Genomic DNA, 288,358 nt, shown 5'->3' with positions numbered 1-288,358 from the left:
CTTATGGTTATAAGCGAATATATTAAATATGGCAACTATGGTTAAATGCAGCTACGGCCTTCATGGGGGGCAAACGATGAGCAGGAAAATCCGAAGATGGATTTACACCATTATAATTAGGCCAACGATACTTTTAAAACAACGAACAACAACAAAGCCAACGATAACGCCGATAACGTTTCCACGACAGTCGGTTCTACGTTACCGAAACGACCCGGATTTATATCCGGCCAAACACTGTCACTCTGGCAGCATTCCCCGTATGTAACTATAGGGAATGTTTATGCTGCTACAACAACAACATAACGCCGACGAGATCCAGGACAAAACGAACAGACATCTACTGCACCAGACAGTGTTTAGACAGACAATAAACGACATTCACCGGCAGACCATCATCACCTTCTTAAGCTCCCAACCTTCGAATGCACGCATCGGAACCCAACCACCACCTACAAACAGCAAATGAAGAGCTCCAACTGCCTCGTGGGACCCGCGTAGCTCTAGGCCAATTGCCTTCTGGCTACTGTAGCAGGTTAAACTCCTACTTATCCAGAATTTATCCCAACATACTCAATATATTAACCCCGCACGACACCAACCTCCTTTTCACATCTCCCTCACAACCCACTCATCTAACGGGTGATCAATCATGAGGTGCTTTTTTCAATAGTTAAAAAAAACAAAAATGTAAATTATGTTCAAAACCTTTATTTATCATTTGAAAGGACATTCTTTGACATTTACTTTTTGAATATGACTTCATTCAAATGTTGGCCGCAACTACGCTTAAGGTGGTCCATTCTGAAGGTCCAATTTTCAATCACTCGTTCGAGCATTTCGACTGGTATGTCGTGAATAACACGCGTAATGTTGGCTTCCAGAGCTTCAATCGTAGCTGGTTTATCAGCATAGACCTTGGACTTCACGAATCCCCAAAGAAAAAAGTCCAAAGGTGTGATATCACAAGATCTTGGTGGCCAACTCACAGGTCCTAAACGTGAAATCAGCTGCTCTCCGAAATGACTTCTCAATAAAGTCATTGTTTCACGAGCTGTATGGCAAGTGGCTCCGTCTTGTTGAAACCAAATGTCGTAGAGATCATTACATTCAATTTCAGGTAGCAAAAAGTCCGATATCATGGTACGGTAGCGAGCACCATTCACAGTTACGTTGCGGCCATCATCATTTTTGAAAAAATATGGACCGATGATTCCACCAGCCCATAAACCACACCAGACCGTTGTTTTCTCTGGGTGTAAAGGTAGCTCTTGAACCTGTTCTGGTTGCTCTTCATCCCAAATACGGCAATTTTGCTTATTGACGTAACCATTGAGCCAGAAATGCGCCTCCTCGCTGAACAAAATTTTGCTCGAAAACAGCGGATCTTCTTCAATCTTTTCAAGAGCCCAATCAGCAAAACGGTGACGTGCAGGAAGGTCATTTGGCTTTAGTTCTTGTACGAGCTGTATTTTGTATGCTTTTAAATGAAGATCCTTCCGTAAAATTGACCAAGTTGTTCCATACGACAGTCCAAGTTGCTGAGAACGGTGCCGAATCGATTCATCGCGGTTTTCACGTACACTCTCTGCTACTGCCGCTATATTCTCAATGCTTCTTGCTGGACGTGGTCTATTCGGTCGAGAATTATCCACCAATGAATATTCGGATTCAAATTTGTTGATGGTATGTCGAAAAGTGTTTAAGGCAGGCCGATTATGTTGACCATAATGCGGTCTAAGCGCACGAAAAACATTTGTCACAGAACGCTGATTTTCATAATACAGTTGAACAATTTGTAGACGTTGTTGCGGTGTGAGTCTTTCCATGATGAAATGCCAAACGCTGTTCAACAAATCCACGATGACAGTTTGCCACAACTCGCGCGCGATCTGTAAAAAAAACGCAAATGAAAAAAACTCCTCTTAATTGATCACCCGTTAAAATCCCTCAGCCACTGGACCCAACCTGTCGAAACCGCATGTTACCTAGGTCTACCTTTACCTGAGTTACACGAAGACGACCGGTGATATATATAATACTACACTGACAGGGCTTGTATTACTCATACAACAACAACAACAAGCAACGATAACATGCTTCCATTGGTATCCGGAGCCGCTCTATCGACAGTATGGGCAGGTCTGACTAAGCTTCAGTGACCAGGCTGTGTATGAAGTACGGTACCGATGCGAATCTGCTCAAGAGCTGCATTTGAGATGGTTCTCGAGTTAGCACCGCTTCATATAGTAGTGTCCAGCGGTCAGCCAATCGTTCCTTATTTAACATGACTGGTAAAGAATTCGGCAAATGGAAGGTGATGCCATCCAGGATGTTGTCATGGAACCGTTGAGGCTGTAGCTCGCGCTTGCCCAACTCTGCTAAGATGTTACCACAAATGTTATAAATTTGAGTACTGGCTCAGCATTGAACTGATCATTAAGGCAAATTGCTGTACACCTATCTTTGAAAGGAAACTCCAAGAGTGCGCCCAGCCTTTCTCGCTTTTTCACTGAATCCCAAGTTTCGTCCACTAAATCCACGGCGTCTGTGTCTACCACCTAGATGAAGGAAGTAAAACTACAGCGGGAGGTAAAATTTTCTTACACACTAATATCGACAGCAAACAATCCCAAAATTTTGGCCGTCACCTTGGATAGTTTGCTCTCCTTTTCTGCGCACACAATCGCATCTGCTACTAAGGTCCAAAACTGCAAACAAGGTCCTCAAATCGCTGGTCGGCAGTGCTTGTGGCAAAGACAAAGAATTGTTGCTGGCGACATTTAAAGCTTGCTCTAAATTATGCTGCGCCAGCCACGTCACCTGGTACCAGTGGTTCCCAGTGGATAAAGCTACAGACATGTCAAAATACTGCAATCAGGACAGCTAGCGCATGTCTCAGGATGCCCCTCCCTGCAACACCTATACAATGAGGCATCAATGCTACCAGCAGTTTCTTCTAGGGTGCATGCCCTATCAAACCTACTTAACTAAAACCTCTCTCCCTTTGGACGCAATCTGTTGAAACAGCACATTTTCTGAGTCTACCGTTAGATGAGTTAGACGAAGACAGACCCATTAGTAACTATCAATCCACTATCAGATGGACGTCAAAAAATACCTATAACTGAGGTCACCTGATTCCAAAACGCTATTTTATGTTACTTGGTTGCAAAAAAATTATTAAATGGCATAGAAAATCGTATCAAAAAGTCTAAAAAATTACTTACAAATTTAGATACTTCTTAATAAAAAAAATTTATTATAGCTAACAAATATATTAAAAATATTAGTTAGTGTAAATTTCCCAAGATATTATTTTTTATTTTTTTCCCCCGATATTCTGTTGTTCTAATGTTACCACAAAAATTCTAATATGTCATAGCAACCCCGCTAAAACGCTTAAGCAAAAATACCAAGCGTTCATACCATCCCACACTTGACTGCCTGTCAAACTCAAGCCAAGAGTGCTTGTCAAAAATTAAGAAGAAGAAGAGTGCTTTTACTTGTATTTCTGTACAATGTTCATAACCCCGGTTACGTCAGCCAATCAGATGTTGCTTTCTAATTGACTGAGAGCCGATGAAAGGTTTGATATCGACCACGCCTTCAGAATTTTTTTTTACCATCCAGAGAAACGAAATTTACTAGGAGTGCACAATCGCACCAGGAGTATACCTGTGGCCATTTGTGAATACCTGGATATGAGGCAGCTGATACATCGGCTAGGGAGGCTGCGGCGTCGCTACTAATAGGACTCCAGCTCTTCTTTGTCTACCATAAACATTGTATATATCCCCTCTCTCTATCCTTTCTATGCGAGTGTAGTACAATGGTCTTCCTGACGGAAAACTTGGACTTGTCCAACCCCTCACAAATCTAATCTGATCTGATATAATCAAGAAATAGCTTAGCTAAAGAGCTAAGAGCTAAGCTCAGAAGAGCTAAGCCTACGCCAAACCGGCCGGTACCAAACCATGAGAGGAGAGCACAATTATAAGAGATTTGGACATCTGCATTAGCCGAATACTCCAAAACACCTTCTCGAATCCCGTGCCATATTGAAAAGAACGAGTAGACATCTTGACCTGGTATGATCAAAAGAAAGGCACACACGCTCAGCACCACCCAGTTCCACTTTAGGTTTACTGAGAGAACTGGGTTTGTATGCGCCACTGTGATGTGTAGAGGCCGCAAAAGATCTTCAGGTCGAAGTGCAAACCGCCAATTATTTTAATTCTATGGTTAATACTAAACATTTTTCTAATAGCGGTCGCCCCTCGGCAGGCAATGGCAAACCTCCGAGTGTATTTCTGCCATGAAAAAAATCTGCTCATAAACATATCATAAAACAAAATGAAATAAATGTATAAAAAAAAAAAAAAAAAAATTTTCTTGTGATTCGAACCAAGGATTTCGGATCGGAAGCCCACATTGCTAGCTGCTGGGCTATCGCGCTGTGCTGTCGCCGCAAAATAATGTATCATAAATCTGTTTACCATACCAAAGACCATACACTTTGCGAACGCATTTCGGTGGAAACAGTTGACAGTTATCCCAAACACAATATTATTAGTAACGCGAGACGCGTCATAGAGTGTGTGTGTAGTTTTGAGCAAATCTTACAAACATATTTTGTTTTGTTGATTGATTTCTGTTAAATATGGCATCAAATCAACAAAAACGGAAACCGAAAACAGGTGCTGAACGGCAACGTGAGTATTTGGAGCGTAAAAAATTAAGAGCTACTGTTGAACACCGTGACAGGGAATCCTCCGGTTGTACGATAAGTGATAATTTGTAGTACCAACAACAAGATGCGGAACTACCATTGATGCAGTATTTCATCGATACCTTGATAGATTAGAATGTAGATCATTTTTTACGTATTTCAGTTACCATAAAGCCCTTGTTTCATTTTTGGAAAACGAATCCAATAATGATAATGACAATGCCGAGAACCAAATGTAATTGAGTACAATAAATTCATTTCTTTTTATACTAAAATAAATAAATAATTCTGTTTAATAAAATTCCATTCCATGCTTTCCATGACTTCTGCATGCATTATATTGAAATAATAGTTAAATTATTGATTTGTTGATAAAAGAAGTTTCACTTCAATCGTGCGGGTTCCGTGAACTACCACACACTTTCTTTTTTTTGTTATTTTGGTACACTCTTCATATTAATATTCATTTCATTTCAATCTGTCAATTTATGCTTCGTTTACAAGTCATTTAGTATCGACGTGTCACAGTATTTTCTACAATGGACAAAACCCAACTTTCGTGCAGTGATTGAATATTTATTTTTGAAAGTGGATAAGAACTTTTCGCCTTCAAATACCTTTTCTTAGCTTCACAGACGTGGTGGACCATTGCTTCATCAAAAATTTTTCTCCACTTTATTCTATCCGGCTTCATCTCTCCAGTTGTGTACGTTCATTTCCTTAAGCTCAGATTCGACGTCATCTAACCACCTCCTTTACAGGTACCCTCTTTTTCTTTCGCCATAAATTAGTACAGTAGAAAACTGGGTTACTCAAAACGTGGTCGTACAAGCCTTGAAGACGATCCACGTCAAGAACGTCCAACAGGATGTGAGCAACAACACACCAGAAATCGTAGAAAAAATACTGGAAATCATATTGGAAAATCCTCGAGTGAGTGAAAGAGATTTAGTAGAAGCCCTAGGCAGCCCAATGGGCAGTGTAAGCAATATTTTGACTGAAGTATTGGGTTTCAGAAAGCTGAGTGCACAAAGGGGGCCGCATTCGCTAACAATGGCACAAAAACTGTGACTTTCTCAGCAAACATTAGGGCGATTTCGAAAGGACAAAGTGGGTATTGTGCGTCGATTCATCGCTATGAATGCGGCTTGTGTCTATCACCATGATCCTAAATCAAAACAAAAAGCTAAAGAGTGGTATGAGTCTGGTTTTTCGGCTCCGAAACGAGTTCGTATTCAGAAATCGTCCAGGAAGGTGTTAGCATCAGTTTTTTGCGATGCGAAAGGAATTTTGTTTGTGGATTACTTGTAAACTAGTAAAACAATAAATTCTGAATATTATTGAAACCTTTTAGACCAATTGAAGGAACAAAATCGTGAAAAAATACGGTAGATATTTTTTTATGAGGAGCTTTTTCATGACAGAAATACACTCGAAGGTTTGCCATTGCCTGCCGAGGGGCGACCGATATTGGAAAAAAACTTCTTCATTCTTCTTCAGCGAGATTCGAACCAATGTTCTCTCTGTGAATTTCGAATGGTAGTCACGCTTCAACCCATTCGGCTACGGCGGCCGTTTAACGTCTGTTTGCAGACCTAAAAAATTCTTTCGCGGAAAGCGTTTTTCATCAAATGATGAGGTCATTGGAGAGCTGTGGAATCGTATTTTTCAGCTCTTTCAGATTCTCACTTCAGTGATGGAGTTCATAAATTAGAGTCTGTTGAATTGATGTTCAGGAGTCTATACTGCATACAAAAGTGTATTTCAAACCATAAAAGTGTGTTTTTTTTCTTATTGAACCACCAAACTTATTGAACAACCTAGTAATAGGGATAACAAATGTATAGTATTTCAGTTACTTTTTTCTTTAGTTCCCCAGACAGTCAAGTGATTGCTATCTGAAGTGCGGGATTTACCCTATGATCAGAAAGTGCCGGGAATGTTTAAATAAAGCAAAACAGAGTTAAATTTCAGGCAAATTTATTTTATCTCCTTCAAAATATTATATGACATGTGTCAACGTTTAACACAGTCCTCCATGCACCCCTGGTAAGCTGACGAAAGGATGGCCTCCAGCTCCTTCGTCGCATTCTCTTTGATCTCCTTTATCGACTGAAATCTACTTCCACGAAGTAATAACTTCAGCTTGGAAAACAAAAAGAAGTCGCACGGGGCCATATCAGCTGAATACGGTGCTTGCACGATGGCAATTACTTGGTGTTTGGTCAAAGAATCCAGCACAATTTGGGCTCGCTGCGATGACGCGTTAGTATCATGCAAAATCCAAGAATTGTTTGTCCACATTTCTGCCCGGCCAGGCAGACATTAAGGATCCGATGGCGCTAAAAAGTGACAGATGTGTGTCTTACAGTCCAAGCAACATAATAAAAAAAATATGGACCGGTTTCCACATGCGCGGTTCGTTTAAATTAAACATTACCGGTACTTTTTGATCATAGGGTACACACCTGTATGCGGCCACAGACTGTAGACGTAACAGAATTCGCCAAATATCGCTCGAATAACTAATTTTGACTACATATTTCACAAAATCGCACACTGTTCGCCATTCGTACGCTGCAATGCCACAGCTAATCTAATATTTTAGTGCTAATTCTCGCCTAAAGGTAGCGAAAACAGCAAGAAACCAATCCCTATACACATACGTATGTACGTATGTATGTATGTATGTATGTATGTATGTATGCACATAAATACAAACAAAAATGTGCAAGAGTACAAACACATACACACACACGTATGTACAAAATTGAACGTAAATATTGTTTAGAACAGAATAATCAGCTCGCCTGTACATTATCAAAGCGAACTAATTGAAGAAGAAATTAAATAAAATATGCTATGGCAAGTGGGAGAAGGTGTGAAGGTATTGTTGTTAGCAAACGATTGTTTTATGGTTTTTCTAGAGCAACACACAATCACACAAACCTACTTGTTTATATACACCCAGTCGAACGTGTGGCGCTGTGCTGATATGAATCACTTGAAACGCATTGTGATCGAGTACGCGCAGAGGTGAATACGTGCCGATATCGACGCGGAAATCAACTAACGCGCTTAGATAGCCGCTAAGGATAATAGCGCCATAAACCGTTATCGATGGAAGGCTTTAAAAGCCGAGCCAACGCGTAAACTGAATTTTGTTGATTTTTTTTTTTGAATGTAAATAAGTTTTTTTCAGTGTTAAGAAACTTGCAAGTGCGTTAATGATTCAAGAAGTTTTGTGAAAGGTATCGGCAAATAGTTTACTGTTTAACTGAAGTTTGAGTGAAGTGAGAAAAGTGGTATTTTCCATATGTTAATGTGTATGAAAAGCTTTGAAATTCCACGCGCGCTCTGAGGTAAATACTGTGAGGGCAAGTATTTGTCTATAACTTATAAAAAAACAAAACAAAAAAAACCAAAAAACAAAAAAAAAAGAAACGAAAAACAAGCAAAAAAAAAAACAAAAAAATTTCTAAACAAAGGTTAAGTTTGCCAAGTTTATTATTAAGCTCGTGCATGAGGCTTCCAAGTGCGGCTTATGCTGCCACTGCTTATTGATAAGAAAATAGGGGTATTCATCCGAACGCCTAAATTTACAAAATTGCGAAAATTAAGCCCGGCCAACACTATTTTCGCATTTTCACGGATGGCTCCAGGACCGAGCACGGTTTCGGCTCTGGTGTCTCCAGCGTGGAATCCAGCGGAACAAAACTACACTTTGCTCTTGGAATGTACGCATCTGTGTTTCCAGCGGAGGTCTATGCTGTGCAAGAAGCAATGAACTTTATTGTGGAAAACAGAGATGGAGTGGCGGATCTGTACAGGGTTGCCAATATTCGACGGATCCATCTGGCAACCCTGTATCTTTTGATAGAGACGTCAAATCGCTTAATGACATACCGCGTTGGAAGCGTCAGTAAAAGCAGATTTTTACCATAGAACAGTACACGCCACGCGAGCGCCCCCAAATTGTTGAAATTTACATTCAACAAAAGAAGTCAATTGTGAAAACTCAACGTCTGTATAAAAAATTAAATAATGTGAAAAGTGCGCCTTCTAAAAACACCATTAAACGTTTGTACGAAAGGTTTTCGACTGGTGATGCTCTTTCTAATCCAAAGAGGCCAAATCAAAACCGACCAAGGCGTCGCCAAATACATCCCAAAATCGCCGTTCTCAGCAGTTGGGCATTGCTCGGACCACTTTACAACGAATTGTCCGCATTGATTTGCATTTATTCCCGTATAAGATTCAATTGACGCAAAGATTGTTGCCTGCGGACAAACCTCGTCGATTGGAATGGGGCCCAAAGAGTCATTGAAATCCGTCGGGTCCCTGTATGTGGGCAACCCTGTATGTGTCTGCAGCGACAGCAAAGCTGCGCTCATGGCCTTAGACAGCCCTCCAACCACTTCAAGGGTAATTGTGTACTGTAAATCCAGGCTGAATTATATCGGTAGACGGGTCCCCGGGCACTCTGGAGTGGAGCGAAATAGTAGAGTGAAAGAGCGGTTCAGTGTGCAAGATTAGGCTCTGAGCTGGACCTTCAGCGAGCAGTAGAGGACCTCTGAAGCCAACTTTTTTTGCCCGGAGCTCGTTTTGCCACTTCCTTCTGCAGCCATCAAAGCCACGGTTAGCAAACGTAGTAGTAGTAAAGTAGTCGTAATTGTGTTTTGCCCTGGATCTTGTCAGTGTAATTGAAAGAGATACCTCCTGACTTGCCTGGGAGGTAGCTAAGGTTGCAGCAAATGTCTGTCGAGGTGATTCGTATGCTTTGCTATGCGTTTTAATGTGCTCCTTGACCGGCAGCATGGAAGCCTCGTTCTGAAGGTGCTCTGCAGGGGGACATCAGGAGACATCTCATGTGGTATCTTGTCAGGTCTGGAGGTTTGTCCACTGCGTATGACTGGTGCCAGGCGACCAGACGGGCGCTGCATAATTCAGAACCGACCCTCCAAATGCTTAAAATGTAGTATTGCTCATGCGGCATTTTACTTGTATTCAAAAATTTGTGTTTTTTTAATATTTTTTTTTTTTTTTTTTTTAATTTTTTTTTTATTTATTAATTTTTGTATTTTTTTTGCAATTTTTATTTATTTTTATTTTATTTTTTTTATTAATTTATATATTTTTTTTTATTTATTTATATATTTTTATTTATTTTATTATTTTTTATTTATTTTTGTAATTTATTTTTTTATTTTTTTATGCTTTTTTAATTTTTAATTTTTTAAATTAAAAAAAATTGTTTAAAACATTTTTTTTTACATTTTTTTTAATTTATTGTTTTTTTTATTTTTTTTTTGTTTATTTATTTTTTTTATTTTTATTTATTTATTTTTTGTTTTTGCTTTTATTATACTATAAATCCCTGTCAGTGCGATACAGTTACCGCTCGTCTTCGTCTAACTCATCTAACGGCAAACTTTCTTTGTCTGTGGTTATTTGTATGGCTTTTTAATTAAACGAAATATTTTTTTTTCATGTAATAAATAAATTTTATTAAAGTTGTACTAAAAAAAACATATTTCACTTGTATTCAAAAATTTTTGTTTTTAAATATTTTAATTTTTTTCTTAATTTTTTTTATTTATTTATTTTTGTATTTTTTTGTAATTTTTATTTCTATTTTTTTATTTATTTATATCATTTTTTTATATTTTTATATTTTTGTATTTACTTCATTATGGTTTATTTATTTTTTTAATTTATTGTTTTTATTTAATTTTTTTTTAATTTTTAATTTTTTTTAAATTTGTTTATTTTTTTATTAATTTGTTTATTTTTTTATTATTTTTTTTTATTTTTATTTTTATTTATTTTTTTTTTATTTTTATTTTTATTTTTTTTTTTTTATACAATTTTTTGTTGTTTTTATTATAAATCCCGGTCAGTGCGTTGCAGTTACCGATCGTCTTCGTCCAAATCATCTAGCGGCGAAATTTCTTTGTCTTTCGTTATTTTTATCGCTTTTGAATTATACGAAATATTTTTTTTTTCATTTCTTCAATCAATTTTTTGAAAGTTCTCCTATGACACAAAAAAACAGATGATTCCATATTTAAATTCTCACCCTTACCTGTTCATCCCACGAACTTTTTGACCCACCCTCGGATGCCATTATATCTGTTCATTAAGCGCAATTGATTTTGCTGATTATTTCAAACTTTTTGTTTTTTCATTTCTATATATTTTCTGTTTTTAAGCTGATTGCTTCTAATCTTCAGAAATTTCCGTTGCAACTTTCTAGCGAACATTTTTGTGCAGCAAATGAATCCTAATTCTTAATTACCCCATTCAAAATGAGTTATTATACGAAAATGATCTACCCAACATGCCCTTCCAGCGTTTTCGAGTCGCTCTACTTTTCCCGTCTAAATCCATCTAAATTCATTACCTTCGTAATCCATAAAAACTTAAAATAATTGCACATAATTTTTCATCTACAAAATATCAACAAATAAAATATTGTAAAAATGCAAATTCTGCGAAACATTAAACACTGAAATTATTTACAATCGCTGTGCGCTACTCAAAGTGATGCATAACCATCACACCTCGCCGCCATCGCTGCCGAGCGTAACCGTAAAAACATCGATGCATTGTTTATAGAAATGCGTCTGTCTGCGATGTTCGTGGCGCATTTCTCCATAAAATGCCAACCGCACGCTGCAACAGGTAGTATGTGGGATAAGATCAAGGGCAAACAATGCACAATTCTCTGCGCTGGCACAAAGGAGAATCGACACACACGCACACACACATACACACGAGTTATATATTATAAATAACTTTCCCCTTTCGCTCTCGCTCTCTTCATTATCTAACTGTAATAATTAGCTATGTAAGTAATATATTTAATTGTTGTAATTGTTGTAAGAATAAATGGGGAAATCATTCTCTCTTCATTTCAAGTATAAATCTAACTGTTAAAATAAATTGAATAAGTATAGTTTTTAATGTTAAAGGTAGTCTTCAAAGTCACCTTGAAGAGTAAAGAACAAATTATTTTGAAGTGTAATCAAACTTGTTCCATTTTAATAAAAATAAAACTAATAAAAATAAAACTTTAACAAATTTATTTTATTTTCAAAAATAAATTTAACTGGCGACGAGGATGGGATATGTTAGTTAAAACATATCCAGTGATAATCGGCAAAAGAAAAGTTTAAAATTTTCAAGAAACCGATGTGAACCGCAAATAATTCAAGTGGACATTACTAAAGTGTGGCAAAAAGCGAAATTTTTGTAAACTTAAAAACTAAAAACTAAACTAAAAAAAAATATTTCGTGTAATAACTAATCCGAAAGAATAGTTCTAACAAATTTATGATCGTTGAAAATAATTTGAACTTAGCGCAGTTGAGTGCAAAACGGCAAATTTGTGCATAATTTGTGAGCAATTTTACTGCCCAAATTGATATGACTACTGTACATATATATATTTAAAGCGGACAAAATCTTTGACAAACAAGAAAAAAGATTGGCTTCGTAAAAAAAAACAAAAAAAAAAAAAGGAAAAGAAATTACTAGAAGTTAAAAGTTAACGGAAAAAGAGAAGAAAGTGTACGGTGTGCATTCCAGTGCTAACGGCGTGAAAGACGAAAGAGAAAGCAAGCCAGCTACCATTAGAGAAAGGAGCAGAGCAGCGTGTGCTTAGAATTACAACAACACCCACAATGGCTTTGACGCTAGCTGAGAGCTTGCGTGAAGCGAGGAGCTTGCCTGCATTTAACGGGAGCAGTGAATATACGCTCAGCAACTACCTGAGGGACGTCGCAACTGTGTTGCAGCTAACGCCAGCAGAACATGTACAGACAATAAAAACAGTATTAAGCAACAGACTGCAAGGTAAGGCGTTAAAGGCGGTTGAAACCTTATTTAACCCTACATGGGAGGGTATAATAGTTAAGCTTAAGGAGGAATTTGGAGTAAAAAGAAGTTTTTTTAATTTAAGAAGTGACGCTCTAAACGAAGAAGCTAGAAACATTGAGGAATTACATTATAAATTAAGTAAAATTTTAAGTTTAATGAACACAAAGTATAGCTTAGAACCTGACATTTTGTATACACCTGAAAATAATGAAAAATTAATTTTTGATATTTATGTAAACTACTTACCTATTAGTATTAAATCTCTTTTGCTACAAAATAATATTAGATCTATTAACATAGCTTATACATTTTATTTAGAAAATAATTTATTAAAAGATATAAAACTAGTAAATAATAAACAAGCGAATAGTTTTGCGTATAAAAGTTTTCAAAACAATAATGATTTTCGAAATAACAATACCTTTCCAAATAATAACTTTCAAAATGCAAATAATTCATTAAATAGGAATGGTTTTCAAAGATTTCAAAATTCAAGCACCTTTCCTAATTATAGTAGCCGTAATAACAGAAATAATAGTGGTGGTTTTAATAATTGTAACAGAAATTTCAGAAATTTTCAAACGCAAACTTTTAACACTTTTAACAGAAATAATCAGCAACAACAAACCCAAAATTATGACTTAGAAAATTTTAGTAATTTACGACAAAATCAACAAAATTCATATAATAGACATTTAAGTAATAATGAAGAACCAATGGAAATTGATGCAATTCACGTTACAGAAAATTTTCCTGTGCAGCCTCGAAATTATCATTACCCATAGTAATATTAACTATAAATAATACAAAAACAAGATGCCTAATTGATAGTGGTGCTGCTACTACCCTCGGAGATTATAATTTTTTTTCCAATATAGGAATAAAGAAAAGTTTAATAAAACCAATTTTATTAAATACTCTGGTCGGTAATAATATTATTATAGATGAAGTGATAGTAAATGTGCCGGATGAATTCAAAGAAAAAAATAGCACCATGTCTGTTAAATTAATTAATTTTATTGATAAAAAATTCGATTGCATAATAGGAATAAATATTTTACAGCCCTTTGGAGCTATAATAGATTTTCAAAATAATACTCTTAAAGTAAATAATAATGAAATAAAACTAATTGACTATAAATTTAACATTTCTTATGAGGAAATTAATTATATAGAAAAATTTGAGCTGGATAAATTCAAAGATTTAATGCCTACAAACTTAAATAAGGAAGAAAATAAGTTATTAGAAAATTTTTTACATAAAAATAAAAAGACGTTTTATATTAAAAACCAAAATTTAACTACAACTACCTGTGTAAAACATAAAATAATAACTACTTCTAATAAAATAGTATACTGCAAGAATTATAGGCATCCACAGATTTTAGAAAATGAAATAGAAAAGCAAATAAATGAAATGTTAAAAGAAAATATAATACGCCCCAGCAAATCGCCTTATAATTCCCCTTTGTGGATTGTTAAAAAGAAGTCCGATAATTCGAACCAGCAGAAATGGCGATTAGTTATAGACTTTAGGAAGCTAAATGAAATAACTGTGGATGACAAATTTCCTCTGCCAAATATAGAGTCATTATTTGACAAGTTAGGTAAGGCGCAATATTTCTCGTCCTTGGACCTTGCAAAAGGCTTTCATCAGGTTTTGATGGAGGAAAGCGACATTGAGAAAACGGCTTTTTCAACGCCCCGTGGTCACTTCGAGTTCATTCGAATGCCCTTCGGTCTCAAAAACGCGCCCGCTACATTTCAGCGAATGCTAAACTACATTTTGGCTGATTATATAAATAAAATTTGTATAATTTATATGGATGATATACTAGTCTTTTCAACCTCGCTAACCGAACACTTAGAAAGCTTGCAAAAAGTATTTAATAAACTGAATGACTACAATTTAAAGGTTCAAATAGATAAGTGTAGATTCTTATCGAAAGAAACAAACTTTCTTGGTCATATCATAACAAATAATGGGATAAAGCCCAACCCCGAGAAAATTAATATAATACAAAACTTGGAGCTACCAAAGTCAGTAAAAGAAATTAAATCGTTTTTAGGTTTAACCGGATATTACCGGAAATTCATTAGAAACTATTCCTTTGTTGCTAGCCCTATAATAAAATATTTAAAAAAAAATAGTAAAATTGATATTAATGACAAATCTTATATTGACGCTTTCGAAAAATTGAAGAAAATTTTAACAAATCCACCAATATTATGCTATCCAGACTTTAATAAAAAATTTGTATTGACCACGGATGCAAGCAATGCTGCTATTGGCGCGGTGTTGAGCCAGGATGGCAAACCAGTAAGTTACGCCAGTAGGACTTTAAATGGACATGAAAAAAACTACTCAACGCTGGAAAAAGAATTATTAGCCATTGTATGGTCAGTGAAATATTACCGTCCATACCTTTTTGGTCGAAAGTTTCTAGTTCAAACTGATCATCAGCCTTTGAAATGGCTTTATTCACTTAAAGAGCCCAATTCTAGAATCATCCGATGGAAAATATTATTAGATGAATTTGATCTCGATATTGAATATATTAAGGGAAAGGAGAATAAGGTAGCTGATTTTTTGAGCAGAGTTGAAGTAAATCATAGTACGGAAGAAAATGTAAATATTAATTTCTTTAGAATAAATAAAATTGTTAATAAATATAGGACGCAAATAAGAATAGTTAAAAATAAAAATAAAGAAACCGAAATACTTTTTAAAAAATATAAAATAATATATGTGTCTGAGAATGACTTAAATAATACTCATTATTTGAATGATTTATTTAGACGTGAAATAAAAAGAGGAAAAATTGGGGTATACTCGGAGCTTGACAATAATAAATATAATATAATACAGAACAAATTAATTGAATTATTTTCTAGTAACAATAAAATAAATTTCATAAATTGTACAAAAGTTGCTAGTGATATTGAATCCGAGGAATCTTTATTGAATATCATTGATGATATTCATATTAAAGGTAACCATAGAGGAATCCAGGAGAATTTCGAAGAATTAAAAGATAATTATTATAATCCTAAATTATTAAAATTTATAAATAGATATTGCAATAACTGCAGAATATGTAATGAAAACAAATATGACAGAAAACCAATAAATAAAATATTTCAACATACTCCAACACCAGAAAAACCAAATGAAATAGTACATATAGATATTTTTCAGATACAAAAGACTAGTTTTTTGACAACAATAGACAAATTTACGAAATTAGGAACGGCACATAAACTAAATGACAAAAATATGGTAACAATTAAAACTAAAATCGAAGAGCGAATCGCATTTTTTGGAAAACCTGATAAAATTATTATGGATAATGAATTTAATAATGCACTTATAAAGCTGTTCTGTCAAGAAAATAATATAGAAACTCATTTTACAACACCGAATTCGCACACAGGAAATTCAGATGTAGAAAGAATGCATTCGACTCTCTTAGAGCATATAAGAATATTAAAAAACGCTGAAAATATTAATGACTCTGAAGAATTAGTACTAAAAGCAGTTAATTTCTATAATAATACAATTCACAGCACGACTAAATTAAAACCAATTGATTTTATAAATAAGTTACACATAAATTTAAAAGAGGTTAAGGTAAGATCTGAAGCAATTAAAAAGAAAACCATTGATAGAGAAAATATTAAAAGAGAAAATATTACACTTAATTTACAAAAATCTAATTTATATATTAAAAATCCTACTGCAATTAGACAAAAAACTGCTAAAAGATTTAACAGATACCACCACAGCAACCCTAATAAAGTAGACACTGCACAATTTAGACGCCCATTAAAGTCTATAAAATAAAATAAAAATAAATAAAAAAAATAATAATAATAAAAAAAATGAAATGGATTTGTAGAGCAAAACATGGAAAACTATTCGTTAATATTTTTTTTATATTAAATCACACTATATTTATTTTTTTAAAATGTAAACTATAGAATAAGAAATGAATATTTATGGCTAATATAGTTTAATATTTATCTTGGAAAAAAACCCCTAAACAACTTAAATATATTTCATGTTTTATGTTAAGTTGTGATTTAAATCTGTATCACTATAAGAAAATATTAAACTTTCGTATTGTATATTTGTAAAAGATTCGACGAGACTCGAATTCTTTAAGGAGAGGCGAGTTATATATTATAAATAACTTTCCCCTTTCGCTCTCGCTCTCTTCATTATCTAACTGTAATAATTAGCTATGTAAGTAATATATTTAATTGTTGTAATTGTTGTAAGAATAAATGGGGAAATCATTCTCTCTTCATTTCAAGTATAAATCTAACTGTTAAAATAAATTGAATAAGTATAGTTTTTAATGTTAAAGGTAGTCTTCAAAGTCACCTTGAAGAGTAAAGAACAAATTATTTTGAAGTGTAATCAAACTTGTTCCATTTTAATAAAAATAAAACTAATAAAAATAAAACTTTAACAAATTTATTTTATTTTCAAAAATAAATTTAACTCACGTGCCCATATGCTGCTACATGCATGTAAACACATGAAATGTTTGCTCAATAGCTTTCTGCTTGCATTAGCAGGCTGTGGCACCACCCACATGGAAATACTGTTACTGAATTCACAATAAATGCGCTCGCATGAAGGCCCATTCAAGTTGTGGCCACATAAAGCTCGTTGCAATGCCGAGAATACATTTATGTAATTTGTTTACCTGTTTCTACGAAATGAGTTTACTGGAAAATGACTTTTATTGCCGTTGCCGTCGACCTTAAGCAATGGAATCTGAAAATCTTGAAATATTGAAATCTTGTGGAATTTGAGTTAAGAAACTCAAATGAAATTTATTTTGAGCTCAAGGAAAGCAGTTGAATTATGAAAGCGTAATTTCATTGTATTTAGTTTATGGAGAGTGGAAGGCGTATTGTATAGGGATGTGAGTTTAGGGGAAAAAGAAATCCATAATTTTCTCGGTAGCTGGCTGTAGTGATCGATATCTCGTAAAGTATCGATCAAACAATTTAAAGTTTATGCTCGTTGTCAAGGAGACATTTCATACTAAAAAAAATCTTTTGCTGTTTTTTGTTTGTTCCATTCAGTTGTGAGTTACAGGGCGTTAACAATGGCAGTCAACAAAGAGAAAATTCGGTATATTTTACAGTTTTTTTAAAGGTGATAAAGGCGAAAATGCCAGCCAGGCGACTGAAATTGTGAATGGTGTTTATGGTGTCGATACTGTAAGAACTTCTTCTATCTTCTTCCTTAGCATGACAGTCCTGAGTGGCAGTGGTCCCCGATACTATAAGAACTACTAACTTCAGGTCCGTCATTAGATGCTCTGGTGGATCTACCACCACTTGATGCTTTCATCCAAGGGGAGATCCTCAAGGCCATCTGCAGGTTGAAACACAATTCGAACTGGTACGGCCCCTGTCCGGCATTTGAAAACAGAAAAGGCATGGACTTTGATCCACCGATTGTCTCCATGCCCCTTGAATCCATGCCAACTAGAGTCATACTTGAAAAGTGATACAATGTGGTGCTGCTAGAGTCTCAGTTGTGGTCAAACTCTGAAAACGAGCCCGGCAAACACTGTATTCGCATATTCACGGATGGCCCCAGGACCGAGCAGGGCTCCGGCTCTGCGGTCTACATGGAATCCAGCGGGACAAATCTGCACTTTGCTCTTGGAATGCACGCATCTGTGTTTCAAGCGGAGGTCTATGCTGTTCAAGAAGCAATGGACTTTGTTGTGGAAAACAGATGGAGAGGTGGATCTACATATATGTGTCTGCAGCGACAGCAAAGCTGCGTTCATTGCCTTAGACAGAACCCCAACCACTTCAAGGGTAGTTGAGTACTGTAAATCCAGGCTGAACTATGTCGGTAGACATAATAGCCAGATGTAGAAATGGGTGTCGGGACACGTTGGTATCGAGGATAACGAGACCTTTGACTCCTTAGCTAAGATGGGTTCTGGGCCAAAAAAGTTGGCCGTTCTGCCACTCCCTTCTGCAGCCATCAAATCCACGGTTAGCAAATGGTTTACTACAACCCACAAGCGAGCTTGGCAAGCTGAGAGAGGCTGCAGATGGACTAAACTGATGTTACCTGTCATGTCCGACCGACTGTCGTAAATCCTCCTTCTGTCATTAAGCAGAAGGGACTGCAGATAGCTGGTTGGACTGATGGCGGGCCACTTTCTGGTGGGCGAAGCACATGGAAGAGGTAGGCATCTCAGACAGTGCACTCGGCCTTGCATGTGGAGAGGAGGATGAGACGGCGGACCACTTTTTGTGCGCCTGCCCGGCCTTCGCTCGAATCATTTGAGGTCTGTGGCACGGATGTGTTAAGAAGCGATCACCTTGGCTCCTTGTCCTTATTGTGTGCATTTTGGTTACGTCGATTCCGTTCGGGCATTTTTGATGTTAAAGAAAATGTCGAAAATAAAATCACCGAAATAATCAAAGTTAACGGGCATTTTAGCAGTCGTGGCATCGCCCAGAAGCTAAATATCGACCATAAAACAGTTTTAAACCTTTTAGGCAAAAAATTTCTTTTTCCCCAAACCATATTAGCTGTCGCTAGGAGTCCTTTCTCTTCCTCTGCCACCACTAGCTGGTACCGCCTGCAACACTTTCAGAACCGGGGCGTTTGCATCCATTCGGACGATATGACTCAGCCCGGCTGGATCGTTATTCGCTGCGCTATGTCTATGCCGTCGTAAATCTCATACAGCTCACCGTTCCATCGCCTACGATATTCGCCGTCACCAACGTGCAAAGGTCCAAAAATCTTCCGCAGAATCTTTCTCTCAAACATTCCAAGGGACGCCTCATCGGATGTTGTTATCGTGCAAGCTTTTTCTCTATACCATTTGACGGGCATGATGAGAGCCTTATGAAGGGTTCGTTTTGTTAGGACTTTACAACTCAGTTGCCCACTTAGTCCAAAGTAGCACTTGTTGGTAAGAGAGATTCTACGTTGGATTTCAAGCCTGACATTATTAACCACTACAGAAACTTAAAACAGTAAATTCTGATTGGTACACAACCATTTGTTTGCCTGAAGTTTTCGGTGAATTAAGGAAAGCAAATCGCCGAAGATAAGACCAATCGAGCTTCACCAGGACAATGCGAGCTCTCACGTATCGGCTCACTTAATAGAGTTTTTGAGCACTCGAAAGATCGGGTTAATGGCATGAGTTGGCAGCTAATAATTTCTTCTTGTGGCGGAGCGTCAAAAATAAAATGCGAGGTCCAAAGTCTTTCAGCGCCTCACGAAGCAGTTGAAGCCTTTAAACAGCTTGTTAGGAAGGTACTCACTTCTGAGTGGCAAAAGCGCTTTGAAAATTCATTCAAGTAAATCCAGAAGTGCATTGACTTCTAAAGGGAATATTTTGGAAAAACCAGAAAGCCAGATTCATAATTATTTTGCTGTGTTCTTAGAAGGCAGCCTTCGTACCATTTCGCAGATTTTAGTTTTATTGGCGCAGCACTCAGCACGCATATCCCAGGTTATTCGGCTACTTGCTAAATTATTACCTAAAATTGTCAACACCCAAATACTCGTCAAACAATCGGCTAGAACTCGCTTTAAATTGCCAATAAATCAACTAATGACATGCTAATACACTTTTGTAAAAGAAAACAGTCGACGAAATCAGTGGGGTGCAAGCGAAAGGGTGTGCCGGCTGTTGTGCGAACATCCAACAAAGTGGCGATAGCGGACTGGTCGCTTGGTCTTTCATTGACTTCACTTTATTCAGTGCCCTTTATTGAGTTCATTTTAGATATGCAGAAAGCGATCCTTTGTAGTTAACGGAAAATATTAGCTTCTATGCTTGTGTGTGTGTGTGCTTGAGTGCCTGTGTGCAAGCGTGCAAAGATCCATTTGCAAAGGCGCAAAACACAACAATGCAATTATGATTTATGTTTGTAATTGTGTTACGCTTTGTGGTCGACTTAATAAAAGTATTTGTAAGTTGGTGCATACTCGTACAAGTTAGTTCGTATTTGTTCGTAAGTTAATTTCCATTCTTCATATACAGCGCGTTTACATACGTACAAACATGCGTTTTGTTTTAATGTGCCAAGCACATCACACAAACAAATGACCGGAAATTTGATTAGATCTGATAAACATTTTGTATTAAGTTACTTGAATAAGTTGTATGCCGCGTAAAATGAATATGCATCTAAGTATGTACGTACATATACATACGCAACTTTGTATTTGTATGTGAAAGTATCCCTGCAGACAAGCCTGCTAGCTCTGAACTACCTTACCATCAGTTCGTTTGATGCTGGTCTCTTTAATTTTTTGTTTTCAATGTTAGAAACTGATATTTTTAATATGATGATGTCTCACGAAGTGCCAATTGACAGCCGATTTATTGGGAATAAAGCAGTTAATGAACTGCTCAGCCCCTGCACTGAACCAGTTACTGGACTAGTTCATAATATCTATAAAAAATTCTAGTTCAATTTGCGGTTAAAGTTGAAAGTTTTAGGCGAATAGATATGTTTTGGCCAAATATTTTTTTTTTAATTCTGAACAAAAAAATACATTTTTTCTCGATTATTTTTGTTTTAAGTATATTTTATCTTAAGCTATTATGAAAAAATAAAAAGGAACAATTAAAAAGTAAAAAAAAATTAAACAAAAAAAAAAAATTTAAATTGAAAGAAAAAAATTTAAAAACTAAAAAAAATTAAAAAAAAAATTTTTAAAAAAATTAAAAAAAAAAAAATAAAAAAAAAAATACGATATTACCATAAAATATATTTACCATATTTTTCAAGATTGAATAAATCTCAAAACTATAAAATTTTGGTCAACATTTTTTATTAGTCTGCGTTTTTTTTCTTAAAATTTTTATTATTTTTTTACATATACAATATATTTTTTTACATAACAAACAATTGAAAACATTTTAAAAAAATTAAAAAAAAAAACAAGATAGAAAAAGTTCTACCATATTTTTTCAACATGGAATAAATCTCAAAATTGCAAAATTTTGTTAAACAATTTTGTTTAGTTTACTTTTTTTTAATTTATATTAATAGCATTTGAAAATATATTTAATCAATAACAAATTGAAAAAAATATTTAAAACATTCAAAAAAAAAATTTTAAAATTAAAAAAAAAAAATTAAAAAAAAAAAATTAAAAAAACAAAAAAAAATTTAAATATTTCACTTCGAAAAATGTTACATATTTTTAACATTGAATAAATCTCAAAATTATAAAATTTTGTTCAAAATTTTTTATTAGTTTACTTCTTTTTTTAATAATTTTAGTATTTTTTTAAAATTTTTTTTTTAAATATATCTTTAAAAGTAAAAATAAAATGTATTTTACTTCGAAAAGCTCTACCATATTTTGCAACATTGAATAGATCTCAAAATTATAACATTTTGTTCAAAATTTTTTATTAGTTTACTTCTTTTTTTATTAATTTTAGTATTTTTTTTTAATTTTTTTTTTAAATATATCTTTAAAAGTAAAAAAAAAAATTTATTTCTCTTCGAAAAGCTCTACCATATTTTTCAACATTGAATAAATCTCAAAATTATAAAATTTTGGTCAACATTTTTTATTAGTTTCCTTATTTTTCTTAATAATTTTATTATTCTTTTACGTATTTGACCCATGAACAAGTGAAACAAACTAAAAAATTAAAAAAAAATTAAAACAAAAATTAAAAATAAAATATTTCACTTCTAAAAATTTTACCATATTTTTTAACATTAAATAAATCTCAAAATTGTAAAGTTTTGGTCAAATTTTTTTATTAATTTGCTTCTTTTTCTTAATAATTTATAATATATTTATAATTTTATTAATAGGACTATGAATAAGTTCCTTGCGGTTTTACAACAGATGGCGTAACTTGATTATTATTCCATCGATCCACATTTCCAAACATTCATTGGAGAGCTACTGTCGTAAGGCACAAACGTCAGTATAAGTTTTTTATTTGAAGCGTAAACAACAATATTTTTACCACACTTGAAAATGTCGAATTTCGTGCCAAATAATGTGTTTTTGCGGGGAATTTTTTAATATGAAGAAAAAAGCAGCCGAAAGTCATCGTATCTTGGTGGAAGTTTATGGTGAGCATGCTCTAGCTGAGCGAACGTGCCAGAAGTGGTTTGCACGCTTTAAAAGTGGTGATTTTGGCTTGGAAGACGAAGAACGCGAGGGTGCGCCGCCAAAGTTCATGGATACCGAATTGGAGGAATTGCTCGATCAAGATCCGGCTCAAACGCAAGAAGAGGTTGCAAAAACTTTGGGAGTTGATCAATCAACCATTTCCAAACGTTTAAAAGCCATGGGAATGATCCGAAAGGTAGGCCATTGGGTGCCGTATGAATTGAAGCCAAGAGACGTTGAACGCCGTTTTATGGCATGCGAACAACTGCTTCAACGGCACAAAAGAAAGGGTTTTTTGCATCGAATTGTGACTGGCGATGAAAAGTGGGTCCACTACGACAATCCAAAACGTCGGGCAACGTATGGATACCCTGGCCATGCTTCAACATCGACGTCGGCGCAGAATATTCATGGCCTGAAGGTTATGCTGTGTATCTGGTGGGACCAGCTGGGTGTTGTGTATTATGAGCTACTGAAACCGAATGAAACGATTACGGGGGATGTCTACCGACGACAATTGATGCGTTTGAGCCGAACACTGCGAGAAAAACGGCCGCAATACGCCGATAGACACGACAAAGTTATTTTGCAACATGACAATGCTCGGCCACATGTTGCACAAGTGGTCAAAACATACTTAGAAACGCTCAAATGGGATGTCCTACCCCACCCGCCGTATAGTCCAGACCTTGCGCCATCCGATTACTATCTCTTCCGATCGATGCAACATGGCCTGGCTGACCAGCACTTCCGTAATTACGATGAAGTCAAAAAATGGATCGATTCGTGGATTGCGGCAAAACCGACCGAATTTTTCACAAAGGGAATCCGTGAATTGGCAGAAAGATGGGAAAAAGTAGTAGCAAGCGATGGACAATACTTTGAATATTAAATTTGTAACCATTTTACGTCAATAAAGTTTCAAATTTCGAAAAAAAACCGCACGAACTTAACCATAGTCCTATTATTTTTTTACATATTTGACCCATGAAGAATTGAAAGAAATTAAAAAAAAAAAAAATTAAAAAAAAAAAATTAAAAAGAAAAATGAAAATATTTAACTTCTAAAAATTTTTTCAACATTGAATAAATCTCAAAATTATAAAATTTTCCTAAATTTTTTTGTTAGTTTCCTTCTTTTTTATTAATTTTATTGTTTTTTTTAACAATTGAAGAAAATATTAAAAAAAATACCACAAAAAGAAAAAAAAAATCGAAGGTAATATACCTATTTCACTTCGAAAAACTCTATCATATTTTCATCTCAAAATTATCAAATTAAAACAATTTTTCTAGTTTACTTATTACTTTCTTTCTTATTATAACCCTACAAAGAAAATCAGTTTTTAGAGTAATTGACGACAATGTCCAAAATGCTTGGATCGCCTGACATAAGTTCGCTCAACTGTCAAAAAACCAAAAAAAAAAACACACTGCCGAAAAACGAAGCTCGAGCGTGAATTACCCTGTATTTGCATTTGATAAATAACCTTCTTTGTCATTTTTCATAGACTCATATCAACTGAATTTGCTGCCAGCTCTCGCACCCTTTGCACGCAAGTAAAGTAAGTAGTGAACGCGAGCCACTATCCAGCAGCACTCATACGCCCTGTCACACCACACTTACACCCATTCGGCTGCATATCAACATCATCGTTAACTGCAGCTGGAACAATTGGGTGGCCACCAGCCACCAGTCTTTTGCTGCTTTCTATTTGAAAAACACAAAAGTGCGCTAGCTAATATTTGTACACTTGCAAGTTAAATTTATTTTTGAAAATAAAATAAATTTGTTAAAGTTTTATTTTTATTAGTTTTATTTTTATTAAAATGGAACAAGTTTGATTACACTTCAAAATAATTTGTTCTTTACTCTTCAAGGTGACTTTGAAGACTACCTTTAACATTAAAAACTATACTTATTCAATTTATTTTAACAGTTAGATTTATACTTAAAATGAAGAGAGAAAGAGTTCCCCATTTACTATTAGAACAATTACAACAATTAAATATATAACTTACATAGCTAATTATTACAGTTAGATAATGAAGAGAGCGAGAGCGAAAGGGGAAAGTTATTTATAATATATAACTCGCCTCTCCTTAAAGAATTCGAGTCTCGTCGAATCTTTTACAAATATACAATACGAAAGTTTAATATTTTCTTATAGTGATACAGATTTAAATCACAACTTAACATAAAACATGAAATATATTTAAGTTGTTTAGGGGTTTTTTTCCAAGATAAATATTAAACTATATTAGCCATAAATATTCATTTCTTATTCTATAGTTTACATTTTAAAAAAAATAAATATAGTGTGATTTAATATAAAAAAAATATTAACGAATAGTTTTCCATGTTTTGCTCTACAAATCCATTTCATTTTTTTTATTATTATTATTTTTTTTATTTATTTTTATTTTATTTTATAGACTTTAATGGGCGTCTAAATTGTGCAGTGTCTACTTTATTAGGGTTGCTGTGGTGGTATCTGTTAAATCTTTTAGCAGTTTTTTGTCTAATTGCAGTAGGATTTTTAATATATAAATTAGATTTTTGTAAATTAAGTGTAATATTTTCTCTTTTAATATTTTCTCTATCAATGGTTTTCTTTTTAATTGCTTCAGATCTTACCTTAACCTCTTTTAAATTTATGTGTAACTTATTTATAAAATCAATTGGTTTTAATTTAGTCGTGCTGTGAATTGTATTATTATAGAAATTAACTGCTTTTAGTACTAATTCTTCAGAGTCATTAATATTTTCAGCGTTTTTTAATATTCTTATATGCTCTAAGAGAGTCGAATGCATTCTTTCTACATCTGAATTTCCTGTGTGCGAATTCGGTGTTGTAAAATGAGTTTCTATATTATTTTCTTGACAGAACAGCTTTATAAGTGCATTATTAAATTCATTATCCATAATAATTTTATCAGGTTTTCCTAAAAATGCGATTCGCTCTTCGATTTTAGTTTTAATTGTTACCATATTTTTGTCATTTAGTTTATGTGCCGTTCCTAATTTCGTAAATTTGTCTATTGTTGTCAAAAAACTAGTCTTTTGTATCTGAAAAATATCTATATGTACTATTTCATTTGGTTTTTCTGGTGTTGGAGTATGTTGAAATATTTTATTTATTGGTTTTCTGTCATATTTGTTTTCATTACATATTCTGCAGTTATTGCAATATCTATTTATAAATTTTAATAATTTAGGATTATAATAATTATCTTTTAATTCTTCGAAATTCTCCTGGATTCCTCTGTGGTTACCTTTAATATGAATATCATCAATGATATTCAATAAAGATTCCTCGGATTCAATATCACTAGCAACTTTAGTACAATTTATGAAATTTATTTTATTGTTATTGGAAAATAATTCAATTAGTTTGTTCTTTATTATATTATATTTATTATTGTCAAGCTCCGAGTATACCCCAATTTTTCCTTTTTTTATTTCACGTCTAAATAAATCATTCAAATAATGAGTATTATTTAAGTCATTCTCAGACACATATATTATTTTATATTTTTTAAAAAGTATTTCTGTTTCTTTATTTTTATTTTTAACTATTCTTATTTGCGTCCTATATTTATTAACAATTTTATTTATTCTAAAGAAATTAATATTTACATTTTCTTCCGTACTATGATTTACTTCAACTCTGCTCAAAAAATCAGCTACCTTATTCTCCTTTCCCTTAATATATTCAATATCGAGATCAAATTCATCTAATAATATTTTCCATCGGATGATTCTAGAATTGGGCTCTTTAAGTGAATAAAGCCATTTCAAAGGCTGATGATCAGTTTGAACTAGAAACTTTCGACCAAAAAGGTATGGACGGTAATATTTCACTGACCATACAATGGCTAATAATTCTTTTTCCAGCGTTGAGTAGTTTTTTTCATGTCCATTTAAAGTCCTACTGGCGTAACTTACTGGTTTGCCATCCTGGCTCAACACCGCGCCAATAGCAGCATTGCTTGCATCCGTGGTCAATACAAATTTTTTATTAAAGTCTGGATAGCATAATATTGGTGGATTTGTTAAAATTTTCTTCAATTTTTCGAAAGCGTCAATATAAGATTTGTCATTAATATCAATTTTACTATTTTTTTTTAAATATTTTATTATAGGGCTAGCAACAAAGGAATAGTTCCTAATGAATTTCCGGTAATATCCGGTTAAACCTAAAAACGATTTAATTTCTTTTACTGACTTTGGTAGCTCCAAGTTTTGTATTATATTAATTTTCTCGGGGTTGGGCTTTATCCCATTATTTGTTATGATATGACCAAGAAAGTTTGTTTCTTTCGATAAGAATCTACACTTATCTATTTGAACCTTTAAATTGTAGTCATTCAGTTTATTAAATACTTTTTGCAAGCTTTCTAAGTGTTCGGTTAGCGAGGTTGAAAAGACTAGTATATCATCCATATAAATTATACAAATTTTATTTATATAATCAGCCAAAATGTAGTTTAGCATTCGCTGAAATGTAGCGGGCGCGTTTTTGAGACCGAAGGGCATTCGAATGAACTCGAAGTGACCACGGGGCGTTGAAAAAGCCGTTTTCTCAATGTCGCTTTCCTCCATCAAAACCTGATGAAAGCCTTTTGCAAGGTCCAAGGACGAGAAATATTGCGCCTTACCTAACTTGTCAAATAATGACTCTATATTTGGCAGAGGAAATTTGTCATCCACAGTTATTTCATTTAGCTTCCTAAAGTCTATAACTAATCGCCATTTCTGCTGGTTCGAATTATCGGACTTCTTTTTAACAATCCACAAAGGGGAATTATAAGGCGATTTGCTGGGGCGTATTATATTTTCTTTTAACATTTCATTTATTTGCTTTTCTATTTCATTTTCTAAAATCTGTGGATGCCTATAATTCTTGCAGTATACTATTTTATTAGAAGTAGTTATTATTTTATGTTTTACACAGGTAGTTGTAGTTAAATTTTGGTTTTTAATATAGAACGTCTTTTTATTTTTATGTAAAAAATTTTCTAATAACTTATTTTCTTCCTTATTTAAGTTTGTAGGCATTAAATCTTTGAATTTATCCAGCTCAAATTTTTCTATATAATTAATTTCCTCATAAGAAATGTTAAATTTATAGTCAATTAGTTTTATTTCATTATTATTTACTTTAAGAGTATTATTTTGAAAATCTATTATAGCTCCAAAGGGCTGTAAAATATTTATTCCTATTATGCAATCGAATTTTTTATCAATAAAATTAATTAATTTAACAGACATGGTGCTATTTTTTTCTTTAAATTCATCCGGCACATTTACTATCACTTCATCTTTAATAATGTTATTACCTACCACGGTATTTAATAAAATTGGTTTTATTAAACTTTTCTTTATTCTTATATTGGAAAAAAAATTATAATCTCCGAGGGTAGTAGCAGCACCACTATCAATTAGGCATCTTGTTTTTGTATTATTTATAGTTAATATTACTATGGGTAATGATAATTTCGAGGCTGCACAGGAAAATTTTCTGTAACGTGAATTGCATCAATTTCCATTGGTTCTTCATTATTACTTAAATGTCTATTATATGAATTTTGTTGATTTTGTCGTAAATTACTAAAATTTTCTAAGTCATAATTTTGGGTTTGTTGTTGCTGATTATTTCTGTTAAAAGTGTTAAAAGTTTGCGTTTGAAAATTTCTGAAATTTCTGTTACAATTATTAAAACCACCACTATTATTTCTGTTATTACGGCTACTATAATTAGGAAAGGTGCTTGAATTTTGAAATCTTTGAAAACCATTCCTATTTAATGAATTATTTGCATTTTGAAAGTTATTATTTGGAAAGGTATTGTTATTTCGAAAATCATTATTGTTTTGAAAACTTTTATACGCAAAACTATTCGCTTGTTTATTATTTACTAGTTTTATATCTTTTAATAAATTATTTTCTAAATAAAATGTATAAGCTATGTTAATAGATCTAATATTATTTTGTAGCAAAAGAGATTTAATACTAATAGGTAAGTAGTTTACATAAATATCAAAAATTAATTTTTCATTATTTTCAGGTGTATACAAAATGTCAGGTTCTAAGCTATACTTTGTGTTCATTAAACTTAAAATTTTACTTAATTTATAATGTAATTCCTCAATGTTTCTAGCTTCTTCGTTTAGAGCGTCACTTCTTAAATTAAAAAAACTTCTTTTTACTCCAAATTCCTCCTTAAGCTTAACTATTATACCCTCCCATGTAGGGTTAAATAAGGTTTCAACCGCCTTTAACGCCTTACCTTGCAGTCTGTTGCTTAATACTGTTTTTATTGTCTGTACATGTTCTGCTGGCGTTAGCTGCAACACAGTTGCGACGTCCCTCAGGTAGTTGCTGAGCGTATATTCACTGCTCCCGTTAAATGCAGGCAAGCTCCTCGCTTCACGCAAGCTCTCAGCTAGCGTCAAAGCCATTGTGGGTGTTGTTGTTTGTTCTAAGCAAACGCTGCTCTGCTTCTTTCTCTAATGATAGCTGGCTTGCTTTCTCTTTCGTCTTTCACGCCGTTAGCACTGGAATGCACACCGTACACTTTCTTCTCTTTTTCCGTTAACTTTTAACTTCTAGTAATTTCTTTTCCTTTTTTTTTTTTTTGTTTTTTTACGAAGCCAATCTTTTTTCTTGTTTGTCAAAGATTTTGTCCGCTTTAAATATATATATGTACAGTAGTCATATCAATTTGGGCAGTAAAATTGCTCACAAATTATGCACAAATTTGCCGTTTTGCACTCAACTGCGCTAAGTTCAAATTATTTTCAACGATCATAAATTTGTTAGAACTATTCTTTCGGATTAGTTATTACACGAAATATTTTTTTTTTTTTTTTTTTGGTTTAGTTTTTAGTTTTTAAGTTTACAAAAATTTCGCTTTTTGCCACACTTTAGTAATGTCCACTTGAATTATTTGCGGTTCACATCGGTTTCTTGAAAATTTTAAACTTTTCTTTTGCCGATTATCACTGGATATGTTTTAACTAACATATCCCATCCTCGTCGCCAGTTAAATTTATTTTTGAAAATAAAATAAATTTGTTAAAGTTTTATTTTTATTAGTTTTATTTTTATTAAAATGGAACAAGTTTGATTACACTTCAAAATAATTTGTTCTTTACTCTTCAAGGTGACTTTGAAGACTACCTTTAACATTAAAAACTATACTTATTCAATTTATTTTAACAGTTAGATTTATACTTAAAATGAAGAGAGAAAGAGTTCCCCATTTACTATTACAACAATTACAACAATTAAATATATAACTTACATAGCTAATTATTACAGTTAGATAATGAAGAGAGCGAGAGCGAAAGGGGAAAGTTATTTATAATATATAACTTGCATGTATGCATGTGTGTGTGTATGTGTGTTCCCATTTGTATGGGCAAGTGACATTTTGTTGCTCATAAAGCAGGTCGTATATTATTTGTCATTGCCATGAAATATGTGCCTACACACACACACAAACACTCGTAGTAATACTTTTCTTTTGATTTGCTACGCACCTCCGAGTACTTCTAAGCGAGTCACTGTGTGCGAAGCGCTTGTAACAGCAATAGATGGAAAAAGGAAAATACTCCATCAAGAAATAAAAGAAAAACGAAAAAAAAACACGCAAAAGTACATTAATGGAAGACACATATTTTGTAATGTTCAACGCAACGGTGATGACCAACAGCTAATTATGGCCCGCACGTTTGTCCGACACTTTGGGCCACACTCTTTCCTCTAGATCCATTGCTCTACCTAAGGACAGCAGCGCCGCTTTTGTGCTATTTGTCTAAGCTAAAGCATATCCTTTATGGAATATATCTCGTATTGGCCTTGTAGGTTGGTTTTAGACTCATCCATCTCTTGTTATTTAGTTTTTTGGCAACTCAAATGGCTGTTAGCCTACATACGAGTAGATAGTAGCTGCTTTTGAGCTCAAGCCTGGCAAAAAGGATAGAGGCGCAAGTAGCTCTAACAACTACTCGACTGTTAGGTGTTTCGTTGCTTCCGCACTTCCTCACTTCCTCGCTTCCTTGCAGCAGCAGCATTTGAATGCACACATTTTTGCTGTTGTTATTGCTCTTTAGTGGCTATTTATAGTTACAGCACAGGCGGGCAGTGTGTTTTGCTGGCGCTCGTCTTTTTGTTTATTACACATTTGCTATTTAGCCTATACGAGGCGCCCAAGCGACTTTTGTTTTGAGATGCATGTGCCCATGCATGCGTGTGCGTGTGTGCGCATGTAGCGACATTTGCTGAGCAGCGCTCGCCGAGACAATAGCACTGAGGCTTTGGCGTGCAGCAACCATGCACAATGCCCACAAAAACAATGTCATGGCATGTTTTACAACAGCAACAGGAAAAATTTCGGTTTGAGTGGCGCTACAAGCATACTCGTGCATTGTGCCATACGGAGACGCGTAAGTGTGTATGCACTTTTATGGCGCTCGAAATGTGTGACCCCAAGAGGGGCTGGGTGTCGCCAAAGACATGGCTCATGCAAAATGCAATAAATACGTCGGTCCACTTGATTTAAAGATGGGCTATCTATCGTTGTAGCTGGTCGTCGTAGCCGCGTCTCGACAGCGCCGCCATTGATGGCATGCACGTTAGGTCGAATCGATGGGCTTAAAGAAAAAAGGGGGGAAAAAATTTTAATAAAAATATAATAAAATTAAAAATTTTGTTTTTAATCAAAATTTTGTTTTTATCAGATGGGCTTAATAAAAAGAACAAACAAAAAATTTACCAAAAATTTTGAACCAAAAAAAATTTTATGAAAAAAATGTTGAATCATAAATTTTTTTTAAATATTTTTGAATCAAAAAGTTTTTTTAATCAGAATTTTTTTTAATCAGAATTTTTTTCCTATTTGAACGCTTATATAAAGAGCATTTCGAAATAACAAAAAACAAAATTTGAGCGATCTGAGACTACTGAAATGTAGTTTTTTTGGTCTTTGATGCCTGATTTTTTTGCACAATATATTGTTGTGAAGACCCAGACGATGTTAATTTGTGAATCATTACTTTGTATTTTGTAGATGTTTTAATTTTCAGAAAGATTTGGTGAGCTAAACCGCAGTAAGTGCGGAAAAAGTGCAAAAAGTGAGGTGGTAAGGTTTGCGTGGCCACGAGTGTAATTTTTGACAATGGCGTCCTACGTCTCTCATATTTCACACTAGTGAACCAGACAGCTGCAGTATACAATGGTGCTTGGAAAGGTTAAAATGAAGATTTGTTTTAGTAAAATTATTTTTTTTGTTTAGTAAAAATCATTTCTTTTTATTTAGTAAAAACTATTATTTTTTATTTAGTAACATTATAACTTTTTATTTAATAAAAATCTTGCTTTGTTTTATTAAGTAAAAATAATTTTTTTTGTTTTAAGTAAAGAGAATTTATTTTATTTAGTAAAAATCTTTTTTTTTATTAAGTAAAAAATATTTTTTTTATTTACTAATAACTTTTTTTTTTTAATAGTTGTTTTTATTTAGTAATTATTATTATTTTTTATTTCTTTTTGTTTAGTAAAATTCCTTTTTTTTATTAAGTAAAAAAATTTTTTTTTAGTAAAACTCATTTGTTTTACTAAGTAAAAATATTTTTTTCTATTTAGTAAAAATAATTTTTTTGTATTAAGTAAAAATAGTTTTTTTGTTTTATTTAGTAAAAATTATTATTTTTTATTTAGTAAAAATCATTTTTGTTTATTCAATAAAAATTTTTCTTTTTGTTTAGTAAAATTCCGTTTTTTTATTTAGTAAAAATCATTTTTTTCCGTATAAGTAAAAGTTTTTTTTTTATTTAGTAAAAATTATTATTTTTTATTTAGTAAAAGTCATTGTTTTTTGTTTTAAGTAAAAATAGTGTTTTTTTATTTATTAAAAATAGTGTTTTTTACTTAGTTTTTTTAGTAAACATTTGTTTATTAAGTAAAAACTATTTTTTGTGTTGAGGAAAAATAATTTTTTTATTTAGTAAACATTTTTTTTTATTAAGTAAAAATTGTTAAAGCACCAAAAAAGTAAAGTTCACAGGCTCCTTCAATGAAAAACGAAAGTTGGAGCTTAGAGTTTTCTTACCATTTTCTTCTGCGATCTCAAAAGAAGTGCCTTTACAATTCAAAATTAAATCCGCTGACGCTACGCTTCCCACGGTGCAGTATTACACCGGATACGCGTGCAAGGCGCTAGACGCAGTGTTGGCATATTTGCTCAGGTGAGCGAGCCCGCTACTGTGCTAACTTACAGAGTTACAGCCCATTGCATTTTGGCACAATAAAGGCAAGTTTGAAGTGGCACGAAATTGAAGTTGACTTTTGGCATTTTTCCTCAAAAAAAAAAAAATGCCGAATATTCTTTACAAGGTTAAAATTTGTAATACCGCCACTTCAAACTTAAGCTTCACTATACCAAGATCCAATTGCCTATAAAACTGCATACCCGAAATTTTTCTAAAAATTCAGATTAAAAAAGTGTGAGATTTTAATGAATTTTGGAATTATTTAAATTTACGTATAGTCTGAAACTTGGACAAAACATTTGGAACTGAAATAAAGTAATGGAAATACCACCTTGATTGCACAGCAGTTAAATGCTGTAATCCGGCCTTTTATTTTATTTTTTTTTTAGACAATTGAAGTTTTTTCAGATAAACAAAAAAGGCTCAAATTCCGCAGTTCACATCTTAAATTTAAATAAACAAGAATGCAACGCCTCTATTCAATGAGACAAAACCATTGCAACTTAAAGAAAGCCGTATATTATTTTTAATAAATTAAAAGCAAAAACTTAATATTTCGTGACTAATCCATGGCTCTCAATAACTGCTTGGCATTGACGCTGTCAAATTTTCAACGATGGTCTGAGGTACATTTTTGCGCGCTTGCAGTATGCTTTGGAATAATTGATCAGTATTTTGAGCATTACTGCAATCAATTCGCCTTTTACAATTTTCCATAAGTTTTCTATAGGCTTAACGTCTGCCGATTGTGAGGCTCACTCTTTCCGGGTCGGGACTAGGCAAATCAGCCTCGGCTTGGCGATGAGCGACAGTTCTTGAACAGCTTGGCAACTCAAGCGCCTTTACCTTTCTTTATCTCCTTGCAAACTCAGCTCAGTTTTTTGGTAAACTTTTTTCTTAAACTTAAAGTTTTTTGGTCAACTTTTTTCAGTCCGCCTCCACGCTGTACTACCGACAAATAGTCTTTGTAATTATAGTTACATACGTAATGACTTAGTTTACGATTTTTTTGCGCTTAAAAATAGTTTTAGTGCTTAAGAATTGTTTGTTTTTTTTTCTTTTATTTCGAGATGCCCTACTCATAAGCTTTAAAATGGCTTATGTCCTTTTCGTACTTTTATTTTTCGATCCACTCTAATATACATACACACATACACAAACATAGAATTGCAGTATCCGCTTAACTATGTAAATACTTTTTTTCACCCCTTTATGCATTTTTGCCGTGTAGTATACCTAGTACATACATCCATATGGCCCGCTCTATTTAGTTCAGCAGCGTCAGTGATAAACTGCTTTCCTCAGTCCGCCTTTTATTGGAAAAATATTTTACACACAAAGCAAGCGTGAGAGCAGCGGGAGAGTGAGCTAGCGGGATTGATAGTGCGCACGATTGTGTGTTGTCTGTTTATACGAGTAGGTTATGTGTGATTGTGTGCGTGAGTTTTAGTAACAGCACCAGCAAGTACCGCTTGACGTTTGGCCTGTGGCCTCGCTCTTGAACGTTGACTTGTTTGTTTCTCATACCGGCTGTGGTATGCCCGAGTATTCGTATGTATGCACATACAGATGCGTTGCTTCCGATGAATTCGCCACGTCAATATTCTTAGTTGCAATAAAATGGCAAAACACTTTGCATTTACTGCTTATAACAGGCGAGTGGCGATGACGAAACCCAGTACAGAGAGTTAAGGCAGTAGTCTGCTTTAGAAGCCGAAAAAAAGCGTTTTTTTAGCAATTTTTTTTGAAAGGGAAGGAAATGATTGCGGTAAACGGAATTTTAAGACGATAGTGTACTATATTTAAGGTTTAAAAAACAATATTTATTTTTAAAAAATATTGAAATTTTTTAAAGTTGTAAGTATTTTTCTGGAGCGCCTGGAGTCTGCACTTGTAAATCGGTGCCGGTGATGGAGGTCGTGCGATGCATCTGAAACAGTCGAACCAAATTTTTTTTTAATTTTTATAAGTTTCTTTTCTTTATGAACTAAAAAAATACCGAAGAAGTTATAAAATTCCAAACTTTTTCGAAGTTTGAAAAAAAAATTCACTTTTTTTAAAAAAAAAATTGACTTTAAGTTGCAAAACAAGTAGTTTAAATAATACTTTTGTCCAACTTTTTTAGTTCAAATAGAAGATAATTTAATACTGAAGCTAGATCACTTTGGTTTTTTTCGATCGGACATATATTCTTTTTGCTATCGCCGGCACCGTTTTCTAACACTTGTGAAAATGAAAACTCGAGAAAACGCGCTTTAAAGTTCTGCCTGAGCATTCGCACCTGCTCGACGCTCGGCCACCAAAACTGCTCTAGCTTCGAAAATATGTCGAATTGGCCTCTGGAATTTTAAAGACATATTCTTGGATAGTTTTGGAAGAGATTTAAAACAAAACAAAAAAATCGATTTTTTGAAGCCTGTAAAGCAGACTACTGCCTTAAGCGCTCCCATGGAGGGCATCAATTTTGTTTTTCTTGAAGTGCCAGTGTTGAGAAAGCCCGATTGACTGACAGTAGCTCTCATCTATATTTAGACCAATTGCAATGCCATATGCAGTCCCTGCCTCCCTACGATGTTGCGGAGCTCACTCGAGTGCAAATCCTTTGCTGATGCAATGAAATGAGCCAATGAATGACCTTTTAGTTAGACCTGCGCGAGTCTATTCCAAGGGACCCTCGTATTTTAGACATTGTACTAAATTTTTCTGAAAAATGTTTTTTTTTGTAGGCTCGAGTACCATGAGAGGTAAACTGAATCAATTTTGAAAAAATATAATAAATTTCAGATTTATTCAAGGACGAAAATTTGGGTACAGAGTAATTCAAGTGAAATGTCTTCGGTACTTTTCAAAATTTTTATATCGATAAGATAAAATATACTATGTACTTAAAAAATGTTCGTCTGTAGAGACATGGGGCCCAATATGAGAATACCTTCGTGTGTTGTCAGGAGGTGCTTTGATATCTCTTATCGCTAGTCCCAGTTCTTTTGCCTACTTCGCCTAGCTTAAGAAAGATGCGCTGACAACCCGAGCGCGACCCGATTAAGTGAAAAAAACAAATATTTTTGCTCAGTAGCAAAATTGTATGCATTGAGCTTTGAACTGCAGTCTCGCCCATACAAAAAATATGGTTTCTTGTTACCATTTCCTATTTTGAAAAAAATGAAAAAATGGTGCGCACACAAAGATTTGGGTTGAATGTAAAGATCATCAATGAAATAAAGGCTTATATTGAGTGATTAATTTGGAACCAACTTGCAATGTCAGTGACAATTTATTGACACTCTGAGATAGGTGCCTTCACGGTCACGGTCTACACGGTTCCAAGATAGCTCTATTTGCTTAAAATTGCCGAGTACTGTTAGTGTTTTCCAGGCAGAAGTCTTTGCGATCCTGGAGGCGTGAAAAATGCTTGGGAGACGTGGGAGCGACCGAGCTATTAACATTCTTTCCGATTATCAAGCCGCGATCAAGGCTCTGGCGACGCCATGGTGCATAACGAAATTAGTAAACTCTTGTAAGGAGGAGATCAAATCTCTTGGGTGTGCAGGTAACATTTCTCTGATCTGGGGTCCAGGACATATATAGGAACATAGAGGGAAATGAAATTGCTAATGAGCTTCCCAGGAAGAGGACTGAATTGGTTTCAGAGAACTCTTCCGGTTATCAGCATCCCCCTAACTGTTGTTAAAGGGGAGTCCCACAACTTATTTCTCAGAAAAGCGCAGTTCCCTTTCTTCGTGTGCTATCTCGAAAATCCTGTGGTCCCAGTACAATAGACGCAGTATGAAGAAAGTTCTAGAGACTCCACGCCATTCAATTTCCAAATTCGTAGCTGTGTTTATCGGTCGATCGGCATACACGCAGAACAACTAGGGTTACCATTTAACCCCCATTGCGGAGGCTGTGGGGACCTTTCGAAGAAGGATACTGTTCACCAATTTCTCAGTAAATGTCCGGGTTTGGCAGCTAGACGTCACTGGGTCACTGGGTGCTCCTTTCTTTGACAGCCTGGGACAGTGCGCCAGCCTATATCCCATTAATCTTCTCTATTACATTAGCAGCTCTGGCTGGCTGCAGATATCTGCCTGTTGGAGTTTTCGCTTTGGTGATACTTGGGGATTACCTGTTTGGTACTTCAATAATTTCACCCACCTGCCTGAGATAGGTCGGACTCAATGGTGTCCTTTAGTTCGACCGACAATGGGGTGGATGATCCGTGGACGATCGATAATTTAGTATTATTGTTTTTAAACTTTGAAAGTGTAAAATAAATTCTGTAATAAGACAGGGTGTCCTTTTCAACAAAACAAAAAACCAGAACAAAATTTAATTATTGCTTTTATTTAGTTTTCGATATTTCGAACTCAATTAGAAGTTATCTCAAGGAGCTGTTTTTTATGCTTAAACCGGGTTTGAGCTAAAAACACAGGCGATTGCTTTGACGAGCCATACAAATTTATTATATTATTTTTTTGAAGTGAAACTTCTTAGGCGTCGATGGACGAGCGAGAATGAAGAGTAAAATTCAAGGCCATGCAACGTTTTGTGTATTTTTGTTCCGCGAGAGAGAAAAAAAGATATAACGTAGAGGAAGAGGAGAGAGAGAGCTATACCTTATATATATCTTAGATACACTTAAGGCTATTTTTCCCGAGTTTTTCCTTGTGGTTGTTAATTTCTAGTGAGAAATAACACTGCCTACTTTTTGGGGCTTGTTTGTTGGAGCAAACTTGTAGGAAATATATTTTTGGCGCCTACTTTTTGGCGGTATATTTCCTTGGTGCCTAGTTTTTGGGGCGTTTTGTGGTCCCAGTTTTTATTTTATTTATTTAATATATGAAAAATAACAATAAATTATTATTTTACCAAAAAAAAAGGAGCACTAGCTCCCAGTTTTTTTGGCGCTTGTTTTTTTGTGCCTACTTTTTGGCGCTTATTTCCATTTCCTGGCTAGTGCTTCTGCGTACTATAAAGAGCTATTCATTCCGGCGTCGGATTTATTGGTATTGCCTTGCGGTAATTTGTGCCGTTGCTGCGGTCCTGGAATCGGTGCGTTTGTGCGGGTGATAAACGCTCGGAGTAGTGCGCGTTGTTGCCACGGTTTGTGTCCGGCGTTTACCTACACCGGTCGACCCTTCTCCGTTTTTTGTAAATTTTGTCTATTTGTGTTCTCTGCAAATGTTGTGAATTTATTTAGATATATATTCTTTCTCTCTCTCTCTCTCTCTCTCTCTCATTCTCTCTCGGTTTTTCCCTCTTTCTTTGTCTGCCTTGAAAGTTTGACTTCTGTTATAAGTACTACGCTACACGCATTTTTTTATATAATGTTTTTTTATTAATTTTTTTATTATTATTTTTATTATTTTTTATTGTTTTTTCTTTATTAATTTTTTTTTTAATAATTTGTTTTTATTAATGTTTTTATTATTTAAAATTTTTTTTTTAAATCTTGTTTTAGTATTATTTTATTACTTTTTTTTATTAATTTTTTTATTATTATTTTTATTATTTTTTTGTTATTTTTATTTTATTAATTTTTTTATTGTTTAAAAAAAATTTAAATATTTTTTTATTATTACTTTTATAATTTTTTTATTATTTTTAATTATTTTTTTATGGATTTTTTTTTATATTTTTTATTATTATTTTTATTGTTTTTTATTATTATTTTTTTTATTATTTGTTTTTATTATTATTTTTTAATATATTTTTTTTCAAATTTTATTATTATTATTTTATTATTGTATTATTTTTTTATTATGTTTTCAAATTTTTTTAACATTTTTATTTTTTTTAATTTTTTTTTTTAATTTTTTTTTTTTTTAATTTTGAAACTAAATATTTAGAGGCCGTTAAAAGTTCTATGTGGGCTCGTAGCTAAAAATTACAGCCTTAATATTTATTCACAGTACTTCAGATCGCCTATCCACTAGGTTGTGAGTGACGTTTATGTCATTGTTTTCTTGTTAAATGCCAAAGGAGTGTCAACGCGTACAATCCAACTCCGTGCGTCTCCTTTCTCCCCCGTTAAATTATTCTTGCGCCACTCGCGTGCTGCCTTCGTCCTAATCCTCGCTCGCGTCCTATTGTTGGTATTGTTGCCTCCATTGCCACCATTGCCACTTGCCGTTGGTGCTGTCTTCGTTCCTGTCAACTGTCTACTGACTATTGTCATGCCATAACCTATTGTCGATTTGTATATTTCCGTGTGCGTGTCATGCATATTCAACTAAATATTTGATGGCATTTGTATGGGTGTGTGTGTATATGCATGGCATGTGTAGAAGCACGTTGGTGTGCATGTGGGAGCATAAGGTTGCTTATATGTACACACAGGCGCACACACACGCGAATATTCATGTGGCTGCATGCGTCCTTCACTGTTTATTGCGCTTTTTGCGTCATTCGACCGCAGCCAGTAAACAGTTGGTCGGTCGCCGGTAGCGACTTGATTTGGTTCGAGCGCGTGAATGCCGTTTTTTGTACACTGGAACAGTGGAGAGTTAGAGCATAGACTACATGTTGGACGATAACAAAAACAAAATAAGAAATTTTGCTGTGAAGCAACAGTAAAAAAGAAAGTTGCCGACAGGCCAAACGTCCACAAATGTTCGCGAGGACAATATGAAGTAATAAATTTCCGGTTAGTGTACGCTTTCAAGTGGTTATCTTTCTTTGTGCGGCTCATGCTTTTGCTTGCGGTCGCTGCTATTGTTGCGCAGTTCGACGTTCAATGCGTGTATACTCACACACACACACACACATACATAGGTGACTGGGTGTGCAACTTTTTATCAACAGTTTGGACAGCAGTGCACAGTTCGAAAGGTTTAAAAAGTGTTGTTTTCCTGTTTTTCCTGAGCTTGTCGCTTTGCATATTGCCAATGTCAATTCAATTTACTCGAAGTGGGCGGAAAACAAGACATTTTTGTACTTAAAGTGATTACAAGTAGCTATAAAAACGCGTATATGTGTGTGTGTGTGCGTGCATTTGCATGCTAAGTTAGTGGCTGTAAAGGGTGCAGTGGGTGTGGCAGCGGCCAATGTAAATTTGTCATGTTGGACAAGTTAGTTGTCAACTTGTGGGAGTGTGTGGAGTTGGGGCACCCTTGGTGGATGAGTTGGTTATATACAGGGTCTTCCGTATGCGAGTTTCAATTTTAAATTAAAATATTTAAACAAATATTTTGTGTGGGAATTTTTTGTATGGCAACTGATATTTTGATGAGCTTTTAGGCATAATTGATGCTTTCCTCTAGGAAATCGTGCATCAAATGTTAGCTTTCAAAGCTTCAATCAAACTCAGAAACTCCATAGTTGAGATGGCGCAACAGAAAATAATTCAAGGCCGTCAAAATGGGTGATTTTCGCGTTCATATTGCCGCGGCGGCCACCGTAGCCGAATGCGTTGGTGCGTGACTACAATTCGGAATTCAGAGAGAACGTAGGTTCGAATCTCGGTGAGACACCAAAATGAAGAAAAATGTTTTCTAATAGCGGTAGCGCCTCCGCAGGCCAAGGCAAACCTCCGAGTGTATTTCTGCCATGAAAAAGCTCCTCATAAAAAATATCTGCCGCTCGGAGTCGGCTTGAAACTGTGGAACAACATCAAGACGCACGCCACAAATAGGAGGAGGAGCTCGGCCAAACACCCAGAAAGGGTATACGCGTCAATTATATATGTATATACCTATATATATTGTTGCAGAATTTATACTTCCCGAGAATTTCATTTGTGATCGGGTCGTTCTCTAGATGTACAACGTAGTGGTTCTGCCAGTTTTAATTATGGATGCCTGGTTTGGTGGGAAGCTCTTCGGAAAAGCCATAATATCACTAAATGGGGAGGAGGTGCAGAGGACTGCATGCTTTGGCATCACTGGAGCGTATAGAACTTGCCCCAGTGCAGCACTTAATGTCGTTTTGCATATACTTCGCATCGACTTCCACGTTCCTTCCATTGCTGCTCAAGGTGCATATCAGGTTACAGGAGGTAGGCAATCTCTCAATAGACATGGTACCATTTTTGGGCAGTAAACACCGTATTTCTCCGAACTTTGTACATATCTTTCTATCCGCCAACTGGAGGTTGAGGTTCGTGCCAGAGCAATCTTACCAAGTGAACAAGATTGGGGAGAAATCTGTACCGAAGTTGGTGGCTCTGTCTTCACTGACGGCTCCAAGATGGTATCGGGAGTCTGAGCAGAGGTTTTCTCTAAATCAGCCAACTTCTCTATTTCCTTAAAACTGCCGAATACTACTAGTGTTTTTCAGACAGAAGCCTTTGCGATCCTGCAGGCATGCAAAATGCTTAGGGAACGTAGGAGCGAGAGAGATATCAACATTTTTTCCGATAATCAAACTGCGATCAAGGCTATGGCGACGTCGTGCTGCAGTTTCAAATTTCCTATAAGGAGGATATCAAATCTTCTGGGTGTGCAAGAACTATTTCTTTGATTTGGGTTCTAGGACATGCCAGCATAGAAGGCAATGAATTTGCTGCCGAGCTTACCAGCAAGGGGACTGAATTGGTCTCAGAGACCTCCTATCCGGCCATCCGCATCCCACTGACTGCTGTTAAAGAGGAATCGCACAACTTATTTCTAAGGAAAGCGTAGAAAAAATACAGCTCCATTTCTTCACGTGCTATTATATCTCGAAAATCCTGTGGGTCCAGTGCAATAGACGCAGGATTTCGAAACTCCCGAGGACTCCACGCCATTCCATTCCCAAAGCTGTATTTACGCGTCACTGGACGATCAGTACACACGCGGTAAAGCAGGGCTTACCATTTAAACCCCATTGCAAAAGCTGTGGAGACCTTTCAGAGAAGGAGACTCTTGAGCAGTTTCTCTGTAAATGTTCGAGTTTGGCAGCCAGACGATTAAGGTCATTGGGTACCTTTTTTTTCAACAGGCTGAGACAGTTCTCCAACTGAGATCCCATAAATCTTCCCTATTACATCAAGAGCTCCGACTGGCTGTAACTATCTGCCTGTTAGAGGTCCCATAATGGTACCAAAACGACGGTTTGGTGCTACTTGGGGAGTGCCAGAACGGTACTTCAACCATTTTACTTACCCATCTACCTATTGTTTGCCTCGTTAAGCTGTGTCGCATGTTCCGCCACCGGGTAATTGATAACAAATGCCGGCTGTGTCCAAATCATCAGCAATAGACCCAAAAAAGTGTTGCCTCGATATCGCAATTCTTCTGTGGTAAACGCATTTCGCTGCTGTTATTCAATGTTTTTACGAGCGATATTTACTTTAGCGATATTTTCTATTGAGCAGTCAGGACGCAAGAGTAGCAGCATTTGTATGCCTTGTATAAGTACAAAACCCTAGGACAGAGGCAGGCGAAATAATATGTTCCTCCTTTCGGAAGAGTGTCAAGTATGCTTCTAAATCTAGATAAACCGAACTAACGGACTCTCTCTGTATACTGTATGAGGCTTTATAGACTTCGTCATCTTCTCTAGAAATTAAAAATTGCTGGAACCGAGCGTCTGCCGCTGTTGCGTGCTGCGCAATGAAACACCAGGTCGCATCCTTTGCGAGTGTGCAGCTCTCACAAGACGAGCACTATTTCATCGAGATGGGGTGACTTTAAATGCATTAGTGATGTGGAAGAAAAACCCGTAGAAGGGCAAATTCAAGATCAAATTCAGTAAGAGCCTTTAATTATAGGATTGCAGTCAAGCGGAATAGATCACAGCAGCGAAGGCAGTGCATTAAAGGTTCCCCCGGTTTAGATCGATCAAAAAATCATTTTTTTTTTATTGCATAAATCGTTAGTATAACTAATCAAGAATTTGCGGTAAAAATTTTAAAGCGAAATTCGCATTATTCCCGATTCTATGAGCACTTAAGTGACTGCCCGTCGGTTCCGCACCATAGCGCGCGTTAGTTAGAACGACGTTTTTCTCGAAACTACTTTTTTTCAACTGGTGGGCATTCTAGCTTAAAAAGTTATCGAGCAATCGCTCTAAAATTTTTCGGGAGTTTTTCTTTATTCAATTCTAATCTATATGTGACTCTTTCTGGGATTATATTATTATTTAAAATATGGTTTTTTAAGCAAAATAGATGAAAAAATGTGGTATAAAAAAACTACTTTGTGTTCAACCGCTTCAAAAGCATGCAATTTTCAATATTTTTTTACCACAATTAGGTTCATATTCTTAGGAAATATGTTGTTAATAAAACAAAAATTGCTGTTGATTTCAGAGAAAAATTGCAACTTCAGGAATTCCCACCAGCAAGACACTCGGATGGCGATCGTCCATGGACAGCACGCTCTAACTCCACTATCTCTCGCGGAAATAGCTTCAAAAAAATTTAAAAGTATACCTAAAAATATAAATAAAATATCCTTTAAACTTAAACAATTTCTGATTATTCCTTCTTTGTTCAAAAAATTCTCGAAAAACGCCAAAATTTTGGCCTCCTAAATCGGTTTCCCTTAAAGGGCCAATAAAATTAGTTAACTAAGTAAACAAAACAGCCGATTCAAATGTTTCCATTAAATTTTTAATTCCGATTTCTGTTGGGCGGTTAGAAAAACTGTAGGTAAAATGTGTACCTAGTTTTCACAGATCTACAATTTTCGTAGTGCATTTTAATTATTTTTATACTTCATCGAACTCATTTTAGCAAATTGTCGGTTTTTTACTCAAAGTCTGTCGATAGAAATGCCTTCAAATCAGTTGACTGTTGTCAACACAAACCGAATTTCAATACCAAAAAAATGCGAAACTTGAAACACCCTGTTAATAAGTGTCCATGCATGTCGTTTGAGTAATAATATAAAATTTCAAGAATCTAAATGTGTTGAAAGTTGTCTATCTGCATATCTAACACACACACATGCATAGATACATAAATAAAATAAATAAAAATTGTAAATAATACTTTTTAAAGATAGTGTTGAAATTTCTGTTTTTAAGTGAGTGAAAGAAAATTTCCATATTTAAGTATTTATGGGCGAAAACGACGATAGCGAAGCAAATTGAAAATCAGGTGTGACACAGAAATATATTACAAAAAAAAAAAAAAGGTGTGGGAGTGGGCTTATTACGCGCTCTGCACGGAAGTTTCATTTTATTTTATGTTTTAAATTGTAACAAAAATGTGTCTAATTTCATTATTCTTATATTTCTCTTATACCGAAAACTATTGTTAGGTGATAACTACAAAATGATGGACATACCATTGATTTAAAATAATCCACAAAGCGGGAGTAGTGGTTAAAAATTGTCTATAGTAAAGTTGTTGTTAAAGACAACCTCAGAGTCATAGGCCTTTTGTCAAGTTAGTGTGTCTAAGTGCCGAGTGGCTCAAATGTTCGAAAAGAGTTTATGTTTTAAAAAATCGAGGCGTAGGGATTGTATCACTCAATTGATTTGTTGATTTTGTGAGCTACATACGATTACCACCGAATGCACCTTCTGCTCTTACTGCATCATCAAAAACTTATAAAATGTTTGTGATTCGACGTGTTATCGCTGAGCAGTTCGATGCTTGGCCATTCTGAGTCTACATACCATATTTTGTGTAAATGGTTTAGTTAGAAAAGTGACTGAAAATTTACTCAAGGAACACGAGCATTTGGTCAATGTGGCGATCTCTTTGCAGGCCATTGAACAGTCTTGTGCGTGACTATCATTTATTGGGTGCCGGAATCGAAATCCGCTTATACATGAAATATCAGATGATGAATGACCGATGCAGGTATTGGAGAACCTCCGAGTGTATTTTTGCCATGAAACGTTAACGTCCATTAAAATCATCCGACGTTCAGAGGTGGCATAAAGTTGTAGGTTACTCCATTTAGGTATAGAAAAAACAAAATCAAGGCGCATAGCACAAGTTGGAGGATAAATTCAAGTAAATGGCTATCAAGAGTTGCTGCTACATGTACACCTAACTTCACAGTGTGCGATATGTTGTATAAGTAGTATGAAAGTATAAGTTTTTTCATAAAAATATTTTTTTTATAAAAATTATTTTTTTATAAAAATTATTTTTTTCATAAAAATTGTTTTTGTATAAAAATAGATTTTTCATAATTTTTTTTTTTAATTTTTTTCTTATTGTTTTATAAAAATTATGTTTCTCAAAATATTTTTTTTATAAAATTAATTTAAAAAAAAAAATCAATATTATGAACATATTGCAAAATTTTTATTTGTTAATTAAGGTGTTTTGTTTTTTATTAAAATTAATTTCTTCATAAAAATAATGTTTTTCATAAAAATTTTGTTTCATAGAATTATTTTTTTTCTTAAAAGTATTATTTTCATAAAATTAAATATAATTTTTCCATAAAAGTAATGTTTCTCGTAAAAATAATTTTCTCATAAAATTAATCAAAAAAAATAATCTTGCAAAGTTTTGACTTTTATTAATTTGTTATTTAAATCTTGTTTTTGTTTTTTATACAAATTATTTTCTTCATAAAAGAATTTTTTTTTATGAAAATTATTTGTTTTTTTTTATGAAAATTATTTGTTTCATAAATTTTTTTTAATAAAATTTCTTTATTTTTCATCAAAATAATTTTTTTTTATAAAAAAATGTTTGTCATAACAATATTTTTTTTCATAAAAATAATATAAATGTATTGCAAAGTTTTGACATTTATTATGTCAGCTTTGTTTTTATAAAAATAATGTTTTTCATAAAGATAATGTTTTTGATAAAAATATTTTTTTATAAAATTCATTTTTTTTAAATAATATTTTCATAAAATTGAAGATATTTTTTAATATTATTAGGTTTATTTTTCATAGAAATAATGTTGCTCATAAAAATAATTTTTTCATAAAATTAATTAAAAAAAAAATATTATAAACATCTTGTAAAGTTTTGACATTTATTCATTTGTTATTTAAGTTTTTTGTTTTGTTTTTTTTCATAAAAATTATTTTCTTCATAAACATAGTTTGTTTTATGAAAATTATTTGTATCATAAATTAAACATTTTTTTTTTTTATATTTCATAAAAATTAGTTTTTTTTATTTTTATTTTTTTTTTTTTTTTTTTTTGGCGGTGAGGTAGGGTTCAAAATGCCTTCGCACTTACAGTAACCGTCGTCTACTGCGTCGAATGGTGTAGCCACTAAAACAAACCCTCCCCATTCCTTCCCGGATGTTTCCTCTGCCCCGGGACTCCGGTAGTATTTCATCGTAGGCAGAGGAGATCCAAGTAGGCGTTCTGTTCAGAAAGAAGCCTTTTCTACTCCCCCTGCGTCCAGGGTCGCCAATTTTGGAGCCAGCATCACGCTATCGGCTCATCTTCTACTCAAGTAGGATGGATGTATGTATATTGATCATCTCTATCCATGTCAAATTTCTTGGCACGTAGGATGCGCTCCACGTACGTGTCAATAAGTTGCCAGCTTTCTGCACTTTCGACCATTTTTTGGATGATGTTGTCTGCTTTTAAGGGGCCTAGCCTATCTTCTATTGCTTTGCGCTCTGCTGTCCACCTCTCACATTTGAAAAATGTGTGATCAGCATCGTCAATGGGTGCATCTCCGTAGATGCATTCAGCAGTTTCTGCTTTCCCTATTGTGTTGAGGTATTTATAAAAGTACCCGTGTCCAGATAGCATCTGGGTGATGTAATAGTTCACCTCACCGAATTTCCTGTCATACCATTTATCTATGTTTGGTATCAGTCTCTTTGTCCATTTTCCTTTCGCCTCTGACGCCCAGCGCTCTTGCCATGTTTGGAGTGTGCGTGCTCGAGCTTGTTGCCTTCTGGTATTTGTGCGGTCGCGTGTGTGGTCGTCTGTGTCATTTGTCTCGCTCTTTTTGAGGTCCCATAGTTCTTTTCGTTCCCTCGCTAGGAGATCTATGGGTATCGTACCGCTGATGATAAGTACTGCTGCTTCCGATACCGTGCGGTAAGCTGAGGCAACACGGAGGGCAGCAGTTCTTTGGGCCTTGGCAAGAATCTTCCGACGACATTCTAATTTGAGTGTGTCCGCCCATACTTCACAGCCGTATAGCAAGATGGATATCGTTGTGTCCATGAGCAGCTTCCGCCTGCTTGCGATGGGGCCTCCGATATTAGCCATTAATCGTGATAAGTTTGCGATTATTTTGGCAGATTTTTCAGCAGCGTGTTGGATTTGTGCCCAGTAAGTCAGCTTGTTGTCAAGTCTGATGCCCAGGTATTTCACCACTTTTGAAGTCCTTATATTCTCCGTGTAGACCGGCATTATTACTTCTAGAGGTATGCGCGCCCTCGTAAGTAGAATTAGTTCCGTCTTTTCCGGAGCTAAGCTAAGGTCGTGCGAGTCGAGCCATGTCTTGATTCTTATCAGCGTCTGTGAGAGTTTCCGTCTTGCCGCGTCTAAATCGCGTGCGGTAATTACTGCTGCAACATCATCCGCATATCCTACTAGATAACACTCGTCGGGCATATCGATGTTGAAGATGCCGTCGTAGCTGACGTTCCAGAGATCAGGGCCTAAGATTGAACCTTGGGCCGCACCTGCAGTTAGCACTTTTGTCCGTTGTCCTCTACTTGTGTCGTAAATGAGTACACGATCTTTGAGGTAGCTACGGATCATCTTCATCAGGTATTGAGGTATTTTGTAACGCTTCTCAAGTGCGTCAATCATATCCTCCCATCTTGCGCTGTTGAAGGCGTTTCTTACGTCAATCGTGGCTAAGAGCACGATCGGTCGGGAGAAGTGATTTCTGCTCCGTGCTTTTTCTACACTCTTCACTACATCCTCAATTGCTCCGGTTGTCGACCTGCGTTGCCTAAAACCGTGTTGCCTATCTGAGAGGCCACCCGATTTGCTTATCGCTGCTGCTATTCGTGGCTTCAGCAGTCTTTCTAACAGTTTCCCTGTCGTGTCGAGCATGCACAAGGGGCGGTACGCTGATGGGGCTTCCGTGTCTCCTTTACCTTTGCTTATGAGAACTAGCTTTTGCCTCTTCCAGATCTTTGGGAAGATTCCTTCACATAAGCAGGCATTATACATGTTTAGCAGTACTTGCGGACGTTCGTTTGCGATGACTTTCAGCACCTCCGATGGGATTCCGTCAGGACCTGGCGCTTTGTTATTTTTGAGGGTTGCTGCTGCTGCCTTCAATTCCTCTACCGTGAGAGACGGTGGCAAGTCGTTTTCTTCTATGTATTCCCTATCTGCTCTGAGGTCGTGCGTAGGGAAGAGTGTATTCACTATGTTTTCCATAGTGGCTTCGCTAAGTTCAGGAGGGCGCTGCCTTGCCCCTAGCTTATTTAGCACAATTTTGTATCCTAGTCCCCAGGGGTTTTGGTTTATATCGCGTCTTAGCTCCTCCCATTTTTCTTTCTTGCTCTTCTGGATGACCGTCTTTAAGATGCGTTTTGCATCTTTGTATTCGGCGTGCTCTTCTATGGCGAGACCTGTTCTACGTGCTCTTGTGTACTTCCTCCTTTTTTTGATGCATATTTGCCTCAGCCCGCAGATTTCATCTGTCCACCAGTACACGGACTTCTTCGGGTGTGCGCCTTTTATCCTGGGCATTGCTGCTGAGCACGCTTGCGTTATCCTTCTCAGGGTTATCTGTATTTTTAGTCTGGCGCTATTTGGCTCTTCATGGTTTGACTCGTTTTCGTCAATTTTGGCGATGAGCTTTGGTCTATCGAGCTTTCTTGCGTTCCACTTTCGTGAGCTTTTGTTGTATTTCGTTGCGCTTGTATTTGTCTCTCCAACACAGTAGGTGATGTACTGGTGATCACTGCCATTGTAGTCCTCAAGAACTGTCCATTCACGTATATTACTAGCGTAACTCTCAGACACTAGAGTTATGTCCGGTATTGTGCCTTCACAGCCAGGTCTTCGAAAGGTTGCTTTGTTGCCCACGTTTGCAACGACGAGCCCTAGTCTTGCGGCCATGTCTAATATTCGTTGGCCTCTCGAATTTGTTGTTCGACTACCCCATTCCATGGCCTTGGAGTTAAAGTCTCCAGCGATGATGAGATTTCCGCTTATTTGGCGAGCTAAATCTTCAATATTTTCCAGTTTAGCTTGGAAACCCGCAATGGTATCACTTGGCGTAAGGTAGCAGCTTATGATTGTGAGGCGATGGCTCGCTATCCAGACGAATCCATTTCCTGCTCCGCTATTCGTCACATGGAGCTTGGAATTATCCTTGCACCATATTGCTGCTGTAGAAGAGAGGTCTTCTATAAACCAGCCAACACTTGGAGAGGCGTACTGTTCGCTTAGTACTGCTATGTCTACTTCATGTTCCAGCATGATTTGTGGTAGGAGTAAATCTGCGGTAGTGCATCTGTGCATGTTGCCTTGAAGAATTTTTATCATTTCGACATATTTTCACTGTATGCTAGGCATCTAGCTGACCCTAGAATGTGGTCAGTGTAGGCAAGACCTTTATCGCGGCATATACAACAGTCTGGTGGGTTGCTGCATTCCTTGATTTTGTGCCCTGGCTTCCCGCATCGTATACACAGGCCTTTACCTTTTCTATCAGGCCCCTTACACTCCCATTGTAAGTGTCCGGTTTCAAAGCATCGGTAGCATTTCTTTTTGTCAATGCAGAGCCTCATTTTGCAATTGATCCATCCGATCTTTATTCGTTCCTTCTGGAGAATTTTGCCCGCGTTTTCAGAGGTTAACGTCACGTACGCTCTTAGCTGTTCTCGGCTATTTGGTGCTGATAGCTTAACCATGGTTTCCACATTGGTTTCGTCTAGTATTCGGTTTACTGCTGTTACAACTTCGTCTGCTGTAGTCAGCGAGTCTAGATCTCGTATTTCTATTGTTGATTTATTCTTCAACTCGTTCACGGAGGCTATGTCTCTCATCTTGCCCCTCAAAGTTTCATGGAATTCTGGGCCGGCTTTTGCGCCTTTGTCAAGTTCAAGGAGAAGCGCGCCCGTTTTCGTTTTCCTTATTGCTCGAACTTCCACCCGGTTTTCATCTGACTTAACATACTGCCGAAGGTTTTGCAAAACTTCAGCGTAGCTTCGTCCTTCTACTGGTTTGAAGAGTACCGCTTCTGACCGTCTTTTAATTTTCCTTTCGCCTTTTCTTGTCTGGGGTCTCTGCTTGGTTTTTGTTTCTACGTCTTGTTTCTTCGTCTTCTTTCTTGTCACGGTTTGCCACTCCGTCTTACCAGTCTCGCATACCTTTTTCTTCGCCCCTTGCTCTACCGGGCTGGATGCCCTCCGCTTTGATGATGCAGCAGTCGGGGTCATCAGGTCGCTTGTCGCAGTTTGTGCTTCTGGTGGTTTCGCCGCCCTTGATTTCTCGGCCTCTTCTTCCGCTTTTGTCCAATTTCGTCGTAGACTTTCGATAATGTCGAAGAGCTCGTCTAACTCGGATACTCCGGACTTTACATCGCTGCTTATATTTTTCTGTTTCTGCATTGCCAGCTTCATTTTCTTAAGAGTGAGGCGGCACTTTGCGAGAGCTTCTTCTTCGCCTATCCTCATCTTCGCTATAAACTCCTGTTTCGGTGAGTTTTTTCCGGGATGTAGGCCTTGTTCACCTGTGGGAGTGTCAAGCGCTTGTCGTTCACTTGCTTCAGGCAAGGACGGTGTCAGAAAGACGTCAGCCCTCTCGTTGGGTCTGCTTTTTTCCCCAACAGTCCGTGGGGGCGAATGTTGGATCTTGCTTTTCCTTCGGAAAGCTTCCAGGCCTTCGTATCCAGGTGATCTACTTTGCTGTATTGACATCATTTGCTTAATTGTCTGTTGAGTTTTTGTATTCATCATATTTGGGTCCCCGCTTCAAGCCGCTATCTCCGCTCGATGTACAGTTGCCGTGTTATCCCCGCGGTTATCTATGCTATGCAGGGAGGCCGCGCAAGGGTTGACGCAAAGCCTTATGAGCTGTTGCGTTCAGAGCCAGGATGGCATAAGTCAGGAATTTCTCATCTGAGCCTGTACCGCCAACTTAATGGCGACGTAGCTTTGAACGTACTTGAAGACCCGCCACGGGTTTAACAGGACGGAGGCGGTCTACAACATTAACCTGAGAGCCGTTTCTACAGGATTTCACTCCTGTGTACTAAGGTAACAGACTGTTGTATCCGTCAGCCCGAAGTGTTCTAATCCAATTCGTTTGTCAAAATCTATATCCGTTTCGTTGCCATTTCCGCTTGTTACATCACACTCCGTGTGTGATGGTGTGAATACAGCCGCTCCAACTAGGAGAACAGACGCTGACCAGAAAGCCGCTCACTGTGAGTCCAGACGCTTCTGGGTTTTTGTATGTTCACCATGCCCACGCATGATGAAGGGGACACATAGTTATTGAAGGGCGGTGTCTATTCGCCTTTGTCACTGAGACTTCATTGGACTAGCTAGCTTTTGTACCGCGCCCTCTGTTTCAGCCGCTCCCTGTCGGGGATTGCTTATTCGTTAAAAACTTATTCGCAACTACCCTGCTACTGCAGGCCTTCCGGCGATCCGCAACCTGCCGACCCCCCCGGTAGCTTAGAGCTCAGCTTAGCCGTCCGATCCCTAAGGAACGTAGACCTCCGGGCTGAACGTAGACCTCCGGGAGGAACGTAGACCTCCGGGAGGAACGTAGACCTCCGGGGGAACGTAGACCTCCGGGATGAACGTAGACCTCCGGGAGGAACGTAGACCTCCGTTTTTTTTATAAAAATAATACTTGTCATAATAATATTTTTTTTATAAAAATAATATAAACATATTGGCCAGTTTTGAAATTTTTTCGTTATTTAGTTTTTTTTATAAAAATAATTTTTTTCTTCAAAATAATGTTTTCGTAAAATTAAAGATATTTTTTTAATAACATTATTTTTGTAAGTACATTTTTTTAAACAATAATTTTTTATAAGTTTGTTTTTTATAAAAATAATTTTTTATAAAAATAATTTGTCCATAAAAATAATGTTTTTCAAAAAACTAATTATTTAATAAAAAAAATTTTTCCATAAAAATATTTTTATGTTGTTTTAATACAGTTTGTATTTCGAAAAATAAACCATAATTTTTATCTTAGAAATAATATTTTCATAAAATTAAAAAAAAAATATTTTCATAAAATTAAAGATATTTTTTTAATTAATGTTATTAAGCTTATTTTGTATAAAAATAATTTGTTATAAAAATAATTTTTTATGGAAATAGTTTCTCCATCAAAATTATGTGATTTGTCCATAAAAGTATCTTTTTCAAAATACAATATTTTTTTTTATAAAACTAATTATTTTATAAAAATATTTTTTCCATAAAAATAATTTTTTTTTTTTTTTAATACAGTTTGTATTTTCAAAATAAAAACCATTTAATTTAAAATTTCCAACTTTGCTCAAAATTTAATAAAAAAAATTTCATCAAAATTTCTGAATGTTTAGAAAAATTTCAAATATGCAGTTTTCATGTTCATTAAATTTTGGGCAAATTTGAAAAAGCTCAAAAATCGCCTTGATTTTGAAAAATTCTTTCACTGGCGTCATTTTTTTAAATTTTGTTTTATAAAAAATTTATTTTTCATAAAAATAGTTTCAGTCTTTTATAAAAACTTTTTTTTTTTAACTTTTTTTTACTATTTATATATAAAATAATCTTTTCATAAAAGTAATTTTTTCATTAAAAATAGTTTGTTCATAAAATTATTTTTTTTTTCAAATTTTTCATAAAATTAATGTTTTTCTAATTTTTCATAAAATTAATTTTTCTAATTTTTCAAATTTTTCATAAAATTAATTTTTCGATGAAAATAAATTGTATGGTTTGTCATAAAACTAATTTTTTGATAAGTTTTCATCATTTTTATTTTAGCTATAGTTTCTATATCAAAAAACCAAATGATTTAAAGTTTCGGACTTTGCATAAAATTTCAAAAACTAAAATAAATTTCATGAAAATTGCCAGGTTTTTAGAAAAATTTCGAGTATGCCATTTTATGGCCATTACATTTTGCGCAAATTTTAAGTAGTTAGAAAATCACTTCGATTTTTAAAACTTATTTCGCTGGCGGTCTTGTGCATTTTTTTCGATATGAAAGAACTTTTGAAAATTCCACTGCGCGAATGTTTCGTTTCATTACGAATCACAAATTTTCTATAGAATTGAGTAGTTTTCGCTCTTTTTGTAAGCTCGAATATCGTATAATATAATAATTTGAAACCATATAAAGGATGCATTTTTAATACAAAAAAATAATAATAAAAATAACTCTCTTAAAATGAATAACTACTCACAGTGGCACGCTATAGAACTGCCTTAAAAATTTGAACTCTTCTGTATGCTATTGCCCCATATTGCCCATTTGCCAATTATCTTTCCTTTGTATGCCGTTTCTTTCAATTTCAAACTAGACTTAAATCTGCAAATCAGGCATAATTGCTTCACATTGGCTTCATGCCACCCCATGACTAAGTGGAATCGTCCAGCCATTTGTGCTAGTAATTTCTCGTTACCAAAGAGGGTTATATCTAACTGATTTTTTTTTTGTTTTATTTAAATTAAATTATTTCCGTAAATATTGGATTTTTTAAATTAGGGAATAACATTTCAGAAACAGTGACATATATCGAAATAAATTCTGCAAGCTGCAACCGAAAAACTATCCCAGATCTCTTAATCTCCTTATCGAGTCGTTCCCACTTAAGTGGTTAAATACTCTAAGAAAGCTTCTGCATGTGAAGGACTCTAAGCACTTTAAACAAGTCATTAAAACACAAATAAGTTGTGTTGCACTAAGTTTGATTTTGACTAAATAACTATGTAACTCTAAAAGTTAAAATCTATATCTTATTCTTAACCATTCCGCTCGGCGTATTAGTCACATTTGGTATAAGTCACTGCATTTGCTCCATGGCGTATGAGTAACATTTTGATTTCAATCTATTTTGCAGAATCGAATGCCAACTGCGAATCAAGCGACAACAATGTTGCTAGCGCAAAAACAACAAAACCAACTACCACAGCTACAACAACAACTACAAGAACAAAAACAACAACATAAACATAAACAGCAGCCGCAACAACGACCCACAACACTTCCACATCGATGCAGCAGCAACAGCAACAACAACAACAGCTGCTGCAACAACAACACCAACACCAGCAGCAGCTGCAATTGCAGGCGACGCAAAAGCAATCCCAGGCGCAGCAGTTAACCAACAACATAATATTGCTGCGCGGCGCACGCAACGAAAACGGGCAGATTGTCATCCAGAACAAGCATGGCATAATAAGCATCTTTAATGAACAACAACAACAACAACAACAACAACAACAACAGCAGCAACAGAAAATCGATAAGACAAGCGTTGCTGCGACACTGACACAGTTGCCCACAGCCACAACTGTTGCACGCAAATCAATACAAACTACAACAACTACACCAACAAAAACACTACTCGGCAACACCAAAAATGTTGCATATGTTGCTAAAGAGACAGCGGCGACAACAACCCAAAGTGTTGTTGGTGCTGGCGCTACAACCGTTGTTGGTGGTGGCGTCAGCAGCAGTGGCGGCACGGGCAATGGCGCTGGTGCTGGCAATACAACCAACACAATTCTGCTGCAAACTCCCATCAATGCAAGCCAACTGGAATCGGTGCTGTTGCACACGGCCAATATGAAGAAATCGTCAACCACTGCAACTGCCGCAGATCGTCAATATCTCTTCAAAACGGTGAGTTTCGTAAGCTGCTTGCGTTAAATGTTAGAGTTGAAATTTCTAAACGATTTTACGTTTTTACAGGCCTCGCGCAGTCTCAGCACCGATAGCAATCGCTTAGGACGCGCCTCCGAAAGTGGCAGCTTGGGCAGCGGCAGTTTGAGCAGCGCCAGCAGCAGCAGCAATAGCATCGCCAGCAAAGCGCCATTTGTGCTGCAAACACTTAAACGATTGGAGAAGTCCCAATCCATACTAGTCATACGCAATCCATCTGCCTCATCGGTGGCTGCACTCACAGCTTCCTCTTCCGCCTCCTCACTTTCCACCGTATCCACGGCAAATAACAACATAGCGCACGTTGCCACATCGACAAGCGTCGATCGTGCAGCCACTGCTGGTTCAGCGCAAGCACTGTTTCCAGCCTCTTCGGCTTCCGCAACCATTGCGGGCTCAACGCTTTCGTTGTCCTCCGCCCATGTGGCCGCACCAACGCAGACGATTAGTGTTAGCACCAATACACAGACAGGCGCCGTGAGCTTCACACGTGTCACGAAAAGTCAACAAACTACAGGCACGGCTGTGGTGTCATCTACAGCTACAACAACAACAAAGCTTGGCAATATCACTGTGAATCGCGCTGGTGGCGTCCCATCAGTTGCAATGACAACGAAGACGACGCTGCCAGCTGCTGCTGCCGCCGCCACAAATACCACAACTTACTTGCGTTTGGCTAATGCAACAACAGTGTTTGCCAACAATAACGGTACCAATCATAATAGTGCGTCCGTCAATGGTGTGGGTGTGGGCAAAGTGGTGGTTGTCAGTGGCAGTAAAAGCCACAATGCGATTGCGGCAAGTAACAACAAAAACGTTGGCACGAGCGGCATGAGAATTGTTGACACACAGGCACAACAACAACAACAACACCAGCAAACTCAACTATGTCTGTCCGATGTGCAGTTGAAATTGGATACTCGCGCTGGCGGTGCTGGCGGTAGTGTCGTCATTTCAACGCCACAGCAGCAGCAGCAGCAACAACAACAAACACAACAACCGCAAACTGTGACGACTGTTGTACATCAACAACAGCTGCAAGTACAACAGCAGCAACAAACACCACAGCAGCAGCACCAGCAAAAAAATTCAGTGTCAAATGCGCCTCGCGGGAGCGGTAAGTCCAACAGCTGATTTTATTTGTTTAACAACGATTTCTATTTTTATTCCCTCCCAGCATTTGTTTTGCTAACAATTTGGGCGGTTTACGGTGTTGGTCAATAACAAACACAACAAAACAAAAATAAAATAAATATGACTCCCATACAAGTCGCACCTGCCCGCTCAACTCTGCAACTATACAAAAAAAAAAATACCCCTGTCAGCCATTAGAAATGCTTTGTTGTCTATTTGGACAATGAAGTGCCACTTGGGAATTTTCTATTCGCACGTTTGGCTATTTGTAACTGTTCTAGCAGCCCGCTGATTTACACGGGTTCGGTTTACACTTTTTTCTTGTGTTTGCCTTTTTTTTGGTTTCTCTATTATTTACTTCTTTATTAGTGCGATTTTGTGGCTGTAGGTAAGAGATTTGTGTACGAAAGAAAAATGTAAATAAATAGTGGAATTGTGACACCACTTCCTTACTCCACTCAGACATTTAGCTTTCATTCATTGACTAGACATTCTTCATTCCTCTTCTGCGCTTTCTGAAAACACTCTGCGCTCTACGTGAGCTTTACGTGTTCGGCATACGTGGGTATAATTCAATTAATGCGAATGAACCTTCCCTCAGGCGAAATGATCTAAGCAGCAAGCAATCAGCAGCAAATGCGTCGACATTTTGCTTTGAAACTGTAGCAGATCCAATTCCGGAAGGTTGGGACTTGTGAAGGTTGTTCAAGAATCCTTGCTTAACTACTCAGCCAAGTTTTATTAACCTCTTCAGGGACGAATTTTTTAAAGTGTAAAAAATTTAATTTTATTTTTCATTTTATTACGAGTTATTCAGCTTACATTTATAACAATTCAGTAAGATAAGAAAAAATAGAAAATAGTAATTTTTCCAAAAAAAAAAAAATAATGACCACATATGTGGCCATTTAGCGTAGAGTTCATCTATGAATGGAAAGATTTCATGCACTCAGGGCATACGGATTCTTTACACTTTTCACATACACAGTATGTTCAATAAATAACATAACTTTTCAGATGTAGAATAAAACACGCATCGTACTGTGTTTGAAAGTTATTTTTGACGTGATAACGTCTTATAATTCTATGTAGCCGGCTGCACGCACGAAAAAATGCATCGTTATCTTGCTCATGCGTCGTTACCTTGCTTGAACAGCATGTTATGTTATGTTATATGTTATGTTATGTTATGTTATGTTATGTTATGTTATGTTATGTTATGTTATGTTATGTTATGTTATGTTATGTTATGTTATGTTATGTTATGTTATGTTATGTTATGTTATGTTATGTTATGTTATGTTATGTTATGTTATGTTATGTTATGTTATGTTATGTTATGTTATGTTATGTTATGTTATGTTATGTTATGTTATGTTATGTTATGTTATGTTATGTTATGTTATGTTATGTTATGTTATGTTATGTTATGTTATGTTATGTTATGTTATGTTATGTTATGTTATGTTATGTTATGTTATGTTATGTTATGTTATGTTATGTTATGTTATGTTATGTTATGTTATGTTATGTTATGTTATGTTATGTTATGTTATGTTATGTTATGTTATGTTATGTTATGTTATGTTATGTTATGTTATGTTATGTTATGTTATGTTATGTTATGTTATGTTATGTTATGTTATGTTATGTTATGTTATGTTATGTTATGTTATGTTATGTTATGTTATGTTATGTTATGTTATGTTATGTTATGTTATGTTATGTTATGTTATGTTATGTTATGTTATGTTATGTTATGTTATGTTATGTTATGTTATGTTATGTTATGTTATGTTATGTTATGTTATGTTATGTTATGTTATGTTATGTTATGTTGTGTTGTGTTGTGTTGTGTTATGTTATGTTGTGTTATGTTATGTTATGTTGTGTTATGTTATGTTATGTTATGTTATGTTATGTTATGTTAAAGTATATTATGTTATGTTAATGTTAACTCATTCTCTATATCCATACAAAATATCTATCAAACCAATAAAATTAAAATTTTCTTTTGAAAAATGCAACCATTCAATCAGTATTTTCTTATGACGTTATCACGTTAAACTATCGTCAGTAAACCGACTTTACAGACAACCTCTTTTTATTCAAAATAGTTTCCATTTAACTCGATACAACGTTCAGAACGATCAACCAATTTCTGCATGGACTTTTTTATGTCATCTAAGGGAATGTTCCTTAACACTTGTGTCACGGCTGCTTGAATGGCTGGAATATCATCATAAAACGCACCTTTCATGGCAGTTTTCAATTTAGGGAACAGAAAATAGTCGCATGGTGATAGATCAGGAGAATACGGAGGGTGATCGATGACACAAATATGTTTTTGCATCAAAAATTCACGAACATTTTTGGTTTTGTGAGGTGGTGCATTATCATGCAATAAAAACAGCTGTTTCCCCTCTGGATATTCAGGTCTTACATGAACAATTCTTGACCACAAACGATGTAAAACTTGTAAATAGTATCCTCCATTAATAGTTTGACCTTCTGCAACAAATTCCTTGTGTACAACACCCTTGGAATCGTAGAACGTGATCAACATTGTTTTGATTCTTGACTTCTGAAAACGTATGTTTCGTCACCAGTTATGATCGAATCAAGAAAATCTGGATCGTTTTCAGATGTTGAAATTATGTCTTTACAATGCTCTACGCGAGCGATTTTTTGATCTTCATTTAATTGGTGTGAAACAAAGCGTGCACAAACCTTTATTTTACCCAAATCGTTAGTTAAAATTTTCCAAATAGTACCAGTAGATGAATTTAATTCTTCAGCCAACATTCTTACTGTGAAATTTCCGTCAGCAGCAAGGATTTCGCGGACTTTTCCACCATTTCAGCACGATTACTTGCTTCTGGACGACCAGGTCTTTAATCATCATTCAAATCTTCACGACCATTTTTAAATCGTGTAAACCAATTATATACATTTGAACGAGCTAAACAATCGTCACCATAAACTTTTTGCATCAATTCGTATGGCTCGCTAAATGTTTTTCCAAGTTTAACACAGAATTTAATATTTGCTCTTTGCGCCATTGTATTTTTAAGACACAAGCACAACATACTGTGAATAAAAGGCGCGTAACTTTTTAACCTGTCAAACGATTTACATGAAGTTGGCTGCGGTTGAAAGCTGACGCTTGTACCTTATCAATATGATCAAAGTTTAATAGATAGCTCTATGTGTTCCATGATTTAAATAAAAAGTTTTTATTGAACATACTGTGTATATAGCGAGTTCGTCTCGTACAATTTTTATCATGACATCGCGGATGGTTTTTATGCTCAACTTTTAAGGTAAAGTGTCCAATATAATCTAATCTAATCTCTCGAATAACTTTAATCCTACTTTTGGACTTTGTAGAGGCTTTAGAAATTGTACAGGGTCTACCTCATTTTTTGTTACGTTCAGCTATCTGTATTAGTGCCTTCGCCAGTGAGGCTTTGAATACTAGAAGAGACATCTTTTTTTTTGTCATAGTTGCAAAGAATCCATGAATGAGTAATAATGGTATTGAGAAATTGGAATGCAATCCTGTGATAAAACTTTTTGTTTTTCAAAGAGTGGGGATAGTGTGCCACCATACGGTCAGACATATCCACATCACCCATGAACTTGTTATATTCGGTTACGGCAAAAGGCCTGGTTATTGTTATATATTCTTTAGTTTTACGATTCCACCTCTGAATATAATTTTGGGGTTCTACATCAGCATATGTTGATATGATGTGGACGATATTATTCCATCATTCCATCTTAGAATTGATATGTTATCCGAAGATGTAACGAAAGAAACCGAACCTCTTTTGTAGAATCTTTTCAGAAATGAGCTTTGTTGCAGCCTCACCAGGTACTCTGTTTTTTCTGATAGTTCCCACGACGTATATACCTCTTGTCTGCAGGTGTTTTATGATACGCATTGATGTAAAGAGGTTATCCATAAAAAATTTATGATTTTTCATATCTAAACCAGCACTCAGTCTCAATACGTTGTCATCAATTGCAACAAATTCCGCACTTATATTTTTGGATTTCTGATACATTTCAAATTTAGAAACATATCCGTTTACAGACGCCCTGACCCAACATTTGAAATATTTTTTCAAATTTTTTTTTTTTATTTTGACGGTTGAACATTGTCATTTATGAATGAAAAATAATATCGTTCAAATGACTGCCACGACTGGCTTTACAGTAGGCCATTCGATCAACCCAATATTTAAGCACATTTTCGATTGTTTGGGCTCCAATTTCATGAATGGGAACTTCGATTTCGTGCTTTAAAGCATCAATCGTCTCTGGATGGTTCGCATAGCATTTGTCCTTAACGGCTCCCCACAAAAAATAGTCCAACGGGCTTAAATCACGGCACCGAGGCGGCCAATTGTTATCGGATTTTCGGCTGATTATTCGGTTTTCAAAAACGGTAGCCAAAAGTTCGAGTGTATCTTTGGCAGTGTGACAAGTTGCACCGTCCTGTTGAAACCAAATGTCGTCCATGTCATCCTCTTCAATTTTTGGAAACAACTCGTTGAGCATGTCACGGTAACGCTCGCCATTTACTGTAACCGCGGCTCCTCGCTCATTTTCGAAAAAAATGGCCCGATGATGGCCAGACCAAAAACCGCACCAAACTGTGACTCGTTGTGGATGCATTTGCTACAGTAATGTGTGGATTTTCTGAGCCCCAAATCCGACAATTTTGCTTATTGACGTAGCCACCGATGTGAAAATGAGCTTCATCAGAAAAGGAGAAGAAGACTCACCACTTTGGAAATAGGTTTTCAATATTTCCCAATTTTGTTCAAGCGTATAGCGTCCCATTTCGTAAATGTCAAACCTTTAAGTAAATTATGAACACATTTGACATGTCATTTGTGTTACCATTCTCAAAAAAATAGGTGGTTCAAAAAGCAAACGCTATATGCATCCTTTCAAGCCGACTCCGAATGGCAGATATTTTTATGAGGAACTTTTTCATGGCAGAAATACACTCGAAGGTTTACCATTGCCTGCCGAGGGGCGACCGCTATTAGAAAAATGTTTTTCTTAATTTGGTGTTTCACCGAGATTCGAACCTACGTTCTCTCTGTGAATTCCGAATGGTAGTCACGCACCAACCCATTCGGCTACTGCTATAACAACAACAAAAAGGTGTGTAGTACCCGCCTCATGGTTGCCATTCAGGTAAATGGGTATTGCCGGATACTTCTTCCGCTGTCATTGACATTCGCAGCTGTCTTTATCATTTCTCAAAAATAACTTCCTTTCACATGAATTATGTTTTTGTAATATTTCAATTCCTAACGCAAATCGTATTTGCGTAACATTTCGGCTTTTTCAACTTCTTTGTTGTACCGTCTGATGCTATTTTAAGTAAATTAAGAAGAATTAGAAAGGCATTCCAAAGTTACATCGATTCGGTCGGTATGCGTGCAGCTTTTTAATTTCCTAATTCATTACCTATCCACCGTTGATTGTACTCTGAGTGAATTCATTCTGCTTGATGTAGCAACAGAAAAAGTTTTGCTCAAGTGTTTGTGGTTCATTGATATGCAGTTGGTGGTTTCTTGAAAATTTGCTGAGTTCGCTGTTGTGTATTTACACCTCAGGGAACAAATTGCACTCGAGTGGCTGGGAAGCGCAAATTTGTTTCGTTTGCCACTTCCGACATTTGTTAACTGAAGTTCATTGATTTCTTTTTCTATTTTTTCTATTGGAACTGCTAAGTACGTATATCTGGAATTATTGGTTTGAAGAGTTTTGATGTGAAAAAATTGAGATGAAGCAGGGCAAGTACTGGCTAATATAAGTGTGCACCTATAATTTAGCCGAAGTGCAGAATGGGATGAGTGTCTCATGAAATGGATTTGAAAATAAAATGAAATGAGATCAGATGAAAATAAAATAAAATAAAATAAAATAAAATAAAATAAAATAAAATAAAATAAAATAAAATAAAATAAAATAAAATAAAATAAAATAAAATAAAATAAAATAAAATAAAATAAAATAAAATAAAATAAAATAAAATAAAATAAAATAAAATAAAATAAAATAAAATAAAATAAAATAAAATAAAATAAAATAAAATAAAATAAAATAAAATAAAATAAAATAAAATAAAATAAAATAAAATAAAATAGAATAAAATAAAATAAAATAAAATAAAATAAAATAAAGTAAAATAAAGTAAAATAAAATAAAATAAAATAAAATTACCAAAAAAGAAAATGAAATGCAGTGAAAGGCAAAATATGAAATTGATAAAGTTAAATAAATTAAAGTAAATATGAAGAAAAATAATTAAGACAAAATACAATAAAAATCAAATTAAATTCAATAAAATAAAATATATGAAATAAAATAAATTGGGATTTTTAAAGTAAAATTACAAAATGCAAAAATACATATACAAAAACGAATTAAATATGAAAATAAAAATTAAGTGAATTGAGAAAAAAGTAAATAAAAAAACTGAAGAAAAGGAATAAAGAAAATAAAGTATATAAATAAAATGAAGTGAAAAACCAAAATAAATCAATAAATACAAAAAAAAAAAAAAAAAAAAAAACAAAAGCTATAAATTAAAAAAATTTTAAAAACAAATAAACAAAATTAAAATAAATAATTAAAAATAAGATAAATAATTAAAAATAAGATAAAATAATATAAAAAAAAAAAATTGAAAATAAATAAAAAAAAGTAAATAAGATATACTGAAATTAACATAACTAAATTAAATCAAATAAAGTAAGATGAAATAAAACAAAATAAGATAAATTACAATAAAAAATCATATTAAACAGAATAAAATAGCACAATGTAGAACAAGAATAAAAATAAGCAACAAAAACAAATTAAATACAATAAAAATAGAACAAAATTTACTAAAATAAAAACAAGAAATGAAATTAAAAATACAAAAGATTTAAACCAATTAATATAAAATACGATAATAAATATAACACAAAAACAAGGTACTTGATAAAGTAAAATAAGAAAGTACGAAGGAATACAATAACGTAAAAACAATCAAAGTTGAACAAAAACTGAATTAACAAAAAAAAAAGTTATAATCAGAATAAAAATAAAATGAACTGAAAAACGCAAGTAAATGCAAATAAAAAAACGAAAAAAAGAGAAAAATTTTAAAATGTAAAAATACGAAATGTTTTTAAGTGAAAACTAAAAAAAGTAAATTAAATAAAAATCAAATAAAAATTTGGTGAAAAGGAATTTAAACATATTAAAATTTAATTCAATCAAAAATAAAAAAAATCAATCTAGAAAACCTATTCTTATCGTAAGTCTGCCGATAATTTCTCTTTTTTTTACTAATGGGTGACCCAAGTTTTATTCTAACTTCGAAAGCCCTTAAGTGGCATTTATTGCAACATTTTCGTTTAAGAAATATACTTGAAGGTGGAGGTGCTTTATTACCTCCAAAGAGGCGAGTGGCAATAATTTTTCTTATACTTTTGACGTTTCAGATCGTTTCGCTCTTACTTCCCATCGACTTTTACGTTATTTTCATTGCTACTCAAAGTGGAATCAGGTTAAAGGAGGTGCGCCTCTGGAGGCAATCTCTCAAGGAATATGATAGTATTAGAACGAGAAGAATTCGGCACCGAAGCTGATGCAGCTATCCCCACTGACGGCTCTAAGATGGAATCGGGAATTGGAGCAGGGGTTTTCTCCTAATCGGGCAATTTCCTTAAAACTGCCGAATACTGCTAGTGTTTTTCAAGCAGAAGTCTTTGCGATCCTGCAAGCATGCAAAATGCTTAGGGAACGGGAGAGCAAGGGAGATTTTAAAATTTTCTCCGATAGTCAAGCCGCGATCAAGGCTCTGACGACGCCATGGTGCAGATCCAAATTAGTCAACTCCGGTAAGGATAACCCTAGTGCAATAGACGGAGAATTCAGAAAGTCCTGGAGACTCCACAACATTCAATTCAAACTCGGTCATTACACGATCGGCACACACTCGATAAAGCTAGGTTTACCATTTAATCGCCAATGCAGAAGCTGTGGGGACCTTTCAGAGAAGGATACCGTTGAGCACTTTCCCTGTAAATGCCCAGGTTTGGCAGCTAGATGATTAAGGTCACTGGGTGCTCTTTTTTCCAACAGATTGTGGCAGCGCTCCAACACGAGTCCCATTAATCTTAATCAACTTGGGGAGTGCCGGAGTGGTACTTCAACTATTTCGCCTACCTACTGGAACACGAAAGAACAAATCAAAATTAAATAATGATATTTCATAAATTTTCGAATAATTATTACTTCCTCTTGGTAGATATAATTATTATTACTTCCTCTTGTTTTTTGGTGCGTACACCCAATGGGGTGTTTGACCGAGCTCCTCCTATTTGTGGCGTGCTTCTTGATGTTGTTCCAAAAATGGAGAGACCTACAGTTTCAAGCCGACTCCGAACGGCAGATATTTTTTTATGAGGAGCTTTTTCATGGCAGAAATACACTCGGAGGTTTGCCATTGCCTGCCGAGGGGCGACCGCTATTAGAAAAATGTTTTCCTTAATTTGGTGTTTCACCGAGATTCGAACCTACGTTCTCTCTCTGAATTCCGAATTGTAGTCGCGCACCAACCTAATCGGCTACGGTGGCCGCCATATGAAATGAAATATAATAAAATAAAATAATATTTATTAAGCAAACCGAAATAAAAATAAAATACCTGGCCGACGTCCCTGGCAGCCAGTACTTCAGGTTTACGTATAGCAATTATTTATAATTGTTTGTCCTTAAATAAATAAAAAAATTAAAAATAAAACAAAAATGGAAATAACATCAAACAAAACTAATTAAATTAAATGCGATTAAAATAAATTGATTCAGTTTTAATTACAATAATTAATTTTATTTAAATTATTTTTTTAAATTTTCTTTTTTCATTGCATTCAATTTTTAATTTTTTTGTTTAATTTCTTATAGTTTTTTACATGTTGTTTACTTTATTTGCGTAATTTGTTTCGTTCTTTAACTTAAATGTGAACCACTTTATTTGCACTTCTGCCGCCACACTTAAGCACCAAAATCTGTGCTTGGAAATGCAAATTGTGACTTTTAACACCCTCTAAAATATGTTGATGTTAATCTTTCGGCGCATTGTCAGCTCCTTCACGCTTGTATCGAGTTTCAAATCGTCCTTTGGCCATTGGGAATTGGAATCTTTGCAAGGATAATGTGGCATGTTTATTTGCTATGTCCCACACACACACGCGCACACACACATATGCAACGGCAGAGACTCGAACAGGACAGGGCTAAAACCAATTCACATGTGCTCGTGCAAAATTCTTTTGGGGTTTGGCAGGCGCGCATGATGAGACCACCCACTCACAGGGCACAGCTGACAGCAAGCAGACAACAGACGATGTTAGTTTGTTGTTGTTATTTTGTTTGGTTGTATTGGTAGTTTTTCCGATTTGTCGATTTGGCATTTGCGATTACGCTCAATTGACAACTTCACTTGTGCTCGAGTGTGCAAGTGGCGCAAGTGATGGCGGGAAGGGCGGGTAGGAATGGGCGACTGGCAAACGGCATCAAGTGCCAACTGAGAAGTGTTAAGTGGCAAGTGACAGAAGCGCCTACAGGCGTCATTGAGCAACGTTATGCTGATGCTTTCAGAATTTTCACTTTGTCGTCGTTGTGAAAATTCGACGATCTCGAAGATTTTTGTGCTGACAAGCAATAAAAATGGTGTTGAAAAACGATTGCAAGACAACGAAATGTGTGAGCGGCAAGTGGCAGTGCCACAGAGATTGAGCAGCTGCTTCAGTGAATGCAAGTGGTGGATGGGAAATTCATGAAATGCTTTGAAATCACTTACTAATATCGCTTACTTGAGTATTGCGTCTATAATTCACTGCAAGCGCGTTTGTTGAGTGTACTGCGGAAGGCTCCATGTGTGTGTGTGTGTGTGTGTGAGTATGCGAGTGTGTATACATAGGTAAGTGGGTGGGCACCCTTTTGGTGGGTGTTGCAGTTGTAATTTTTGGCTTTGGCACAGCTTGGCGCGATTCTTATCATGTGCTGCTTGTTTTCGCCAAACTCTCTCTCTCTCTCCCTGCTCAAGGTAAGTGTGGCAAGTGCAATGTGCTAGGTTGGAGGAGTTTCAAAAATTGCAAAATAAAATAAAATTAAATAACTGCTGTTATTGATAAAACACTAACTCTTGTTTAACACGCCGCTGCCTCTCACACCTTTGACCGTGGCGAATTGTGAATTGTTTTAATTTTTAGACATTTAAAGTTTCCAAGCATTCGAACATACATGCGTCGTCTATGTGTGTGTGAGTGTCTAAAGCATTTATGTAGATTTCCACTAGCACATATTTAGTCATATCTCTAACCTTCAATCGCATATGTTTTGCTGCTGGTAATGACTGTCTTTATGCATATTTCAAATGTTACGTATACGTACCCGTGCTCGCTAACTCTTTACTCACTACCAACTGCTGCGTTCGTAGTGTTTCACTTTTATTTTTAATGGTTTTTATTTTTAGTTGCTAAAAGTAGCAGCAAACAAATGAGTATAAAAATCTAGTTTTGTAACTCTCAAATGTTTTATTTAGTTGCTTTTTTGTGAGTTATATAAATGCACAAAATTTGGCAGTAGATCAGGTGCATCTAAGAGATATGCAGGCCAGTGCCTGGTAGTGCAATAGGTAAGCACCATTGACCTCCGTAATTCTCTCATTCACTTATTTGCACAGTGTTGGCGAACTAATGCCCGCCCAGTAGGTAAAATAAATGTAAATCACAGACCCTGTAATGCTACACAGTGCAACAAATTAAAAAAAAAAATTAAACCTGAGGTCTCATAGTACTTTTTTGATATGTTATAGAAAACTTAATTGCACGTGTTTTTCTATATATATTTATCGATATTTTTTTAATTGTATCGATATTTTTTAAATTTTATCGATATTTTTTTAATTTTATCCAAATCTATTAATTATTCCAAATTTTTGTTTTTTTATTTTATCGATTTAAACTGAGGACTCGTTGTACTTTTCTGATATGCTATAGAAAACTAAAATACACGTGTTTTTCCAAATATGTGTATCGATATTTTTTTAATTTTATCGATATTTCTTTTTAATTTTATCGATACTTATTTTTAATTTTATCGCTAAGACTGAGGTCTCATTGTACTTTTCTGATATGTTATAGAAAACTTAAATGCACGTGTTTTTCTATATATAATTATCGATATTTTTTTAATTTTATCCAAATTTATTAATTATTCCAAATTTTTATTTTTTTACTTTATCGATTTAAACTGAGGACTCGTTGTACTTTTCTGATATGCTATAGAAAACTAAAATGCACGTGTTTCCCAAAATATGTGTACCGATATTTTTTTAGTTTTTTCGATATTTTAAATTTTATCGATACTTTTTTTAATTTTATCTAATTAAACTGAGGTCTCGTTGTACTTTTCTGATATGTTAAAGAAAACTAAAATGCGCGTGTTTGTTCCAAATATGTGTATCGATAAATTTTTCAATTTTATCGATATTTTTTAAATTTGATCGATATTTTTTTAAATTTTATCGAATTAAACTGATGCCTCATTGTACTTTTCTGATATGTTATAGAAAACTAAAATGCACGTGTTTTTCTATGTATAATATACATTGTATATGTATCGATATTTTTTAATTTTATCGATATTTTTTAATTTTATCGATTTAAACTGAGGAATCATTGTACTTTCCTGATAGGCTTTAGAAAACCAAAATGCACGTGTTTTTCCAAGTATGTGTATCGATATTTTTTTAAATTTTATCGATTTTTTATTATCATTTTATCGATATTTTTTTAATTTTATCGAATTAAACTGATGCCTCGTTGTACTTTTCTGATATGTTGCAGAAAACTAAAATGCACGTGTTTTTCTATATATATTTATCGATATATTTTTTAGTTTTATCGATATTTTTTTTAATTTTATCGATATTTGTTTTAATTTTATCGGTATTTTTTAAATTTTATTGAAATTTTTTTTTTAATTTTTCCGATTTATTTTTTTAAATTTTTTTTAATATCACGCCACCTCAAAGTTTACAGTTCTCATCGAATTCTGTTGAATTAAAAAAAATTTTGGAACTATTTTATCCATAAAATTACTAATCTTTTTACAGTTTTGCTTATAAAAAAAAATTATTAGGTGGCTTTTCACGTTCTATAATCTCAAATTAGAGTTAAATATATAATGAACATTTCAGCATAAGATTTATAAATTTTTAAAATAGTGTCAGATGATTTCAGAACAACTTGGAGTTTCAGATGAAATGAGAACTGTAATATTTGGGATGGCGGAAAATTAAAAAAACAATATCGATAAAATAAAAAAAAAACATATTGATAAAATTAAAAATAAAGAATATTGATAAAATTAAAAAAAAAAAAATATTGATAAAATAAAAAAAAGATCGATAAAATTAAAAAAGTTATCGATAAAACTAAAAAATATCGATAAAATTAAATCAATTATCGATATACATATTTGAAAAAAAAAAACACAAATCTTTTAGTTTTCCATAGCATATAATAAAAGTACTAAGTTACCGATACAAATATTTGGTAAAATACGTCTTTCTTCTCTTCTATAGCCTAACAGAAAAAATATTGGGTGACCCCATGTGTTAAATGTTTTTTATTTTGTTATACAGTGTTATTTATATATTTTCGTACATTTCATGACTAATCTATTTTATTTGCAAATTAGCAATTCCAAGTGCTACTAATATCTAAAAGTACTTCGAATTTGAAAATGGCGCGCAAAGAAGCATCGAGAGATTAGTAACTCCTGAGAAACTCAGACTAAAAGTCCATTGCATTCAGAGCCCTAGAAAGTAAAAAGGTTGATAGTCAAGGAGGAAGAGAGAGAAGTGGCAGAGAGAAAGGGAGAGGCTAGAATAGAGACAGAGATAGCCAGGTCTTTGACAAATCTGAAAATATTCTCCAGCTTGAGAAATATCCTCCAGTTTCTCATGGCATCGGAAGCTAAATTCGTAGCCTTGCGCTTGCAAAAGCAGGACACTCACAGAGAAAGTGCTCAGTGCTATCCGCCTCTTCTAAGCAAGCCAAACAAGACAGGGTTCGCAATGATTCCAATGGTGGTTATATGCTGAACCCACAGATTGTGTCTTGAAATAATACTGGCATCAACCGAACGCCTATTCTTCCCAGTTTTAGCAGAAAGTTTAAAAGTTTTCTTGTCACAAAAAACGTTGCAGTTCTGCAGCGTTTAAGCTGGACTATCGCTCTTTAAGTAAATTACATAAATAATCTGATTCCGATAATTGCCTTTGGTCCTTATGAGGTAATCGCTGGCCCGCAGTTGGCCAATTCAATTGCGCACCTCAGTGTCCTGGAATTCGTAAAAATACAGGACTTCTCCCTCTTTCAATAAAATGAAGTTGCTTCTTACATTCTTAAACAATATTTAAGGCTTGCTTTGCGTTCGCCAGGGCCTGCAGTACAGCCTGACTTTTATAAAAATACTCAAATCTGTTTCCTGCTCCATCTGCTCTCAATTATCCATTCTGCTACTTTCAGAAGGGCACACATTTCTGTTTGGAAAGCAGTTGCCATTTCTTCCATAGCGTAATTATCCTTATTACTATCGTTTAAGTACCATCCGGCTCCAGAACCTATTTCATTCTTGGATCCATTGGTAAAGAAAATATCCGTCAAACCTCCCTGAATGCATTCTGGATTGCTCCATTGCGTGACATAAAATTTCCTTCCAAATGAAACTATGGGTATCAGGTCGTCTTTAGGTGCCAAAAGCAATGGATACTGCTTAGATAGCAATTTAAAGATTCCTCTGTATCCCGAAGTTCCGTTTTCGTACCAGAAACCATATTTATGGAGTCTAAGCATTGCTTTTATTGCTTCCTCTAGTATCTTAAGATCCAAGGAGAGCAAATCAAGCATAGCATTTAGGGCATCGCCGGAGGTTGTACTCATAGCACCCGTAATGCGTAAACATACACTTCCTTGCAGCCTGTATAGTTCCCGGAGTTTAGACTTAACCATTCCTCAGCTCAAACATCAAAACTGGGCAACTTCTGCAAGCAGGAGATCTAATCTCTTGGGTGCGCAGGTAACATTTCTCTAATCTAGGTTCCAGGACATGGGAACATAGAGAGAGATGAAATATATCATGAGCTTGCGACGAAGGGGACTGCATTGGTCTCAGAGATCTCCTCCGGCCATCGGCATCCCCCTGACTGTTGTTAAGGGGGAACTGCACAAACAATTTCTGAGGAAAGCGCAGAAAAGATAGAGCTCCATTTCTTCATGTGCTATTTCGATAACCCTTTAGACGCAGTACAATAGACCGAAGACTCAGAAAGTCTGGCGGACTCTACGCCATTCAGTTTCCAAAATTGTAGCTTACTACTGTAGCTTTACTGGTCATTAGACGATCAGTAGGCACGCAGGGTTTACCATTTAATCCCCATTACAGAAGCTGTGGAACCTTTCAGGGAAGGAATCTATTGCGCACTTACTCTGTAAATGTCTGGGTTTCGCAGCCTTACGATCAAGGTCACTGGGTACTCTTTTCTTCGACACCTGGGGCAGTGTGCCAAGCTGTATCCCATCAATCGTCTCCATTACATCAACAGCTCTGGCTGGCTGTAGATATCTGCCTGTGGGAGGCTTCATAAGGGTATTTTAGTGCTACTTGGGGAGTGCTAGAGTGGCACTTCAACCATTTCATCTATCTACCTAGCTAGTGTATCTCATCATGAGCCTGCGATGGTTGAGTGTGTTCGCGTATGAATACCTTTTGTGGGGTCCGGCTTCGAGACATATTGTGAACATGAAATATCAAATGCTAAGATCGAGCAGCTAATATCAAATCAAAACAGTGGGGGTTTCGCTAAAGCTCAGCGGCTGAGATGGCTGGGACACTTTCTCAGAATGGACGACAGCAAAATTCCGAAAAATACCTTCTACTCTCTTATTATGGACATTAAAAAGCGTGGTAGACGGCCAAGAAGATGGGCAGCCCTATAAATGCTAGAAAAAGCGACGCATTGAACCGAGTCGTTTTCACTGGCTCACCCCGAGCTGTAATTGCTATCATGATGAATTCAGTGCTTCCACATATTTCTCACTTGGTTTGCGTCCGTTGTTACCTTTGCTATTTTTCGCAGATTTCTTATTGTTTTTATTTTTCATTGTTATTTTCGAAAATATTTTATTTATATTATTTTGTGTGCCTACAGTTTGCGCTTAACTTATTTTATTAGTTGGCAAAGTGCATAATGGCGTCGCAAGGGAGCGCTCCAAAGCGTTGGCGGCGTGCAAAACAACACCACTCGGACGTGGCACACACCCGTATGCGGGCCATGGAATCGCTACGAATTGGTGCTTAATTTGCCAACCATTCGCGTTGAACATTTAGGACAGAGCTAACATTTGAACAACCTTACATTTGTTTCGCTCAACAGTGCAATTTCTACTGTGCTTGGTTTCGCTCTTAATTTGCTTTTGTCTTGTCAGTCGTCAGTTGGCTGTCGGTGGTCGGCGGTCGGCGACGCGCACTGGGTTCGGGGGTTTTGCGAGTTTCGAAACTTTTTAAAGTTTACATAAATGGTTTTTTTTTTGCTTGTTTTTATTGCTTGCGCTTTCTTCGTCGACGTTTTGGTATCTTCTGCACTTGATGCACTTTTCAGGCTTGTTGTTGTTTTAGGTATTTTTTCTGCATCTTTTTTTTTAATGCTTTTGCGCTTGTAAAAAAATCAAAATCTACTTTTGTGTGCATACGACGGTATCTGTGTCTGTGTGTGTGGGTATGTATCGGATATGTTATTTTGCAAAGTTTTCTCCCTTGTCCGTTTGCAATTCCACGCTCGTTTTTGAGTTGTTTCTGCTTCTTTTTTTTTGTTTTGTGCTTTGCTTTGTCCTGTGTGCTTTGCGCTTTGTGTATTTCCGGCGCATTGAAATGGAACAGTTGGCTCCTGGTACTAGGTTACACTTGTCTGCTAATTAGATATCACTCGGCTTAATTTGTAATTTTTCACCCCTACACCCTATCCCCTCCGCGCCATTTGCGCTTGTTAGTATTTCTGTGAGTTTTCTTTTTGCAACTATTTCGCTCATCGCTAAAGAATTTGAAATATTTTTTATGTTTGCCTGTACAAACTTAGTGTTCACTAAGCCTCTATAAAAAAGAAAGTAAAATATATGACAACATTACACATCAATTACATTGTGTTGCACTGATGTGCATATTAACCTTTCGGAAGAGTTCAAACACCCACATACAAGCACACATGGCCTACGCCTACACACGTACAATGTGAGCAGTTTGAGCTGCGAACTGTTTACTTTCTTGTTTGCTTTAATCTGTATTTTTATATTCTCTTTTTAATATCGGAATTAGTTTTGAACCGCCTTCTGACACTTCGGAATAGAGATTTTCACAAGGAGTTGGGCGTTGCCAGCTAATTTACTTCTATCGTGGCAGGGCGTGTTCCACTTAGTAGTTCACTAAATTACTTTTCACGTAATGATTGCAATTACAAGTTGGTGTTTTCGCTCTGAAACTTGGCCTGGTTTAATTACGTTTGGTTTTTTTTCAACTTTCAACTTTTGGCTCTAAAGTGTGAATAACAAAATTATTAAAATTTTTAATAAATGGCAAGGAATGGTAAAATGAATGGTGGAATGGTGAAACTGCAAATCCCTCCCTTTGTAGGGCACAGGTCACAAATTGGAAATTAAACTCGAGCAAACACCTAAGATAGCATACATACAGGGTTGCCCATATTCGACGAACCCGACAGATTTCGATGACTCTTTGGCCTCATTCCAATCGACGAGGCTTGTCCGCAGGCAACAATCTTTGCGTCAATTGAATCTTATACGGGAATAAATCAATGCAGATAATTCGTTGTAAAGTGGTCCGAGCAATGCCCAACTGCTGAGAATCGTCCTTGGGATGTCCTTGGCGACGCCTTGGTCGGTTTTCATTTGGCCTCTTTGGATTAGAAAGAGCATCACCAGTCGAAAACTTTTCGTACAAACGTTTAATTGTGTTCTTAGAAGGCGCACTTTTCACATTATTTAATTTTTTATACGTACGTTGAGTTTTCACAAATGACTTCTTTTGTTGAATATAAATTTCAACAATTTGGGAGCGCTCGCGTGGCGTGTACCATGGTAAAAATCTGCTTGGACTGACGCTTCCAACGCGGTATGTCATTAAGCGATCTGACGTCTCTGTCAAAAGATACAGGGTTGGCAGATGGGTCCGTCGAATATTGGCAACCCTGTATACTATACACAATTACAAATACAATTACATATAAACGACCTGTATGTACGGTATATACCTATGAAATGAGACTTTTTTTCAATTTCAAACGTTTATTAACAAAAAATGGTTACGAATTTAATCTTCAAAATAATAGACATCGCTAGCGACACATTTTTCCCATCTCTCAGGTAATTTGTGGATGCCGCGCCAAAAAAAAATTGGCCGCCTTTGGCCGCAAACCATTCATCGAGTCATTTTTTGGCTTCTTCGAGAGAATTGAAGCGCTGCTCGGAAAGTGCGTGGCCCATCGATGCAAACAAATAATAATCGGAAGGCGCCAAGTCTGGTGAGTAAGCCGCATGCACCAGCGGTTCCCAATCGTATGTCCAGCGGTTCCCAATCGTACGTCTCCACTAATTCCCGAGGTGCTCTTGTTCGATGTGGCGGTGCATTGTCATCAAGAAAAATTACTTTGTGACGCCGATCGGCATATTCTGGGCATTTTCGGTATATAGCGCCGTTCAAATCGGCCAATTGTCGTTGGTAGGGTGCACCGTCAACTGTTTCACCTGGTTTTAATAGCTCGTACCAAATCATACCACGCCGATCCTAGAAAACACACAGCATGGCCTTGCGGCCGAAGCGATTTGGTTTGGCCAAAAAATACTTCTTTTTGAACTGGGAGAGCAGCATTTCACAAGTGGTTTTTCGATGTCCGCAAATCGTAGTTTGAAAGCACGAAATTCGACATTTTTCAGAGCGACAAAAATGCATTGTTGTATGAAACGTAACAAACAATGAACTGAATATTGTTGACAGATGACAGACGAAAAAAAGAAGACATTTGGAAAGGTTTAAAAATACTCCTAGCGACATCTATGGACTAATAGCTGAGAGTCTCATTTCCTAGGTAGACTGCGTTAAATAATTCTTAATCATTTCTTTTATTTAATTTTAATAAAATTTTTAAGCAAATATAGTTCATTCCCCTACAAAATCCATATCAATCCAAGTGTTAAACTTTGTGCAAATTAAAAACTAAAAATTAGAAAATTTCCGTCAAAATTTATTACATTTTCATCAAAATTTCTAAAAAATTTCGAGTTTATGGCTCATTAAATTTTACCGCATAAAGTGCAAGTTACTTCTTCTTGATTGGAGCGATAACCGCTTAAGCGATTTGGGCCGTATTCGTTTCTGTCTCATGCTAACCGGCGTCAGTTATTGGCACCAAGTGAAGTCAAGTCCGCTTCAATCTGATATTTCCAATTCAAAGGAGGGGAGGCCTTTTCCTCCTCTGCTACGAACTGCTGGTACCGGATCGCATACATTCAGAGCCGAAGCATGCACTGGATACAACCAGTTGCACGACATGCCGCAGCCAACAAAGTCGCTGCATCTTTATTCGCCGCACTTTTATCTAATTCGCCGTAAAGCTCATACGGCTCATTATCATAGCATCACAGTTCGGGGTAAACCACTGCTTCCGTTATAATTCGTCTCCAAGTCACTCGGTCATCATCCTTTCGTTTGATATCAGATATGCACATAGCTCCAAAGTCGCCTTCGATGACATCTCTCTCTTTTTTAGAGTTCTATCGTTGCTCATTCGTAAAGTGTGACCGTACAATCGAATCCTTTGCGCTTTGATGTACCTGATTACCTACCCTTTTGGGTGTTTGGCCAAGCTCCTCCTCCTATTTGTGGTGTGCGTCATGTTGTTGTTTCACAAATGGAGCGACCTACAGTTTCAAGCCGACTCCGAACGGCAGATAGTTTTTATGAGGTTCTTTTTCATGGCAGAATTACACTCGTACGTTTGCCATTGAAATCATTGAAAATAGTGAATTATACCAGTCTTATGAAGTATAACCATACTCGTCAACGGTGAATATTGCTCGATAACTTTGTTTTTGCTTTCGCATGCAAAGTTTTCGTCAAGCGAGCAGAATCGCAAGATAACGAACAGAGAGTAGTGCCGTCGTCATCATCAGAGTATTGAGTTATCATCCGCGGCTTTGCTTGCGTTTTTATTGGGGAAGACTTTTAAGTGGCGAAAATCCTCAAACTCGGCGCACAATCAGACATCCGGGACTGTTTCGGCTGCTCACATTTGCGCGCTCTCGAACGGATATTCGGAAGCTACCCGGAAGATATTTGGGTGAAGTCCGGAACTTGTGAGCTGCTTGAACCGTGTGAAGAAAAATCGTGCTGGTCACTTTCAGGTGAATGGCAATTAGAGACTTTTTGCACTTGCATGAACTTGTGTTGCAAGCACCCAAGAAAAAGATCGCAACAAGATTCGTGCATTTCGTCTTCAAGTGCGCATCTGCTGAAAATATAAAAACGCTATGAACTTATTCCCCAACCCAATAGTTTTTCAGTTGATACGCGCTTCTTTTCACCAACGCACGAGAGTATGCAGTTTTTTTTCACTTCTCTCGGCAACATAGAGAAGACTTGTCTTCCGTTGGTTTCGTTAATCTATTTGATTTCTGACGGGGTAGGTTATTAGCCTACCGCTACCAGTCGTAAATAGTGGGAATGCCCACCTGTTGTTGCTTAGGAACAACGCCTTCTTGGAGCGCCATCTGTGTTTCACATTTTTCTGGCAGAAGGATCGCACACATGGTTGAGGACTTCACTAGATCTTGTGTGTCTGCGCTATTACCGCGGTTTCCCGCTTCCTCGTGCTGGCGCCACCGATGCAAAGGATAAGATTTGGGGTTTGAGGAACGTGATTTGTTTTTCGTTTTTTGTTTAGAAAAAAGGAAAGGAAAGTAGGTAAATTTAGAAAAATGCGAGGACCGTACTTTACGTGAGATTCGAATCCACAACCTCTGGGATGGCAGGCTAGTGCTCGTACGCTAGACAACCGAGTGTTGAGTATGCACGTGGCGCCCGCAAATTTTGTGAATTTGCTGGATTCAGGAGCGGGAATATCTGAACACGTACAAAAGACGTCCGCCGGTATGCTGCCATGAGGGAGGCCTGCATTAATTGTCTTTATGTTTGACTGTGCTGGTCCGAGCTTTGTTCAAAAATATCGATCATTGACTGCATCGGAAGTATTGTTTTAAGTTTGTTGAATAGTCCCCAGTGCCAGACTTTTTCGAACGCCAGTGGGACATCGAGACGCATTTTTTTTAGAGGTTCTTCTATTGTATGAACTAGTCTTTGCACTTGGTCTATTGTAGAGTGATGTTTGCTAAACCCAAACTTCTGGGTAGGTATGACTTCTCTGAGCGCGTTAATTTATTTTAAGCGGGTGGCAAATAGAGTCTCGAAAAGTTTACCCAACAATAGAAGTAAGGGCGATAAGTGGCTGCATCATTTGCATGTTTTCCTGATTTGGGAATCATTGTAATTTCCGAGAATTTCTGCTGCAGAAAACCCAATGTATCAGGTCAGTCTATAAGTTCGTGCGTATTTTACCCATAATTTCACTTTTGTCGATATGATAGCTCAGACGTTAAATTCATCGCATGGAACAGTTCACAGGCACCTGGTTCAGTTGGGAAAGGTTTCAGAGCTAGGAAAATGGGTTCCGCATAGACTTTCCGTCGCCAACCTTCAGCAGAGAGTGAATGTGTGTTCCCAGCTGCTGCAACGGCTTAAAAATGAAAGTTTTGTGAACCACATCGTTACTGGTGATGAAAAATGGGTGCCTTACCATAATGCTGTTCCCAAACGCCAATGGTTAGATAAAGATGAAACACCAGAACCGACCACTAGAGATGGCCTTCACCCCAAGAAGATTCTCCTGTCTATTTGGTGGGATATGGCCGGTATTGTTTATTATGAACTTCTGGAACCAAGCCAGACGATAACTGCTGATTATTATTCCCATCAGCTATCAAACCTGAATGAGGCACTTAAAAAAAATCGACCGTTTTTAGTGAATAGACGCAAAGTTTTGTTTCACCACGCCAACGCAAGACCTCATACCGCAAGGCAAACATTAGGCAAGCTGAACGAGCTCGGATGGGAGCTGATGCCACATCCATCATACTCTCCGGATATTGCACCTTGTGATTATCACCTTCTCTGTGGACTTCAATCCCATGTGAGTAACAAGAACTACTCCTTAAAAGAGCCTATAAAAAGGGACATCGAAGCGTATTTTGGCTCCAAGGACAAACAATTCCTTGAGCAGGGAATGAAAAATTTGCCTAAACGGTGGGAAGACATTGTAAATAATAAAAAATAAAAAAGGAAAATATATTATTAGTTATAGATTGATTGTTGCTGCCACAACAAATCTGCTGAGGACAGCAGAAAACCTTGGCAAAAACTTTGTCGATCGGTGTAACCGAATGCCCTGGGAAAGAAATGCGCTCTTGTGGTCTTAGAGCCACACATCCGAAAGCTATACTTATTTATACAGCCAAAATGATCATTAGCTGATCATCACGTCGCAAAATTTAGTACGAACTAACTTGGTACATTTTTTTATTAGCTTTTTTATAGATTCTCTCGCCTCTTTAATGTTTTGCACTGAGCGATTATGTAAACAAATTTTGAATATAATCTAATTCAGTACATTGCTTAATAACGTAGAGCGTTGAATATGCCATCAATCAACTTTAAAAACACCAAGAAACTGAAACTATTTCGAAAATTCACGTTGTGCTTCATCCGAAAAGATCTAATTTATTTACCCTCCACTTCATCGAAGCATTAATTTTGTTGGCAATGAAGTGTTATAATCGTAATGTAATCATGTGTAATCATCGACATACATATGCACATATCCGAGCAGGTAATACATTTCCATTATAGTCTTCGTAAATGTTTATTTTTGTAGCAACATCGATAGTGGCAATCGCAATGCTAATTTTCTGCTGTTGGTAAATTTGCTTTTTTGGCAACTTAATCGACGGCCATTCATTTCACTTCATTAATGATATTGCATTTATAAATTACACTATCAATAAACAATAATCCACTCCAGCAAAAACGAAAAAAAAACAACAGCAACAGAAAAGAGTTTCCTAACTAAAGGCAGTTCGATGTACCGAAATAGTGTCGATTAGCTTCACCTACCATAAGCAACAACAATTAAGGTTAGCACTTCAATAGGCTCAATATATATTTATAAACATGACGAAATACATACATATATTATATATATATATATACATATACATGTACCTACATACATACATAAAAATCCACAGCCTTACACACACTTGCCGCTCGCTGGATATCTGAACTAAAATTACCCAAAACGGCGACCTCATTTTCACATAAAATGCTAAAATAAACAACAACAAATGGCAATTTAATCAAAGCCGTTTTGGCCATAGTCGAAATATGTTGCTATTCTTGTTGTTTTTGCTTTTAGAATTGTTATTTTAGCTATTTGCTAATAAAGTTATTTTCATTTTGTTGTTGCGCTGCATGGAGTTTGTGATTAGTTGTTGACTTTGCTTCTGCTGGCGCGCATAGCTGAAAAGTCATAAAATTAAATCTTTCCTCAATTTACTTTGCATTAAATGTAAACAAAAATTAACGGCAATACACGCACACACACCCACACACACGCACACATTCACAACTGCTTCTGCACATACAGCAGTCCAATTAGGCACCACCTCATTTTCATATTCGTACAATAAGACACTCGTCGACAAAAAAACCACACACACAAGCAACACTTGTGATCATAATTTTGATATTTACAATTTTTAATTTAATTTTAACTAATTTTTAATTTAAAATTATTTCATTCTTTCATAACAGCCAAAGAAATCTAAGGTCCGAGTTTGTGTGGAGTTCAGAAAAATTCAACAAAATTTCCAAGTTTGTGATCAGAAATCAGTATTAATTTTGACATTTAATTTTTTTCATTTAATTCTAACTAATTTTTAATAAAACCCTAATTCATTATTGAACACAAGCCTCATGAATCAAAGTTCCAAACTTTGTGCGAGATTCAGAAAAATCCTTCAAATGTACATTCAAGTTTCCAAGTTTTTATTCGAAATATTTTAAAAAACATTTGATTATGCAGTTTTACAGCCAATTCATTTTTAGTATAATAAAGTGAAAGCTTTAAGCGGTTATACAGTACCTGGCCATTGAATTATGACCGATGATAAAAATTAGATATTTATGGCTTTGAGAGCGAATAAAAAGCAAACAATTTTAAAGCATTTAAAAAAGTTTACAGATGTATTTAGTTTTATTAAAAGCTTCTTGACATTTTTGCATTAAAAATATTTATTTTAAACTAATATTTGGTAGCTCCTCTCCTTGCTGTTAAGACGGCCGCAATTTGTTGAGTCATACTGGCTACGCACTGTGTTATCTTCCTCTTCAGATTTTGGTCATTATACCACACATCTTCGATGTTTTCCTTAAGCGGTTGTATTGTGATATTATTCCGCTGGTATACTGCCGATTTGAGGTATGCCCAACAATTTTCGGGGGGTGTTTGACCCTTGGAAGCACACAATCTTCAGATAATCGTTCTCCGGCTCTTCTGCGAACAAAATTTGCTGTTTTTGTGACCGCTTCCAATCGGCATTCATCGCTGAAGATGATCTGTAAGAAGAAAAACACAACCACAAAAAAGTGTGAATATTCACATCTTCTTACTACTGCTATTTAACAAAGGAAAAAAATGTTTGTTTTAAACTTACTTTTTTCCAATATTCCGCGTCGATGTCTCTGTGAAGTTGTGCCCATAGTTTCCGCCGATTTCGCATACAGGGTGTCAGTTTTGGCTTTTTTGCTGCTCGTCTGCAAAAAAGTCCATTTTCGTATAAGCGTAGTCGTAACTCCAGATTCCGGAACCTCTCTTAAAATCATCCGACTTGAAGCATCTCTGTTCCAGAGAACTCTTTGGACGATTTTGCGATCCTGCCTGGTTGAGGTGATGCGTTCAATTTGCGGCGACAATTTTGGCGATTGTTTGAAGTTACCGCTAAAACGTTGTTGGTATTTTTCAAATTTTTCGCAACATTTAAAAAAGACGCCTTGGATATTCCAACGGTTCTTGCTATGTCTGCATAGCTCAGGTTCTTGGCTTTCAAAAGAACTGCAATTTGTTGCTTTTGTCCCGATGTCAAACCCGACTTTCGGCCAATTTTCTAAAAAAAATAAAAATAAAAAAAGGATAATCCACGTGACAAATTCAAAAGATATGTATATTTTGAACTTACTGTTTTTATATTTTAGATATATGAATATTCAATATTCAATTAGTTTTTTTATGCTCCTCACACAAGATCGAATTAATTCGCACTGGCACTTGCACACCTAACTTTTCACTTATAAGCAAAAAAAACTGATCCTTTTCTAATCGTCGCAGGCCAATTGGCCGGAAATTCTTAAAAACATCTAAGAACAGCTTAAAAAACCCCTTAATACCCTTTTTTATTTGGAAAAGCCCAAATTAGATTGAAAATTTTACCTGACATTTGAAGTTTTCAGAAAAAATGCCATCGGTCATAGTTCAATGGCCAGGTACTCTACATGAATTACTTTGCTATTGCAGAAAGCAGCTTATTGCCATTTATTCCAATATGGCAATGCCTGTATATATGTATTGTATATAAAATTATTATGTTTATAGATAAATTAAAGTTTTTTGATAACAACATTCTATGTAAAATCTTGACTGTCACGTTTCTAACGCACAGGCTGAACGCATGGAATATTTTCTTGTCTACTGGCTTATTGATAAGAATGTCGATTATTTGTCAGCCAATACAAGTTGATGATGTCTTATCTTCCAGTGCCACTGGATCGGCAAAAATACGTTCGCTCCTTTTGGCAGTGGCGATTTTTATCTAAATTGACATTTTCACAGCAATTTTAACACTTTGAATTGGAGAATATTGCCGATCACTACAGCGTACAAAAGGTTCAAATAATCGATGCGTGTGCTTGAAAAACGCGTATGATTGATGGTAATATGAACATACTTTCAGAATTCTAATAATTTTATTTTTAGTTTAAATGTTAGAATTTTTTTTTTCGGGAAAAAAGGAAAGGAAAAATTTAAACATCTTCTTCTAAGAGATAGTTCTAACTAAATGTAAGCTCGATATGCGCCAGTAGTGCCATCTCTCTGAGACTTGTATACCCTCGTATATATTTTCACTCATAAATCATATTTCTTCTTCGTAATCTCTACTTTTAAATGTTAGTTGTTTTATTCTGAGTATGGTGAATATTGTGAAAAATGGTGAAGATACCTGGTAATTAATTTATATTTACGAAATGTTATTCGATTATTATTTAAAAACTAAGCTAATAAAAAATTATTATTATATGCGCTATTTTGTTAAAACAAAGAAAAAAGCTAAGAAAATTATACAAAAAAAAAAAAATTAAAAAAAAAACTGAAAAAGGGAAAAAATTACAATAAAAAAAATAAAAAATTGAACAAAAGAAAAATGGCTTTTAATTTTGTTTTTAATTTATAATCCCAACAAAAAATTCAAAGAATTCAAAAACTTTTTTTTTAATTTTGGTTTTAATTTAAAAGTAAAGGAAATTTTGTTTTTAATTTAAAATGCAAAGAAGTTTTGTCTTTCATTTTGTTTTTTAATTTAAAATTAAAAACTAAAAAGACAAAAATAAAAAAAAAATTGAAATCGAAAAAAGATAAAATTAAAAACAAAATGTCAAAAAAGTTTAATTGAAAGGAAAATTAAAAATTAAAAAGCTTTGTGGAGAGAAATATTATTTTAATTTTTGCAATCAAAAAAATATATTACAATTTTTAATTAAAACCAAAATTAGAAAAAATTAATGTACAAAAATTTTTAAATTAAAAAAAAGTTACAGAAAAAAATTAAAAGTTTAGTTGAAAACAAAATAAAAAAAAATCATAATAATAAAACAATTTTTGCGGAGCGAACAGTTTTCTACTTTTTGCAATTAACAAAAAATTTAAATAAAAACCAAATTAAAAAGATTTTCATAATAAAAAAAAAAATTACGAAAAAAACATTAGAAAGCTTTTTAGAAAAATGGTTTTTAATTTTGTTTTTAAGTTATAAAAGTTCTAAAACATTTTTTGTTTTATTTTATTTTTATTTAAAATTAAAAAAAATTTTGTTTTTAGTTTAAAATTAAAAAAATTTTGTTTTTCATTTTAATTTAATTTAAAATTAAAAGAAAATTTGTTTTTCATTTTTCAAACTTAAAAAAAAAAAAAAAATTAAATGGAAAAAAATTAAATTAAAAACAAAATGAAAAAAAGTGCAATTGAAGAAAAAATTACAAAATAATAATAATAAAAAAGCTTTGTGGAGAAAAATATTATTTTACACTTTGCAATCAAAAAATAAATTTTTTAATTATAAACAAAATTAGAAAAACTAACGTAAAAAATTGGAAATAAAAAAAAAATATTGCAGAAAAAAAAATAAAAGTTTAATTGAAAACAAAATTAAAAAAAAAAACAAATAATAATAAAAAAGTTTTTGCGGAGAGAACAGTTTTCTGGTTTGTGCTACCAAAAAAAAAAAATTTTATTAAAAACAAAATTAGAAAAAATAATTTTGTGGAGAGGAATATTATTTTACTTTTTGCAATCAAAAACATAAAATTTTTACATTATTATAAGCCAAATTAGAAAAAATGAATGTACAAAAATTAAAAAAAAAAAATTACAAAAAGAATTAGAATATTATTTGAAAAATCTGTTTTTCATTTTTTTAGAAAAATGATTTTTAATTTTTTTAGAAAAATGGTTTTTTATTTTTAATTTGTTTTTACTTCAAAATAAAAAAAAAACAATTTTAATTTTTTTTTTAATTTGTTTTTAATTTAAAAGTAAAAGAATTTTTTTTTCTTTTTTTTAATTAAAATTAAAAAACGTCTTAAAAAATTGTAAAATTAAGAAAAAAAGTGGTTTAAGAAATACACAATGACAACAAAAAAAAGAAAATTTTTAAATTAAGAACAAAATTAGCAAAAACGAATTAAAAAAAAATTGTTTGGGAAAGTATTTATTTACTTTTTGCTTACGGAACAAATTTAACTAAAATAAAATAATGTTTTTTTCACCTCAGTTGGACTTTCGTGAGTCAAAAACCGTTTACGCCAGTTTGGTGCTTCTGAGTCATTCGCATTGCTACCCGCATTGAGCTGATTGATTGCTCTTGCTGCGTAGGGTCCAGTTAAGAAGTTTAATATTTTTTTAATCAATCCAATACAAAATATTTATTTATTTTTTTCAATTAAAACCAAAATTAAAACGCTCCTTTACATTCTCATATACACACATACACGCACATCTACCCACCGTTGTGACCTCGTACTATTTCCTTAAGTGTCAACAGGAGGACATTTGTCCTTGCGCATAAATATTTGCAGTGCAACTTGATTAACATTCCACGGTTGGCTGGTAGGCAGGCAGGCAGCCAGGTGAACAGATATACACGCACGCATATCACACATCTCTGCATAAATATTTATTCAGCATGTGTGTGTGTGTGTGTGTGAGGAGGGCACGCAGTTTGCCAAGTGCCATGGAATGCACTTTAAGTGCTGTCAACGAGCATTAACTTGGCGCTACCGCACACATTCCACACGCTCGTGCGGCATTCCACATAAATTCCACTAACGAAAAAAGGCGCGCAAAATGTACTCAAGTGTACGAGGAAGTAAGTGGCAGTATCGCAAGTTGACTTGCAGTAAACAGAAAAATAAAAACAAACAATCAACGAGAAGGAGTTTGTTTGTCAACAACTTTGCCGCTTGTCACGTGACACTTGTTGTTATTGTCTTACTGCTGGTGGTAGTGGTAGTAGTGGTGCAGCTACTGTTATTTCTCCTGCTAATGCTATCACTGTTGCTTTTATTGTTATTGCCGTGTAATCATTCACTTCCTTGTTGCTTGTTATTGTTATTGTTGCTCCGTTTGTTTGCTATTGCGATTTCTAGTTGTGTAAGGTAGTTGTGGTTGTTGTTGTGGGGAAGGTGGTGCCCAAATGTTGTTGTTAGAATACACTACTGCATGCTTACCATGCAGCAGCAACAACAAATGCGGCCAGTCTACGTTTTGCACGCTGCTCTTGGCCAATGCGCAGGACACTAAAATCAACCCTTCAAAATGTTTAGATTTTACAAAATGTGAATGCGCAAACAAGAATTAAGCGAGTCGAATGAAAAAAGGCGGGAATGGGTTGTCTTAAGCAGCGAACAAAATACAACGTGATACATAGAGTGAAGGTGTGTGTTTTTGGCACAAAAGGTGTGCGGTAGATGCGGGGGCGTATGAGTGATTCTTTGTGTTCGAAAATTAAAAAAAATAAATATAAATATAATATTATATGAAAAAAAAAAAAAATAAATATAGTTGATATAAATATGATATTGAAAAAACAAAACTTATGAAAACAAAAAATGATTAAAAAAAAATTATATAATAAAAAAAAAAATTATAAAAAAAATTATAAAAAAATTATAAAAAAAATTAATATATAAAAAAAAAAATTATAGAAAAAAATTATAAGAAAAATTATAAAAACAATTCTAACAAAAACAAATTATATCAACTAATTTATAACCAGTAGTACGATTTTCACTAAATGTGCTTATTTTCAGTGGCTTTTTGTTTTTAGATAAAGTTCTAAAAATAAAATTAAATGCTCGAGAGCAGCTAAGAAAGTTTAATTGGATTTATGTATATTTTTGAATATCGTAAAAACGTTTTAGTTAAAATTTAACAATAAAAAAAATTGTTATAGTAATAAAATAAATGAAAAGTGCAAACAAAAAAAAATTACTAGCAAAAAAAGATATAAGTTTAAATGTAAAATGTAGCTGAAAAGTTTAGATTTTAAATTTAAATTTTAAAAATTTTCAAAGTACAATTTTCGTGCGTGTTTGAATATCATTTCTTTTTGTGTGTTTTTTTTATATTTTTGTTGTTTTTGTTTTATTTTATTTTTCTTACTTATTTTTTGTTTTATTTTTTTGTTTTATGTTTTTTTTTTTTTTTATTTATTTATTTTTGTTTTATTTTTGTATTTTTTTTTTTTTTTTTTTTTTTTTTTTTTTTGTTTTTTTTTTGTTTTTGGCTACTGTCAGGTCTATTTTTTGTTATTAAAATTCACTCGGTAGTGGTTTACATGGCTTGCCCGAATATGAAATAAAAATTTGGCAAGTATTTTTCAAAAATTGTATATCTTAATCTAATTGAAAATAAATTCAGGGTTTTAAAAAGCGTCTTTCTAAAAACCGATTATGGCTAATGATGGCTTTCTCAGAAGATGATTAATTGTCGAGCCTTGAACGAATTTTCGAAAAAATTGCTTAGTTTTAGGCAACATTTTTAAGCTAGGTCTTAATCGAAGGAATAGTCAAAATTTTAATGTTTGATAGAATGGCGAAAAACTTATGTGAATTTGGGTTTTATGTAGGTTAGGTTGGGTTTGGCAGCCGCATTGCACATAGAGACAACGATGCCACTTAGACCACGAAATGGGTCCGTTGTGAGCTGCGGGGGCTAGGCTACATTTCCTTCTCCATATTGAACCATCCTGAGCTTTTGACAAAGTGTAAAAGGTTGTTGATACCTAAAGTGTATAGTAAGTCATTAAGAAGTAGGACTTTAAAAATCGATTCCTGCTCCTAGCTAGAGCCTGGCATGTGCAAAAAAGGTGTTGAATTATTTCCAACTCCTCCTCATTTCTGCCGCTACGACAGAAATTATGCATGTAAACGCCTAATCTCCTTGCATGATTTCCTATGAGACAATGTCCTGTGAGGGCCCCTACTAAGGTCCTGATTTGAAGTCTACTCAATTTTATAATACTCTTGGATAGACGTAAATTTAGCCTTGGCCATGTTTGCCTAGCAATTTCACAGGTGTTAACGCTAATCCATCTTTGATTTGCAGACCTGATTAATGCGTCCTTAATGAGAAGCTTACAAGTTGCGAGAGGTATCTCCATAAAATTACTTATGTCTGGCAAACAGGTACCTTCTTCTCTTGCAAATTGGTCTGCCCTACAGTTCCCTGGTATATCTCTGTGGCCTGGAACCCAGCATAAGATTATACGATATTGCTTGACCATCTCATTTAGAGATTGGCGACAACGTAAGACACTCCTTGATGTTGTTTGGAATGCATCCAGGGCTCGTAGGGCAGATTGGCTGTCCGATAGAATGCAGATATCCGTTCTGTTTATCTTTACCCATTTTAAGGCTTCATGGATAGCGTTTATTTCCGCTTGAAAAACACTACAGTGATCCGGTAGTTTAAAGGATTCACTAATAAAAAGCTCTTCTCCAAATAGCCCTGATCCTACACCGGTACCCATTTTAGATCCGTCCGTGTAGATCTGTGGTTTTATGTAAGAAAAATGATTCGTTCTTTAAACTAATTTAAATGCACAGGTCATTTTAATTTGTATATGAAAGAAACAACTCATACCCGGTTTCAGCAATCATTTGCAGACTGCTATTTAAATTCATTGTATTCTTCTGTTTATTATTTATGTTTTATCTATTATTTCTTATTTCTCATTTCTCACTTCTTATTTCTTTTTTTATTTTATATCTTTTATTTTTATATTATTTTTCTTTTAAATTATTTTGGTTTTAATATTTTATATTGTTATTTTTTTATTTGTTTCTTATTTCTTGTTTTATTTATTATTGGATATTGATTATTTATTATTTTTTTTTATTATTAAGATTTATTATTTTAATTTATCCACTGTTGAAATAAAGTTTTGGTATTGAAGTTGTACAACACAGTTTGATAGCCTGACAAATTCGAAAATTGATTGGTGAAATTGGGCACGAATAAATTTTTTGAAAAACTTCACGTTAAGAAAATTTTTCCAAAATTATAGTTTCTTGTTTTTTTTAATATAATTGGGTTTGTATGCTATAATTTTCTAACTGATAATGATTGCTAAATTTGTATATTCAAAATAGGGTTTATTAATTTTTTTTAAATATGCAATTCTATTCTATTCTATTCTATTCTATTCTATTCTATTCTATTCTATTCTATTCTATTCTATTCTATTCTATTCTATTCTATTCTATTCTATTCTATTCTATTCTATTCTATTCTATTCTATTCTATTCTATTCTATTCTATTCTATTCTATTCTATTCTATTCTATTCTATTCTATTCTATTCTATTCTATTCTATTCTATTCTATTCTATTCTATTCTATTCTATTCTATTCTATTCTATTCTATTCTATTCTATTCTATTCTATTCTATTCTATTCTATTCTATTCTATTCTATTCTATTCTATTCTATTCTATTCTATTCTATTCTATTCTATTCTATTCTATTCTATTCTATTCTATTCTATTCTATTCTATTCTATTCTATTCTATTCTATTCTATTCTATTCTATTCTATTCTATTCTATTCTATTCTATTCTATTCTATTCTATTCTATTCTATTCTATTCTATTCTATTCTATTCTATTCTATTCTATTCTATTCTATTCTATTCTATTCTATTCTATTCTATTCTATTCTATTCTATTCTATTTTTTAATGCATTTGATTTTGAATTTAAATTTTTTTTTTTCAAATTAATTTTTATTTTTTTGTTTTCTTAAACCTCCATTAATTTCTAAACTAAATACCATTAATCAAATTATGCTTCGCACTTTGGCCAACAAGTATGCAATGATGATATGCAATAAGAATAATAATAAAAGGAACTTTAAACCAGCCCCCAAACCTCACTAACACGCGCGCAATGCCGCTACTTCGCATTCCGTTGGTTGGTGTGAAGTTATGTCCTTGCACAACACTAGCGCCATCTCGCTCTGTGCAATCGCAATGCAATCACGAGACGCTTGCACACGTGCTACACGCTGTAAATCTCGGCGTGTGTGCGTGTGTGTGAGTGTGGCTGTGGTGTGCCTACACTTGTTTGTTGCAAATTGAACGGCGAATCCTTTCTTGGCTGCCGCTTTGGCGGTTTTAGTTTCTAGACTCTAGCCTCGCATGCAGGACGTTTTGCTGCTGCTCGGCAGGACAACCAAAATCGGCGCGTTCGTATGCATGTCGTCGTGTTCGTGCGCAAATCGTCAAGCGAATGTAGTAGTAACGGTAAAATGCGAAACACGCTCGGTCACAGTTTGATGTTAACGGATTTGAGCATTTGAAATAGCTCAAAAACATGAATTTTCGCAGTTGAAATGAGAAAATATAAATGAAAAAATTATTTCGCCAAGAAACATCAGTGAATTTATAAGTTAATAACTTTGTTGTTAATGCGACGACAGCTCGTAAAAGTGAACTTCATTCAAGTTACTGAAAATGTAGAAAAAAAAAAAAAAGAAAATTAATTCAAAACTTACGCGCAAAACGCTAAATTCGTAAGCTAAATAAATATTTAAATGTTGTGTTGTAATTCTTTTCCAACTTGATGTGTTCACAACTACTAAATGTTGTTGTTAATATGCTTTCTTAGTTATTGTTGTCTTTCTTGGTGTTAGCATAATAACATACATACATACACACATGCAAATATAGAATTTTTTTTTATGGATGTAAATGTGAAGGCTCGAAGCTCATAAATATTTGTGTCTTTACATGTCGTTTATCTTTGTTATCAATGTCTCTTAAATAAATATGAAATTCTGAAAATTTTGTAACTCTAATATCTAAGTTATTTATGTAGCCTTCTACACTAGCAACTCAACAAATTACGTGTCTATATTTTATCAACTTATTTTGTTTTTCTTTTACCTCTGCTCATCAGCATCTGTAAGACAAACTCAACTCTGTAGAGGACAACAAAAAAATATAACATTTGCTTAAGGGCTAAAAAAAATAATAAAAAATATTACATTAAAAAAAAGTAAATTATTTAAAAAAAAAAAAATGATTAACTGAATATGCATACACAGATTGTAGTCACGTTTTTGATATAAAAACTAAAGAACAAAAAAAAAAAAATTGTACGGTTGGTAAACAGAAGCAGAAAAATATTTAGCTAAAAGAGATAAGAAAATAATGAGAATAAGAAAAGAAGCATCTTAAATTTAGATTCTTGAAATACGTACAGTATTGTACAAAACTTCAGTAACTTTTTCTGCGACACCGTAAATGCCTCAGGGCTGCTTCAAATAGTGAACATAACTTTAGGTTGTTTTTTATTTTATTGTTTTTTCTATATTTAAAAATTTTCTTTTTTACATTTGTTTATAATTTGAAATTTTTTTTTATTGTTTTGTATTTTTTTTTAATTTTTTTTATTGTTTTTAATTTTTTTTTAATTTTTTTTTAATTTTTTACGCTTTTTTTTAAATTGGGAATTTTTAATTGTTTTTATTGTTTTGAATTTTTTTCAATTTTTTCGGAATTTTTTTTAACAGCAACTGTCAGGGTTTCTTCAAATATTGGATATGTGAACATAGGTTATGGTGGTAGTCGCTCTGCATGACCAACTCTCTTAGACCTTGCAGGTCCGTATGTGAACATAACATTAGGTTGTTTTTTATTTATCGTCTTTATATATTTTTAATATTTTTATTTTTAACGCTTTTGTTATAATTTTTAATATTTTTTATTTTTGCTTTTAATTTTCTTTTTTAGTTTTTTGAATTTGATTTTGTAAAATTTGTTTAATTTTTTTTTATTAATGTTTTTATTTATTTTTTATTTTTTAATTTTTATATTTTTGTCTTTATTTATTTTATATTTTTAATTTATTTGTTTATTTTTTTTTATATGTTTTATTTTTTTCTAATTTTTGAAGTGTAACTTTAGTTAGTGAGTAAAATTTCACGGCCGTGCAACGTTTTGGTCATATTCGTTCCGCGGGAGAGAAAAAAGATAGATCGTAGAGGAAAAGGAGAGAGAGTGCTATACCTTATATATCTTAGATACAGTTTAGGCTATTTTTCCTGAGTTTTTCTTTGTGGTTGCTAATTTCTAGTGAGAAATAATACTGCCTACTTTTTGGGGCTTGTTTGTTCGTGGAAATTTGTAAGAAATATATTTTAGGTGCCTACTTTATGGCGGTTTATTTCCTTGGGGCGTTTTTTGGTCCCAATTTTTTTGGCGTTTTGTTTTGGTGCCTACTTTTTGGCGCTTGTGCGTACTATAAAGTGCTATCCATTCCGGCGTCGAATTTATTGGTATTGCCTTGCGGTAATTTGAGCCGGTGCTGCAGTCCTGGAAACGCTGCGTTTGTGCGCGTGATAAATGCTCGGAGTAGTGCGCGTTGTTTCCACGGTTTGTGTCCGGCGTTTACCTACACCGGTCGACCCTTCTCCGTTTTTTGTAAGTGCTGCTTTACGAGTATTATTTATAGTGGAGTTAGTCGCTCTGGGTGAGACTTCACAAGTATTTATCTACAGTATCTGCTACTGACTCGATTCCCAGATCTCGTTCCAAGTCGTGGGTGTCTATGCCATGGTGCGTTAATAGCGTAGCTCAAAATTTTATTCTGAAACTTTTGTGTAGTCATAATGTTGCCTGAGTTTGAGCCACGCAATAGTTATATGCCGTATGTCCATATAGGGCTAAAAAATTGTTTATAGAGGAGCAGCTTGTTGCAAGTTGATAAGGCGGATTGCCTGCCTAATGCATTTGGCGAAGTTTTATTTCCAGTCCTTCGTTTTTCTTTTTCACGTGTCCAGTCCATTTAAAAGTATTTAACAGTATTTGAGCAAAGCCGCTGTCTTGTGGGACTCCAGCTTTTATATCTTTGAGTTCAGAATATTCGCAATCTAATTTGACACGTAAGAAAGGGGCAGACAAGCATGATTTCATTATATACTAAGATTGTTTTGGTAGAATTGTTCTGATTTTTCGGAGCAAGCCATCAGTCCATACCTTATCAAAAGTATTTGGCATGAAAATATAAAGTCAGCATAATTTCCATTCAGCGAACCTTTGGGTATGGCGAAATAAATCGTGACACATCACCACTAAAAAATATTTCGAAATTTTTTTTCATTAAAACGTAGTTTTATTATGAATTTATGCCTTTTAGGAAATATTATTCACTTCTTCCATATGAATAACGGGATGTCCCGCATTTATGTGCCACCCATTAAGTGAACACTTGAAAAACGAAACGCAGTAATTTGCATGATTTGTGCGACGCAACTTGAAAAATGGTGCAGCAAGAAAAAAAAAAAAAAAAAAAAAACAGAAAATGGGAATGTCCACATCTTATTTTTATTTTAGAAAAAAAAAATTTTTTATCTGCCAAGCACCACCTAAATTTAATTCAACCCGAATGTGTTAATTTTGCTCTCAGCTGGTTTCTCAAGTGCTGCACTGCGTAAGTGCTAATGGTGCTCCCTAAAGTATGCAACAATTGCATTCCGGTTCGATCTTGCTCTTGCTGTTGCCTGTATAGACACACACACACACCACAGCCTATGGGGAGCCACGCACTGTTGATAGCGTAACGAATTCTTATGGCCAGTTCTTTAGTGCCAGTTTAATTATGAGGAATTTTTTTACTGAGTTGAAGCCTGCAAAGTTGAGCTTTGAAATTTCCTTCTGTTTAGCTGCAAGAGTCAAAATTGCACCGAAAAACTGGCATTGGCCTAGAAAATGATTTTAGTAAAAAACTTTGTCGGTTAGCAAATACAGCATCAACTCTTTTACTATTTGTAAATAATTTCAGTCATATGGCTGTGTTCTCGGGGCATCCTTTCCCACTTTTCAGTTTGTAGCACAATCGGCCCTACTGCGCTAATAAAGCACCCAATATTTGTTCACAAGCTTAGACCATTGATTTAACGTAAACCGGCGATTTAAAAGAGACCAGCGATTTAACGTAGACCAGTGACTTAACGTTTTCTTTCAGAAGCGCAACGAATTAATATTTTCTATTGTTTTTATAAAAGTATTTTGCATTCTACAAACTTTTGCTGCTCCAAACTTTGCACAAAATTCACAAAAATTTAACAAATTAACAAAAACAAAAAAATATACAAATATCAAACTTTTGATTCATTTTAGTGTAACAAAATTCAAGTTTCAAGTGACTATAAAATACCGCTGATTTTGGATAAATTTTTTCGCTGTGGTGTTTAGGACTTTCTTCTATATAAAAAACTTCCGAAGATGTGCTCAAATGCAAGGGCCATTAAACTACAAAAGTGTTCTCCAAATTCTGATTGAAAAGTTGAAATTGTTGATGGCGATTACCGATTTTCGAGAGGATTTGTTCACCACAAGTGTTGGTTGCATCCGTTGATGGTGTAACTTCATCTCGTGGAAACCTTTTCCCAAATGCAATATTTTTTTTGATTGGTATTTTTTTTTTTTATTATTTATTTATTCTGAAATTATTAGTATTGACGATTCGTACGTTCCCACAACATTCGAGTCTCTATTAGCGGAAGAGCTCAGATTTATATTCTTCCAAAAAATTTCCACTTATGGCAAAATTCCACAAAAATGTATGGGAAATTGTCAATGGCGTAACAACAACAACAGTAACTATTAGGTTTTTATCTGGCGAACCAAAAAATTTGTCTGTGGTACTCACCAATTATGGCAACTTTTAGTTATCCAGTTTTGGAAAACACAAAAAACGGACGAAATGGGGAAAAGTTTGGCGTCCGTCATGCGAGCCTCTCAAAGCAGTGTAATTTTCGCAAAGAATTAGTTCTCGTTTGCTAATCAGTTTCCTTTGGATTATAATAATTTTTTTATACATTTATTTTGTCATGGAATATAAGTCGAGAGTGAGTCTCGGAAAAAAAATTAAATTCATTTAAAAAATATATTACTTATGACAATAAAGACAATAAACTACACTTGTGTTCATATAATTAAGTCACTTTCTCTTTTTATAATATACCAAATATTTTTCAAGCTAAATTTTTTTCATTTTTTTTTATATAGTCCGTAGTAAAGGGGTTTCCAATAAGAGGTGCTATTTTGATATTCAAAGAAAAATGCTATTTTTTAATATAAATGATCGGATGTTTATTTCATTATAAAGAGGAAGGTATGCCGTTAATAGTGGAAAATAACATCAGGCAAATGACCACCACGACCACGCTTACAGAACAATATCCTTTTCATGAAATTTTCCATCACCGAATTGCAAAGTGGCTGCCCTATGTCCTCGATAGCCTCACGAATTCCATCTTTGAGGTCTTGAATCGACCCTGAGCTGTTGGCGTGGCCCCAAAGAAAAAAGTCACAAGGTGTTAAATCAAGAGATCTCGGTGGCCAATTGTGATCACCTCTTCGAGAGATAACACGGTGATTGGTAGTCGGTTATGTGGAAGAAAATTCTCAACATCGCATGCAAAAAATTATCAAAGATCAACAAAAACGTAAATATTCCATTGTCGGTACTTAGGTAGGGGGGCGGGGGGTAAAGCGTCAGCGTCTGAAGACTAAGATCTGAAGACTAATTTTTATTTTACCATTTTCATTTTTTTCTCATAACATATTTGGTGCAAAATGGATAAAAAAATCGTCAACAAATTTCATCAAAATTTCAAACTTTTTGTGACAATTTTAAGAAAATTTCTGGGTATGCAGTTTTATAGCCCACACAATTTTAGTCCAACAAAATGCAAGTTTCAAGTGGCTCAAGCGGCGCGTTGATTTTTGACATTTTTTTTTCGCTGTGATGTTGCGCATTTTCTCCACATAACGACAGGCCGACATCTTTTTTTCAGGAAATTAGAATGGGAAAAATTAGTTAAACAACTGTAAAATCACAAAAGTGCGTATATATTTATCAGATGTTAAGGCAGATTTGTCAAAGTTTATGAAAATATTTCAATTCTGGGAAGGTTAGGTTCTTACGAATGAAAAATGGGATTTGAAGACTGTTTCGTAGCAGTAGCAGACCTTATGGCGAGTGAATAGCAATTAAATTAAAATTAAATCAAAATAAATTAACAAATGAAAATTGCTTATTAGTATCTTTTCCTATATACTAATAATAAAATAAGAGTCGTTAATAGAAAAAAAATATAAAAAAAATTAATTTAGAGGCAAGATATAAAAAAATGTAAAGAAAGAATTAAAACAAATTATAAATTAAAAAAAATAATTTTAAAATACAAATTAAAAATATGAAAAAAAATTAAAAATATAAAAAAAAATTAAAAATATAAAAAAAAATAAAAACTAAAAAAATAAATAAAATATAAAGAGAAAATAAAAATTAAAAATATAAAAAAATAAAATAAAAAATATAAAAAAAATTAAAAATATAAAAAAATAAAAATTAAGGTATAAAAAAAATAAAAATATTAAAAAAAAAAACTAAAATATAAAAAAAAAAATAAAAATATAAAAAATTAAAAATTAAAATATAAAATATAAAAATAAAAATATAAAAAATTAAAAATATTAAAAAAAAATTAAAATTGAAAAAAGAAAGTTAAAAAAAAAATTAATAAAATAATAAATTATAAAAAAAAAAAATATAAATAAAAAAAAAATTAAATTAAAAATAAAATTTAGAATAAAAAAAAAAATAAAAGAAAGATATTAAAAAGTAAAAACAAAAATTAAAAAAAGGTATTAAAAATTAAAAAAAAAATTGTTAAATAATAAAAAACACCGTGCCTGGTATTGCCGTATGCATCTCAAAACCAGTTATCGCTATCGTCAAATAAGTTGCTGAAGTTTTGCTCAATAGTGTATGTGTATGTGCTTGCACTTTTGCTACTTCTTAATTATTCAGGTGAATTTTGTCAGCTTTTGCTGAAAATAAAAAAAAATTTAAATACACAACCATTTAAAGTGAAATATTATGTCCATGACTCACCTATGCAAATGTTATGTTTTTATCAATCAAATTCAATCAAATACCGCACAACCATAACGTCCTTGGTTTTATTGTTATTTGTTTTTGTATTTATATCTTAAATGTTTTAGCCTTTACCGAACTACGCAGTTGTGCTGCAATGAGTGTCTTTCCTAATGTGAATCTTCTTGTTTTGATTTCTAAATGTCGTTTATATGTTTATGGTGTTTTTATGTATTTTACGAGGTTGTTTTTTAAATTTTGTGCGCAACAATGAATGATCGGGATATAAAATAATAATGAAAATGGCTTTATTGTTTTTCAAAATGTTCTCCTTGGCAGGCAACTGCTGCATTCGCTTAAACCAATTTTCAAAGCACTTTTGCCACTCAAAAGATGATACCTGTATACATTTTTATATCAATAAACTTAAATATTTCCTCAGAAAAAAATCTGGAAAATTCGCTTTCTTCGGCTTCTAACGGTATATAATCCCTTAAAGGCTTCAAAAGCTTCTTCAGACATTGAAAAACGTGCATCTGGCATTTATTTTTTGATGTTCGGGAATAAAACGAAATCAGTAGATGCTAAATCAGGGCGATTGCGAAAGGTGTCAAATGAGTGCTAATTCGATCTGTTCAATGTTCAAAAACTCTCTTCTTTTGAGCCCTTACGCGAGAGTTCGGCCCTTCATCCAAGGTAGTGTTGTAAAGGCGCAAAATATTAAAGGCAACCCTCGTAAATGTTTGTTAATCGTTGTTAAGTGTTTTTAAAGGTTTTTATGTATTTTATATAAATTTTAAGAAAAATCGATGTGAACTTTATATGTATTTATACCTAAAAAGATCTATGTCTATCTATAATATTAGCCCTAATGTGAAGAAAATATTCAGTTTTATATTGAAACAAGTTTTTTTTAATCAACTTTTGTTAGTTTAATATTTGCCTACACGACTCTCAAAATACAATCACAGCGAACAGTTGTCAATATATTTTATTTATATGTACATATATGTCGCTCATCGTGCGTAGTTTTATCATCCAATTTTTTTTTATGGTATGCGAACCGGGCAGTTAAATTCTCTAAAGACACGTATAGCCTGTGCTATAAGCATGACCGATGCGGAAAGCGCCTACGGACTTCAATCACCCTCTTCACTCATTCCTCTCAGTTCCTCGCGGGACACACATTGAAGGCTTCCCTTCGCAGGGCAGGTGAATTAACTTCTGGTTACGTTATTGTTACAGTCTTATCATTACTGGCTCTATGTAATTGCTTCCAGTTTCCCACTTTTCAGGCGAAGACAACATTTGTCCAACGAGTTCATATGCGCGCTCAGTCTGCAGTTCAGTTCTCGTTCGACCAGTCTCCGCAGTTCCGTGAATCGCACGCCGTCAAAGACTGCGTTTTTAGGTCCGTCGGCTTTATCGACACAGAATTGTCTCAAACACCCATGACCAGAAAGAAACTGGGTCACATATTAGAAATTCAGTTTCCCATGTATCCGTTCCCTCCAGGTTCGCAAGTGTAGAATTATGGAGTGTATCCATCTTCCGCTTTTTGCTGTGTCCCACTGGCAATGCCATTCATCAATTTGTGTTTCTGTTTGTCTATTCCTAACCCGATTAGCCGGCAAAGCCACGAACTTTAACTTCAATGGTTAGCCACCCAACGAGTGCAGCGACTGTTTCATTGGAGACTGTATGGCAATCCGTGCACACTCTGATATTGGCTAACCTGTGTATCCCTTTCAGCTCTTTGGTGTACGATTCATGTAGCATAGCTTCTGCCAAAATCGAGGCTGTATAGATTATTATGGAATGGCTAACTGTTGCAAGTAGTAGCCTTGATTTTTGTTAGGTCCTCCAATGTTCGGCATAATTCCGGAGAGGCAGTTACACACCTTAGCAGCTTTGCGTCCAGCTTGTTTGAGGTGTTGTTTGCAGCCTGTAGCGTGTGACTTAAGAAGACAGAATTTAAAGGTTATAAATGTATTTTTTCCTATAAATTTTACAAACTTGAACTGCACAAGTGGAGCCAAGAACAATATTTCAATTTTCCGGAAGGTTTTGTTGGGCTGAGTCTGCATCTAATTCCAGCATAGCTCCTGGCTTTTCGTTCGAGATACTTTGACATAAAATAGCGAAAAAACACAACATTTGGTGTTTTTAATTTAGAGCGATTCTATGCCAAAATATAAAATCTCAATAGTTATTAGGTGCGTAACTAAGTTCTCGCTGTTTCTATTCTGCAAATGGAAAGTATTTCCCATCGCTTTCTACTACTTTTTCCCATCTTTTTGACAGATCTCGTATACCGTCCCGGTAAAACTGCTCATATTTTGAATCTATAAACGGATCAAGCCATTTTTTGATGTCTTCATATGAATGGAACTGCGGGTCAGCTAGACCATGTGACATAGATCGGAACAGTTGATAATCGGACGGTGTAATATCTGGAGAATATAGCGGGTGGGGTAGGATTTTCCATTTCAGTGTTTCCAGGTAGGTTTTAACAGGATTGACAACGTGAGGCCGAGTGTGACATTGCTGTAGAATTACTTTTTCATGCCTCTCCGCGTATTGCGGTCGCTTCTCGCGCAGTGCTCAGCTCAATCGCAATTGAAACCGCTACCGATCCCCAGTGATGGTTTCGCTTGGTTTTAACAGTTCATAATAAATAATACCAACATGGTCCCCCCAAATACATAGCATAACCTTCGCAGCATCAATATTCTGCCGAGGCGACGACGTAGAAGCATAACCGGGCAGTCCCCATGACTTTCTTTTCTTTGGATTGCTGTAGTGAATCCATTTTCCATCACCAGTCACGATGCAATGCAGAAAATTCTTTTGCCGCTAGAGCAGTTGTTCACAGGCGAAAAAACGACTTTCAACATCCGCATTGAGCAATGCCTCCAATTCAACGTCTTCGAAGGTTTTTGGCCTTCCTTTGAAGCGACGCAACCAATCTCGGCACGTTGTTTAATTTAAAGCAGCATCTCCATAAACTTCTTGTAGCTCTCGATGCGCTTCAGCCGTCGTTTTTTTCGAATGAAGGCGGAAAATCAATAGTTCCTGCAAATGACGATTATTCGGTACAAAATCAGACATTCTCACAAAGCAAAAGTATTTGATACCAAAGCAAAATCACTTGTATCAATGTATCAAAGAAGTTAGTTTACCATATGGCTAAGCTTGGTTTATGACGTTTAGGTTATGTTAGAATCGACTAGCACACACTGCTGGCGGCATCTATTGACAAACAGCGGGAACTTAGTTGCGCACCTAATATATATTTTTTAATTTTTATACATTTGTGTTATTTTAGGTAGTATGAAATATAGTTTTTAACAAATTCTTTTTGGGGAATTTTTTTTTGTTTGTTTTTTTTCTGCGCATTGCAAAACATAACTTTTTTTATATATATACGGGTGAACGATATGAAGTGTTATCTATTCAAAACACCATAACTTTTTTGTGTGAAATTAGTTTTTATTGATTTCAAAGACAAAATTGTTCAAAAATGATTAGAATTTTAACATATATTCACTTTAGCTCGATATGACCACCCTTTGCCTTGACTATAGCCTTGAAACGGTCAAAAAATAAGTTGCATGCTGCACGAATGTGATCTTGAGGTATTTTGGCCCATTCTCGTATAATCGGTTTTTTCAGCGTATCCTTACTGGCATAATTTTTAGTCCTCACCTTGCTCTCCAAAATGGACCAGATGGAATAGTCCATCGGATTTGCGTCTGGCGAATTCGAAAGCCATTGTGTGAACGAAATAAAGTGTGGAACATGATTTTTTAACCATTCTTGGTTCACACGAGCTTTATGAGACGGTGCCGAGACCTGTTGGAACGTCCATGGTCTACGACCGAAATGTTTGCGTGTTCACGGCTCTAAAGCAGCTTCTAAAACATTTTCCCGATAATAAGTCGTATTCACTTTGACACCAGTCTCTTCTTCTAGCTACAGAAATCTATAAATCATGGAATATAGGCATATATTGAACTGTCAAAAAATGTGCTTCGAAATGTTAAAAAAACAAAAAATTCCTAGAATACTTATTAATTTATGTATTTATTTTATCATGACTCAGCCTTATAAGCCAAATAGCTTCGTTTGAGCTGTAAATATGCAGTTGGCTCGGCTTGTATCACTAAATTTAACAACAGTAGCCCAGTGTGTAAAAACATATTTGTAAACAAGACAAAAGTACCTACATACATACGTATAATATAATTAAAAACAAAAACAAAAACGAAAACAAAAATAAAAGAATAAACAAAATCATTATTAAAACTGAAATGTGTTTACCGGAGCACATGGAGCAGCCAAAGTTAAAGTAAATAAACGTACATAAATCTATACATACATTAGCCACCTTTATTATATTTATAAATTAAATAAAATATCTTATTATCTTCATACACACACATACACACATACTTGCACAAACGTGTGCAAAGCGCAAGAAATGAGGCGAGGGCGCAAAAAACGGTTAAGCGATAAGATTTTCCTCTCTTACGTACATTCGAAAGCAGCCGGAATGCGACTGCGACTGTGTCCACCAAAGATTTATGTATCAGATAAAAAGTGCCAACCAATACATACTTACATGTATGTATAATGGGTGTATGTACATAGATACATTTATATTATCAATTTAAGATATGTATGCGAATTTGTTTTTGGTTTTTGTTTTAGCTCAGATAAAGCAATGAATTGTGACGAATGAAAGAAATGTTGGCGCTTCATGGAGTGAATGCCGCTTCACGGCACCACTTAAATTTAGTATTAAATTTAACAACGTCGAAAGCATTGTTTTCGCTGTGATAATTACTTAGTTAATGAAAATTCATGTTAAATTAATTGTTGCCAAATAAGTGAACACTGTGAAGATATAAGAATTAAACGAATTCAAAAAAAAAAAAAAAATACATATTTTGTTTAAAGATGTCTAATGCCGTCAATAATTGTAATATAATAAAAATATCAATGCAAATGTAATATAATTAAATGTACACACACACACACATACATGCGAGCGATTGATATGTATGGCGCGTCAATCGAAAAGCAAATACAAGTAAATCCCATAAAAGCTCCTTTGTCAGATACAAATATAACAAAAATAAACACAGAGTGCCATAATTTGGGGGTAGTGAGAGGCGATTGCGATGGCAGCATGTCTAGGAAGAAGAAGAAAAGGAAATACTGCGTTTCAGTGCGGTATAGACAACGGCAAGGTGGTGGGCGCATTTTAAGCTGCTTTCTCATCTAAAAGAAGTTCTGCTTTTAATTACGTACTAGAACAAAATAAGATTTTTTGAATATTATATTGAAGAAAAAAGCAAAAAAAAAAGAAAAAAAAAATTAAAAAATTATAGTAATATTTTAAGCTAGAACTCTAGACTCTTTTTTTATAATATGCAAAAAACCACATTGAAGTAAATCAGCACATCAGCACTACACCGTACACATCCATCGTCGTACGTCTTCTGTGTATTCTACGAAGCTGAGCTGTTAGTTACAGGCTTAGTGCCAACTCTTATAAAAGGGACCTGATGCTATTTATCAAAAAAAAATAAACCTCCACATTTTAAACTTCCACAACCATGGTTTCCCGCTGTCAGCGGCAGTTAAGTATCTAAGAGTCACACTTGACGCCAAACTCCATTGGAAGTTACACAATGACGGATATCGGTTAAAAAAGGCCTTTTTTGGCGTTCTACTTGCATAGCTTTTTAACCCTTTCAAATCCGCCCAAAAATGGGCTTCATTCCACAAGTCGTTCTTTGGATTTGCAACGCAGTGATTTCGCCAGTTTTAACCTAGGAATGCCTGGTTTGGTGGGAAGCTCTTCGGCTATAATGTCACTAAACTAGGAAGGATGCAAAGGCAAACTGCTTGCGTTGGCATTACCGGGGCATGCAGAACTTATCCCGGTGCTGCCCTTAATGTCGTTCTGCACTTACTTCCCATCGAGTTTCATGTAATTTTCATCGTTGTTCAAGGTGCAATCAAGTTAAAGGAGGTTGGCCTTCGGCGGCGATCTCTCGAGGGCTAATTCTACCCTACAAAAGTATAACATCTGTGTAAAGCCACGTTTATGTCCGAAGACACAACAGGTACCTGCGTCTAGCTTCTGAAGGCAATACGCTGTCGATAGTCCCAACTACTCAAACTATGTTTATACAGATGGTTCTAAAGTAAAGGATACATCGGAAAAGTTGCAGTAGTGTTATATTCAACCACTACCGCCTTGTCATCTGTACGATATTGTATTGAATTTTTCACTCAAAAGTTTCTGCTTGTCGTCGGTTCGTCAGAAAGTGTCCGCCTTCCCTGCTGCTACTGCTGTAACTGTTGCTGCATCGCTTTGTGCTCCCAATCAGTATGGCGGAGTTGCGTCATGATCTTATATGCGAACGTGTGAGCTTCTTCTTCTTCTTAATTGGCGCTATAACCGCTTACGCGATTTTGGCCGAGTTTAACAAAGCGCGCCAGTCGTTTCTTTCTCGTGCTAACCGGCGCCAGTTGGACACACCAAGTGAAGCCAAGTCCTTCTCCACCTGATCTTTCCAACGCAGAGGAGGCCTTCCTCTTCCTCTGCTACCACCAGCTGGTACCGCATCGAATACTTTCAAAGCCGGAGCGTTTGTATCCATTCGGACTACATGACTAAGCCAACGTAGCCGCTGGATCTTTATTCGCTGCGCTATGTCTATGTCGTCGTAAAGCTCATACAGCTCATCGTTCCATCGTCTGCGATATTCGCCGTTGCCAACGTGCAAAGGTCCAAAAATCTTACGCAGAATCTTTCTCTCGAACACTCCAAGCGTCGCTTCATCGGATGTTGTCATCGTCCAAGCTTCTGCGCCATACGTTAGGACGGGCATGATGAGAGTCTTGTAGAGTGTTAGTTTTGTTCGTCGAGAGAGGACTTTACTACTCAGTTGCCTACTTAGTCCAAAGTAGCACTTGTTGGCAAGAGAGATTCTACGTTGGATTTCAATATTGCTGGTTGCGCGCATACCTCGTATGAGCGTGCTGGAGGATGCTTGACGACGTAGGGCATGTTCGAGAATAGCTCGTTCCTCTCTGAAGCGGTTGCAATAAAAAATCACGTGTTCTGTATTTTCGTCAGTATTCGAGCAGTTTGGACAGATAGGGCTGCCTACCAGCTTAAAAGGGTGCAGGTGTTCCCGAAAACAGCCATGCCCGCTGAGCAGCTGCGAAAGGTGATAGTCGGTGTCTCCATGATTTCTCACTAACCACTATCTCAAGTGGTATGAGTTTGTAGGTCCAACGTTCGCAGTCACAAAGAGCTCAGTCACAAAGAGCCCACCACTGCTGCCACCGGCCTCCACCGGTCAGAAATCGCTTTGCTGCTTTTTGCACTGATGTGGGCCGTGCGCCTTGCACGTTATAGAGCCCACTCCTTTCATCTGTTAAGAAGGTTCTGTATGCGCAACCGCAAGGAGGCGCTTTTAGGCAGTTAACAACGTCTTTCTCTGAACTTCGTACGGATCTCTCCATCCGCAAACCAGAGTTTGATGGTTGTGCAGGGGCAATATTTTCAAGTACGCAGGGGGAAAGATTTGTACCGATGCTGATACCTCTGTCTTCACTGACAGCTCCAAGATGAACTCTGGAGCCGGAGAAGGGGTTTCTCTAAATCAGCCAATTTTATTGGGTATTTCCCTAAAACTGCCGAATATTGCTAGTGTTTTTCAGTTAGAAGTTTTTGCAGGCATGCAGAAGGCTTAGGGAACGCGAGAGCGAGGGAGATATTAACATTTTTTCCGATAGCTAAGCTGCGATCAAAGATCTGATTACGCCATAGCGCAGATCCAAATTAGTCAACTGCTGCAAGGAGGATATCAAATCCCTTGGGTGTTCAGCTAACATTTCCTTGATTTGGATCCCATAACATGTAAAAATAGAGGGAAATGAAGTTGCTGATGAGCATTCCAGTTAGGGGTCGACTGAATTGGTCTTAGCGGTCTCCCACCCAGCCATCGGCATTCCCTCCGTTTCTTCGTGCGCTATTTCGAAAATCCTTCGAACCCAGTAAGACCGACTCAGAAAACCCTGGGGACTTCTCGCTATTTAATTCCTAAACTCGTAGCTGTGTAGGAGTTGCTCTAATACAATAGAGCTAGGTTTACCATTTAATCCCCATTGCAAAAGCTGTGAGGACCTTTCAGAGGAGGATTTTGGTTTTCATGCGAAGTTTTTTCGTGGCATAAATGCACTGGGACGTTTGCCATTGCCTCTAAATAATATTCATTTTATTCGCATGACAAAGAAATTATTGTAAAATAACTCTTCAGAAATATTTTTCTCTATACGGATTCCACTTGAGGTTAGGTTAGCTTACGGTGGTTGCCGCTGCATGAAAGTGTAGAGCAGTCCACTTAGGCCTGGAAGCCTATTGTGATATCACGAGTGTGGGCTCAAACTTCGCCCTAAATTCCCGACGTGATGAAAGTACTTCGTATCTGTAATAAACGATGAAATATTGCGGATGGCTGTGGACTCTGGATCTGTCAGACATCCAAAGAAGTCAGAATGTGGACAGTCATGTCGCGTTCTGGCAAGAAAAGGGCAGTGGCAGGGAAAGTGCTGACCACTCTAACCCACGTCCTCGTTCCGGCAGCTGTGGCAAAACACATTACAGGAAGCTGTCAAACGGCTCCCAAGCATTACTATTAGGCGGTGCCCTGTGATGGTGCCAACCACTGGGCTAATGGAAGGCCGGTTTGGATTGATGACAGACTTAGTTCTGTGTTCACACATTTTAGGATATTTTGTTCACATGTAGACTCTGTGGTCCGTCTACTGTTCGTCTGCGCGATATAGACCGACCTGATCCAGAACTTACTTGAAGATAATGGAATGCCCACTTACTGGCAGAACGATTTAAGGTCAGTTCCTCTACTAGCTAGCAAATCCGCGATGTCCAGGGACCTAGGCAATGTTCTTGGTGCAACGCTTAGCCAGCTCATTTAGAATAGTTTCACACTCGATTGCCACTTTGGATAAAGTACCACGACACTGCATAGCTTGCATATCAGAGTAGAGTCCCTGACTCATAACACAAGCTCTGTTTTTTGTAGTCACTAACTCGGCTTGAAAGGCGACCGCCGTAGACGAATCGGTTAGTGTGGGTCTATCATTCGGAATTCAGAGAGAAACGTAGGTGTTTTCTAATAGCGGTCCCCCACAGCAGGCAATGGCAAACCTCCGAGTGTATTTCTGCCATGAAAAAGCTCCTCGTAAAAAATATCTGCCGTTCGGAGTCGGCTTGAAACTTTAGGTCCCTCCATTCGTGGAACAACATCAAGACGCACACCATAAATGGGAGGAGGAGCTCGGCCAAGCACCTGAAAAGGGTGTACGCAGAAGTCAGTTAGCCGCAAACATAGGCTTAGCTGCAGCACTTTTGAGTAGCTGCCACTGCCGACCTTAGTATTTTTCGTTGAGCCGTCAGTGCAGATAGCCACTGACCACGATCACGGTTCTTAAGGTTATCCTATTCATCTTTTTCTGTGAAACGTGTGGAATAATTATTTTGAAAACAGATCTATGGTGCAGTGCAATCTAGCTCTCTATGAGTTCCCAGAAGAGTTAGGAAATTGACGTGTGTCCAAATAAATAATTTTCCAGGGTGGTCATGCAATTAGGTAGGCAATTAGCCAGGAAATCCCTCGGGAGATAGTCTAATAGAGTCTCAGGAGCTCTGCTAGGGGTTGAAGGCAGCACGAACCCCATTATTTATTATAAATATTACTCAAATGCCCCCGGTGCAAGAACATTCTGGTACGAGACCAGACTATTTGTTCTATAATGGAGTTTTTTTTTAATGAATAAATAAACTTAATAGAATATTTCATAGCTATTTAAAGGAAGGAAATAAGTAAAAAGAGCATCAAAATTATCACTTCGGCTTCAAGTAGTACGAAAACGCGTTCGCATCGGAAAGGCACTTCCAAGTTAAGTGCCGCATTTGTGAGTACCGCGTAAAACTTGTTTATTAATCAAAAGAAAAAAAGAAAAACGACAAATCGGAAAATGTTTCCAAAAGACAGCAAATAAGGTATAAAATAAACACAGAGAAATCAAAAAGCAGACACACAACACAACACCCCACCCCACCCCAGATGGCCGGCTATCGCTCGCTTCCGCTAGCACCGGTCACCGCCACCGCTGCCATGGCAGCAGCCACAGTTGCGGCCGCAGCACCGCCGCCCAGTGCCGGCCCCACGATGTATCATCACCAGTCGATGACGGCTATGTCGAATAACGGTATTATCTATCAATCGGCGGTACACGCCTCCATACACAGTTTGAATACAGTACAAAATCAACGTTCTACAACCACACATCATCACATTCTAGCAACGGCGACTGCAACGGCAGCAGCGGTAGCGACCACAACAACACGCCAATATGGTGGAGGTGCTGCAGCATTACAAGTGACAGCAGCAACAGCATCGCCACCAACACCACCAGCGGAGCCGCCGTCGTTACCGCCTGCACCACCACCTTCTGCGTCGGCAAGTGGCGGCGCTCAATCGGTGATGTCAATTGGCGCGAGCGCTGGTGCTACAGCTCATCATGCGTTGGCTTTGGCCCTGCCGCAACATCACCCACAAACAGCCCACCTCCACCAACAACAACAGCAGCAACAGCAACTCCACCACCCGCTTTCACATCCCCTGGCCCACCATCACCATCTGCACCACCAACAACAGCAACAGCAACAACATTCGCTGCAACAACAGCAAACACATCATTCGATGCAACATCACCTGCAACAGCATGCGTTCAATGCGCCACAGCATCACCATCACCACCACCACCATCATCATCATCAACAGTTGGCGTTGCATCAGAATCATTTGTATTTCAGCGGTGCGGCAGTTGGTGGGCATCATGGGCATCCGCATCATCATCACCATCATCGGCAGATCTTCAGTCAGATGCAAGCGGCCATAATGCCACTGAATATTAGTAAGTACCGAAGCGCTTCCAAGTAGACGGATGACGAGTTACCAGGTTCAGCGTAAGCTCACACATACATACGCACATTTTCTGAATTTTTTTTAGCACACAAACTAAAAAATATGTGGACAGTGGACCAGTTAAAACTTTTCGTGTGAGCAGGACCTCAAATGTATCTGTGAAACTGCTTTAACATTTTTTTAAATGCGTTTTTGAAGACTCGCTAAGTTGTTTTTTTATATTTGGCTATATTTCCATCTTTGTTTGTTGTTATGTCCCCATACTTGTTCCTGTTTTGCTCCTAATGGCTAAAAGTGGATAAGGTTGCAAGAAGCAAGTCCTGTGATACACACAATACTTTTTATTTATTTATTTTTAAAAGTATTTTTTAGCAAAATAAAATAGTTTTAAAATAAGTATAAAAATAAATGTCCGGGTGTGCGTTACTGATGAATGCACCTATAATCACGGGCTACTAATGGCTTGGCACAGACCTGTTCTTATTATTTGGCGTTGACATTGTTTTTTGTTGGAAAGTTACCACATCTCGCCTGTCTAACGAAGTTATTGTTCATTCTAAAAAAAAATTAAATAAAAAATCACCTTGATATTTCAAGGTCTCTTATTAGAGACGTGTTTATAAAAAAATAAAATAAATTAAAAAAAAACCAATTAAAAAAAAATAACAAAAAAATTAAGAAACAAATTTTTTTTTTTATTTTTAAATATTTCAGAAGAAATTAAGAAAGATATTTCACAAAAAAATTGTATCACAAAATTTTTATAAAAAAAATTTATAAAAAAATTTAAAAAATAAAAAAATTTATAACAAAATTTTTGCAAAAAAATTTTAATAAAAAAATTTGTTATAAAACTTTTATAAAAAAATTTAAAACTGTTTTTGAAACAAGTTGGAAAGTTATCACATCTCGCCTGTCTAACGAAGTTATTGTTAGTTCTAAAAAAAAAAACCTTAAATAAAAAATCACCTTGATATTTCATAGGTCTCTTATTAGAGACCTTTTTTAAAAAATATAATAAAAAAAAAACAATAAACAAAATTAAGAAAAAATATTTTTTTCTCTATTTTTAAGAAAGATATTTCAGAAAAAAATTGTATCACAAAATTTTTATAAAAAAATTTATAACAAAATTTTTTTTTAAAAATTTTATTAAAACAATTTGTTATATGCTGTCTAGTCCACAAGTATCAAATATGATTGCGGCCGTTTTCCGATGACGCCATTGCTAAAATTATAAATCTTTTAACAGAGTGGTTCATTTTGCGCCACCTTGTATATTTTGAGACTAAAAAAACATCATACAAATTTTTAGTATCTTCGGTTGAAGCGAACCGTATTTCTGAAATACGATTTTGCGTAAACTGAAAGGGGTCAGGTCCGGTGAATACGACAGGTACAATAGGACTTCCCACCTACAACTTTTAACCCGTGCTGATAGCATTAACTCGTGCATTGCCTACTGATGCGCCTAAATGCAAATTCTGCTGTATTTTTTTGTTTTATTTTTTTTTTCCAATACTCTCCTCAAGCGGCTTATTTGTGGTTGGCATCTGCTAGGATTTAATAGCTCGTGGATTATGCATCACTTATTTTTAGACCCTTCGACTGTACAATATCTACCACTAGTGTACAACTCAAAGTCCCTGTGCCAGATAGGGCGTGTTTCACTCATGATTTTCAGTGCTGAAGGTTGTCATAAACGGTTGATTTTGCATGCTCAATTCTCCCCCAATTTGATTTCTTTGTTCACCAAGCATGCGAAATCATCTGCCGGTGTCGGCGCCTACGCAGTCACCCAGTTTCCACACATACATATGAATTTCAATGCCTTCAGACCAGTGCACATTCGCACTGCTCGAAATATTTTGCTTTAGGGCGGGGTAACTTTTTGCCAGATTTCATGAAGACGAAGTGGATTTCAAAAAGAAGGCACGCGGCCCGCAAAATGCAGGTTCAGTAATGATGAAGTAAAGGTTACTGTTGGGTCTGACTGATCTCAGAGGCACTACGAACTACCGTTGAAGTTGGGCGTCACATAACAAACATTACTCTTTTAACTCAATCCGGTAAAGTGAAAGAGTTGGAAAAGTAGTTTCTACGAGAACTGAATGAAAAAAAAAAAACTGAATAGTGGCAACAGCGTTTTCGAGTTTGCTTAGTATTGTTTTCTTGGTGGGAAAAAGCGTAAGCGGTACAACTCTGTGTGCGCTTTGGCGTGCTGAACAAAATGTCTCCATTTGACCCGATCATTGGGTGATTCCTTCCAGTTTTTTACTTTGAGTAAAATACATTTGCACGATCTTTTAAGCAGCTTTGATTTGAAGAGTTGTGAAAATGAGAAGCTTGTTTATTGGCTGCTTGCATTTTCATCGATTGCGTTGCCCACTGAGTTGTCATAACTTAGTTTAAATTCCAAATATGTAAAAGTTTTCACCGCCACAATTTCATATGTTTGATTTTGTTCGATTTTGATTGTGCCGGGCACTATCTAAACTTTTCTGGACCACAACATATCATTTCGAAATTTATTACAGAAAAAATTACTATGCCAAAACTTCTTCATCAACCTCCATAGTCACCAATCCTAGCCTCCATTGACTATCTTTTTTGAAACTAGGACAATTAAATTTTCGAAAGCGTGGGTTTTTAAGTCATCGCTTTCTAATATTTGGGTATATAAATTAACTTTCTATATATTGAACAATCCTTGTTAAGGTTGGAGTAATCGAGTTTGAGTATTACAAGGTAAAGGTCAAAATCAACAAGACTGAGCTAAAATAGAAACGACAGGAGCTTTGTTCTGATAACTTCGAGTTTATTTATTCAAAATAATCCCCTCTTCGATACACTGTTTTGCGCGATCTAAAAGCTTTTCGAAAGAGTGTTTCAAGTAATTGACCGGAATGTCCTTCAGGATGTCCTTTTGGTATGAGGAAATGCAATTTTCCGAATAGGTAGAAGTCACAAGGAGCAATATCAGGCGAATACGGTGAGGGATTGATGGTTAAAATGCGATTTCATTGGAAATCACCTAGCGATGTAACTTCCAGCGCACCAAGTCATGAAGGCGATGGCGTCATCAAAAACTTTTTTATGACGCCAGCCTTATTTATTTTGAACTTCACCTTGTAAAATGCCCATCTCGGAAATTCTTAAATTCGGTTTGTGTCATCATCTGATAAATTGGCCGATTTAGAAGAAATCCCTGCTCCAAACTTGGAGCCGTCAGTGAAGGCAAAGGTACCAGCTTCGCAGCAGATTTTCCCCACCTTCCAATCTTGCTTACTTGGAAAGATTGCCCTGAGACGTCCCTGAAACTCCAGTTTGCGGATAGAGAGATCTGTTCGAAGTTCATAGAAAAACGGTTTTAATTGCCTAAAAATGCTACCATGTCTCTTGAGAGACTGCCTCCAGAGGCCAACCTCTTTTAACCTGATTGCACTTCCAGCAGGGATGGATATTTCGACTTTGATTTGGTAGGTTTATTTACTTGGTTGGTGAAATTTCCCAGCTTAGTTTTGTTAGAGGTTCATACCGGCCTAGAAGTTTCTTTTTTTATGTTGATTGCGACAAAATTACCAGTGTGTGGGAAAAACGGTTCTACTTGGGAATGGAATCAGTGATGAAACTTGTTGGGAACAAAAAAAACAAGACAGCAAACATTTCTGAAGAAGTCTTGTTATCATTAGTAGACAATTTTTTTTAGTAATATTTTTCAGCATTTTTATTCAATTAGCCCACGTTTTCTGGACACACGCGAGGCACATTTTACAATTTTCCAAACGTCATTTAATTTCTTTTCAAATGTCAGCACTCACTACTACTTAGAAAGTAAAAATATCTCGCAGCAAATATATTCGTTGATTCCATTAAGTTGTTCACATCTATTCCAAGCGTTTTCACAGGCCACGCGCCTTAACAATGAGACACCAACGCCACCAACAACTTGCCATAGCGCACGTCTACACACTTCCGCCATCGCCACCGCGCCACGTAGTTGGGGAATAGGCCGTAGATGCACGAGCTTTTGCTATATGAATATGTACTTACATGCAAACACATACACACATATACATGTGAAAGTACAAATGCGCCTTTGTATTTATTCCGGGCTCATTATGACTACCTCAGGGAGCAACACTTGGCCCAACTTTGTACGTTACACCAACAATACAGTCGTTGTCCCTTTAGACTATTTTTGATGTCACACCTATTTTGTTTATATACTTACACACACATACACAGAGGATATAAATAAAATGTGTATGCCAATTGTTTTTAAACACAATACAATATGTTGAATGTTGAGTGTTGCTATTGTTGTTGTTAGTTTATTATTATAATTCGTTGTTGCAATATGTGAATGCGACTGTGATTGTCGATTTTTGCTTTTGGTGCTTGGTAGGTGGTTTACTCCATGGGATTTTGTTGCTTGTATGTAAATTCTCGAATGTTTGTATTTGTTTCATTATAGAACTTTTGCATAAAAACTTTTCGAATGATTAAATATTGTAGAAATTGCAATGAATCTGTAGCCGAAATATTTCCTTACTTCTCATTTCCTATAAATTTCATAGCAGCAAGGAAATGTGTAAGATATTGGCTGTACAACTAATTAATTTCGTTTTTTTTTTTTGTTAAAAAAACCATTTATTTAAGTATAAAAGTAAAAAAATATTTTATTCAAAATATTGTCCATCGGAAGCGGGAACTTTTTCCCATCTTTCATGCAATTTACGGATTCCATCCGAAAAAAAATTCTCATCTTTTGCGCCGAGAAAGTCATCAAGCCATTTTTTAATACCTTCAACATTGGTGAACCGTATTCCAGAAAGGTGATGCTGCATCGACCGAAACAAGTCGTAATCAGAAGGAGCTATGCCTGGGTTATAAGGCGGGTGAGGTAGAATTTCCCATCCGGCAATTTCCAGATAATTTTTGACCGGTACTGCAACATCTGGCCCAGCATTGTCATGATGGAAAATCAATTACTCGTACCTGGACGCCCATTCTGGCCGTTTTTCGGCTATTGCTTACTTCAAACGTATCAATTGTTGCCTGTATAGCTCTCCCGTGATCGTCTGGTCCGATTTTAACAGCTCATAGTACAGCACACTCTTCTGATCCCACCAAATACAGAGCATTACCATCAAACCATGAATATTCGGCTTTGGTATCGATTTGGCTGGTTGGCCTGGCTTCACATACGATCTTTTACATTTTGGATTATCGTAATGAATCCACTTTTCATCGCCAGTGACAATACGATGCAAAAACGATTTCGTTTTGTGGCGATTAAGCAGCATTTCAGACATGCAAAATCGTCTCTCAACGTCTCTCGGCTTCAATTCGTGTGGCACCCAATTTCCTTGTTTGTGAATATATCCGGCTGCTTTTAAACGTTTAGAAATGGCTTGTTGAGTGACTTCCAATGTTTTTCCAAATTCTTCTTGAGTTTGACATGGATCTTGATCGAGTAATGCCTCCAATTCTTCGTCTTCAAACCTTTTTTATGGACTTAATCGCTCTTTGTTTTCTGGGTCAAAATCACGTGCAAACCACTGCTGGCATACTCTAACCTCTGGAGTATATTCAGGATAAGCTTCTGAGAGTAAACGATGTGCTTCTGTTGCACTTTTCTTTAAATTGAAGAACAAAAGCAAACCTCCCCGCAAATGCTGTTTTGTTGGAACGTTATTTGACATTTTGACTGAATCATTTGATCAGTAGAATCTGCCATACATTTAATTGTTAAAGATATAGAGGAGGCTCGATATCGGAAAGAGTTCGCATTGCGTGCCTTTCGCGACATTGAGGAGGCTTTTAATAATATCCTCCCGGAGACAATTACTAAATCTTTGGATAAACTGGGGCTTGGATCCGACCTTATTAGGTTTAGCAACAGAGTGCTTAACAACAGAATCGTCGTGGCAGAGTGGGGTGGTGTTTCTCTCCATCCACAGGAGAGGTGAGAGGAACTCCACAAGGCGATGCTCTTTCTCCATTTCTCTGAGTTGCCGTTGTCAAAGACTTGCTGGAGTACCTGGTGCGAAGGGGTGGGGCAAGGTGTTTGCCTACACGGACGGCGTGGCGGTAATTGTTAGAGGAAATATTTAAGATACCCTGCACGATGTGATGCATCTTAGCATATCTGAACGTAGTTGTTAGGTTGGCAGCGGATTCCGGTAATTCAGTGAATCATCTCAAGACTCTAGAAATTACAGAATTACCCAGAGCTCAACTCCCCTCAATAGGGGTTCTTTGTTGGTGGGCAGCGGATTGCGGCCTATCGGTGAATCATCTCAAGACTTTAGAAATACAAAATACCCAGAGCTCAGCTACCCTCAATAGGGAGTGCTTTCGTTGGTGCTTTCTGACAAGGTGAAGTACCTGGGTCTAATCTTTGACAGTGAGGTAACGTGGAAGCTCAACATTGAGGAGAGGATAAGGAAGGACACAATAGCCTTCTATGGATGCAACGATACTTTTGGCAAAAGATGGGGCCTTTCGCCTAGAGTTGTATTTTGGCTTATAATACCCTTATAATGTTAATTCTTTCGAATGGAGTCGTTGTCTGGCGGAACTCACCGAAAAACATGGCATCGGTAAAGAAGCCAAAGAGAATCCGAAGTCTTCATTGAAATCAGTGGGCGCTTTGAATTACTCCTACTCTAGCGCTTAACGCAATGCTAAATGTGGTACCTGTAGACAAAGGTGTAGACAAAGCTGTGACTGCTCATGCCGCAATTAGACTGAGAGGCTCAGGGTACAAGGCACTCAAGTATCCTTAAGAACTTTGGTTTCATTCCTTTGGCGACTAATCGATGCGCACCTCTGCTTAGTGCGAATGGAAAATTCTCTCTCCCACACTCCTTCAAGCGAAGAGGGGGCGGATGGAAGCGATGGCTCAAAATTGGATCGAAGGGTTGGCGGAGGAGTATTCTGCAAGGAGTTTGCCGTCAGACTCAAGTTCAGGTTACCGGACTACTGCAGTGTATTCGAAACAGAGGTAGCAGTAATTAAAGAGACAGCTGATTGGCTGCTCCCTTGTGTAATAACTGTGACGGCCAGACAAGCGCCATTCAAGGCCCTGGGCTCGATGATGGTGCACTCAAAAGTGGTTGGGCAATGCCTGACTTCACTTTCGATTGCATCCGAATTCTTCTTCAATATAAAGCTCGTCTGGGTAACTGGTCATAGCGACATCGCAGGAGCTGCGAGGCAGATGAGCTGGCTAGAGAGGGAACCTGTGAGGTAGTTATATCGCGAAACGAGAGGATTGGGATCGCGTTCACTATTACCTGCGATCTGCTCCTGAAGAGGTGAGCTTCACGCCAACTCAGCGAGCGCCGGGAAAGTATACAAACTGGTAAGGTCGCGAAATCTTTCTGGCCACGAGTGGAACGGAGGTGGGCGAGGGATTAAACCAGGTTAATAAAAACCTACCTCTCTAATTTCGTGGGTGCTCTTGCAGAACATTGGCCGCTTCGTATACAAGTTGTGAGACTCGACATTACTTCGGCGCTCTTTTTGCATCAGTTACATGAAGGATGAGGTGGAGAGGTGGAGTCATCTCAGCACTTTCTCTTTAACTGCCCGGCTTCTGGAGGGCTAAGATTTAAGCATAAAGGCTCTCATCTCTTTGCCATGCCTGCTGATATAATAGCACTCATTGATATTAACAACTTGATGGAGTTCGTCAGTAGTACCAAGCAGCTATTACCACGTAAATCCCACGACAGTCGGTTCTACGTTACCGGAACGACTCGGATTTATATCCGGCCGAGGGCTGTCACTTCAGCAGTATTCCCAGTGCATATGTGGGGAATGTTTATGCTGCTATAACAACAACAATGGAAATCAGTCATCGTTTGGTTGTTTTCCTCTTCCTCCATGCCCTTCCAGCCTTGTTATCTTCTTTATCATGGGGTCAGAAAATCGACCACATCTGTGGGAATCCTCAATTTTCACAAATCCAGAACTGATGAGTTGTTAAGAAAGCCACGAGCAAACTGGTCTTTGGGTGATTATGCCAGGAGGATCGAGTGGCCGTGCAACGATAGATGCAGAAGCTGCAATCAAGAAGAATCTAAGCAAATAGTATTTCACTATCTATGTGAGTGCCCATGTCCGGCTGCTGTACTACATAGAATGCTGGAGGAATTCTCGTTGGTCGACTTGAAAGAAATTTCAGAAAAGAAAATAGGCAACATAGGCAGATTCATAGTCAAATCAAGATGGTTCGGCTAATGAAAATGTGAGACCATGCCAGGAGGATCGAGTGGGGGTTCTCGTTGTTCAACTTGGAAGAGATTTCAGAAAAGAAAATAGACAACATAGGCAGATTCATAGTTAAATCAAGATGGTTCGGCATCTAAAATGGCATCTTTTGTGCTAATTGGGTCTGAGTTGTGTCACTCAAACAACAGCTCCGCCACCATGTCCACAATTTTCTGTTCCATTGTTTTGAAATGCCCCCAGACACATATGAAATAAGCCAGGTATTTTCGGTAGCACGTGAATTACATAATGAAAATTTTGTAGGCTTATTATTTATGCTAAACAACGCAAGAAAGGGCAAGTAATCTATGCTCCCTCCCCACCTGCTCCACTTTTGTTTCGACAATTGTTTTCATATGCCAATCGAGTGTGTGAAAAATGTAGTGTAGAGTATTCACACTGGTCGCAGACGCTGGCAAATACACAAAACTTCACTTGGGCGTTGGAACTTCAATTGACTGAACTGAACTGAGAAAAATGTTAGTTGCGTCCTTTATGCACTAAAAGCGTAACGGAATGTCTGGAGTAGTATACCGCCGGGTGAAGGTATTCGCATGGTGAGTACAGGAATATGCCTACTTACGTACATACATACATACATACATACATACATACATACATACATACATATATACATACACACATACATACACATGTTGTGTCTGTTACAAACTCGCATATGTTTTTATTTGGTTCTATAGTAAGTAGCTGAGATTTCACCAAAGCCCCAAACACAAATCCATTCAACAAACCATCCGAAAGTCGTCATCCTCGCCCAAAAACATGAGTGTTAAAGCGTTTCTAAACGCATTTATGAGCCTCATTACAATCGCTTTTTATTGCATTAAAGCGTTTCGAGTGTTGTCTCGTGCACTCGTAATACCCATTCTGTGTTGTTTGTGTTTTTCTTGTTGTTGGCATATGGCACTTCTAACAACACAATAAAAGTTCTAGTTAGTGCAGAGCTTGAGGGAGTCAGCGGCGCATGGATGGAGGGCGAAACGCGTTCTGAGCGCTCAAAAGTGCATGTCCGAGTGCGCACTTGTGTGGGTAATGTAGTGACGTAGAGACGGAATGACGGAGTGACAAGGGTGTGCCCGGCGCGCGGTGTGTGGCAGATACGACTGTTGTGCTGGGGTTGAGGTCTGTGCTGATGTGCCGGCTTTTCTGTGTTAGTGTTTTGAAATGCGTTTGGAAAAACGCAACAAGAGGTTAGTGTTGCTGCCACATAGTACTCGTACATGCACACGCACACGCACACATATGGGCGCAATAATGACTATGCTGTTGTTGTTGTCGCTGCTTCTTGCAATTGTTGCAATGACAGCAGCGACACTTTTGTTTTATTTCACATTTCGTACACGATTACCGCCAAGGGGCACAGTTTATATTTTTTAGTGCTTACCTATCAACCTACCTACACACACAAACACGCGCACAAAAACATACTTGTATGCAAATAATAAAGCAACAAAGCCAACAGCAACAACAACAACACCCTTTGAGTTGTTTGGCTTTGTTTGTTTGGCTGTTAAGGCTGTTTGGCACGGCTCCGTTGTGGTGCTGTTCTCGGCTGCTTGTCTGTCGGCCACATTCATTTTATTATCCTTATGTAATAATATTTTGTCTCTTCCACGGTCTCGCATGCCCTTTCTCACACACACACACACACACAAATGTACAGGCTACACATTTTATTGTATGTCGGTTAGATTTGCATGTGTGCGTGTACTGTTTTTTTGCAATAATATTTTATTGTTTTTCGTTAGCTTCGTTTCAAAACAAAACCCGTTCAAAACCAACAGCCAACAATGGCCAACAATTTTTCACCTGTTTTTATATTCTAATGCCACGCGGATTTTGGCCGCGTACCTTAAGGCATTTGGGCCGTTTATTGTGGTAAACATACGGTATTGTTTTACACAAATAAATCCCCATATATGGATGTGTATTGTATGTTTATAATTATCTGCATGTATGTGTGGCTGTGTGGCTGTGTGTCGTCGTCGGTCAGAGCGGTCGTAACTATTCATTGTGTGTTCGTTATTGTCCTCAGACGCGTTTTTGTGAGTCTTTTGCGTAAAGGCTGTCTTATTAGTTACGCTTACCTGTGCCATATCTGTGTGTGTGTGTGTGTGTGTGTGTAGGTGTGAATGAGGAAACCTCGAGAGTGCACTATTTTCGAAGTGCTTTCGAATGCATTCAATATGGCGTAGACTTTAAGCTCCATAAGTTGCTTAAAATTTTTCATTCACTCGAATTTTGCTTAACTTTATTTTCAATTAAAGCGTAAATTTCTTTGAATTATTAGTACAAATACCGTCACACCTCTTCCTCTTCTTTTTGATTGCCGCGATAACCGTTTACGCGATTTCGGCCGAGTTTAACATAGCGCGCCAGTCATTCCTTTCTCGTGCTAACCGGCGCTAGTTGGAAACGCCAAGTGAAGCCAAGTCTTTATTCATCTGATCTTTCCAAAGCAGAGGAGACTTTCCTCTTCCTCTTTCCAACGCAGAGAGGGACTTCCTCTTCCTTTACTACCACCAGCTGGTACAGCATCGAATACTTTCAGAGCCGGAGCGTTTGTATCCATTCGGACGACATAACCCGGTCAACGTAGCCGCTAGATCTTTATTTGCTGCGCTATGTCTATGTCGTCGTAAAGCTCATACAGCTCATCGTTCCATTGTCTGCGATACTCGCCGTCACCAGCGTGCAAAGATCCAAAAACCTTCTGCGGAATCTTTCCTTCAAACACTCCAAGGGACGCTTCATCGGAAGTTGCCATTGTCCACGCTTCTGTGCCATTCCATAGGACGGGCATGATGAGAGCCTTATATATAGAGTGTTAGTTTTGTTCGTCGAGAGCGGAATTTACTATTCAATTGCCTACTTAGTCCAAAGTAGCACTTGTTGGCAAGAGAGATTCTACGTTGAATTTCAAGCCTCGCATTGTTTTCTGTCTTAATTAATGCTGGTTCCTAAATAAACGGAAGTCTTTTACAACCTCAAAATTATAACTGTTAACAGTGACATGGGTGCCGATACGCGAGTGCGCTGACTGTTTGTTTGATGGCAGGACGTACTTCGTTTTGTCCTCGTTCACCACCAGATCCATTCGCTTTGCTTCTTCCAGTTTAGAGAAGGCAGAACTAATAGCCTGGTTGTTAAGTCCGGCCGATGTTAATATCATCGTCATACGCCAAGAATTGTACGCCCTTATAAAAAATTGTGCCAGAGCGATTAAGTTCTGCAGCTCGCAACAGTTTAAAGAAGCCATAAGACAGCGAGTCACCCTGCCTGAAACCTCGTTTGGTATCAAACGGCTCGGAGACGTCCTTCCCAATTCCGACGGCGCTGCTGGAATACCTTTTTGCGGGGATACTTAACTCAGACATCGCGGCATTTTTGTAACTCCGTTTTGTACTGTCGAATGCAGCTTTGAAGTCGGCGAAAAGGTGGTGTGTGTCGATTCTCCTTTTATGGGTATTTTCCTAGACTTGGCGTATCGTAAATATCTGGTCGATTGTGGATTTTATCGCACCTCTCTGAAAAGACAAAAGAGACACAGCCCTAGCACACTGATTTCAGTTATAACGGGGCACTACCTAATAGGCGGACAAGCCCAGAGGATAGGAGTGCAAGCACATTGCTTCTGCAGAAGCTATCTAGATCAGGAAGACGAAGAGACGATCATGCACGCACCACCTGTGCCATTGTCCTGTTCTAACCAGACGTAGATTTACCAATTTAGGTAGACAATTTTTTGATGAAATAGAAGATCTAAATTCCGCAGAAATCAGTGATCTTATAAAATTTTTGAAAAGTGCACACTCTATTTAGGAGTGGTGAGGACAAATTTCCCACGCGGCATCACAATGGACCATGAGCCTGAGTCTGTCCCACAGTGCACAATCGCTTCAAACTAACCTCATCATGGCACCAAAACCATTGAGGTAGTTTAAAACTCGCTCTTATTCTATCTGGATCACAAAGTGTATTCCTCCTATTTTTACCTTCAAAGTACTCGCCACTGCCACGATCTTATGTCCGCGCTTGATCCACCTCTCGAAACCATTCCGAAACTCTATTTTCGGTATAGCAATCAGAGTCTTACATTTTTCAGTTTCTTCCCTTCGGCTGTTAAAACGTGGCACCCGTAGTGATTTTTTCACACGATCCAACAGATCCAATCAGAAAAATGGTGATGGATGTTGGATGGCGTTCGTTTTGTAGGTAGGTGAGATAGTTGAAGTACCCCACTGGCACTCCTAAAGTAGCACTAGAGCGCCGTTTTGATATCAATATGAGACCTCCAACGGGCAGATAACTACAGCCAGCCAGAGCTGTTGATGTAATGGAGACGATTGATGGTATTTAGCTCGGCACATTGTCCCAGACTGTCGAAGAAGGGAGCACCCCGTGACCTTAGACGTCTAGCTGCCAAACTCAGAAATTTACAGAAAAAGAGCTCAATAGTCCCTCCTTCTCTGAAAGGTCCCCATAGTGTTTCTGCAATGGAGATTACATGGTAAGCTCAGCTTTTCTGCCTGTGTGCCGATTTTCAAATGCTCAGTTAGCATAGCTACAAGTTTGGAAATTTAATGGCATATAATCCCCAGAACATTCAGTGTCCTGCGTCTACTGTAGGGGCCAAGGGATTTTCGAAATAGCACACGAAAAAATGGAGCTCAATTTGATCTGTGCTTTCCTGAGAATCAAGTTGTGCAATTGCCCTTTAACAATGGATTGCCCTTTAACAGGGGGATGCCGTTAGCCGGGTGGGCGCTACTTAATCGGTCAGCGAAAAACGCCTCCCTGTTAGTTGCTTTCGCTCAAAGACATGTTAAATGACTGAACGACCCTTCTTTCGATTAGTGTGGAAACTTCAAGAATGAGGAGGAGTAAGAGTCCGTTAGACATCTTCTGTGTTACTGTCCCTCGAGGCGTGGCACTAGGTAAGGATACTTTAGCTCATCGTTCATGAATGATACTGATGACTTTAAGTATATACTCGTAAGTGTCAGCCAGAGTAATGGGTTTGCACTTAAAACGAAATGGTTTAATGAGGAGTAGTAGATAAACTGGTGTTTTGGTATCACAATGGATCGGCTACGGTCTAAGTGAGTTGGTTTAGAGGCCGACTCCCATTTCTACTTATCTACCTGCCTAGTATCGCCACGATGTATTGGGTTGGGGAATTAGTTCGTAGCGCTTTTATCGGAGACTTTTATTTAAATAAAAACAAGAATTACGTTAATCAGTTAATCAATTATATATTCTCCGTTGCTGTTTACAACCTCCGTTGATGCTCTCCCGCCAACAAATCGTCTGGTCTGGTGTCAAAGAAGTTATTGATTTAGAAGGACCTCTTTGTTGTCGAAGGTAACGTCTTTCATATGGTTTGACAGGGAGCTGAAAGGATGGGAATCGGTCGGTTCAAGATCCGGAGAATACGGCTGCTGCTGAAGAGCCTCCCATTCGAGCTCTTGGTGAGCGGCTTTGACGACTTGTGCAACGAGAAGCCTAGTCTTGTCGTGAAGGAGTATAGTTTGACCATGTCGATGAAGTCTTTCCAGTCGAATAGTCTCATTCACGCGGTGTAACTGGGCAATGTAGAGCTCTTTGTTGCCCGTGTCATTATTTTCGAACATTTCCCAGTGCACCATGCCCTCCCAGCCAAACCAAACAGATATCACGATCTTCTTTGGATGAAGATTCGGCTTGACTCTCGGTTTTGGCGTATCTTCTGGAGCCACCCTCTCCTTTCCCTGCTCCATATTGATGTATAGGTACCATTTCTCATCTCCTGCGACGATTCTGTACAAAAAGCTTTGTTTATGACCGCGTGTTTCTCGATGGCGGGCGAGATGCTGAAAGGCAATTCGAAGGCGGCTTTCTTTGTTTTTTCGTTGAGCTCGTGAGGTACTCAGACTCCCAATTTTTCGATAAATCCCATTGAATGAAAGTGATTGTGAACGGTTTTTTGATCGCAGCTCATTTCTTCCACCAATTTACGACTGGGTTGGCGACTGTTTTCCTTCAAATGAGATTTGGAACATTCTTCGTCGCATTCAGAAGACCTTCCGTTGCGGGACGTGTCATCATCGAAGTCAAAGTTGCCATTTGTGAACTTTGAAAACCATTTCTGTGCTTTAGACTCGCCTGTGACACCTTCTCCATACACGTCGCAAAATGTCCCGTGCTGCTTCGGCAGCTTTTTGACCTCAATGAAAAGCAAAGAAGAGCAGGTGACGAAAATGTCGATTTTTGCCTCCTGGGTACTCCATTTCTAAGCCTCGAAACTAATAAAAAATTAAATTTAAAAATTTTGTAGAGCAGAAGGAGTTCTATCGACTGAATGCTTATCCTTTGCCAAACAGCAAACAGCAACTTATTCCCCAGTCCAATACATACGAAGGCTTGGCGGTTCGAAGTAAAATTGTTACAGTAACTTCGGTTTTGCCTTTTATTTCTACATTTCGCTGTCGTTCTACATTGTTGAATTCTCAGCTTTCGTATGTCATAATCTATGTCTTGTGATTAACTTCGCCGCCTTCGGTCTCTCTTTCTCGCCTCTTTTGATTTCGCTTCAAAAACTTGTTGAGTCATTCGTTGCGCATTCTTAGGACGTGACCATAACAGCGTAATCTTTGCGACTTTATAAACCGCATTACATTTAAAACACTGAGTTCATATTTTCGTATATCACCAACAGAATTTCAGTTTTTAGCGACCTCTGTTGTGCGCAAACCACTGCGATTAAACCGGTTATGTCAGCAAATCAGCTGATTCTTTCAAAACGGTTTGATGTTGGCGACACCTGCTGATTTCTTCTCAGCTTGTGTATGCACGTATATCTTCTCAATCACTCTCTCGGCGCCTAGCCTGTGGAATTTTTTTAGTTTTTTCTCTTAAGCTTTAAAACTTGCTTGCATCAGTTTTTCTCCTTTTGCTTTGCCATCAGTTTGTCACAGCTCATTGTCTCCTAAGGAGTATCACCCGTTTCCATTCATATTCATCACTAACTTGAAGACGAAATTAATTAAAAATTAATGTTGCAATTTTTCATCTGTGAAAAGCCCAATTCCTTTCATTTCGCCCAGACATTTGCCGAAAATGATTTTATGATTGCTTGAAGGCAATTTGCGGAAGTGCCAAACACACCTGATAAAGGCATGTAGGTATGTATGGCTATATAAAAATATACACGTATGTGTGTATGTGTGTGTGTATGCATATATACACATTTTGTGCGCGCACGTCACACCATCAATAAGTTGAGCCGCTGAATAAAGGCACTCGTAGAATAAAAGAAATAATATTTCAAACAACTTCCAGCGCTCCGTTGAGACATTCTCTGCTAATAAGTCGCCACTTGGGGACACTAACTCTTCAAGAATTACCTTGACACAGACATGTTCCACTCAGCAGTTGATTTACTTTTGAATAGTTTCGTTTTTCGGGTGAAAACTTTCAGAAGCCACCAATTTGTATATGCATAAGCTTATAGTTAGTTGTTAAATTGGCGGCGAGTTGCGACCGCCCTTTGGCTGCCACTGCTTACACACACACATATGCACACATACATATTTAGTATGTTAATGTAGGCGCACATATGCCGTTATTGCTGCAAAAAATCACTTGCTGCTGCCGAATTTTTGTGCTTAGATCTTTAGTCTTTCACACACACAGGCACACATACCTAACCATACATGTATTTCTTTTATTTTTTTTCTGCTTATTTCCACTCACTAGGCTGTACTTGTGTGTCCAATAAAAAATTCAAAATGGTCACATAAGGACTTGTCAAAGATCACGTACTCAATAAATATTGCTTACTCGCTGGTTGGCTGCTTTCTGCTTGTGATTGTGTTCCACTTCCACTTCCTCTTTGGATTTGGCTAACGTCGTCATTTTTAATGCATTTTCCCTTTTATTACTGTCTCTATAGTCGGGGGGTATCAAAGTACCATCGGTATAAAATTAACCTTAAATAGTGCTTTTTAATTTTCAAACTGCTACCGCCAGACATAAAGTGTATGAAAATTCTCACGTTCTATTATTTACAAATTACTTTTGGTATACAAGCGAGCACATACATACATACATATATGGTATGAACATACATATGTGCCCATAATTGTGAGAGTGGTCTAAGTCATATATTTCTTGTTTCGAGATATTTAATGAATTGCGTTCGAATGAGTTAAAAAATATTTTTATATTATGCGACATTTTAATTTATAATTTTCTTAGTTTTTATTAATGGAAATTTATTATGAATACGAAATTTTGTATGAATTTCATACGAAAATGTGGTTTTTAAAGCTCTAATTGACTTAGACTATTTTCAAAAATAATTGAATGCCCTATAAATGAATTAGTACAATAAAAAACGATGCGCTTTATTTGAAACAATAACTTTAATGAAATGTTGTTGTTGTTGTTGTTGAGGTGGTTGAACATTTCTTAGCTGAAATGCTCCTAATTAGTGACCAGCACCGTTTTAATACCACTATCTCGTGAAATGATGAGTTGTTGTTGCATTTTTTTGTTTTTTTTTTTTTTGTTTTTTTGGTGTTTCCGGGTCAGATCCACTTAGTGAGGTCCAAGTATAGGAGCAAATCTTTTATCTCGATGACTGAGATCTCCTTAATTTGCTGTAGGAAAGGCTTACCGAAGGATCGGAGTCGTGCCCTGGCTAGTCCCGGACATTCACATAAATAGTGGAACAGACTTTCCTTCACCCCTTCCGTTTGACAGCTTCTACAGATAGGATTAAAGGGTAGGTTGAGTCTAGCTGCGTGATCCCCTACTTTCCAATGTCCTGTAAGGGTTGCAGTGATACGTGAAATGTTTGGCCGAGAACATCCTAACAGGTCATTCGTCCTTTGGATTTTATATGACGGCCATGTGTTTTTTGTTGTGATACATGTAGGTATTTGCTTCCATCTTCTTTCGGCTAAAGCATGATAGTGTGAAGCAATAGATGCTTTAAGTTTGTTCAGTGGGGTGGAAACTGCCACCGCCTCTGCTATGTCTAGTGTTGAGCCCTTTCTTGCTAGCTCATCCGCTATCTCATTGCCTCGTATGTTCCTATGACCGGGAACCCATATCAGGGTAATTTCAAGCCAATGGCTGAGCAGTTTCAGCTTCTCTCTACACTGTAGGACCAGTTTGGATGAAATGTAGTTGGAGTCTAAGGCCTTGATAGCTGCTTGACTGTCTGAGAAGATAGCTACTCTTGCACCAACTACCTTGTAGAGTTCTAGGGATTTGCATGCTTCTCTGATCGCTAAAAGTTCTGCCTGGAACACGCTGGCATAATCAGGAAGACGAATTGATTGAGATAGGTTGAGTGGCTCCGAATGGAAGCCAGCTCCCACACCACAGTTCATCTTAGAACCATCGGTATAGATTTCGATATCATGTCTTCCAATCACCTCTCCTTTGCTCCACTCGGCTCTCGGTGGGAAGCTTACCGTAAAGCCTTTCTTGAAGTTTAGGTCGGGGACTGTGTAGTCTGATCCGTTTTTGAGCAGCGGGGGTCCCTGTAGGAGGATCTTGCTGTGACCGTACGGCCTTGTTGTCCAGCTTCCTATGTCTCTGAGTCTCACCGCGCTGCAAGTAGCTATTGTTTTGATGTGTAAATCTAATGGCAATAGATGTGTTAGTACATTGAGCGCTTCAGTAGGACTGGTGCTAAGCGCTCCTGTAGTTAGGATACACGCTGTTCTTTGTATCTTGTTCAGCTTAGTTTTGTTGTATTTCCTTTCTGTTGCAGGCCACCAAACTAGTGCCGCATATGTTAGTATTGGCCTTACAATGGCTGTGTAGGACCAGTTGGCTAATTTTGGTTGGAGACCCCATTTTTTTCCCAACATTCTCTTACATGTGTAAAGTGCTATGTTCGCTTTCTTTACCCTGTACTCTACGTTGGACTTCCAGCTGAGTTTGGGGTCTAGGATAACGCCTAGGTATTTGGCCTGTTTGGTTAGCGTGAGGCTGACGCCGTTTAGTTTTGGGAGATTAAAGTTTGGCACCTTGGTTTTCTTGGTGAATAGCATCAGTTCAGTTTTTCTCGGGTTTACGCTTAAACCACAGTCCGTGGCCCAATTGCTGAGTAATACCAGAGCTCCTTCCATAATCTCACTGATTGTGGTTGGAAACATTCCTGAAACCATAAGCACTATGTCGTCCGCGTACGCCACCACTTTAATTCCCTTTTGGTTAAATTTGGTGAGGATGTTGTTGGCGACTAGTAACCACAGTAGAGGGGATAAGACTCCTCCCTGAGGGGTTCCCCTGTTGACAGAGCGTTTTATCGTGCTGCTGCCTACCTCACCGATGATTATTCTAGTTTTGAGCATGTTCTCTATCCATTCGTTGAGACCTGTGTCTATGCCTAACATGTTAAGAGCCTCAATTATGGATCTTGTGGTGACATTGTTGAAGGCCCCCTCTATGTCGAGAAAAGCGACTAGTGAGTATTGCTTGTATTCTATGCTCCTCTCAATCGCACTTACAACCTCGTGAAGAGCTGTCTCTGTGGATTTTCCTTTGAGATAGGCATGTTGAGATGGTGAAATCGTTGAGTCTGTAATCTTTTCCCTGAGATATACATCCAACAGTCGCTCGAGAGTTTTGAGGATGAAGGAGGATAGGCTGATGGGTCTGAAATCCTTCGCTGTATCATGACCGCGTCTACCAGCTTTAGGGATAAATATCACTTTTACCCTCCTCCAGCTCTTTGGTATGTGCCCTAACATAAGGCTTTTCCTGAAAAAGACCTCCAGCCAGGGAATCGTCGTTTCTCGAGTGTTCCACAGCATGGCTGGGAATATCCCATCTGGACCGGCTGCCTTATATGGTTCAAAGTTTTTTATCGCCCATAATATTCTATCTTGGGATACGATGTGGTTGATTATAATGGGTGATATTTTGGATGTTTGAACACTGTCAGCATTGTTCTCAATGTATTCTGTGTTGCCTGGGAAGTGTGTGTTTATAAGATGTTCTAGTGTGTCGGCCGATGGTTTTGTCCACTCTCCGGTGTCTTTCTTCAAGAAGGAAGGGCAGGAGTGTTCCTTGGATAAAAGCTTGCCTAGTCTGGCCGTATCTTTGGTTGATTCTATGGAACTACAAAAATCTCTCCAAGCCTCTGTCCGAGCCTCTTTGATTGCTTTCTTGTACTCCCTAAGGCAGTCTTTGTAGGGTTTGAAATATTTGTGTTTGTAGCAGATGTTGAAGATTTCTCTTGTCATTTTTCTGAGTTGACTTAGATCTTCATTCCACCAGGTAGGATAAGTTGTTTTACCATATGTGGCAGGGCATGAAGCTTCAAGTCCTTTCGTCAAGGAAGTTTCGAAAGCTCTTACTTTCTCATCTAGGTCTTCCTTTGACGTTATGGTTCTGTTTAAGTGTTGAAGTTTAGACTGGGCCACTCTGCGGAATGTGTGCCAGTTTGTTCTTCTAGGATTTCTATATGGGAGAGGTTTCTCAAGCTTGAGATTAATGTCGAAGAGAATCCAGCTGTGGTCCGAGAAGGATCTCTTGTCGGATACCCTCCAATTTGTGACTATTTGGGAGTTATTGTTTGTGCATAGGGTAACGTCTAAGACCTCTTCCCAGCCAGGAAAGTTTGCCGAGCTCGGAAAAGTGAAGGTTGGGGTGGTCCCTACATTACATATGTCTAGGTTGGTGTTTAATAGGAATTCAAAAAGTGACTCACCTCTTTCATTCGTCTCTGAACTGCCCCAGAGCTCATTTCTAGCGTTTGCGTCGCAGCCCATCAGTAGTTTGTCAGTGCTGCTTAGTGTTGTCAGGAAACGAGCCACTTCGTCTGGCGGCGCCGGTTTCTCGTGTGGCATGTACACCGATGCCAGGTATATCGCCGATTTCTGCAGCTCCACTTTCACCACCGTAAAATCAGGAGTACTAAAATCAGAACACAGAAAAGCTTTTAGGTGTTTTTTGGTGATTATGCATGACCGTGGCTTACCGTCTGCTTTGTTGTAGAAAATGTTGATGCTCTTGTTGTTTTGGAACCCCTTAATTTCGTTGTCTCTGACCCAGGGCTCCTGTATGAAACCGATGTCGATGTCCCCTTCCCTGAGGAAGACATCCAAGTTCTCTGTAGCACATTTCGAGTGCTGCAGATTCACCTGTATGGCTCTAGGCATCGGATTTATTGTCGTCTTCAGCTAGGTCCAGCTTTTCTAGCCTTTCTAGCTGTATGTTGTTGTCGACCTCGTCTGGATCCTCCTCATTTTCATTGCTGTCTGCTTTGAAAATCTTCAGTTTGGCCTTTCTTAGACCAAACCGCATTTTGTTGTCTTGTTGTTTCAGTATTGGTAGACACTCGTCGTTGATCTGCAGAACGAACGACATGCTGCTCTTTTGCGGTTTTTCTGCCTTCACGATTGCCCAGTCGTCCATCGGCACCGCAGGGTTGTGTGACTTGAGGTATTTCAGCACTTCTGCACCGCTCAAGTCCATCACTGGTAGCCAAATGCGAGCGCGAGGAGGGCAAGGGATGTCTTTGGCCGGAATTAGCTTAAGTTTTAAGCCTTCCAGTGTGCTGCTGATCTCAGCAACACACCTTTCTAAGACAACCCTTGACCAGTCGTCGTCGCACTTGATGACCCTGCAGCCGCGAAGTACTCCTGCAGAATCGAAGGAGGGGAGGGTTCCGCCCTGTGCTCCAACCACATGCTTGTCTAGCACGAGCTTGGACAGTTTGGCCTCCACTTGCCCCCACTTCTGCAGGACCACTTTGCCACTGTTTGTGGTTTCATCAATTAGTGCATAGAGGAGGTTATCCTTAACCACCTCACTGAACGGTCGTTGTTTTGCTTCTTCGATGCTGCTGGACACCTTAGGTCTCTTCGGTGCCTGATCGATCACGTCCTGTGACCTGTTTCTCTTCAGCGCATCGCCTTTTTTCCTGTCGTCTTCTTTAGGTTTTTTGGATAAGAAGTCTTCATACTCCTTAACCACCTGCTGGTATTTTGATTTGTCAGCCGCGTCGCGCTCGTCAGTCGCTCCAGCGAGTTCATTTTTGGCAATCTTGCTTAGAATGAACCTCGCCTTCGTGTAGCGAGATTTCATGAGAGCACCCTCGGATTTGTGCTTTTTAGCGACCTGACTCTCTCTCTGAGTGCCGTCTGCCGCCTTTTTCGATGCTTGTGGTAGAATTGTTTGTTGTTGTTGTTGCTTGTTTGGTAAGGGTGTGCTATGGCTGGTACTTCCCTTACTCTTTGCTGACTCAGCCGTATCTTGGCTGGAGGCCAGCAGGGTATCCTCCTCGGAGGATGGTATTGTGTCGCAGCGCGGCACATATTTTTTGTTTTTTTCATTTTGTTGTATATTCATTTTCATCTATTTCTTACGGTTGCTTCGCCTGACTACGTCAAGCTCCACAACCAACGAGTATTTAGGGGAAGTAATGGGGTCCTCCGCGGCAGCGCCCCTTACCGCGGTAAGGCCACAGTTACTCTCGAAGGCGGCCAGGTATTCGAGAGGGAAACTCCGTTCGCGATGCACACGTTTTAATTCCCTGCACCATTCAGCCCTCGGCACGATTCCAAGCACACCTTGACTTGGGAATGTGTTGGTACGGTACTCTCTGTATAGATGATTGGACGAGCATCCCACACGCCGTAGCGTGTAAGGGTGTTCTACCAATCCTCATACAGAGCTTCCCTCTTAGTTCATGACAGGTTAAATTCCTAAGAAGGAATTTAGCCTTCATTTAAGCCCTATCCCCGCGGCAAGGAGACCAACCACGATAGGGTTAATGAAATAACTCATGAACATTTATTAATAATTTTTAAAAGTAATCTATTTTTATAATTTTTTTTCTGGTTTTTAAGATTCTTGAAATGTCCACAATAAGCTGGAGGAATGTTTGGTAGTAAACACATAATATAGGGTGGGCCATGTAAAATTTGCTTTTTGAATCGGCTATAAAAAAAAACTAATTAATTAATATTTTTTCAAATTTTTTTTTTATTTTGAAGATTGAACATTGTCATTTATGAATGAAAAATAATATCGTTCAAATGACTGCCATGACTGGCTTTACAGTAGGCCATTCGATCAACCCAATTTTTAAGCACATTTTCGATTGTTTGGGCTCCAATTTCATGAATGGCAACTTCGATTTCGTGTTTTAAAGCATCAATCGTCTCTGGATGGTTCGCATAGCATTTGTCCTTAACGGCTCTCCTCAATCACCACAAAAAATAGTCCAACGGGCTTAAACCACAGCTCCGAGGTGGCCAATTGATATCGGAATTCAAAACCGGTAGCCAAAAGTTCGAGTGTAACTTTGGCAGTGTGACAAGTTGCACCGTCCTGTTGAAACCAAATGTCGTCCATGTCATCCCCATCAATTTTTGGAAACAACTCGTTGAGCATGTCACGGTAACGCTCGCCATTTACTGTAACCGCGGCTCCTCGCTCATTTTCGAAAAAAAAGACCTGAAAATGCCGCCAGACCAAAAACCGCACCCAAAAGTGACTCGTTGTGGATGCATTTGCTTCTCTACAGTAACGTGTGGATTTTCTGAGCCCCAAATCCGACAATTTTGCTTATTGACGTAGCCACCGATGTGAAATTGAGCTTCATCAGAAAAGATGATTTTTCGGTATAAATGCTCATCTTCGGTCAAACGATTTTCTGCCCATTGAACGAACCGAAAACGCATTGGATGATCATTAGGCTTCAGTTCTTGCACCAATTGAACTTTGTAAGCCTTCATACCGAGGTCTTTATGCAAAATTCTCCTCAAAGAAGTGCGTGAAATGTTCAATTCTTAAGAACGATGACGAGTTGAGGTTGTTGGATGTTCATTCACATTTTCGGCTACAGCAGCAATGTTTTCGGGTGTACGCACTGTAGGAGCACGTTCACGTTTGTTTTACCCATTAACGATCCACTTTCGCCAACACGATTAACAAATTGATCCACAAACTGTCTTGTTGGCAAATCTGTTTTTTTGTTTTTTTTTTTCAAATTTCACCACCACTTTGGAAACAGGTTTTCAATATTTCCCAATTTTATTCAAGCATATAGTGTCCCATTTCGTAAATGTCAAACCTTTAAATAAATTATGAACACATTTGACATGTCATTTGTGTTACCATTCTCAAAAAAAATAGGTTGTGTTACCATTCTCAAAAAAAGCAAACGCTATATGACCCACTTTGTATAAGGATATGAGCCGGAAAATAAATAGCAATCAAAAATATGGGTGGACCAAGACGAACTACAGATTTGTCAGGGAATCTAGAAAATTCCTACAGGACTAACTATCTCTGTCTCTTTTCTTCCCTATCTCTTTCTCTGATACTTTTCTCCTTCCCTCCTTGACTATCAACTCTTTTTGCAGAGCTCTAAATACAATGGGATTTTTAGCCTGAGCCACCAAATCTGTTGGTGCTCTTTGGCCCGACCTATTCAAATTTCAATTTCAAGTAAAGCGAGAAAAAACGGCATTGAGAATATTTTTCAATTTTATGCGCTTCTTCCGCATTTTGATTCCGAAATTATAGAAAAACCGCAAATTCGATAGCTTTTTCCTTGTTTCAAGTTTTGGCCAGATACCTTTGGATGTTTTGTCGGTGCAATGTGAGATTTTGCTTGTAGCATTTTTTTCGTTGCCTTCCACAGTGAATAGTTCGTAGCTTACGCAGGCGAGAGGATGGATCAGTACTCTTGAAATTCTGCATTCTTTGCATCTTTTAGTGTGGTTTTTAAATGTTTTGTGAGCCTGTTAAGCTGTTTTTTGTCATTTGTGTGCCTAGTTTTTTGCCGTATGGGCCATAGCTTGCGTTTTTGGTTTATTAAGACAAACATTTAATACAAGTGTTAGATCTGAAAGCGTCCAACGCAATTGATTTTGGTGCCCGGAGTAACGAGTGTCTGGATTACTGAGCCGCTACCGTAGTTCCTATAGCTGTGTTTCTAAGACTTTTTCACACTAAATCTGCACCACATCGGAGCGGAATGCTTTCAAGGTATTGTTATGACACAAGCCCATTTTGGAATTGTACAGAGCTGCAGCTAAAGAACAGGAAAAAATTGTTTCACATAGTAAATTTATACCTACCGCCAAAGCTTGAAGGAATAGCAAAGAACACTTCTGAGTTTCTAGCCTGCTTGCAAGTATTTCTTTTTTCTTTTTATAAGCACAGTGACCGAAGGCCTAACTCTTTGATTCTTAAAATCTTAAATTGCAAAATCCTTTCCTCTTCTTTCCCCTCCACACATGTAAATCGGCAGGTGTGTCTGCACAAGTGCGATGCAATTAATCTTTGTCCTGATCGATTGCTTTCCATTTGACAAAATATTGTGGTGATAATTTTTTGTTGTTATGTTGGTCGTCTGCGTGGCTGCACGCCATCCGATGTTAACAAGCCAAACAAACCAGCAGTTGGAGTATTTGCACGTAGCAGCAAGCAACAGAGCTGCCTTTGAACCTTAGGTGTGCAATGATTTGCTGCTTAAGCTGAAGCGTTTCGCTTTGGTCTGTTCAAATGATTGCTTCAACATTCATTTCGTGCAAAATAAAGTCAATTTAAGAGCGTTCTTTGGAATCGAAACCAAACTAAATGTAACGAATTTGAACTAACAATTAGGTGACGCAATGACCAGAGAAAACTTTGACTTTGTTTAGTTGGTGGAATGGTGCAGATGCGGGCTGCATTGATGTAGTAGGCTTATGTACACATACACTTGCATATGTACATTAGTATCAACATACATAGACTCATACATACATGAATACTAGGTTGTTCAATAAGTTTTGCGTTTCGAAAAGTAAACACGTTGCTAGTGGCTTACATTTTTTTGTGTTATGTTGGCACCCTCTTCATATGAACGTTCAGTGAAGTTTCATATCAATCTGCCAATTCACTCTTTGTTTACAAGACATTTAGCATCGACGTGCCACAGTATTTTCTACAATGGAAAAAACCAAGTATCGCCCAGTAATTGGAGTATTTATTTTTGGAATTTTTAAAAACAAAGGAAGAAGGACCATCGACCAGACCAGATTTTCATGAAAAGCAAGTCGACACCCATCATCTCTTTGTCGACTATAAAGCTGCGTTCTATAGCCCGATAAGAGATTGCCTGTACGCCACCATGTCTGAGTTCGGTATACCAGCGAAGCTCATACCGCTTTGCAGAATGACGTTGAGCAAAATAACCAGCTCCGTCAAGGCAGGAAATAACCTCTCCGAGCCATTCAGTACCGTTCGAGGTTTCAGACAAGGCGATCCACTGTCATGCAACCTCTTCAACTTCGTGATGAAAGGGGTGCTCCGAAAAGCAGGTGTGCATCGTAATGGCGCTATTTTCTACAAATGTGTCCAGCTCCTTGCGTACGGCGATGACATTGACATTATCGGCCGCTGTAAGCGAGATGTCACGGCTGCGTTTTCTGCTATCGAAAAGGAATCATCACGAGTGGGTCTGGCGGGGGACGAGGGTAAAACGAAGTATATGCTGTCGACAACGCGGAACACACGGCGTGTAGGAACGCACGTCATTGCGGGCAACTATACTTTCGAAGTTGTGCCAGAATTTATTTATCTTGGCACCGCCGTTAACAGCAACAACGATATCAGCCTGAAGATCAAACGGAGAATCACTCTTGCTAATAGGTGTTACAATGGGCTAAGTAAGCAATTGAGTAGTCGAGCCCTCTCTCGCATGATCAAACTGACACTTTAAAAGACGCTCATCGACCCCGTGTTGCTTTATGGCACAGAGACATGGGTAGTGTCACAAAGCGATGCAGCCGCTCTTGGGGTGTTCGAGAGAAAAGTTCTTCGTAAGATCTTCGGTCCTGTGCGCGTTCAAGAATGAACCACGAGCTGTATGAGCTCAACGCCGACATTGGCGTAGTTCAATGCATCGCCATCCAACGCCTGCGTTTTCTAGGGCATGTCGTGCGCATGGATGAAGAAGCTCCAGCAAAGACGGTGTTCGACGATCCACCTCAAATACGTCCGACAGGATATGAACAAAAAGAAATCAACACCACCAGAATTCGTAGAAAAAATACAGGAAAATATCATATTGGAAAATCCTCGAGTGACTGAAAGACATTTAGTAGAAGCCCTCAGCAAATTGTGCCGCCTCATCTGCGTTGGTATAACAGGCACAATGAAAGCATGCCCAACTGACGCGTTAGGTGTGCTTCTATGCAGCGGGGGTCCATCTTAATTGAAAAAGCAGCACGTTTGAGTGCCTTAACACTAAAAGGCAGCTCCGACCTAAAAAGTGGAGATATGAAAGGCCATCTAAAGGTCTTCGAAGACTTTCAACGTACTCGACATATTCTTTATAGGGTGAATACAGTAGCTCCCAAACCCATTCTCCTCGCGAACTTCCAAGTTCTCATTCATGACGCACGGCCTGGAAACTTATTTCTATCACCTTCGAATTCGGATCCCAGCTATGGTACACTGATGGCTCGAAATTAGAAGATGGTAGAACAGGGGCGGGAATCAATGGGTCTAAATTCAAAAAATCGATTCCAATGGGACTCTATCCAACAATCCTCCAGGCAGAAATACATGCCATTGAGATACCGTATGATCAGAAAGCACCGGGAATGTTTAAATAAAACAAAACAGAATTAAATTTCAGGCAAATTTATTTTATCTCATTCAAAATATGACCCGTCTGAGGCAACACAAATATGCCAACGTTTAACCTAGTCCTAGATGCACCCCTGGTAGGCCGACGAAGGGATGACCTTCAACTCCTTCGTCGCATTCTCTTTGATCTCCTCTATCGACCGACTGAAATCTCCTTCCACGAAGTGGTAACTTCAACTTGGGAAACAAAAAGAAGTCGCACGGAGTCATGTCAGGTGAATACGGTGCTTGTACGAGGGTATTACTTGGTGTTAGGTCAAATAATCCAGCACAATTTGGGTTCGGTGCGATGACGCGTTATCAACATGCAAAATCCAATAATTGTTTGCCCACATTTCCGGCCGTTTGCGACGTTCAGCATCTCTCAAACGCTTCAAAACGGATAAATAATATTCTTTATTGAGTGTCTGGTCCGATGGAAGGTACTCATGGTGCATTACGCCTTGGCAATCGAAGAAAACAGTCAACATCACATTCCCGGTACTTTTTGATCATAGGGAAAGTCTCCGTAGAATTATGCGAGGAGCTCACATTTCCACAATTTTCGATAGTTAGGCGACTTTGAAAGCCCTTCTTTCACCTACAATAACCTCAAGAATGGCACATGACTGCCTGAATCTTGTTAGTATGCCAGCGAACTTCAACACATTATTACTGGGTTGGGTTCTTTACCACGTAGTACACGAGGGAAATGAAATAGCGGTCATCTAGCAAAAAAAGAGAGGAAATATCTCCCTAATTGGTCCTGAACTTTTCTGTGGACTTACAAAGGCTCACATCAATGAAATTCTCAGGAGATGAGAGGTGAAAAAGTTCGTTGAACACTGGCAAAACTCTATCGGTCAGCGACAAGCGAAGCAATGCCTAACGCCGGACAGAGGAATTTCTAATAAACTACTTTCACTTAGCTGAGTAGACTTAAGACTTTTAATTGGTTACTTTATAGGCCACTGTAGCCTCAGATATCACTTAAACAAAATTGGACTAAAATGTGCTAAGATTTTTAAAAAGCCTGATATACCCTACCTCAGCAGGCTTTGTACAATTGATCCATTTTAAGGTAGTAGTCCGGTGTAACGACCGAAATTTCGACGTTTTTTTCAAGAATCTTTTTTAAAAAGAAAATAAAATGCGATCGTTTTAAAGCTTTTACATGTTTTTATTGGTGTTTTGAAGTATATAACAACATTTTTTTAAAGTTAATTTTATATTAATTTGTTCAAAATTTTTGACGTCAAAGTGGAGTCCTTAAAAAAAAGATGAGTTGATTCGGGGAACACACACATCCTTCCAAAGTCATATGAAATAAAAAACTCAAAGAGATTATTATTCTGTAGACTTTATTTTAGTTCCCGAACCAAAAATATAAATAAAAATAAAAAAACAAAAACAAAATTGCGGACTTGTGAAAAAAGTTCTCAAAATCTAATTTTTTTTCGTCATAAATTCTTTAAATTAAATAGTTTATTATTAAAAAATTAAATGTTTTAAAGATCCGGGATCTAGATATGTGTGTCTAGAATAACGGGTTAAATTTTTAGCCAAATCGGTTGAATAGTTTTGAGTCAGTGATGCCCCGAAATTTCGAAAACATGGTTTTGAGAAAAACTCGTTTAAAGTTTCAGAGTAGCTGTTGCTGGCGTGTCACACGCTTTCATACACACTACGGCGCGCTCTCTTATTTTAGCTATAACTTACAAATAATTAAAGTTTCTCTCTGAAATTTTTACAGTATATTTTTAGGATGTTTTTCTTACGAAAAATGTAAAAAATTCGATTTTTTGAACCCGTCACACCTTAAGCGATCTGTTCTATTCTATTCTGAGGGTTTTCGAAAGCACAAAGAAGTGTAGTTTGTGCGTCAATGCATCGCTATTTATGAGACTTGGGTCTATCACTATGATCCTAAATCAAACCGATTGACTAAAGAGTGGTGTGAGCCTGGTTTTTCGGCACCGAAACGAGTTCGTGTTCAGAAATCGGCCAAGAAGGTGTTAGCATCAATTTCTAGTGATGCGAAAGAAATTTAGTTGATGGATTACTGGTAAAACAATAAAATCTGAATATTATAGTAACCTTTCACACCAGCTGGAGGGAAAAATTTGTGAAAAAATACTCAGTTTTCAAAAGAAAGAAATTCTTTTTCATCGCGTCGCAAGATCATTTTGACAGTGGCTAAAATCCATGAATTAAAGTTGGAATCATTGGAGCATCCGCCGTATTCACCAGATTTGGCCACTAGTGACTTCCAACTGTTTGCAGAACTAAAAAATATGTGAGCGAAAAGCGTTTTTCATCAAATGATGAGGTCATTGGCGAGCTATGAAAACACATTTTGCAGCTCTTTCAGATTCTCACTTCAGTGATGGAATTCATGCATGGGGATCTGTTGAACTGATGTTCAGGGAGACTTTACTGAGTAATAAAGTGCATTTCATACCATAAAATTGTCTTTTTCTTATCGCACCGCAAAACCTATTGAACAACCTAGTATGCAGGTAGACAGGTACACGACCGGTTGGCCGGTTCGATTGCTGGTTCGGCTGGCAATTCCAAGCAATTAAATCACTTTGATGGTAATTTGGATTAATACGGTGTTGTCCATTCGAACCATACGAACAATTAGTTTGGCAAATGTGTGCGTGTGTGCGTGCGTGCGTTCGGTACGATTAGGTGAATCTAAAATAGATTTATTAGGCAGTTGCATTGTATACGAGCTGTTATGTTGCAATCGCATGGTCGGATGGCACTCTGCTGCCGCAAGTTTGCCGTGCAACACCAGCGCCGGTTGTAATATGTGGCAAACGACTACAAATTAGCCGGCGGCAAAGAGCTGGCGCTTCGGGTGCAAAAGTCAAGCCACGCCGATGCAAACAAGCTTGCTGCATGTGCACCAAATCAATTTGTTATTGTTGTGAATTTTTGAATTTGTCCGAATTTTTGTTTGGAATTGCTCAATTGGTGGTGGTGATGTTGGTCATGGACATACGGACATTGTGTGCGCGTGTGTGTGTGTGTGTGAAGTGACTGCAGGCGGCGGCGGTGGTGGTGGGTCGGCTAATCGGCATGTTGGGGTTATTTATTTGGCTTATCGGTGGTGGGGTTGTATGCGTGTTTGTGTACGTCGTTGCTGTGCTCGTTGTTGTGCTGGTGGAACGGTCGGCCATCAGCAAACAATTTAGTTGTTATTATGCAATATTATAATTTTTCGGGTGCCAATATTAATTTGTTAGATAAATATTTGTATTTAGTTTAGATTAATGTGTTGATCGGAACTCTATTCAATCGCCATTTGGCTTCATTAAGCGCTCCGCTAGAGCCACATTCAGCCTACACTACTTATTGTTCTGCCACTTGCGAGTATTTAGCGAAGTTCATTAATTTAGCATTACCGTTTGCATGCATTTTGAATATATCAAATTAATTTCGAGTACATATTTACATATTTTAGTGCAGAAGTAGAGGCCTATAAATTTCGTGCGCGCTTGCTTAAAAAATAATCGACAGATTTTAATTCTCATTTAAAGTGGTTCCAAGAAGCGTCCATTGATTTTTATTCCGCAGAGCTTCACCGGCGTGCGTTATGTAGCTTGACTCCAGAAGCAAATTTAAGGGGTTATATACATACAGTTAAAAGGCCGGGAAAAAGCGAATTGCCCAGAATTTTTTCAGAGAAAATTTTTAAATTTATTAATCTAAAAATTTGTGCACAGGGTGGTTAAATTTAAGGCCCGATGTTGAATGTGAACCACACGTAAACGTCAAGTTGTTTTCTGCATTTCATTTGGCATTTTTCAGTCTTAGACTAACTCAATTTGAACCATGGAAAGATACACAATCGAGCGACGCGTTAAAGTTATTCAGGCTTATTATGAAAACGGGCGTTCAAAATGCATATCGCACATTTCGTGGTTTTTTCGGTCAATTGAATCGTCCAAATGTGCGTACAATCGGAAAAATTGTGCAAAAGTTTGAGCAAACCGGGTCTGTAGGAGATGTGAAGACACCAGTGCATGCTCGTACTGCAGAAAATATTGCTGCTGTTCGCGATAGTGTGGTTGAAGAGCCGTCCGTCCACCTCAACTCGTCGCCGCGCCCAACAATTGCACCTCTCACGCTCGTCGTTGATGAACATTATGCATAAAGACTTGCATTTACACGCTTACAAGGTGCAATTGACTCAAGAGCTAAAGCCTCTTGACCATTTCAAGCGTCGTGAATGGTCAAAATGTTGGCAGGAAATGGCAACAGTGAATGTACAATCATCTTCAGTGATGAGGCATATTTTCACCTAAGTGAATTCGTCAATAAGCACAATTGCCGCATTTGGGCGAATGATAATCCAAGAGTGATTGCCGAAAAACCAATGCACCCACAAAGAGTGACTGTTTGGTGCGGTTTATGGGCCGGCGGCATCATTGGGCCGTATTTTTTCCAAAATGACAGTTACTGTGAATAGTGTTCGCTATCGTGAGATGATAACGGACTTTTTCTGACCCGAATTGGAAGATATGGATGTGGACGATATGTGGTTTCAACAGGACGGTGCCACTTGTCACACAGCTAACGAAACAATGGCTCTTTTGCGCGAAAAATTTGATGGCCGATTAATTTCACGTCGCGGCGATGTCAAATGGCGCCAAGATCGTGTGATTTGACGCCGTTTGACTTCTTTCTTTGGGGTTATTTGAAAGAAAAGGTGTACGTCAATACGCCAGCAACAATTCAAGAGCTAAAGGATGAAATAATTCGGAACATTAATGGCATAGAACCTCAATTATGCCTCAGCGACATCGACAATTTGGACCATTTGGCCGATATTTTATTCCATGCGTAATTGAGCTATACCAATATTATCATAATAAAGAGAAATGACAATAATTTCTTAAAAAAATTGTATGTTATTCAAAATTAACACCGGCCCTTGAAACTTAACCAGACTTTAGATAAGGAACTATTTGCATTTGGTGGTTTTTGGGGGTGTGCCGCCTAGGCCGCGGTGGCTATTTTACCGATATTTTGTTCCATACGTAATTGAGCCATACCAATATTATCATAGTAAAGAGAAATGACAATAATTTCCTAAAAAAATTGTATTTTATTCAAAATCAACACCGGCCCTTAAAACTTAACCGCCCGTTATTATGTTATCTTTTAACTGTTAAAACTTAGAATTAGTAAAAATATTTATTTGGAAGTTTGAAAAATGTACCTGTTTTTCTGCACACGGCACGCGTGCAACTTTGACCGAATGCTAATAGGGACACGAAACATGGGCACTCATGTCAATGACAGTCTTATGAACCTAAAAAAGGTTTTGACGGAGTTGAATTCGAATTTAAAATTTCACTTTATTTTTTGATCAGCGAGAATTTCTCTAAAATAAATGTTTGCTTACTTTAAAGGTTTCGGAAATATTTTTTTTTTTGCAATTTTTTTTACTGAAAATAGATCGCTAAGTAATGAAAATTATATGTGCGCGAAATGATAAATACCAACATTAAAACAAATTATATCTCATCAGCAAAAAAAATAAGAAAAAAATGTGCACATGCAGCTGGCTGGGCTTTTGTGGCACGACAACTGGATGGAGAATTGTAAATAGAATTAAAATGAAGGTTCTTAATACAACATTTTTCGCGTTGCCTTTGTATTCCATTTTGGAGTGCATTGTTTTTTTTTGTTCTTCTCACGTTACCTTAGTTTAGTGGTCAAAGCGATTTTTTTTGACGCGCGAAAATCTTCAACCACAAACGCGACCGGGGAATTTACTAACTTACAAGGCGACTGAAAAATAAACACACACACACACACATGCACACAAAACAAACGGTGTATTTATAAAAAAAAATTTAAAAAAAATTAAAAAAATGAAACAAAAAAATTTAAAAAAATGAAAGAAAAAAATTAAAAAAAAATTAAAAAAAAATACAAAAAATAAGGTATGAAAAAAATGTGAGTTACCGAAACACAAGCACAACCCCATAAAAAATGTATAAATGACGTGCATACATACATATATCTCGTCTTTGTGTGCGGCTCTGTCCATTCTGGTGCGTCAAGGCAGCCTTGCATGTGCAAGAGTTGTAAAAAAAATGAATGTAGCAAATCAAAAACAAAAACAACTTATAAAAATAGTGAATTTACGATTGAGCAAAAAAATCTAAATACAAAGTGGTAAAAGTGAACCGCGACTGCATATTAATATAATTTTTATACCTTCCCGACATATGTTTCCGCCTCGCATACACATACGTCGCTTAAATGGCTCATATGCATAAGTACATAGTGCGCTGGCGGCTAGGCAACAGGCAAGAATACGAGCACTAACAGCGACAAAGCAGGCAGTTCATCAGCGCAAACTAACATTTCGTCTTTCCTACCTGCCGGCCGGGCTGCTTGAACTGGCATTCCTGCGCTACTCTACTCCCCTCTACTCTGCTCCACTCTACTCTGCTCTACTTGAAATCAGCTCAATCCTAATTTTAGGTTCTTTCTATTAAGTTTGCCCATTTTTTTGTACGCTGCCATATGCATTTGTGTCGCTCATACGCCCTGTCAGCCATCAGCTTTCCTCTACGCTGCTCTGCTCTGCTCTGCTTATTTCATATGTAATACTTAGTTTGAGTTTTGCTTTTGGGTAAAACTTTAATAAATGCATTAAATAAATTTCATTTCATTTCATTCATTCATCCATTTCTCAACATCCGTGGCGTAGCTTAATGATCCCATTTTGAATATTTCCAAGTTTTGAATTGTTTAAGCGACTTGGCGCGAAACAGTTGGCATTCCAATGCTATCTTACCACTATACCTGTTGTATAATGCTTTTCATATTCGTCATGTTACATTTTCGTCAACGCTTCAAACGCTGTCCACGTATTGTGAAAAATGAAAATGAATTCCGTATACGAGTACAAGTCGCTGTCGCTGTCGCTGGCGGAGTCATATAATTGCATTTCCTTGAGATATTCGGCGACGACGGGGTTCGCAGAGGGGAGCAGGACATAGATTTGCTCAGGTATTGTGTCTGAGGTTAGTTCGCCGCTGGCATTCGTTTCTCATTATGGCCACCGTGGTTTGGTGTCTGTGTGACTTTACTATTGTTTTTTTTTCTCTTACTGCCATTGTCCTCTGTCTTCAATCGTATTTCATAAACAATTTATGCCATTTCCCTTTCTGCATGCATACCTGTGCTTTGTGGGAATTCATTAATCCGTTGAATGTTTTTTTTTTGTTTTTTTTTTGTGTCTTTGATTTCAGTCGCAACTATTCTTGTTTTTTAAACACAAACATAAATTTATTGGCACCCTGCAGGGAATTCCACTAGTTTGGAACTAAGATCCTTCTAGAAATTTAAGCAACTGGTAAATTTTGTACGTCGTTATTTCGAGATGTGTCAGTTCTCTAATCGCTGCATTTCGGTTTATGGCCCGCTGCACAAAAGATCTTCGACCTCTTTTCGTTTCTGTTGATTACTTGGCTCTGTGAAAGGAAAAAGTAGTCCTGCCATCTTTCTTGACTTCATTGAAAAGTTAGTACACTTTGAAGCATTCTTCGTCTTCTACTTTGTCTTTTATTATACAGGGTTTGATTGAAAAGTAATGAGCCTTATTTTTTTTAACCAGTTTTATTAAACCTTTTGGCTTATACAACTAATATTCTTCAATATAGGACCATCTTGGCCAATGCAGAGGTGCAGAGGAAGGCGGTGTGCGTCGGCGCATTGTCGTGATGAAGGGTCCAATTGTTGACGAGGTCCGGCCGAACCCGGGCGACGCGGTTTTTCAGCCGAAGAGCACTTCTTTGTAAAATGCCGGGTTTACAGTGCTTCCTGGAGGTAGAAACTCCTTGTGGGTGATGCCTCGAGAGTCGAAAAAGATTGCTCCAACGATCGCTGCATTTTCGCCACTGCAAAATCCTAACACACTTTTAAAACAGCTTTCACGCGCGGAGCAATGTTGACTGCACCGCTGTTGCCAGCGAACTGCGACCGGTTTCTAGTGGAAGGGGAAGGTCCAACGATAATTCCCCCCACTCACTTTCGAATGTCGATTTACCATAAGAATGTGCAGGCTTTGAATACCTTGCGCACACTTAAAAAAAGTTCAGTCGTAGGTTTTCAAATTGCCGTTACACGCATACTGTTTGGTGCGCTATACTCAAATTCTGTCTCAGAACTTAAGATTTGTTTTTTTTTTTGTGGGAATCGGCTGGCAACACTTTTTCTTTAGCATTACAGAACTCTACAGCGAAGAGTGTAACAGTTCGTTGGTTCAGTTTTCCCTAAGGGTACATACAAACAAACACATGTACGTGTGTATATGTATGTATGTATGTGTATATGTATGTATGTATGTGTAAATGTATGTGTGTGCAAATATACTTTCGTATTCATTGTTTTATTGTACCCATTTGTGGCCTAAGATCTGCTATAGTTGTGGAATTTTTTTGCAATTCCTGTGAATCGCTTTCAGGTAGCTAATTATTGTTTCAGTTAACTTTTGACATGAAGCAACAACAACACCTGAGAATTATGACGCTAATTGTTACTAATGTTTTTTATTGTGAAAACTAAGAAAGGAAGCCAAATTGAAAGCCGTGAAAGTATTATTTGCGCCCATAAAAGAAAATGCCATTGCACTGCAAGTAGCCCAACGTAACCTGAAGGAAGTTGATGCAAAGGAAAGCAAGATTAAGCACAAGAAAAGGTGGTTCATGCATACAAAGATTTCTTGATTTATTATGCTTGTAGAGCTCAATTCATTTTATCAGAGTTGGAAATTGTCTTTTGTAGTCCAAAGATTAGTGAGTTGTGTTCAATTTCTTAAGAGGAGTGATTTTGTTCGAGATAACCTCTCAAGACACCTTCCTGTATTCCATTAAGCTCTATACGTATTCACACTAAGCATTCGAGATTTGAGAAGATATTAAGTAGCTCCATCACTCAACTATCAAATTATCATATCTGTGGTTGGTCAGCCAGCCTTCAGAAAACCACTCCAAAGAAGTGTGTCAACTTTTAAAACGATTTGTTAACCTCAGACAGATTTAATCTAAGAAATATGCAAAAAAAAATTCGTAATGTTTCATAGATTTTTAATTGAGTTTTTTTTCCAATAGTCAAGCTGCAATCAAGGTTTTGGCGACCCTATGATGCAGATCAAAACTGGTCAAACCAAGGCGGTGATCAAATCTCTTAGGTGTGCAGCTAACATGTCTCTGATCTGGGATACAGGACATAGGACCGTCGAGTAAAATGAAATTGCTGATAAGCTTGCCAGTGAAGGGGTCGGCTGAATTGGTCTCAGAGATCTCCTGCCCGGTCATGGGCATCCCCCTGGCTGTTGCTAAAGGGGAATCGCACAACTTATTTGTCAGGAAAGCGCATAAAAAATGGAGCTCCATTTCTTCGTGTGGTATCGCGAAAAACCTGTGGTCCCAGTACAATAGACGCAGACTCTGAAACTCCTCAGGGCTTTACGTCATTCAATTTCCAAAGCTGTACTTACCGGTCATTGGACGATCGGGACACAGGCAGAAAAGCTGTGCTTACCATTTAACCCCCAATTGCAGAAGCTGTGAGGATCTTTCAGAGAAGGAAACTATTGAGTACTTTCTCTGTAAATGCCCGACAAGGTCACTGGGTGCTCCGTTCTTCGACAGTCTGAGGCAGTGCTCCAACCTAAATCCCATCAACTTTCTTCGTTACATTAACATCTCCGATTACCTGTAGTTTTCTGTTCATTGGAACTCTTAAAGTGGTATTAAACGGCTACTTGGGGAGTGCCAGAGTGGTACTTCAGCCATTGCACCTACCTACCTAACTGAATTTCACATTTTGCCTTTAAGTTGCATAGATAAATTAGCATCTTATTATAGGAGTTGTCTTTGCCCACTAGACGCATCGTCTTTCTTTCAAAAGGGTTTCACTGCTGTCCCCAGAACCTCGACATATGCAACATAATTCTTTTTGCAGAAGCATGATGCAGCGGACTACCGTCTCCGTCTTCCCTAATCCGGCTAAGTTTAACAACCTCAGGTCAGCTCTTAAGGCAGTCAGTTCTATGTATCCAGAGATATGGTACTGAAAGGGTTGTCGCTTCAACAGCATTCCCTTAAGGGGTTAGGGGTAGTCAGAATTTTCAAAAAATCGATTTTTTTTTTGCATTTTCTTAAAGTATAATGTTTTAAAAATATTGTGTAAAAATTTGAAGTGAATCCGACAAATACTTTTCAAGTTATTCAACAATTAACAAAGGGCGCTCGGCCGCTCCGGAGCCGATAGCAAAACTTTAAATGCGTTTTTCTCAAAACTATGTTTTTCAAACTGGTGAACACTGTAACTTAAAAACCGCTACGTAGATTTAAATAAAATTTATACAGCTTTTGAAAAACATAAAAAACTTGTGCCTGATCGAAGGATTTTTTTTTTTTTCAAAATTTCGATTTTTTTTAACAATTAACTGTTGGTTTTTTTTTCTAAAATCTGGAAAAAATTTTCTGAGGCCGCCATTTTGTTCATTTAAAAAAAAACAAAAAAAGCTTCGATCAGGCACAAGATTATCTATTAATAAAACTAATTTTTCTTGTCCGATTGGTTTTAGATGAATCTGCAAGGACTTGTGATGTTCACCGCAAGGGACTTCTGGAGAAACGGGCTTCACACAAACAGCGATAACTTTTGCAATTATTAATTTTTTTTTTTTGAAATTTTGGTGAAGTCAAGTTAAAATATGATGTTTTCATGCTATATTTTTATTTTTGTTAAATAAATTCATTAAGTAGCAAAAAAAAATTCGTGAAAATCATCATTTTTTCGGGCCTCTGACTACCCCTAACCCCTTAAAGTTTATCAGGTTTGTTGTGCGCTATTACAACTAAAACAACAGCAGTTTCAGCCCACACGTTTCACTGTTGTGTGAGCTGCATTTTCTGCCGGTTGGTCAGCAGGTCTCTTACTCATTCCAATTCATGCTAAAATCCTTGATCGTTGCCTTTGAGCGAAGCTGCTAGTGTGAAAAAGTTATCTTGGTCGGGTAATCCTGCTTTTCCTCGGAACGTTCTGATAAAGATTCTCATCCGATTGGGATCGGTCTATCGTGCTTAGGCGTAATACTGTACGACGTAAGCTAATGGATGTGGTTAAAACCTTTATATGTGAGATTCTCTAAGGCTTAGTTGGGGCATAGTGTGTGAATTACCTGGGACCGTGCAAGAGTATAGTAGGACGGTATGCCTGGCAGGAGATAGAAATTCATCAGAGCCGGTCCATCGTACTTCACTAAGGCAAAGGATTTCAATGTCATATCGCAGCATTTCTCGTTCGACTTGCTGAAATCTCGATTTGGTTGTTGTTTGCGATGTTGTTGTTGTCTCTTAGTGTCTCAGTTTACTTTATTAATATTTGACCAAATTTGCTGTTGCAAAATATGCAAGATTACACAGTTTTTTTATTTCTTATTTAATTTTAATAATTTTTTTTACAAAAATATGATTCATTTTATATTACTACAAAAATCATATAATTTAAATTTCAATCTTTGTGAAAATTTTTATATTTTTTATTTTTTTTATTTTAAAAATTTTCCAGCTAAAATAAAAATTTTAAAGTAAAAAGAAGTTTAAAATGAAAAAAAGAATTTGAAGTAAAAAAAAAAAGATTTGACACTAAACAAGGAAATTTTGAAAGTAAAAAAAGTTTTTAAAAGTAAAAAGTTTTAGAAAGTAAAAATTTCTTTCTTTACAAATTTTTTTAAATAAAAAAGAATTAAAAAATTTTATTATAAATTAAGAAGTTGTATTAGATTTTTTTTAATAAAAATAAATAAAAAACATTTTTAATAAAACTTTTTAATTTTTAATGAAATTTTTTAATATTTTTATTTAAAAAAATTTTTGAGCTAAAATAAAATTTTTAAAGTAAAAAAAAATTAATACAACTTCTTAATCTATATATATATATGGGGCATTCTTTCTCAACGGGAGACCCCTATCTGTCCAAAAATGTTTTTGACCTAGAGAGTTCTAATAGGGCTTAAAATTTAGCTCTTTTTATCTACTTTTCAATACAGAGTGGCCAAAAACGAAATTCAAGATGGCTCATTTAATATGGCTAAAAATGTAATCAAAATTCATTAAATTCATTCTAATAACCTATACCAAAAAAAATTCATTTCAACGGAAAGAGTTGTACGAGGTCTCAAAATTTAGCTAATAAAGTTTACTTTAAAATACAAAATGAAAAATTTTAAAATCCAAGATGGCGGCCACAACAAGGCGGCTAATTTTTTAAAACTCCTCAAATCCACTTAAAATGTATAATATTACTCGGGGGTTTTTTGGGTCGCTGATTACAAATCTGGTGTTAGATTTCCAAATTTCAAAATGGCGGATCCAATATGGCGGACGGATTTTTGAAAAAACTCATGAATTCGCATGAAACTCGTTACTCAGGGGTTTAAGTGGATTTGAGTAGTTTTAAAAAATTAGCCGCCATGTTGTGGCCGCCATCTTGGATTTTAAAATTTTTCATTTTGTATTTTAAAGTAAACTTTATTAGCAAAATTTTGAGACCTCGTACAACTCTTTCCGTTGAAATGAATTTTTTTTGGTATAGGTTATTAGAATGAATTTAATGAATTTTGATTACATTTTTAGCCATATTAAATGAGTCATCTTGAATTTCGTTTTTGGCCACTCTGTATTGAAAAGAAGATAAAAAGAGCTAAATTTTAAGCCCTATTAGAACTCTCTAGGTCAAAAACATTTTTGGACAGATAGGGGTCTCCCGTTGAGAAAGAATGCCCCATATATAAATGTGAAAATCTGTCCCTATATTCGCTTAAAACTCGAGAACGGCTGAACGGATTTATCTTATCTTGTACTTGAACTATTCGTGGAGGTCTAGGGAAGGTTTAAAAGGTGAGAAAAATTCGAATAATTGTCGGGAAAATGGTCAAAACGTGGACCCGGGTAACCTTTGGTTGTGTATGTACAATATGGGTATCAAATGAAAGCTGTTGATAAGTACTTTAATACGGGGTCATTTTCATACCTATTGATCACTAAGGTCTCGAAGTATATGCCAAAACGTGGACCCGCCGTGTCTTTGCACCGAATTAAACCAAACTTACACACATTGTTAAGTAGGTATTGAAGATGGTTTCCGTATAGTTTGAATACCTATTGGTAGATAGGGTCTCGAGATATAGGTCAAAACGTGGACCCGGGTAACCTTTGGTTGTGTATGTACAATATGGGTATCAAATGAAAGCTGTTGATAAGTGCTTTAATATGGGGTAATTTTCATACTTATTGATGACTAGGGTCTCGAAATATATGCCAAAACGTGGATCCACCGTGGGCGGGCCGGGTTTGCTAGTTTTTAATAAAATTTTTTAATATTTTTATTTAAAAAAATTTTTGAGCTAAAATAAAATTTTTAAAGTAAAAAAAAGTTGAAAGTGAAAAAAATAATTTGAAGTAGAAAACACATTTGACAGCAAAAAATAAAATTTTGTTAGTAAAAAAAGTTTTTGAAAGTAAAAATTTTTTGAAAGTAAAAATTTTTACCTCTAAAAATTTTTTTAAATAAAAAAAAAATTAAACAAATTTTATTAAAAATTAAAAAGTTGTATTACATTTTTTTTTAAATAAAAACAAATAAAAAATTTTTAATACAACTTTTTAATAAAAATAAATAAAAAAAAATTTAGAACAACTTTTTCATTTTTAATAAAATTTTTAAATTTTTTTTATTTAAAAAAATTTGTAAATAAAAAAATATTAAAAAAAAAATTTTAAATAAAATTTGTTTTCTTAATTTTCACAAAGATTGAAATTTGACTTATATGGATTTTGTTGTAAAATGAATTGTATTTTTGTAAAACATTTACTAAAATTAAATGAAAAAGAAATAAAGTGTCAAGACTTGCCATGAATTACGTTTTTTGAAACTGCAAACTCAGTAAAAAAAATAAAAAATTGTATTTATGAAACCAAAAAAAATAAAAAAAAATTTCTAAATTAATGATTAAAACGTTTGAAAAGTAAAAAAAAGTCAAATTGTATTAAAACTGTTTTTAAATAAAAAAATAAAATACAATTTTCCAAATAAAACAAAAAACAATAAATAAATAAAAATATTTAAATAAAAAAAAATTAAATAAAAAAAAATAAAATTCTAAATTTAAAGGCCAAAAAAAAAAAAAATAAAAGTTTCTAAATTACAAAAAAAAAAATTAACAAAAATTTCTAAATTTGTAATTTTATTTTTTAGAATAAAAAACCATTACATAAAATTTTCTAGATTTGTCAATTTTTTTTAATTTAGAAATTTTTATGTTTTTTATTTTAAATTTAGAAAATTTTATTAATTTTTTTTGTTTTAAATTTAGAAAATTTTTATTAATTTTTTTTGTTTTAAATTTAGAAAATTTTATTTATTTTGTTTTATTTAAAAACCATTTTATTAGAATTGTTTATTTGTTTTTTAATTTTTAAACGTTTTAATCAGCTCTTTCAAAATTGTATGCTTCAAGCGACTCAAAAATTGCGTTGATGTTTGACATTTTTTTTATATTTTCTTGACAGTGTTGAGTGCTTTCTTTCATACAAAAAATTTCTAGAATTCGTTACTGCGATTATATGAAGAAATGTAGAAAAAAAACGGAAACAAAGAAAAAATTTTGAGAATCAACGCTATGGGCTACGAAAAGGCGTACACGAAATTTTTCTAAAAATTATAAATATTTTTTGTGAGATTTTATTGAATTTTTATTTTTGATTTATACAAATTTTGAAACTTTATTTCCATGGTTTCCAAAGCAAAAAAAAAAAAACAAAAATTGTAGTCTTAGCGGTATACAGTAGTTCTTCAAGACAAGCTATGAGGTCGACAATTTACCATTCAAGTGCTAAATGCGTTGAGTGCGTCTTTTTTTTCATAGCTAAATGTTTTCTTCATACTCCGCCCTAACCCAGACTCATTTCTTTTAACTTAACAGATTGTCTTTTTTAGCAAATTTGTATGTTTGGCAATTTTTGGCCATAAATATACACAAATCCGCTTTTTTCATGGGCAAATGTCTTTTGAAAGACAAATAAACGTCGACGCTTTTACGCTTAGCAAAAGTGTTGTGCTATTTTTCTTTCTCAGACTTGTAAGTCTACATTTGTTGCACGTTCATATGCATGTAAGTGTGAACTTGTAGCTAAATTTATGTTTCTAAATATATTGCATGTGATGTATGTTCCAGTCGTAAACAATGGTGAAAGCCATGCAAGTAATTTAAGAGAAATGGTTTGTCTGTTTATTCGTGCACTTTGCAGTTGGCGTGCCGTTTCGGTGCTAAGTCTTTTTTTTTATTTTTATTTTTATTTTTTTTTTATATATATACCTATATGTTTGCTTTAGTGCCTAGGGCTGCTTGTCATATAATTAAGTGAAATTTAAATGCATATATTTTTATATTTACTCCAAACTCCATGTGAAGGGTGGTGAGTCGCTTTTGTGGTAAGAGCAATCGCAAGTGGCCGCCGTAGTCGATTGAGTTTGTGTGTGACTACCATTTGGTAGATGCTGGTTCGAAAGTGTTCTCTACTATAGTGAAAAGGTTGATTTAAGTGACGGTAAGAGTTTTTCCTAATACCTTTCGCTCCGCGTACGGGACTGCAGCACATCTGAGTGCATTCCTGTCATGAAAGAGTTTTCAATAAAAATTCTCTGACATGAACTCTAGACTCCGATTGTGCGCACATTTGGGCGATTAAATTGACCGAAAAAATCACGAAGTGCGCGATATGCATTTTGATTTGAACGCCCGTTTTCATAATAAGCCTGACTAACTTTAACGCGTTGCTCGATTGTGTATCTTTCCATAGTTCAAATTGAGTTAGTCTGAAATTGAAAAAATGTCAAATGAAATGCAGAAAAAAACTTGACGTTCAGGTGTGGTTTATAAAAATTCACTCGTTTTAGAAAATTTATCTTTTTTTGTTTTTAATTTTTTTTTTGAATTTTTTTTTTTAATTTTTTGACGTGATAACGTCTTATAATTCGATTTAGCCGGCTGCACGCACGAAAAAATGTGTCGTTACCTTGCTCATTAGTGCTACCTTGCTCATTGCCGTTACCTTGCTCATTTGTCGTTACCTTGCTCATTGAGGTTACCTTGAATGAACTGCAAGCGAGAGCGCGGAACGAACGACAAAGAGCACAATCGGCCCCCGCGTTCGGCAACGTTCGACATCTGGCTCTGTTCTACTTGAGTGAGCATATATATGTATGTATATGCGCATATGAAGGTATATAAATTCACATACTTGTATTTGCATATGCCTTCTTCCTGTGTGCATGGTAATGAGAGAGAATAGGACGATGATAGAAAAAGTAGGAAATGAAAGGGAGTGTTTCGAGTGTAAAGTGTCTTGAAAAAGGCAAATCGATGATGACGCCTCTTAGTGTTGTTGACTTATTAACGTCTGATGCACAATCGAAATTGAAGATATCTTTCATGAATTTGATAAATGTTTCGTCATTTTTCACGTTTGTGTAAGTATAACTTGACCTATTCCATTGCAATTCCATTCACCTCCTCCTCTATATCCATACAAAATATCTATCAAACAAATAAAATTAAAATTTTGTTTTAAAATATGCAACCATTCCATCAGTATTTTCTTATGACGTTGTCACGTTAAACTATCGTCAGTAAACCAACTTTACAGACAACCTCTTTTTTTGAACTTTTTTTTTTAATAGGTCTATGAATAAGTTCGTGCGGTTTTTTTCGAAATTTGAATTTCGGATCATTCCCATGGCTTTTAAACGTTTGGAAATGGTTGATTGATCAACTCCCAAAGTTTTTGCAACCTCTTCTTGCGTTTGAGCCGGATCTTGATCGAGCAATTCCTCCAATTCGGTATCCATGAACTTTGGCGGCGCGGCCAAAATCACCACTTTTAAAGCGTGCAATGAAGAAGAATTCCCCGCAAAAACACATTATTTGGCACGAAATTCGACATTTTCAAGTGTGGTAAAAATATTGTTGTTTACGCTTCAAATAAAAAACTTATACTGACGTTTGTTGTCGTAGCTCTCCAATGAATGTTTGGAAATGTGGATCGATGGAATAATAATCAAGTTACGCCATCTGTTGTAAAACCGCACGAACTTATCCATATTAATTTTTTTTTAAATTTTTTTTTTTAATTTTTTTTTTTTAATTTTTTTTTAATTTATTTTTATTTTATTTTTCTTTTTTTTAAATTTTTTTTAAGTACCTCAAGTGCACAGACTGACCAAATTTTTACTGAGGCCGCAAATACAAGGGGGCGCAAAACTATTCATCCAATTCGGTTTATGAATATATTTTTTTTACTAAATAAAAACAATATTATTTATTTTGACCTTTACGCACTCCATTAAATGTCTATTTGTTAACTGCAGCTGTCCATAAAATGTTGCAAAAATTATAAATCTTGCGATAGAGTGAATAATTTTGCGCCACTTTGTTTAAGCATAATGTCATTTAGGTAGGGTTAGAATTGTGCAAAATTGTTACTCAAATTATCATTAAGTCTGTCGCATTTGCGACTCAAAAAATTTATATTAAACTAAAAATCACAAAGCGGTGTTCCATTCGTATTGAGCGTATTTTAGATAAACAAAATTTGATTTAAAACACATTGCAAAAGAGCTGCGCACTTACTCTGTTCTGAGTAAAACCATTATAAATGTAAATACGTACAAACCTACTAAGTACAGCCCATCGCACATTGCGGCCGATTCCCGAAAAGATGGCCAAAACTCAAAAAATTAAGTAATTGATTCAAAATTTCTTACTCGGGGGTTGTCGGGGTCGCTGATTACGAATTTGATCTTAAAATTTTGAAAATCCACCCTCTTCCACCCCTATTGGCCACGCCCTCACGTGAAATAGCGCATATTCTAGAACATAATCAAGATGCATGTTAATTTATGTTTTCAGGGTCGCTGATTACGAATTTGATCTTAAAATTTTGAAAATCCACCCCCTTCCACCCCTATTGGCCACCCCCTCACGTGAAATAGCGTATATTCAAGACCATAATCAAGATGCATGTAAATTTATATGTTTTCGGGGTCGCAAGGTAGCAAGTGGTAGCAGCTGAATCTTGTTTTATTCAGTAACCATTACTTTTTTGAGTAACCTTTAATAGGTTTCAAAGCAGCATATGACGGCGTTGTATTACTATACAGTTTGAAAACTCAAATTTTATAAAAAAAATTGCAAAAAATGTATCGAGGTACTGATATGTACTAAAGATTTCTCGTATTTTACTAACCTTCCGAAGATGATTCCATTTGGTTTTGTTCAATTTACTTCATTACAAAATCTTTCAAATGTGTACAACTTTCACTATTCATCGACAGTAATACGATGCTCAAACGAAGGCCACGTTGCGACTGAAAATACAGAGGATACTTAGGGTACAGGACGTTGCTATGAACGGTTTTCACTACTCAAGGCATTACTGTAGCCAACCCAAAGACAAAAAAACTCTATCTAGAAACTTTTTTTTTCGACTTTTGGCCAGCTTTTTGGGAATCGGCCGCACTGTGCATCGCCAAGATAGCAGCAAGAGGAGGTATATATTTCTTATCTAGCAAGTCACTTAGTACTCATTAAACAAGCGATAAGCTGCATGTTTCAGCTTCAGTTGTATACATACACATGTATGTATGTACGCATGTAGGTGCATGCGTGTAAGTAGGTAATTATGTATTTAGTAAATATATTTATTTTTCCCTTGACATTTTTCAAGTGTCGCGCTTTTGAGTAGTTCCCATAAGCAGGAGCACACAGATATCGCTGTGACGTCTCAAACATGTTTTTTGCTTTCTTCTTTCTTTCGTCTTGCTCTCAGTTGGAAAAACCGTTGTTTTGACTTAGTCACTTTCATTCTCCAAGTTATGCGTTTTTTTCAAATTTACGTCCTATCTTTTGAATTGAATTTTTCATTTGCTTGGCTCTCAAGTTGCGCTGCTGTGCTGTTTTTATTTTCTTTGTAAATTCTTTTCTTTTTCTTTTCTTTTTTTTTTTTTTTGGCTTCTTAAGAACTTTGCAATTTGACAGATGCTCGCCTTGATTTATATGCTTGCATATGTGTTTGCGTATGTGCAGCTGATAAAAATCATTACTACCCGGTTGTTATTTTTCATGCATTTATTTATTTATTTATTAGTTTTTTTTCTTGCATTTTTTTCATAGTATTAGTTAGACTCTTCTGTGAACTAAGTACATCCACTTGGTTTCTTACCGGCTTTCTAGCGCAGAGGAAAATTTTTTGGCACAAACGTAAAATAGCGTTACGTCTGTGCTGTAGTCACACCCATTTCACGAAACTCCATAAATGTGAAGGTAATGAATATTCCTTGAAGAAATCGAAAAAAAAAAAATTAAATTGTTAAAAATATTTAAATTAAATAAAAAATATATATAATATTTAAATTGTCAAAAATATTTAAATATTTTTTTTTTGTTTTTAGATTTTTGGTTTTCAGAAACATTTTACGAAACTCCATAAATGTGTGCGTGATGAATATTCTTTGGGTGTTTGGCCAAGCTCCTCCTCCTATTTATGGTGTGCGCCAACTCCGAACAGCAGATATTTTTATGAGGAGCTTTTTATGGCAGAAATACACTCGGAGGTTTGCCATTGCCTGCCGAGGGGCGCCGCCATTAGAAAAAACTTTTCCTTAATTTTGATGTTTCAACCGAGATTCGAACCGACGTTCTCTCTGTGAATTCCGAATGGTACTCACGCACAACCCATTCGGCTACGGCGGCCGCACATTGCAACATAACAATCAAATTTTCTTATAAATCAACGGAATTTTTTTTAGTAATTTTGAACTTGCACTTTATTATACTAAAATTTCATGAGCTATAAAACTGCATGCCAACAATTTTTCCAGGAACTCTAATTAAAAATTGCTGGAAATAAATAGAATTCATTGATTTTTTTTTAACTTTTTTAAAAAATTTTAAATTTTTTGCTTAGTTGTTTTGCACTGATTTTTCATTCGTTCGCTGTAAGTATTTGAATAAAAGTCGAAAAGTTATGGGAATTCCACTATGAAACTTTGAAGAGTAACTAAGCATAGCCATGGGATTAAATAAAAAAAAAACAGAATCTCAGGGCCTCCCGCATTTTTTCAACAAAGACAAACAATACAATTTGTTTCCTGTGAAGAAATCGCCGTTAAAACAAACAGTAACGAGAAGTCGTACCTTTGGGGGAAAAAATTAACTGATATTTTATTTTTTATTTTTAGGTTTTTCTATTTTTTACTTTTTAGAGATTTTTTAAAAACCCAATGATAACAAATGTTGAAATCTGGCAACGTGAATCTTCTTACCTTCTTGATTTTTCTTTTTATTCTTACTGATACATGTACACACAGTTTTCTGTTACTTCGAAATAAACCACTGAAGTGAAAAGACTAAGTAAGCACGCGTCTTTTAATAGGTTATGGGCCCAGAAGTTTCCATGTGATTTAAAAGTAAAGTTACTTTATAATGGCATCGTTGTACAGCATAGAGAAGCTTGATGAATCAAGCTATGAGACATGGACAGTGCAAATGCGAAGTGTGCTGATCCATGCTGGTCTCTGGAAAGCGGTAACGGGGACAAAGCCATCGAATCCTGAGGAGCTTGCGTTGTGGAATGTCAACGACGAGAAGGCTTTGGCCACTATCTTACTCTGCGTGAAGGCGAATCAATTAAATTATGTAAAGAACTGCAAAACATCTGCGGAAGCATGGCAGAAATTGCAGGAGGTGCATAAGCCGCAAGGGCCGGTACAAAAAGTGACTCTGTACAAGCAACTTTTAAATAAGCGAATGCGTGAAGATGAAAGTATGGTGGAATTCCTTAATTCGTTCACCGGAATTGCAGACAAGCTATCGGAGATTGGAATCGTCATTCAAGAAGAATTGCTAAGTATAATTCTCCTATCAAATTTGCCTAACATATTTGAAAATTTTGTCATAGCGATAGAAACACGGGATAGTTTACCCACATTTAGCGCTCTGAAGGTTAAAATTCTAGAAGAAGGAGAGAGGCAAAAGCGGCAAAATGAACCATCGAACGACAACGGACAACAAGCGTTTGTAGCGCGAGAAAATTCAAATAAAAAGCAGCAGAAGAAATTCAACGGAAACTGTTTTTCATGTGGTAAAAGGGGACACTTTGCCAATAAGTGCAAAGAGAAGCAGAAGTCAGGAGAAGCGGCAATGAATGTTATAGCAACAGCGAATGCCCCGACTACATTCAACGGATCGAGTTGGTACATAGACAGCGGCGCAACCTCACATATGTGTAACAACAGAAATATGTTTGTACGTTTTGAAAAACATGAAGAAAAAATTTGGTTAGCAGCTAATTCTGCAGTAACAGCATTAGGTAAGGGCGACGTATTAATAAGAACGAAACAGCGAACTGTTCGATTGCTGAATGTGTTGTACTCGCCGGAGTTGAAAGCGAATTTCATCTCGATCAGCAAATCAGTAGAACATGGTATGACAATCAATTTCGGGAGAGAGCAGTGTTGTATGAAGAACAAGAAAGGCGACATAATTCTTAAAGCAGCCAGAAAACATAATTTGTATGTTGTAGAGTTGGAGCGAGAGAACTTGTACATGGTGAGCAACATTGATGCATGGCACAACAGGTATGGTCATCTAAACTATCAAAGTCTTCGTGAATTAGCTCGAAATGATATGGTGCGAGGTTTGAAGTTTGAGACGAAAAATGAGCAGACATGTTGCAATACTTGTATGTTATGTAAAATACATGTATTACCATTTCCTCAAGCGTCGGAGAGAAAATCCGCGAATTTGTTAGAATTAATACATAGTGATGTATGCGGTCCGATAAATGTGAAGTCTGTTGGTGGCTCAAGATATTTTTTGACTCTGATAGACGATAAGTCGAGATTTATTTATGTTTATTTTTTAAAAGCGAAGAACGAAGTACTTGAAAAATTTAAAATGTTCAAGGCCTTTGTAGAGCGTCAGACCAATTGCAAAATTAAAACTATAAGAAGTGACAATGGTAAAGAATATGTCAATAGTGACTTTGATGCATTTTTGAGCCAGCACGGCATACGGCATGAGTTAACGGTGCCACATACACCCCAACAGAATGGGGTGGCGGAGAGGGCCAATAGAACTTTGGTTGAGATGGCGCGATGTATGATGTTGCATGCTGAGGTTCAATCAAATTTATGGGCGGAGGCCGTATCTACAGCTGCATACCTGAGAAACAGGTGTCCAACGAAATGTTTAAAGAATAAGACACCATACGAAATTTGGTTTGATAGAAAACCAGTGGTCGCACATTTGAAAACATTTGGAGCTGTTGCAGTGGCGTTAGATAAAACACGGCACGCCAAGTTCGACGTTAAAGGCAAACAATTTGTTATGGTGGGATATTCGTTAGAATGCAAAGCATATCGTTTGTACGACAAACAGCTTAATAGAATTGTTGTAAAGCGAGACGTACTCTTTAATGAGAATTTTAATAGTAATACAAATATTGACAGCGGCGGCAAAGATAGTATCGAAAAAACAGATGTGCTACAGTTCTTTGTTGAAAGCGAAAGTGAGCAGAATAATTTATTGCCTGCAACTAACAATGAGGAGCAAGAAAGTGATATTTTGTCTGGAAGCGACAATCAGGAGGAGACTGCTGATGAAGTAGCGAGGGTTGGTAGAGGTCGGCCCAAGTTGCTGCGAACGGGTGAGCGTGGACGGCCTAAAAAGCAGTATAATGTCGTTAATAGTACGGTAAATGAAAATATTCCTGCGGATGTTGATGAGGCACTTTCAAGCGACAAATGTAACGAATGGAAAAATTCTATGGAAGTTGAATTCGCTGCGTTAAAAAGGAACAAAACCTGGACGTATGTCGATTTGCCACCAGGTAAGAAAGCAATTAAAAGTAAATGGGTTTTCGCGGTAAAGCGCAACAAAAGTGGTCTGATTGACCGCTACAAAGCACGGCTTGTAGCTAAAGGGTGTGAACAGCGATTTGGTATCGACTATAATGAAACCTTTTCTCCAGTTGTGCGGTATGCAACGATACGAATGCTTTTAGCGATAGCAGTAGGGGAAAAGATGCACTTACACCAATTAGATGTGAGTACCGCATATTTGAACGGTGACCTGCAAGATGAAATTTATATGCAACAACCTGAACATTTTGTTGATAAGAAGAACCCAGAAAAAGTGTTGAAGTTACGAAAATCTATTTATGGTTTGAAGCAATCTGGCAGGCAATGGAATTTCAAACTTGACGAAGTCCTACAACAAATTGGTTTCGTAGCTTGTAAGGACGAGCCATGTTTGTACAGGATGTATATGGAAGATGAGTTAGTTCTGATCGCGGTATACGTGGATGACATGATCATCGCTTGTAAAAATAAGGTAAAGCTAGAAAAGGTGAAGGCACTTATTTCTGAAAAATTTGAAGTAGTTGACAAAGGTGTTTTGCAACATTTTTTGGGCATCGAAATCGATCGCGATGGGGAAGTTGGTTCCATTACATTGAGCCAGAAGCAATACATACGAGATTTGTTACAACTGTATGGTATGGAAAATTGTAAGAGCGTAGCAGTTCCGTTGGAGGCTGGTTATCAGGTTGCGTGTACTGAAAACTGTTGCAAGGCAGATGTAACGCAATATCAATCTTTGATAGGGGCGCTTATGCATTTGGGCATAACTACCAGACCTGACATTTTGCACTCAGTTTCAAAACTGTCCCAGAGAAATATTGATCCACATATCGAACATATGACCGCGGCAAAGCATATTTTAAGATACTTGCGAGGTAGCATTAACTGTAAACTTTCGTATCGCGCAGGTAGCAAACGTGTTGAAGGATACGTAGATGCAGATTGGGCCAGTGACGCTTATGACCGGAAGTCATACACTGGTTTCGTGTTTTTGTATGGACACTGTACCATATCTTGGGAGTCGAAGAAGCAGAGTACGATAGCGCTAAGTAGCACAGAGGCTGAATACATTGCAGCATCGAATGCAGCCAAGGAAGCAGTATATTTGCAACGATTATTAAAAGATATTGGATTTTGGAAAGATGATCCAATTGTACTACACATCGATAACCAGGGTGCACAGAAGCTAGCAACTAATCCTGTGTACCACAATCGTACTAAGCACATAGATCTGCGTTATCACCACATTCGAGAGCTTGTAAATGTTGGCAGAATTTCATTAACGTACTGTCCCACAGAACAGATGACTGCAGATATTTTTACCAAGAATTTAGCGAAAGTCAAACACGAAAAGTTTGTAAAGCAAATGAATATATTGTAAAGCAAATGAATATATTGTAAAGCAAATGAATATATTGTAAAGCAAATGAATATATTGTAAACGATTCAATTATTTAAGTTTTTGTAAAAGAAGTATCCACGTTGAGGAGGAGTGTTGAAATCTGGCAACGTGAATCTTCTTACCTTCTTGATTTTTCTTTTTATTCTTACTGATACATGTACACACAGTTTTCTGTTACTTCGAAATAAACCACTGAAGTGAAAAGACTAAGTAAGCACGCGTCTTTTAATAACAAATAATCTGAAGGCCCCTCATTTAAAAACAAAAAACTGCAAATTGTTTCGCATAAAGAAATCGCAGTTAAAGAGCGAACCGTATCGAGAGGTCGTAACATTGGCGAAAAAAAATTAATTTTTTTCTATTTTTAATCTTTGAAAAACAAAAAAAAAAATATTTTTAATTTTGTTTTTTTTATTTTCTGTTTTTTATTTTTTACTTTTTAAAGGCTAAATGAGAAAAAAAAGTTCTGCAAAAAAAAATGTAACAAAAAAAGAAAATTTTTTTCGTACCATTTGTGAAAAAGTAAAATTTTTTTATTTCTAATTTTTTTTCCTACTTTCTGTTTTATATCTCTTACTTTTTAAAGGCTTAAAAAGAAGAAAAAAATTTTCTACAAAAAAAAAATAAAAAAATTTTCGTACCAGTTGCGACAAAGTTAAATTTTTTTATTTCTATTTTCTGTTGTATGTTTTTTACTTTTAGAGACTTTTTAAAATACTCAAAAAATCTAAAAAGTCCGCATTTTTCAAACAAAAACAAAAAAAAAAAAAAAAGAAACGAAAAGTGTTTTCATACCATGTCCAAATAAAATAATTTTTTGTTTACTTTGTAGATATTTTTTAAAGCCTCAAAAATAAAACAAAATATCAATGACCGGTTTGGAAAAAAAAAACAAAAAAAACAAAAGACAAAAACAAAAAATTGTTTCGCATAAAGAATGAAGAAATCGCAGTTAAAGAGCGAACGGTATCGAACCAATTGGCGAAAAAAAATTATTTTTTTCATTTTTAATTTTTTAAATAATTTTTTTTTTATTTTTAATTTGGTTTTACTATTTTCTGTTTTACATTGTTTACTTTTCAGAGGCTTAAAATAAGAAAACAATTTTCTACAAAAAAAAAGGGGGGAAAAAAATGTTTCGTACCAGTTGCGACAAAGTTAATTTTTTTTATTTCTATTTTCTGTTTTATATGTTTTACTTTTTAGAGACTTTTTAAATTCTCAAAAAATCTAAAAAATCCGCATTTTTTTCAAGAAAGCAGAAAATAAAAATTGTTTCCTATGAAGAAATCGCAGTTGCAGCGAACTGTATCGAGAGGTTGCACCAGTGGCGGAAAAAAGTAAATCTTTTTATTTTAAATTTTTTAAATTAATTTTTTTTTTTTTAATTTTTTTATTAATTTAATTTTAAATTAAATTTTTTTACTTTTAATTTTTTAAATTAATATAAATTTTTTTATTTTTCGTTTTTTAAAGTAAATTTTTTTATTTTTAGTTTGAAATGAAACTTTTTGATTTCTATTTTCAATTTTTTAAATTAAATTTTTTTATTTAAATTGTAAATTTTTTTTGTTTTGTTTTATATATTATATTTTTTACGTTTTAGAGAATTAAGAATAAGAAAAAATATAAGGGACCTCTATGTTCAAAAAAAAAAAAAACCGAAAAAAACATTGTTTCGTACCGTTGTTGCGAAAAAAATTTAATTTTCTTAATTATTTATTTGTTTTTCTAGTTTCTGTGTTATGCTGTTTACTTTTTAGAGACTTTTTAAATACTTAAAATTCTGAAATTCCGCATTTTTTCAAAAAAGCAAAAAATAAAAATTGTATCCTATGAAGAAATTGCAGTTGAGGCGAACGGTATCGATACGTCGTACCATTGCCGAAAAAAATAAAGGTTTTTTCATGTTTATTTTTTTATTTTTCAAATTTTATGTTTTTACTTTCTTTTTTATATTGTACTTTTTAAAGACTGCTTAAATACTCAGAAATAAGGGAAAATCTGAAGGCTCCTGTTTTACAAAAAATACAAAAAAAATTAAAAAACAAAATTAAATAATTTATTTTTTAAATTTAAGATTTTCCAATTTCACTTCCACTCGCTGTAATAAATCCTAAATTTACTAACTTTGCTTCGACCAAAGTTAAAAAGCCTTTATTTATTTATTTATTTTTCGTTTTTACTGCGCCGCTTGTCTACCGTTAAAAATATTGTTGCATAGTTTTAGGCGCTGTAGACAGTTTAATGGCATTGTTTAATTGTCAACCTGCAGCTTCGCGCGCGAAGTAGTACAAAGTAATTTCACACTCGTTGCCTTTGCGTGAAATTCGCATTTAACTTTAAATAAAAAGATTTACTTTATAGTTTCCCAGTTAGTAGTTTGTTGCCCGTTCCATGCACCACTCGCTGTTGCTGTTGTTGCAATTGTGGTTGCACTTCACCACCAAGATTTAAACAAGTACAGCGAGTGGACAATACATTCTGCAGCTGGCAGCAGGCACCAGTCAGGTTGGACGAACTGAATGTGCAGTCCCTGTATATAAATACACACACACACACACATACATGTCCATGCATGTAATTCACGCTCAGGCATAAGTAATTCACGCTCAAATTTATTAGCTCGTTTTTACAAATTGCGTGTGGCATTTAAAGTGATGTTGCAAGTGGCATACTGTTCGCCATTCCCATTTATTATTTATGCTACATTTAAAAAAACGCTTTGTACTGCGTGCAGAAGTTATGACGACGAGTCAACTAGCGAGCCAACACAACTCCCAATTCACAGTTACCACTTGTGAGCTCGCAATGCTCGTACTTGGCTCACTTAGCTCACAACTCATAGTTCATCTTGTTTATCCTTTTTCTTTTACTTTTGTTGTTCTTGTGCGAGCGGGTATCCGCGTTCATGTCCGCAGGGATGACTTTAAACCGAAGTTATGAGATTTCGACTATTTTGCTTATTTTCTTTGCGCGATTCTGTGGCTTTTTGCCGTTACTGGATGTGTTTTTTTTTTGGTGACTATCTCTTTGCATAACATTTATCACAATTAACATGGCTAAATTACCAGTTACACGAGAAATAAAAAAATCCGAAAGGGCGTGTGGGGCAGAAGGACACACCGCAAAAAAAAACAAAAAAAAAAATAAAAAATAAAATATAAAAAATACGTAAATATTAAAGAGGTGCAAAACTTAACAGTGCAACCATGCGGGTGGCACCTGCTTTACGCGTTATCCCTACCCTTTATGACTTTTTTGCGTCCACATATATGCACCTTATTTTAAGCTCTTCACAAGCTCTCACTTAGCACCCAGTTACCAGCGCCTTCTGAAATTTTTATTCGCACTTTTTCCAACTCGTACTTCGCTGCCTCCATTTGTGCGAGTTTTGGTGGAGTTTAACAAAGTGAAAAACAAAGCCAGCTCAGCGGGATCCCTCAGTCACTCGTAGTGCTGCTCCTGGCGGACAGTTGCAATATTAAGTTGTGAAATAATAAAATCCTTCGCTTCTTCATTGACAGCCAGCGCGACGTTGACATGAGAGTTCTCACTTTGTTTGCTCTTTGGTTGAGTTGCTGCTGAGGTGAAGTGGTCTTCTTTTTTTTTTTGCTGGAAGGGTGTGTGTCGCGTACCGGTAGGAAATGGCAATCCTCCGCAAATATGTGAAAACAATAGGGAATTTCTCAACACAAAATAATCGTAAATACGAAATATCATAACTGTCTAGGAGAGAAACTTATGCTTAGGTGTAAGCGTAGCTAAAACTTTATACCCAAAATCTTAATAAACCATGATTTTTAATGGATTGAAAAAAGGGGTTAGTATTGAGTGATTCCATGTCAAACGAACCAAGTATTGTGGAGTATTTGAGACAAAGTTTCTGCGGAAGATTTTTGTACTTTTGAACGTTTGCCATGGCGAGTATCGCAGGTGATTGAACAATGAGCTGTACGAGCTTTACGATGCCATAGACATAGCGCAGCGAATGAAGGACTTTGTTGACTGGGTCATATGCGCTGGCAGAGGAAGAGGAAGGCCTCTTCTGCGTTGGCCTCTTTTTATGCTACCAACGAAGGGCAAATGGTTGTAATGACATTAAATTGCCACTGCCTACTGCCCAACAAAACGGCGCGCAAATGTTCGATGCAGATCACGGGCGTACAGGACATGAGTTTCGGTGGCTTCTTGATGACTTAGCCGATTATTTTCTTGACGCTCGCAAGTGTCTCGGTTGCATGAATGCCGATTTGGGTGATATAAGGATTATAGAAGTGGTTTCGATTAGAAGTGGGGATTTTTTTTTTGAGCCCAGGTGAGTTCGAAAAGTCATTCGATCGGCTGATGAGGAGTGTTGAGACCGCTAGTGTATCGTATCGTGAAGAAGAGTCTTTGTCTATAAAGTTAGATGTCTCGCCTTAATTTTCTGCGAATCACGTTTAAACTACAAGCCATCGCAGACACCACTCGAGTTTAAGGAAGTGGATAAAAACTACTCTCCAACGATTATTCATCTGTGAAGCCTCCATTAATGTATGGGGGATAGGTGCGCGACGGTGGTAGTACCACAATATTTGGTGACTGTAGAGCATATTCGCTTTCATATTACCACTGGTTTTTAATTGTGACGTCTATACATGATCCGTAGACTTCGGACTATCGCTGGACCGAAAGGCAGACAAGATAACTCAATCGACTATCACAACATAGGAACTACTGCCGGCAAGTTTTCCTTAAGCACGCATATATTCCTTTTTTTATATTTTTTCAGTGGATGAGGAGGTTTAAAATGCATCATCAAAGCTGCCGTCTCAGCATTGGTATGTTCGGAGACTAAAAAACTGCCCCTCGCTTGGAACCATCGCCCACCCTGGAACCGCCTTTGCATTACTTCAGAGTGACGTTACATCTTCCTCATTCCAAGGCCTGTGCTTGCCTGCCTGTATCTAGGTCCCGCTTTTTTGTACGGAGACATCTTTCCGCGAAACTACTGATGATCTCCCAGGTTCTCTCACTACTTAGCATCTTGCCGATTATATTTTCAGTGGTTGTGTGACAGGCTGCATTTTCCAACGTTGAACGTTCTCGTTCCTAACGCATTCATCGGAGAAAGGTGCGCTCAGCAGCATCTTCGCGGGCAAGTAGGATGTTCACTTTCCACTATTTTCAACAAGTATTTCTTGAAATAGCCGTGCCCCGAAAGCATTTCTACATTGAATATCTCGTCACAAGTCGGGACCGAGAATTGATCCTTCTGTCGCTCCTGATGTGACGTCTATACAACGAGGACTCTCTGAAGTTTGATAGACGAGTTTTGCGGTCTCGTAAATAATTTCTCATCATGCGCTGTAGATATTCCGGAAATTTGGCACCGTCTTTTATTAGCCTGACCGTCCATCTACCGCGTGCTTCGTTCCTCCAGCGGTCTTGCCAAAGCCTTAGTATTTCGTCCTTAATTCCCCGCGCTGCAAGTTTGCTGACTCCTTCTTTCATTCCCTCTTTCTTTAATGCCCATAACTTTTCCTCTCGAAGGCTAGCAAGTCAGTCGGTATTGAGCTGCTTATCACAACTCGCAGAGCTGTTGTTTGTTCTACTGATGCCGGGTGCTTACGCCGTTGATTTGCCTTTATCGCATTTGCCCACGGATCAGCTCCGAATAAGAGATCAAAGAGCGTGGAGATCGTTTCACGTTTCCTGTGGTTTGATCCACGTATGTTTGCCCTCAGTGTACTGAGTGGCAAAGTCATCCATCTTTGCTTACACTGCTGCGTGTATTATTTGGGCCCAGAAGGTTAGTCTTGAGTCCGGTCTTGTGCTTAGGCACTTTAGAACATATTTTGTGGTTATCGTTTGAAGCAAGTTTGCATGCTAAATTCTAGTGGGTGGTCTTCTTGGTTGGAACTATTAGCTCCGTTTTCTTTGTGGTGAATTTGAGGCCATGTGAATCTAGCCATGTTAGTGTCCGCATCATTACTTGATTAAGTTTTCTACGAGCTTCTTGAAAGTTTCGTGCTGTGCTGACTGCGGCGATATCATCCGCCTATCCGGTTGGCCGAGCTCCCCCTCCTATTTGTGGTGTGCGAATTGATGTTCGTATACAAATGGAGTGACTTACAGTTTTATGCCGCCTTCTACGAATTGCGGATGGTGGTTTTTATGAGGAACTTTTTCATGGCAGAAAACACTCGGAAGTTTGCCATTGTCTGCTGAGAGGCGACTGCTAACTTTTTTCATCATTTGCTGTTTCGTGCCTGGGGTTTCGAACCACCTGTGCATTTCCGAATGTTAGTCCCGCATCAACGCATTCGGCCACAGTCTGCATTTTCTCACTGGGTCTTTGCAGTGACTGCGATTTTTGTGGTACCCGGTAAAAAAATTAAACAAAACAAAGAAACCACAAATGTTAATGAAATATTTAACATCAGTTAAAAAGTTAAAAGTTTTCTCTTTCAAACCACAGTTATTTGACAATTGACAAAAATGAAATGTGGACGACTGTTTTCTCCTGCCTTGCCATTGTCTCGCACATTCGGTGCCAACCAGTAGGCGAAGTTGGTAGAGCAGCGGCACTTCATTAAGCATTTAAAACGTTTACCTGACGTCAGAAATGTCAAAGCGTCAAACGGGTGGTGTGGTTTGGTTTGTATGCGTTACGCATAACGGTACATGAATTTCTACTTTTAGATTTTTTTGTGATTGAGCAATTGACAATGACTTGCGTGCTTTCAATGCAACATCACACGAACTGGTGAAGGTGTAGTAAAACCACAAAAGTCAATTCATTGCGCCCCCCTCCACCTGTACTGCCACTACGCTGATCCTTTTATTGGCCCTTTGGAGGAAATGACAAATTAGTAGTGTAATAAAATAAAAAAGTCAACCGGCAACTATTATTGCTGTTGTGAAAAGTTGTTGGCAATTTGTATTATTGTATGTAGTGGTTAGTAGTTGCTGTTGTTGCTATTGTTATTGTTGGCAGGCAGTTTTTTATTGCGAAAACTTCATAAATACCACATTGCCACAATAAACGAAGTTATTTACAAGCCAAAAAACGACTACGCACACCGACACAAACTCAAATGAATGGAATGGAGTAACAATGTCTGTGTGTGTGTGTTCTGTGTGCGGGGCAGAGCGATGAGGTGTGAAGAGTACAGTAGCGAGTACGCACGCATATTCGCTTGCTGACATTCGTCCCTTGTCTACCGTTTCGCTGTGTGTTTGTGTGTCGGGTGTTGGGTAATAAAAATCACGTATACGCTCTGGCTGCCTGCCTGTGATTATCGTGGCTTTTTTCTGCTTACTTCTTCCGTGGTAATGATGGTTTTGGTTGTTTATTGAAATTATGTACAATATTTGTGACGTACATCTGAGTATTTCACAAACTATCGGGCATGTGGCGTATAAATTTGGCATCAATGAGTACATTGAGACGCGCACACTAACCGGCAAGCGGCATACTTACTAATGCTTTTTACTATACTTTCGAGATGCCGGAAGTGATGTTTATATTTTGTTTAAGTCAAATTCAATTTTGCGGTATCGAAGTCAGCTTGAATTCGGGATAATTCATTTAAAGTGGATACTAAAAAGCTTTTGTGCTTTATGATGCGTGATTAAGATGTTTGGAATGTGATTATTAATGCAATTGAATTGATTGAAGATGCAGCAGATGGCGAATTCTTTGATGTGTTATTCTTGGAAAGAAAAGAAAATGGAAATGAAAGAAAATGGAAATAAATAAAATAAAATAGAATTAAATAAAAGCAAATAATAGATAATAGAATGGAGTCTACGATGATTGGGATAGAATTTTTTACCGAATGGTAATCATTAAAAAACCCGGAACCTTAATTTGGAAACCCTGAAGTCCCGAAACACTTACTTTCTTTCCAATTGCGGTTTATCATCTAAAATTTTACTTTTCCAGAATTTTCTCACCAAAATCCCGAAAACTTTGGGATTGACTAAGCATCAAAATAATGCTCTATCACTTAAAATTTCTTCTTCATGGAAATCCCGAGAATCCCCATAATTTAGGAATTTACTAAGAATGCCGGTAAGGCTTTATCATCAAACATTTTACTTTTCCAGAACTTTTTTACCAAAATTCCGAAAATCCCGAACATTTCGGGATTGACTAAAAATCACAGTAAAGCTCTCTCATCAAAAATTTTACTTACTTTTCCAGAACTTTCTTACCGAAATCCCGAAAATTTCGGGATTAACCACGAATTACATTAATGCTCTATCACCAAAAAATTTCACGTTTCCAGAACTTTTTTTACGTAAATCCGAGAATTCCGAAAATTTCGGGATTTCCTAAGAATGGACTATTAACAAAAATTTCAACCCAGCACTTATTTTTTGAAACCCTGAAGTCTCGAAACACTTATATATGTAATTGGCGCTTACACTCTTTCTTGGAGTATTCGTGGCGTGTTTCTTGATGCTGTTCCACAAATGAAGGAACTTACAGTTTTAAGCCAACTTCGAGCGGCAGATATTTTTTATGAAAAGTTTTTTTTCATGAAAGAAATACTCTCGGAGGTTTGCCATTGGCAGCCGAGGGGCGACCGCTATTAGAAAAAAACTTCTTCAATTTGGTGCTTCACCTACTCCGCATGGTTACTACCGCACCAATCGATTCGGCTACGGCGGCCACCGCCCGAAAAATTGACTTACTTGAAAATCCCAAAAGTTTTTACCACCAAAAATTTCACGTTTCCCGAAATTTCTTACCGAAATCCCGAGAGTACAGAATACTCCGGGAATGAGTAGCTCTTATGTACAGAGAAATACATGTATTTCGGGATTCGAAAAATGGTTCCAAAATACATGCGTTACACATACATACATCTGCCAATTGCAATATACATAAATTTGAGTGCAATTTCCAGCTCAAATTTTCAGCCAAAACGATTTGAATGCCTTACCCCGAAGCTAGCGGTAATCTCGGGATTTCCTAAGTCATACGGTAATAACTTAGCACAAAGTAGGTACATACTTGCCAATCGCATTTTAAGTTTGATTGCACTTTTTGAAATATTTCCCCTCATACATTTTTACTGCCCCCCTCCTTCTGCGTTGGGCTTCGGCAGTACGAGTCGAGTTAGCTGCGTGTGGACAAAATGCAATGAATGCCAACCATAAAAATTGATTTGATATATTAGTTTTACTTACGAGCCATCACTACAAAAACAACAACAATAAATATAACTACATCACTCGCATACTTACATACACACACACATACTTACTCACATACACCCATATCTGCTCAGCTTTGGTGGATTTGGCTTGGGAAGACTATTCGGCGCTGACTCAATAAGTAGTTCGATGCTAAATTACTCTTGGCCGAAAGTTGGTCCCAAGACTTATTTACTCTTAACCACATGCATACATACATACATGCATACAATTGAATAAAAATGATTATTATTTTTTGTTGTTGTTTGACATTTTAATAAACTTTGTGGTGGTGTACGTAGTTGTTGGCGAGTCAAGTTGTAATGGGTTGCTCTAAGTGCAAGAGGTAATTATTCATTGAGTTCTTTGTGCTGAAAAAGTTGTTTACTGAAAAGAGAGCTCGTAAAATTGTTAATGATGATCTTTATTTGGTATGGCCATAAATTATTTGTGGCGCTGTTGGTGTCAACATAAGAATTATATTTCCGAGAAGTAATACGGCGATATGACTTTGGACTTCGAAACATATTGTGATTGTTTCGCTGAGGAAATATTACTTGCTAATAAAAATCTAGAGTACACTCTTCTATGGCATTGCTCGTAAATGATAGTAGTGACTGAGTATCATTTAAAGGGTGATCAATTTAGAGGAATCGGATTTTAAATGAAATTAAATTGAAATCAAACAACGAAAATTCAAATTGATAGGGCTATCTTTATAATTTTTGTGTAGAAACATTCATGACATTTACTTTTTAGAGATAATCCCTTTAAATTTTGGCCGCAACTGCGCCGTAATTTGGCCAGCCGTAAACACCAATTTTTAATGACTCGCTGGAGGACTTCGATCGGTATCTCGTGAATAACTTTAGTAATGTTGGCTTCCAATGCCTTAAAGTTGGTTTATCCACAAAGCGTTTAGCTTTTACATACCCACACAAATATAGTTCAAAGGTGGCCAATCCACTGGTCCGAGAAGAGAGATAAATTGCTCACCGAAACGACGACGCAGTAAATTCATTGTTTCACGGGTTGTATACCCAGTAGCGCCGTATGCTGTCTGGGAACCGTCTTGACGGCACCTCCTTGTTGTCGAGATCACGGGCTTCTATATCCGACATCTGACATCAAAAAGACGTTTAGCATGGCGCGATAGTGTTCGCCATTCGCTGTTACAGGTATTCCAATACTGACTTCACGCATGAGCCGAATATTCGTAGTTTAGTTCGCCTGGAGATTTGCGAACTTCCCCATACTGATGCATTCGCCCGAATGCCGCGCTTGCTTTGTTTAGCCCGCAGTTTACACCTTTATCTACTCCACCATCTGTAGTGATGCTGCAGCCGAGGTAACAGAACTTTCGACGAATTCCACCGAACATTCGTCAACCAATATCTGCCTTGCGTTATTGTAGTTAACTCTCATGGCCTTGGTCTTGGCGATGTTGTCCTCCAGTCCGACAGTGCATACTAGGATGACTTGTCAGTCCGTCTACACTTGCATGTCAGTGAGCTTGTGCGAGAGGAGACAGTTGTTATCGACGAAGTCCAGGTCCTCGAGATGTTTGGTGAAACTCCATACGCTATCTCTTTTGTGCAGGGTCAATTGGTTCATGACATCGTCAAGGACAATGGCGAATAGAAGGGGCGACAGGGGACAACCTGTCAGTTCTGAGTTCTCGCAGAGGGCTTTGATGAGGCGGAATATCTTAGCGGGAACTCCCTTTCTATTAAGTGCCAACCATATTGCGTCTCGTTCAATAGTGTCGAACGCCTTCTTGAAGTCTACAAACAGCATGTAAAGCGGGGAACGCCAATCAACTGATTGTTCTACTATAATCCCAAGTGTGTTGGCTTGGTCAACACAGTTTCGGTGAGGGCGAAAACCAGCTTGCTCGTCTCTTAAGGAGCGTTCGATATGTTTGAGCCTGCTTTGTATGTTCACGGCTACAATTTTGTAGATCGTGTTAAGTAGGGTTATATCTCACCAGTTGCCGGAGTTACGCAGATCGCCTTTCTTTGGCAGCTTCACTATGATACCTGTTGTCCAGGACGGAGGCAGCTTTTCATTGCTTCAGACGGCGGTGATGTGGGGATGAAGAATTTCCGCTGATATTTGCGGCTCGGCTGTTAATAGTTCAGGCTGTGTGCCATCTTTACCCTCAGTTTGGTGAGCTTCAGCTTCTTAATTGCATCCTTAATCTCCGCGAGGCTGGGGCAGGATGTTGTTATTTTATTGTTGGTTGTTGTGTTGCTCACTTCGAAGCTAGGTATACTGCTAAGAGCAATGTTGCTAGTTGCTTCAAAGTGTTTCTTCCCTCTGCGGAGTTGAACATCATAGGAAGTCAGCAAAGCAACTTTCAGATCTCTGATCGGCTGGTAGCTGTTATTCTGCTGGTTGATTAGGCGGCCAACTATACGGTACAGCTGTCTCATGTTGTTTACTCCTGCTGCCGCTTCGGCATCGCTAGCAAGATCTTCAACGAACTTTCGCTTATCGTTTCTGGCCGATTTCTTTACTTGCTTCGGCACCTCTCTGTAGGTTGACCGAAGGGAGTCATCGCTGATAAGTTGCCTTTTAAGTTCGTTTCTGCGCTGAATGATGGCCCAAGTGGTGTCAGAGATCCATGGTTTGCTGTTGGTGGTCTTTATTGTGGCAAGTTTTTCCTGAGCGATCTGCCTGAGCGTGGCATTTCTAGCTTCCCAATCTGTGTTGTTGTGGTTAGAGAGCAGCTTCTCGCGAGAGGAGCTGGTTATTTCTTTTGTTTGTTTGAATTTGGTTTCGGGTTGCTCTTCAGCCTAAATACGGCCATTTTGATTCACGGCGTAGCCATTGAGCCAAAAATGGGCCTCATCACTAACCGCCATAAGTTGGCAGAGCGTCGATTTTCGTAATATATTTGTACGATTTGTAAGCGTTATTGAGGCGTGAGTCTTTCATTGGTGAAATGTCAATGAATTCTGAAAAAAAAAACAATTCTTTAGTTTGAGAGTAGTCGCGCGTGGTCTGTCAAAAAACCCTATTTGAAAAAGTACTCCAATCTGATCTCTGATCTGATCTTACATATGTATATCTCTCCGGAAAGGAGTAAATTTGAATACCTTACGAATATTGAATTTGATCGCTTAGAACTATGAAGTGGAGACAGGTAGAATCGTGTCATCACTCTTACAGTCCGATACAATAACTTTTCTCAGGTGTCGTCTTAGTAAGCCGAGAATGTTGATTCATACATATGGCTATATACATACATACGCATTAGGGTGGTCCAAAAAAAAAATTTGTATGCTGCCGACCCCCAAAATAGTAAAGAATGAAAAATAAAAAGACCCGTTTTTTTTTTTTAATCAGACCATATTTAATGGTGCCGCCGGGGCTTTGAAATATCCCATGTATTTTGCATGGGAAAAAAATACTTTTTCGTAGATTTCATGTAAAAACCTGGAAAATGAATATATTTTAACCGGATACCTCAGTTTCTCTTCATAATTGGTCAGGGAATAACAACCAATTATGAAATAATTAATTTTTTTTGTATTAACTATTTTCATAAAAGTAATATAAAATATTGTTTTTCGATTTTTTCTTAGATTTTCGTTTTATGGGGGCTTTTTGGGGTTCTATAAAAAATAGTTAATACAAAAAAATTAATTATTTCATAATTGGTTGTTATTCCCTGACCAATTATGAAGAGAAACTGAGGTATCCGGTTAAAATATATTCATTTTCCAGGTTTTTACATGAAATCTACGAAAAAGTATTTTTTTCCTATGCAAAATACATGGGATATTTCAAAGCCCCGGCGGCACCATTAAATATGGTCTGATTAAAAAAAAAAAATACGGGTCTTTTTATTTTTCATTCTTTACCATTATGGGGGGCGGCAGCATAAAAATTTTAATATAAATTTTTTCCCATGCATTTTTGGACCACCCTAATACGCATCCATATACCCACAGTCGCGTTCAGTTTTGGTAGAAATTTTGCATAGAATTTCTAGAGTATAAATGTTTCAGAAATGGGAGAACTAAAATATGATAAATGAAACGAGCAGGCGCCACTTGTATGTGTGTGTGTATGTGTATAGGCATCCCATCTCTAAGGGAAACTTAATATTTTACACTATAAATCAAACTTAATGCACTCACGTATGCATAATAGTTATTTGTAACTGACTGCTGGAGAGGGAATAAAATATTTGAAATTTTTTTTGAGTACCTGTGCGTTTTTATTATATACCTGTGAACACACACATACACCTATGCACGAGCTTTCACCATTTTTCAGGGTTTTTTGTCTTAATCTTTCCTATCTTAATATTCCTCGTCTTTCCTATATTTTAACGTTCTTCCATTTGTTGAAGCAGTGAAGTATTAAACTCTCTTCTACTGACTTCTGTTTAGCCTTTTTTAAATTCATGCGATTTCCGTGCAGCTCCATTAGTGTGCGCATTTTCCAAATGAATGCTTCACGTCCACCAAATGCTCGTTGAGCCTTCTCTAAGTGTGCTTTAATGTAAACATTTCGTATTGAATAAATTGATTTTTTTATTGCAAATTCTGACGAATGTTTGTTAGTGTTTTCGTATTCTTTATTTACTATTTACTATTTGATTTTTGATTTTTTTGCTATTTCCCTTACATTTGACTACGTTGCATTTTCTACTCGAAATAACTCATGCCATTTCGGTCATTTTAATTTCCTTTACAGATGGCGAACCTATCAAACTTCCAGACAATTTGGAAAGCTTGCCAAGAGCTGACAGTTTCCCGTCACAGCGACATCGGTGGAATACAAATGAGGTCAGTTTTATTTAGATTTGAATGTACATAAATTTTGTATAACCCAGGCAGTGAAGAAGTTAAAAGTGCAAGCAGCAGTTGTAGCGATAAAATTGATAAAAAAGATATGTAGGTATGTATGTGTAGCACTTGTGATGGTATTGGTGACAACTAGAACCAATGTAAATGTACTAAGTGCCCCAGTAAACAATTTTGTTGCGTTACGAAATTGAAGTCCCTACAAGTTGGGGTTTATTTTTAAGTTTTAATCAGAATAGAAATTCATAGACATTTTTAGTAGAGGATCCAAAATGCAGTTAACTCTCTCTTAAGCGGACACCCCCCTTTAGCGGACACTTTGGTAGCCACATTTGAAATTACTCGTATTTAAGTAGGACGCTTCATACTTTTAGCCAAGGCTGTGTATCATCCAATTTTCTTTTTGAGTAACTTTTTTACTAAATCAAGAAAATGATTTCGAGTGATGCAAATATTTATTTCGATCTTTACAATTATTTCTGTTAAGAAGAAAAGATGATATCCGTCAAGTGGCTGCCGCCAGTGGTGATGCGCATTTGTGCCTGTTTTATCGCATTTTTCAGGACTTTCCGCAAGATTTCCGGTGAAACTCCTAGGAATCGAATATTCTTCTTAAGAGCTGCCATTGTCTGAGCCCGCGACTTCAAGTAGCCGCAATAAAAGAAGTCTGGGATGGTGAAACCGGCCGATACAGCGGGCTATGTTAACTCGCCAAAACATAAGATTACGCGACCAGGAAACGCTTTCTTCACAATATCCATTGAGGCACGCGCTTGTGTGCGGTTGCACCGCCTTGTTCAAGCTACATATTCGCCAAGCCCCGCTTACCCAATGACGGCAGTAAGAAGTCGTTTATCAAGGCCTTGCAGCGCTCGTCAGTAATTGTGACCATATCGCCAATGAACGGCGAGCGACGCGACAAAACGAAGTTGCTTTGAGCGTACAAATGTAATGACTTTTCGTGCAACACTCGCAAATTTTCAGCACCCAAAAACGAAGATCTTGTATGGTGAAAAGAATTGAGAAGGTGAGGTCAGATTAGATTACATTAGATTTGTTGGGGGGTTGGATAAGTCCAAACACTCAGTCAGGAAACCATTATACTACACCTGGATAGATTTCAGTAGAAAGAATTGAGATAGAAAAGAAAAAAAGTGGGTGTTAAGACGGATAAATTAGTTTCAGGTCACTTTTCTACAAATTTCTTGGATTCATTGATGAATCTTAAGAGATCCGGAAGAGGAAGAGTATGAACTATATCCATACTCAGTATATCGCAACCCAATATCCCAAGTCTGATTCTTCAAAACGCCGCACAGCTACAGAGAAAATGCTCTGCAGTGTCGTCATCATCAAGACAGGATAGGCATATCGAGCTGTCAAGGACCCCCATGGCAGACATATACTGACCAGAGGCATTGTGCCCCGTGATTACACCCACCAGTACTTTCGGGTCCTTTCTGCTGAGTTTTAGGAGAAATGTCGCAATGTTCCTGTTTGGTTCTTTCACAAAGCACTTGGCTACTCTGCACGAGTTCAACTCAGACCAACGACCTCTATGGCTAGACCGCATGAAGTCGTCAATCCATAGTTGAATCGATGCGGTATTGACACCTAGAAAGGGTTCAGGGCCTAGTGGCATACTTGTAGAGCCTTCATTTGCCAATTTATCAGCTAGCTCGTTCCCTGTAATACCACAGTGTCCAGGCACCCAAATAAGACTAACTTTGTTCTGTTTTGCAACACTGTCCAGTTTTGTCTTACAATCACCGACTAACTTCGAAGAGTAGCGTGGGTTAGCAAGGGCTTTCAGTGCAGTTTGGCTGTCACTACAAATTCCAATACTGCTGCCCCGCCACTTTTTCTCAATTAGCCAGTACGCCACATTCAAGATGGCATAGACTTCCGTAAGGAATGCCGTGGCCATCTGTCCTGTGGCATAAGAGTACTTAGTGTCTTCGTCTAACTATCATCACTGGTTTTGGATCCGTCGGTGTAGAAAGTGTGCTGGTATCCCGTTAATAGGTTCTCTGGACTTAACCATTGATATCTGTTTGGGATCAAAACAGCATACTTCCTACCGAAGCTAACGAAAGGCACCCGATGGCATCGAGAACAGTGTGCACTGCTCCGATAACTGGTGGTATATCTGACAGTGGCCAGTGCTTTCTTCATTTCCCCAGACTCCGTTTAACTTGAGCCTGTACGCCGCTTTCATCGCTTCCGTTCGAATTTGAAGATCTAGCGGTTGCAAGCTCCGAAATGCTTTAAGGACATCGCCAGATGTCGTCAGATGTTGAAGGTAAGGTCAATAACAAACGGTTATCCGGCCGGTTATCAGGCGAATTTGACAGAATGAGCTGATGATCTGACGTTAGTGAAAAAAAAATCAACGCAATGTTACTTCGTTGCCATCTGAACAACGACTGATTGGACGAGTGTGTGAATGCATGTAAAATGATCGTCGGAAATGTTCGGCTGCCGAATCACTTTCGCGGCAGCCTTACTTTGTACGAGAATATGCATTTCATTAGCATTCACGGTGAGGGTCCGCTTGGTGCAGCCCAATTGCGTGGTCCGCCGTCTGGTTGATGTTTATTCGTTCTCAGCAAAATCTGCAGCCGCAGCCGTAGCCGCGATATTCTTGACGTACGATGCCATTTACAAAAAGTATAACATTTTCCGATAGGCTGATTAATTTTGCGCCACCCTGTGTAAGCGGTGTGTTTCATAACTGTAGCAAAAGGATTTATTGAAATGGTGTAACATTTTTTTTTATTTAATTTTAATATATTTTTTATGAAAATATAGTTAATTTTTACCATCAGAACCACACAGATTTAAGTGTCAAACTTTTGGCAAATGAGAAAAAAATGGTTTTTAATAGCTGAATCTCTTTTCTTTCTTTTGATATCCCTTCACTCTAGCGTTGTGCAAGCAATTAAGATCATTTATTAAAAATTTTGTCTGTTGAAATTTTAGAGTCCTTAAAAAATTAAATAAATGAATAACTGAAAAACTGCAACCGAGAGAACCTAAGTCATGAAATGGGCCACTTTCCCGAAGTCCCTTTTTAAACCATTTGCCTATAGAATCAACTTCGCTATCCATCATGATTCAGTGTGCCATCAGCTTTTCTACCGCTGCGTGGTTTGGCATCTCCGTTTCGCAGCGTTAGTGGTGGCTTGTTTTTTCCTAGAATCCCACGCATCCACTCCTTCCCGAGCCCATTACCGTGATCTTCGCTGCTTTGGTAGCCGTGTACCGTATCTGGGCTCAGAACGTAACCTTGTAATCGAGTTGAATCCCCAAGTGTTTCACCGAGTTTTAAGCCACTTACGTGTCGCTTACTTGCATGCTGACCTCGAGATTGTCATCAGGATGTTCCGCGGCGTTCTTCTGCTTGGCGAGTTCCAGGCCATGGTCCTTAAGCCAAAATTGGGCCCTTAATATGTCTTCGTGCAGCTTCCTCCTGTTGTCCTCGATATCTTACACTAATATGACCGGCACTACATCGTCCGCATATCCCACGACATATGTGTCTTCAAGCATTTCTATGCTCAGGATCTCGTCGTGGCTCAGATTCCAAAGATCGGGTCCGACAATAGATCCTTGGACTGCTCCAAACGTTACCGTTTTAGTTTTCTGGCCATCTGGTGTGTCGTATAGAAGCTTACGCTGTCTCAAGTAGCTCTTGAAGATCCTTAGCAAATATGCGGGTATTCTAAAACTTGTCTAAACTTGTATTCTAAACTTATGTCTGCCCATCGTAGGCGTTATTGCACAAAGTCCATAATTTTACATGTATATGAAATGTGTTCTGGATACAAAAATAAAAAATAAATATAAATAAAAATAATAAAATAATATTTGTCTCTCGGTGATATCTGAAATATTCGAATTCAAACACAATTTTTTTTTTTTTGTTTTTGGAATTTGTAAACTAGAGTGATTTGTCGAAAACTGTCACCCTTTTTAATTTTTATGTCCGTATCGAGGTAAATATTCAATATTTTTCAGTGAGGTGTACATTTTTTAAAGCATTTGAGCGTTCTTTCCATTCAAATACTTACGAAAATATCAAGAAAATTATCCCAAAACATCTCCCTTAGTGTATACTGGGATATTTCTGCGCTGCAATAAAACGCGAAGTTCGAAGCGTAAACAAATTTAAATATTTCAATTCATCATCAGTGACAAGAGAGAGCCCAAGCCGTACATAAAAACATATAGCAACTTCAAAAATCTACACGGTTTGCATACATATACACACATACACAAATATAACGGTAAACATGCAGCGTATGGCGTTTGTGATACTTCGTTGTAACGGTTTCTTCCACGTCAACTGTCAGTTTGTGGCTCTTCATTCGCATTCTTTGCGACAGCAACCATTCGTTGCGCTGCTCGCGTTGCAGTTACTTAACGACTGTTTAACATTTCCAGCTGCATTGGCAACAACAAAAAGCTCATCAAAAACTATTTACAGGAGAAGTAGCAGTAGAACAACAATGACAGTTGTAAAACAACTAAGTCCTGTAACAAAACAAACAAACAAAAACGACAAAAATCGTGAATTAGATAAAAAAAAAACCAAAAAGCAGCTTCAACTCAGCGACAACTCAGTTAAGTCGCGCATATCGCACATCGCAGATCTAAAGAAAGACATCAACAGCACTGACAAGTTGTCACTTTTAAATGGTGTGTTGACATTAAACAGATTTTATGGGATACTCGTAACTTTTTTGTTGTTGGCACGCGCTTGTGGCCAAAGAATCAAGGAATAAGCGCGACTTCCTCCCCGACTGCGACTCGCTTAGGTCCGCAGTTGTGGTCAGAGGTGACTGAGAATGAGTTTGAGTTGTAGTTGACTTGATGAGCGAAAGGTTGTGAATGATGAATGTTTTGTTGTTGTTTTTGTAGTTGTTTTTGCTGTTGCAACTGTTTTTGCCACGCTCGTTTAAGTTCTGTTTTTTTCTCGGTTGTTTACTGTGGCAAAACTTTGTGGTTTTTGACGCAACTTGCAGTTATTGTAAATTGTTTGTTTTAGGGGTGCATTTACTTGGGATGTTTGCCTTGTGGTTTACATTTTTTTCGATTGTTTGGTTTGTTAATCCCACTTTATTAGTCAAATAGTGGAATGTTAACTATTTGACTTGATAATTTGTGACTAAACTAGTTAATGAATGGCAGTGAAATCTCTGCCACATGGCCAGGAGAAGATGCTTCCAATTCATCAGTAATTGTGTCCTGAAAATTTGGAAAATTTCACTATAACCTGAGCATTTTAAAGAGCATACGAAAACATTGTCCTGGCCATACCAAAAACATATGGGCGATGATGCTCCAATGAAGAAGAACAAAGCAGTAGCCTCAAAACTGGTTCTTTGCAATTCACTAACCGATATTTTTCCTGTGTGACTGTACAAACAGTGTGATGAGCGCGTACGCACGGATATGCCATGAAATAAAAACAACAAATATGATATAAAATTCCCGTCTGTGGTCCGAGGCTCGCCTAACTATATTTAATACTTTGCTTACCCGTCAGGGTTATCTATTATTTTTTGGCATCATAGAGCACTAAGACGGAACCAAACAGGTGGAAAAAGGAAGAAAGAGTTTTGGGCCAGTGGCTAACTACATTCGTATAACCGCTTGAAGCTACTAAAGAATTTCACCAGATGTGTGATATTTAATCACGTAATATCCACCGGTGTAACGAAAAAGTGAGAGCCCAAATGTCTAAACCTTAAACCTTTGTCCGACAAGAGCCGGGCAGCTGAGGAGAAGGTGATCTGATTATTCCATCTCAACCTCCAGACAACTTCTGCAGAAAGAACCTAAAGCAGTCCCAAATTTCACCGCATGGATACCTAACGGACAATGTCCGGTAAGGATACCTACCAAATTCGCGAGCTGCGGCTTTGTTAGCCTCAGAAGTTTCCTCGAGCGCCCCCAATCCATATGTGGCCAGAAAGATCTCGCGACTTTGCACGTTTGCGTACTAGTCCAGCGCGCGTTAAGTTGACGCAAGGCCCATCTTTCCAGGAGTAGATCACAGATTCTCAAGGAAACTCCTATGCTCTCATTTCGCGACGAAACCGTCTTCAAAGTTCACTTTGTTAGCCAGCTCATCAGCCCAGCAATTTCACTCTATGTCGCTGTGACCGGGAGCCCTAATGAGCCTAATATCGAAGTATTCGGATGGAATCGAGAGAGAAGTCAGGCGCTCCCCGACTAATTTCGAACGCACAAGCAACAAGCGCAAGGCCCTAATTGCCACTTGGCTGTTGGAGTAGATTTTTACGTATTTTACAGGAATTACAGAAGCAAGCTACCAATTCACTGCTTCCTTAATTGCGACTACTTCCGCTTGAAAACCACTACAGGGTTCCAGAAGTATAAATTTCAGCTTGAAAAGTACCAGAAGTAACAAAAGTACCGCTTGGACCCAAAGGGGGTGTACAAAGATCCAGCACCATGGGCATGAACTCAAAGTTTTTAAGAATACTAGAATGTCTGTAGTGTAAGTCTAGTTTATGGCCCGAACACCTCATCTTCGAACAAAACTTTGACGTAATTCTAGGTCATATCCCACTGATAAGTCTCTCCAAGTGCTTTTAAAAAACTCGTTCCGGGTAATGTTTTGAAAATGCATCTTCTTGTTAATACGGGCTTGGCTTTGGCGCTCTTGCAGCCGCTCTTTCCTGTCTGGTGATATCTTTTGCGGCCTTTGTAAGTTTAACAGGCGTATTTTTAAGCAAAAAATGTATCCACTTAGCTTCACAGGAAACTTGGATAAGTAGAGGAACATTTATGCGCAGGCCTTCATGGAAAGTTATATGAGAACTTCAATACTTTGTTTGAGAAGCCTTTGGCAATACGAACTGGGTGACACCACACACGGTGTGTCTATGTATGTGTAATGTGCAAAATACTCTTATTTAGACGCAACAGTTCATTCATGCCAGCTTTCATCCGACCATCCTCCTCGAACCCACTAACTGATATTAAAAGAAAAGCAGTCCAGCTGTCCAACCAAATATGCAAGCCAACTGGTTTATGAGAGGATCGTGCGATCAAAGTTACAACTACATAAATAAATATAAAACCAACTTTATAAACACCATAGTACATGACGTCGTCGGTCATATTGTCTCCGTGACAGGGACTTTTTTTTCATTTTTAGACTCATGCACTTTTTTTCATTTTCGGCGCGTAAAGTGACAAAAATTTTAAATGAAAATACTCTGCTGTGGTATTTTTATTTTCGTTCGTCGAATTTTTATTTTCATTTTTTCTACTTGTAAATTAAGAGCAACCGCAAATATTCATTTGCCAGTTGGCCAGTAAACTTTAACTGGAATACACTCATCCAGCAAGCGGATGCACAGGAAGTTATGCGCGAAGCAGCAACAACACCTTTCGTTTGTAACCTCTGTGCCAGTCGCGCAGTAGAAAGAGTTGGGGAGGGCAGCAGCGAAATCACCTTCCGATTTTACCGACCCAAGAACTGCTAACAAAAAATATTATATGAATGAGCTGGATTGTGAGCTGCAGCAGCAGAGCAGAGGGGAGGCAGTTAGTAAGCGAGTGCTTAATGTCACTTCGAGGAGATGCACACATACGTACATACATAGATACCGGAATATGTGCATTTGCGCGTACATATGTTTACTATAAGTTCGTGTTGTTACAGTATAATAAATGTACACTTGTGTGCACAATAATAGCAGCGCGACATTTTGCAAAGTTTTGACAATTTTTGTTATATTTTATTAATTTTTTTCAAGTTTTTTTATTGTTATTTATTTTTTTGTTTTTTTATTATTTTTTGTTTGTTTTATTATTATTTCTTTTTGTTTTGACAATTTATTTATATTTTATTAAGCTTTTTTCAAGTTTTATTTTTAGTATTTTCTTTTTAACAATTTATTTATGTTTTATTAAATATTTTAAAGGCTTTTTATTTATCATTATTTTTTTCTTATTATTATTTTTTGTTAATTTTTTTTGTTTTATTAAATATGTTTTATTAAATATTTTAAAGCTTTTTTTATTTTTTCTTATTATTTTGTTTTTAATTTTTTTGACAATTTATTTATGTTTTACTAATATTTTAAAGGTTTTTTATTTATCATTATTTTTTTCTTATTATTATTTTTTGTTATTTTTTTTTTGGCAATTTATTTATATTTAAATAAATATCTTAAACTTTTTTTATTTATCATTATTTTTTTCTTATTATTATTTTTTCTTAATTTTTTGGTTTCGACAATTTATTTAGTATTTATTAAATTTTTTTATTTTTTTTCTTATTATTGTTTTTAATTTTTTTTTTTTAGTTTTATTTTTATTAGTTTCTTTTTGACAATTTATTTATGTTTTATTAAATATTTTAAAGTTTTTTTATTTTTTATTATTTTTTTGAAACTTTTTTCTGACAATTTATTTATATTTTATTAGATTTTTTTAAGTTTTTTTTTATTTTTTTTATTTTTTAAATTTTTTTTTATATTTTTTATTTGGACAATTTATTTATATTTTATAAAATTTTTTTAAGCTTGTTTTTTATTTTTGATTATTATTATTTTTTTTTTTTTGTATCATTATATTTATTTTGTTTTTATTGGTTGGTTGGTTGGTTGGTTTAAGGGTGACCCCGCATCGGAGTGCCACATAGACCGCAAGTTGGGTCCGTTGTGTTGCCCTAGAGCTCATTATGTTATATGATTTCCCCACCTAACCGAGATTTTTGTTGTAGATTTTGGTCAAAGATATTAATTCGTTTCCAGAATTTGATGAGAGATTCGATTTTCAGGTTCGAGAGTACTGATTTTTATTATATTTTTTTTTTTTTTCATTTTGACAATTTATTTATATTTTATTAAATATTTTTAAGTTTGTTTTTGTTGTTTTATTATTATTATTTTTTTTAATTTTTGTTTTTTATTAATATATTTTATTTTTATTTTTTTTTTATTTTCTTTTTATTTTTCTTATTGCTATTATTTCCATTTTTGACAATTTATTTATATTTTATTAAATTTCTTAATGTTTTTTTTTGTGTTTAGTAGTATTTTTTATAATTTTTTTAATTTGTAATTTTTTTTATACAACTATAGTGCAGTGTACTCTCTCCTAACGGACACCTACCACAAATTCTTACGAATTTTTTAATTTGCTTCCTCTTCAGCGGACAACCTTTCAAAAACCCGTTAACCCTTCCATTACACTTTTCTCATAAACGGATACATTTTTCCGACCCTTAGATGGTCCGCTTAAGAAAGATTACACTGTACCTATATTAAGTTACTTGATACTTGTTCTGGCATAAACCATATTTGTATAAAAAAACCCTCCAGAAGAAATTAAATAAAAAGCGATAGACAAAACTTTTCAATATTTTGCGCTGCTATTATTGTTCACACAAGTGTATGTACACACACTTGCCAAACAAGCTGACTAAATTAAAAATAAAAGTTTATTAAAATACCAAACAAAAAACGTACAGCAAGTAAGCGAAGTGGCATAACGGTGCGTATGATGAGGCTCTTGTAAATTCCTGGAGCGAACGCGGACGTACATTGTGGCAAGCAGCTTTGCGCTGTAAGCCGGTGACTACTGGCTACTGGTTACTGGGGCATCGACGTGCATACAAAATGCAATAACATCATCTGCCAAACATAAATAAAATTACGCACGCTTATTTTGCTACGTTTACAACGAAAAGTGCACCAACAACACCAATAACAACAACCTCAGCACAGTTCATACATAAACCAAACGCCACTTTAGCCACCGCAAACATCTCAGGTGTGTGAGTGTGCGTGTGAGTGAGTGTCAACTAGCACTAGCCGCCGTCCAACTTGACCCACGACGTACAGCACAACTCGACCACAACCGGATGCCACCGAGAAACAGCCACAGACTAGGCCGCCAGCCGCTCACCGCTCACATGTCGCTATGCCCGTCCGTTGGTGTTGTGGTTGTGGTGCGGCTTGCCACACGCTTTTAATTTTGTTGCGAATTTAAAACCAAGCGACAGCGCATTTTTCGCCTATAAAACACCTCAACGAGCAGAATGGACAGTGAGATTGCAAAAATAAGAGAAAATGCAAAGCTTTTCTGCTCGTAGAAACCTTAAAAGCAAAAACAAAAACACGAGGTGGTGGTGTGGTACGGCAAGCGTAAAAATCAAAAAGTTAAATTGTTATTCGCCAAATACCTTTAGCAAAAAAAAGGCAAACTAGTTACAAAATATGTTAACAACAATGGTAAAAAGTGTCTTTGCCGGCAGCCCGAAAAATTCTGCATAAACAACGGTGAAAAGTTTTAACTTTTAAATTGCGCGTCGCCGTGATTTTTTACGCGTTTTCGTTAATTCTTTTTCCAATAAAACAGTAAAAACAAAAGATTAATAAAAACAGCAACATTTTTTGGGAAAAAGTAGAACTTACTGCGCTTAGCAAGGGTTAGCTATGCAAAGAAAAAAAAAATAATAATAAAGAAAAAAATTAAGCATTCCGCTTGGGTGCGTAAAAATTGCATTGGCTTTAGAAATTTAAAAATACAAGTAATCCAAATGTGTGACGAAACGAGTATACAGCCATTCCATATTCAACGTAACAAAAAGTAGTGATTTTCTGCTGCATAGTCTTCCATTTCGGTAACATTATCTCGAACATGGGCTGAATTCGTTGTCAAACTAACGGAGATAGACTTAAAAATTTTTGACATTTTTGCACTGAAATTAAGTAAGGAAAGATCAAAAAAGTCTCCAACAAAAGGTACTAATACCTTAAGTCAGTCAACATTTCCTGATTCGATTTGCAGACGCGGAATTTGGTTGGTAGGGCTATCAGTCAAGCAGTATTTCATCATAATTTTTACGGAACCCAAAAAAAAAAAAAAACAGTAAAAAAAATAAGAAAAAATAAAAATATATTAAAAAAAAAATTAAAATAAATAAAATGAAAAAATAAGAAAAAATAAAAGTAAATTCAAAACGAAAAAAATTAAACAAGATTAAAAAATAAAAAAATAAATCAACAAAAATTGCAAAAAAAAACAAAAATAAATCGATAACGCTCATAACTTACAATACAAAAACAAAATAAAATAATAAAAAATAAAAAAAAATAAAAATAAAATAATAAAAAAAAAATAAAAAATAAATAAAAATAAAATAAAGTAATCAAAAAATAAAATAAAATAATAAAAAATAAAATACAATAATAAAACAAAATAATAAGAAAATAAAACAAAATAATAAAAAAATAAAATAAAATAGTAAAAAAATAAAATAAAATATTAAAAAAATAAACGAAATTTACAAATAGAAAAACTGAAACAAAATTAAAAAAATAAAATAAAATAAACTGATAGCGTTCATAATTTATAATAAAAAATAAAATAAAATAATAAAACCATTAAATAAAATATTAAAAAAAAGGAAATCAAATAATACAAAAATAAAATAAAATAATAAAATAAAATAATAAAAAAAAATTAAAAAAAAAAACAAAATTGAAACAAAATTTAAAAATAAAAAAATTAATACAAAATTTAAAATTTAAAAGAAAAAAAAACAAAGATAAATCGATAACGTTCATGACTTCAGTAAAAATAATGCCAGACTGTTTTTGAGTCCATTTCCGTCAGCCTGAGCATGGATTTAGCTCAAGAGCAAAATTTTAGTGAAATCGATAAAAAATTCGATAACTCTCTTGCAAAATTTTAGCTAAATCGATAAAGTTCACAACTTCTGCGAGAGAAATGTCTAACTTTTTTAAGTCCATTTCCATCAGTCTGAGCATGAACTTAGCTGAAGTGTAAAATTTTAGGGAACTCGTTAAAAAACATCGATACCTTTCAAATTGTTTTCAGTTCATTTCCGTGAGTCTGAGTATGAATTTAGCTTCTGTACAAAATTTTAGTGAAATTGATAAAAAATCGATAACGTTCATAACTTCTTGGAAAAAATTGTCAAACTTTTTTTAAGTCCATTTGCGTCAGCCTGAGTTTGAAATTAGCTGTACTGCAAAATTTTAGTGAAATCGGTAAAAAAGTCGATAACTTCCATAACTTCTGGGAAAATTTGTGAAATTGTTTTCAGTTCATTTCCGTCAGCGTGAGTATGAATTTAGCTCTAGTGCAAAATCGATAAAAAAAAGTTGATAACTCTCGTGCAAAATTTTAGCGAAATCGATAAAAAAAATTGATAAAATTCATAACTTCTGCGAGAAAAATGTCAGACTTTTTTAAGTCCATTTTCGTCAGTCTGAGCATGAACTTAGCTTAAGTTTAAAATTTTAGTGAAATCGATAAAAAAATCAATACTTCCATAACTTCTGTGAAAAAATAGCAACAATGTTTTCAGTTCGTTTCCGTCAGCCTGAGTATGAATTTAGCTCAAGAGCAAAATTTTAGTGAAATCAATAAAAGTCGATAGCTCTCGTGCAAAATTTTAGTGAAATCGATAAAAAAGTCAATACTTACATAACTTCTGTGGAAAAAAATTTTTTTCAGTCTATTTCCGTCAGCCTGAGCATGAATTTAAGCCAATTGCAAAATTTTAGTGAAGTCTATAAAAAAAAAAACAAAAAACAAAGAATCGATAACTTCCATAACTTCTGTGAAAAATTAAAATTTTTTTGAATCGATTTCTGTTAGTCTAAGCATGAATTTAGTTTTAGTTAGGTGCAAAGTTTTAGTGAAATCAAAGGCCATATTGCAGAAGCTTTTTACCTTTAATTTGAAATGGCTGTATATACATACGTACATAGTATCTATGTAGGAACATAACGTTCGTTACCCGCGAGATTTGCTTTCATGATGTGTAAATAAATCGTGACGGCATCTACAGGGTCATCGTTCCAGCGCTTGAAGTTTTATTGCGCTATAGGTAAACGACGAATTAATATTTTTCAATCCGTTTTTTTTATTGGCAGGAATAAACTTTGCTATGAAAAATCGCGCCGAATTTTATTCAAACGATTCCCACCGTGGGTTTTCCAATAGCCCACTCCTCTGCCAAAGCAATTTTTTTCAGTACAATTTTTGCGGGTTTCAGCGATAATCTCACCAACGGCTACTTTGATTTCATATTTCCACACTTTAGTTGCTTCTGGATGGTTGACGTAATATTTAACCTCAACGGTGACCCATAAAACTAACCGAATAAGCGACTTCACAAGCAACAAATCGATAGCACTATTTCGACGGATTGTTCGATTTTAATATTTCCCAACTTTGGAATCCATTATTTTTGCGTAAAATTCAAAACCCTATTTTTCGAATTGTCCCATGTATCAAATATTCACCGTTTTGTTGCCATTTTAAAGGTAGCTTCATAATACCTCTCTCACAGAAGTCTTGGTCCCTATTGGCAAAAAAAAACTCTAGTAATCGATTTTCACAATCTCCTCTTGTTACGGAAATCTTATCACTCAGGAAGTTTTGCAATGGAGGAAAATGGTGGTAGTTGCTTGGTGCCAGGTCCGGACTATATGGTGGATGCATTACCCAGCTGTATAAGTTTTGTGGGGATACCAAAGTCAGTTATAGCGGCGTAGAGGCAATTCTTGTTTGTGTTATCGTTTGTGGTTTTTTCAAGGACGAGTGGTGTTGCGACCATTCCGGCGTTCACGACTGGGGCATCGGTCTCAACCTCGTTGTCCACACTGCCACTGCCTACTAAACTCATTGTCACTTTGAGCAAAACTAAAGTAGCGTACCAAGGTGTCACTTTTGTTACAGTCGCAGCATTGGGAGCAAAGAACTGGTCCCAATATAACTGGTCCTCTACAGGGTTTATATATTTATATAAATAAGAATGCATTGGTGAGCGTACGTCAGCACACCATTCGCGATGGCATTGCAAATTGTTAAGCAGTTGCCTTTCGTCACTCACACAAACACACATAAGGGCGCTCGCATCAGGAAGGATACTTGCAACAGCTCGCAAATCATTTCGAATATAAATTTGAAAGGTTATCCAAAAATTCTATACTTAAATTATTCATAAAACGTCAAGAATGGAAAACAAATTGATAAGTTCGCGTAAACATACGGGAGCAACAACGACAACAACAGCTAGAATGAGCAACATATTTCAAATTCACCGAAAATACATACAAAAGTCAGTATTACATCGTGGGCACTTATACCTATAAATGGGGGGAAAAAACAAAAAAAAAAATCGCCAAAGGCAATCCTGTTCGGCTCTCACTCACATTCCACACCAAACGAGTACTTTCGCTGATGGTGACACTTTTTACCCCAGGGTATTCGCAGCATTTTTTGCCAGGCCACTCACAGCCATGCATACTAAACCATGCAGGCCAGGCAGGCATAAGTTTGTATATCCACATCATTTGATGCGAAGCTGCATATTTATATTTATTTATTATACAAATCACATTCGATCTTTTGCATTTTAGTGAAGGCACTTTGAGTGAAAGGTCGCAGCAGCTAACATCTGGCACTGCAATCGCGTTTTGGCAATTCTCGTTTGACCTCCATGAAATGAGGGGAGAGCAATCGACAGAATGGGCTGTAGTACGTGCGAATATAAGGAAGCGATTTTATTTATGTATTTTTTTTTATATGCTATTGGCATATGTATTTATGTACATACATATTTGGGAACGATTGTGAAAATATTCTATCTATTTTTTTTTTTTTTTTTTTGTTTTAATTTTTGCGAAAGGCGAACATCTTTCCATTGTCTCAGACTATTTGGATGATTTATCGCATGCTATATTGTGAAGAATGCACTAATCGATTGAGACATTGCGATGAACAACGATTGCACAACAATTGGCAATATATCAATGATTCAAAGATTCACTGCCTTTAGACAAATGTGAAAATTTGCTGCGAATGTCCGTGCATACTCATTTACTTCGAATTCTTTATTCATAAAGTTCAGTTAAAAAAATTGTGCAATAAAAATATAGGAATTTGTTTAGGCAAGTCGTGTTCGCCTGTAAGAGTGCAGTACTCAAAAGCCAGCTGAGTTATTTTCCAATTATTGGGTCGGGGAATAAGTTCATAGCGTTTTTATATTTTCTATTATTTAACAAAGATTTGTTTGCTATTTGGCAGACTCGTCAGTATTCACTCGATAGAACCCTTTGTGCTCTACAAAACTATGTGAATTACATTTTAGAGTTATTTAATTTTCTATTAGTTTCGAGGCTTAGAAATGAAGTACCCAGGGGGCACAAATCAACATTTTCGACACCTGCTCTTCTTTGCTTTTCATTGAGGTCAAAAAGCTGTCGAAGCAGCATGAGACATTAGCGACGCGTATGAAGAAGGTGTCGTAGGCGAGTCAACAGCACAAAAATGGCTTGCAAAGCTCAAAAATGGCGACTTTGACGTCGATGACACGTCCCGCAACGGAAAGCCTTCTGGATTCGATGAAAAACTTATCAAATTACTTTTGAAGGAGCAGAGGAATGATCGCCAAACCAGTCGCGAATTTGCTGAAGAAATGAATTGCGATCATAAAACGATTCTCAATCATCTTTATTAAATGGGATTTACGGAAAAATTGGAAGCTTGGGAGTCTGGGAGCTTGGAAGTCTGGGAGCTTGGAAGTATGGGAGCCTGGGTGTCTCACTAACTCAGCGAAAAAAACAAAGAAAATCGTTTGCAAATTCCTTCTCAACATATCACGCGCCATTGAGCGGTCACTAATAACTCATTTTTTGCCGAATTGCCACGAGAGATGAGAAATGGTGCAATGAAGCAAAGAAAGGAGTGGGTGGCTCCAGGAGATACGCCAAACCCAAGAGCCAAGCCGGAGCTTCAACAAAAGAAGATCATGACATGTGTGTTGGTGGAACTGGGAGGGCATTGTGCACTGGGAAATGCTTGAAAAGAATGATACGGTCAACAAAGAGCTCTACATTGCCCAGCTACACCGCGTGAAGGAGGCTTTTCGGCTATTCGACTGAAAATACCTAATCGACATGATCAAACTATACTCCTTCACGACAACACGACAACGCCAGGCCCCATGTTGCACAAGTCGTCAAAGCCGCACTCCGAGAGCTCAAATGGGAAGTCCTTCAACATCCGCCGTATTCTCCGGACCTTGCACCGACCGATTACCATCTTTTCCGCTCCCTGTCAAACCATATGAATGGCGTTACCTTCGATAACAAAGAGGTCCGCATGTTTAAAAACTGGCTCAACAACTTCTTTGACACGAGCCCAGGCGATTTTTGGTGGAACAGCATCAACAAAGAGGTCGAGAGGTGGAAAGAGGTTGTAAACAACAACGGCGAATAAACAGTGTCCGACCAATTAAAAAGGTCATACATTTAGTTTGGAAAATTAATTTTATTCAACTCAAAATAAAAAATGTATGAAAATAATACAGAGAAGAATACAAAGCAGAAAATAGAATCAATTTACTTTTGCTCGATATGACCACCTTTTGCCTTGACTATGGCCTTGAGGCGGTCCAGAAACAAATCGCAAGCTGCCTGAATGTGACTTGCAGGTATTTTGACCCACTCACGGGGAATGGCTTTTTCAGCACCATTCTTCGTTCACCCGAGCTTTGTGAGACGTTGCCGAGTCCTGTTGAAACGTCCATGGTCTGCCACCGAAATGTTGTCTGCCCACGGCTTTAAAGCAACCTCCAGAATACTTTCTCGATAGTATTTCGCATTTGCCTTGACGCCAGGCTCCATGCTCCAGACGATTGGAGAGCGCCCATTTGCGGTTACAGTGGCCCAAACCATTACCTGTGTCGGGTGTTGCCTCCTGGTGGCCAATCGATGAATGAAATTCTCCTATGAACGGTCGGTCAAATAAACCCTATCGTTTTAGAAGTTTGCGAATTGCTCAAGTTGAAAAATTTTGTGTCCTCGGACGACAATGTTCGAAAATTGACCTCTTTCGGTCAAGCGAAGCAACTCCTTCGCTCTCTCAAGTCTGTCTTGTTGCTGCTTTGGTGTGAGATCATGCGCCGTTTGGATCTTGTTAGGCTTGACTTTGAGATCATTTCTCAGTATGCGGTGGATGCTACAGTCAGTTCTTTCGCCATTTGATTGGCACTTCGTCGGGGATTTCTTTGGTAAAAACGCTATGAACTTATTCGCCAATAATATTATTATTATTATTATTTGTTTATTAAATTATAATTAAAATTATAAAGTATCATATTTACAGCAGTAGCTACCAGAGCTATCAGCTATCCCCAATAATAACTTATTCCCTAATATTTCATTCGCCTAGTACGCATTTTAGCACTTCTCAGTCGGCTTAAGGGGAAGAACAAGCATATACGGTGTTTTTGAGGAGCTTGAAAACTTGAAATGATTATGTAAAACAGAAGTATTCTTCGAGTGCATTTTTTTTTTATTTTTGTCATTATAATCTAGTAGATATTTATTTTTTGGCTAATATTTGGTGGACCATCGAAAATATAAAAATTGTATAATTCCGTTGGAAAAACCACAACTTTTGTGAGGCACCCTAGTGTACCCACACACGTACAGCACACATGCATAGGCGCTCTTAAGATGTCAGCGAGCGTGTGCCACAAAATATGATGTATTCGTTGTCAAGCGACTTATTTAAGTGAATGCCATAAAATCTAAAAAATATCAAACGTAACTGGAAAAGTGAAAGGCCGCTTTTCGCAATTCGCTTTACTTATTTTGTAAATCTCTTTGTAGCTCAGAGAAAGCGTTCAAGAGTTATGTAAGTGTACCGCGATTGTTGTAGTTTTTTTGTGTTTTTATGTATGTGTATGTGTGTGTGCAGGCGCTTTTATTGCGGCAAATCCGCGTGTCACGTCTAATTCGATCAACGTTGTCCTTGTGCGCGCATTTATACTTTTTACTAAACATATCTGTGTATATGTGCGTATGTATGCCAGTATATATGTAGATATGTCTGTGTACATACTTACTTCCTATCCATGCATCTCTTTGACTTTGTTTAGCATCCAAACCATTTTTCGTTACTAGTTCCGAAATATTTATGACGTATTTCATATGCAAAACGCATACACACACATTTTTGCCAACTGTAGGTACAAGTGGCTTATCTAAAGCTTTTTTTATTTTGCTTCTTCCACATTAAATATTCATGCGTTTCAGCAATTTCTTCGCTTGCTCCACCATCGAACCAACTGTCCAGCGTAACTGTCGCAAGCCAAAAATTCTTGTGGTGTCCGCCTTGCTCTAGGCTGGGCTGGGCTTAGTGCTCCTGTGTGCCCCTATGTGGTCCTGTGTGTGCGCGTGTGTGTGTGTGTGTGTGGCATATGCCACGACAAATTGCCATGAATACTTGAATGCTAACCCTTTGCTTGAGAATTTCTGAGTGTTCTCGTAGCGAACCTTTCCCCTACTCTTAACTACACCTCTCCGCTCATCCTTGCTTTGGCAGCTGTGACTACTTATCTTGCATTTCTACTTTGCGCTTAGGGGGTCCATACAATGCACTCTTATGTGTGTGTGTATATGAAACACTTATGCGACGCTTAATTAACTTAAATTTGATTTATAAAACCACTCGCATTCACGTTGGGTGCGCTGTAAAATTTTAGTGGCTTGTTTTGTTTCATGTGTCCCTTTGCGTGTAGTACAATTGAAAGCGTTGAGTGGAAGAAATTTAAATATTTATCAAATATTTGTGAAATGGCATCCTCGAGATCAGAAGTTATGACATAAATGTTGGGAAATATTTGTGCTTTATTTGGGAATAAAACCAACGCTAGGTTTATCTTTACTGCTACTGACTTTTCTAAAAAAAGAAAAAAAAAAAAAAATTGCATTAAATGTAGGTACTAAAAAATTAAGAAGGAAAAGTAGTTTCTCAGCCTCGCAGTTTCAGGTTCTTTTCTGACATACGATTTCGTGGAAGCAGTTCATCTCGTTTGATACATGACTGTCAAATATGCCTATATTATCGGTTATTTTCTATATTTATGTGTGGGAAATGACAGACTCGGCGAATGGACATACAGCAAAACCAAAAAAAAAAAAAAAAAAAAAAAAATAAAATAAAAATATAATAATAAAAAAAAATTAAAAAGAAAAATTAAAAAAAAAAAAACGAAAATAAAAAAAAAATTATAAAAAAATTAAAAAAAAATTAAATTAAACTAAAAAAAAACAATTATTATAAAAAATAATATATTAATAAAATAAAAAAAAAAAACAATAATAAAAAAAATAAATAAATAAATTTATTAAAAAAAAAAAATCAAATAAAAAGAAAGTCAACTGATTTTAATGAATCTTGTTTTATCTAATTACGAATTAAGTTAAGTTGCCATTGTCAATCGCGATAATTTTATTGGCTACATATTTCACATAGTTTGAGAGGACAGATACCTCTAAAATTTCGAAAAAAAAAATGTGTGAAAAGCCTCGCAGTTTGAGGCTCCTTTTTGACAGAGGATTTCGTGAAAGCAGTGGAATTCGTTTGATAAACGATTGCCAAATATGCCTCGTATATATATCGGTTATATTATATGTACATGTATGTGTGGGAAACGAAAGGCGCGGCGATTGAAGATAATAGCAAAAAGAAAAAAAATTAAGAGAAATAAAATTAAATTAAATAAAAATTAAAAATAAATACAAATAAAAAAATAAAAATTAATATAAAAAAATTAAATTATATAAATTAGAAAAGAAAAATTAAAATAAAAAGAAAATAAACTGATTTTTGTGCATCCTTTTTTATCTAATTACGAAATTAGTTTTTTTTTTATAATGCTATTATTATTTATTGAATCTATTAACTAGTCTTAAGGGGACAAATACCTGTAAACGGCCATATTTTCTCTGATTTTCATTCAAATTATTTAAAATGAAGAAGTCAATATATTTTTTTAAAAATTGGCATACAGTTTATTTATACATTAAAATAATATAATTTTTTTTTATTTTAATAATTTAAATCGATGGCCCTCTGATAATATATACAGATGGTTCAAAACAAGATGGCAAAGTGGGATTTGGAATCTTTTCCAATTCCCCTCACATCAATCTATCATTTAGATTACTGTAGCGCATTCCAAGCGGAAGTATGCGCTATCTGGTATGCTGCGAAAACTCTCTTAGAAAAGAGAATATCACTAGAGGATATCCGCTTTTTCACCGACAGTCAAGCGGCCGTTCGAGCACTCAGCTCCTCGTATACCCACTCAGATGTGGTTCGATCCTGTCTCTTATCTCTTAACGAGATAAGTGTTCAGAATTCTGTCCAAGTTATCTGGATACCGGGTCACAGTGGATTCGAAGGTAACTACAAAGCTGATGAGCTCGCAAGAGCTGGAGCTGCGCAATCAAATGTTTGTAACTTACCCACAATCCACATTCCACTCTCAACATGTAAAATGCTCATCGATCGAGAATTTCACAGCATTGCTGATCGGAGGTGGCGAGTGGAAACTACTTGCGTTACGACCAGACAAATCTGGTCATCCTACAATCTGAAACAGACAAAAACCCTTATAAGTCTTTCAAAACACGAACTAAGGCATATAATATCTTTCATCACCGGCCACTGCCTTTTGGGCACTCACGCACGTCGGCTCGCAGTTCCTCAAAACGACCTGTGCAGATACTGCAGATACTGCGAGGACGAAGATGAGGAAGTATCGAGCAGACATTTGCTGTGCAGTTGTCTCAGTCTAGCCAGAAGTCGACTCGCTCTTCTTGGGTCTCCAACAATTGACAATCTTTCAGTACTCTCGAACCTGAAAATCGAATCTCTCATCAAATTCTCGAAACGAATTAATATCTTTGACCAAAATCTACAATAAAAATATTGGTTAGGTGGGGAAATCATATAACATAAACTGGCCCAACTTGCGGTCTATGTGGCACTCCGATGCGGGGTCACCCTTAAACCAACCAACAACCCATAATTTGAAATGGCGGATGTACAATCAATTCTTCTAGGAAGGTCGCAGCGGGCTTCTCAATCGGCGGGTATTGTAGCATCGGCGTCAGTGACCTGAATACAAAAAACCAATTTTTTTTGTTTATTAGTGTCATAATTTCTATATGAATTAACAATAAATGAAAAAAAAAACAAATTCACGAAATAAAATGCTTCAAAAAAAACAAAAAAAAATGGATTTTGGGGCTAATTTTCCTATTATTTTTGCTTCGAAAAAAATATTTTTTTCGAAAAAATTTCGAAAACTTAAAACACATAGAAAGCAATATCATAAAAAAGATGTGTCCAAAATTTAAAGGAGATTGGTCAATAACTTTTCGAGTTATCGTGTACGCCAATTCGAAAAATATAATTTTGAGAAAAACGCGTTTAAAGTTTGAATACAACGAAACTATACCTCTCCCAGCGCTCGAACGCAAAGAATAAAGTCTTCAGGGTAGACGATGTGGGCCTCAAATATGCGCCACAGGATTGGAAGGTCAATTCTTCTGAGACGTGACGAATTGACGGTGTGCAACAGCGACCGAGCAAATGGATTTCGGTGGAGTCTCAGCCTTTGGTAGCAGTTTTGTTGGATTACTACTATTTCTGCTGCCTCTAATGGAACATTTAGGTCTCGATGATATTTTCATTGGTTATGTACCATGGCGCTCCAGTTACCATTCTTAATATTTTAGATTGGCTTCGTTTTATAATTGCAATATTGCAGGCACTTGCATTGCCGTAGAGTTGTGACGCATACGTCCAGATTGGCTTGATTATTGTATTGTAGAGAAGGACTCTGTGATCAAGGCTAACCCCGGAACGGGAATTGATTAGCCAATGAAGAACTTTATCAGTCCACTTTTGGCCTCAATGTGTCTTTTCCATGTCAGATGCCTGTCCCAACGAACACCAAGGTATGTTAATTCTTTAGAATGAGTGTGGAGTTTAGATATACACTGGAGCTATCGCTTCTATTTACCATAAAAGTCACATGCTTACATTTTTACTCAATCACTTTGATGCGCCAGTCTGCCAACCACTTTACCATGTGTTTCAGATGACTGTTCACCCGACGCACTTATTGGCCACTCGGAGTGACATAGGATTGCAGTGTCGTCAGCAAACGTGGATGTTTGTTGGAAGGTCAGCCGTGTGTATTACATATAAAAGCGGACCCAGTACACTGCCTTGTGGTAATATCGACTTCATCAGTTAGGTAGTTTTTATATCTTACCATAAACACTGGATTCTAATATTTTGTGTGAGCTTTGTGGCAGTGTGCGTTGGATTTTGTAGACAAGTCCCTCGTGCCATACTCTGTCGAACGCTTGAGCTACATCAAGAAATATGGCTGAGCAATATTCCCGTCGTTCAGAAGCATTTCTTATTTCAGAGCTGATGCGAGTGACTTGCTCAATTGTGCCGTGTTTCTCACGAAAACCGAACTGATGAGCTGGAACAATGTTGTTTTACTGCAGATGCGGCATTAGTTTTCGTTTTAGCAATATTTCAAACAGTTTGGAGAGAGATGACAGCAGGCTTATAGGTCTGTATGAAGCTGCCTTGGCTTTATTTTTTCCTGACTTCGATATCATTATAATGGTCGATTTTTTCCATTGAGAAGGAAAGTGGCCAACTTAAAGAATTAGTTGAAGTTATTAGTTGAATTGCCATTGTCAATCCCGATAATTTTATTGGCTACGTATTTGACATAGTTTAAGTGTCCACTGGCTCCAGCAATTGCGAGCGTGTGAGTATGTACGAGTATACTGCATATTACGTACGAGACATGTGTGTCTGTTTGCGTTTCTTCATCGACCTACGTAAATAGGCGCCTCCCTCATCTTTAACCGCACTTTATCTTTTTCCCCACTCTGACGTCATAGGCTCCGCTAATCGTCGCATCTAATACTTCCATGATAAAGCTAATATTTTCTTTCTTTCACCTTTTGAACTCTAATTTTGTTTGTTTTCGGTATTCCAGCAAAAATTTTATATAACTTATTTCTTTATATTCCAGGAAATCGCAGCAATTCTTATCAGCTTTGATAAACACAATGAGTGGCAGTCCAAGGAAGTCAAAACTCGGTGAGTCACTTGAAAGTAATTGCGTCTTTATTGAATTTGATAAATTTAAAGATCTCCAAAAGATAGATAAAGAGAGATGTACACAATCACAACTAAATAAAGGGTGATCAATTTAGAGGTATCGGGTTTTAAATTGAAAAAAAAAAACAACGAAAATTCAAGTAGATTTGGCACTCTTTATTATTTTTGTGTAGAACCATTCATGACATTTACTTTTTAAAGATAATCTTTTTGAAATGTTGGCCACGACTGCGCGTAATTCGGCCAGCCGTAAACACCAATTTGGAATGACTTGCTGGGGGACATCGATCGGTATCTCGTGAATAACTTTAGTGATGTTGGCTTCCAATACCTCAATCGAAGCTGGTTTATCCACAAAGCAGTTAGATTTTACATAGCCTCATAAATAAAAGTCCAAAAGTTTGATATAAAAAGTTCTTAGTGGCCAATCTACTCGTCCGAGATGAGAGATAAATTGCCCACCGAAACGGCGGTGGCGTAAATTCATTGTTTCATGCGTTGTATGGCAAGTAGCGCCGTCTGCCGTTTTGTTGGAACCTCCTTGTTGTGAGGATCACGAGCTTTAATTTTCGGCATCCGGCATCAAAACGTCATTTATCATGGCGCGACAGCGTTCGCCATTCACTGGCCGAGATGTTGTTCCACAAATGGAGGCACCTACAGTTTCAAGCTGACTGCAAACGGCAGATATTTTTTATGAGGAGCTTTTTCATGTCAGAAATACACTCGGAGGCTTGCATTGACTACCGCTATTAGAAAAATGTTGTTCTTCATTTTGACGGCCATTTGACTACGGTGGCCGTTCATCTTAATATTCAAGAAAAATTTCTGATAAGTTTTTATTTTTTGAAGACATTTTTTTACACCTCTGTCCACAGTAGTAGTAATTTAAGCGACTTTTCCTGTAGTATTTTTTTTTTATGGAGGTGGCAAAAAGCATTGCAAGCCGAAAAGTGTGAGACTTGTCTTTCGACTCATCCACTAAAACCCACCCCAGCTCCGTTTCCCTCCCGCGGGACGCCACGGGAGGGAGAGCGGCATATTGCCTCTTCATGAAAGTCTGCGCTGTTGTTCAGCGCGACGCAGTTTGGTAATTACTATTCTTGCGGACCAATGTTCTTCTGAGTCAAGCATGATATCTACTAGGTTATTGGCTTCGCAACCCTATCACTCAAATCTACTCTTTCCAGCTCAAAACGAGGGCAGACAAAGAAAACATGATCTGCATTTTCAACTAGACTGTCGCAAAAGGTGCAGTACTACGGGTCATCTTCATGCTTAAATCTATACAGATAAGCCTTAAAGCATCCATGCCCGCTAAGTACTTGGGTCAGATAGAAACCTATCTGACCATGCTTTCGATTTATCCATCTGGTGATATTCGTAATCAATCGATATGCCCATCGTCCGTTCATGGAGTGTCTCCATCAGTCTTTCGGTTAGTCAGCTGTGCTGGATCCGTTCGATGATTTTTTTATTTTGGCGAATTCGAGTGCAGTTAGTTTAATTGGTAGCATACCCGCGAGGACTAATACAGCATCCTACAATATTGTGCGGTATGCGCCGCACACCCTGAGGGCACATAACCGGTATACCGATTTAATGCCTTACATGTATGTTGCTTCGACCCAGGCTGGTACCGCAGTATACTCGTAGATGTATGAGTTTGAGTTGGCCGGAAGACCATTGAAAAGCTGCGCCTAAATAGTGATTTGTGTAGCGAAAATTGGAGCAAAAAAGGTGATTTTACGCAGTTAACCTCTCTTCCGCATCCCTGACATCTTCATGAATCTGAGAAGTTCGTCAAGTGATAGGAAATGTAGGTGATCCATATTCAGTACATCTCACCCAAAAAAAATGCGCATCCTTAACACGTTGAGCATGACCCTCGTCCCTGGGGATCGATGCTGATCTTTTCCGTGGCCGTCTTCGGCCACTGGGGACCGTCAAGTGTAAATTCAATTAAAAGATAAATGTAACCTGAATGAATGTAATCAAATATACTTTTCATGAGCTTTATTGCATTCCAAGCAAAATTGTGGCTGGGCTTTAAACATGTAACAAAATGTAACAACTTTTTTTTTGTAAAATTTTTGCATTTCTTAGACCCAAAAAATCTTCAATTTTCATCATAACAACCAGGAAAAAATTTCCAACTTTATGGATGTCTCCTTCCTTTCGCTGTAATTTATGAATATTTTTTCCTCCCCGAGGTGGAATATGTTCATCTACTTGCTGTGTCAATCCCTTTACCAATTTTCTCCAAATTTTTCGTAACTGATATTCTTTGTCCGGTTACTTTTATGAAAAAAGAGCTGGGAATTGGTCGCTGATAATATTACTTAATCCCATACTTATAGAGCCACCAGCCGAGGTAAAAAGGTCAGAAATATTGGCGCGTTCATCCTAGCGATTGCCGGACAAAAACTGACGACACCCGGCAGGAGACACATTCATGGTAATGGTTGTACGGGTTGGTCTAAGGTCTTTATCCGACCAGAATGATCTATTGTGCGCCCCCAATTACTTTTTTGTAATGATTTAGTATACCAAAGAATCGAAACAGCTCCTTAGGAGGTCTTCCTCCTCTAGTAGGTATGAGCCCAGCATTCTGTGTCTGCTGTGACCTAATGCCTCAGATTAAGTGTTCCATAGCCTCCTCTTCATCACAGCAGAACCTGCATGATTTTGTACTAGATAATCCTATTATGCTAAAGTGTTTATTACATGCAAAGTGACCTGTAGGTGCTCCACAGAGTAGTCTGAGGCTCTTTTTTTCTAGGGTTAGAGCAGATTTTGTTCTGTTGGCATTGAAGGTCAACAACTTTTTGGAGTGATTAAGGCCGCTTGTGCCGTTCCAATGTGGTCTGATTTTAGTTTGGATCCATTTTTTGGTTTCCTTTTTTATATTATTTTTGTTAAAGCTGAAAAATTGAGTTGCCTTCTGCCCCTGTTTGGCATAAAAGTCTGCCTTCTCGTTTTCTTCGTGTCCTTCATGTCCTGGTACCGAAATCAGTGAGACCTATTTATGAGTGGCCAATTTGTTGAGTGCATTGTTACACTCTATTAAGACTTTTGACTTGAATATGAAGCTATTCAAAGCTTAGAGAACGGATTGGCTGTCCGAAAGTATTTTAATTCTTACCTTCTCGAACCCTCTTTTGGATATGATTTGCCCTGTTTCCATTTTGGCGAAGAGCTCCGCATGGAAAATCGTGGTATCTGTACTTAGTCTTAGGAATTTCTGTTCTCTAAGCTCCACTATTCCTGCTCCTACTCCTTGGAGCGTTTTGGAACCATCTGTGTACCATAGTCACATTCGTATTGGGTTGCCGATTAATTTTAAAATAGGTTTTGTCTCTGTCTTTATTGAACAAAATCGAATTGTTAAAACACTTCTCGTTCATCTTATCAAAACCTCTCCATCTATTTGCAGACCGAAAAGCGGTTCGTTGCTGCTGTATTCGCGTAAAAAGGTGCGCTATCGACGCGATGGCTATTGCTGGAAGAAACGCAAGGATGGCAAAACGACGCGCGAGGATCATATGAAGCTAAAAGTGCAAGGAACAGAGGTAATGTAACCAGATGCTTTGTTGTTGTTGGTGGTTGACACCATAGAGAAAAGCTTTAAGTAGCCATAAAACGTTCACACTTTGTTCTCGCTAATTTCCGCGTGTCATTACCGGTCTTCTTTTGTTTTTAATTTTTTTTATTTATTTTGTTGTTTTTTTTTGCTCGCCGGTCCGGCCGGACAACACTTGCTGTGCAATTAGGCAATTAGAACCAACTCCATGCGCTTGCTTGTTTAGTTTCCTTCCTGTTTCACAGCTCTTTTGATAACCTTAATTTGTCCCCCATTTTTTTCACATACTCTTCAGTCGGCTGGTTGGCTGGTTGGCTGCTTTTTTGTTGGTTGGCGGTGTTGGGCATGTTTGGCCACTTAAGATTGGCGTCGTCGTTAGTCAGACGCTGCCATGAAATTAATTTACAAGATAATGAAAACAAAGGCAACTAACTACAAACAGTCACTCGAAGAGTATTTAAGAAAAAGTGCCTGCTCTCTTTTTTGATCGTTTTCTTCTGGCTTCGTGTGCTTTTTTCTTTTCATTTTCTTTGCGCCAATGCTGGTGGCGGTGGCTCATGTGCAGCATACGTTGTGTCTTTGCCCAAGGGTTGGTTGGTTGGCTGGTTGGCCGGTGTATCCGTGAATTATGATTTCCCGCCGGAAACATACATGGAGTGACTGTTTGGCATTTTTTGCATTTCTGACGCCCTTTGCCTACGCCCAAACTGCTGGATATTTATATTTACTTTTTCGTCGATTTTTCTTTAGTTTGTTTTCGGTTTTTTTTTTATCCCACAGTAGTCGATTTTTTTTCTGTTATGGCATGGGTGCTCTAGCACGGGATAAGCTGCTAATGCAATAAGTTAAGGGTTAAGTGTATTTACAAGTCTGAAGTGTATAAACTTGTCGACCCAACAACGAACTCACGACCCTGGCACTTGGCAGGCGGCTTCGCCCGACTGCGGGTTTCGGCTGATCTCACGTTGGTTGGGGGAATTGTTGCTGGCGGCTGACTTACTACAATTGGCGGGTTACAGGCAGGAGGAAACAAAAAATTTCATATAATTTAACGCCAATTTTTTTCGTGTTGTTGTCTTTGTTTTACTGCGCTGTTGCCTGTCGTGACTTTGAATTTGTTACAATTTTTAAATGCCTTTGTTTGTGATTTTCACTGTTGATTTTTTTCCACTCATATCTTTCTACATTTTTTGTTGGTTTAATGTGCAAGTGCACATTGCACCGGCAAACGCTTTGCGCTCCTGCCATTGCTTGCTCATCTTTCGTCGTCGGAACAGTATCAAGATTTATGATTTGTTTGAAGACGGAAACGCCAAGACGTTGGCTCTGCCCCAAGCCTCACAAACAAACGCTCTGTCTCTGCTGCTGTCATTGGGAAGCGATAAGCAGTTGTTTTGCCGCTCAAGTGCGCGTTGGTATTACGGTGGATGGGGAGGGGGTCATTGGAAGCGGGAGTTTCGCGTACAATTTTTCGCGTAGTTTATGTTGCCTCAGTTGGCGGCATCAGCCGTCAGTCATCAGCGGGCGGCATTCGGCGCTTAAACAAAAAAAAAAAGGCACAAAAACAAAAAAAGATAGAAATCATATTTATCTTCTGGACATGCGAGCGTCGTAAGACACATGCCAGTTATGTGAGCAGTGGTGGAGAATGAAAAATATTTGGTATTCGAAAAAAAGGGTTGAACTTTTGGCACAAGGCGGCTCAGCTCTTACTCATTTCTAATATTTTTTATTTTTCATTATTATTATTATGATTTTTTTTGCTCATTGCCCCCCGTTCAAAGCTGTTACATTCATTTTTATTTTCGTCCACACAGCATGGCATATCCCTAAGTCAAATGTAATTCAATTTTGCCCATACTCCACATATCTGTGCAATTTTTCCATATTCTAATTAAATGAATTTGTTTTCGCTGATTTCGCTCTGTGATTTTAGTGCATTTTTATGCTTTTGTTTTCCTTTGCGAAAGGGACTTTATCGATTTTCGTCTCTTATGTAGGACTTTGAAGGGGAAAGAGTTTATAAATATACATATAAAATAATTTTTTTTTCTTACTTTTTTTACTACTTTTTTATAGTGCATCTACGGCTGCTATGTGCATTCTGCTATTCTGCCAACGTTTCATCGCAGGTGCTACTGGTTGTTACAGGTGAGTAGGTGACTTAGTGCAGCTGCGTAACTCATTTGCATTTCCTTAATTTATTTATGTTATTATTTTGTATATTTTGTTTAATCGAAGGAAAGGTCAAAAAGTTCGCGGTTTACTATATTATAAGTGGGAGGAGGAGTGCGAAATTTTAAATTTACATGTAATAAATTTAGTTTTCCCTAGGGTCTTTAGGTACAAAACACTTTTCAGATTTATTATTAAATTTTGTTTATGAGCCATTCCTTGTCAAGTGATTCAAGCATTTTGGACATTGACGGCAATTTTCTAAAAATTGATTTATTTGTTGGCTTGAGTATAATGAGGAGCAAGCTGAAAATGTTTTGAAAAAATGTAGGTGATTGTTTTGAAATTTATTCAATGTTGAAAATTTCGGTATGACGTTTTTCAAAATGAAATATCTTCTTTTTAGCATTTTTATAATTAAAACAATTTTTTTAATTCAAAAATAAAATAATAGTAATAAATAAATTTACAAAAATTTTTTTGTAAGTATTTAAAAACAAAAAAAAAATTTTAAGTTTAAAATTTAAGAAAACAATTTAAATTAAAAATAATTTAAATTAGAAAAAAGTGTGTATTGTTTTAGTTAGTTTGTTCCTAAATTTTATTATAATTTTTTATTTTTTTTATTATTTTAAAAAATTTTGTTTTTTAATTTTTTTATATAAAAAGTTTTTTATATTTACAAAAATAAATATACTAGTTAAAAAGGCTAGTTTTTATTTTGACTATTTGAACGACGGCGCTTTAATATTAATTTTTTTTTTAATTTCGTTAAAACATTTTTAAATAAAAAAAAAAATTATTCTTATTTTATTTTATTGTATTATATTTTTTTATATTAACAAAACAGTATATTTAAAAAGGCCTTAATATTTGGTAAGTAATTTTAAATTTTTTTTAATTTAAACATTTTTTTATTAATTTAAATATTATTACTTACTTTGTTTTTAATTTTTTTTATATCTATTTATTTTAATTTTTACATTTATTTTTATTAACTTTTATATTATTATTATATATTTTTAATCTTTATATACATATATTTTTTTATATTTAAAAAACCAGCATATTTAGAATTTTTTCGCGAAACGAAGCTTTAATTTTGTTAAATTTGGTTTTAATTAAGTTTTTTTTAATTTGTATATTTTTTTGTAAGTTTTATATAAATTTTTTAAAATTTTTTGTATATTCTAAATTTTTAAATGTTTTTTTATATTTAAAAAAAAGTGTATTTAAAAGGGCCTTAATATTTTGTAAATATTATTAAGTTTTTTTTTTAATTTAAACATTGTTTTTAATTTAAACGTTTTTATTAACTTTGTTTTTAATTTTTTTTATATCTATTTATTTTAAATTTTACATTTATTTTTTTTTAACTTTTATATTTTTTAATCTTTATATATATTTTTTTATATTTACAAAACCAGCATATTTGGAAATGCCAGTTTTTTTTAATTTTGTTAAATTTGGTTTTAATTTGTATACTGTTTTGTAATTTTCATATATATTTTTTTTAACTTTTTTATATATTCTTAATTTTACATGTTTTTATATTAAAAAAAAAAACCAGTTTATTTAAAAAGTCCAGTTTTTATTTTGATTTTTTGAACAACGATGCTTCAATCAACCGGCCTGAGTGCTGAATACGCCTTTTTTATTAATTATTTTTTAATTTTCTTAACAGTTTTTCTCTAATTTAAAAACATTTTTGTTTTATTTTTAAAATTTATAGATATATAAAACAGCATATCTTAAAAGGCCAGTTTTAATTTTGACTTTTTGAAGGACGACTCCTTTTTTTTACATTTTTTTCATTTTTTTGTATTTAAAAACAGTTTTTTTTATTTACTTTTAAAATTTTTTATTTTTTACAGAACACCAGTATATTTAAATAGGCCATTTTTTTATTTTTTGAACAACGATGCTTCAATCAATACCGATATGATTCTTTTTTATTTTGTTAAAGGTTAAAACATGTTTGTTTTTAATTTAAAAAAAAATTATTAGATAGTTTAATATTTATACCATATATCATCTATTTTATAACTTAATGATTTAAAAAAAAAATTATAATTTAAAAATTAAAAAAAAAATTATAATTTTTTTGTAAATTTTTTAAATTTAATTTTAAGAAAAAGTCAATTTATATACATATATATATTTTTTGAAAGGGCAGTTTTTATTTTGACTTTTTTTTTAATACTTTAAAGGTCACTAACACGATTTGACCGAAGTTTTGTATTTATAATTGTTGTATAGAGTCGCCAAGTTGCGTTAAGCACAAACGGATTCCCCCTCCCTGCTGCAACTTTTTCATTCCGCGTACTGTTTGACCTCCCCTCAAAAATTATTTCAAAATCTTTTTTCCTCAGAATCCGGATATTGTTCTGGTTCACTACTTAAACGTTCCTTATCCGGACGATAATAAAATGGCTGTTATTGCGCCGAGCATCACACTTTGGGGCGATAAGAAAGAGTGGACTAAGGACGAGCTTGTTAGCCAACTGAAACCTATGTGTAAGTATACAAAGTATTTAAAAAGTTATGAACTAAGTCAAAGGACAAGAATTCTAACTAAATAAAACCTCATAGACTGCAATCCTTGGGAAACATTCAGTTTTCAACAGTTTTTTTTTTTTTGAGTTATTGGAACGTTTGGGCTTCAAATTTAGTACAAACATTGGGAACTTCAACATTCTCAAAAAGTTCGTGTGGGAATCCATGCAGGCAGGCAATTGCAGATTAGACAATAGTACAAAAAAGTAGTTTCTCCACAAACAAAGGCTCACGTTCTAATGTGTGGTGGAAAAAGTTGTCATGATGATTTGACGAAAAGACGGCTTTTAGTGCATTCTTTAGGAAATTTTTCCATTTATCTGTGGTATACGATGATAAAATAGAACGATAAGCTGTAGAGCAGCTTAGCTCAGATTCGGCAGGTTTTTCTTTTAAAAAGAGCTAACACGTTGTTCATAGAGTCTCATTGCAATGTTCAGGAAATATTTCCGGAGTCCTATCTGAACATGTGCTTAATCCTTCCTAATCTCTTAGTTATTATAATCAACCCAGCAAGCCTATTTCTACATTGTCTATATTATCGAAGAGATGGTTGCCTAGAAATCTGAAGCTCCCATGAAGATTATTGTGTAGAGCTTTAAGCTGTATTCGTTATTGAGAGCGCCAGCAAGTTTAGTGTTCGTCATTCATCGAGTGTTGCCGAAAGTAAATGCCAGACTCTGCCGATATCCAGATTAGTCCACCTACTAGTCTGCTTCCACATTTCCTAATACAACATTACGTTGGGGAATCCAGTAAAGTTTGACGCTAAAATTGCTTTGATGTTCAACCAAAATCGCTATTGCGTCAATAAAAGGATTAGGGATATAGAAAAAATGGACTTGAACTAATGAAAGTTTCTTGACTTCTGGACTGTTGTTATTGTTGTAGCAGCATAAGCATTCCCTATTCATGTACAAGGAATGCTGCTGAAGTGTCAGTCCTTGGCCGGATATAGAACCGGATCGTTCCAGTTATGTAGGACCGACTGTCGTGGGAACATGACTTCTGGACTAGAATGGGCTTCTTGACTAAGCTAAGTGTTTGTCCTCATTTTGCTCAGTTTTGACGATCCGTCCATAGTTTAGGCAGAGACTCTTCAGTACCTCGACCATATTGCATTCCAAAATAAATACCTTTTCAAAGCCTCTGATAATTAAGTGTAGTCGTGGTTGGATTGAGGAGGCTTTTAGGTAACTGGGTCGCTTCTTAGCTAAAGCGAGGCAGTAACAGAGGTAATATTCGACACTCTGCACTTCTGTTTTGTCCCTGCAGCTGCGCCAAAGTCTTTGGATGCGAAGTCCCTGCTCTTACCGTGTAGACCTATTATCTTGAATCTTTGGGGAGACGGTCATAAGAGTTTTTTTCTTTTCGCATGTGGGTTCCAGGATCCCTGCACCATTTGGCTTTTAATGGAAGGAATTTTTCATGACTGGATTGGTTTCGTTCCACGCTAGCTGAACTGCGGCGCAGTGTCAAGCGCTATCCGTGTGATCAGGACACATTCTGTAAAAAAAAAATTAATTAATTGGCGCGTACACTTCTGTTAGGTCTTCGGCCGAACTCCTCTTTCTATTGATGTTGTTCCACAAGAGGGTTCTACAGTTTTAAGCCGACTCCGAACGGCAAATGGTTTTTATGTGGAGCTTTCTGATGGCAGAAATACACTCGGCGGTTTGCAATTGCCCGCCGAGAGGGCGACCGCTATTAGAAAAAACTTTGTCTATCATTTTGTTATTTCGCGCACGGAGGTCCGATCCTAAGCACTCCCGAATGGTAATCTCATTCGGCTACGGCGGTCGCTCATACCAAAGTATGCTCGTGGTAAATTGTTGCCAGCTTATCCAGGATCCTTCTTCATACAAGGCCTACCTTCGACAAGGCACTGTTGAGTTGATGAGATTTGGTAGCAGACTGAATGTGCCGATACGGGGAATCGTTTGAGTCCAGTAGTGGACTTCTTTATTGTTATAAATACAGTTTAAAGGACACTAAAGTAGTAAGGGGATACAAGCTTAAGTATAGTGGGAGCCTTTTTGATCGATCTCCACGAGCTCCACTACCTATCCTTCAGTTTTCAGCCTTCGGCCAGGGTGGCAATGAATTTAAATTATATCAAACCTCTTTAGCGCCTATTTTATTTTATGGGACTCAGTTCTTTTACCGAAACTGCGGATGCTTTTGAGGATCATTAGCGCCAGTTCCAGTAGTTGACCTATAAATATTTCTATTTCGACAAACTAAAGCGTATTTGTTTTTTCTGCAGTATCCACAGTTACTTCCGACGATGATTCCGATTCTGGCAACGATATTGAAATATCGGTAAGTAGTAGCATCCATATTGACTTTAATGTTTCTTATTTCTTTGCAAAATTTCTGACAAAAATATTCCAACTCAAAGACCGCCGAGACCGTGGAATCGCTAGTGTGTCAATTGATGGAGAAACAGCGTTTGTCGCGTCAAGCCGCTTTGGTCAAGCAGCTGGACTGCGGCTGCGGTGACGCCTCGTGTGCCGATGGCAAAACCTGCTCACATCCAGTTATGCGGCGACCGACTCTGTTGAAATCGGTTAGCGAGAAGCGTCTAAGTCTCGGCGATGGCTATGGTCAGGGAGCGAACGGCGGTACGCCGAATGTTGTAGTTGGACAGAAGGTAGGTCAAGTGGTCGACAAAAAATATATGTATTCGATTTTATAGACACTTATGTGAACTTGTTTGCTTGCGCTAGCTTTACTCGCGTTGGTCGGAGCGTCGTTTACGCGATGCCAGCGAACAGCAGCCGCTGCATCATCATCAGTATCAGTCAACTCACCATCTACAACAGCAGACTTTGCCGCAGGAGTCGGCGATTAAATTCCAAATCATTCCACCACAACACAACGAACAACAACAACAACAGGCTTCCTATCAGCAGCAACAACAGCACTACCGACAGCTGGCTGCGCGCAACAATATGCTTTTGCAGCAACAGCAACAGCAGCAACAACAACATCATCAACAGCAACAACAACTGCACCATCAGCAGCAATCGAATTTCAATCAAACCTCATCAACAATTTCCAACAGCAATCATAACAATCAATTAAATTTGCAACGATTTGTAGCTAATCACAGCACCAACCACAATCACAATAGCAACAACAATAATATGAACGGCAGCAACAGCAGTAATAATGTCAGCAATGGCAATAATAATAATTCACATGTAAATCATCGCTTGCAAATTGCAAAAACAACAATAACATCCACCTCGGCGGCTGCTGTTGCGGCAGTCATCGAGCAGCAGGGCGGCGGCGGTGGTGGTGGTGGTAGCATGGGCGCCGTGACGGCAGTGAATGAGGGTGAACTAATTGAAAATCCCAACCAAATGTCGACGAATGCCCAACAAAGCAATGCCCATAACACCGTTAACCGCAACAGTAGTAATGGCAGTGTTGGTGGTGGTGGTGGGGGTGGTGTTAGCGGTGGCAATTGCAGTCAATTAGTATTGACACCTCACCAACAGCAGCAACAACAAACACAGAATATAATAAATAATAATAGCAATTACAATTTCAATAAGCATCATCAGCAGCAGCAACAACAACAACAGCAGCAGCAACAGCAAAGTGATGCTTTATCATCTTCCACTTCTTCCACACAGCAGCAAGATTTCTACAACAGACTGCAGCAACAACAACAACAACAAAAACAGACAACGAATGACATAAATATGTCCTCCGTCAGCAACCCTGCCTCCCAATCGCAATCGCAACACCAGCAAATGCATCACCCTCAAGCGCACTCGCAACCCTCAATGCACACAAACCAGCCACCACCACAACAACAGCAACAACAACAACAACAACAACATTCACAACAAACACAGCAGCAACAACAACAATCAGCAAGTACAACGACATTGAATATTTCCTCGACGACATTTGCATCGTCATCGCCGCCGTCATCCACGTCGTTGTCGACAGTAGAACCAATGTGCATGTCACCGGAGCATCAGCCTTCGACCCCAGTTAGCCCGACCACACTAGGTTTAAGTAGCAATAGCGATCCCTTGCTGCAACACCAACAGCAACACACACAAGCACATGCAGCGTCTTCATCGACGACGGCATCTGCATCACCCTCGGCCCAGCCGATTATGAATGATAATGTGGGTCATCATAAACAATCGGCCATTGGCGATGCAATGACTGCCGAGACCACAAGAGTTGATGAAAATTTAATTGGCGAACATGCAAGTGGACTCAACGAACTGAATGCGGCGACGGTGGAGCATGGCGATACGGTAGAGGTGAGCTAATTCTGTTGTCTTTTTGACCTAAGTTGCTTGCCACTTCTTGTGCACGTTGAAATATCCTCTTAGGCATTCACATTCACGCTCTTGCTTTTATGCGTCGCAATAATCGATTTCTACTTGTAAGCGATTCCATGTCGAGTGATTCAAGTATTTTGGACATTGTCGTCAATCATTTTAAATATTGGCTTATTTGTAGACTTGAGTCTAAAACGTGGCAACTGAGCTGGAAAATTTGAAAAAAAAAAATTGAAATTTATTCAATGTTGAAAATTATGGAATACAGCTTTCTGAAGTAAATTGTCTTCGATGCTTTTAGCATTTTTAGAAAAGTCATTCTTTCTTTAGCATAAAATACACTTTTTTGAGAAAAATATTATACGTTTTTGTTAAAAATTCTTGAAAAATATTTTTTTTGTAACTTTTTAAAAAACACGCCACTCCAAACTGTCTCTTGTTTTTTTTGTAATAACAGCTTAGATTATGCGTGATACACAAAAATTAAAAGTACGAAGGGGGTTCAATAAGTATCCGTGTTAGCAATGAAGACTATTTTTTCCAATTTTTTTTATTTTTAATTTTTCCACATAGCCCCCTTTTAGAAAGATACACTTCCTCCAACGCTCCGACCATTTTTTTAACCTCTCATAGGATTTGTCGAACTCTCCAAAATAAGCCTCTATCTCGGCGATGCCTTCCTCGTTTGAACTAAATTTTTTTTCCCGCGAGCCATTTCTTCATGTTAGGGAACAAGAAAAAGTCACAGGGAACCCGATCAGCGGAATACGGGGGAAGCGGCGGCAATCGTGCAGTTTGACGGCGACAAGTCCGAATGAAAGTGCCGATGCGTTATCGTGGTGACACAGCACCATCTTTTTTTCCAAGTGCGGCCCCGTCTCCTTCAATATTTTGGTCAAGGCGGTCCAATAACTCACTGTAGTATTGTCTAGTGATCGTTCTCCCTTTTTCTAAAAAATCCATAAAAATGACGCCGTTCGCATCCCAAAAAATCGTCGCCATGTTCTTTCCGGCCGATGGGACTGTCTTCGCCTTCTTTGGAGCAGATTTACCGGTAGAAATCCATTCTTTTGATTGTTGCTTAGTTTCTGGTGTGGTTTCATCAGCGGTGACAACTCGACGCAAAAACTCCTTCTTATCTCGCTTAAATTGCTCCAAACACTGCTTCGAAGTTAACAGCCGCATCCGCTTGTGAGCAATAGCGGCACCCATCGGGCCGACAACTTTTTTATCGTCAACTTATCATGTAAAATATTAGTTGCCATTCCGGTCGATACACCAATGGCCTCTGTTACTTCGCGCACTTTCGTTCGTCGATAAGCGAGAACCATGTCGTAGTCTTTTTGAATGATTTCCTCGGTAACCCGATAACCACGTCTGTCGGGTGTCCTGGTCGCTTTTCATCAAAAACGGATATTCGCCCACGTTTAAATTTGTTGAACCAATATCTAACTGTGGTCATATATGGCGATGAGTCCCCATAGACAGCTTCCAACTTTGCTTTTATCTCCTCGCATTGTTTCCCACCCAAAAACAAAAAGTGAATTACCGAACGATTCTACTCTTTTTCCATCTTAGCGAAAATCACGAAACACTTCTTACTCGAATAGCTGCCAAATCCAAACTAACCTATAAATAAGTCTGAAATTTGTTTTGCCGTCGTTTGGTAGATGGCAGCACGCGATGCTAACACGAACTTCCCTCAGGAATGCCCTCTGACATCAAATACGGGTACTTATTGAACTGCCCTCGTATTACGAAACACTCTAATTTTTACTGCATTTAGTTAAATCGTCAAAAAAAGTACTAATTTATTTACTTTTTTTTGTTTTTTCCTTGACAATAAACTGAATACAAAAAAAAATGTTGTAACGATACAATTTAGTGTCGTTCCAAGTCGGAGCATAGGGCGGAAACTAACGCATTCCATCCATCACCTCATCATCATCATAAATTCCTAGAGTTCCAGTGTGGAACACAGGGCCACAACGAATTTCTTTCATTCGGGTCTGCTTTGCGCCAATATCTCTTAATTTCATTCCAGCTAAGCTACTTGACTAGGGTTTCTGACTCCAGCAGTCGTCGCCAGGTATTCACTGGTCTTCCACGTCTGCGGCTTCCTTGGCAGTTCCAGTTAATGGCGGCCCTTGTTACCATATATCACCATTTCCTCTGCGTAGGACATGGCCAATCCACCGCCATTTTCTCTTTCGGATCTCTAATAGTATTGGCTTCTGCTGGGCTCGGGCCCATAAGTCAGCATTCGAGATAATATTTGGCCAGAATATTTTAAGAATTTTTCGAAGGCATCTGTTTGCAAAAACTTGTAATGAGCCTGTGCCAGCTGACGGCGTATTTAACGTTCCACTACCGTAAAGTAAAGTCGACTTTACATTGGAGTTGAAAGTTCGCAGTTTTGTGCGCCGTGAAATGTAAGATGCATTCCAAATTTCTTGCAGAAAGCCTAATGTAGCCACAGCTTTTTTATTTGACTCCAGGGATCGATGTAACGCTGCCTAAATAGTAGAAAGACTGTACATCTTCGAGATCGATACCAACAATACCTATTACGATTTTGTGCAATTCCTCGAATATAAGGCCAGCTTCCCATTTGTTGACATTCAGCGAGTCCCGTTCTTAGCCATGTACTTCTGGGTCGTCCTCTCCTTCGTGAACCTTGAAGGTTCCACTCGAGTATTATTTTAGGGATGCCATTATTTTCCTTTTGCAAGGTGTGCCCAATCCAACGCCGCTTTCCGGCGCTTCATCTCGATATTAACAGGTTTTGACATTGTTCGTGCTGGTGGATAGTCATTTGTTATAACTTTGGGCCAAAGATTGCTGAGGAATGCCTGGCAGCTCTGAATGCGATCGGCACCGTCTTCAAGGCCAATTTTATATGGATTCCGATGCATAGAGACATATTGCAAGGCCGGTGCGCTAGCCAGAAAGAGTACTAATATTCCACTGCTTGAAAACCGAGGCAATATTGGAATTCCTAATGCAAATTGCAAATGAAGGATAAAAATAATATTTTTATGTTTATTTATTTTTCATTTTATTTAAATTTTATTTTAATATTATTTTTTTCTAATTAATTTTATGGATTTTTTATTTATTATCGCTTATTTTATTTATTTAATTTTAATTTGTTTTATTTTATTTTGTTTCACTGTTTTTTTATTATCTTGTTTGCTTTTTTCGTATTTTATTTTATTTTATTTTAATTTTTTTTTTTTATTTCATTTTGTTTTTTTAATTTAATTATATATTATTATTTATTTTTATTTAATTATATTATTTTTTTCACTTCATGTTTTATTATTCTTATTTACTTTTTCCATATTTATTTATTATTATTATTATTTATTTTTTTTATTTTTCGCACTTAATTTTTTATAATTCTTGTTTATTTTTTCATATTTTATTTTTTTTATTGGAATTTTATTTTATTTTATTTTAATTTTATTTTATTCTATTTTGTTTCACTTTATTTTTTTATTTTTCTTATCTACTTTTTTCATATTTGATTTTTGTTTTATTGTTTTTTTTTTATTTTCGTATGTTATTATTATTTTATTTTATTTTACATTTTTCACTTTATTTTTTATTATTCTTATTTACTTTTTTCTTACTTCATTTTTGTATTTTATTTTTATTTTTTATTTATTTTTTTTATTTTATTTTGCATTGTTCTTATCTACTTTTTCTTATTTTATTATTTTTTTTGTATTTTATTTATTTATTTATTTTGATTCACTTTATTTTTTATTACTCTTCTTTGCTTTTTTTATTTTATTTATTTTTATTTTATTTGTTTTATTTTATTTCAAAATTTTAACTTTATTTTTTATTATTCTTATTTACTTTTTTCGTATTTGTATTTTATTTTTATTTTTATTTTTTATTTTTTTCACTTTATTTTGTATTATTCTTATCTACTTTTTTCATATTTCATTTTTAATTTATTATTTTTTTTTATTTTCGTATTTTATTTTTTTTTTAATTCACTTTCTCTCCTTTGCTTTTTTTTCTTTTTTTTTCTTTTTTATTTTATTTGTTTTATTTTATTTTAAAAATTTTCACTTAATTTTTTATTATTCTTGTTTCCTTTTTTCGTACTTAATTTTTGTATTTTATATTTATTTTTATTTTTATTTTTTTTTAATTTTATTTTATTTTGTTTAACTTTATTTTTTATTATTTTTATTTACTTTTTTCGTATTTTATTTTTGTATTTTTAAATTTTTTTTCTCCTTTTCTTAATTTAGTTAACTTTTTTTCGTTTTTAATAATCTTCTAACCCTCGTACCCTTTAATTTTCCTTGCAGATGTCGTCCGGCAGTGATGTTAAACAAATTACGAATACTTCCAAAAATAACAGCCACAACAATTGTAACGGCAACAATCAAGTAACAGAGTACAACAGCAACAGCACTACAGAAGGTTGTGTAAATATTGGTGCTTCCAACGATGGTGCCACGGTAAACAATGTACAACAACAACAACAGCAACAAGAAAATTGTGAAACAGAACAACAACAGCAACAACAACAAACACATGCAATTGACTTTGAATCACTGGAATTGAGCAACAATGGCAATACCGTTAGTAGTCAGCAGCAGCAGCAGCAACAACAACAACAACGGCAACCAGCTTCACATTCCACACACGATTTAAACGATTCACTGAGCTTCCTTAATGAGACACTCGATCTCTCGCAGGAAGACATACAACGCACGCTCATAGCGAATATGCCTTTCGGTGCGACGAATCAGAAAATGGCAGCCTCAGCTGCGGCGGCTGCAGCAGCAGCAGCAGCGGCAGCGGCTGTAGAGGCGCAAATGCTAAGTTCCATAGATTTTTTGGGTGGTGATTGCGCAGCTCAGAGTGACGATGAGATACACGTGCCCGGCGTTAGTTGCGAGGGGGACGATGAGGATGCTGACGATGTGTTTGCCAATTTGGATGCATTCGATATGTTAGTTGAATTTCCCGAATTGGACTTGGATGATAAAGAAGCGTTATCCAATACTGTGCAGCAGCAGCAGCAGCAGCAGCAGCAACAACACCAGCAACAACTACACGCTCAACAACAGGCTGCTATACACAGTTCGTTAGACTCACAACACAACAGCAGCCAACTCCACTGCAACGCCGACTTGGAGGGTGGCAAAAAGTTACTAAACATTTGTGATTTCAGTCCTGAATGGGCATACACAGAGGGCGGCGTAAAGGTGCTCGTAGCTGGCCCATGGACTGCAAACGCCACTTACACGCTGCTTTTCGATGCGCAACCGGTACCCACGCAGCTAATACAGGAAGGTGTCCTACGCTGCTACTGTCCACCGCACGAGGCCGGTTTCGCCACACTGCAGGTGTCCTGCAACAACTATGTGATCTCCGATACGGTGCTGTTCGAGTACAAGACGACGTTGTGCAACGAAATGCCCTTCGATGCGCACACCAACGATTGCCTGTACAAGTTCACGCTGCTCAATCGGTTGGCATTGATAGACGAAAAGATGCAGGTGAAAGCGGAGGCGTCAGTGACCCTGGTGAGTAGGCCACTAGCAAATGTAATGGAATGGAGAATAGTTTAATAATTTCCATGTCATCCGATTGCTTTATCCTTTTTATAGTTTGAGCAACAGACACTTTTGCTACATAAGAACTTCGAAGAGCAGTTGGTGAGCTATTGCCAACAGCTCATGAAACGAGCTTGGCTATTGAATGGCAGCAACTGGAGTAGCGGCTTCAAAGGCATGACTCTGTTGCATTTCGCAGCGGCGCTTGGCTACTCCAAGTTGGTTTGTGCTTTGCTTAATTGGCGCACCGAGAATCCAAACATCATACTCGAGACTGAGATTGATGCGCTGAGTCAGGATGTCTACGGTTATACGCCGCTGGTGAGTGGGAATGGCAATGCTAGTTTCATACTTCTGGTTTATTTTAAATTTTACAGGCTTGGGCTTGTGCACGAAATCACGTGGAAATGGCCACCATACTGTACAAGTGGAATCACAATGCTTTGAAGATCAAGGACAATGTTCAGCAAACACCACTGGATATTGCTAACTTCAAGGGGTACGTACGACAACATTTCTATTGGGGAAGGTTCAAACTAAATAAATAAATACATAATTGGCGCTTGGACCCTTTTTGTGTGTTTGGCCAAGCTCCTCCTCCTATTTGTGGATTGCGTCTTGATGTTGTTCCACAAATGGAGGGACCTACAGTTGTAAGTATACTCCGAGCGGAAATTGATTTTTATGAGAAATTTTTCCATGGCAGAAATAGACTCGGAGGCTTGCCATTGCCTGCCGAGATGCGACCGCTATTAGAAAACAACTTTTTCTATCGTTTTGGTGTTTCATGCACGGATATTCCAACCCAACCTACGTACTTCGTATTCGCGCACCAAGCCACTCGGCTATGGCTTCTTCAAACTACCTCCAAGATTATTAGATATGCCCTTAAAAGTAGAATTCATATTCAAAATATTTGAACATAACTAAATTATTGAATTTGCCATGGTTTTTTATATACCGCCTGAATGTGGCGCTGGTGTGGTCATTTCCAAGGATGCTGCTTTGGCTAGTCTGCTATGGTGAATACCAAATTGTGCGAGCAACTTCGGTTGCCACATCATCGGGTACTCGGCAACAGAATTCTGCCCACTCATTTCACACGTATTCACGCACTCGTCCAATCAGTCGTTCTTCAGACGGCAACGAAATAATTTGACTGGTGATTACGTTGATTTTTTTCGTATATCACTAACACGATCTCAGTTTTTTCGTGAACAAACCGCTGCCATGACCCCGGTGACAGCAGCCTATCAGCTTTCAGATTCTTTTAAATTCGCTGAGAGCCGGTTAACGGTCTGATCTTGGCCACACATTCTGAAATCTTTTCACTGTGGGTAATTTCTGCAAAAATATCTAAAAAAAAAAATTGTTCATTTGTTGAATGTAGCCAAGTTTATGGACTTTTTACATTTTTTTTTTTTAATTTTTTTTAATGTTCAAAGTTTTTATTTTATAAAAATATAATTCATACTACAACAAAACGTAACTCATATGACCTCCGTTAAAAAACAAAATGTTAAAAAGCAATGCGATTTTTGAGCCACTGTAATTTTACACTTTAGAATTCCAAATCGCTATAAAACTGCATTTGCGAAGTTTCCGCTTACAAAGTGTGAAATTTTTATGAAATTTGACGTTTTTTTAATTTTGTACAAAGTTTGAAACTTTAAGTTATACGGCTTTTGTTGTGCATAAAACATACGAAACAAAATAGAGTTATAAAAAAAATAAAAAAAATTAAATTAAATTAAAAAATAAATTAAATTAAATTATCAAAAAAAATGAAAAAAAATTATACAAAAAAACCAAAATATGAAAAATAAAACAAACAAATGAAATTATAAAAAAATAACAATCATAAAAAATATAGAAAAATAAAATTATAAAAACAAAAAATAAAAAAACTAATAATGAAAAAATAAAAAATTATAAAAAAATTTGAATATAAAATTGTAAAAAAATTATTTAAAAATCATAAAAAAATTGAATAATAAAATTATAAAAAGAAAATAAAAAAGTTAATTTATTAAAATATATAAATTTAAAAAAAATATTCAAAGTGTTAAGAAAAGAAATTATAAAAATGTAAAAAAGAAATAAAATTATAAAAAAGTAAAAAAAAATGATATTATAAAAAGTAAATTATAAAATGAAATTATAAACAAAAAAAATTATAAAGAAACAAATGAAATTATAAAAGAATACAAAATTATAATAAAATTATAAAAAAAAACAAATGAAATTATAAACAAAAAACGAAAAATTATAATAAATATAGAAAAATAAAATTATAAAAACAAAAAATTATATCATAAAAAAATTAAATTATAAAAAACAATTATAAAAAAATAAATGAAATTACAAAAAAAATGAACAATGAAATTTAAAAAAAAAAATAAAAAATTATAAAAATAAAATTATAAAAAAACAAAGGAAATTATAAAAAAAAAATAAAAAATTGTAAAAAATATAGAGAAATTAAATTATAAAAACAAAAAATAAAAATATAAGTTAAATAAATAAAATTATAAAAAAATTATATGATGATGAATATATAAATAAAATATTTAAAGTGTTAAAACAATAAAATTATAAAAAAGTAAAAAAAAAAATAAATTATTAAAAAACTGAAATTATAAAAAAAATCAAAAATTATAAAAAATAAAATTATTATGTAAAAAAACAAATGAAATTATAAAAAAAATTCAAAATTATAATAAATATAGAAAAATAAAATAATAAAAACAAAAAATTATATCATAAAAAAATTAAATTTAAAAAATTAAATTATAAAAAATAAAATTATAAAAAAGACTAGCTTTAACCCGCAGCCCCGCTCGCGTAGGAGTAGTTTTGAGGGATTTAGGATATGTATATAAAAGAATTACAAACAATAATTTCATACAAAATAATTTTTTATTAATAACCATAATAATTCAATACCCGGCATACGTTGCTATGCCTTGTTGAATAAAATCAAAACAACCAATCAGAAAAATATCAAGGAAAATTATTTTTAGGAGCCAAATGAGTTAGTACATGACTACCATTCGGGAGAGCGTAAGTTCGAATCTTCGCGCATGAAACAGCAAAATTATAGAAAAAGTTTTTTCAAATAGCGATCGCCCCTTAGAAAGCAATGGTAAACCGCTGAGTGTGAAAAACGCTGAGCATGAAAAAACTCCTCCGCTCGAAGTCGACTTAAAACTGTAGGTCCCTCCATTTGTGGAATGACATCAAGACGTACACAACAAATAGGAGGAGGAGCTCGGCCAATCATTTGTTTTTAAGATTTTTATTAAAAAAAAAAAAAAAAAAAAAAAAAAAACATCTTGTCGAATACTTTTAAGGTTGACTTTGGTCTTTCGTATTCGTTAACAAAATCTTTTGCGCGCTTTGTGAAAAAAAATTTTTTAGTTTTGTTTAAGAAAAAAAAAATCACTTCCTTGAGGAAAATTTCTGTACATTCAGGAAGGGAATTTTTTTTAAGGAAAAATTTTTCTAAAGAATTATTAATAGAACTTTGAAATAGAAAAACCTACTGAATACTACTATAAAATTATCTTTGCGTTTGCCAAAATTCCATTCGCCAAATTAAGCTGTGAGTTTTTATGTTATCGAATCATCTGGCCGACATACCAGGTTTTGCTGGTCTATAAATATACAAAAATCCATTTGTAGCATCTGCATGATTTTTCACTTTGTATTCTCACTATCTACAACAAAAAAATAACTCTTTCTCCCTTAGACATAAAGCTCTCATTTCGGAAATCTGTCGTCTAGAAGAGGAACGCGTCAAACAAACTAAGAAGAGCACCTTTGGCAATCTATCGCTCAGTCTAAATAAATATTCCGTAAGTTTGAATTTCCACGAAAAATATATAGTAAATCAACTCAAAGTATCTAAAATAATTTTTGTTCTTATTTTTGCAACAGCTAACTGATATTCACTCAAAATCATTGAACACCAACGAACAATTATACGATGTCAAAGACAACGAACACGTTTTCACTACATTCGACGCCCTGGATATGCAACGCAGTCATGATGGTGTATTTTTGCGCCCCGTAGCTGTGGCAAGGTGAGTATAGCATTGGGTGCCATGAGTGATTTGCTAGTTCTAAGTGCGTGCGTATATTTAGATGTGGTAGATTTACTCTAATAATTACGAGAGGTTCGCGTGTGTGCCGACCGTCCAATCAATGACCGGTAAACACAGCTACGCGTTTGGAAATTGAATGGACGTAAAAATTCACCAGAAGTTAGTGATTTATTGAAGATAATTGTTAATGGTTTTGCTAACGATGAGGCACAGTTTTTTAATAATATAGGAGGGAAGCCATCTTCTCCAGGAGTTGGGTCATTTGCCAAGCCCGAAAAGCTACTGAGTATATTAGTAAATGAGAGCTGGAAACCTTTATTTGTTCGTGAGCTGTTAAAAGATGTATCTTCTACTCCGGTATCAAATTGACAAACATAAACAGATAAAAAATGCATTAATTCAAAATGGCCTATTTTGTGATAATTGAGTCTGGGCTGTGTCACTCAGCCAAAACTTCCAACACACAAATGTGACGTCACCTACTCTATGATCGGCGCAATCGTGGTTCTATCATTCTTGGGTATAATCTTAGAATACATCAGATGATATTTTATTTATCAATTGCGCTGTGTTAATCCCCGGTTACGAAATGGACGCTGCATAGTAAAAATAGTTTTCTAGGCACTTTATCACGCAACCCACACCTTATTTTTAATTGTTTACTTTTCACACTTTTCACTTTTTTTTTGTAATTTGAGTCTAGAAAATATCATATTTTAAACACTTTCGATATATTTTGCGCTGTATTTTGGAAATTTGTTGCCGAGCTTTTGAGGCTATAAAATATTTGACATTTGATATGGACGTATTTAACCACTTGCTCGTAGTTTGAAATGCCTTCAAATTCTATAATATTCTTTGCAGCAATCAAAGTCCACCGAATGCCAGTCGCTTTTCGAAACGCTCGTCCGTCGATAGTGGAATCAATATGGATATACGAACAAAGCCGGGCAAATCCTTCAAGGACATAACGCGCCTGCAAAGGTAATTCAGTATTCTTAATTATTGCTTTTAAAAAATAGGAGCTGCAGAATCAAATCGTAAAAGTCAGTAACTCTGCAATTCAGTAGCTATATAATTTTAACCCCCGTCCTAAACGAAGAAGTACCGAAGAAATACTAGGTTAGATTAGGTGGTGCTAGGTGATCTGTAAAAAGACCTCTCACAAAGACCTCTTAGACAATGGACCCTGTGTTACCAGTGCTATTATTTTAGGTAATTCTTAAGGCGCACGCCTTCGCGAGTTTTAGCAAGCCGTTCAGCCTTCTGTCAGCGATATCCTTTCAGGATGAAAAATATGTTGATCTTAAGCACATTTGTTGAGTCCTAGAAAGCGCAGGGCAGTGACAAAGTAGGTGTTCCAAAGCATCCCTAGCCTTCGCTTCGTTGCTTGCGTTACACGCATCGCTCGGGACTAATCGCATTTTGGCAGTGTGATGTGGGGTAAGACAGTGTCCCGTTCCCATGTGTGCCGTTTCTACGTTACCGGAATAACTCGGGTTTTTACCGACCAAGGGATGCCGCTCCAGTTAACAAGCGCTGTTTAGTGTACCGTAGGGTCCCGTCAGTTCTTGAACAATATTTTGCTGTCTTTCCTAGAAAGTGTCAAAATAAGGTTTGCAGTTTTGGTATTCCAAATACTTAGCAGAATTTCAGCAGTTTTGAGCGAGGTTGAGTGTTGCCATATCGACTGCGTTTCCAGCGCTAGTTCCTCCTCCAATTTCGTTTTCAGAAAGGATGGTGATGGGTACATGTCTAACGTGCTCAATTTTGGCAAGCAAATTGCGAGCTCATTGGCTCTCAATCGGATTTTCGTCTATTCCTTTGTGTCCTAGTATCCAATAAATAAATAACTAAAGGGATACAAATATTGATCAGATTTTAATTTTCAAATTTTAAAAATTTTCAGACTATGTCGAATTTGCATTAATCGAAAATCAAATTAAAAATTTTCAATAACTACAGTGAGTCAATAAGGCGCTGCTCATTCTCACTAAATGTGCGAATTTCATTTTACATCTTTTAGATGTGCAAACTTGGTGGACAATCCACCGGTCCGAGACGACGACGCAGTAAATTCATTGTTTCGCGGGCTGTGTGGCAAGTAGCGCTGTCTGCTGTCTTGGAACCGTCTTGACGGTACCTCGTTGTGGAGATCACGGCTTCAATTTCCGGCATCTGGCATCCGGCATCAAAAAGTCGTTTATCATGGCGTGACAGCGTTCGCTATTCACTGTTAAGTGGGCGTCGGGCTCGTCTTTGAGGAAATATGGGCCGATGATTTCTTCCTCCCCTAGACCGCACCAAAACGGTTGTTTTCAGTGGATGTAATGGCTGTTCTTGAATGGCTTCGAGTTGCTCTTTAGCGCAAATACTTAAATATTGCTTATTGATGTAGGCATCAAGTCAAAAACGGGCTGGGCGCAGTTGGCCTGTGAACACTTTTCAAAGGGCCTTGATTTTCGTAATACATTTGTACGATTTTTAAACGTTGTTGAGGCGTAAATCTTTCCATGATGAAATGTCATTGAATACTGAAAGAAATGATGTATTTTGTTTGACAAGAGTAAAGCGTGATCTGTCAAAAAAAAAACCCAATCTGAGCATCCTTTATTTTCTGGTAGAAGTTGAGACTTTGTTGAATTTTCCCGCAAACAAACTAATATAACTAAATATAACCTTTACTAGTAGACCCAAATGGCTCGACCGTCGTAGCCGAATGAGTTGATGCGTGACTACCATTCGGAGTACGTAGGTTCGAATCTCGGTGAAAGACCGAAATGAAGAAAAACGTTTTTTCCTATAGCGGTCGCCCCTCGGCAGGTAATGGCAAACCTCCGAGTTTATTTCTGCCATGGAAAAAAGTGCGTGTAGTGTAGTATACATGACAGACGTGAAACTTTCAAGACAGACAAAAAAAAAGGTAGAGACCCGAGAGAGAGGGAGAGAATATATATCTAAATAAACTCACAACATTTGCAGAGAATACAAATAGACAAAATTTACAAAAAAGGGTCGACCGGTGTACGTAAACGCCGGACACAAACCGTGGCAACAACGCGCACTACTCCGAGCATTTATCACGCGCACAAACGCAGCGATTCCAGGACCGCAGCAACGGCACAAATTACCGCAAGGCAATACCAATAAATCCGACGCCGGAATGGATAGCACTTTATAGTACGCACAAGCACTAGCCAGTTAACGGAAATAAGCGCCAAAAACTAGGCACAAAAACAAAACGCTAAAAAAATTGGGACCAAAAAACGCCACAAACAGTAAGCACCAAGGAAATATAACGCCAAAAAGCAGGCACCAAAAATATATTTCCTACAAGTTTGCGCCATCAAACAAGCGCCAAAAAGTAGGCAGCGTTATTTCTCACTAGAAATTAGCAACCACAAGGAACAATTCAGGAAAAATAACCTAAAGTGTATCTAAGATATATATAAGGTATAGCTCTCTCTCTCCTTCTCCTCTACGTTATATCTTTTTTCTCTCTCGCGGAACGAAAATGCCCAAAACGTTGCATGGCCTTGAAATTTTACTCTCCATTCTCGCTCGTCCATCGACGCCTAAGAAGTTTCATTTCAAAAAGCTCCTCATAAGAACTGTAGGTCCCTCTATTTGTGAAACAACATCAAGACGCACACCACAAATAGGAGGAGGAGCTCCACCAAACACCAAAAAACGGTGTACGCGCCAATTATAAAAATATATACATATAATCGGAGATCCAAATATACTTACTAAAATTATGCTTTTTATTGCAGTTTTGATGCGCATGACAATTTCAATTTGGCCGTGGAGTCATCTTTGGATACGCTGGCCGCCACAAATACAACGAATTCCTTGCTGTCGCCATCACGCAAAATGGACTTTGCATTGTGTAAGTGTACGGTGCAAATAACTGCTCCGTAATTTACTTTATTGTACAAGCGTTTTTTTTTTCTTTTCTATTTTTCCATATAAAAAATTTAATATGTTTTGTTTTGCAAATTTATTTAAATGTTTTTGGTTTTTTGGTTTGGTTTTGTTTTTTTTGTTATTTAAAATAAGTTTCTTTTATTCCAACTCAAATTGTATAAATTTCAATTTATTTCAAAACTATATTTTCTCCAATATTATATGTATGTACCACCCTATATGTGTATGTATATCAGGCGAGGTATCAACTGGCGATTCAAGTCCCTTACCCGACAAAGATCACGATGATACATCAACGATCAATAATGATGATGTAAACGATGTGACTATAAGTAATGAGAACGATGCTATTGTAGGTCAGTTTGTGTGTGCACTCTATGCTCTCTATATGTACTCTATACATACAAACATACATACATTGATATATGTATACTTCACTCTCTCTCTCTGTACTGTACAGTACTAAGTGCATTTCTCCTGCAGATCTGCACTCTTTGTTTGTTTACGTTATTACTTAATTGTTGTTGTATAAATTGTTGGCATATATAAGTATTTGATGTATGAGTAATTGTGCTGAACAGCTAACTAACAAACAAATGAACTGGTGTGTAAATATTTATGTATTAATAAATCATGTAAATTTAGTACCTAATGAGTAAAATGAGTAATCGGTAATTGTATATAAAAATGGCAAAAAAAAAAGAAGAAATTATGCGAAAATGTATTTCTTAAGTGTGTAAAGAGGAACGTAAATTGAATATTTATTTTTAATACTCAAAATCAAAAATCAAAAATCAAAAATCATAATGCGGACAGCTTTTAATAGTTGTGTAAATATGTAATTTCATGCTCTTGCATAAGCGGCTTTTAGTTGTTTGATTTCCTATTATTATTATAATTATTATTATTTTCCATTATTTAATTATTTTATTTTATTTACAACTCTCTCTATTAGTTAAATAATCTGCATGTGAAATTTGTGAAGAATTTGGCATTTGAGTGTTCCTGTAGTTGGTGAATTAGTTGAAGGCGTATGGGTACAATTCATTTATTTTGTTTCTGTTACAAATACACTCTCCTAAATGTTTTGATTTGCTTGTGTCGATGTATTAAATACTAAAATCCTCTCATACACGTATACCCCGCACAGGATCTTGAAATTATGCCAAATGAAACTTGATCGAACATTTCATAGATCGCATGCAGGTATATGTGTATGTATGTGTATATGTGTGCGCATCAGGTTACTGCCAGCTGTAGTCTATGTTCACATTTTTCTGTATTGGGTGTCCGCTAAGCGCATACAAATACGATCGCGCTAACATTTTTTGGTTTTTGTTGTTTCTCCACTTTGTAGGGGACTCTGATGCCAAAGTGCTCACCCTGGCAGAACACATCATCGCCGCTATGCCGGAGCGTATAAAGGTAGGCAAGTTTACATCAGTCTGCTGCGTCTTTAAATTAATGTAACTTCTTTTATTTACACGTCAGAATGAAGCGGATGAGATGATGGTGCTTGGCAGTCCGCTTACTGAACCGCTCAACTCAGATTCGCCCAGCTTAAATAATGGTTTTATGGATCCACTCGATTCGTTGCCGAATACACACTTTGAGAGCTTCGATTTCAACGATCACAGTTACCGTTATCATGATGTTAGCACACCTTGTTCGAGTCTGAGTCCTGCTAGTTCCGGACCATTGCAGTCACCAGCCAGTTACTCCATACTGGGCGCAGATCCGTCTGTTAGCTCGCCAAGTCCACCACCCTCAACCAAACAGTTGACCGAATTTTTGCATGCCTCCAGCAGTAGCCAGTATCCGTTTGAAGCAGATTTCTCGAAGCTGACGTTGACAGGTGAGTAGAATGCGTATTTAGCTGGAATTTTTGGACAAATGTCGCACAAAACCAAAAAAAAAACAAAAGAGAAGCACGAATACTAGAAACGAAAAATCCAATCTGGTATTGGAAGTTACGTATCTAAAAGTGATACTTGACTCCAAACTCCATTGGAAGCCTTTTCTTCTTCTCCATTAGCGCTATAACCGCTTAAGCGATTTTGGCCAATGAAAAACAAAGCAGAGCCTCGCATAAGAACTCGGAAGATGGTTCCGTGTGTAAAAGTCCACGTAAGAGTGGAAAGTACCTGATTGCCTTTCACTTGGGAGTGGCCAGGACGATACTTCTGCATACGGCCCAAGCAGCTCACAGCTTCCGAGTTTCGCCCAAGTATCCTGTAGATAGCTCCTGAGCATCCGTTTGTAAAAAGATTGACCTCTGAACGCAATCTCTCAAGGGACATGGTAGCATTTTCGGGCAGTTAACACCGCATTTCTCCGAACTTCGAACAGATCTCTCTATCCGCAAACTGGAGTTTGAGGGTCGTGCCAGGGCAATCTTTCCAAGAGGCAGGATTGGAACGAGGGGAAAATCCGCACCGAAGCTGGCACGTCTGTCTTCACTGACGGCTCCCGGAATCGGGAGTCGGAGCACGGGTCTTCTCTAAATCAGCCAACTTATCTACTTCCTTAAAACGATCGAATACTGCTAGTGTTTTTCAAGCAGAAGTCTATGTGATTCTACAGGCATGCAAAATGCTTAGGGAACTTGGGAGCGAGGGAGACATTAAGATTTTTTCCAATAGTCAAGCTGCGATCAAGGCATTGGCGACGGTACAGATCTAAATTGGCCAACTCCTGTAAGGAGGAGATGAAATATCTTGGGTGTGCAGCTAACATTTCGCTGATCTGGATTCCAGATCATAGGAACATTGAGGAAAATGAAATTGCTGATGAACTTGCCAGTAAGGGGTTAACTGAGTCGGTCTCAGAGCCCTTCCACCGGATCATCGGCACCCCGGACTGTTGTTTATGGGGAATTAAACAACTTATTTCTCAGGAAATCACAGAAAAGATGGAGCTCCATTTCTTCATGTGGTATTTCGAAAATCCTTCGGCCTCATTATAATAGACGGAGGACTCAGAAAGTCCTTGGGCCTCCATGCCATCCAATTTCCAAACTCAAAGCTGTATTTACAGGTCACTGGATGATCGGTACCCAATAGAAAAACTATGCTTACTATTTAACACCTATTGCAGAAGCTGTGGGGGTCTTTCAGAGAGGGAGACTGTTGAGGACTTTCTTTATAATGTCCAAGTTTGGCAGCTGGACGATTAAGGTCACTGGGTGCTCTTTTCTTCGACAGCCTGAGGCAGAACGCCAACCTAAATCCCATAAATCTTCTCCATTACATCAACAACTCCGACTGGCTCTAAATATCTGCCTGTTAGAGGTCTCAAAATGGTATCAAAACGAAGATTTAGTACTACTTTGGGAGTGCCAGAGTGGTACTTTAGCCACTTTACCTACCTACCTATTAAAAAAAATTGATATCTGATTTGATTTTTTCTAATTTCACTTTTTCATTTCATTTACCTCTCCCGCCCTCATAGACACCGAACAACGTGAATTGTATGAGGCTGCCAAATGCATACAGAAAGCATATCGCTCGTACAAGGGCCGCCAGAAGCTAGAGGAGCAGAATAAGGAACGCACTGCCGCTATAGTCATACAGAATTACTATCGTCGTTATAAGCAGTATGCCTACTATCGTCAAATGACCAATGCCGCTCTGGTCATCCAGCACGGCTACCGTTCGTATTGTCGCAATAAACGTTTCAAGAAATCACAATCATCCTCGATGTCGACGGGCATTGAATTGTCTGCTGGCGATAGTCAGAGCAGTCCCACTTCGCAGTGTCTATCGAGTTTCTACGATCACTTTCGCAACGATCAGCAGCAGCAGCAACTCAACGAATTCAATTCACAGCCGAGCACACCAAAGGAGACGAGTCCATCCGGCCCATTAAAGTGAGTGGTTCTTTGTTGTTTATTTTCGTTTATTTGTAAATGTGTTTGAGGGTTCTTTTTCCATACAACAACGGTTTTATTTACAGACGTACTTACTCACAATCAACGCAAAATCAAGCTGCCAGAAAAATTCAACAGTTCATGAGACAATCACGGATTAAGTAAGTAAACCTAGCGTAATTTGTTTCTAATATTCATAATTACATAGGTATGGGCTTATTCATTGTGGGTTTAGTTATAAATAGTAATGCATCAGTGCGATACCGATCCAAATCATTTTCTCACTTTCTGTCTTTATGAAACAATTTGATTTATCAAAATTGCATTTAGATTTCCATTTTGTTGGCATCGCGTGAAAGAACGAATGATGCAAGCAGACTAAAGATCTACAGGGTTGCCCATATTCGACGGATCCATGTGCTTTTTTTTAAATCAAAGAAAAACACAATCTTTTTGATGTTGACGATAATAGTCATTTTATTTGGTTCAAGTAGATTTGTTGACGTCTCTTTTTGAATATGATGTCTCTCAAATGGCCGCCTTGAGCCTGTACGACACTTTGTGCCCGTTTTGCAGCATTTTCCAAAGTTTTGGCTAACATTTCGGCTGGAATAGCGGCTATTTCCTCAGGGATGTTGTTCTTGAGCTCTTCTATGGGCTTTGGCTTATAAAACAATAAACCTTTGATTTTAAATATCCCCACAAGAAGAAGTCAGGTGGCGTTAAATCGGACGAACGCGGTGGCCAGTCAAAATCGCCATTTTTCGACATCAAACGACGAGGAAACAATTTCTTCAAAAAATCGATTGTGGCGCGAGCGCCGTCTTGTTGAAACCAGAACTGCCTCATACGCTTTTGATGAATAATTGGCATCACAAAAGTGGTTATCATATCGCGATAACGCTCCTGATTGACGGTAACAGCTTGACCATCTTCATTTGCGAAGAAAAACGGCCCAATAATCGTTTTCGCACTAACGCCGCACCAAACAGTGACTTTTTCGTCGTAAAGAGGTACCTCTTGAATTTCGTGAGAATTTTTTCAGTGGCGTAAATACGGCAATTTTGCTTGTTTACCGTCCCATTCAATAAAAAATGAGCCTCATCGGACATGATGATTTTGTTCCAAAATTGCTCGTCATCTTCAGCCATTTCGATGACTCTTTGGGCCCATTCCAATCGACGAGGCTTGTCCGCTGGCAATAATCTTTGCGTCAATTGAATCTTATACGGGAATAAATGCAAATCAATGCGGATAATTCGTTGTAAAGTGGTCCGAGAAATGCCCAACTGCTGAGAACGGCGATTTTAAGATGTCCTTGGCGACGCCTTGGTCGGTTTTGATTTGGCCTCTTTGGATTAGAAAGAGCATCACCAGTCGAAAACCTTTCGTACAAACGTTTAATGGTATTCTTAGGAGGCGCACTTTTCACATTATTTAATTTTTTATACGCACGTTGAGTTTTCACAATTGACTTGTTTTGTTGAATGTAAATTTCAACAATTTGGGAGCGCTCGCGTGGAGTGTACTTTTCCATGGTAAAAATCTGCTTGGACTGACGCTTCCAACGCGGTATGTCATTAAGCGATCTGACGTCTCTGTCAAAAGATACATGGTTGCCAAATGGGTCCGTCGAATATGGGCAACCCTGTACACCTACACCATTTCTTGCTAGAAATTGTGAGCTCATGTGACTTAAACCTAGTTGTTCTCTCCTAAACTTTTTATCTAGCGGCTTTCCGCATACAACAAAACAATCATATAGTGATCGATATAATCGGTAACTCCCCATTGAAATATTACTAGGGATAAGCTTATCGTTGAGTTTAGAAATGTTTTTGTTTTTATGATTTCAAAATACTCAGTAGCTGATATCACCCCCAATCGGAACTATAAACAGATGTAAATATACCAACTTCAGTCATCTTCAGACTGCGGCATATCTAAACTCATTTCAACCCAGAATGACTTTAAGAGCGAACATAAACACATCATAAGAGTATTACCACAGTCTGTCGAGCACGGCAATGGGAGGCTCATTGCTGTTCTCACTAGTAATTCACCTTTCGATTCACTAAAACTTTTACTACAGAAGTAGTGAAGTAAGCACGAACTACCGGGTGTATACCTATGAAAAGAGACTTTTTTTTCAATTTCAAACGTTTATTAACAAAAAAATGGTTACAAATTTAATTTTGAAAATCTTCAAAAGCCATCGCTAGCGACACATTTTTCCCACCTCTCAAGCAATTTGTGGATGCCGCGCCAAAAAAAAATTGGCCGTCTTTGGCCGCAAACCAATCATCGAGCCATTTTTTGGTTTCTTCGTGAGAATTGAAGCGCTACTCGGAAAGTGCGTGGCCCATCGATGCAAACAAATGATAATCGGAAGGCGCCATGTCTGGTGAGTAAGCCGCATGCACCAGCGGTTGCCAATCGTACGTCTTCACCAATTCTCGGGCCCCTCTTGTTCGATGTGGCGGTGCATTGTCATCAAGAAAAATTACTTTGTGACGCCGATCGTCATATTCTGGGCGTTTTCGGTGTATAGCGCTGTTCAAATCGGCCAATTGTCGTTGGTAGCGTGCATCGTCAACTGTTTCACCTAATTTTAATAGCTCGTACCAAATCATACCACGCTGATCTCAGAAAACACACAGCATTGCCTTGCAGCCGAAGCGATTTGTTTGGCCGTTGTTTTTGGCTTGTGACCGGGCGGACCGTACGATAGTCCAAAGTAGCACTTGTTGGCAAGAGAGATTCTAGGTTGGATTTTAAGGCTGACATTGTTATCGGTGTTAATGCTGGTTCCTAAATAAAAGAAGTCTTTACTACCTCGAAAATATAACTGTCTACAGTGACGTGGGTGCCGATACGCGATTGCGTCGACTGTTTGTGTGATGACAGAATGGTTCCATATGTAGAAGTCCATGCAAGTGGGGAGAGTTACTGATCGCCATTAACTTAAGAGTGGCCAGGACGATTCTTCTACATATGATTGAAGCAGCTGATAACTTTCGGGATTAGCCCAAATATCCTCTGGGATGCTTCCGAGTTGGGTTGCTTCGAGAGCGAGCTAACGTGAGAAGGCGAAGCATCCCAGGATACTTGGTTGTGCGCTGGGTTTGGGACCCGTCGTAATACTTTAAAATTACAAAACAAAAACAAAAAATAGTAATAATAATTATAAAAATAATAATAATTAAAAAAAGTAATAATTAAAAAAAAAAAAACAAATTCTTAGAAAAAAAAATTTTTCTTAGAAAAAAAAATGTTAAAAAAAAATTAAAAAAAAAAACAAATGTTAAAAAAAAAAATTCTTAAAACAAAATTTTTAATTTGCTCTGTAAGCCGAACCATCGCACAATTATTATTTTTCCATCGAAAACATTCTGAATGGTTAAAGCTTACTCTGTAAGCCATACCTGTTTGATTTCGCCCGTACTTAGAATCTGCTATACTTCATTTGATACTTTTTGTAACCTCTACTGAGATATTTTATTTTTCCCATATATTAAGAATTTGTATCTTCTGTTCTAAAATGAAATATTTTTGCCAACGCATGAGTCATTATTAATGTATGTTTGTAAAATATTCCACGCAAGCATTTGGGATGGAAATTTAACAACCTTGGTAAGGTTTTGTACCGGAAAGGTGTCTGTAATTATTATTTTTATTTTTTTATTAAACTATTTTTTTTAATAATTTTTTTTATAAAATTAATTTATTTATGCGCAGAAACTTTATTAGCTTTTGTGTCAATTGCATTGATTGCTTTTTAATAATTCTCTCTCTCTCTCTCTCTCTCTCTATTAGACTGCAGAGAGAACGAGCCGAAAAAGAGAAGCTGGTGCACCAACGCAGGGCGGAATACCTTCAAAGCTTGCAGTTTCAAGGACAACCGGAACTTGTCTGCCCAACCGAAAGAAAGTAAGTTAGAAGAATATTTGAAAATATTGCGAGTATAGCAAAAGGTGTAAGTGGAATGCTGTTTATTGAAGACTCAAAAGAAACGTAGTTGTGCCAAGGGTTTTGCCGATTCAGCTCTTTAAAGTTATTCTAACCAGCTAAGAGATTTAATATTAAAAAAAGGGTGTATTTTAAGAGATTTGTTGCTCACCTTGACGCCCTCCATTTCTTCTCTGTTTTTGTGTCAAATATGATTGTCATATGACGCCACTTTTATAAACTATAAAATTTCTCACAAGGTGATTAATTTGGCGCCACCTTCTATATTTTGAGTCCAAAAAAAAAAAACCAAGCCTAGGAAGGCATCAATCGCTTGAAGCGAATTGAAAATACTATTTTACATCAACTGAAATGGATTTGCAAAAACTATAATCTTTCGATAGGGTGATTAGTTTTGCGCCACATAGTATTAATCATTGGTTCTCCGCCATATTTTATGAGCTCCACATTTACAGTCCTCACCACCTGACTTGTAGTTTTTCAGCTGCCCGTGAACCACTTAAAATAAATAATTAAATAAAGGGGCTACGCAGAAAAAACTGAGAGGGCGCTGTAAAGTGGATAGCTTAATAAATTCCTTCGGTACAAGAACGATGTAAAATTATCGATCTTCTGCTACAACCAATGATTAATATTACATATACGGCGCAAGACTAATCACCCTATCGGAAGATTATAGTTTTTGCAAATCAGTTTCAGTTAATGCAAAATAGTATTTCAGAAATACGGTTCGCTTCAAGCGATTGATGCCTTCATTTGTTTGATATTTTATTTTATTTTTTTTTTACCTCGAAATATACGAGGTGGCGCCAATTAATCACGCTTTAATTTTCAGTAGGCTTTTGTAATCTGTAACTAAAATCCGTAATTTTTTGTTTACTTTTAGTGAAATGGCTGCTGCGTCTACCACAAATGAGCTTGTCAACCACAACAATACGAACAACAACAGTAACAGTTGCAGTAATGTTTTTGCCTTCAATTTGAATCTATAACAACAATGTAGAAGCAAATAGGATTAGAACCCAGTGAAAGCACTTTTGACATGCGCAAGCTGAATTCGAATGTGAAAGCGCTTTACGCTTTTTAAAGTTTGTTGCGGGAAACATACATGAAAGTTATTTTTAAATGTGAAAGCTCTACTTATATGTGAAAGCTCCTTTGACTTATGAATGTTATTTTTAAATGTGGAAGCTCTACTTATATGTGAAAGCTTCTTTCACTCATGAAAGTTCTTTTTAAATAAGGAAGCTCTACTTATATGTGAAAGCTTCTTTCACCTATGAACGTTCCTTTTTAACGTGGAAGCTCTTTTCACCCATGAAAATTCTTGTTAAACGTGAAAGGTTTTTCACCCATGAGAGTTCTTTTTAAACGTAAAAGCTCTTTTCCGTATGAAAGTTCTTTTTAAACGTGAAAGCTGTTTTCATTTATAAAAGTGCTTTTTAAATGTGAAGATCGTTTTTAAAGCTTTTTGAGTGAAATTTATGTGAACGCTTTTTAAGAGAAAGTTTTTTCACACATGAAAGCTTTTGCAACTATGAAAGCTTTTTCGCATATGAAAGTTCTTTTTAACCGTGAAAGCTCTTTTCACCCCTGAAAGTGCTTTTGAACGTGAAGTCTCTTTTTACGTATGAAAGTTCTTTTTAAACGTGAAAGTTCTTTTCATCTGTGAAAGTTCTTTTCATCTGTGAAAGTTCTTGTTAAATGTGAAAGATCTCTTTGCTTTTAAAGCCTTTGGAATGAAATTTAAGTGAACGATTTTTGACTTATGAAACTTTTTCACATATGAAAGACTTTTCGCATATGAAAGCTTTTCCACCTATAAACTTTATTTTTAATCGTGAAAGCTCTTTTTAATTATGAAAGCTTTTTCGCATATGAAAGTTCTTTTTAAACACGAAAGCTCTTTTCACTCATGAAAGTTATTTTTAAATGTGAAAGCTCTTTTCACGCATGAAAGTTCTTTTGAAGCATGAAAGCTCTTTTCACTCATAAAAGTTTTTTTTAAACGTGAAAGTTGTTTTCACGCATGAAAGTTATTTTTAAATGTGAAAACTCTTTTCACCTATCAAAGCTTTTTGTCACATATGATGTTCTTTTGAAAACGTGAAAGCACATTTGAAGGCTGCTTGCGTCGAAGCGCCAGTGAGAATGGCACTTCATTGTTTACCACTGCTACTCAAAATTTATCAAATGTAACAAAATGGAGACGTCACACTAAGGCTTATATATTATACACATTAAAAACATACATATATATATACTTATATTGGTATTGGTTATATACTCTAATACATAAATAGGTACTTACACATACATTTGAAATGAAGGTATATAACCCACGACTAATTGTAAATCTTTGAATAGCTTTATCAAACTGAGTGAAACTTTCTATTCGAAACTTTTTGAAATAGAATTGTAGTACTTTTAATTTATTGTATTGTATTTTATTACTTCTAAAGAGACAAAGAGACAGTGTACAGTGAATGTACGTGAATTTAATATTTAATTTTGCTATTGCACGATTCTGTAGAAAACTTAGTATTTTCTTCTTTCAAATGCAGTTCCAAATAAGAGTGTAAACGAAAACTTATATTTAAAGTTCAAACAAAAAGAACGAAAAAAAGGAGTTAAAGAAGAAGATTGTTTCATATTTAATACAATTTATGCACCCAAACATAAAACTTTTTTGCCTTCTAAATATATTTATATGTAAGGAATTAACTAAACTAACTACTAACTAACTATTAAATCGATTAACTACTTATGTATAACAACAAATATAACAACAAGAACAAAGAACATCAAACACTTTTTACGAATTGTAGGAGTTTTTTCTCTTTTCTAATAATTAAGCAATCAGTCGTTTAAGTACTAAGAAGAATTTTTGAATACGTATATATATACCTACTTACCCTAAAAGTATGCAGTAAAATTATTGTGCAAAATAGCGATGGCCAATGTTACTTAGTTTCTTTCGATTGTACAAAACTGTGCGCTATTTTTTCGCTTTTTAATTGTATTGTCAGAAGAAGAAGAAGAAGAAGACGAAGAGGAAGATAAGTAGAAAAATGTACAAGTAAGGGAGCAACTTGAATTTGAATGAAAATGAATTTGAATTTGAATGAATTTGAATTTTAAAAAACATGAAATTAATTCGCAAAACTAAGAGAACTTATTAATGAAGCCTTTGAAACTATAAATAAACAAAAATAGAAAACTTAACGAAAAAACTGAAAGAAAAAATAAAATCAACTTAACTGAAACTATTTAGCAGAAATTAATAATAAAAAAAAAATTAAAATATATAAATCAATAAAATAAAAGCAAAAATATTAGAGAATTTAGTAAAACACCTTGTAAAGAACTTTTTAAACACTTGCATGCAGTGAACGAGAGCTCTATTTATATTGTACATACATACATATATACAGATATAATTACTTAGGCGTATATGTATGTGTATCATATTTTAAATTAGCAAAGAAAAACCAAAAAATTATCCAACTGTAGGCAAAAAGGCACTTTCGAAATGCATTCATTGCGTTACTTGCGCCAAAAAGCGACAGTGCAGATGGAAAAGGGGGAAAAACAAAAGTAAATATTGAAAATAGGAAGAATGAAAGTTCGTTTTTAAAAAACAACTACTCTGTACTACAACTAACTACATAGATAAATAAAAAAATATATATATATATTTATGCTTTTAAATTTTTCAAAAAAAAAAAAAAAAAAAAAAAAAAAAACATAACTCGATAAACTTATATATATCTACTATGAAATTCTATAAATATTTTAATGATTACGCCATAATTACTTAGAATTTGAAATGATTTCTAAAATCGAAGCCGTAAAACTGAACTTAAATTAAAACTTAAAATTAAAAAGTAAAAATATATAGATTTTTGAAAACTTAAACTTCATAAAGTGTTGCCTTGGCAGCCATGTTTGAAACAAAACAAAAAAGCGAAAAAAACACAACAAAAACCAAGAATGTGCTTACGGAAACGCAAAGGACTTGCACTGAGTGGGCGCGCGGTGCAGAAAATGTAGTTAGACAAGTTAGGTTTTTGCTGCACGCAGAGCATGGAATTGAGTTGAAATCTATTGAATTGAATTGAAAAGCAAAAGTATTCTTAAAAAACTAAAAAATTTTAAATTTAAAAAATGTTTTTAAACTACGCTAGCAAAAAACATTTATTTTTAAATGTGATCATTATATTATGCTCCCCTATTTATTAAATTATATAAAATATTCCTATTATCTTATATGAAAATATAATCAATAAATAAAGTAAAAAAAATAAAAACTTATCAACTTATCTTTATTAAAATCAATAAAAGAAAAAAAAAACCAACAAACAAATAAACAGATAAACTTTTTATTGCTATTGCTAGCTTATAAGTCGTTTTCAAACTCTACTCTCACACGCTATTCTAAACTATTTCAATAACAACAAAAAACAGCAGCAACTAAATAACACATAAACCAGAGTTTACTGTACTATCCTTGAAAATGCATGCATAAATAAGAAAAAATATAAATTTTATAAAATTATAATCTTGTAGTTAACATTTTCTACTACTTTAAAATTAAACTTCTGTTGCACTACTAAAAAAAAATTTATTAAAAAAAAAAAATTATTGAAAAGAAAAATTTAATTAAAAAAAAAATGTAATTAAAAAAATTTATTAAAAAAAAAAAATTATTGAAAAGAAAAATTTAATTAAAAAAAAATGTAATTAAAAAAATTTATTAAAAAACAAGAATTTAATTAAAAATAAAAATTTATTAAAAAAAGAATTCAATTAAAAGAAAATTTAAATAAAAACAAAAATTTAATTAAAAAAAAAAATTATTAAAAAAATAATAAATAAAGAAAAAAAATGAAAAACTGCAATACGCGCATACAAGTAAACATAACTTCCAACTAAATCAACAAAATATTATATTTAAGGCTCAAAGCTAAAACTAGACTCGGAAAACTAAACAACTTAACTGCATACATACCTACATATATACACAGCTACACAGCTATTCAAGTGCTCATAGGTACCAAATATACTTATATGGCTGTTCTCCACTATTCCACTTAAGAATAATGCGAATTGCAGCGCAAATGTAATTGTAAATCGCAACGGCATTGCTAAATAAAGTTGAGCAAAAAATGAGTTGAGCCAAAAGCAGCAGTGATGGCTGAGCAACAGGTGAAAAAATGCACATACAACGGAGAAAGTCGAGAGCAGCCAAAAGCGGGAAATGTTTTTAGCGATGGATTGTACGAATTCACTGATAGTTCCCATATTGCAGGCAAAGCTAAAATAGAACTGAAACTATGTTAATAAATAAGATGGGTGCAAAAAAGTGTGCAATACCTTTTATTTTATTTTTTTTTTAATTTTGTTTTTCAATTTTTATTTTCCTTTTTTTTTCACTTTTTACTTTTTATTTTTATTCATTTTTGTTTTTTTTTTTTATTTTTTTTATTTATTTTTATATATATTTTTTAAATTTATATTTTATTTTATTTTAGTTATTTTATTTATTTTTTTTTTTGTTTCTTTTTTTTTAATTTTTTTTTTTTAATTTGTATTTTATTTTATATTTTTTTATTGTATTTTATTTTATTTTATTAATATATTATAATTTTTTTTAATTTTTTTTTTATTTTTTTTTTAACTTTTTTTATTTATTTTATTTTTTTTAATTTTTGTTTTCTAGTTTTTTTTTTAATTTTATTTTATTGTATTTTATCTTATTTTAATTAATTTTTTTTATAAAATTTTTTTTTACTTTTTTAATTTTTTATTTTAATTTTATCTTGTTTTATTTTATTTGTCTTTTTTTTACTTTATATTTTTTTTTACAATAATTTTAATTTTTTGTTATTTTATTTATTTTTTTCTTTAATTTTTTTTTCTTATATTCATTTTACTTTTTTTTTTAATTTATTGGTTGGGTTGGTTGGTTTAAGGGTGACCCCGCATCGGAGTGCCACATAGACCGCAAGTTGGGTCCGTTGTGTTGCCCTGGAGCTCATTATGTTACATGATTTCCCCACCTAACCGAGATTTTTATTGTGGATTTTGGTCAAAGATATTAATTCGTTTCGAGAATTTGATGAGAGATTCGATTTTCAGGTTCGAGAGTACTGAAAGATTGTCAATTGTTGGAGAGCCAAGAAGAGCGAGGCGACTTCTGGCTAGACCGGGACAACTGCACAGCAAATGTCTGCTCGATACTTCCTCATCTTCGTCCTCACAGTATCTGCACAGGTCGTTTTGAGGAACCCCGAGCCGACGTGCGTGAGTGCCCAACAGGCAGTGGCCGGTGATAAGAGATATTATATGCCTTAGTTAGTGTTTCGAAAGACTTATAAGGGTTTTTGTCTGTTTCAGATTGTAGGATGGCCAGATTTGTCTGGTCGTAACGCAAGTAGTTTCCACTCGCCACCTCCGATCAGCAATGCTGTGAAATTCTCGATCAATGAGTAATTTACATGTTGAGAGCGGAATGTGGATTGTGGGTAAGTTACTAACATTTGATTGCGCAGCTCCAGCTCTTGCGAGCTCATCAGCTTTGCAGTTACCTTCGAATCCACTGTGACCCGGTATCCAGATAATTTGGACAGAATTCTGAACACTTATCTCGTTAAGAGATAAGAGACAGGATCGAACCACATCTGAGTGGGTATAAGAGGAGCTGAGTGCTCGAACGGCCGCTTGACTGTCGGTGAAAAAGCGGATATCCTCTAGTGATATTCTATTTTCTAAGAGAGTTTTCGCAGCATATCAGATAGCGCATACTTCCGCTTGGAATACGCTACAGTAGTCGGGTAATCTAAATGATAGATTGATGTGAGGGGATTTGGAAAAGATTCCAAATCCCACTTTACCGTCTTGTTTTGAACCATCTGTATATATAATCAGTGGGCCATCGATTTCGGTTAGATTTGTCTTCCATTCTTCCCTAGTTGGGAGTGAACAGGAGAATAGCAAGGGTGGTGATGGAAGACTTACATGATAGTCTATGTCGGAAGAGATAACAGTGTTCCTGTTCAGTATGGCCGAATGGCCAAGATACTTATTCCATTTCGATATAGCATTCATGCGTGTCGCTGCTTTCGCTGCAATCGCTTTGCCAGCCAGATCGATAGGGAACCAGTGAAGCAACGTATTTAAAGCCTTAGTAGGTGTTGTACTTAAGCATCCTGTTATCAGGAGGCAGGCTGTTCTTTGAACTCGATCAATTGTGGCTACTCTGCACCGTTTTTCGAGTGCTGTCCACCATACAACCACACCGTAGAAGAGTATCGGTTTGATGATCGAGGTATATATCCAATAAATGATCCGAGGTGAAAAACCCCAGGTTTTGCCTATAGCTTTCTTACAAGTATAGAGAGCTATGAAAGCTTTTTTACATCTGTTTTCGATGTTCAATTTCCAACTCAACTTCCTATCTAGAATAACTCCTAGATATTTAGCTGAGTCAGATAGGAGTAATGATTCCCCTTTTAAAGTTATTGTTTGCAGTGGAGGAGATTGTTGTTTCCTATTGAAGAGAACAAGATCTGTCTTTGCTGGATTCGCATTTAGTCCGCATTCGGTGCACCATTTTGACAGAATATTGATTGAGCGTTGCATGAGCTCAGTGAGGGTATTCAGGTGTTTGCCTGACACGCAGAGAGCAATATCATCTGCATAGGCTACAACCTTGCAGCCTGCTTTTTCGAGATTTCGAAGCAAACTGTTTACAGCGAGATTCCAGAGAAGGGGTGAAAGTACTCCGCCTTGAGGAGTGCCTTTGACGGCGTACATTCTCATGCGGCTTAGCCCAAGCTCTGAAGTGATTATTCTATTTTGGAGCATTTGTTCGATCATCTTTCGGATGGAGTTATTAATACCCAATTTGGCAATTTCAGATAAAATAGCGTTGGGTTCAATATTATTAAAAGCACCTTCTATGTCCATAAATGCGACAAGAGAGTACTCTTTATTGTGAAGGGAAGTTTCCACTGTTTGCACCAGTGAATGAAGTGCCGTTTCAGTCGATTTCCCTTTAGTGTAGGCATGTTGTGCCTCAGAGATCAACTTAGTATCAAGTTGGGTTTTGATTTGCTCATCTAAGACTTTTTCAAAAGCCTTTAAGCAAAAAGAGGTTAGGCTAATGGGCCTGAAGTCGTTTGCTTTGCAGTGTGAAGGTTTCCCCGTTTTCGGAATGAATACTACCTTCGATTTCTTCCAAGTTGTCGGAAGGTAAGAGAGATTTAAACACTTGTTAAAGATCCTTGTTAACCAAGGCAGTAGAATTTCCAGTCCTTCTTGAAGTTCTGCTGGAATGATGTTGTCAGGACCTGGTGATTTAAATTTTTTAAAGCTTAGTATTGCTGTAGAGATGCTATTAGAGCTGATTAGATCTGATCTATTCCCATAATTACTCTGAGGAGTGCTGGGAAGTGCAGGTAGGTTGGCAACACAGCCTGGAAAGTGAGATTCTAGAAGTATTCTAAGAGTGTGGTCAGTTGAAGTAGTCCAAGTTCCATCTTGAGTCATGATAAAACTGGGAGAGACTGGGTTTGATGCAAGAATCTTGCGTAGTCTGCTTACTTCTGAGGTGTTCTCTAATTCTTGAGTGTATGATCGCCAGGATGTGCGTTTTGCACTTCTGACAGCTTTCTTAAAGTCTTTGAGACATTGTCGATATTCTTCCCATTCGTCTGTAATTTTAGATTGGTTAAAGAGTTTCCGAGTTCGATTGCGAAGTTCTGAGATTTCTGGAGTCCACCAAAAAGGTTTATGCTTACCTCCTGTTTTTGTCAGGGGACAAGATTGTCGTGCTGCGCTTTGACACGTCTTCGTTATCATGTTGACAGCGTTTTCGATATCGTAATTTATCGTTAATTTATTTATTTATATTTTTAATTTTTTTATTTATTTTTTTTTTGTATTTTTTGTTTATTTTTTTTTTGTTGTATTTTATTTATGTTTTATTTTATTTTTTAAAATTTTTTTTTCATTTATATTTTATTTTATTAAACTTTTTGTTTGTTTTATTTTGTTTTTTTATTTTTTGTTATTTGAGTTTTTTTTTTTTAATTTAATGTTTTTATTTTTTTTTACTTTTTTAATTTTTGTTTTTTTAATTTTATCTTTTTTATTTTATTTTGTTTTTAATTTTTTTGTAATATATTTTTGTTTTATTTTTTTTTTTTTAATTTTATTTTATTGTATTTTATTTATGTTTTTAATGTTATTTTATTGCACTTTATCTTATTTTAATAAATTTTTTTTATTTTATTTTTTTTTATTTTATTTTTTTTTTTTTTTTGTACTTTTTTAATTTTATCTTTTTAAATTTTTTTTTTACTTTTTTTATTGTTTTTTGTTTTTATTTGTTGTCTTTAAATTATTTTTTCATTTTTTTTTACTTATGTTATTTTATTCGAGTTTAATCCATCTCGGCTATTGCCGCAGATTACACATCCCGCATTAAATTGTCAAGGGATTGTGCTCTGGTGGAGCTGGGTTCAAGTTCTACGCCCACGTTGCTCGTTGCGTATTGCGCTTTTAATTTCCACTTGCATTTCTTTTCTTACATATTCGTGTTGGAAGATTGCTTTTTTTTATTGTAGAAAGGCTATTTTCGGTAAGCTTCCCATTTAGATGTCTGTATCTTCTTAGAAACTGGTCTAGCGCATTCTTTCACGATAGGTCGTCATGTGCTTCGGATCTTCACAATTTGTAGAAATGTAGTAGCAGCGCTGGACATATTCATTCGTTTCCGCTGTTCATAGAATGCGCTGTCTAACACGGCCTGCTCTTGTGGTCCCAAGAATAACTTGAGAAACACTTGTCACAGTGTTGGGGTTTTCGAGTTGTACCACTGGCGACTCCGCTATCTGATGTCGATGAGCAGAGCCATCGCCGGCAGCCGTGGCTTCTGCCGACACTTGAGCGAATATCCTCAATTGGCTGCAATCATTACATTTCTCTATAATGCGGTGGTTCTCCGTTTTTTGAAACGGATATTTGCATTTTACGCCTTCTGCCAGGTGGTTTACAGATTTCCTTCTGGGTTAACTGTGTCCTTCAGACATGCATTCACACAGCCGGCACGTTAGGCATTTTAGCGGTATGTTTTCTTCTTCGCTGAAACATCGGAATCGTGGAATCCTTACTTTCAGCATCCCTCTATGTAAGGATATCCGTGCGGCGTCGTGGCTAGGGGCGCGGGGTTGTCATGCCCATCAACTCTCTAAAAGAGAGCAGGGTATTGATTTTAATTTAATTTAATTTTATTTTGGTAATTTTTATTTTATTTTTGTAATTTTTATTTTATTTTATTTTTTTATTTTTTTATAACATTTTATTTCTATAATATTTTATTTATTCAAGGAGTTAAGAAGATATGATTTCAAGCTGACTATTACTAAGGAAATTACAAATAAACTTAATAAAGAAGGCTCTGTACAAAGCTTGCGAGCTACTGCGTGAGATGCTGAGGATTTTTTCGTTTCTGCCCTTCTTTCCAACCAGTGCCTCATTCAAAGCATTGCAGAAAGCTCTGGATAGAAAGACTCGCGTATTCACTGTAATGCATTGCCCTCTCTATCTGCAATACAACTTTATGTAGAGCAGTTTCAGTGGACCTACCTTTCGTGTAAGCGTGTTGATCTTCAGATATTAGGGGAGGTGATAACCTGTGCATGGTATAAAATAATAATAAATATATAAACCCTTGTAAATCGAATTACGGCAACTTGTAAAAAATTCAACATATTACCAGAATCTGCCAAAAATCAAACTTTTCAAAGTTTTACTCATAATCATGAGAAAATTTCTGGGTATGCAGTTTTGTAGCTCATTGAATTTTAGTTAAAATGTAAGTCTTAAGTCGCTCAAAAATCGCGTTGATTTTTGAGAATTTTTTTTCATACGATATTGAGAATTTTCTGCTAATAAAGAATATCTTCGTATTTTTCGTACAACTTAGCACCGTCGCAAAAAAAAAAAAAATTTTATTCAATTAATTAAAACTACCCAAAAATTAACGCTTTTTTGTAGTCACTTGCCAAATGCATTTCTTTGGACTAAAATGAAGTGGACTATATATAATGGACCCAGAAAAATTTTAAATATTCTGGTTAAAAACTTGAAAGTGTTAATGGAATTTTGCACAAAATTTTGAACTTTGCGTTATATATAATTTTTATTGTAGTATGAATTATATCTTTTTTTTAAGAACTTGTGGTGTGCTTATAATATTGCAACGGGTGTATATTGTATGCTCAGGGTCCTGCGCTCGATGGTAGTGCACTCGAAACTGTTTGGGGAATGCCTGACTTCTCTTTCGATTGCATCCAAAATCCTCGATTAAAGGCTCATCTGGGTACCTGTGAAGTAGTTACCCCGCGAAACGAGATTAAGATCCCGTTGACTACCTGCGATCTGCTCCTGCAGAGGTGGGCTTCGCGTCAACTCAGCGAACGCTGGGCAAGTACACAAACTTGTAAGCTCGCGAAATCTTTCTGATCACGAATGGGTCGGAGACCCTCGAGGGATCTTCTGAGGCTAACAAATTCTCAGCTCTCGAATTTCGTGGGTGCACTTACAGGACATTGGCACCAAGATAGAATACATTGGCAGAAAAGTCCCGAGCCTAAGAAAGAAAATACGTTTTTTTTTTTCTGTCTCAAATTAGCTTTGTTCATCAATGTAACTTCCATCAGGAACAACGCAGCCATTCCGGCGCCGCTCTAACATTTCAATACCTCTGTTGAAGAGCGACTTATCTTTTGCGTCAAAGTAGCGAACAGTCTCAGTTGCAGCGATGTCCTGTTCATTCGACCACCCCTTCGAGCGAAATGTTTTACCGGCGAGCATTTTGTTTTAGGTCGGCCAAATCTTGTGAATGCGGTGGATGTGGGAGCAATTCGAAGTTGAATTCATGTAGTTTTGCCATTGTTTTGATTGATTTTTTTTTGCGTGCGCTTTGGACAAGGTGGACCAATTGCTATCCACTCAGATGACGATCGTTTTGATTCCGGAGTGAAGTGATGAGTCCATGTTTCATCCATTATCACATATCGATGCAAAAATCCGGTTTATTGCCTTTAAACATAGCCAAACATTGCTCAGAATCATCAAAGCGTTCTTATTTTTGGTCAAAAGTGAGCACAGGCGGCGCTCACTTTGAACAGAGCTTTCTCATAGTCAAATACTCATGCAATATAAAGCCAAGACATTCTTTTGATATCTATACGATGTCAGCTAACTCACGCAATTTCACTTTTCGATCATTCAACCCGATTTTGTGGATTTTTTTGAGGTTTTCTGGCGTTACTCGTCATTACTTCGAGTCCTTTTTGCGTCAGTTGTATGGAGGATGAGGTGGAATCATCTCAGCACTTTCTCCTTAACTGCCCGGCTATCTAGGCGCTCATCTCTTTGCTATCCCAGCTTAATATTAAAAACTTGATGAATTTCATCAGTAGTACGAAGCGGCTAACACCAACGTAAATCAGTCATCGTTCGGTTGTCTTCACCAAAATAAATTTTGAGTGATGGAATCTTTAGTTTGGCTTGCAGCTGTCATGTTCACAAATGTTAAATATGATTGACATACGACGCCATTTGCAAAAATTGTCCATCTTCCGATAGGGTGATTAATTTTGCGCCACCTTGTATATGAACTTTTTATAATAACAAACCTGCAGTAATTTCAAAAGTTTAAGTCAGGCTAGACATTTTTTCGTTATTTAGACATTTGCAAAAATTGTCCATTTTCCGATAGGGTGATTAATTATGCGCCACCTTGTATATGCAATTTTTATAATAACAAACCTGCAGAAATGTGAAATATGACTGACATACGACGCCATTTGTAAAAATGAAAAAAATCTTCCGATAGGGTGATTAATTTTGCGCCACCTTGTATAAGACATTGTTATAACATCAAACCTGTAGAAATTTCAATAGTAAAAGTCACGCTTGAAATTTTTTCGTTATTCAGACTCTGCTCTTCAAAAAAGCTCCTATAATGCCGATATTTTTTGTTTTTTGGAGCTGAAAGTTATGCTGCTTCTAGTTCAGTAGAGTTCTTATAAAAAAAAAAAGAATTCAATAAGTTTCATCTTGCATTACAAATCAAATTTTATCATAAAAAGCAGCAGTCAAATATGCAAAAATGTAAAACTCGCTCTCACAAAGTAAAAATAAAAAATTGAATATATAAAAATTCATACAAAAAATCCTGTAAAAATGTACTTAGCTAAACAGTCTAGCGCAGTAAGTAAATGTGTGAGTCGAGTATAAGTAGATTACACATACAGACACACATATGTATGTATGAATCAATGGAAGGTGGTGCAGCCGAGATTGTGCAGCATATAAGGCAGTGTTGTAATTTTTGGCATTGTTTTCGTCCGTCCACGTTGTTAGCTTTCATAAAAGAGGAAACAAAAATTAATTATAAAAAATATTAAATTATAAAAAAAATTATTGAAAATGTTAAACTCTCAAATAGAGCGATTAAAAACGAATAGCGAATGAGCAGAGTGTCACTTTAAGGCAAACCCTCAAATGTACCGTTAAAATTTCTTCAAATATAACGAATATAAAAACTATTTAAGATTATGACAAAAAAAAAAATAGAAAAAACTGTAATATTCACAAACTCAAGCAATAAAAAATCTATCATCACTTAAAGTTTTCCAAAAATAAATTAATAGCATACCATATAAAATATAACTGTATATATGTACCATACTTAGTAACAGTTAAACACAACAATACTGCAGTAAATGCAGCTGCAGAAAAACAACTTCTGTGCACGCAATTAGCCGAAATACTTGCACACCTGAATACAGACCCTGTACAGATACTAATGCGCACAAACACACAGTTACCTAACGCGTATTTGTGTTTTTTTTTTTGAATTTGAAAATAGAGAATACAAACAATTAAACTCATAGCCAGTCTGCATGAAAATTAAAATATGACACCATCCTGTTCCTGTTGATGATGAAGATCAGTCGTCTACCGATCATGAAAATTATTTATTTAACAAACGGGCGTCCCAAATAACAGTGATAGAGAGGGGGGGAAAAATGTTAATAGAACAGCAAGGATGAGGTGTAAAATTGCTGCTTGCCTCATTTTGAAGTTGCACCTCATTGAAATAACTGCCTCGTCTCCATTTGTTGGGCTACATTCATAGCTGAATGCTTAAGAGGGAAGTCTACTGTGAATTTTTCAAAAAATCGATTTTTTTTTTATTAGCTTAAAAAATACTTTGAACCCTCTTAAATAAGGTACAATATGTGTTACAGCTGGCTAAATTTTTCTTCGTTGAAATTTCGACCTTTTTCCGAAGTGCTCCAAAGCGCGTACCTGCTAATACTGAAACTTTAAACGCATTTTTCTCGAAACTAAGTTTTTGTATACGGTGCACACGATATCTCGAGTTCTGATAAATGAATCAGCTTAAAAATTTAATTATATATTCTCTGTAATAGTGTCTCTCGTCTGACATAGGATTTTTTTGATATCGTTATTTGTTAAATTGTTATAAACAATAGTAACATCAATTTTAGGCAAAAAAAAAAGAAAAAAATTTCAAGAATTTTTTTTTCAACGCCAAAATTTTTTATCGACATAATCCTACGTCAGACGAGAGTCAATACTATGTATATGATAACAATATTTTGTTTTTTTGTTTTAGATCACCGAAACGTAAGATTTCATGTACACCGTTTAGGCACCTAAGAAAAGTGGACCTGCGCTTGCAGAAGTGCCACAGCGGCCATTTTGAATATTTTGACTTAAAATTTTTTTTTCAAAAACTTAAATATATGATAAAGATAAGAGTTTAAATAGATTTTATGTACGAGCAATATTTTGTTAGAAATAAAATCCGGAAAATAAGCCTGTTTTTTCCCTTGTCACAGTAGACTTCCCAAGGTGAAGTCCAAGGTAAAATCAACAAGACTGAGCTAAAATAGAAATGACAGCAACTTTGTTCTGATAACTTCAAGTTTATTTATGCAAAATAGTCCCCTCTGGCCTCGATACACTGTTTTGCGCGATCTAAAATCTTTTCGAAAGAGTGTTTCAAGTCCTTGGCCGGAATCTGGAATGCCCTTCAGGATGTCGGTACAAGCCTTTTGGATGGCCTCTACGGACGCAAAATATCAGGCGAATACGGTGAATGATTGATGGTTAAAATGCGATTTCTAGTCAAAAAATCAGTCACAAGAGTGAAAGGATGAGATGCTGCATTATCGTGCAATAAGCGCCAGCTTCGCCCTTTGCGGTATTCAGGGCGAATTCGACGAATGCGTAGCAAGAAACGCTTCAAAACGCCAAGATAGAAAATTGGATTGATGGTTAGGCCCGTTGACATGAACTTCTTGTGAGCAATTGGAATCGTAAAAGCAAATGAGCATCGACTGATTTTTAACCTCTCCAAACGCGATTTTTTGGGTGGTGGCTCGGGTGGGGCCTTCCATTCGGCACTTTGACGCTTAGTTTCAGGTTCATGTTGGAAACATCACGTTTCATCACCAGTTAGAATGTTGTAAAGGAAGTTCTCGTCTTTTCTCGCCTCTTTAACGAGGTCTTTCGAATATTCAATTCTGAGCAATTTTCGGTCTTCAGTTAACTTGTGCGGAATGAAACGTGCATAAACCTTTCGTAAGCCCAAATGATCAGTTAAAATGCGATATATCGCTGTTTTGGAGATACTCAACTACGATTTCATGAATTTCGACGAAGATTTCAGTTAATTTTTGATAAATCTACGAACAATTTCGATGTAGTTTTCGATGATTACTGATTTTGGGCGACCCGTACTTCATTGTCATTTATGTCCTCACAACCATCTCTGAAACGTGTAAACCACTCATGAACTCTGGCACGAGACAGACAATCATCGCCATCAACTTTTTTCATCAATTCAAATGTTTCGGTCAAGGTTTTACCGATTTTAAAACAAAATTTACTTTACTGACACTTTAGACGCAATAACTTCGCTTTCACTGAACCGAATGTCACCAAGATTTCACTGTAAGTCAGTTAGGGATATCACTTCCAACGCAGTAACTCATTAAGAAGATGGTGCCATCAAAAACATTTTTATCACGTCAGTCTTGTTTATTGTGGACTTCACCTTTTAGAATACATTAAAAAGGAGACTAAGATTCGGGAAAGAAAATGGTGCTAGACAGGGCATACTCTGCGCAAACCAGCGCATGAGGTCAGCAGAACTGCTTTAGACTGGAATCCACAGGGAGCACGAAATAGGTGATGTCCAAAGTGCTTATGGCGACGTAGCAACATGCGTAGATGACCTGGATCGTAAAGACGAAACCTTGCATGGGGACAGGTTGAGACTAAAGCTGAAATCAGTGGGAATCATTTGTTCTGGCACCATGCGCCGAGTGATCGTGATAGCGATTAATCATCATTCTTTGAAAAACTTGTAAATGGTCACACAATGGACAGTCATTTCATTATTTAATCAATCAAATTTTGGCTGTAGTTTATTTAAGGGGTTACATGGGTTTTGTTGGTTCAAAAAATCGATTTGTTTTTTTTTTGGGCTTATTATATTTTACAAGGTCTCAAGAATATTATCCTAAATTTTCAAGTCGATCCGAATAATAGTTTCGGAGATGCAGCCTTTGGAATGTGTGCGCTCCAAGCCACTTTTATTGTTACTCACAACTTTAAACGCGTTTTTCTCGGAACCGTGTTTTCAAAGTCGGTTGTCAAATGTTTTCGAAAACTACTCAACCGATCGTGATCAAATTTTACACAGGTGTTCGAAGGATTTTTTTAATTGCAACTATTAAAAAAAAACAAAATGTCAAGCAAATTTGACCGAAATTTTCATTATTTGGAAAAATGTCTGCCAAAATTCCAATTTTTACTTTTTTTCTTTCCTTCGTTCCATCACGAGTTTATAGTCTTTACTAAAACACTTATATTTGTTTCAATGATCCTGTCAGGAGTTGTGCTGACAACGCGGATGCACCTTTTTTTCGAGGGGTCACAGGAAATGACGTCATAATGGAGGAGTTTTATTTTTTTTTTTTTTGAAATTATTCTTTAAATATGTATCTATAAGACAGAAAAAAGTTTTAATTAAATAAATAATTTTTTACACAGAAAAAAAAAATATTGAAAATAGGCGTTTTTTTACCCGACGAAACCCATGTAACCCCTTAAAACAGATTAATTGGAAAAACACTTAAAACCAATACATTTTGAGGGATATACACAAATTTCTACTCTCTAATATGAAAATTATCTTCCAAATCAAATTTTATGTCAAGGCTGAACAAGAGCAATTCTTGATGCAACAGCATAAACTATTTTTCAAAATTTTTTGTGGAATGCCGCTGACTTGACAGTTCTTCGCCGAATTTAAATCCGCGTCGTTTCGATTGGGTCGAGCCGACTATCGAGGCTGGGCGGTTTTCAATGCTGGTTATTAAGTAGTTATGCCAAAGAGGAAAGCCAAAGGCTAAACTTAGTGCAAGGGGTTTGTTGCAAAGCAGTCAAGTAGAGGTGCTTGAGAAACATTTGCTGCTCTATGATGAGCTGTGAATAGCGAGAAGTGCAATTTTGTGTTATCTTTAGGAGGGCAACCGATTTGGAAAGTAGTGGCGGTCATCAACAATGTCACTTCAATAGGAAAGGGTGATTCGTTGTTGTCATTACTGTAGCTGTTAATTTAATTTAAATTTGAGCAAAGTCCCGTCAAATAGTTACAAATAGAACTCATAAATGCATCAAAATTGTTCCAAAAATTACTGGGAGTCCCACGCAATCTGAGGGAAGAATCGCAATTGACAGGAAATAATGAAATGCGATGTAGGAGCAGGAAGTAGAATGGAATATTAAAGAGAAGTACGTTGCTGTCTGAAATTCATTGTTGCTTCACTCTGGCAACATTTGAGTGCACTTGTAATTGTAATACTTAAAGTACCTTAAGCCATTCGGCATTAAAACTCTTTTAACATAGAAAAATTAAAACATTAAATGACCTAACCTTATTTAGGTAAAGTAAAGTAAAGCAAGCAAGCAATTAAATAAAATAAAAAAAATAAAAAAATAGTTAAGAACAAACCATTAGACTACACATTTTGACTCACACTTAAATGCATACAAACACATTAAAAGTTGCAATCGCAGATTTGTGGACAACACCAACCAAGTTTCTTTAAACTCCCTAAAATTAGAAAGAAACCGATTAAAGTAGCCAAAAACAAATGAGCGCCTACTGGCCAGGATTTCTGATGCTTTGGCGAAGCCGTACTCGCATTCACACACACAAACTCATGTAAGGCCGTAAAAGTGCATGCCCTTTAGAAGACACTTACAGGCGCACTTTTTAGTAAACTCACCTAGAAAATATTGTATAAATACACACACATGTACATATATGAGTACGCATGCCACACATATACATATGTATGTATATGTATTCAACTCATTCATATTAATTTGTAGAGCCAGTTAGTTTCTATTTCTCATATTTGCATAAGGAAAATTTAATTCTTTTATAAAATTATCAGAAATTCTACTCACATATAAGAGTAGATATGTAAAAATGCGTGCACATATTCATAAAAAAATGTAACTGTTACACATAAATATGAGAGGCGTTAAAGAATTGTATTTTAGGGGTATTCATACGGAGTTTCGGACGATGCTTCATTTTAAGTTTAACTGCTGCCAGTGTTTGGGCAACAGTCATTGGCCAGTATTAATGACTTATTGGTTACAAAATCTAAGAATCATAACTCTTTTATATTTAAGTAGCCCTTCTTCTAGTCAATAAAAGAAATAATACGCTGATAAATCTCTCAATTTTTATTTTTTCTTCTTTTTGTTTGTTTTAATGGAACTAATCTGATTTAATTTGTTCGCATTTGCCCGAACCAAGTTATTCGGAACGTATCTAGGTATGGCTGTATTTGGGAAATTGTGGTATATTTTTCGCAAACTTTTCTTATTTGTAGAATTGAGCATAATAAATTTAAAAAACTATTTTTTGTAAAACCCTTAACTTTTTGTACAAGAAATGTGAAGAAAAATTTTGTTTTGAAAAATTGCAAAAGTTGATTTTTTTATAAAAAGTTTTTGAGAAAAAAGTCAAAGAGAGATTTTTTTTGGAAAAAATTTAATTTTGTTATACTAAACTTGTGAGAAAAATTAAACAAATTTTCTTTGTGGTCTGGTTGTATATTGGACATTGTGGTACATTTTTCGGAAATTGTTTGTTTGTTTGTAGAATGAAGTAAACTGGAAACAATTTTATAATTTTGATATTTATTCAATGTTGGAAATTTTGGTAAATAGTTTTTTAAAGTGAAATGCATTCAGTTGTTGTTCACATTTTTGGAATCTTTCTTTAATAAAAAAAAATTGTAAAAAATTAATTTTTTTATACAATATTTGAGGAGAAATCAAAAAAAAATTTTTTTCAATTTTCCAAAAAAAAACTCTTTTTTACTGTTTTTCAGAAATTAAAAGATAATTTCAATTTTTCAAAATTTTTTTTCAGTTTTTCAAAATCGTTCTTTTATAAAAAATATATAAAAAAAAGTAAAAAATAGATTTTTTTGGAAAATTGAAAAACAATTTTTTTAATTTTTTCTCAATTATTGTATAAAAAATTAAATTTTTGAATTTTTGAAGCAATTGAATTTTTTGGAAGAAATTTAATGTTTGGATACAAAATTTGTGAGGGAAAATTAAAAATTTTTTTTTTTGTTTTTTAAAAGTATAATGTATGGTTGTGTTTTGGATATGGTACACTTTTCGGACATTTTTTTATTTGTAAAATTGAGCATGACAAAAATAAAAATTAAAATGGAAAATATTCTATAATTCTGATATTTATTTAATGAAATAACTTCAGTTATCTTTTTAATAAAAAAAAATTAGTTTTTAATACAATTTTTATATTTTTGTGAGCAAAAAATAAAACCATAAATATTTTGTGGAAAAAATTGGATATCTTCATAAAAAAATTTGTTAGAAAGAATTAAAAAAAACATATTTTTTTTGGAAAAAATATAAAAAAGTTTTTTTGGAAAAAATACAATTTTTTTTTTAATTTAAGAGAAAAATATGATTTATTTCTTAATTTATGAACAAAAATGTTTTTCATCGAAAAAATGTAAGGTCATTATACATAATTTGTGAAAAAATAGACATTTTGTTTTGGAAAAAATTTAATTTTATAAACAAAATTTGTGAGAGAATATTAATTAAAAAATTTGTGAGCAAAAATTTAAAAACAAAAATATGTTTTGGAAAAAACGAAATTTTTCTGACAAAATTTGTGAGAAAAAATTAAAAAAAAAAAAATTTAAATTAAATCAAATTGTGTATAAATTTCGGAGAAAAAATTAAAATGAAAAATTGTTTGTGGAGAAATTAAATTTTTTTTAAGTAAAACTTGTCAGAAAAAATTTAGTTTCTGTCATGTATGAAATTTGAGAGAAAAAAATTGTCCAAAAAAATTTTTTTTGTACAATATTTATGAGAAAAAATTAAAAAACAAAAAATCATTAAGTAATTTTTAAATTTTTACAAAAAAAAACAACAAAGGTGAGTTTTTAATTAAAAATAAATATTTTCCGATCTTGGGGGAAATGTTTTGTAACAATAAAAAAAATGTATGTTGCCTTAAAATTTTGAAGAAAAAACATTTATTAAAATTAGTTTTAAAAATTTTTTTCTCATTATTTATGTTTCCTAACAAATGGAAATGCTAAAAAGAGTCAATGCCAAAATTTTTTTTTGAATTATTTTTTAAATATATATTTTCTTATGAATTAATTTTTCCTAATAAAAAAACATTTGGAAATTTTAAAAAGAATCAGAAATATTTCACTCCAATCCAAAAATCATTTTTTAAATGTTTTGTTTTTTTTTAATAATTTTTTAAATTTTCGCATTAATTACTTTTTCCTCACAAAAAACATTTGGAAATGTTAAAGAGAACCAAAAATAATTAACTTCAAAAATCTATGCCAAAAATTTTAGACGTTAGTCTATATCGGCGAGAAAAAACCACAATCTGCTCAAAAAAATCTCTGTTGAATATAGAAAAAGATTGAAAAAATACTGTGTACTGTACTGTGTGCGGTTCCACTATTCTAACCTGTATCGATAAGCCATCCGTGAGTTGAAAGCAAACGAAATTGTCCAGGTTCGAGTCTCCGGCCGGAAATGGTAGAAAAAGCTTTTTCTAACAGCGGTCACGCCTCGGCAGGCAATGGCAAGCCTCCGAGTGAATTTCTGCCATGAAAAAGTTCCTCATAAAAAACATTTTATGCTCGCAGTAATGCAAGCTGCAAATAGGAGGGGGGACTCGGCCAAACACTTAACTCAAGTGCACGCGCCAAATATTTATTTCTTATCCATATTTATTTCTGACGCAAAAAAGTCCCTCAAAGAAGCGGTCAAGCATAGCCGTGCATACCCGTATTTATAGCAGACTCCACATAGTCATCTTATTGGCTTTAGCAAGGCATATTTGTTGGTGTCTGCTTCACAATATTGAAGTCATAAATATCGAAACTTAAATTCAAGGTGAAAAGCCGAATCTCGAAATTTCCTATTCGCTATGAATACCCCTGCCTAAAGTGAAAACAGGGTCATTTGAATATTAAACTCCAAAGTAAAGCAAAAAAACCATTAAATGTAGTAAAAACTGTAATTAAAAAAAAAAACTCAAAAAACTAATGGATACGTATTAAACACAACAACACGCAACATGCTAAGCTTTAAAAAACGCACACAACTGGCGCCACAGGATGGACCTTAAGCGGCAAAAAATTTTAATTCAAAGAAACCAAGGAAACAAAAATGCGAGAACCTACTAATAAAAAATAACGCCAAAAAACTAACATCAAACATTTATTGTAAAGAAACATAATGTATTTAAAATTATAAAATTAAATGAAAATTCGAATAATTATTTTTTTCAACTAAGCTAAAGTTAACAAGAAAAAAGTACACGAAACAGAAAAAAAATCTCAAAGCACTGTACTTAAGGAAAGAAAAAAAAAACAATGCAAATACGCGGTGTTGCAGAAGATCAAGGCCATGGAGTTAGAACTTTACTTACGTACTACTACAACAAAAACAATAAAAGAAATTTTAAGTAAAAATATTTAAAAAAATAACTACTTATAAAACACTGTAACTTGTTTGAAGAACTTTTGGCTGCTCTCACCAAATGCTGCCAATGATTTCACACCCAATTGTAAGTTGTATAAAATTATAAAATTATATTAATAACTACTTCTGTAAAACGAAAAAAAAATGTTAAAAGTAATAAAATCGAAGCAAATAAATGGCAAAACTGACCACTTCACTTCGCATATTTAAGAAGTAATAGCTAAAAATTGTTAAAAGAAAATCAAACTGGTGCTCAGCAACCACTCTTACCTACACACGCAGACACACATACATACATATACACATATACACACATACATACATCCTCACATACACATACACATTCACATATACACCAGCTAAAATTACCATATTCCCAAACTCAGTAAACCACTGGTTGGCTATGCCAAGAGGCTGAGAGGCGAAACGCTTTCGGACTCATACTCGTAGATATTTGTAAATGAACAAATTATTCCCTCAATTCTCCTTTCAAAAATATGTAACTCTTTTTCCAAAATAAAATTAAAAAAAAGAAAATAAAAAATCTATATTTGAATTTATTTCTAATTTTTATGATTATGAAAAATATTTTTTAATTGTTAACTGTGACGAAAACCTTATTAAATTTACAAGTTATATAAATATATATACATACATACATAGATTATATATTCTACCTATACATACATGCATACGTACGTATTGATAAGTGAAGAAATGCGTTAGTATGGAAGTGCTGCAAACGCAAGCGACAGACAACACTTTCCAGTTTCTGTATAAATAAAATAAATAAATTACATCAATAAAGTTTTATTAATAATACTTTAGTCAAAAGTAAAAGAAAAAAGCGCGTTTTTATTCTCATTCCTATGGACTATACGTCGCGTAAGCGATAGAGCCACAAACACTGGATTTTTGGTTTGGCAACTAAGTAATTGCGGATTTTTTTTAGAAAATCAAAGACAATTTTCTCATTGAACTAAACAACTTTATTCTGTAATGCATGGTCCATTTTGATCAATGACCTTTTGCCATCTTTCAGGCAGCATCATAATTCCACATTCATAAAACTTCTGGTTTTTATTAGCAAAAAACTGAATCAGGTACGATTTGACATCATCATCATCATTGAAGTTTTTACCATTCAAGGGGGTATTCTGGACTAGAAATTTGAGAAAATCGATTTTTTTTGCATATTTTCAAAGTTTAAATCTTCAAAAATATGCCCTTCAACGGATTCTTCAAAATTCGAATTATTTTTGGAGACACATCGGATTTTGTGACTTGACGTCTAAACCGGCCGAGTGGAGCGAATCGCACAATGAACGGCAGATGTTACTGGACCACTTGAGGACTCGTTCTTTCCAGAAAATCGTTTGAATTCCACACAACTTTTATTTATTTTTTACATATGCATTAGGGCGGGTCGATTAAAAAATCGCTCATTGCTCTGTGAAAATCGTATTCTAGGGATCAAAATAAGAAACTTTGCCGAAGAAACCATACCTCTAAAACGAATTCTGATGTCCCCCAATTTGGGGGATGTCCCATTTTTGGCCTTTACATGAAAAAATCAGCTAAATGGCTATGTTTTTTCTTTATTTTTATTTATTTATTATTTCTTTATAATAATATCTATTTTTTCTCTTAAGAAATTTATTGTGTGAGTAGTAAATATTATGAGTTATTCTATTGGAATTGTTGCTCAAACTTCAAACGCGACTTTCTCAAAACTACTTTTTTTGAGATGGTCGTCATGATATCTCAAGTTCTACTTGGCCGATTGCTTTGAAGTTTGATCAGAATTTTTCACTATACATCTATCTATCGCGCCTGTCTCAGATTTTGAAAAAATGTAAGTTTGAAGTAATTAAAAAAAAAGATTAAAAAGTAAAAAAAGAGGGTAAAAAAATGTTTGTTTTTTCAAGTTGACGCCATTTTATGACTGTTTTTTTCTTTGATTTGGGGTAATCCGACAGCAACATCTTAACTAATGAAGAATTTCTTTTAATTTATTTGTTTTAGGTCACTACAAGGGTTGGAATCATGTCTACCACGGAGCATCGTTTTTTAAGTAGCTCCCACTCCGCCGGCCTGTAATTCCACGATTTTTTTTATTTTATTAATTTTTTTTATATATCCAATATTAATAAAACCCATAAAAAATGGATAGTAAAAATGTTTTTCATTTTTTTTATCTTAGTTTTAAAAATACCGAAATTTACAATACTTTTTCGATTTGTCTATTCGGGCCGCTTTTCTTCAACTGAATTGTTTAATTTCGTTAGTTGTTCAATGGAGACATCAGAATTGATCGTTCGGTTGGATGAGAAGAGCTACTTTGAGCTCTTGAGCAATTCCTTTGTAATCCCACCAAACTGATAACCTTTTTTGATGAATATCAGCTTTTGATGTTGTTTGAGTTGGTCTACCTGGCCTGCACCACGACCTTTTCCGCTTGATATTTTGGTAAACAACCCATCATCTTTCATCGCCAGTTACCAGTCGTTTTAAAAATTGATCATTTTCACTTCCTTTTTTTTTAGCAAATCGCAGCTGTTAATGCGTTTCTTTCAGTACGTGAGGAACCCATGGCGCGAGTTTTTGAATATAGCCAATTTGTTTGAAGTGATTTTCAAAGCATGTAGGTGATACATGAAGCTTCTCTGCAATCTCACGTGTTGTACTGTGACGATCCGAATCGATTATTGCTTTGATTAGGGCGTCATCAACTTCAACTGAAAAATCACCAGCACGAAATTAGGCAAACCAATTTTGACACTGCTGTTCTTTTAAGGCTTCGTCGCCATAAACAGCGCATAACTTTTTATGAGCTTGCGATACGGTTTTCCCTTTGCGGAAATATATATATTTATAATTGGCGCATACACCCTTTTTGGGTGTTTCGTCGAGCTCCTCCTCCTATTTGTGGTGTGCATGTTGATGTTGTTCCACAAATGGAGGGACCTACAGTTTCGAGCCGACTTCGAACGGCAGATATTTTTATGAGGAGCTTTTCCATGGCAGAAATACACTCGGAGGATTGCCATTGTCTGTCGAGGGGCAACCGCTATTAATTAATTAATTAATTTTAATTAATTTTTGGTGTTTCAGTGAATTCCGAGTAGAAGTCACGCGTCAACCCATTCGGCTACTGCGGCCGCGGAAATAAGAGAGTAAAATATGACGAAAATGTTCCTTTTGATTTTCCATTTTTCAACGAACGCCACACAAAAACTACGCAACCGATCAAAAAACTTTTTTTTACTGATTGACAACTGAATTGTACTACGTCTGCAAACCTAAAAATTCAACTGAAGCCATCTATGAGTGAAATCCGAAATTACTTATAGTAGTTGCCAACCCAATATTTTTGACCTCCACGCACAGCAGATGTGGCATTGATATTTTTTGGCTGTGGCATTGGCATTTTTTTATCGGAATTATATTTATTGAAAACATATTATATACATAAATAAAAGTGCACATCTTTTGGTGAAAATTGGTAGCAGCACTTCTCAGTAATTTTTAAAAGGGCGCAGTTATTCCAGCTCCTCCAGCAGCTTAAAATTTTCCATTGTTTTTTTTTGCTTTAATTCAATTAATTTTGGTTTCCCCGAGATTCGAACCAACGTTCTCTCTGTGAATTCCGAATGGTATTCCCGCACCAACCCATTCTAGCCTCTATTTGTTTATAGTGTACAATTTTTTTTCACTTCAAGTTTTAATATTTTTTTTTCGTTAAAAATAGGTAAGTGCAAAGTGGAATAACTAATTTTAATGCAAAGTACTTGCCTGGTTGATTTCAGTTCATTACAAGAGGCGCAAATGAAAGGAACCATGTAAGGTATGTTTTTCGGGTGGAAATCAGACTGTAGTATAGAAAGTTAGGGCTGAAAAGAACACCTGCTGGCATGTCAAGCCTACAGAATAATAATCCGTTTAAATTTTTCGTTTCAGGTGTCCTAAAGAGCCGAAATCCTGTTGACAAGCCACCTATCTTTTTTTAACACGCTTACTCTGGCGCCACACTACTACAAAAAAATATGTGAAAAAAAGTTGCTATTGTATACTATTTGATGTCAATAATAACATACTACAAAATCAAAACGATAGCATTTTATTTTCTTAAAAAAAAATTCCTAAAAAATAACTATTAGAAATGAGTATTTGACCAGACTACTACCATCGATATCTCCTCGGGTGCCTCTGTCAATTGATGTGGCACCCAGTTACCAGCTTTCTGGACAATTCTCATCGCGTGCAAACGTTTACCGACGGCTGATCTGTCAACATACAACTCTTTAGAGATATCATACAGGGTTCGACATGCGTCTTCATCCAATAATTGTTGTAGTTGAGTATCTTTGAATTTTTTCTGTGCCCCATTGCGATCTTTATCACTCGCGTCGAAATTGCCAGTTTGGAAGAGTGGCTACCGCAAATATTGATCAATATGCGACATGTTTCAGCTGCACTTTTCTTTAAAAGGTGATAATGAGGCATGACTTCCCGCAAATGCTGTTTCTTCGGGATCTTGAAATGAAATGATCTTTACGCTTCAAATGAATGTGAACTACTCCTGTGAATTACTATTTATTTATTCATTAATATCTATTTTGATGCCGTCTTTATCTCGTCAATCGTAGCGTAGCGCTCCTGGACGAACAAGAAAAAGTCACAAAGGGCCAGATCTGGGGAATATGGTGTCTGTGGCATCATTAATGTGTTGTTTTTGGCCAAAAAGTCGCGCACAATCAACGATATGTGAGCAGGGGCGTCATCGTGATGCAAGAGCCAATTTTTGTTGTTCCACAAATCCGGGCGTTTCTGGCGGATTGCTTCGCGCAAATTGAGCATGACGTGCAGGTTATATTCCTTATTGACCGTTTTACCCTGTGGCAAGAGCTCGTGATGCATAACGCCCTTGCAATCGAAGAAAACGGTAAGTAAAACTTTTACAGTCGACCGAGCTTGGCGCGCTTTTTTCGGACTTGGTTCGTGCGGCAGCTTCCATTGAGGTGATTGAGTTTTGGTTTCCACGTCATAACCATAAACTCACAATTCCTCACCAGTTATGACCCTCTGGAGCAAATTAGCAAGTTTGGGTCGTCGCGGAGAGTCCACATTAGCAATGTTCACGCGATGCTGCTTTTGGTTCGAATTTTGCGGCGATCCGTCTCATGCCACTCCAAATCATTGAAAAAATCGAATGGCACTAGCCAATCGATATGTCTAGGCACTCAGCAACTTCTCTAACGGTGATTCGACGATTGGCCAATACCAATTTGCATTTTCATCACTTCATCAATTTTTGCGTCTGTTATTGAAGTGCTCGGGCGTCCGGAACGCTTTTCGTTGTTCACATCTTCTCGGCCTTCTGAGAACATTTGGTATCACCGATAAACGTTGCTTTGGTCCAAAGTAGCTTTTCCGCATGACAAAGTCAACATTCGAAATGCATCCGCGCATTTAATTTCGTTTTTCACTCAAAATTTGATACAGGTTCTTTGGTCGATATTTTTGAATAGGTAAAAATCGAAGACAAGCCGAAACACCTCAAAGCAAAGCAGCTGTCAACAATTAACTGAACATTCAAAATGGTCGAACTCGTCGGCATGAGCGAGAGACATGAGTACCAACATATCGTCACAAAAAAAAGATCGAAATTCAAATATACGTAACCTGCGAAAATTCAAAATTCGCGATACTTTTTGAACAAATCAAATCACCAGTAGATTACGAGAGCGTATACAAAAATAGTATCAACAGTGACACCTATTTCACGAGGACGGAAACTTATTCCCATACCCAATATACGCCATAATCGATTCTACTAAGTAAATAATGCTGCCATACAATATTACAATGTGAATGAATTATGAGACAAACTGTATGTCAGTAGCGGCAGGTGAGCAAATCTATTAAGACACTTTCAACCCTGAAACTTCCTCGCACTTCACTTCCTCTTTGCGATTAGCTGATTGAAATATTATATGTACAATGCAAGCAGTGAATAAGACGTAGACTTAAATTTCACGCCGGACACGCCCATTCCACAAGCCCCTTGTCCCAACACTCTCACGATTCTTTGCGAGGAATTATGCAGCTCATTTTACATTATCTTGTATTGGCCGTCGACACAGTTTTGAATCGCATTACTTTTCACATTTGTTTTGCCTGCCTGTTCATGAGTTTGTTTGTAAATACAACAAAATTAGGCTAAACAATCGTTAAATAAAAAATATGCAATCACAGCAGCAACAGCCACAGCAGCAATAATAATGCCAATAAACTACTCGTATAATAAAAGCAACAATAATAAAAAATTGTAATAATACCATAATAATAGACGTGCAGTGGACAGACAGACAAATGAGCGGAACAGTTCACCAGTACTCCGGTACTCTAGCAGGCAGGCAGGCAAGCAACGCGCTGCAGTCATCATGCGAAGTGAGTGATGGAGTGAGTGAGTTGCAGAGGGAGTTGGCGAGGCGGACTGCAATTTGATATGCTTGTTTGTGCGATTGATTTGATTTGTAACGCGATTGTTTATTTACAAGTATTTGTGCTCGAAAAGTATTGTCGCATTTGTCATTGTTAACATTTCGATATTTATTTCGCTGCTGTTGCTGCTGCCACTTTTAGGTGTGTGAATACGTAATCACTTTTGTCCATATAAAGGAATACAATTGGACTGTCTGTTTGCGATTTCAATTTGGTATCAACTTTTGAGTTCTTATGCATCTTGTGTTATATGTATGAGTATGTACATATGTATGTATGTAATCAAAGACAGTTACCATTAGAATTCTTATTCTGCTTTTGAATGGATTTTATTGTAAAAAGTGAGCGCAGCCACGCAACCCCAAAAAATTAAAATTCCTTACATGGATCGATGTCTCAAATTTGTTTCACAGATGAATACATATCTACATACATACACTGGCGAGCATAAATGAGTTCATGGTGATTACTTTTTAAATATTAAAAAAAAAATTTGGAGTTAATAAATTTTTAGTTTTTAATTTTTTTTTAATTTTTTATAATATTTTTTTATACTTTTTTGAAATAACTTTTTTAAATTTTTTTTGTTGTTATTTTTCATACTTTTTTAAATAATAAATAAAATCATAATGTTTTTAATTTTTTTTTAATATTTTTGTATACTTTTTTAAAACATTTTTTTTAACATTTCTGTTTTTTTATTTTTATTATATTTGTTTAAATATATATTTTTTTTAAATATTTTTTTTATTTTAATATTTTTTTGAAATATATTCTTCTCCTGTTTTTTTGTAACCAAAACCATGCAAATTTGCAAGCGAACTTTGGAATAACTAATTTTTGACTTAGCGAAATTTTTTAAAATATTTCTTTGTACTTTTTTAAACAAAAAATAAAATTATAAATTTTTTAATATTTTTTTTAATATTTTTTTGTATACCTTTTTAAAATATTTGTTTTTGTAAATATTTTTTTTATAATTTTTTAAATATATGTTTTAAACATATTTTGTTTTATTTTAATATTTTTTGAAATATTTTCTTCTTCTTTTTTTCTAACCAAAACCATGTAAATTTGCGAGCGAACTTTGGAATAACAAATTTTTGGTTTAGCGAATTTTAAAAAAAATTTTTTTTAAAGTAATTAATAAAACTATAATTTTTTTTTAATTTTTTTTTTATTTTTTTAAAATAAATTTTTTTTCACTATTTGTGTTTTTTTATTATTTTTTTATACGTTTTTAAATAATAAATGATATTATAAATTTTTAAATTTTTTTTAATATTTTTTTTATACTTTTTTAAATATTTTGTTTTTTTTTTAATATTTTTTTCTATTTTTTTTTATAATGTTTTTAAATATATATTTTTAAACATATTTTTTTATTCAAATATTTTTTTGAGATATCTTCTTCTTCTATTTTGTTTTTTTGTAACCGAAACCATGCAAATTTGCGAACTAACTTTGGAATAACAAATTCTCGCTTTAACGAATCATAAAAATATCTCACTGATGGCTTTTGCCATAGCGATTTTGTGACCTCTGCTTGCCTCCGCTTGCGCTGTTGAATGCGATAATAAAAACTTCAAAACTTCCATTTGCTGTTTCATGCACGGAGATTCAAACCTATGCACTCCGAATGGTAGTCACGTACCAACCCATTTGGCTACGGCGGTCGTACAAATAAGTTAAGGGGTCCCGGTGGTCTAGAGCTCGAAAATTTAGGGTATTTTCTGGAAGTTTTTTTCAATTAAAAAAATGAAAACCCCATTTAAATTTGTTAGGCTTTTTATTTCACTTGTTTTACATACACAAATCAAAACAAAAAGAAAATTTTAAATGAAAAAAAAAAACAAATAATTTTTTTTTAAATTTTTATAATTTTATAAATGGCGCTGAAATTGACCCTCCTAAAAAATTGGATATGGGCGGTATTGTCCATTTTGGGTTTTCTATTTATCTGGAACATAAAAACTAAAAAAAATATTAATCAGTGTGCCACTTATGTCTATCAGCGGAAAAAAGGATGAACCAACCTACGGTGTAACCTTCAAAGTTCTCTGAGAGGAAACTGCGAGGAGGAAACCTGTAGTTTTTTTGCAGCCGATAAGCCCCCAGGTAGGCGTTACCAATCTCCAGGTTAGTTGCGAGACTAAGACCTTTTTACTACACCCGCATAGATTTCAGTAGAAAGAATAGAGATAGAAAAGATAAGAAGTGGGTGGTGAGACGGATAAATTAGTTTGAGTGACCCCAACTCTTCCACAAATCTCTTGGATTCATTGATGAAACTTAAGAGATCCGGAAGAGGAAGAATATGAACTTTATCGCAACCCAATATCCTAAGTCTGATTCTGGAGAACGCCGCACAGCTAGAGGGAAAATGCTGTGCAGCGTCGTCATTCTCAAGATGGGATAGGCATATCGGGCTGTCTACGACCCCCATGGCAGCCATATGCTGACCACAGCCATTGTGCCCTGTAATTATACCCACCAGTACTCTCAGGTTCTTTCTGCTGAGTTTTAGGAGAAAGGTCGCTATTTTCCTGTTTGGTTCTTTCACAAAGCACTTGGCTACTCTGCACGAGTTCAACACGGACCAGCGTCCTCTATGGGTAGACCTCATGAAGTCGTCAATTCATAGTTGAATCGATGCGGAATTGACAACTAGAAAGGGTTCAGTGCCTAGTGGCATACTTGAAGAGTCTTCAATTGTCAATTTATCAGCTAACTCGTTCGCTGTAATACCAAAATGTCCAGGCATCTAAATAAGACTAACTTTCTTGTGTTTTGCAACACTGTTCAGTTTTGTCTTACATTCATCGACTAACTTCGAAGAGCAGCGTGGGTTAGCAAGTGCTTTCAGTGCAACTTGACTGTCACTACAAATTCCAATACTGCTGTACTCAGAAGAACTTTCAGGGTTTGATGGCCCATCATAATGCCACTTGTTAGGGCTCCGGGTGACTGATTCCCGACGTACTGAAACCAATATTTGCTTCTATGTAATGATGAAATACTGTGGATTCCAATTCTGGTAGACATCTAAAGAAAGAAGTCTTCAGACAGCGATGTTGTGTTCGGGCAAAAACGGGGCAGCATCAAAGAAAGTCCCTGCACTTCCTCATTGTTTCTGCAGCTGCGACAGAAGCCATTCATGGCAGAAACAGGTATGCCAATGCTTGCGGAGTGGCAATCGTTATTACAAAAAATATTTTCTTTGAGTTTCATGTTGTGTACACACAGTGAGTTTGGATCCTGGTCAGGGAGTTGTTGTAAGTGACTTTTTTTAAGTGAGTAATAGTCACGCACAGCTAATTCGGCTACGGCGGCCGCTCCCTATTGCGCAATAGTTAGTGTGGAACAGTCTTTCTTTCAAAATTTAATTTTATAAAATTAATGCATTTTTCATGTTAAAATTTATTAGTTTATTTTGATCTGTTACCCGACCAGTGAAGCCTCTGTGAGCAGGAGAGTCGCACATCAAATAAGTAAAGCAGGAGGTTCTGGTGTTGATAAAAATGCGTTAAAATTATTTGCAATAAACCACCTAACAAATTCATCTAAAAATGTGAAATAGGCGTGTTTCATATTATCATACACACACTCACATACACACCCACCAAAGTATGAAAAATGCTAATAAAATAAAAACGCATCGCTATTTCTGGCTTGTAAAATACTGCTTGCCATAATTCGCATAAATATATTAATTAACGAATAACGCAGCGTTCAACACCTTCATCGTCAGACACAATACCAAAATGCCACTTAGCCATTCGGCACTACTCGGCCTTACAAGCAATTCAACACTTCAAATGTAGCAGAGCGTTGTCCCCTCGCCTTTAACTCACCTGAATGCAATGGTGGCTATGAAATGGCACAGTACAATAAGAGCAGAGGAAACAGGCAGCCGGTTGCTCGGGCGGGTGGCCACACACGCCACGACACCTTGACAGCCTGTCTGCGCTCATGTACTCGTGTGTAGCTGTCATTGCGGTATCTTGCGCATTTGTTGGCAATGTGTTAATTGAGCAGAAAATGCACTCGACGCGGCCACGGCGGGCAGACCCTCTTGAAACGCAACATTCAAGCCACTCAGGCATTACATGGCACACACAATGCATGTTTATCGCTGTACAACAACAAATGTTTCTAAGTGGAAGACTTCGAAGAAAAAAAAAACAAGAAAATTGAGAAATTGAAAATCGAAGAAAGTTGGTATTAGAAAGCAGACGACCCTTCTGCGGTGGGCGCACCAGCAGCTGCCCGAAAGAAAGGAGAAAGATAGGAAAGGGCAAGGATGAGTTGAGCAGATGCACGTACCCAAAATGCATACGGATATATGTATGTATGTATGTGCACTCACTTGTGCCTCTTATGCGCATGCGCTGCGCTCTGCTATCATAATTTATGCCCACGCATTAGATAAATGGGAATTTTCGTCGAATATTTATGGAGTTCGATATTCCATTTGACGCTATCGGCAGACAATTAAAGGACGCAATCCTTTACATTTCACAAAAATTATATTCTATCGGTATAAAATTAAAAAAAATGATGTCTACATATCTATTAGTGCTATTGTTTGTGTGTGCGCATTGGCGCCATGCCGCCAAATGCGGTGCGCATTCGCTCAACTTGCCACCAGCTGCGCTGCTGTCATCGGCTCACTTTGTAATTGACAAATTAGTCAACTAATTGGCTCCATTTGTTTGTCGCTACAAAACAAATTGATTAATCAATTGTTGTTGTATCCTCTGGCATTTATCCATATAATGAATTAAAATCTTTGTACACTATGCAAAATAATTCTTAAAACTTCAGATGCTGGGAAAAAGTTGTGTTTAGAATAAACAATAGAGATAACTTTTCAAAAATTTTAACATAGTAACTTTTTGACAGCCTGGGGCAGTGCGTCAACCTAAACCCCAGCAATCTTCTTCACTATGTCAACAGCTCTGGCTGGCTGTAGATATCTGCCTGTGGGAGGTCTCTTAATGGTATCAAAACGGCACTTCAGTGCTACTTGGGGAGTGCCAGACTGGCCTCCCTACCTACTTTTTGAGTTGAAAGAGCTCTTCAAGCGAATAAATAATTACTTATTTGTATATTTAAAGGTATAGATGCCGGAATGGTTCCGACCCCAAGAAACGTTTGCCGGTCCTCTGTTTACCAATGGCTCCATGGCTACTTGGCTATCTGAAAAGATAATCGTAAACTTTTATTGACGTTCATGCAGGCACAGATCCAGATGGAATGAAAAAATGTCGCTGATGCAAAACTGGGTAAACATCGACTTTTAATACTTTATGATCTGAAAGTACCGAGAATGTTTAAATAAAACAAAACAGAGTTAAGTTTCAGGCAAATCTATTTAATCTTCTTCAAAATATGACCCGTCTGAAGCAACATGTGCCAACGTTTAACTCAGTCCTCCATGCACCTCTGGTAGGCCGACGAAGGGATGGTCTTCAGCTCCTTCGTCGCATTCTCTTTGATCTCCTCTATCGACTGAAATCCCCTTCTATGAAGTGGTAACTTCAACTTGGGAAGCAAAAAGAAGTCGTACGCGGCCATATCAGATGAATACGGTGCTTGCACGTTGGTATTTACTTGGTGTTTGGTCAAATAATCCAGCACAATTTCGGCTCGGTGCGATAGCGCGTTATCATCATGCAAAGTCCAAGAATTGTTTGCCCATATTTCCAGCCGTTTGCGACGTACAGCTTCTCTCAAACAATCCGATAGCACTAAAGAGTGACAGATGTGTGTTTTACAGGCCTACCAACATAAGAAAAAATATGGACCGGTTCCCACGAGCGCGGTCCGTTTAAATTAAACATTCCCGGTACTTTCTGATAATTGGGTATACAGAGAGGATACGAAAATACATTTCAGTAAAGGTTAGGTAGTGCTGGCTGATATTTAAAAAGATCTCACATATACCTCTGGAGTCCATTGTTTTTTTTAGAAAGTTCAGCGCTCAGACACAATTAAGTCCATTGTACTGCACCCGGGTTTCCTTTTTGTAATTCTCTTTAAATCCACCCGACCTCCAAAGAAATCTGAGTAGAACTTGTAGTGCCAAAGAGGACCTAAAGCCCGATTCGAGCGAAGGCCGGGTAGACGAACAGAAAGTGGTCTGCTGTCACATGCTCCTCTTCACAAGCTGGACAGAGTGCACTGTCTGAGATGCCTACCTTTTCCATGTGCTTCGCTCATAGATAGTGGTCCATCATCGGTACAACCAGCTGTCTTCAATCCCTTCTGCTTAATAGCAGGAGGTTCTGCAACAGTCGGTCATGCATCAACCCATTAAATACCATTCATAAAATAATATTATTCTATGACCTGCATCAACCATTTTTCAATTTTTTACTATATTTTTAAGAAGGGGATAAACTTATGCTCTTTTTTCCTTACCTCCAAACTGCGTCAATGGATTAAGTAAGTAAACTTTAAACTTGAATCGTGGAGTATACGGGCGTTTTTGAAGTGAAACTTCATAGGCGTCGACGGACGAGCGAGAATGGAGAGTAAAATTTCATGCAACGTTTTGGGTATTTTCGTTCCGCGAGAGAGAAAAAAGATATAACGTAGAAGCAAAGGAGAGAGAGAGCTATACCTTATATATATCTTAGATACACTTTAGGCTGTTCGCGTCTCCCTTTTGTGCGGTCCTTCGTCTTTTCTCTCACTCCTATGCTAGGTCTCTAGTCTAAGTCGTACGACGTTACTCGTGTTGTAGGAGCAAGAGAGAACCACGTTTATATTACACTAGTTTTAACCCGCGGCCCCGCTCGCGTAGGAGTAGCTTTGAGGGATTTAGGATATGTATAATATATAATAGAATAACAAACAATAATTTCATAGAAAATAATTTTTTATTATTGTAATTACCATAATATTACAATACCCGGCATCCGTTGCTATGCCTCGTTGAATAAAATCAAAACAACCAATCAGAAAAATATCTAGAAAAATTATTTTTATTAATTTTCTATCTCAGACCGTTTCTGAACTTTGCATTTGGGTCATAGTTGAACAGTTTATGCGGGTTATGAAGTCTAGAGTGTGCTATAAATAGTGGAAAATAGGAAAAACTAAGATTTTTTAGATTAAATTTAAGCAAATATTCGATTATTAGTGACGAATTAGAGTGGTGGCGCGGCCTGGAAGATAGTTCCATCATAAAAACATGCCTATAAAAAATTGGGGGAAAATATGAATATGAATGAATATAAAAATTTTTACGTCATTTGGTGTTGTCGTTTCGTAGTGATACGCGGACAACGCACAGACATTCATCTTTATAGTATAGATACAAGGCGTTAGAATATAACAGAGAGAGAGAAAGAGACTAACTCGTAAACGTACAGCACTAACGCCATAGTACTATAGTAGAGCGAAAGAGAGCAATATATTGTTTTTTGTAAATTTTGTCTATTTGTATTCTCTGCAAATGTTGTGAATTTATATAGATATATATTCTTTCTCTTGCTCTCTCTCATTCTCTCTCGGATCTCTCCCTCTTTCTTTGTCTGTCCTGAAAGTTTCACTTCTGTTATGTATACTACGCCACACGCACTTTTTTTCTTTTTCTTTCGTAAACGTGTGTCAAATTTTCAAGCAAATCAGAGGAAAACTAAAGGAGTTTTTGAACTGTGACTGAAAGAATTTAGTAAGAACAACTTGGAACTAGTGCGGTTTTAGGCTCATTTGACTGATTTTTTCATGAAAAGAGACTTTTGTATTTTTGATATATTTAGAAATTTTAACGCTTTCGTAATTTGGTGTAAAAATTTGAAGCAAATCAGAGGGAGATATTGAACTTTGACTGAAAGAATTTAGTACTAGCAACTTGGTACTTGCCAGGCTTTAGGTATATTTTTATTTATTTTTTATTTTAAAATTTTTGTAATTGATTCTCAGTGGGCTTTTCATTGCTTTAGACAAAGACATTTTTTTTGATGTTTCCTAAAAATGGCGCTCCAGTACTATGAACATCCTATAGAACCTAGCATACACGCCCACATAACAGCGCTGCTCGCCTGCAAATTACAGGTGAGAGCGCTCTACTGCTGTTAAGCATACGGAATACAGCACAAAGCAAGAGTTGTGTATGTAAGAGTAGTAAGTGAACATGTAAGTCCCCCTGTTAATGTGTTGATTCCTATGTTAAATAACGGATATATACAGGTGATGGAGAAACCATGTAGGGGATTATGTTGAGTCGTTTATGTTACAGTAAATCAAACTTTTCTAATCTAAGATCACATACATTTTTATGTGCAGATGGTAAATACATATGAACATACATATCTTCATTATATCTTATGTTTATAAATACCCCACAATGAAATATTTAAACCCCGTTTTTGAGTGTACGGATTTCAATGAAACATGCACCGATTTGAAGGAACTTACTTTCTTTATTTATTTATTGAATTCAGTCATAAAACACAGAGGTTCCAACTAACTATTGACTTAGTGCTAATATAATATAAACAATTTATTAATAATGATTAACAATTATTTATGGCCGGAATTGGATGGTATTGATCTGGACAACGTTTATTTTCCATAAGACGGCGCTACGTGCCACACAAGCAACGAAACCATTGATCTTTTGCGGAAAAAGTTTCAGGACCGTGTTATGTCTCGAAGAGGTGATCACAAAGCGATAGAACCGTCCTTCTGCACTCAAGCGACTTTAATTCAATTAATAACAAGTAGGAGGTATAAAACGGATATCGGACAGAAAATCTGACTGATTTTAGAGCATTTTTAAGAAAGTTCTTTTGTACCTATTCTATTCTTATGATGGCAAATTGGTGATAAGGTCTCCAAATAAGTAAAGCATATTCCAACCTAAATCAAAAAATATTGCGCTGAACATTGATGTCATCGTGTAAGAATCTGAGAAGTTTGCAGCCTTACGTCGAACTAAGCCCAAGATCGAGTAGGATTTTAAGATAATATAATTAATATGATTTCAGAATGAAAAATTAGTGTCGAAAATTATTTCCACGTCTTTGATCTCATCCACAGATTGTGCGACGTTATTAGAGATACAATACGAGGATTCTAGAAAATCACGTGATTTAGGGTAAAGACTTGAAACATTTTTTTTTTTTTATTTAAAGAGATACGAAAATATGCACACCAAGAAGAGATTTCATTAAGGTCTGCCTGGAGTTTGATCACATCCTATGGGTTACTTATTGAGGCAAACATTTTTAAGCCGTCCGCATACAATAGGTCCCTGGCACACGAAAAGCATCTGCTAGTATTATTTGTATTGGGTATGGGAATAAGTTTCCGTCCTTTCTTAGTTAAACTTACGAATTATTTAACCCTTCTGTTTTTTTTAAATAAATCAGGGTGTTGTAATTAATGCTCCAAATTAAAGGAAAAATATTTTAAAAAATCCTAGTGTAAATAAAGATATTTATTGTGTAAAAAACAATATGATGGAAATTTACATTGCACATAAAATAACAAAAACATGAAAACAAACCTTTTTTACACTCATTTTCACTTTTATTGCATTTTATATCTCCGTTTATTTCCATAAAACAATTTTAAAATAAAGGAGTTCATAACAGATGACACTCTTTTGGAGTTCATAACAGATGGCACCCAGATGCACAACAGAACCTTTGAAGCATGAATATTTTTGGCGCTGTCGATGGACCTGGTTCACCCGGCAGGCTCTAACATTTTCGACATTTAGGGTTATCAAAATAAATCCATTTTTCATCGCCAGTAACGATGTGATGCAGAAGACTTTTTCTTTTCTGCCGTTCAATAAGCATCTCACACGTCAGAAAACGTTTCTCATTGTATCCTCGGGTGCCTCCTTTAATTGATGTGGCACTCAGTTACCTGTTACCTGCTTTCTGGACCACTTCGATCGCAAACGTTTACGGATGGTTGATCTGTCAACATCTAACTCTTTAGACATATCATCAAGGGTTCCAGATGCGCCTTCATCCAATAATTGTTGTAGTTGAGTATCTTCGAAGTTGAGTATTTTCGAAATTTCCTCTTTGCAAGCGTCGCAACCATTCTTTGCAAGTTGTATCTGTTGGAGCGTGATTACCGTAAATATTGATATACGGCATATGACACGGTTCAGCTGCACTTTTCTTTAAAAAGTAATAATGAAGCATAACTTCACGCAAATGCTGTTTTTTAGGACGAGCGCAGACATTTTTGACGTCAGATAAAAAAGGATCTTTACATTTCAAACGAATGTCAACTATTGCGATTGAGACCTCACATATACACCTTCAAATCACCAGTATATTACTAGAGCGGACACAAAAATAGTATCAGCAGCGACACCTCTTGCACAAAGACGGAAACTTATTCTCATTCACAAAAATAGGTTAAATAATATGGGGCCTAGACCAGTATCTTGAAGTACACCAGAAGTAGATCCTCAAACAGCAACAAAACAATTTCTTTTACTTAGATTAGATTTTAACCATAAAATAAAATCCGACTGAAAGCCAAGAGAACCCAGTTTCCACAAAGGAATTCTATGTGACACAGTGCCAAAGGCCTTGGAGAAATCACTGTAGATACAATCAATTTGAAGTCCACATAAAACAGATTCTTTAGTGCAAGAATGGTGGTGTGTTCAAAGAGTATCGCGAATTTTGTGTTTTTTCAAAAATTATTTACTTATTCATTAATATCTATTTTGTCCCTTCAAAGTAATCTCCATGAGATATTATGCACTTGTGCCAACGTTTTTTCCAATCTTCGAAGCACTTCAAAAAATCATTTCTTGTTTATCTTGCTCAGCTCTTCCTTCGATGCCGTCTATATCTCAATCGTAGCGTAGCGTCGTTTTTTCATGGGTCTTTTCAGTTTCAGAAAGTCTCTTCAGAAAAAGTCAGAGGGGGCCAAATCTGGGGAATACGGTGGCTGCGGCATCATTAGTGTGTTGTTTTTGGCGAAAAAGTCAACGATGGCGCACAAGCAACGATGTGTGAGCAGGGGCGTTATCGTGATGCAGGAGCCAATCTTTGTTCTTCCACAAGTCCGGGCGTTTCTGGCGGATCGCTTCGCGGAAATTGCGCATAACTTGCAGGTATTATTCCTTATTGACCGTTTTACTTTGTAGGAAGAACTCATGATGCACAACGCCCCTGCAATCGAAGAAAACGGCAAGCAAAACTTTTACACGCTTTTCGTTGTTCACATCTTCTCGGCCTTCTGAGAACATTTTGTACCACCGATAAACGTTGCTTTGGTCCAAAGTAGCTACTCCATAAGGCGCGGTCAACAATCGGAATGCATCCGCGCAATTAATTTCGTTTTTCCCGCAAAATTTGATACAGGTTCTTAGATCCATCTTTTTGAATAGTTAAAAATCGAAGACGAGCCGAAACACGAGTGAGAGGCATGAGTACCTACATATCGTCACAAAAAAATCGAAATTCAAATATATGTAACCTGCGAAAATATAGTATAGTATACATATAGTAAATCCGGATCGTTCCGGTAACGTAGAATCGGCTGTCGGGGAAACGAAGTGAAGCGGGAGTGTCGTATACTTCGGCAGATGAATCAACTGGTTGTTCAGTCGAGCTTTTAAATATCCTGAAAAAATAAAGGAAAAAATTCAACTAAAAGCAGAAATGGTTTGTTATATCAAGTAAGTATTTCATTTCATACGCAAGCAAAGCCGCGGGCATCAGCTGGTAAAAATATATGAAAGCCTCTCTACTAAATGTTTCTGCAAGCAATGTTTTATTTAAGTTAAAAATTTCTACGAGGAATACTCATCAGAGTTTTGCAAAATTTATGCTTTAAAGAGTTTACAACAGCATTCGATATTTATATTCTCAAATTAAGGGTGGTTAAGTTTTAAGGGCCGGTGTTGATTTTGAACAAAATACAATTTTTTTAGAAAACTTTTGTCATTTCTCTTTATTGTGATACAATTGGTATGACTCAATTACGTATGGAACAAAATATCGGTCAAATGACCGTCGCGGCCTCGGCGGTACACCTCCATCCTATGGTGAAAATTTTCGATAACGCTGAGAAATAATTGAGGTTCTATGCCGTTAATGTGCCGAATTATCAAATCCTTTAGCTCTTGAATTGTTGCTGGCTTATCAACGTACACCTTTTCTTTGAAATAACCTCAAAGAAAGAAGTCCAACGGTGTCAAATCACATGATCTTGGCGGCCAATTGACATCGGCGCTACGCAAAAGAGCCATTGTTTCGTTAGCTGTGTGACAAGTGGCACCGTCCTGTTGAAACCACATATCGTCTACATCCATATCTTTCAATTCGGGCCATAAAAAGTTCGTTATCATCTCACGATAGCGAACACTATTCACAGTAACTGTCTGACCGGTCTCATTTTGGAAAAAACACGGCCCGATGATGTTGCCGGCCCATAAACTACACCAAACAGTCACTCTTTGTGGGTGCATTGGTTTTTCGGCAATCACTCTTGGATTATCATTCGCCCAAATGCGGCAATTCTGCTTATGGACGAATCCACTGAGGTGAAAATGTGCCTCATCACTGAAGATGAAGTGCGCGATATGCATTTTGATTTGAACGCCCGTTTTCATAATAAGCCTGAATAACTTGAACGCGTTGCTTGATTGTGTATCTTTCCATGGTTCAAATTGAGTTAGTCTGAAATACAATATAAAAATGTGAAATGAAATGCAGAAAAAAACTTAACGTTTAGGTGTGGTTCACATTCAACATCGGCCCACCATTTACAATTTAATGTGTGCCGCAGCTAGGAATATTCGCACTTGTGTTGCTCAGTGTATGCACATAATGACATGCATGCAACTCAAATATCTTGTCAAGTGTATCTACATTTCTTTGCATTGTTGTTGTTCGCTGCATTGTCAGCGGATTGATTAATTGTCGCGGAAGCATGAAAGCTTTGTTGCTTTTCAATACATGAAAAGGTGATGAAAGGTTAGACAACAACTTTGTGGCGTGACATTTGTATTTGTGCTTTTTAGTTTCATATTCAATATTATTTTATTCTAATCGTTTGTTGATATGCTAGTAATAACCCTTGACTATCCAGTATGCTTTTGCGACGTACCTGAGCAGTAGTGTTCAAGAGACACATCACCTAAATCTGGGGCGTATGAAGGGAAACTAATTTATTTTTAATGCAAAAAAAGTATTTACCTTTTAAGGTAGTAGTAGTCTGGTTAAAAATTGAAAAAATTGTCTTTTTTTACATATTTTAAAAGTAAAATATGTTAAAAATATAATGTGAAAACTTTACACTAAATTCAAAATATCAATAAAGTTATAGTGCATATTGAAGAGCACGTCGCACAGTGCGGCCGATTCCCAAAAAGCTGGCCAAAAGTCGAAAAAAAAGTTTCTAGATAGAGTTTTTTTGTCTTTGGGTTGGCTACAGTAATGCCTTGAGTAGTGAAAACCGTTCATAGCAACGTCCTGTACCCTAAGTATCCTCTGTATTTTCAGTCGCAACGTGGCCTCGTTTGAGCATCGTATTACTGTCGATGAATAGTGAAAGTTGTACACATTTGAAAGATTTTGTAATGGAGTAAATTGAACAAAACCAAATGGAATCATCTTCGGAAGGTTAGTAAAATACGAGAAATCTTTAGTACATATCAATACCTCGACACAAAATTTTTAGCTGCAGCAATACGAAGATACATTTTTTGCAATTTTTTTTATAAAATTTGAGTTTTCAAACTGTAGAGTAATACAACGCCGTCATATGCTGCTTTGAAACCTATTAAAGGTTACTCAAAAAAGTAATGGTTACTGAATAAAACAAGATTCAGCTGCTACCACTTGCTACCTTGCGACCCCGAAAACATATAAATTTACATGCATCTTGATTATGGTCTTGAATATACGCTATTTCACGTGAGGGGGTGACCAATAGGGGTGGAAGGGGGTGGATTTTCAATATTTTAAGATCAAATTCGTAATCAGCGACCCCGACAACCCCCGAGTAAGAAATTTTGAATCAATTACTTAATTTTTTGAGTTTTGGCCAGCTTTTTGGGAATCGGCCGCACTGTGCGTCGTAGCTGCGTTTTGCTAGACGCACGGCAGAAGGACCCTATTCCTTAATCTCTTCTTGTAATATATTGTACCGTTGTTATACCTGCTCGATGCATCTGAATGTTATATATGTACATCACTACACATTTATTTTGGAGCATAGTTCCATGAGAATTTTGAAAATAAGCATCAATATACGTTCGTTCTTTCGTGCGTAAACATCGACGAATTGCGAAAATGGATAGAACAGGAAAGAGAGGCACCTCGCATCGCCTGGTCCTGGTAAACGTGAACGTAAGAGAAGTTTTCGAGGTAATAGAGTGATTTAATGTGAAGTACCAAAGATATATTAGAGACGACGACTCCAACACTCTCAAAAATTTGATTGATGCTGACGTTTACGATGGTAATCCTCTCGTCGAAAAAAGCGAGTGTGTCTTGCGTGTGGAAAAACGCTTGTACAGACGTGTGAAAGAGGCAATAAAAGCCCTTACGTAATTGCAAAAAGCGAAAAAAGCTGTACTTGAAGAAGAAAAAAAAGCAGACGAAAACAGAAAATCTACGGGTGAAGCTGAGCCGCCGAAAAAGAAAGAACGCAGCTTGAAAAAAGGTGAAAAGACTGATGATGCATCAAAAAGCAAACCATTTGCGTTGACTAATAAGTGAATTGCCAAACTTAGTGCGTATTATGGATTAGCAATTATTTGAAACGAAAACTCAGTGGAAGATATGAATAACGCCGTGTGGGCGACTTACTACCATTTGATTTTTACTGAGGAAAATCCCCAGCATTCTCATTGCTCGGAGGGTGCCGAGTCCTGTTGTGAGTATAAAAGCATCAAAGCCGAAAAGAAGGAACATACTTTTGTTCATCCGTCTGCTTTTGACGAGGATACCGTATTGCTTTTGAATTTGGCTCCAAAACATATTTTTGTTGGGCAAAAGACCCTTGAAATTGCTACATTGACAGCTGCATGCACTTTCAAAGAAGAATTTCATTCATATTTTGAAAATTATGGACACTATGGGAGTTACAATCGGTCCGCACGCTGCTAGCTACGCTACGAAATACAACGCCACTCGAGTATCAAAGGCGGATAAAGACGCAGCTAAGGTTTCTAAAGCGGTCGGGTGCTTGACATAGAGCAGCAAAACTTGCTGAAAATGATGCCTACGAAAAAACCGAAGGATTATTATGCGCACCAGGCATAGACTAGTAATGTAAGTACGAATTTTGTCAAGAAAATCTATTTGAAAACTTTAAACGTGTTTTTCTCAAAACAACATTTTTCTGGTCCGTCAACGCAAATTCATTTAACCGATTGATCTGAGAATTCAGCAAATTCTATTTAACCGATCTGAAATTTTAAACAGTTATTCCACACATCAGTAGCTCTGGCAGGTGCTAGTTTCGTTTCTTTTCAGCCCTAACTTTCCATATTACAGTCTGATTTCCACCCGAAAAACATACTTTTTTTTCAAAAGTCCGCCCTTTTGTAATTTTTCAAAAAAAATTTCCCAATGACAAGCCTACAGAATAATAATCAGTTCAACTTTTTTGTTTCACATGTCCTGAAGAGCTAAAATCCTGTTGACAAGCCATCTATTTTTTTTTAAGACGCTTACTTTGGTACCACTCTACTACAAAAAAATATGTAAAAAAAAATTGTTTTTGTATACCATTTGTTGCCAATAATAACATATTATAAAATCAAAACGGTCGCTTTTAAATTGCCACTCAGCACCTCGCCCGCCATCGGGCAACACGCGATCATAAACAGCGCTGTGTGTACCGAATCGTCACGGGAGATGAGAAATGGCGCCTATACATCAATATGAAGCAAAGAAGCGAGTGAATGAGTGGCTCCAAGAGATACGCCAAAGCCGGGACACAAGCCGAATCTTCATCCAAAGAAGATCATGATATGTGTTTGGTGGGTCTAGTAGGGCATAGTGCACTGGGAATTGCGTGAAGAGAATGCCACGATCAACAATGAGTTTTCGATTGCCCAGCTATACCGCGTGAATGAGGCTTTTCGGCTATTCGACTGCAAAGACCTGATCCACATGGTCAAACTATACTCCTTCACGACAACGCCAGACCCCATGTTACACAAGTCGTCAAAGTCGCACTCCAAGAGCTCGAATGGGAGGTCCCTTAGCATCCGCCGTATTCTTCGGACCTTGCACCGACCGATTATCAACTTGTCCGCTCCCTGTCAGACCATATGAAGGGCGTTATCTCCGATAATAAAGAGGTCTGCATGTATCAACAACTTCTTTAACACCAGGCCAGGCATTGAGGGTTATACCCACATATTTGGCAGTATTTGCATATGGAACTGGAGCGCCTAGTAGCATTATTGGGTGATGGTTTGCTTTTATATGGATAAAATTCACATGAAATGCTTTGCTGTTGTTTAATTTTATTCACCATCTTTTCGCCCATGTTTCTTCTGCGTCTATAGCCGTTTGAAGTTTGTCTGTCGCTTCGTCTTAAGGTCTAATTACAACGAAAGCTTGCTAAATAAGTCTTAAGGGATAATTACGTAATTATAAGCACATGCCTACTAGCTACTGTTTACAATAGTTATGTGTGCGATGATAGTGGTTTTTGATCTGAGGAGTAATATAAGTCACCGCATTGATTCTCGTTCGGTTGAAAGGTGTTGGATAGATGCTTTACAAATTTTACGGCTTTATCCTTAACACTTTTCGTCCAGGAGTCCTTTGCATTTTTCACTGGCGGAACGTGGTTTTTTTATATTTTGAGAGTAGCCTTTTTTTATCAGTTGTTAACTTAGATAAATATGGATTATTTGACTCATTTTTTAGATTATTTATTTCTATATAGTCTATACAGTCCCGCCTCTTGTTTTAAAGCATCAATCGGCTCTGGATGGTTCGCATAGCATTTATCTTTAACTGCTCCCCACAAAAAATAGTCCAACGGGCTTAAATCACAGCTCCGAGGCGGCTAATTGATATTGGAATTTCGGCTGATTATTCGGTTTTCAAAAACGGTAGATAAAAGTTCGAGTGTAACTTTGGCAGTGTGACAAGTTGCACCGTCCAGTTGAAACCAAATGTCGTCCATGTCATCCTCTTCAATTTTTGGAAACAAAAACTCGTTGAGCATGTCACGGTAATGCTCGCCATTTACTGTAACCGCGGCTCCTCGCTCATTTTCGAAAAAAAATGGCCCGATGATGCCGCCAGACCAAAAACCGCACCAAACAGTGACTCGTTGTGGATGCTTTTGCTTCTCTACAGTAACGTGTGGATTTTCTGAGCCCCAAATCTGACAAGTTTGCTTATTGACGTAGCCACCGATGTGAAAATCAGAAAAGAAGGAGAAGACCCACCACTTTGAAAATAGGTTTTCAATATTTCCCAATTTTGTTCAAGAGTATAGCGTCCCATTTCGTAAATGTCAAACCTTTAAGTAAATTATGAACATATTTGACATGTCATTTGTGTTACCATTCTCAAAAAATAGGTGGTTCAAAAAGCAAACGCAATATGGCCCACAAAACAAGTCGACAACTTCCAATGTAGCCATGAAATGCCGCGCATCTCTTAACGAGATGGCTGAGTCATTTCACCCAATGATAGCATGGGGTCCTGGGCATTGCGACTTTGAGGGGAACTGCAGAGCCGATGAACTAGCGAAAATCGGTACCAAATTGACTGATGAGTACATAGACAATGACATGGGTATACCCTTGCAAACATGTAGACTACGTATCCGCGAAGAAATTGTAAGAGTAGCGAATGAACGATGGCGTAACGAAGCCACTTGCAAAATCGCCCGACAGCTGTGGCCGACTCTCAATGCTGAAGGCACGAAACTTCAACTAAGAAGAGATAAGCACAGTCTTAACATACTGATTTCAGTCATTACGGGGCGCTACCTGGTCGGTAGGCACGCCCAGAGAATGGGTGTGCAAACACATGACTTCTGCAGAAGTTGTATAGACGAGGAAAGGGAAGGGACGATCCCGCAACTTTTGTGTCACTGTCCTGCTATATCCAGACGTAGACTCGCCATTTTGGATGGGCGCTTCTTTAATGAATCGGAAGATCGCGGCTCTGTCGAAGTTAAGGATCTTACCAAAATTTTTTAAAAGTGCACATCGGTTTTAGGAGGGATAAGGACTAATTTCAAAGGCGGCATCACAAGGGGTCATGAGCCTGAATGTGTGCCACAGTGGACAACTGCATCACCCTAACTTAACCTAGTTCCTGAGTTGCTTTGTTAAGAGCGGTTGTATCTCCAGGCGAAGTTGTGTTTTCCTTGCTCTGAGTTGCTTTGTTTCTTTATTGATATGTAATTATTTCACACATTAACTCAGTTTTTTTCGAAAAAATAAACACAAAATACGATTCTCCAGCCTCATGATTCCTCTTTGTAATAAATGAGATTTAACAATAACAAATTTTGTGGCACTTTTGATATAACCGAAATCAATTATTTTAACCCTCCTATTTTTTTAGAAAATATTTTCTGTGAATAATAAATAATAAACATTTTTCTGTAGAAAAAATAGCATACATATACACACACACACACACACATACATATATTGAGATGAGAAAAAGGTTGAATGGCATTCAACAATTCGTCATTTATAATTACAGCAGTTTTTTGTTTACTTATTTTGATTTTCCAAAAAAATTATATTAATCTAAATAATAACCGAATGTTGATCCAACAGTAATGATGTTGTACGTTGTACGTTGGCCAAGTTGTGTCGCGTGATGAGTAGTCGCGCGTGGGAGAAAAATGCGCTTCATATAACGCGCACACACACACGCACATACACATGCAGACAGTCTGTGTCAGAAGAAAAGTACCCGTTTTTTTCCTTGTAACTTTAAAATATATTTCGTTCTGCTTTTTACGGCGTAATAGTGCCACTCAAGAGCTACGACGCCAGTGCTAACTCAGGTTAGTGTCGTTCGAAGCTTTCCCGTAAACGCAACCAAAGAAAAATGAGTGAAAAGTACACGAAGCGTTTCGAGGCGGTATTTTTATGCACCCGTAGTTGCAAAGGTGATTAAAAAATCAAAAAGTTTGTTGCGCGAAACAACAAAACAAGAAAATGCCGTCACAATATTGGACTGTCCTTCCCAGTCCCCAGACGCCAACCCCATTGAAAATGTGTGGGGAACTATGAAAACGCATCTTGCCGGAAGGTCAGTCCATGATTTAAAGCAATTTGTACGCCAAGCTCGCAAAATCTAGTCCTGTTTGTCGACAAGCTACGCAGAAAAGTTGGTTGAAAGCATGCCGAGAAGATGTCAGGCTATACTCGACAATCATGGATACTACACAGCTTATTGAGTAATTGCGACTCGTACCGTTACGGATTTAAACTAGGTATTATTTGAAGACAGAAAATTAGTTTTATTCTTCCGCTGAACGAGAATGGTTGTGTATACGCTCAAAGGACCGACCACCCAATGCGTTTTCGCTTCGCTTCATGGGCTTGGGATCGACTTGAAAAAGATGAAGACTTTTACCGAAAAATCATCTTTTCGGATGAAGCTCATTCCCATCTCGGCGGGTATGTTAACAAGCAAAATTGCCGCATTTGGGGCTCAGAAAACCCGCACGCACTCACTGTTTGGTGCGGATTTTGGTCGAGAGGCATCATTGGTCCATTTTTCTTCGAAAATGAGCGAGGAGTGGCCGTAACCGTCAATGGAGAGCGTTACCGAGCCATGTTGAACGAATTTTTGTTCCGAGAAATTGAAGAGGAGGATATTGGTGGCATTTGGTTCCAACAAGATGGCGCTACTTGCCACACAGCGAATACTACGATCAATCTTTTGCGCACTGTCTTCGAAGATCGCATTATCAGCCGAAATTCTGATATCGTTTGGCCTCCTCCGAGCTGCGATTTGACGCCGTTGAATTATTACCTTTGGGGTGCCGTCAAAGACCAGTGTTATGCCAACAAACCGGCAACAATTGATGCACTGAAGACCAACATACGCGATGCCATAGCTGAAATACAGCCGCATACAATCGAAAATGTGTTGAAAAATTGGACCGATCGTATGGGATGGTGCATGGCTAGCCGAGGCAGCCATATGAATGAAGTTGTGTTTCATCATTAACCGGAAAGATTGTACTTCAAAATAAAAAAAAAAAAACAGTTTGGAAAAATATTGAGTAGTTTCTTTTTTATAGCATTTTTAATTCCGTAAAGTTATATGGCGGACCCTTTACATACTTTTATGTAAAACAAATTTTAAATATAATCTTTTTTCTAATTTTAAATATATATCTTTCATACTTCATGAATAATCGCTGTTCCTTTTTTCTGACACAGACTGTAGTCTGTGTGGTATAGACTTTTTTCGAACAAATATTTGCATTGTCTTCATAAAAATCATTCATTTAGTTTTGTTATTATTCATGAGCCGCCTGCTTGTTTATTTTCATGAATACATGTCTGTATTTATGTATAATATATATGTATGTGAGTATGTGCGTAAGCATTGTTCAATGCTCTGTGTTTGTTGTTTGACGAACGGAAGTGATATTCGTCTGCACAATTCATAAATTTGACAGTAATTTGATGCCATTAACGGCGAGTTGGTTGTCTGTTCGCGATTTGTCTATTTTCGTTCATGCATTCAACAGAACTGCTCACTTCATATAAATATCAACAATCATCTCCCAGTAGAATGTGGAATCATTTTTCACAATGGCAAAGCGCTGAAGCGCCGTTTTGATACCATTTTGACATATCCAACGGGCTGGAGAAGATTGATGCGATTTAGGTTGGCGCACTGCCTCAGCCTGTTGAAGAAACGAGCACCCAGCGACCTTAATCGTCTCGCTGCCAGACTCGGACATTTATAGACTAAGCATTCAATGAACTCCTTTTCTGAAAGATTTCAAAAACTTTCGCCATGGGGTTTAAATAGTAAACCTAGCTTTTCCGCGTGTATACCGATAGTCCAGTGATCGTTAAATACAGCAACGAGTTTGGAAATTGAATGATTTGGAGTCCTTAGGACATTGTTAGCCCACCGTCTATTGTACCGGTACCAACGGATTTTCGAAATAGCACATGAAGAAGTAGAGCTCCATTTTTTCTGCGCTTTGCCTGGAAATAAGTTGTGCCATTCCGCTTTAATAACAGTCAGGGTGATGCCGATGGCCGGGTAGAATACCTCTGATACCAATTCAGTCGACCCCTTACTGTCAAGCTCATCAATAACTTCATTTCCCTCTACGCTTCCATGTCCTGGAATCCATTTCAAGGAAATGTTAGCTGCACACTCAAGAGATATGATCTCCTCCCGTTGACTTATTTGTATCTGCACTATGGCGTCGTGATCGCGGCTTTACTATCGGAAAAAAATTTAATATCACCTCGTTACGACGTTCTCTAAACATTTCGCCTACCTGCAGAATTCCAAAGCCTTTCTGCCTGAAAAACACTAGCAGTATTCGGCAGTTTTAAGAAAATAGATAAGTTGGCTGATTTAGAGAAAATTCCTGCTCCGACCCCCGATTCCATCTTGGAGCCGTGAGTGAAGACAGAGGTGCCAGCTTCGGTGCAGATTTTCCTCTTGTTCCAATCCGACCTACTTGAAAAGATTGCCCTGCCATGACCCTCAAACTCTAGTTTGCGGATAGAGAGATCTGTACGAAGTTTATGGAAATACGGTGTTTACTGCCCGAAAATGCTACCATGTCCCTTGAGAGATTGACTCCAGTGGCCAACCTCCTTTAACCTGATTGCACTTTGAGCTGCAATGGAAATACATTAGGTAAAAGTTGATGGGAAGTAAGTGCAAAACGACATTCAGGGCAGCAAGGGCAGCTGGGGCAAGTTTTACATTAGTTTTACATTATTATGCCAATACATGCAGTCCGTTGCACCCTCCCCAGTTGAGTGATATTAAGCCGCTCCGAACAGCTTCCCACCAAACCAGGCATCCATACATTGTAATTGGCAGAACCACTAAGTTGTATATCCAGAAAACGCGGCTTGAGTCCCCATTTCTTGCGGAACATGGATTTGCAGGAGTAGAAAGCTATGCTGGTTGATTTTTAAAGTTTAGTGTTGGAGTCAAGAAGTTTGGAGTCAAGTAACGTTAAAAAATACCTGACTTTCGATGAAAGCGGGAGAACGTGGTTATTTAATTGGGTTATTTTAAAGGGTCGCCGCCGTAGCCAAATGGGTTGGTACGTGACTACCATTTGGAATTCAGAGAGAGAAAGTAGGTTCAAATCTCGGTGAAACACCAAAATGAAGAAAACCATTTTCCTAATAGCGGTCGCACCTCGGCAGGCAATGGAAAACCTTCGAGTGTATTTCTGCCATGAAAAAGCTCCTCATAAAAAATATCTGCCGTTTGGAGTCGGCTTGAAACTGTAGGTGGCTCCATTTGTAGAACAACAGCAAGACGCACGCCACAAATAGGAGGAGGAGCTCGGCCAAGCACCCATATTTTCTGGTAAATAGCACCAGCTTCGTTTTGTCAGAGTTGACTTGAAGTCCGCAACTGGCAACCCACTGACTGAATATAGTGACATTTCCGAAATCTCAGCTATGACTAAGGGAAAACGGTCCCTATACCATTAGGAGCAAGTCATCTGCTACTACCTCGTGTAAGGTAAGCATGCTGCTCTGGAGATAATTTAGATTCGATGTGCTTTTGGAATGATAATCAATCAATCTTTCAGACACCTTTAGAATAAATGAGGTAAGACTTATTGGCCTGAGGGCCGAGTCGTGACCCCTCCTCACTGCCTTCGATATCAAAATCACTCTAGTTTTCTTCCAGTTGGGGCTACATTATTAAGAAAGATACACGCTATGTAGATTTTTTGCAGGACATGAACCACCAATATTTATGTATTTTGAAGCATCACTGGGAAGATATACAGGTATAAAAAAATTAAGAAAAAACAATTTCTACCTAAATTTGACACTTTTTAATTGTCGTTTTCAGCATCTAATAATAGAAAAAGTTTTTTCTAACAGCGGTTGCCACTCGGCAGATAATAGCAAACTTCTGAGTGTATTTACGCTATGAAAGAGTTTCTCATAAAAACAATTTGCCGTTCGTAGCCGGCTTCACACTGTTGGTTTTTTTTTTTTTTTTTTTTTTTTTTTTTTTTTTTTTTTTTTATCCGTAGGGGAATCTTACAGAGATACCATCTACCTATACGGCACGCACGATTTATACTGCTTGCTAAAGGTACACCTTATTTGGGACCACGTACAGGCAGTATTATCTTACTAAACTGAACTTGCGATACTGCACGCCTACGTACTAAACCCTTAACTCAAACCTCTGTAGCCTTAATTTCGCTGGAGTACCGCCGTTTAAGCATTGCTTCGCAGCGCAAAGCTGACCAGTGAGGCTTTTCGTATACGCTTTCGTCTACTTTTCGTCACTTCCTTGTATCTGTTCTTTACTGCATTGCCATTCTTTTTTCCGCAGCTTCTGTAGCGCATGCACAGACCATTCTTTCATCTTGCCCCACACCAACTTCGATTGCAGCACATGAGTCAGATGATTTTTCTGGCGTTACTCTCCCTTTTATTATTTCTTCGCATTACGTTCTTTCAATTACATATCTCTAGCGTGAGAAGATATGTTCCGCATTCTCACTACAATTGCCGCAGAACGAGCAGTCCGTTGCGTTATCGTGGCCAAATCTTTGCAGATACTTTCTGTAGCAGCCATGCCTCGTCAGAAATTGTGTCAAATAGTAATTCGTGTCGCCTTGTCTTCTCTCAGCCCATGCCCGTACGTTTCTGATCAGTTTATGTATAGTATTCACCTTTCTTTTGTCGCTAAGTGCCAGCGAGTTCATGCTCCGCTGCCTTTCCTCCTTGCGCTCGTTTGCCGTTAGTCGTCGGTTTAGGCTTTTGGCTTTGTCGTACACTCTACACAGTTCGGAGATCGTTATATCTGGTGGCATGATACCCGATATGACACACAGCGCTTCATATGACACTGTCCTGAAAGCGCAAGCAACTTAAAGGCGCTTAGTCTAAAAACTATTTCCGTCTTCTTCGCGTATGTATCCTGCATCAGAGCACCATTCATATGGGCCCTGAGTACATGAGCGTAGACTGGTTAACTTGAACCAGAAACGCTCTGCTGCTCTGAGCGAGACCACTGCACCCCGGCCATAAACGTTGTCAGTGTCGCCGGCACCGTCGCTGCCTTTCCACATGCTTTTTAGATGTACTCCTTGAAACTTAGTCGGGCATCGATCATAACGCCAGATATCTTAGGGCCGTCTCTGTTGGGACGTTATACCCATCAATACTTAGTGTAGTTGTTTCTAACTTTTTCCTGCTTGTGATAAGTACGGCTTCCGTTTTTTGTTCTGCTGGCTGAAGTTTAGCCGCCGAGAGCCATTTTTTCATATTCGCTGTTGTCTCGCTGCAGACGCTTTGAATTTGAGGGATTGTTTTGGCGACTATTATCAACGCAATGACGTCTGCGTATCCAATTATTTGTACTTCCTCGGGGATTGGGAGTCGCACATCTATAGGATCGGACCAAGTACAGATCCCTGCGGTACTCAGCACGTCACTGCATATATCTTAGGACTTTCATCTGTATCATATAGAAGTACTCTGTCTGACAGATAATTAGTTATGATCCGTAGCAAGTATGCCGTCGTAAGTATGCCGTCCTCCAGTACTTTCATGATATAGGGTCAGTATGCTAAGTTGAAAGCATTTTTGACATCCAGAGAGACAACCGCACAGTATTCTTTGCTGCCATACATCCACCCATCGGCCCTAATGGCTTTGCTGGCAAAACTTGTCACTTTTCTAATCGCGTCGATAGTTGAACCACCTTTTCGGAAACCGAACTGATGTTCGGATAATCCAGACGGCACTTTCTCCAGAGTTTCTTCAGGCGCGTGTTGATTAATTTCTCCAGGATTCCATCCATCATGTGAGCTTGGATCACCCGCTGGTTTATTTGGATTCTGAAGTAGAACTAATCGTTGCTTTTTCCATGCTTTGGGATTTGTTAGATTAGATTAGATTTGTGGGGGGTTAGACAGGTCCAAGCATCAGTCAGTATACCATTGTATTACACCCTGATAGATTTCAGTAGAAAGAATAGAGATAGGAAAGATAAAAAGTGGGTGGTAAGACAGATAAATTAGTTTGAGGCCACTCTTCCACAAATCTCTTGGATTCATTGATGAATTTTAAGAGATCCGGAAGAGGAAGAATATGAACTTTATCCATACTCAGTATATCGTAACCCAATATCCTAAGTCTGATTCTGGAAAACGCCGCACAGCTAGAGGGAAAATGCTCTGGATTGTCGTCATTCTCAAGACAGGATAGGCATATCGGGCTATCTACGACCCTCATGGCCGCCATATGCTGACCACTGACGTTGTGCCCTGTGATTATACCCACCAGTACTCTCAGGTACTTTCTGCTGAGTTTTAGGAGAAAGGTCGCTATTTTCCTGTTTGGTTCTTTCACAAAGCACTTGGCTACTCTGCACGAGTTCAACTTAGACCAACGACCTCTGTGGGTAGAACTCGTTCCCTGTAATACCACAATGCCCAGACACCCAAATAGGACTAACTTTCTTGTGTTTCGCAAGAGTGTTCAGTTTTGTCTTACATTCACCGACTAACTTCGAGGAGTAGCATGGGTTAGTAAGGGCTTTCAGTGCAGCTTGATTGTTACTACAAATTCCAATACTGTTGCCCCGCCACTTTTTCTCAATTAGCCAGTACGCCCCATTCAAGATGGCATAGACTTCCGTAAGGAATACCGTGGCCATCTGTCCTGTGGCATAGGAGTACTTAGTTTCTTCGTCTAAGTACCATCCAGATCCGCTTCCTTCACTGGTTTTGGATGCGTTGGTGTAGGAAGTATGCTGATATCTCGTTAATAGGTTCTCTGGACTTAACCATTGATCTCTATCTGGGATCAAAACACCATACTTCCTACCGATGCTAACGACAAGCACCCGATTGTTCACTGGCATCGAGAACAGTGTGCATCGCTCCGACAACTGGTGGTATATCTGACAGTGGCCAATGCTTACTTCATTTCTCCAGACTCCGTTTGACCTTAGCCTGTACGCTGCCTTCATTTCTTCCTTTCGAATTCGAAAATCTAGAGGTTGCAAGTTCAGAATGGCATTAAGCGCATCACCAGATGTCGTACTCATGGCATCAGTGATACCCAACTGCACACTTCTCTGTAGCCTGTTTAGGGGTTTTACTCTGGAATTAACCATTGTGGCTTTCCACCATACTACAGAGGCGTATGTAATAATGGGTCTAATCAGGGTGATGTACAGCCAGTGTACTATCGCCGATCTTAGACCCCATGTCTTGTCAAAGGTTCTCTTACACTGCCAGACGACTTTTAGTGTTCGCGAGACCTTCTGCTCGACGTGCTTCTTCCAGGTAAGCTTACTATCTAGGATTACTCCTAAATATTTATCCTCAGAAGACAGTTGCAGTGTTACGCCTTTCAATGTGGGTAGTAAAAGGCCTTCCATATTGCGTTTCCTAGTGAAAAGCAGTAAGGTACTTTTTGTAGGATTCACATAATGCATTTCGCACCAATACTCAATCTTATTTAGAGCTACCTGCATTTTATTGCATATAACTTCAAGTGATCGTTCTGAAATTAATACGCTCACTTCGGCTGCGTAGGCTTGGATGTGTCAAATTTTCTGCAGATCATTAAGAAGATAGTCCACCATGAAGCATCAAAGTGGAGGAGAGAGTACACTGCCTTGTGGGCAACCCTCCTTAACCTCAACCCTGACTCCCTCATCGCTTTCTCTATCCATGCTAATCAGTCTTTTGGATAGCATAGAGTGCATCCATCTGACAATGATTTCTTCCACTCCATGACTTCTGACAGAAGAGCACATAGAGTCAAAGGTAGCATTGTCGAAAGCTCCTTCAATGTCTACAAACACACCAAGAGTGTACTCTCCTGTTTCCAGCCTTTTTCAATTATGCTAACGCAGAGCCGATTCGCAAGAAATATGGGAAATATGACTTCATTTATGCACTTGGTGAAGTGTTCTGCAAACAGCTTTGCGTTGCGCTTGGCAGAGATTTTTAGCGCTTTTTTCGGGATGTCGTCAAGTCCAAGTGGCTTAGCATTGCCGAAACTCTCTGTTGCTATAACCGCGTCTGCCTCATCGATTATGATACTACTTTCTGCTACGAGGCACTCTGTCGGGCTCGGTCTTGTGACGGGAAGATTGTCTGTACTACCCTTTCTGATAGAATGGGGCAAGTTGGTGCTTGTCCATAAACTTCCATGACCTTGTCCAAAACCTTCCATGGGAGGAGGTGCTCGGCAAATATCTGACAGAAGTGCAAATCCGAATTATTTACTTTTATACCAAAATTCAGTGGACTGTAAGACTGTTTACTCGAAAGTTTTCAAAAAATTTTGGTTAAAAAGAGTGAAAATTTAATGAAAATTTGTGGATTTTTTTTTAATTTCCATACATTTTAATAATTATATTCATGTGGTTTTTTGATGTTTTCCTGTACATACCACCGCTTCCCATCTTGATTGAAAGGGAAGCTCGCTCGAGTGCCTTAAGATTAAAAGGTAGGATAACTTAAAAGTGGGGATATGAAAGGACATTTAAAGATCTTAGAAGACTTCCTACATAGTCACATTTTTCATAGGGATGATATACCATCACCCAAACCGATACTCTTCAGGAGATTCCAAGTTATAATTAAAGAACGCACAGACTGGAGAACTAATTCGATCACTTTCAAACGTGGCTCTCAGCTATGGTTTACTGATGGGTCCAAATTGGAAAATAGTAGAACAGGGGCAGGAATCAATGGGCCTAAGTTAAAAAAATCGATTCCGATGGGACTCTACCTAACAATATTCCAGGCAGAAATACATGCCATTGAAATATGTGTGAGAGAATGCCTTAGCAGAAAAATGAGAGGTACTCACATCTACATACTTTCAGATAGCCAAGCGGCTCTTAAAGCCCTTCTATCAACAACTATCACCTCTAAATTGGTAAATGATTGCCTAAACCTTCTCAACACGTTAAGAAACCTCAACATAGTAACATAACATTGGCTGGATTCCGGGACATGAAGGACATGAGGGGAATGAAATGGCTGATGACCTTGCAAAACAAGGAGCAAATATGAAACTTACTGGTACTGAGCCTTTCTGTGGACTCACAAAACACCACATTAATGAATTCCTTAGGAAATGGGAAGAAAGGAAATTTGCTGCACCCTGGCCAAACTGTGCCGGTCAACGTCAAGCCAAATTATTTCTAAGTCCCAACAAAGGAATATCTGACAAGCTACTCTCACTAAGCAGAGTAGATGTGGGCCTTTTAACAGGTTAGGTTAGGTTAGGTTAAATGGCTGCCCTAGCTAAAGGGCTCACTTGGACAAATGTTAAGAAATTCGTCCGTTGTGGTGCCATACATGGGAGAGGAGAAAGGAGATGGGAAGGAAGAAGGAGCCTTGGGATTAGATACGATGATGACCATACATTTTACGACGGCGCCGACGGGGGCTGATTTGCGTTCGTAGTTAGCCGTAACAAGCTACTAATGAACTTCACCAAATTTATGATACTTGCGCCGGCTATATCCGCAGGCGTAGCGAAAAAGTGGGAGCCCAGATTTCTAAGTCTTTGCCAGACGAGAGCAGGACAGCTGAGAAGAAGGTATTGAGATGATTCCACCTCGTCTTCCAGACAGTTTCTGCAGAACGGACTTGAGGTAATCCCAAGTCTTACGGCGTGAAAACCTAACGGGCAATATCCGGTAAGGATGCCCACCAAATTTGAGAGCTGGGGCTTTGTTAGCCTTAGGAGTTCCCTTGAGCGTCCCCGATCTACTCGTGGCCAGAAGGATCTCGCGACCTTGCACGTTTGCGCACTAGCCCAGCGCTCGCTGAGTTGACTCGAGGCCCATCTTTCCAGGAGCAGACCACAGGTTCTCAGGGGAGCCCCAATTCTCTCATTACGCGACGAAACCGTCTCCAAAGTTCCCTGCCTGAGTTCCCAGCCTGAGGTGTCATCTAAATAATATTGGTCTATATGAGACCAATGTCTGCCGCTTTTGTGAAATGGACATAGAAAGCTCAGAACATGTGCTTTGTGAATGTCCTGTGTTGGGCAGACAGAGACTTAATCACCTTGATGGTGTCGTAGTATCTTCATGCAATCTTTGGAACAACAAACCTAAAATTGTGCTAAAATTTTTAAAAAGCCTAAAACTCTAGGCCTTTCACAATAGATCAGCTCTGGTCGCAATGCGTAATGGCCTTTTAAAAATAATAATGTGGTTTTTGTAGGAGCATTAACTAGATTTTCCTGCAAGGTTATTAAAATTAAATCAGAAATAAAAAAAATTGTCCACACTTGTCAATAAGCGCCTTTCCTTTAGTTATGTAATGCGTTGTCCGATATTTGCATAGCTAATGGAACAACCAAAAATGTTGTATAGCCACAATCGTTGTGAAAATACATATTTTATATTCAAGCTGCGCTGCAGCAAGGCGTGGCTGGGTACAGCTAGTATTCATATGATATATTAAATATACGAATGTGTATTAGTTTCATCACACACGACCGTTATTTATTACATTAACTATGTGAACACATAAATTGACTAACGCATTGCTAATAACACAGAAAAAGCTAACACAAAGTATCTGTTCTACTTATCTCCTTTTTTGCTTTCAAGCAATTGAAGTACTCTGTTATATCTCGTCTTCGCAGATCTCACTGCTGCTTCTACTGGGTTTTCTTGATATAAATAAATGCATAACTGTGGAACACTTTTTCTCAGGCAATCTTATGAGTATTTAAAGTTGTACAACTGAAATTATCTGTGCTAGCGAAGTCAAACCACCTGACATTTTCAGGCGAATCAAACCAAATACTTATTTCAGCTTTCAAACGAATTTCGATTTATTGCTTCAAAGAAACGACTTGTAAGTGCGAATTACGCAGAATTTTAATTTATTGCTTAAAACGTGCGATTATTTGAACCAGATAACTGGAATAAATCATTCGTTTAGCGCTGCCCAAGTAGCCAATGCTAAGTACAACGAAAGACTTAAGCTGCGAACTTTTCTTAGATACTGAAGTTGAAGGTTGAACGCAATGCGGTGTGCCTTAAAAACTTGACTTTTATCAGCTTTTACACTTTATTTACACCGGTCGCCTGACATTGTATTTGCCTACTTAAATACGAAAGTGCTTAGAGGTATTATTTGCTTGTTGTAAATATTTACAAAGCTTTAAAAGCGCATATTAATGGCGGTGAATGACATTAAAAGTACATTAGGCTCAATACAGGGTGCTTGAATAACTTTGGTGGCGGTTTGAATAACTTGGTCAGCTGTAGCTCGAGTTGCTTTTGCCATAGTGTTTTCGAGTTTTAGAAGCATACAAAGAGTAGTACAATTTTATTCAGCCGCAAAATGAGCAGGAAACGTGAACTTTTCGATTGGAAATAACTCTTCGAATAACATAACTTTGAGTATCGATGCATTGCGTGGGATGAGGCGCATTTCCCTCTCGTTGCAGGGGTAAAGAAAAAAATGTTTGGTTCAGGGGTACCGAAAATCCTCGCTTCGTGCATGAACAACCTCTAAAAATAAATAAATAATTGGCGCGAACAGGTTAGGTGTTAGGTGTTTGGCCGAGCTCCTCTTCCTATTTGTGGGTTGCATCTTGATTTTGTTCCGCAAATGGAGGGATTTACAGTTTTAAACCAACTCCGAGTGCCAGATATTTTTATGAGGAGTTTTTTCATGGCAGAAATTTACTCGGAGGTTTGGCCTTGCCTGACGAGAGGCAACCGCTATTAGAAACAAATTTTTGACGGGTCACTGATTATCGCTGGACTTTTTTTGTAGCTCTACTTAAAACTAACAAAAATACCTTCGAATCGCGGATTGTAGGTGGAAAGCCCAGACGAAATGCAAAATTAGCAGAACGTTATGGCCCACCTACAACCTCAAGCAATCGTCGGCATTAATAAGAATGAAACGACGGGACGCCTGGAGACTAACGGCAGTCATAACTGGCTTTTGGCCTATCGAAGAACAA

General features: G+C 36.5%; 2 protein-coding genes across 3 annotated transcripts; both read left to right on the top strand.

The window, feature by feature from the left end:
* The first annotated feature begins 8,053 nt into the window (after nucleotides 1-8,053).
* Nucleotides 8,054-55,966, top strand: LOC129244067 (putative uncharacterized protein DDB_G0271606). Its single transcript, XM_054881682.1, has 4 exons — nucleotides 8,054-8,094; nucleotides 53,919-54,703; nucleotides 54,773-55,859; nucleotides 55,920-55,966. Exons 2-4 carry the CDS (start codon nucleotides 54,074-54,076, stop codon nucleotides 55,964-55,966), a joined length of 1,764 nt encoding a protein of 587 aa, XP_054737657.1. The 5' UTR covers nucleotides 8,054-8,094; nucleotides 53,919-54,073.
* Nucleotides 55,967-105,100: 49,134 nt separating this feature from the next.
* Nucleotides 105,101-229,686, top strand: LOC129246438 (uncharacterized). Of its 2 annotated transcripts, XM_054885273.1 has the most exons (23): nucleotides 105,101-105,953; nucleotides 171,234-171,325; nucleotides 194,298-194,365; nucleotides 197,823-197,958; nucleotides 200,049-200,120; nucleotides 202,517-202,661; nucleotides 204,967-205,022; nucleotides 205,102-205,353; nucleotides 205,430-206,992; nucleotides 211,345-212,571; nucleotides 212,656-212,922; nucleotides 212,979-213,100; nucleotides 216,353-216,458; nucleotides 216,541-216,686; nucleotides 217,572-217,691; nucleotides 220,481-220,596; nucleotides 220,871-220,990; nucleotides 221,992-222,059; nucleotides 222,126-222,489; nucleotides 224,085-224,502; nucleotides 224,589-224,663; nucleotides 228,319-228,432; nucleotides 229,358-229,686. In XM_054885273.1, exons 1-23 carry the CDS (start codon nucleotides 105,101-105,103, stop codon nucleotides 229,461-229,463), a joined length of 6,606 nt encoding a protein of 2,201 aa, XP_054741248.1. In that variant the 3' UTR covers nucleotides 229,464-229,686. The 2 variants fall into 2 exon arrangements, with proteins under 2 accessions (XP_054741248.1, XP_054741249.1); XM_054885274.1 differs by lacking the exon at nucleotides 220,871-220,990 and having other exon boundaries at nucleotides 105,447-105,953.
* The last annotated feature ends 58,672 nt before the right edge of the window (nucleotides 229,687-288,358 follow it).

This window comes from Anastrepha obliqua, chromosome 4, assembly GCF_027943255.1.
Source record: "Anastrepha obliqua isolate idAnaObli1 chromosome 4, idAnaObli1_1.0, whole genome shotgun sequence".
Taxonomy (NCBI): domain Eukaryota; kingdom Metazoa; phylum Arthropoda; class Insecta; order Diptera; family Tephritidae; genus Anastrepha; species Anastrepha obliqua.
The sequence above is the reverse complement of the archived record's forward strand: the minus strand, read 5'-3'. Positions and strand labels throughout refer to the sequence as shown.

Bases quoted from the DNA above. Each gene is read 5' to 3' on its own strand.
- LOC129246438 (XM_054885273.1), top strand. From the start codon at position 105,101: ATGGCCGGCTATCGCTCGCTTCCGCTAGCACCGGTCACCGCCACCGCT. The intron at 206,993-211,344 runs GTGAGCTAATTC...TTTTCCTTGCAG, and splicing joins AGCATGGCGATACGGTAGAG to ATGTCGTCCGGCAGTGATGT. The intron at 216,459-216,540 runs GTAAGTTTGAAT...TTTTTGCAACAG, and splicing joins TCAGTCTAAATAAATATTCC to CTAACTGATATTCACTCAAA.
- LOC129244067 (XM_054881682.1), top strand. From the start codon at position 54,074: ATGCAGCAGCAACAGCAACAACAACAACAGCTGCTGCAACAACAACAC. The intron at 54,704-54,772 runs GTGAGTTTCGTA...ACGTTTTTACAG, and splicing joins GTCAATATCTCTTCAAAACG to GCCTCGCGCAGTCTCAGCAC. The intron at 55,860-55,919 runs GTAAGTCCAACA...ATTCCCTCCCAG, and splicing joins AAATGCGCCTCGCGGGAGCG to CATTTGTTTTGCTAACAATT.